The following is a 278,696-nucleotide window of genomic DNA, read 5'->3' as shown; positions in this document are numbered from 1 at the left end:
GAGCGGGAACGGGAACAGGCAGGGAATGGGAATGGAACGGGAACAGGGAGGGATTGGGAATGGAGCGGGAATGGGGACGGGAACAGGCAGGGATTGGGAATGGAACGGGAACGGGAACAGGCAGGGAATGGGAATGGAACGGGAACAGGCAGGGATTGGGAATGGAACGGGAACGGGAACAGGCAGGGATTGGGAATGGGAACGGGAACGGGAGCAGGCAGGGATTGGGAATGGAACGGAAACGGGAGCAGGCAGGGATTGGGAATGGAACGGAAACGGGAGCAGGCAGGGATTGGGAATGGAACGGGAACGGGAACAGGCAGGGAATTGGGATGGAGTGTGAATGGAGCGGGAACAGGCAGGGAATGGGAATGGAACGGGAACAGGAACGGGAATGGGAATGGGCAGGGAATGGGAATGGAGCAGGAATGGGAGCAGGTAGAGACTGGGAATGGGAGCAGGAATGGGAACAGGAACAGGAAAGGGAACAGTCAAGGACTGGGAATGGAACCGGAATGGAGCAGGAATGGGAGCAGGCAGGGATTGGGAATGGAACGGGAACAGGAACAAGGACAGGAACGGGAACAGGCAGGGATTGAGAATGGAACGGGAATAGGAGCGGCTGGGATTGGGAATGGAGAAGGAATGGGAATGGGAATGGGAGCGGGCAGGGATTGGGAATTGAGTGGGAATGGGAGCAGAGGGGATAGCCAGCAGAGAGAAGGAATGGGGATAGGGAGGGAATGGATCGGGCAGGGAATGGGAATAGAGAGAGAATGGAGTGGGCAGGGACTGGGAAGGGAATGGGCAGGGATTCGGAATGGAGGAGGAATGGAGCAGGAGCAGGCAGGGATTGGGAATGGAGGAGGAATGGAGCAGGAGCAGGCAGGGATTGGGAATGGCGCCGGCAGGGATCGGGAATGGAGCAGGAAGGGATCGGGCAGGGAGCAGGAGCAGGCAGGGATCAGGAAAGGAGCAGGAACAGGCAGCAGAGCCCCTCCTGCCCTGGGTTTGTGTTTCCATCATGGAATCCCAGAATGGTTTGGGTCGGAAGGGACCTTAAAGCCCATCCCATTCCCACCCCTGCTACTATCCCATCCCTTCCACTATCCCAGGCTGCTCCAAGCCCCATCCAACCTGGCCTTGGACACTTCCAGGGATCCAGGGGCAGCCACAGCTTCTGTGGGAAACCTGTGCCAGCCCCTCCCCACCCTCACAGCCAGGAATTCCTTCCCAAATCCCATCCATCCCTGCCCTCTGGCAGTGGGAAGCCATTCCCTGTGTCCTGTCCCTCCATCCCTTGTCCCCAGTCCCTCTCCAGCTCTCCTGGAGCCCCTTCAGGCCCTGGAAGCTGTGGCACTGCCACCATCCCACAGCCAGGGGTGAGGTTGCAGGGTCAGGGGTGCATAAGCTCGAGTGCTTTTCCATGGTTCATTCCTGTAAAGTTCAGCCCTTCAGGAAGAGCTTGGGCACAGCGAAAACCCAAACCTTAGCACTAAATTTATTGGGTGTGAGTAGGAATGTGGATCCCTGGAAATGTCCAAGGCCAGGTTGGACAGGGCTTGGAGCAACCTGGGATAGTGCAAGGTGTCCCTGCCCGTGGCAGGGGGTGGAATGGGATGAGCTTTAAGGTCCCTTCCAACCCAAATTATCCTGGGATTCCAAACCAAATTCGGGGCTGGTGATGCTGAAATCCAGCATTTACCCCGAGAGTATCTGTGAGAGTGAGAAGGGCTGGCCACAAACCAGGAAAACTGAAGTTCTAGGGAGTGGGAAAAAGATGAAGGACCCTCCAGATTTTCAGGGAAAAAAAAAATCCAGATTTTTCCTGAAGAGAGGCTCTGCTGTCTGCCCTGGCCGTTGGGGTTGCTGGAAGGGAGGGGGGGATCCAGGATGTGATCCAGAGCTGTAGATCCCGCAGATCTCACTCACCCAGGGAGGCTCCATCTCCTCAGCCTCCACCTGCTTTATCTCAGGCGAAGAGCAAAGCCAAAGCGAGGAAATCGAGTCATCCGCCGCTGCTGGGGCTCCCTCTGGAGGGGACGGGCGCTCCCGGTGCCGCCCCAGCTCCGAGGCTGCTCAGCCGCTGCCCGACGGCTCAGCCTGGCTGGATGCCGGCGGGTGACAGCCTGTCCTGGGCAGTTGTCCCTGAGAAGGATTGCAGAGGTGTTTGGATTTGCTGACCTGGTTTTTTATCCTGGCCCCTGGTGCTGAGTTCAGCCTGAGTTTGTCCGTGTGTCTCGTTAATGCTGGCAGTTCTGGTGATTCCAGTGTCTGGGAATGATCTGAAAGCCAAATTAATGGCATTTTAATCTCATAAATAGATGAAAAAAATCATAATTAGGATGATTAATTCTCCTCTTATGGGGGTTTGCACTGATCCACATCATCAGGGAGAAGAGGGGTCTCTGGGTGTATCTTGATAGTTTGATTTGGAAGAGGCCCTAAAACTCACCCAGTTCCACCCCTGCCATGGCAGGGACACCTTCCACAATCCCAGACTGCTCCAAGCCCCATCCAACCTGGCCTTGGACACTGCCAGGGATGGGGAAGCCACGACTGGAGAGGCTGCAAAGGCAAACAAAGGATTTCAGCCCCATGGGCAGTGGGGGAACAGCACTGCTGCCTCTGTGAAGGAGGGGAAAGGCAAATTTGGGCAGTGGAGGGACTGATTGTTACCCCAGTGTTGGTCCTGACAGCCCTGCAATTCCCAGGGGACGTGTGGGAGGGGATCATTGCCCAGCTCAGAGAAAAACCCATCACATGCAGCCCTCAAGTCAGGGATATATCAGATATTACAAGAGAAAAAGGAGTTAGAGGTGCACTAGGAACGTGCCTAAAAAGAGGTGTGGCTGGTGCTGAGGTGGAATTCACTGCCTGCCTTCTTCTGTCTTGCCTTGTGCTGTAAGGAAAATGAAGTTTGTACTCATTGGTACATGTACATGTGTTGCAGTAAGGTAAAAAAATCATAAAGAAAGGCCTCATAAAATCAGGCCTGCTCTGTTATTTCTTCTAAGGGAAGCTAGCACTTTGCACTTTGCAAATTCATCTTGGTGTGAGCAGTTTGTTAACATAACCATCCATTCCTGGGTGAAAAACAGCCTGTATGAACTGTATTTACACCATTAGGTAGAAAAATGAAAACTATCTCTCACAAACAGTTTTTCCTGCATGTACACACCAGGGGTTTGAGTGAGCACTAAATACAGGATAACAACTTGTTAATAACCAATAAAGTAATTGGCAAGAAAGCTACTGACCAACTGGAGTCACACACAGGTCTGTAAAACTGTATAAAAAGGAGCTATGTGAATAAAGAATAGGCTTTTTCCACCATGAAGAAAATGGAGTTTTGTGTGATTTATTACAATATCTGGCTGTGGCTGCTGGGTTCAAGAAGCTTTTTTAATAATATAAAAAATGGGGAATTGTGGAGACCCTGGGGGGGCATTCCCTGGTTTAGGGGGACACAAGAACCTTCCCTCAAAAAGCTGTCAGACCCCACTGCCTCCTTCCCCCGTTCCTGTGTCTGTTCCTATGGCCCTGAGCCACTCCCCCCTATTCCTGACTGGCATCATCTTTGTACTGCCCAGAGACCAGGGTCACCCCCAGGGTCACCCCCAGGGTCACCCCAGGCCCCTTGGCAGACCCAAACTCTGTGTGTGGGTGCTGGGACCTGAACATCTCACCAGGCAGCTGAATAAAACATCTGGGGATGTTTTAGGTCCTTTTTGCTTCCTTACCCTGGACTGTACCAGCAGCAATTCAGCCTGCTGCACCGATATGTGTACTCATCATGTACTCAAGAATTTGAGTCTGGACGTCACCTCTCCCAGAGGAACTCCTGCACACGGCAGGGAGACCCATCCTGCCTTGTTCTCAGCCCTGTAAAATCAACATTTGGAGTTGTGACCCTGCCCAGCACGGCTCAGCACTGACATCAGTCAGCAAACATCGTCCTGATCTCGGGAACAATGGGGGATGTACGGGACACCGGGAGGGAACAACACAGCCCTTGTGCAATAAACCACTGGCCAGCCTTATCTCTGGGTGCTGCACGTGTCATCCTGCCCTGCATTCCCTGTCCAGTGCATCCCTGTCCAATGCATCCCTGTCCAATGCATCCCTGCACTGGGGCAGAGGTCCCAACCTATGGAGGGGCTTGACGGCTGGCCCGCAGGCAAAGCTGAGAGAAGAGAAGAAATAATTGATGATTTTCAAGTGTATCCATAGCAAGGAGGAGGACAAGGCTGTCAGCATGGAAACAGGTGAGAAAAGACACCTGGAAGTTTTTGTCAGCTGGGCTACGTGCATAAGGAGATGTGTTCGACGTGCCTTATTAAATTTCTGTGAAGCTTTTGCCAATTATATTGATGTTAATTGCTCTGCACCAGTGAATGTAATAAGTTATTGTGATGCAGTTGATGAGTTAAGATCACACTTTGGTGAGGGTATACAGGCTGGAGAACTCGCAGAATAAAAACTTTTTTCTTCTTGGACCCTGGTGAAGTGTGTGTATGTCACATCTGACCTAATGGTGACACCAGCCCACGGGCTGGGCTGTGAATGCCAACAGTTTTAGGATAATCTCAAGGCTGGGGTACAGGCTCACCCTAAATGAGGCAGGGAACTCTGGAGCATGACTGGGATGATGAGGAGCAGCTGAGGGAGCTGGGGAAGGGGCTCAGCCTGGAGAAAAGGAGGCTCAGGGGGGACCCTGTGGTTCTGCACAACTCCCTGACAGGAGGAGGGGGCTTGGTAGGGGTTGGTCTCTTCTCCCAAGTTAAAATGATGAGGGGAAAGAGCCTCAAGTTGTTCCAGGGGAGGTTTGAGTTGGATATCAGGGAAAATTTCTTTATGGAAAGGGTTGTCCAGCTGTGGGACAGGGCAGTGGTGGAGTCCCCAGTCCTGGAGGGGCTTAAAGGCCATGTGGGTGTGACACTTGGGGACGTGGGTCAGTGGTGGCCTTGGCAGTGCTGCAGGAGCTGCTGGACTCATTGATCTCAGAGGCCTTTTCCAATGTCAGTATTCTGTGGTCTATGGGTTGTAGGGGTATTTCTGAGGATGGATTTGGGGCATAATAACTGATAATGGGTCAAGGAGGCCTCTCCAGCTGCTGGAAGCAGGTGGCTCCAGGCACCAGCTGCTTTTCCTTGCTCTGACAAAGCCTCCTAAGAAACCCCACGAGCAGGAGAAGCACAAACAGAAACTGTCCAAGCAGAAGGAAATGCAGCTAAATCAGTGCCCTCTGCCAAAGGCCCAGAGACTCCTCCTGCCAGAGCCCTAAAAGCCTGGCCATCTGCTTCCCTCTGCCCTGGAATGTGGGCTGGAGAGCTCTGCCAAAAGCTTGTCTGGCCTCAGCAGGACTCAGGGCTCTTCCCAGGTCCTCCTCTCCTGCCTGCAGAGCAGGATCACGAACTGTCTGGGGCTGCTCCCGAAAACCCCCAGGGTGTGCAGCAGACCCTTGGAGCAGATGTTGCTCTGGAGTCACCCTGGAGGTCACATGTCCCAAACCTGGAGCAGTTCCCATGATTTTGGGTGTTCCAGAGGGCGAGTTCTCCTCCACCACGTGTGCAGTGACACCAGCAGGGGTTTGCCTGCGGAATCCAAGGAGTAAGTGGCTGCAGGATGGCAGAGGATCACCCTCCATATGCTGCAGCCCCGTGACCATTTGCCTCTTGGACGAGCACTGGTGTTTTTTAGGGCTCTGAAAAAGTGCTTTTTTTGTGCTTGTTTCCATTCCTGAAATAGATTGTGATCCCATTATCCCAGCTCCCAGCCGCTTCACCCTCGGATGTTTTCCCAGGAAGAGCAGCAAGCCCAAGGCAGAGGAGGTTTGTGGCTGCTGAGAATCATCTGTGAGTGCAGTGCCCACAGCCACAGGGATAAATCCAAGGCCAGCTGGAAGGGCCAAGCCACAGACAGGGCATTGAGATCTCCTGGCTTCCCCAAAAAGGGATCCACAGTGGGGATTGGTGTCTGTGCTCACTCCTGAGCCCTGCCTTGGAGCCAAAATCTGCCAGAGCTGGGGGAAATTTTATGTCTGAGCCTGGTCCTGGCATTTCTTCACTCACTGGTGTGGATCCAGCCAAGGGGCTGGAGGAGAAAGAGGCAGAGAGAAAAACCCTTCCACGGAGAAGCAGAGAAATCATCCTGTTTGCAGGAAATTTGCTAAAATAGCAGGAAAGCCAGCTGGAGCTGGTTTAGATGTTGTTTTCCACATTACATCCACGGGGATGTCTGGGCTCCCAGCGTGTCCCAGGAGCTGCCATCCACAATTCCTCCCTCTACCCCACCCTCCTGGCAGCTGGGAGGAGGGAGCTGCAGGTGTGGGAGAGATCCCAGCCAGCATTCCCAACCCCACAGCCAGGCCACGCTGGGGATTTGGCAGGCAGAGAGTGAGTGGGCAGCTCTGAAGTGAGACTGCAGGAGGAGGCAGGCTGGCAGGATGAGGCAGACAGACAGATGGACCCCACACCTCGTGCACGAGTGTTCCTCGGGGCTGAGATTCCATCATTAATTATTTTTAGCTGATTTTCTTTTATTTTCTTTTCTTTTTTTTTCCTCCAGGCAATAACAAGTTTCTGGTGGAGCTTTTCCATTTTGTCATAAGAATCAGGGGACGCCATGTAATGGTCCTGAGGAAAAGGGATTTGGCTGCTGGTGGGTGAGAGCTGGATACCTGGAGAAGAGCAGGATCCAGGGAGAGCTCAGAGCCCCTTCCAGGACCTAAAGGGGCTCCAGGAGAGCTGGAGAGGGACTGGGGACAAGGGATGGAGGGACAGGACCCAGGGAATGGCTTCCCACTGCCAGAGGGCAGGGATGGATGGGAGATTGGGAAGGAATTGTTCCCTGTGAGGGTGGGGGGGTCCTGGCACAGATTGCCCAGAGAAGCTGTGGCTGCCCCTGGATCCCTGGAAGTGTCCAAGGCCAGGCTGGAGAGGGTTTGGAGCAACCTGGGATAGTGGAAGGTGTCCCTGCCCATGGCAGGGGGTGGAACAGGATGAGCTTTAAGGTCCCTTTCCACTCAAACCATTCTGGGATGCTAAATTTAACATTTTTTTCGTTAAGCTTTTTGTGTTTTTCTTTTTTCTTTTTAAAATTTTTTCTTGCCATGGAAATCTTCAGGCACTCCCCAGGGGCAAAGCTCCAGGTCTCTGTGCTCCTGGAGTGCACAGAGTACACAGCCTGGTGCCAGAGCTGTTTGGAATTACTCTGAGTGACTGAGAACAATTGCCCAGGTACAAACAGTCCCCAAAACCTTCCTGGATCAGGAGCTGAGTACGAAGGGTGGGATATCTGATATATCAGATCTGTGTATCTATCTCTGTACTTGGCTTGCTCAAATTTTCAGGAGGAGAATTCCAACCTTTTCATGGATTCAAAAACCATTGAATTCTGAGGAAACCACTCAGGCAAAGGGTCTGATACATATTTAATGTGTTGTTGTGCCATGATCTGATTTTTTAGGTGAGTGGCTTTGAGAGTTTTGCTTTGGGTATGATTTGACTTTGGGGGCTTGGAGACCCCTGGAGGGAGGAAAATAGAAAAAAAGAGAATTTAGTGAGAGAGGAGGGAAACCTCTGTGGTTACAAAGGCTTTTCATTGGACAGGAGTGTGAAATAAGGGGCATTAATGAAATTATCTTCACCTGCACTTGGGTTTAAGTTGAAATATAATGAAACAGATATTTATACAGTGACTACAGGTTGCAATAGAGACAACTGTGATTTCTTTGGAGGCTGCAAGGAAGCATTATTATAATTCCCCCATGGCAGGTGGGTTGGAGCTGGATGATCTTCAAGGTCTTTCCAACCCAAACCATTCCATGTTTCTCTGGTTCTGTCAGTCAAGAACAGGATTGTTCTACGACCTGTTTCTGAAAGGGAAATGGGAATGGTGTGAGGTGATAAATTGCTTATGAACTGATTTTTTATTATTGCTATTTAGAAGCTGTGGTGCTTTGAAAATATCATTTGGGCTGCTTTTCCATGAGACCTGGCTCAGGTACTCTCTGTCCTGGGAGCTGCAGATGTTGGGGTAACTCCTCACAACTCCAAATCTGGGTCCCTGGGGTCTGATCCAGTTTGGGAAATTGCCAGATCATTCCTGAGGAAGCTGAATCCTAAATTGCCTCTTCAAGAGCATAAATCAATGCATCTTCAAAACCAAACTCTCCTGGATTTGATGAAGCTTAGAAAATTTTGTTTTAGTGGGAAGGGAGACTTGAAATTTGTGGAATCACAGAGTGGCTTGGGTTGGAAGGAACCTTAAGCTCATCTTATTTCACCTCTCTGCCATGGGCAGACTCACCTTCCACTATTCCAGGTTGCTCCAAGCCCTGTCCAGCCTGGGCTCACAACCAGGAAAAATGGTTTTAAATGGAGCTGGAGCCACCCTCTGGTATTTTCAGTTCATCAGTGACTGCTGAGGTTGTGCTGAGTATTTAAGATCAAATATGAACAGGCTGAGTTAGGATTTGTTAGGCTGAGTCTCCTGAGTAGCTTGAGGTATGAACCATTGTTATTGGGGGAAAAAAGAATTCTCAGTGTGGGAGTAAATGTCCTCTCTGTTGGATGCAGGGAACTGAAAATCTTCTCTTCCAGAATCCAATTAATGATCCCAGTTAATAAAGAACAAGTGGCCAAAGTACCAGTGACAAAGAGATGAGAGCCAGGGCAGCCCAGCAGAGTCAGAGATGCTCCCACCAGCTGAAATGCCTTTTGTTCCACTCCCAGTAGTAGGCAGTGGGATAAATTTAGAGCCATGACTTGTCATTCCAGAAATCAAACAGGACACGGAGACAGCGAGCGCTGGAAAATCCTCCAGCTGTGCTGGAGCTCAGCAGCAGGGCTGGGAAGTCTCTTTACCTGTAAGATCAGACACAAAGCAGAGCTGCTGCTGCAGTCCTGTGGCTTTTTTTTTTTTTTTTTCTTTTTCAATGGAATCACAGAATTATTTAGGTTAAAAAAGCCCTTTATAAGATCATTGAGTCCAAGTATTGACCCAGCCCCACGTTTCCACCACCAAGCCCAGCACCTGGGTGCCCTCCCAGTGTCTGAAGGGAGCTACAGGGAACACGGAAAGGGACAATTTACAGGAGCCTGAAGTGACAGGACAAGAGGGAATAGCTTAAACTGAAAGAAAGTAGCTTTGGATTGGAAGTTAGGAAAAATTCTTCCCTGTGAGCCTGGTGAGGTCCTGGCTCAGGGTGCCCAGAGAAGCTGTGGCTGCCCCTGGATCCCTGGAAGTGTCCAAGGCCAGGCTGGATGGGGCTTGGAGCAACGTGGGATAGTGGAAGGTGTCCCTGCCCATGGCAGGAGGTTGGATTAGATGCCCTATAAGGTCCCTCCCAACCCAAACTATTCTATGATTCTATTCTATGATTCTATAAAGAAACTTGAATTATTAAAAGTGAGATTCAATAATAATAGAAGTGGTGATGTCTTCACTGCCTGGAGATTTTCAGGTCATGACTGAATATTCCTCACCAGGGAAGATTTTCACCACAAATGCAGCTCCATGACTTCTGAACTCCAGGAGTTCTGATTCCTTTCATTCCTCTTTCTTCCTGGGAGCTGCTGTGATCTGGAGCCGCCCCAGGGAGTGCCCCCGCTCCGGTTGAAGCCGTGCCGTGTTCCCAAAGGGTTGGCACAGCCCCAGGAGCTGCTGTGCCCCAGGACAACCAGACCCCAAGTGCAAGTTCTGGACTGGCCACAGACCAAAGAGCATGTGCAGTATTTGGGTAGAAAGTCACTGTTTTGGGTAGAAAGTCACTGTTTTGGAAGCTGGGAGTTGTTTAATCCCATGGGGATGGCCAAAGCAGGCTGTGCTTGAGCTGTCTTCCTGCTGCACAGTGCAGAGCTCACCTGAGAGACGTGTCAAGGACTTGGTTTCAAATTTTTAACTGGAAAGAGCCAGAGGAGAGTGAAGAGATCGCAGCTCCTTTGCTGTTTCCCTGCCTGAGCCATTCACCCCTTTGTCTTTCCCTTTTCTGAGTTGAACGAACCAAGAGCAGTGGGAAAAGGAGGTCCCTGGAGCACTGCAATTGCAAGGTGACAAATGAGGGAAAATAATCCCAGATTTACGTCAGGAGGATGGATTAGACATTTATTGCTGCCATATTTGAGAATATTTCCTTTACTGGTGCAGGGTTCAGCTCGTGTCAATGACAAAAGGACCACAGAGGTCACTGAGTGCACTGGGGAGAGAAATGAGCTCGATGAAAACATCTGTGCAAAGCCACAGATCTGCCTGGGGAGAAATGCTTCTGGAATTTCTGGGGTTAAAAAAACCCAAATTAGATCAAGGCTGAATCATATCCCATTCAAAAATACAGTAAATTTTTTTTGTGAAGGAACACAGAAGATCCTTCCTCTCCTGTGCTGGATTTTCTCCAGCTCTGCTCTTCCTCCCGTGGTGCAAAGGGCTTCAGCAGCACTGGATTTTTTTTGGGGTGTTTCTCAGCTGATCCAGACTCATCCTTCCTGCTCCTTGTGCCTTGACTCAGAGAAGAAGATTTTAGCTGTTGGTTTTGCATCCAGAAAAGAATAAACAACACAAGCAATGATTGATGGTGTTTGTTTGAATTTGGGCATGAAGAACTAGACTGAGGGATTCCCTGCTGAACATTTGTAGGAACAAACACATTCAATATCTACAAATAAACTCTGCATCTTAAAAAAACCCACCCAGTTTCTGGTCAAGAAGAAAAAAAAAATCCCCACTGCTCAATAGCAGTGTAATGATCAGTGTAATGATTTATTTTCCTTCAGAATTCCAGTAAATGGAATTATTCCTTCTAAAAGGCTATGAATGGTCAACAGCAGAAATAAGCAGGGTTATTTCCCTGTAGTGGTCATGGAAAACAGAAAAATATGAAGTGGAAAGAAAAAGGAGAAAGCAAAGAATGAAGAAGGAAGCTGAGTTGTATGTAGTTACAATAATTGGATATGGACAATAGCTGGATAGAGGCATAAAAAGAGAGAGAAGGAATAGAGAAATCTGGAAAAAGGGTAAAGGAGTGACAGGGCTGAGGGTGGGAAGAGACTTTCTCCTTGAGAGTTTCTGACCAGTGGAGTTTGTTTTCAAGGATGTGTCACTGCAGGGTGTCCCATTAAGGTGACTTTGGAGGTGACAATTCCTAATTTTGTCCTTGCAAGTCTCTCCATCCTCTCCAGCTGCTGAGGTGGGCATGGAGGAAACGAGGGAAAAGCAGAACAGCGTAGAAAACAGACTCATGGAATCACTGAGGATGGAAAATCCCCCTGAGGCCATGGAGCCCAACCATTCCCCATGGTCAGTGGTCGAGGCCACCACTGACCCATGCACCACCTTTAGATGCTTTTTTTGGAACCCTTCCAGGGACAGTGATTCCCCCACTTCCTTGGGCAGCCCATTCCAGTGGGGGAATTTTCCCCAATATCCAATCTAATGGCAGCAAGGCCAGGGGAGCTCTGGCTGCGCCGGCAGCACGGAACAGCGCTGATGAAACCACAAGAACCAGGAACATTTGTGCCTGGAGAGAGACCACCCAGCCATCTGCAGAGGGCTGTTGTTTGCTCTGCAGGCTGTGCAGTGTCACCCTGCTCTGCTGGGCCCTCTCACAAAGGCACCTGGCAGCCAGGCTGTGCTCCACGGGCATGTGGGGCTGTTCCTGCTCTCCAGATCCGGCTCTTGGGCTCCAGCGCTGCCAGCCGGGGCTGCCCACGGCACAGCTGCTCCCAGGGCAGCTGGAATTCAGCCTGGGATGGCTCCTGATAAGCTCTGGGCACTGTCTGCAAGGCACAGACACAATGGGCTATCAGATCCATTCCCTGGAGCACCCAACACTGACCAGTGCTCTGGCACTGAGGACCTTCAAGGGCCTCTCCCAAACGTGATTCTCTTCATCACATTCATTTTTCTGGGTGTTTTGTCTCAATTTTGAGTTTGTTTCTTTTTCTCTTTTTTTTCTGGTATTGATCACGGCCTAAAGGAAATGAAGGAAAAAATGGTTTATGAGCAGGAACTAATAAACTGCCAGTTACCATGGCAATGATAGGACATCTCACAAGGCTGTTCTAAGTCCTGAACTATCCAAGGTTTCCATTAAAAAACTCCATAATGGAATAAAGCCCATCCTTTCTGAATTTGCAAATAGGCTGAAAGGAGCTGCTCTGTTCTGGAGGGTGCTGGGTATTGGCTTTTCTTTTTTGGAAAAGACAGGAGAGTTGGTGGAGAAGCTGGAATAAGCAATATCTGGCAATTCAGGGATTCTGCAGGAAAGATGTGGGGCTGCAGTGGGCACCAAGGTGCACACACTGGAACAACATCATCCTGTCCTCTTCTGGAACGGGCAGGAATTGTTCTTTCTGTAAAAATAACCACCAGGTTTATCACGTGTCAGTAAATTCATTTATTATTCGGAATTATAATTCCAGGTGGTGCTGTTTGCTGCCAAGAGGACCAGGCTTCAAGGGGAGGGGGAAGAGCTGGAGAGAGCTCAGGGCTGAGACCAAGAAGATGATCTATAACAAAAATCTGGAAGAACTGAGATTGTGATCACTGAATCACAGAATGGTTTGGGTTGGAAGGACCTTAAATATCATCCTGTTCCTACCCCCTGCCATGGGACACCTTCCACCATCCCAGGGTGCTCCAAGCCCCATCCAGCCTGGACTTGGACACCTCCAGGGATCCAGGGGCAGCCACAGCTTCTCTGGGCACCCTGTGCCAGGGCCTCCTCACCCTCACAGGGAACAATTCCATCCTAATCTCTAATCTAAACCTCTAAATCTCTTTCAGTTTAAGTAATTCCACCTTGTCCTGTCCCTCCATCCCTTGTCCCCAGTCCCTCTCCAGCTCTCCTGGAGCCCCTTTAGGCTCTGGAAGGGGCTCTGAGCTCTCCCTGGATCCAGGTGAGCACCCCCAGCTCTCCCAGCCTGGCCCCAGAGCAGAGGGGCTCCAGCCCTTGGAGCATCTCTGTGGCTTTGCTTGGACTCTGTGGTTCCATGCATTTTGGATAACACACACGATTTCCATGGTTGCAGCAGTTCCATGCCCCACTCCCTGGCCCTGATGTCAGTGGTCACATCCTGCTGACATCCACAATAATAAATCTCTTCCCCTCCAAGCAGGATGACCAGGTCCCAGTCCCACTGGAAATCAGACCTGTCTGGTGGAGACACAGGAGGTGCAGTGGGAATTGTGTTTGCAAATGTGTAAAGCAGGAAAAAAGCATGGCCAGGGTTGTGATAAAAATTTACCAGCAGGGAGAGGCAGCTCCTGTGCCAGGACAGTTGATTGGTTAAGAAATAGTAACAGAAGAGTAAACTATGCCAGGGAGTCACAGGATCCTAGAATCATCTAGGTTTGGAAAAGATCTCTAACTGAGATCAAGTCCAAACATCCCCCAGCACAGCCAAGGCCACCACTCATCCATGTCCCCACGTGCCACATCCACATGGCTTTGAAATTCCTCCAGGGATGTGGACTCCAGAATTGCCCTGGGCAGCTGTGCCAGGGCTGGACAGCCCTTTCCATGGAGAAATTGTTCCCAATGTCCAACCTAAACCTCCCCTGAAGCAACTTGAGGTTGCTCTCTCTCCTCCAGTCCCTGTTCCCTGGGAGCAGAGCCTGACCCCCCTGGCTGTCCCCTCCTGTCAGGGAGTTGTGCAGAGCCACAAGGTCCCCCCTGAGCCTCCTTTTCTCCAGGCTGAGCCCCTTTCCAGCTCCCTCAGCTCCTCCTGGTGCTCCAGCCCCTTCCCCAGCTCTGTTGCTGTCTGTGTAGCAGGTCCCCATCCAGCCAGGTGTCCTCAGTGTGACAGTGACAAACAGCTGATGCTCAGAAGGGTGGGAGAGCGCAGCCACAGAGAGCAGCATCAGACTGGAAACCCACCCAATTCCAGCAGTCTGATGTCTGGGGCTGTTGAGCTGGACATGGATGAATATTATTGTGCTGAATGCCCCTTAGGGGATTTTATGGATTTCATGGAAGCACAGAATTACACGGAGTGGGAGGGAGCTCTGGAGATCTCCTGGTCCAGCCTGCCCAGCTGCTCAGAGCAGAGCAACCTTCAAAGTCAGATTGGCTGCCCAGTTACCCTCTGAAGACATTTACAGCTCCCTGCTCCACAATGTCTGTGGCAGCCATGGAATCACAAAGTTTGGAAAAGCCCTCTGAGGTCACCAAGTCCAACCATTCCCAGCACTGCCAAGGCCACCTCTGGCCCATGTCCCCAAGTGCCACCTGCACACAACATTTAAATCCCTCCAGGGATGGGGACTCCATCACTGCCCTGGGCACCCTTTTAGCGAACAAATCTTTCTTAATACCCAATCTAAACCTCCCCTGGTGCAGCTTGAGGCTGTTTCCTCTCATGCTGTCAGTGGCACCACTGTGGGCAGTGGGAAAGAACAATTCCTTTGTTCAGTGCATCAAACTCCTGTGTGTCACCTGCTTCCCTGGCTATGGAAAGGGAAAAACAGAGTTCTCTCTTTTTCAGGACACTTTTTTGACAGTGCTGTCACACGTTCCCACCTACTCCTCTCCCTCTACAGTGGAAGCTCTCAGTCTAATTACTGTCTTGGGAATAAGGCCCCAGCCCTCACCATCCTCTCTGCCATCCTTTGTACCTCTTTTCTGGCTCTGCATGTGCAGAGAGAGGGACACCAGCACAGTTTGCAGCATGAAGCACCCTCAAAACTAAACACAGCACTCACAAAACCACCCCAATTTCTATCAGCACCCATTCCAGCAAACCCAAGCACTCAGTTTTCCTGCTTCTTGGCACTGGGTTTTTTTCTGAGTGATCTTTGGGAATATCTCATTCCTGGAAGGTGAAAACCCGTTTGCCATCACCGAGCCAGTCTCGTTTGCCATCTGCTGAAGCTGCCACTCAGTGCTGAGATCCTTCTGCCTCCAGACTCCTTGCAGTCAGTTCTCATTTCCCTGCTCTGAATAACCTTCTGTTGGCATCAGAGCACCCCTGACAGCCGGGGTCAGGCCGTGTCCACCCCAGAAACTGAACACACTCGAGCCCTGGAGCTGTCTGGAGGGTTTGTGAGGGAGAGGGGCTGATCAAAGTGTCTGCAAATGGTCAGATCCTCCTGGGAAAAGGCTCTCAGCTCCAGGGCTCCTGCCCTTCAGAGGGGTGAGAGGGGCCAACACATCAGGCTGCAGGGAGTGTGGTGTTTGCTGAATTTACCAGAGGGGTTTGCAAGAGGGTGACACACAGACACCTCAGCGTGCCCAGCCCGTGTGGGGACAGATCTGGACAGCAGAGGCAGAGCTGTCAGTGCATCCTGGCCACATCCCAGCCCTGCTGCATCCCTGCCAAAGGTTGGGAAAGGCCTGTGATACTGATCTTGTTCCCTGCGAGGTCCCTCTGCCCCAGGACATCAGTTCCATCTGCTCCGCGGCCGCTCCTGTCACACTCGGCGGTTTTCCCTTTGAATCGGGGGCTGATTCCAGCTCTGGGCAGAGCAGGGCTTTGCCAGCAGGGTGGAGGGGCTGCTGGCCGTGCCATGCAGCGCCCCATGAGCAGCAGGACCTCCCCCAGACCCTCCTCTCTGCCCTATAAATGCGAGGATGCTGAGCCGTGGCACTCACAGCGCCCAGCCCCGGCTCCCTCGGACGCTCCCGCTCCAGCCTCGCCGAGATCCCAGCTCCTCTCCGGCCATGAGGATCCTCTGCCTCGTCCTTGCTGCCTTCCTCCTGCTCTCCCTGGCTGCCCCAGGTAAGAGGGGGAATTGTGAGCTGGATAAGGGGGAAAGCAGGATGGGAAGGGTCAGTCTGGGCAGGCAGCTGGGGAAAACTTGGGCCCTGCTGGCTTTAGAGCGCTGGCTTTGATGCCCCCATAAATGTCCCAAATCCCTTGGGTGTGCATCTCCAACCAACCCAAGCCACCTGATGGCTCTGTGGTTTCATGGTTCTGTGATTTCATGATTCTATGATTTCATGATTCTATGATTTCATGATTTTATGATTTCATGACTACGATTTTGTGATTCTAAGATTTCAGGGTTCTGTGATTCTGTGACATGATTTTGTTACCCCAGCTTGTCTTATCTGGGGATCTATTTTTATACAAATGAATCTTTACCAAAAAAAAAATCACTTTAAAGTACGTAAGAGACACATTTGGGATGTTTTGGATGTTTTTGACACCTAAGCTAAGGTGACCTGGACCCTGGTGTAATTGCTTTAATCATGAAGCACCAAGCAAGTGCTGGATGTCCTTTTCAGAGACATCCAGAGACATCCAGAGTCCTCTTCTGGAACTTTCCTCTGCTTGATGCCATCTTTTGTGCCAGGCCACTTCCTGCAATACCTTCAGGGTCAAGCTCCCTGACATTTCTGATGTGCAGGGCTCAGACATCCCCTCTGTTCTGGTCCTCACCTCCCCCTTCACTGACTGAAAGGGAGATTTGGGGCTCAGGAAGGTTCCCATGCCAATATTCCTCACTTTGGACATCATTCCCCAGCTATTTCAGGCCAGCATCTTCTCACCCTGGTGCCTGGCACTTGTGAAGCCTCATCCTGAGGAACACCTTTATGAGTTTTGGTTTTGGGGTGTTTTGGGATGCTCTCCCATCTGTCCCAAAGTGCACCAGGGTCATCCAGTGGCCACCAGAAGGGGAGGGAGGGGCATAGGGAGCTGCTCTGGGCCCTTCAAGGTCCCTTCCAGCTTTGGGGTTGGGCTTGGACAGGAATGTTGGACATGTGGGGGAATGGAGCAGCTCATCCCTATGGACAGGGTGTGATCCTGCTGCCCACTGTGACTGGGAGGGGTGGGAAGGCATGGAAATGGGGAACAGGGGTGGGGAAATGGGGAACAGAGGTGGGGAAATGGGGAAATGGGGAACAGGGGTGGGGAAATGGGGAACAGAGGTGGGGAAATGGGGAAATGGGGAACAGGGGTGGGGAAATAGGGAAATGGGGAACAGGAGTGGGAAAATGGGGAAATGGGGAACAGAGGAGGGGAAAATGGGGAAATGGGGAACAGGGGAACAGGGATAGAGAAAGGGAAAATGGGGAAAGGGGGAACAGACGTGGGAAAATGAGGAAATAGGGAACAGAGATGGGGAAATGGGGAACAGATGGGGAAATGGGAAAATAGGAAAATGGAGAATACAAATACAAATTGGGGAAATGGGGAACAGAGGGAGGGAAATGGGGAAATGGGGAACAGGGATGGGGAAAGGGAGAACAGAGGTGGGAAAATGGGGAAATGGGGAACAGGGATGGGAAAATGGGGAAATGGGGAACAGAGATGGGGAAATGGGGAACAGATGGGGAAATGGGAAAATAGGAAAATGGAGAATACAAATACAAATTGGGGAAATGGGGAACAGAGGGAGGGAAATGGGGAAATGGGGAACAGGGATGGGGAAAGGGAGAACAGAGGTGGGAAAATGGGGAAATGGGGAACAGGGATGGGAAAATGGGGAAATGGGGAACAGAGATGGGGAAATGGGGAACAGATGGGGAAATGGGAAAATAGGAAAATGGAGAATACAAATACAAATTGGGGAAATGGGGAACAGAGGGAGGGAAATGGGGAAATGGGGAACAGGGATGGGGAAAGGGAGAACAGAGGTGGGAAAATGGGGAAATGGGGAACAGAGATGGGGAAATGGGGAAATAGGAAAAGGGGGAATACAAATGGGGAAATGGGGAAATAGGAAAATGGGGAGCAGAGATGAGGAACAACCACTCTCCCTCTCCCCTTCCAGGCTATGGGAAGGTCAGGAAGACCTGTGCTCCTGCGGGGTACTGCTCCCCAAAGTGTCGTGTGATGGATTTGAAATACACCTCTGCTGACTGCAAGTACTCCTGCTGCATCCCAACAGCATGGAAGGGGAAATAGGAGCTGAAAAGGGAGCACGTGGGGAAGAGGAGGCACCACAATGGCTTTGGGAGCAGATTCCCAGCTGTCTGACCCCATTGCCATCCCCTTCTCTTAATAAATAAAACCAAGGAAAAAACGAGATATAATTTGTTGTGTGGTTGTGATCCTATTTCAAGCATTAGGATAAGTTCCCCAAGCCACAAAGACCTGTTAGCATCATGTCCCATTGCCCTTTTCCAGAAATTTCACAGTGAAAGTGTTAAAGAGATGGAGTTTCCCCCTCTGTTTCCCACAGGGGATTCTGGCAGTGCTGGGTGACAAAGGTGTGGTTGGAACAAATCCCCCCTGGCTGTCCCTGTCCCCACTGAGCCTCACAGCAAATCTCCTGGGTGAGAGGAGCCTGGTTCAGTCCTGGGGCTCAAAAAACCAGTGTTCATTGGAGATCCTGGCAGAAGTGCTGTGGCCATGGCTGGGGAATGAGAGGGAGGATGGGGACAAGGTCTCAAACTCTCTTCAGCATCTTCCTCGTTTAAAAGAGGGAAAAAGGGCCACAGGTTGGAGAAACCCAAGAATTGTGAGGAAACATGATGAAATAAAGCAGGGATTGGTGAAAGGGAAAAATGTAAATAGAGGGACCTTAAAAGGAGCATGAAGAGACCACCCAGGGATGACCAGAAGGTGCTCAGGAAGCTCCTGAAAATGGGATTAACCCTCACTGGCCATGGGACAGATCCCATCTCCTTGTCCTCCAGCACACCCATGGAGTAAAGCAAATTTCCAGGCTCCTCTGCTGGTCTTGGATGGGGAATGGATACTGGGAAAGGTGAAGAGAAACACAGAGCCAAGATCTCCACAGCAGGTGAGGAAAGGGGCTGAAAACCAACAGTTTGGGTTTCCCACTTTGTTGTTCCTAAAAAAGACACAATTTGGGGAATGTAGCACATCTCTGGCAGCAGCTCTGACCTCCCAGCGGCTCTGGTGTTGCCAAAATCCCTTCTCACCCACTCTGGAGGAATTTCAGAATTGTAGAATTAGGGCACTGTTAATAATCCCTTTCAGGATGTTCTCTGTGCCACTGATCCAGGACTGGGTTTGGTGTGTTTGAGCCCACGTATGTGAATGATTCTTGTGTCTTGGTACCCTGAAATCACTGCAGAAATTTCAGCAGAGGGATGTCCCTCAGTCATCACTTGTATTTCCCTTCTAATACATTTTCTTTGACCACTGAATCCCACAAGTTAAAAAAAAAAGGTGGTAAAACATAAAATTAAAACCAAAAGGCCTTAAGATTTTGGGTTCACAAGGGTCCAAATCTGGAAAAGAAATTATCATTTCCAGTGAGAAAGCAGAGTAACCCTCATATTTATTGACATCAATAGAATCACAGAATTTTTACATTGGAAAAGCCCCCTGAGATCATCCAGTCCAACCATCCCCCAGCACTGCCAAGGCCACCACTGACCCATGTCCCCAAGTGTCACATCCACATGGCTTTGAAATCCCTGCAGGGATGGGGACTCCACCACTGCCTGTAGCAGGCACAGGCCCTGCTAAAGCTCCTGGAGGGCTCAGGTCTAGAGAGGGGAAATGCCAGGTGATGGTGAAAAAGCCAGAAGCCCCTCTCTTCCACCTTTGGGACCCCAGTTTATCTCTCTGTGCCCCATAGGTCACTTCTCCCTAACCCCTGCTATTGGACAAATTCTGATCCCTTCTACCCCTATCTAATGGGCTGCTTTAGCTCATTCTGGCCACAAGAGCTGTCGCTGGAACCCTTCACAGACCCCCCAATAAAACCATGGCTGTGGAACCATGAGTCTTCTCCTCTCTCACGTCTGCTTCCCGGCCAGCCTGGGAGCCTTGGCAAGCAAAGAGCTGAAATCATAAAAGAAATGATAAATCACTGTCCTGGTTTAGGGCAAGTTTGGGAGAGAATCCCCAAAGAGGGCCCCTCCAGAAAGCAAACCCACACAGCCCCTCCCCCCAGCCAGTTTGGGAATAATTCCTCGGAGAGAAGGGGAAAGAACCTGTTTATTTAACAGCACAGCACCCCCAGCACACAAAATGAACAATACTGGATGACAGCACTCTGTCACTGCTCTGAAAACATGACAAATTCAGAAAGTCTCTCCTGAGGGTGGTCACTCTGTTATCAGTCCCTGCAGCACTGGGGCAGCTGCTGCAGCCACAGAGTGCAAACTCTTGGTGTTCCCAGCTCCCAGTCCAGAGCAGGTTTGAGTAGGTCCAAACAGGAAAGGAGAAACAGCCCAGGAAGAAATGTGGGCTGTTTAGCTAAACTAACTAATGAGAAGAAGCAAAAAGCGAGAGCAAAGCAGGAGCAAGAGCAAGTGCAAAGCAAAAATCCAAGCAAAAAGCAGAAGCAGCACTATGTACTGCCCTGTCTGTGTGTCCTGCCAGCCGTGGGGGAGCAGGCTGATAAGAAACCAAAACAAAACATTCACTCTTCAGAGCCAGTCCTGAAGGCACAGAACATAATATCCAGCATAAACAGCACACAGGAGTGGGGATACAAGCATCCTAACGTCCCCCTAGGACAATCAGTAAGAGCTGACATCCTTTGGGCTTGCTAAGGCTGCCTGTGGCTAAGAGCGGTTTGGGTACTCAGTCTGTCCCCAAAGGACTGAGCTATCCAGCCCCTGCTGCCTGCTCGGGGCAAACCAGCCCAGCAGGGAGCTGGAATAACTGCCCTGGGCAGCTGTGCCAGGGCTGGGTGGCCCCATGGTGAAGAAATTGTCCCAATATCCCATCTAAACTTCCCCTGGAGCAGCCTGAGGCTGTTCTCTCTCCTCCTGTCCCTGTTCCCTGGGAGCAGAGCCTGACCCCCCTGGCTGTCCCCTCCTGTCAGGGAGTTGTGCAGAGCAGTGGAACAAGTGCAGGAGTAGAATAATGAAGCGACCCTGAATTGCTGTGGGGTTTCAGCTAAAACTGCACGGCTTTAAAGCAGTCACTTACTCACTCCTCTCACAGTGTTCTGCATCTGGAAAGGTCAGGTATTTGGGGAAAAAAAAAAACAAAACCAAAACTTTTTTGTCTTTCCTATCTGACATAAACAGAGTAATGAGAAATGTGAATAAAATCACAGACTATCCTGAGCTGGAAGGGACCCAGAAGTATCACCCAGTCTAACTTCTGGCCCTGCACAGGACGCCCCCAAAAATCCCACCAGGTGCCCGAGATGTGATGAGTATCAATTAAAACAACCCCAGAAACTGCAGCTCCAAAAGAATGGGTGTTTTGCTGAGTCCTGCTTCTGGAACCTGCAGGCCCTGGCACAGGTTCCCAGAGAAGCTGTGGCTGCCTCTGGATCCCTGGAAGTGTCCAAGTCCAGGTTGGATGGGGCTTGGAGCAACCTGGGATAGTGCAACCTGTCCCTGCCCATGGCAGGGGTGGGACTGGGATGAGCTTTAAGTTCCTTCCAACCAAAACCATTCCAGGATTTCATGACAATTGGTTGGATCCTGCTTGTAAGATTCTTTTTCCCCCTCTGTTCTCCTCTATGTCTTATTTTCAGTGAAACAAGACTTCAACAGAAATATTTTTAAAGGAAAAGCCACACAGAGCGGCAAAAAGCAAACCAAACCAAAACAAAAAAACCTGCTTTCCCCACAAATCTGGAGTTCCCATATTGCCTGGTGCCATACATTTTAAAGATGTGTCTTTCCTTGTGGTGACAGTCAGTGCATCTGCCCCGGGAGAGAGAGGAGCGGGAATGTCTGGCCCAGTGATTCCTGCTAATGTGCCCATCTGCTTCCCTGTCACTGCCGCCCACACACAGGCACAGACAGGGAGCAGGGCAGAGCCTGCACTGCCTCTCTTTAAACACTGGGACCTTCCTGATGCCTTTTTCCAGCTGGTCCTTCCTCGGTGAGACAGAGGCTGAAGGCTCAGCAGATCCAGGTTTCACTCCCTGAGTGGTCACAAGGTGCATCCAGCTCTTCCTTTTCCTTTCACAGGGATATTCCCTATCGTGGGAACAGAAAACACATGGGAAAATTAAAAAAAAAAAAGAGTCCCAAAATGTCTGGCTGGAATTCCCAAGGTTGAGCAAACAGCTCAGTGTGGTGCTGCTGATGCTCCCTGTTCTCTCTTGCTCCTGCATTCCCCATCTCTACAATCAAATAACCCACATGGAGCCATTGACTCCACATGGAAAATGACTCAGATTTTCCCTCACAACTTGGATTTTTCTGTCACAGACATATTTTATGAAAAATCCTTTTGTTAGGGTTTTTTTCTCCTGAGAAGCTGAGAGGCCTCAGAAATGAAATGTAAACAACAATTGTCTGCTGCTGTGGAATGCAACAAGTACATCTTTGATTGGTCTCATGTGGTTGTTTTTAATTAATGGCCAATCCCAGTCCATCAGATTTCTCCTCCTCCATAAAAGAATGCAAAACAATGAGTTATTTACATAAAGTGCGTGAGAAAGTTTGTTACAAGAATGCAAACATCAGAAGCCTTAGAAAATCTTAAAAAATCAGGGTGACATTTTTCCTCACAACATCCACCTGGATTTCACCTGCCAGGGGAGGAGTCACACCCCCAAACCCAATCCAGGTCCTTCTTCAGCCATCACCTTTATTACCCTCAACAATGCTTCTTTCCATTCCCTCCCATCCCTTTTCCAGATTCTTTTATGATCAAATTTCCTGCTGATTCCCCCCACAAATCTCCTTTTAACCCCCTCTCCTGCAGCTCAGCCCCAAAGTTGCAGGGCCTTGTCCTTTGGTTTCAGGACAGGATTTTCCTGATTTCCTGGTTTTCCCCCTTGTTATTGTATTTAAACCTGGTAAAATCCTGGTTTGCAATCCCATAGGACACTTTAAGATTTTTTTTCCTTATCAAACTACAATCTCCCGTCTTTGCACAGCAAAACCTTCTTGAGCAACAGATCACAGAATCATGGAATGGTTTGGGTGGGAAGGAGACCTTGAGGATCATCCAGTCCCACCCCTGCCATGGGCAGGGACACCTTCCACTATCCCAGGCTGCTCCAAGCCCCATCCAGCCTGGCCTTGGACACTTCCAGGGATCCAGGGGCAGCCACAGCTGCTCTGGGTACCCTCTGCCAGGGTCTCTGATGCTCCCAGACAAGAATTCCTTCCCAATATCCCATCCATCCCTGCCCTCTGGCAGTGGGAAGCCATTCCCTGTGTCCTGTCCCTCCATCCCTTGTCCCCAGTCCCTCTCCAGCTCTCCTGGAGCCCCTTTAGGTCCTGGAAGGGGCTCTGAGCTCTCCCTGGATCCTTCTCTTCCCCAGGCTGCAGAGATCACACACTGCAATCAGAAGTGGCTGTTTCATCTTTGAATTCCCTTCAGCCTTTTTTTTTTTTTTTTTTTGAGGGAAAATATCAGGGTGCTGGTGATTTGTTGCTGCTTTTTCTTCTCTTCCACTGCTTTTACATTTAAGCCAAGCCCTTTGATGAGTTCCCCACCAAGGAGGGTTCAGCATCAAGGTCTCTCTTCTCTCTGACCAGGTGAGAACCAATGCAAGGATTTAATTCAGCTCCTGTGGAGTGGCCTGAGCTTTAATTCACTTTATTTCCCTGACCACGCTCTTTGTCAGGCTTCAGGTTCTCTGTGTGTTTGGAAAAAGAAGAAGAAAGACTGATTTCAAGAGGTTTCCTCACATTTTTCAACTCTTCCTTCAGTTCTCTGCTGAGCTGCCTTATTGTGTTTTATACTTTGTCAGGCCCAGTTTATTATCTTTTCTATTTTCCATGTTTGGCCACAATTTCAGCTTTTTCTAACAACTTTCCTCATCCCACTGTTCAGCTGTGACCTTTTCCTTTTTGCTCTTCCTTTTTTTAATGCCTGTCATAGATTTTTCCCTGAGTCTCCTTCTTAGAAGCCCTAAACACCTCCCCAGGTGCTTGCAAAGAATCCATTTGCAAGCATTTAACTCTTTTAGCTGCACCCTTTGTCTGCTTTCTGACAATTAGCCCATTTTTATATCACTTTTTTATTGAAATTGAGTGCAGAAGCAGTGGCCTTTCCACCCCTGCTGCCCTGAAAAAAAAAAAAAAAAGGTGGTAAAACATAAAATGGAGTGGGAGTTCTGTGGGATCTGAGTTGCAGGGCCTCTCCCAGGGGACAAGCCCAGTAAGTGAGGTTTTCTCCCTGTAAATATGAGAAACCCTTGTAATCCAGCAATTCATGGGTAAAACAAATATTCAACTAATTTCTCCTATGAAAGGTTCTTTCCAGGATATGAATCTGCTTCTTGGTGTAGTTGGAATTTCTAATATCATGGAATCACAGAATACTTTGGGTTGTAAGTGATGTTTTTAGGTCATTTCATCCCACCCCCTGCCATGGGCAGGACAACTCCCATTATCCCAAGCTGCTCCAAACTCTATTTTGGAGTTCATTCACTTTCATGTGGCTTTTCTTTTCACTCTCCTCTCACAATTCCCAGGGGAAAAATAGAAAAAAATAAATAAATAAAGAAAGAAACAGCAAATGAGCTTTAAAATTTTTTATATTTCCTTCTGGAATTTTTATTCTTTCATCAGATTTTCAGCCTTGTGTGTCTGTGGAGTGTCACCAGCTCAGGGCTGGTTTAGGTGAATTTTCCATCTTTTGTGTCTTCTCTTCTGGGCTCAGGTGAATGTTGACAAAATCTGTGACTTTTGATGGGCCATCCTGTATCAAATGGGGTTTTTACCTGCTGCCAGCACTCAGCCTCTGTGAACTGGACCTTAACCCCCTCACACCCAGCATCTCAGCCAGTCTGTGAAGAGACTCAGTCCTTTTGTCCATACCCTAAGAAATCCCCCAGCCTTATCAGGTTTCCTGTTTCCCTGGTCAGTCTTTCAGCTGATAAAGTGTTTCAGGTTATCAGTTTATCCTGAGGATGAAAATTTTATTCTAAAGATAAAATAAAGGAGTGTAAACTTGGTCCCTTTTTTTTTTCTACCTGTCTGCCCCAAAATTTCCAGGGACACTCATTCAGACCAGAGTGGTCACAAAACCCCTGGAGCACCTCATGTTGCATGTTCAGAGGCACCAGCAGGCTCCATGTGTCCTGGAAAATGGGAGTTTTGGACAAATATATAAATTATTCCTACAAAGAAACCACTTTTTCCTCCAGCTCCACGTGCCAAGATCTCTGCTGATTACAAAGGATGCTGCTGAGGAGAGGAGACACAGCCCTTCCTCTGGCAGCAACTGGGAGTTATCCCATAAGAGGGAGGGGTCTGTGCCCCCTCTCTTCTCTTGCAGCACTTTCCAACCCCACAAACACCCATGCAAAGCCTTGTTCTGTGTTTGCAAGGCCCCAGGGCTGGAAAGTTCTTTTATTTCCTGTGGGGTTTCAGAGAAACAGAGCTGATTTCTGCCCTGTGGCCCTTTAGGACACAAACATCCCAGCCTCCAGTGTTGCTGGAGTGTTTGTGGGGTGTTCTGAACCTTGCAGAATACCTGGAGTGATTGGGTTATCCCACAGGGGAGGGGACACTGAGGAAATCCTCAGCTGTTCTCCTGTTCTTGGTGACCCCCATGGAATACTCTGCTCACAGACTCTGCTGAGAAGGCACTTGGTGAGAGTGTCCAGGACAGCCACAGGACCCCAAAGCCTCAGTGGCTGCATTGGTTGCTCTGTGGGCACCCCAGGAATGGCGTTTTGGGGTGCAAGGGGAAGGTGGTGCTGTTTGTCTCCCATTCCCACCTCTCAGTGGGACTGAGAACCCCAGAGCAGAGGCTGGATGGGACTGATGGGGCTGTTGTGCCCCCTACAAATGAACTGGGATTCAGTTTATGGAGGAGGGAACCACTAGATTAAGCAGTGGATTAAGCAATGAGCCCTCTCCCAGCCTTTGCCACCACTCTGCTTTGAAAACTCCAAAACTTTTGCTTTTCCTGGCTGGCATTTTGGTGTCAGGGCTGCCAGGGGTGTGTCGTGACCACTCTCCAAGGAGCTCTGGCTGCCAGCCTCTCCCGGCTGTCCCCTCCCTCACAGCACACGGAAATCATCTTATCACAGCACACAGAAATCATCTTATCACAGCACACAGAAATCATCTTATCACAGCACACAGCAATCAGCTTATCTGCCCATCTTTACTTCAAAGCACTGAGCACCGCCTCGGCCACGCCCTGGACGCAGCTCCGGGAGCTCCGCGGCTGCGGGGCTGGATCCTCCAGGGTCATTTGCCCTTTTTGGGAGCGGGGTTGCAGCAGTGCAGCTCCTCGCAGTAGGGGCTGAAGGACCACTCCTCGGTCTCGCCGCACGCGTGGGCGCAGTACCCGTCACAAAATCCTTTGGGCTGCCCCTGCCCTGCCGTGGGAAGAGACAGAGAGGGGGTTACGGAGAAAATCGTGGATATGTAGGAGGGCAGAGCACCTGGAGTTGTCTTCTTGCTGGTTCCAGGGTGGTACTGATGCTCTGGGTACCCCACCCAGGACAGGATGCATTTCATGTCCCCACTGAGCTGGAGGATAACTGGGCATTTCCAAACCATCCCTCTGCTCATGTTGGGTCCCTCTGCAGGAGGGTGGGAGATGGGATTTGCAGTGTGGCATCCACCCCATCCCAAGCCCACTGTGCTGCCAGGGGGCCCTGATCCCCACTGCCCCAGCCATGAGCCCCCTCCTTCCCCCTGAGGCACAGGGGTGCAGAGGACACAGCTCACCCCGACTTCTCCACCTCCACACCTTCCTGTCTTACCTGGGGTGGCCAGGGAGAAAAGCAGGAGCACAGCAAAGACCACGCAGAGCACCCTCATGGCTGGAGGCCAGGGGGGACCTTGGCACACAAGATCTGAGGTGCCCGAGGCGTCTGAGGGCAGAGGTTTTATAGAGGGACTGCGGCCACCAGCAGCACGGCCAGAGGAGAACCTTGGGCAAAGCCATCTGCAGAGGGCTGTTGTTTGCTCTGCAGGCTGTGCAGTGTCACCCTGCCCCGCTGGGCCCTCTCACAAAGGCACCTGGCAGCCAGGCTGTGCTCCACGGGCACGTGGGGCTGTACCTGCTCTCCAGATCCGGCTCTTGGGCTCCAGCACTGCCAGCCGGGGCTGCTCCCAGGGCAGCTGGAATTCAGCCTGGGATGGCTCCTGATAAGCTCTGGGCACTGTCTGCAAGGCACAGACACAATGGGCTATCAGATCCATTCCCTGGAGCACCCAACCCTGACCAGTGCTCTGGCACTGAGGATTGAAGAGTCACAGAACAGAATCCCAGAACAGTTCGGGTTGGAAGGGATCTTAAAGCTCATCCAGTCCCACCCCCTGCCATGGGCAGGGACACCTTCCACTATCCCAGGTTGCTCCAAGTCTGGTCCAGCCTGGGCTTGGGCACTTGCAGGGATCCAGGGGCAGCCACAGTTTCTTAAACCTGTGCCAAGGCTTCCCCACCCTCACAGGGAACAATTCCTTCCCAATATCCCATCTAAATCTTCCCTCCTACAGCTTTATGACATTGCCCCTTGTCCTGTCCCTCCATCCCTTGTCCCCAGTCCCTCTCCAGCTCTCCCGGAGCCCCTTTAGGCTCTGGAAGGGGCTCTGAGCTCTCCCTGGATCCTTCTCCTCTCCAGGTGAGCACCCCCAGCTCTCTCAGCCTGGCCCCAGAGCAGAGGGGCTCCAGCTCTGTGATCTATTTCGTGGCTCTCCTCTAGACTCGGTCCAAGAGCTCCACATCCTTCTTATTGAATCAAAGAATCATGAAGGTGGGAAAACCCCTCTGAGATGCCTGAGTGCAGTGAAGGTGGCACCACTGTGTCCACCTCTAAACCACGTCCCAACATGTCATACCCACATCCCTTTGGGATGCTTCCAGGGATGGGGACACCACCACAGCCCTGGGCAGTCTGTGCCAGTTCCTGATCACCTTTTCAGTGAAGAAATTTTCCCTAATATCCCATCTAAATCTCCCCTGGTGCAACTTGAGGTTGTTTCCCTCTCCTCCTGTCCCTGTGCCCTGGGAGCAGAGCCCGACCCCCCTGGCTGTCCCCTCCTGTCAGGAGTTGTGCAGAGCCACAGGGTCCCCCCTGAGCCTCCTTTTCTCCAGGCTGAGCCCCTTTCCCAGCTCCCTCAGCCCCTCCTGGTGCTCCAGCCCCTTCCCCAGCTCTGTTCCCTTCCCTGGATGCTCCAGCTGGGGGATGCCCACAGCAGGGGGAGTTCAAGGATGGGTCATGTCCAGCTCTCACCCCCAGTACCCCCAAGTCCTTCTCCCAGGGCTGCTCCACCCCTTCATCCCCAGCCTGGATTGATCCTGGGGGCTGCCCCAGCCCATGGGCAGGACCCTGCACTTGGCCTGAATTTCATCACTTTGATTTGACCCAAGCCTTTTTTGTGTTTTTTTTTTTTTTCCCTGAAATCTTTCCAGAAGGACCATGATGCTGATTAAAAGGGATGTAGGCAAATATGTAAATGAAGCTAAGGAAATGAATTGCCACACCACATCTGATCAGAAGTCTCTTGTTATTCCAGTGCTATCCTGCCTAATAATTTCCATGATTTTCTGGAAAGAATGCTTCAAAATATCACAAATAAGAGGTTGGAAAGGACTGCAGATCATTCGGAGACAGGATTAGAAACCCAGTGGATCTCCTTGTGCTAAAACCATAATGAAAAAAAACCTTTAAGTAATAGTGGAAGTTCCCTTGCCTATGCAGACAAAGATAATGAGCTGGAGAACACAGAACAAGGAGTTTCTGGCTCCTTGTTCTGCAGGGATCATTGGTGTGGCAGTAGATCACAGGCAGGCACCAAGGAGCGGAGCCAGGGTGTTGGGAAAGCAGCACCAATTGTCCTACAAGTGCAAACAAAAGCTGGGTCTGGAAAAGACAGGCTGTACCTATGGCATGGCCCTTGGGAAGTGCATCCATCCCGTTGTGTGCTCCAGGGAAACAGGGAAGGGGCTCAGGGGGGCTCAGGAAATGGTTCAAGGTCACCAAGAAGAACCAGGGCAGTGCCTGTCCCCTGTGCTGGCACTGGTGGGGCACCTCCAGTGCTGGGGACAGCCCTGGGACCCTCCTGATAAGAGACACTGAAGGGCTGGAGAGTGTCCAGGGAAGGGAACAGAGCTGGGGAAGGGGCTGGAGCACCAGGAGGGGCTGAGGGAGCTGGGGAAGGGGCTCAGCCCAGAGAAAAGGAGGCTCAGGGGGGACCTTGTGGCTCTGCACAACTCCCTGACAGGAGGGGACAGCCAGGGGGGTCAGCTCTGTGCTCCCAGAGAAACGGGACAGGATGGGAGGGAATGGCCTCAAGGTGCTCCAGGGGGATTTAGATTGGATATTGGGAAAAATTAATCCACCCAAAGGGGGGTCAGGAAATGAAATTGGCTGTCCAGGGCGGTGGTGGAGTCCCCATCCCATTAAAAGCGGTGTGTATGTGGCACTTGGGGACAGGGATCAGTGGTGGCCCTGGCAGTGCTAGGGGATGGTTGGACTGGATCTCAGAGGGGCTTTTCCCACCTAAATGATTCTGTGATTCCGTGGTTAAGATGTGTCCTGCCAGAAAAAAAAAAAAAAAAAAAAGAAAAGAAAAGAATCAAGTGGAATGGTTATGATCAGGAAAGAGAAGAGATGGAAAACACTTAAATCCAGGAAAGGGGATCTCTTGATGGCCAGGATGAGAAGTCAGTGACATGAACTTTGGCAAATTCCCCAAGGAGATTTTGCACCTAATTTTTGAATTTTCACCTGCTACATTAATTTATAAATTGCTTTACCACCACATTTGTCCTTTCAGTGCATTTTCGCTTGCATTTCTCGTTCAGGTTCCTCATTTCAGCAATCCTCAGTGTGAAACAGGACCTTTTTTTTTACTTTTATGAAAATACATTATTTACCTTCATATCCCACCTATTTCTTGGGTTAGGAAAATTGCAGAACTGTAGTTCTGTCCTGCTTAGGTCTCTAAAAGGTTTGCAGCTTGTGAGTCACCTTCACTAAATTTCTACCCTGAGCTGACAAGTTCCAGGATATTTAATTTTGTGAAAACAAGTCCCCAGTTCTGCCACCTTTCTTTAACCTCTCCTTTCCCTACCACAGGCCATCAGGGATGGGGAGATGAGCAGTGCACATCCCACAGGGGGATGCAGGATGCCCAAACCTCCTTCCCAACCAACTTTGGGTAATTCAGACCCCCCATTTTTACAGAGATTATAGATTTTTCCAAATTCTCACCGATTCAGCATTTGTCATTTTGCTGCTCTGTTGTGTTGTAAGACTCACCTGCTGCACTCTGAGGATTCAGGTGTGATGATACTGAGTCATTCTGAAGCAGCTTCTTGTCCCTTCAGCCTCTTTCTCTCCCTGGCTGTTTATCAAATTATTAAACAGCCCAGTGAGCTGGGGCTAGAAAAGTTTCCTCACGGAGTTTGGCTCTTGTTAGAAAGCCCAGGACTGTCTGGGGGGTCTGTGGGGACGAGATGATGATCAAAGTGTCTCCTGGAGCTGCCAGCCCCAGAGCTGCCACCCACCCATCCATCAGAGGGGACAGCCAAGGGCACTTCCCTGAGCATTCGCTGAATTGATCAGGGAGATGTTGCAGACATGCTTTGGAGGTGGGAGCAGGGATCCTTTCCAAGCCATCAGTCCCACATGGTGATCAGCCTGGACAATGCAGGCAGAGTCATCAGTGCATGGTGGCCCTGCTGCATCCCTCTGCATCCCTGCCAGAGGTTGGGAAAGGCCTGGAGTTGTGTGATACTGATCTTGTTCTCCCCTCCCCGCTGCACCCGCAGATCTCCATCAGGTCCCTCTGACCCACAGCCCCGTCCCAAGGACCCAGATATCAACATCCCCCATTCCTTTGTGTTCCCATCAGTGCTGGGATCATATCTGATGTTGGGCAACCACATCTGGGGCAGACAGGGGGTGCCTGCCAGCACAATTGGGGAATTCTTGTGCCATCCCTGCACGCCCAGCACAACTTGGATGAATTCCCCCGTGTCCCCAGCATCCTCTGCTCCTCAGGGAGATTCTCTATAAAACCCAGCAGCTCCAGCCTGCCTGTACATCACCTCCTCGCTCTGAGGTCTCCGGCTCTCCTCTCTCCAGCCTTGCTGAGATCCCAGCTCAACTCCAGCCATGAAGTTCCTCTACCTTGTCTTCGCTCTTTTCCTCCTCTTCTCCCTGGCCACTCCAGGTAAGATGAGAAATGGGGTGGGATGAGCTTTATGCTAGTTGGGATTCTTTTAAAATAACTTCAGCTCAGTTCTTACCCTCTGAGGTGGCTGCTATAACCTGGGCAGCTGCTTCAATGACTTCTTTCAAGGGACAATAAAATGAGAACTACCCTGGGGAGATTTGTATAGGAATAATTGAGGTTAAAACATCAGTTTCCAGTTTAGGACTGAGCCAAAGACAGACAATTCCAAACAAGAGTCTGGATGTGGCCACTTCTCCCAGGGATTTGGAGAGTTTCATAGTGCTGAGGGGGCTTTTCAGGCAGCTCAGTGTCTCTGTCAAAGCTCAGTCCTGGGTGTGTTTAATGGCTTAAGCTGAGAAAGGGTAAATTTATCTTGGATGTGTGGAAGAAATTCTTCCCTCTGAGGGTGGTGAGGCCCTGGCACAGGGTGCCCAGCGAAGCTGTTGCTGCCCCTGGATCCCTGGAAGTGCCCAAAGTCAGGCTGGATGGGCTTGGAGCAGCCTGGGGTAGTGGAAGGTGTCCCTGCCCATGGCAGGGGGTTGGAACAAAGAGATCTTTAAGGTCTTTTCCCGTCCAAACCATTCCATGATTCCATGATTCTATGTTTGGTTTATTGATGTGCCACAACTGTTGCTTCTATTTCTCAGACTCTTAATTTCTCTGGTCCCTCTCCAGGAATCAAGAGGGGATTTTGGGCTGAGATCTCCCAAAGGGGTGTTAGAAACCCCACCTCAGGAGTCAATTATCAACCACCTGGGGCAAGTCTTTCCCTTAGGTCACTTTTAACCTTTTAATAGTGAATATTTAGAGTCCAGGCTGCTGTGGGACCAATTTTAAGACCTTTGCAGCATCCTTGATGTGTTTTTATGCTGCTTTGCTCTGAGATCACTGATCCTTTCAGGAGAGATACAAGGGAAGGAAACACCTATGGGCACAGGGGCAAAACTTTAGGAACTTTGCTTTTGGGGCATCTCTCAGGAGGGAAATGGATCTGCTTCCCTTGGGAGCATCTTTTCCAAAGATGAGGGGAGGGAGGTGCACAAAGAGCTGTTCAGACATGTCACCATCCAGGTCCCTTCCAGCTTTGAGGCTGGGCTTGGACAGGAATGTTGGACATGTGGGGGAATGGGGCAGCACATCCCTCTGGACAGGGTGTGATCCTGCTGCCCACTGTGACTGAGAGGGGTGGGAGGACATGGAAAGGGGAAACAGGGATGGGGAAATGGGGAAATGGAGAACAGAGATGGGGAAATGGGGAACAGGGGTGGGGAAATGGGAAAATGGGGAACAGAGATGGGGAAATGGGGAACAGGGGTGGGAAATGGGGAAATGGGGAACAGAGGTGGGAAAATGGGGAAATGGGGAACAGACGAACAGGGATGGGAAAATGGGGAACAGAGATGGGAAAATGGGGAAATGGAAAAATAGGAAAATGGGGAATACAAATTGGGGAAATGGGGAAGTAGGGAACAGAAATGAGGAAATGGGGAATTGGGGAATTGGGGAATTGGGGAACAGAGATGAGGAAATGGGAAAATGGGAAATGGGGAACAGAGATGGAAAAATGGGGAACAGAGATGGGGAAATGGGAAAATAGGAAAAGGGGGAATACAAATGGGGAAATAGGGAACAGAAATGAGGAAATGGAGAGCAGAGATGAGGAACAACCACTCTCCCTCTCCCCTTCCAGGCTATGGGAAGGTCAGGAAGACCTGTGCTCCTGCGGGGTACTGCTCCCCAAAGTGTCGTGTGATGGATTTGAAATACACCTCTGCTGACTGCAAGTACTCCTGCTGCATCCCAACCGCATGGAAGGGGAAATAGGAGCTGAAAAGGGAGCACGTGGGGAAGAGGAGGCACCACAATGGCTTTGGGAGCAGATTCCCAGCTGTCTGACCCCATTGCCATCCCCTTCTCTTAATAAATAAAACAAAGGAAAAAAAGGAGAAATAACTCTGGTGTGTGTGGTGTGGTTGCTGGTGTTCCCATGGTCCCTGCATAAAAACAGGCTCCCCAAGGCCAGCCCAAAGGCCCAGCAGCACCAAAAAAAGCCTGAACATCCACTGACAATGAGCTGCAGGTCTGCCAGTGGTCTGACAGGGGGGGATTTGGGAATAAGGTGCTATTTTTCCTCTTCACTTCTCCATGGCCCTTAACACAGCCCTCTGGAGACAGGAGATTCTTTTAGCTCCTTGCTGCTTTTCAGGTCACAGGTTATCTGCAGATGTCTTTAAAAGTGTCTGTGGCTCAACAATGTCTCTTCCCAAGCATTAGACAGCCCTCTTTCCATGAAAATTTCAGCAAGTGGGAAAAAGAGAAGCAACAAGGTCCTCACAGATCCCATGCAATGGATTGGACAGGGGAAGATCCCTCAGCAACCATGGGCAAAACAGACTCCACTTAGGAAATTGAATATAATTTATTGAAAATGAAAGTCAGGGGAGGGAAATGAGGAAAGAAAAAAAAAATATATTAAAATTCTGCCCTCTCTCCCTGCTATTTCTTCCCATTCTGGGTGTCCTGAATTCTCTCCCTCCCCCTCTCAGCAGGGAATGGGGGCTGTGGTCACTTGTGTCTCCTGCTCCTTCTTCCTCAGGGGTTGGGCTCCTCACATACTTCCCCTGCTCCAGTGTGAGTCCTTTCCATGGGCTCAGTCTTTCAGGACAGGCTGCTCCACGTGGGTGCCCCATGGAGTCACAAGTCCTGCCAGGACCCTGCTCCAGCCTGGGCTTCCCCCAGGTTCTTTCAGGCATCCCCTGCTCCAGTGTGGGGTCTCCAGGTGGATCTCTGCTCTCCCCTGGGTCCCCATGGGCTGCAGGGGCACAGCTGCCTCTCCCTGGGCTGCACCCTGGGCTGGGAATCTCAGCTCTGGGGCCTGGAGCAGCTCCTGCTCCTCCTTCTGCTCAGCCCTTGGAGCAGGGCTGTTCTCACATATTCTCACTCCTCTCTCCAGGTGCTGTTTTGCATTTTCCCCCCTCTTTTTTTACCCCTGCAATCCCAGAGGTGCTGCCACTGTCCCTGATGGGCTCAGCCTTATCCAGTGGCATATCCATCCTGAAGCAAATTGAAATTTGAAGAAGAGTCAGGGACCAAAAGAGGGGCTGAGAGATCATTAAACATCTGGAGAAAGGACAGCTAGAGGGGTGCATTTGGAACATTTGGGGCAGTTTAATCCTCTATTTATCTTCTCTACTTTTACCTTGCAATGCAATGGGTGCATTCAGTGCAGAGAGAGAACAGCAGCAAATCCACAGGGCTTGGGATCCATTCAGCACCTTAGAGCTGTGACATCCAGCTGGATGTGGAAGGGAACCCCTTGTTCCCAGTCCCTTCACGTGGCCACACTGGGAGCAAGACCTTTTCCAGTTTTTGCTCCCCAGGGCAGGCAGCCCCAGGCCACTGTCAGGCCATTCCAGAGGGAGCAGAATGGTGCAGTGCCAACATTGTTCAGGCTCAAACATCCATTCTTTGCCAGGAACACAACCTGCAGGGTCTCAGCCTCTCCTTGGACTGGAGGTGCTGAAGGAATTTTTTTTGTTTCTCTGCAAAGGAGAGGGAAATGTGGGAAGGAACACATCAGTCACAATCTGATATAAATGTAAATGCCAGGACTTCTGGTTCTTCTGCCAGTCACCTGCTCTAGTGAAAAGTGTCCCTGTCCTTGTCCCTGCCCATGGCAGGGGCTTGGCAATAGATGACCTTTAAGGTCCCTTCCAACCCAAACCATTCTGTGATTCTCTGACTCTTCCCAGTTTGTGTTGAAGGACACTTTGGGAGGGCAGTAGAGGCCTGAGCCACTCTGTCCATCTCTGCCATTGGCATTTTGCTATATTCTGTTAATTTATGTGCAAAATTTACCTTCAGGTAGCCAGAGGGTTCTTCTGATGGGAAAGACATTTCAACTTGATAACAACTTGTTTGTCCACTGCCACAGCATTGGGGGCTCTGGTAGAGGGTGTGGATCTTGACAGGCAGCTGGGAATGAATCCCAGGGTGGGACTGACCAATCCTCTCAGGCCTCTGCATTGGAAAGGGAGAAAAAAGGCTCTCAAACTCATTGCTTTAGCACTGATCACCCCAACCATTCCTACAAGACAGCACCAAGTCCCCTCAACAGGGAGACAGTCACAATTGTCTGTGCAAAAATCTTGGCAGCCAGACCAAGAAAAAAAGGCTGCTGTGGGATCAGTCTTTGTGAGGGACACTGGCACAGGGCACATGAGAGCCCTTCAAAGAGCCAAATGGGCACAGAGTGGAGGTCTCATTGTCAGATGGCCACTGGGTTGGAGTGACATAAGGTCCCATTAAGCAGCAAACAATGTGTCCTTGGGCACCAGCAAAGTCACGCTCCTCTTAATGCTGTCCTGTCAGAAAATGTCTATAAATAACAGGGTGTCCAGCCTTTTTCTGAGCAAGATCTCCCTGCAAGGCTGCATCCCAGAGCTGCTGTGGTCCTGGTGGATATCCAGCCATGAGGGTCATCTATGTTGTCTTTGCTGTTTTCCTAATGGCCTTGATGGCCACCCCAGGTAAGGTGGAAAATTGTGTGGAGCAGCATGAGAGATAAGAACCACAAAGGAATTAAGGTGAAAGTGTTCCAGGAAGTGTCCAAGGCCGGGTTGGATGGGGCTTGGATGAGCCTGGGATGGTGGGAGGTGTCCCTGCCCATGGCAGGTGGTTGGAACTGGACCAAGGTCCCTTCAGCCCAAACCACTCCAGGATTTTATGTAAAAAATGTTTTCCAGGAAAGTAGGTGTGTGTGGGTCTTGCAAGGACAATTATGCTGGGTTTGGTTCAAAAGACTTTTGGAGTGGAGTTCAGCTCCAGAATCACCCCATCCTAAATTTAGACATCCAACATCTGTGGGTCTCCATGGGAACTGGGCCTGGTCATGGTCACTGGACCATGCTGGTGACCATGAGGAGTTGGTCAGTGCAGATGCAGATCTTTCCTTCTTTCCACAGCCAAGAGCCAGCCAAAAAGGAGCTGCAGAGGGCATTGCTCCAGGACCTGTGGCAAAGGAGAGAGGGAGGAGCACACTGAGGACTGTGGGAGGATGCACTGCTGCCTGACACACAGGAAAAGGAAGTAGAGAGGAGGATGGAAAGTGATGCTTGCAGTGGTTTCTTCTTGTTTGGAAGAAATTTTGTTTCTTCTTTGTTTTCTTCTTTCTTTGTTTTTTTTTTTTTTTTTTTTTCCTTGATGGAAATAGATTTTGCTCCTTTCAGATAAAAAATACCCTGAAATGTGCTGTGTGGTTTGTTGTGTTCTAAGAGTTGGGTGCAGAGGATCAGGAAAAATCCAGTCAGTCTTGCCAGAGAGCTCCTCATTCATGGAGATGATGTGGTCAAAAGCAAATACTGCCAGTTTAACCCATTCCCTGTGTCCTGTTCCCCCCACCACTTGTCCAAAATAATTCTCCAGCTCTCCTGGAGCCTCTTTAGGCCCTGGAAGGGGCTCTGAGCTCTCTCTGGATCCTTCTCTTCTGCAGGTGAACACCCCCAGCTCTCCCAGCCTGGCTCCAGAGCAGAGGGGCTCCAACCCTCACCCCTGCACTGCCAATAATTTGGAAATGACCATGGCTGTGTGAGCAGCTCTGTGTGGTAGCACAGGAACATTGGAAGGTGCAGGATCCTTGGGATTGAGCTGCTGGAGGGTGAAGCAGGAGGAGAGAGGCACATTCCATGATCTAGGGCTCTTCTTTGCTCACCATTTCCTTGGAAAACAAAGCATAGACAAACCCCAATCACTTCATGCCTTGCTGATCCCAGTTCCCATTTGTCACTGTGACTTTCCTCCTAATGTCTCCAGGAGCAGCAGCTGGAAGTCCCTGCTGCAGGGACTGTGCTGCCACTACACCTTGCTCCTGGGGGAGACTGGATGGGTTTCCTGGAGAAGAGCTCACCATGGCTCAGGGAATTGTCTTCTGCAGATTTTTAAGGCAGGTTTTTCCTTCCATTCCCATCAATGTCCTCAGCTGTGGACTCCAGTGTCACCCCCAATGGCACCTCCAAGTTATCCTAAGCCCCTCTGTTTCTCTTTGAAAGGAAGGAAATCATGCTGTGCTCAGTTCTAATGCACAGAAAAGGGAAAGGATTTAAAAACTCAAATTAAAAAATGGATCACTGCAGTTTTATCTGAGAAAAACAGAGGATGCACTGTGGATAGTGACAATTTCATCTTTTAGGGAGGCTGGGACCAACAGGGATGAACAGAGCCTATTGAAAGTCTAACTTTGTGCAGGTGTCAGTCCAAGTGCCAGGTGGGAACAACAGCAAAGGTGTTCACCAGTAAAGGAACAGGGGTGGGGGCTGCTCACACAGCAGTGATAGTCTGGACATGGCCAGGTAATGCCAGCTGGCCTCAGGCCCAGCAAACAGGCCCTGGCACTGTTTAATGGACTGGAATAGACACCTCCAGAGTGTCCAAGGCCATGGGAACAGAGCCAGGAATAGCCTGTGTGACTTCTTTCTCTAGGACTGGCAGGCTTGGGGAAACAGTGGTGGGGGAACAGAGCTGAGGGTGTTGGTTTGTATTTGTACTTTGGTATCTGTAGTTTTCCACAGGCTGCAAATATAATGTGGAGAGAAGGGTAAACTGATAAAAGGGATGCTTGGAAAAAAAAAGGCGTTTATATTTGTGTTTTCATCTTCCACTTCCAAGGTCTGGAGAACAGAGATGCACGAGATGGGTGCATAAAGGAGACATAATTTCCAATCCTGATGAGGTCCTGCAATGAACACTGAGGCAGAGTAAAATCTGTGGGGAGAAAAATGAGAATCTTGTGAGGGTGGGGGGCCCTGGCACAGGTCACCCAGATAAGCTGTGGCTGTCCCATCCCTGCAAGTGTTCAAGGTCAGGCTGGACAGGGCTTGGAGCAGCCTGGGATAGTGGAAGGTGTCCCTGCCCATGGCAGGGGGTGACTGAGAAGGTTTTTAAAGTCTTTTCCAACCCAACCACTCTGTGAGTCTGTGATTTCTCAAGGGGACACGTTGGGATTTTGTGGGAGGGTGACCACAACGCTGCACAGCAAAGGCACCAGGAGGTAGAGCTCATCCCACCATCTCATTGTGTCCTTCTGCAGGGAAAAACAGTTTGGGAATAGAGATCACAGGGAGCTGAGAGCCCAAACCAGTCTGTTACTGCCTCCTACACTTCTCCCTGGAGTTTCCAACCTTCCTCCCATAGAAGCTGCTCCAGGTACCACGGATGGTGAGGAACGCTGCAGGAACAGCCCAGGATGCTGGGGCTGCCAGCAAAAAGGCAACTTTGGGTGATGTACAACCAAGAGAAACCCAGATCCCTTCTCCACCATCACTGCTGCAGGTAGGAACCAGGGAAACCCGGGCAGCACGGCTGGAAAGGCAGCTTTGAGCAGCTCTCTGCAGCTTGGGAGCCCCAGGTCCCGCGGCTGCGCCAGCCGCCGTGTCGGGCACAAGGTGAAACCCGTGCCCGTAGTCAGAGCCCGGAGAAGATTTAGGGAAGGCTGCCATCTCTTGGATAACTGCAAAACGACGGCAGCTGCCTGGGAAATGCTGCTCACGCAGCCCAGGGATGCCAGCTCCAGCCTTGCTCTCGGAGAAGGGCAGGCTGAAGTTATTCCCGCTCTGCTCGTGCCCCCCGCAGGCCGATCCACGGCTTTATTTAGGGCAAACTGGGATCAGATGTGGGAATGAGCTGATTTTCCGTCTGGCTTTCCGTGCCTTTCGGCCGTGGCTGCCTCTGTGGGGCTGCACATCTGGAGAGTTTTATTTGAACCATCTCCCACCTGGCTGCCTCAGGTCCTGCAGGACACACACAGGTGGGAGAGACCTGGGACAGCCTTTTTGGGGTCTCTTTGCCCATCCCTGCTGCTCTCAGGTGATTTCAGGGGCTCCTTTCACCTTTCCATAGGAAGCCTTTTGGCGTTTTTAGGGGCAGCACCTGCCCTGCCAAGCCCTGAGGTGCAGACCATGCCCTCCTCTGGTTCCCTGTCCCCAGGGTCCCCTGCACTGCCCTCTCTCCCAGACCCAGCTGCTCCATGGTTCAAAAAGCATCCCAGCACCTGCCTGCCTGGTGGCCCACTTTCCTGCAGATTAAACATTTGTCTAATGGCCATAAGCTGCTTAAACATGTCTTGGGCAAAGCCCCTTTGTGAGTATCCCGAGAATAAATGGCTTCCTGCTGGGACCACTGCTATGCCCCCACTCCAAAGCATTTCTTATGGATGCCTCATCTGTTTTCCTTCCCTTTCTGCCTCCAGTCTGCTCATCTCCTTTCCAAGAGTGAGGAATTTACCCCATAGTGGACAAAGGGAAATGGCCTGTGCTGCAGAGCCCAAGAAAATCCCCAATGCTGCCTCATTGTTCCACCCTGCTCCATCTCTCCAGGATATCCCAAAAGACTCCTCTGCCTCCAATCCCATATGTGTTTACCCAGCCAGCCAACACCACAATGTTTAGGATCTGCCAATGCATGAGTGTGCAGCACTTTCTAATTAGCCTGACAAAACCCAAATAAAATCAGAGCCAACATATCCAGCGCTTCCAGGATTTTCCACCCCCACATGCCTGTCAGCTCTACATCTCCATTGTTTGTCCTCCCTGCCACCTCTGACCAAGCTGTGACCTTTAACCTAGACCCAAAAAAAAGCTTCAAATTCAAATAAAGTGACTGTCTTAAAGCTGTTTTTATTTTTGGCAGGCATGGGAGGAGGATCAAGCTGACCAATATCCTGAATATTTCGTCCAAACTGTAAGAATTGTGATTTTTTTTTTTACAGGAACTTTTTATCATGATGACTTTAACTTGTCACTCAGTTTTTGCCTCCTGAGGATGTATGATATAGACCCCTCTGCTGCACCCATTTTCTTTTCTGAAAACAAAATGCTGACTCTAAAATCCCAATAATAACCCATCTTCCTATGCTCTGAGTATCCAGCACAGAAATAACAGAAAAGCCCCAAGCATTTGGAACAAGGCAAGGAATTCCAGTAACACCCTGTGTCCTAATTCATCCAGGGCTTATGCTATTAGAGGAGGTGATGCTAAGCTGGGGCTCCTAAGCTGTGGCTCCTTGGATATTAGAGAAGGAAAGAGTGTGGGGGAGGTGACAGGGATGGAGAAATAGGCAATGGCTGAGCAATGCCAGGTTTTAGAGGATCATGGAGGCTGATGGCTGTGATTCCCCTCAGGAAAGTGTGGTCTGGTAGGAGGGAAGGACTTGTGGGCTGCATGGAAAGCTGAAAAACAGCCAAAGTGATGCTATTGACCCAAAAGCTGCTCTGCTTTTCAGCTGGAATGTGGGGTATCCCCCTGGTGTTGGGAATCCCAAGGTTTTGGAGGCCAGACATTCAGCTCTCATGGTACTGTGAGGGCCGGGAGAGAGCTGGAAAAGTCCTTGGGAAGCAGCATGAGGCATAAGTGAGATGTGGAAGAGGGAAGGGAAGCAGGATGTCCACAAGGGCAGGAGGGATGTGGGCAGGGGGAGTTCCAGAAGCAGAACATGAGCAGAGACCAGGAAGGGAATGGTTACATCGAGCAAGGTCATGTGGTGCTTTCATCAGGATCCCAGGATTTGACACAGGAAAGGGATGATGAGGTGCTGGAGCTGTGGCTTGAAGACGGGAAAAACTGATGGAGGAATGATGTCAGGGAATAAAGGCAATGGGTGCAGTGCCTGTATGACCAAGAGGATTTAGAGATAATTCAGGGACACCATCTGGTCTGGCCTGGGTGTCACTGGAAGGGAAGAGTCACACCCCACAGGTCTTGGGACACTTGCCAGCCCAACCTGTGGCCAAATGACCCTTCCAGAATCCTTGGGAAGGCTCTTTCAGCATTTTTGCCTCGAGCTTGACTTGGATCACGCAGCAGTCAGATACCCAGCTCCTGCTATTCCCCTGGAGAGGGGATTCAGGCTTTCAATCCCTCAATGTGATTAATGACCCCAGTCATAATTACTGTGTAGCACCAGAGCACCTCAGAGCACCCAGATTCTCTCCAGAGATTTATAAATTTCTTAAGAGATTTACAATTTAAACATGGTCTTGTGCATGCCCCAAAGCCAAGACAGAGTGGCCAGCTGGGCTGGATCTGCTATCAAACTTTCTCAGTCTTCAAAACAGGATGGTCCCTCCAGATGGTCCACTGGGAATGGTCCCTTGTCCATGTTAACTCCTGAGCTTCCCAGGTCATTCCAGCCAATGTCCCACCTGAGCTGAAACAAGCAGCTCAGCAGTAGGGGTGGGTGACTCTCTGTGCCCCAAATAGTTTCATTCCCAGTTGTAGCCATAGTTCCAGGGATTTTAATTCCAGTAGGGTGGAGTAGGACATTGGCCACACGGCCACGAGGACGAAGAGCAGAGCAAACCAGAAGCAAAGACCTTACCTGTCACCATGAAAAAGTTTCTGAAAAATCCCTTCACCAGGATTTTTCTCCTGAGAAGCTGAGAAGCCTCAGAAAAGAAATGTAAACAGTAATTACAAATAAAAAAATAATTACACATTCCAAGCAATGTGGTCTGGAGGTTGCTTACCAACAGATGCATCTTTGATTGGTTCCATGTGAATTGTTTTAACTTAATGACCAATCCCAGTCCAGCTGTGTCAGGACTCTGGTCTGTCACAAGTTTTTATTTTTCTTTCTTGTCTAGCCTTGTGATGTCTCCTTTCTCTTTCTTTAGTATAGCTTTAGTATATAATTTTCTTTTAATATAATATAATACCATAAAATAATAAATCAGCCTTCTGAGAACATGGAGTAAATTCTCATCTCTCACCTCATCCTGGGGACCCTCACAACACCACAACATTCACCAGCAGTGTCAGCTCATAAAACACGAGGCAAAATTGTAACTCATGCAAAGATAAGAAGCCTCTTTTTCACTTTAAAAGTGAAAATGCTGGAACTGAGTAATTACTCCAGGCCTGGCTATCCAGTCAGAAAGCATCAGGCATTTCTGAGCAGTGCTGAGTGAGGGACCGACGGGGCTGGCTGGCATTTCATCCCAGCTTCCTTTCACTTGAGCAATCCGTGCCGGAGACTCTTGCTTTAGTCACTTTTACAGCTCCTTGCACTCAAGGCTGCAGCAGCATGTGCTGGAAGAGATGCTAAATGTTCTTTTGTGCCACTGTTTCCCCTAAAAGTAACATTTTTTCCTTCTCCCTAAATGGCTGTTTCCTCTATTTCTTGTGATAGCCGGCGCATTTTCACTGAGAAATGCAAAATGGCCAAACGTTACATGGAATCCCTGAGTTGCTTTTTGTCTTTCAATTTCCCCTGAAATTCAAAGGGGTGAACTCATCATCTGCCCTCTTCTGCTGGGTCTCAGAAGGTGTCAGGCCTTGAAATGGCCTTCCTTGCCCTTTTCCATCTGGAGGGATCAGGACAGGCTGGGGAGGTGGCTCCATGTGAACCTCATCAAGATCAAGGCCAACTGCAAGGTCCTGCACTTTGGTCTGGGCAATCCCAGGCACAAGAAGAGGCTGGGAGGAGAATGGGGCTTCTCCCAGGGAGAAAGATTTGGGGGTGCTGGTGGATGAGAGCAGGACATGACACAGCCATGATCCTGTCCTGGGCTGATCCCCCAGTGTGAGCAGCAGGGAAGGAGAGGATTCTACCCCTGTGCCCCTCTCAGGTGAGACCCCACCTGCAGAGCTGCCTCCAGCCCTGGGCTCCAGCAGCAGATGTGGAGCTGCTGCAGAGAGTCCAGAGGAGAGCACAGAGATGCTCCAACGGCTGGAGCCCCTCTGCTCTGGAGCCAGGCTGGGAGAGCTGGTGGTGTTCACCTAAAGAAGGCTCCAGGGTAAGCTCAGAGCCCCTTCCATGGCCTAAAGCAGCTCCAGGAGAGCTGGAGAGGGACTTGGGACAAGGGATGGTGGGAAAGGACTCCGGGAATGGCTTCCCATTGCCAGAGGGCAGGGATAGATGGGATATTGGGAAGGAATTGTTGGCTGTGAGGGTGGTGAGGCCCTGGCACAGGGTGTCCAGAGAAGCTGTGGCTGCCCCTGGATCCCTGGAAGTGTCCAAGGCCAGGCTGGACAGGGTTTGGAGCAGCCTGGGATAGTGGAAGGTGTCCCTGCTCATGGCAGAAGGTGGACTGGATGATCTTAAATGTCCCTTCCAGCCCAAACCATTGTGGGATTCCATGATCATTTGTGTATTTTCCTAAACACACATGAGACCTTTGTCCCGAGAAGCCAAAGGATGAGCTGGACATTTCATGGGTCATCTTCACCTGTGCTCCAGGGTGCCAGAACACCCTGAAGAGCTGCAGAAGTTTATCTTGATTCAGGAAAGAAAACAGTCAAAAATCCAAAAATGTTTTGAATAGACAACAGAAGAGTTTGAGGATATTCAAATAAAAAAAGCGAAGGAAACCACAGGCACAAAACCCCGTTTCCATTTTTCCCCGCCCTGTATCATACAAGTCACTGGATGTCACTTGGTGAAGATGAAGTTCAGTGGAGGAGGAGGAGAAATTCAGAGGTCCCTCCACTGTGTAAAGCCAATTTATGGACTTCACTGCTAAAGAAGGTCACTGAGTCAACTGCTGTGACTGGATAATTGCATGACCACGAACATTTGCAGCTCTGCATGCGAAGATCCTGTAATAAAGGTAATGAAATCTCACGCTCCAGCGCATAAGTGGATCTTGGGCAGCAGCCTGGGGAGAGCTTTTCCACCCAGCACCCAGAACTGTGCAGACACTTTGGAGTGTGATGGAGGCAACCTCAGGAGCCTCCGGTTTTGGCCATCGCCGGAGGCAGGAAAGGGGCTTTGATGAGCTGGTGGTCTAAGTGGGAATGGCAATTGCTGTGCAGGAGCTGGGGAGATCACGGAAGGGGCCGGGTGTGATTAGTGTGCTACAGTGAGTCACCGTGCACGGGGAAATCCGTGGCTCGGGAGATCGCCCCAGCAGCAAACCAAGGCCTGGAATGTCAGCAAAGCACCACAGGGCATTTATGAAATGGAGTCTGAAATATCCTGGGAGACTGCAGATGACACTTTGCCCAGTTCAGGAGTGAGGAGTGATGAAGGAGCCCTCATAGATGCCCAGACATGGTGTGGACTCCCCATTCCTGGAGGTGTTCCAGGCCAGGTTGGACAGGGCTTGGACAAACTTGGTCTATGGAAGGTGTCCCTGCTCATGGCAGGGGGGGTGGAATGAGATGGTTTTTCATGTCCTTCCAACCCAAACCATTCTGTGATTCTATAATTCCACCCTCAGCAAACACTGAAACACTGGCCTCCCTCCCATGACAAGCCAATGAAAAGCCATGGTGCGATCACTGCTTGGGGTGTCCTGTGAAGGGACAGGAGCTGGCTTTAATGGTCCTAGTGGGTCCCTTCCAGCTCAGGATATTCTGTGGTTCTACTGCAAACCAGGGAGGAAACATAACACCTTGATGGCTGCATTGATATGGATCGAGGATTGGGATCTACATCTATTTATATGGATAAATCGGGGAAATCAGAACCTATGTGGTTCTAACTAAGATTTCCAACACATGCAAGAGAAAAAAAAAAAAATCAGGCACAGCAGGGCTCTTAAAATCCCATCTAGAGTGGATTGGGTTGGAAGGGACCTAAAAAACCACCTCATTCCAACCCCCTGCCATGAGCCGGGACACCTTCCACTATCCTAGGTTGCTCCAAGCCCCTTCCAACCTGGTCTTGGACAGTTCCAGGGATGAGGAAGCCACAGCTCTACTGGCACCTGGTGCCAAGGCCTCCCCATCTTCTCAGGGAACAATCTATTTTTTTGGAATATTTGGAGGAAAGAAGAGGGCACAGACAAGCAGCATCTTGGAGAAAAGTGCATCCAGCTATAATGTGAAAACTGCTCAGACAAAAATGCCTACTGTGGGGGTACACGGGACTCCGAATTAGTGCCCTTCAAACCTAAACATCCAAGGGCTGCATCTTTGATTACAGGGACCAAGCTCTGCATCAGGAGGCCGTGAAAGCTGTGATTTCTGCAGGTCAGCACAGAAATGGATGTTTCCCAGCAAGCAGAGAGCTGTGAAATATCCTATTGAAAGCCAGCGCCAGGAATCCGCTCCCATCTGATCCACAGTAATTTCACACAGTGGTGGAGGTTTTCACACGTAGCAATAAAGAGTGATTTTGGGGAGGCAAATAGCTGAAAGAGCAGAAGCACCTGGAAATGAAGGTTTCACCTCTGGCCATGATTGCAGCTCCCTGACATCAGGAGCCAGCACCAGGCAGGCACAGGATTTCCCAGCAGAGCCCGGCTGCCAGACTGTTACTCTGCCTTCACACTGTCAAACGCACCCGCATCCACAATTCCCTGAGCTCTGGGGGAAAGTACAGGGGGAACCATGGAAAACAGGCTTTGCTGCAGTGCTGTGAGAGCCATCTATCATCTCTGCCCACAAAACCCACACAGCCCACTCGGGGAGAGTGTGCTAGGGCCATGTCCTGGCTCTTCTGAGGAAAAAAAGAGAGGTCCTGGGAAGGCGGTGCAGAGGAGGCCACAAAGATGATCTAAGGGCTGGAGCATCTCTCCTAGGAAAACAGGCTGAAAAAGCAGGGATTGTTCAGTCTGGAAAGGGAGAACTCATTGTGACCTCTTCCATAATTAAAAACAGCTTATAAAAAAGAGGGAGAGGGACTTTGGAGTGATAGGACAAGTGGTGAGGCTTCAAACTGAGAGAGGAAAGAGTTAGGAAGAAACTGTTTGCTCAGAGGGTGGTGAGGCTCTGGAACAGGTTGCCCAGAGAAGCTGTGGATGCTCCTGTATCCCTGAAAGTGTCCAAGGCCAGGCTGGACAGGGCTTGGGGCACCCTGGGATAGTTGAAAGTGGAAAGGTATCCCAGCCCACGGCAGGGTGTTGTAACAAGGTGATCTCTAAGGTCCCTTCTGTCCCAAACCATTCCACGATTCCATGATTCTGTTTCCCAGTGATGCCTCCAAAAGGAGATTGTGGCACAACTCACCTGTTGAGACATGACCTGTGGTTCAACTGCTTTAGATGGGAAACTCAGAGGTGAATACATCCCCATCTGGCAGGAAAAATCCAAGGACTGGATTGTCTGAGGTTCACACACAGACTGAATGGATGAATGAACAACAGGGATAGAAAATACTTGAAAACACTGAGATCCCTCCTAAAGCTGGATGGATCCCTCAGGTGAGCTCCAGCTCCCAAGTCACCCTCTATCAACACCCCCATTAAGCAATCCAAGGGAGACTTGCAGGCTCAGGAGGAAGCTAAGAAGTCCTTCCATGTACATTTTCTCCTGAAAAAACAATGTTAGCTTGTGTCTCCTGCAGTGACAGGGATGTCTCCTTGCACTGCCCTCTCTGTACCTAGGAAGCTGTCCTTTGCAGGGGGAAGATCCTGATTCAGCAAAATATTACACCTAAAATTAACCTGAAGCCCATCTGTGCTCCTTGAAACAAGTGGCACTGGGAGGAGGTTTGAATATTCTGCCACACAGACACGTTTCAGGATCAAGACATGATAAGGGATAAGGATTTAAATGTTTTGTTTAATCAAGAAGTGATAAAAGAGCTGCCGACAAGGAGATGGAAGCCGTGCTGTACATGATATCCTGAAAGCACACATGAGCAATCCAAGGTTGTTGGACTCCCTGTGAGAAACCTGGAGCAAGGAACAGGGTGTGTGCTTGCCCCTCGAGCATCCCAGGTCCTGAAAACAGGAGTTTGCTGCCTCTCACCCTGGTGGCCCAACCACCTTGCACCAAATCCTCCTGGCAGCTGGGAGCTGCAGCCACACCAAGGAGGGAAACTTGCTCACGGGAGTGGAACCAGCGGCTCCTCCCTGGAATGTTAGGGAATGAACAGCCATGCTCCAGGTGTGCTGCAGCCTCACAGCAGCAGTGATTTGAAAGAGCAACGAGTGCCATTCTCATCTGGAGATTTCTTGGGGACATTTCTGACCAATCCTAAGCAGGATCAGCAGAATCATAGAATCACACAATGGCTTGGCTTGGAATGGACTCAAAAGCTTATCTACTCTGACCCCTGCCATGGGCAAGGGACACCTTCCACTATCCCAGGCTGTTCCAAACCCTGTCCAGCCTCGCCTTGGACACTTTCAGGGATCCAAGGGCAGTCACAACTTCTCTGGGCAGCCTGTGCCAGGGCCTCCTCACCCTCACAGGGAATAATTCCTTCCTGATCTCTAAACCAAAACTCTCCTGACATAAAATCATTCCCTCTGCCATTCCCAGGACTGGTTTTCATGTTCAGGTCTATGAATTAAGTCTCTCTTTATTGAATCATAGAATCATGGAATGTTTTCTGTTGGGGGATACCTTAAAGAACTTTCAGTTCCAACCCTTTGCCATGGGCAGAGTCACCTTCCACTAAATCAGGTCACTCAGATTCTTTCCCAGCCTGGTATTGAACTTCTCCAGGACAAGGAGTCCACAGCAACAAGACAGGGATGGGAATGTCTCAGAGGAATGGGAATTCTTTCCTCTCTTAAGATGAAATATTACAGGTCCTGCAGAGTGATTAGTCAAACCTGCACAATCTCTGCTGGTGGTGGAAGTACAATTAAGAACTTTTTGGGTCAAGGTGGATCTCATTCAACACGCCCAGTTTTGCAGTCTTTATCTGGACAGTTGCCCCACTGCAAGTACAGCGATCTGTAAGATTTAGATCAAGAGTTATTGTTTGCTGCTGTTTCAGCTTCTTTTTCTCTTTTTTTTTTTTTTTAAGATCTTCTTTCCATTCTGCCCTAAAAATGCCAGAGCTTGTTATCCTCTCCGAGGCTCAACCTGAGCATTTGTGCCGCAGACTCCCTTGTGCCCCTTCTGATCAACCTAACCAGCAGAGAACTGAGCTCCTCACACTTCCCTTTGAGGAGTCCTTGCTGTCATCCAGCTTTGCTTCACCTCCATGGGATTCCCTCTGTCCTGCCCTGCCCATCCCCTGAGCAGAGCAGGAGGTGGGTTTCTCTGATTCTCGCTGCATTTCCCATGGGAGATGCCACAAGGAGCAGTTTGTGACACTTCCCAAAGACCAAAATCACCATTCCTGGCCCTCTGGCAACCTGAGAAGCAAGACTCAAAATGTCACCTAATCAAAGGATCTATCTCTCAACAAGGTTCTTCTCACTCTGTCTGTTTTGGGTTGTTCTTGCCTAATTTCACCCCTCTAAAAGTTAAATTTCTGTGCAGTCAGCAGAAAAAGACCAGGCACCTCCAGAGCATGGTTCCTCCTGTCCTAAAATAGGTGCCTAAAAAAGGGAGGGGAGTTGCCTTCCAGTTGTGCTGGCATCCTCTCCAAATCCTCCAGTGAAACTCTGAAGGATCAGCTTGGACAAGAAAGATGTCCAACTTCTAGACGGCTAAAACAAGACGAGACAAATTCCCACGCCTGGCTTCGTGTCTAGGAACCTCACAGGGAAGAACAATTCTTCCACTGCTTTATTAAGCAATCTTCAAGCTTGTTTATCTCTTCCTTCCAGTCTCTTTAAATGCCACTGAAGTTGCTGTCATCACAAATCAGAGTCACCAGAACTGCCTTTCAAAGCAAAACTCCAAACTGAGAAGAAAAGATGTCGCTGGGCAGCAAACCCTGACGGGCTGTGTATTGCAGGGACAGGAGCACAGGGGCTGCTCCAGCCTCTCCTCACCCTGGGCTATCCTGGTCCTGTGCATCCTCCAGGGGAGCAGGGTGCCCCAGGAGCATTACAGCAGCTGGATTGATTCAAATTTTTGCACTTCAGGAGGACTTTCTTTACAAAATAGGTTGTCAAAAATTGGGAGAGGCTGCCCAGTGAGATGGTAGAATCACCATCCCTGGAGGCGTTCAAGGAACAGCTGGAAGTGACACTGAATGCTCTGGTTTAGTTGTCAAAGTGGTCCAAGTTTGGACTTGAAGCTCTTTGAAGACTTTTCCAACCTGTATGATCCTGTGAAATCGAGGATTCACCTCACATTTTCTCCCCACTGTTGGCTGTTAGCAAGGTCCTATAAGAGAAAGTAAGATCAAGGAAAATTCTTATTTCTCTTTAATAATTCTACTTTCCACACATTTTCACCCCAGAGGACTCCTTGAACTCGTTGCCATTTGCCTCAAATGGGCTTTTCTTTTTAGTTCACATTCTGGAACAGACCAGCAGTTGTTTCCTATTCCCAGTCCTCGAGTCCTGCAGGATTTTTCAGGCTGTTCACATGTCCTGAGTCCTCCAGAGAGGTTTGTCACTGTCCAGCCTCGGCAGCTGCGTGTCCCAGAGGTCCTCACACCCCAGCAGTTCTCATGCAGTGACTTCTTCCCAAGCTCTGGCATGAGTGGGGATCAGCTGGTGCTCCCCAGTGGTGGCTGATCAGCTGGTAAATGGAGATTTGCTCCAGGAGAAATGTGCACCTACCCCAAGGTGATGCTGCAGCATGTGTTTGAGTCCCAAGTGAGCTCAGGCTGGACAGTGAGATTTGGGAATGGTGATTTATAAAAGAGCTGGAAGAAGTGAAGCAGAAAAGAGCTGAGGGAATAAAGGGGTTTTTAATGTTTTTCTAGTTTCTTGAGGAAACAAGGCTGGGAAGATCACACCCTCAGAATGCCCATCTCTAATTTTTTATGTCTTTTTCATTCCTATCTGCTCCAACAACTCCTTCATCCATCCAACAGTTTCTACTAGACCCCAAGGAGACAAAAGACATTCTATCAATGTCTTCTCCCAGGTGAAGCTGCAGGTGACAGGCACAGCTCCCAAAGAAGGGAAATCTTAAAGGCACTCCTTGTTCAAAGATTGTTGGTTCCACTTCATTTGGGGATGGGGCTTTGAGCAAACTCATCTAGAGGAAGATGTCCCTGCTCATGGAACGAGATGATCTTTAAGGTCCCTTCCAACCTAAATTCTGTGATTCTATAATTTGTCTGGATTATTTTTTTTTCCCAATGAGTGATTTTGTTTGATTAGAAACAAACTGCATCCCCAATACGCATCTATACATTTTAGTTATCATCATATAACATCATTCTACTCACAAGTTCTGTGCAATGAACTTTATGATATTCCCAAAGTATTTGCCATGTGCTGGTTAGCTGCCACGCTTAACTAGGGAAAGAGGACTTGGGAAAGGATGAGAGGATTCAAAGGACACATTCGTACCTGAAAAAGCTATTTTAAAATAATATATATAATTATAATATAATATAATATAATATAATATAATATAATAATTTTTTTAGCAGAAAACTCACTCTATAAATGCCACAGTTGAACACAATGATATTGAAATTCATTTTCAGTGTCAAAGAAACATTACTAAAAATCCTACTGCAAACTCCAAGGTAATAATGCCAGGTGTCTGGGTAACAGGGATACTCAGAGGGTTTTCCAGATGTCACCTATCAAGAACAGTCCTGGGAGAAGAACTTGGGGGTGCTGGTGAGAGGCTGGACATGCCCTGGCCCTGAAACCCCCATGTCCTGGGCTGAGCCCACAGCGTGGACAGCAGGGGATGGGGTGATTCTGCCCATCTGCCCCAGTCAATTGAGACCCCACTTAAGGTCACCCAGAACAGGAAGGGCATGGGTTGGAGTGAGTTCAAAGAGGCACCAAAATGACCAGATGATGGGGCACCTCTTCTGAGAGGAAAGGTTGAGGGAGTAGGGACTGTTCAGCCTGGACGAGAAAAAGCTTTGGGGTGACATAAGTGTGGCCAACCAGCGGCTAAAAGGAGCCAACAGGAAAGCTGGTGAAACAGCATTTGCAAGGGCCTGGAGAGACAGGACAAGGTTTCACACTGACAGAGAACAGGGTTAGGTGGGGTTCTGGGAAGGAATTATTCCCTGCAAGGGTGGTGAGGCCCTGGCACAGGGTGCCCAGAGAAGCTCTGGCTGCTCCATCCCTGGAAGTGTCCAAGGCCAGGTTGGATGGGGCTTGGAGCAGCCTGGGATAGTGGAAGGTGTCCCTGCCCATGGCAGGGGGTTGCAATGAGATGGATTTTTAGGTCCCTTCCAACCCAACCCATTCCATTACTCTATGACTCCATGAACTCATGTGGTATCATGAACAACCTATGAAATAACTTCGTTGTCCTTGGTAGGATGGTCCAGGCTTGGTCTTTTCTGCTTTAGCCTGGATTTGGAGTAGGAGTTTCTTTCTGTTAAGGTCAACAAGAGGTGCTTCTCTCCAGAGCATGAAACGAAGTCCAGTTCCTCTCCTGCAGCAGAATTCCCCTTTCCACAGGCACTCCAGGAGCAACTCTATCAACACAGCAGCCAACTCTGCTTGGCAAAGGTAAATGTCCCTCACCGGTGCATTGTTGGCATCTGAGGGTGGCCTGACAAATCCATTGACATGACATAAGGAAAGATTTAGGAGAGGTTTGGGAGCATAACAAATGAATCCCCCATCGAGTCAACTCTACGTTCCTTGGATCTAGCAAGCAATCACAATAAGCCCTTTGGATTACTTGAGACAAATGCCTGTCTGCACAACAAATCACTGCAGATTGCTTATGACAGCCAAATGAGACGTCCTTTCAGAACATCACCAGCAACTCTCACAGCTCTGGAGCACATTATATAGCAGGAGTTAAGAAATCCTAAAAAACCACATTACCTCTTTTGGGTCCTTTTTCATGGGATAAAGACAAGTGACTTCTAACCTGCTCTTCCAGGGCAGTTTGGCCAAATTGTTTGCTACAAGGCATTCGAGCTTTTGTGTTGTCTTTGACATTCCAGGTTACTAAAGGATTATATCCATAGACTGTGGTAATCCCTGAATATTTAGAAAATACACATACAGCTCCCCAAACACCAGACATCTGCCCCATGGTGCTGCACATCTGCCATTCCCATGGATTTCTGAACAATTTCCTTTGATGAGCAGGTTTATTCCAATGGAAATCGACAAATGAGAACAGCTCCTGTTCCCTCTGCACGGCTCTGCCGAGTCTGCAATTTTGTAGCTTAACATTTTTATCCAAGACAAAACATGCAGTCAGGCTCTTTGGACATCACACAAACACACAGAAATGTTGAAAGATAAATAGGTTGGATGCACACATGCACACACACACACAAAGTTGCCGAAATCTCCTTTGCTGAAAAATCTGCTTCTGCAACGAATACATATTTTTTAAATTAACATTTTTTGGAGACACTAACTGCATCTTGAGAGCAGAGAACACATTATTTTGTAGGCGTTTTCAGCAGCACAATACCAACCCCTATTTTTAACTATTGACTAATTACCAGTAGATCTTAATTACATGGTGTGTGGAGGCACTAATAAGTTTACAAATCTGCCAACAACACTAAACACATATGTCTTTGCAAGCATTAGCCTCTCTCTCCTATTTTTTAAAACCTTTTCTCTATTTCCCCCCTCCAATTTGGCAGCAGAAGATCCTGGGAAAGGCTATAATTGTGGCTGATTAGAAGGCGAGCATCTAAACACCCATCCTTGTGGAGAAAAGAATAAAGAATGGCTCAAAGCACGAGGAGGAATGAAAAGAGAAGCCAGCAGAGCCTGGAGAATTTGAATTTTCAGCAGGGGGAGAGAAGGGTTGCCTTTGGAGGTGTTAACTTTTGTCTTCTCTGAAAGATTCATGGAGCCATGTGCAGGTTTACTGATTTACTTTGTTTAGGAAACAGTGGCTTGGAGCAACCTGGTCTGTGGAAGGTGTCCCTGCCCACAGCAGGGGGTTGGAATGAGATCATCTTCAAGGTCCTTTACAACCAAACCATTTTGTGATTCTATGATACAGTCTCTGAGAAGAAGGATGGTACTATCTTATGCATTTAGGTTTAATATTCTTATGCAAAAAGTAACTCAGCAGGAGCTGTTCCAGTGTTCTGCTGTGCTGGGTTATGGCATAATGCAGCCAAACCCATCCCAGGGAGATTCTCTGACAGGGTTTTCTCCTTTTGTTCAAGATTTTTGACAACATTTTTGCATCCTCATCTCCTCAGAGATGTTTTACACCACAGCTGGACCCTCACATCTACCACAATACCTTTCAGACCCAGATCCCACAAAGGTGCCCACACTTGTGGGTTCTTCCAACAGCCCCAAGTGAGGCTGAGAAAATTTGGAGCTGTGGGGATGCTCCTCTTGTGCAGGGTGTGTCACAGGGGGCAGGGGGCTGTAGGTCTGCGATGCTCCTGTTGAATACACTTTTGGGTGAGGTTTGTCCAGTGCCACTGAGAGGATTCATGGAGATTCAGGAGGCAAAGAGGTCGCTGCAGTCAACAGATCCTCTGCAAGTCACAAACTTTCACAATCTTCTTCAAATGTTGGTCAAGAGGGAATGGCTTCAAACTGCCAGAGGGCAGGGTTAGATGGGATATTGGGAAGGAATTGTTCCCTGTGAGGGTGATGAGGCCCTGGCACAGGGTGCCCAGAGAAGCTGTGGCTGCCCCTGGATCCCTGGAAGTGTCCAAGGCCAGGTTGGACAGGGCCTGGAGCACCCTGGGATAGTGGAAGATGTCCCTGCCCATGGCAGGAGGTAGAACAAGATGATCTTTATGTTTCCCTTCAACCCAAACCATTCTGAGATTTTATGGTTGAACTCAAGTACTGTCAGCAACAGAACTGAACATCTAGAAGTCTGATGGCAAAGACTCCACGTGCTCTTCCATCTGTTGAGTTTCTGACAAAAAGGAGCATCACCCTGAGATCATCCTCAGCAGAAGCCTCTGCACACCCAACAGCACTTAGTCCAAGAGGTGATCACTTGTGGAAGGCTTGATGTTGCTTTAGAAGCTCCATAGAGGCTATTAATAATATCAAAGAGCTATTAGAAAAAATAAATTATAGTGGAATTGTATGCGCTGGTTTTTAAAATAAATAATTCCAATAATTTGACAAGAAGGAAAATTAATCTTCTCTTTCCAAGTGCAAGTGCAACCAAAGGGTGAAGAATGTCCATATTCTTGGAATAAACTCTGGGGACACTTTTAGTCTGTGTCCGCACTGCTGCTGATCTCCTGAATGATTTGCCATGGAATCACTGGATAAACTTGAGTTTTATGACTCCATAAATGAGAGCAGGTGCCTCCTTTGCACATTCATATTTCTAAATGCAGGAGGGTATTTCTGTCTGGGATGATTCAGTGTTTATATTTACACGGTAGAGGAGAGGAGATTATTGTCATTTGCATTGATGAAGGAGGTAGTTGTCACCTTCCAGTTTTTCCATATTGAATCTTTGTTAGCAAATAACATGTCTTGAGTAAAATGAGAGCAAGAGATAATTTAAATGGGCGCCACACTTAGCCCCAGCAATGAAATTACAAAAGTGAATCAACATGAAAGCAGAATCTTTTTTTTTTTCTCTACAATTTAGGTAATTATGGACAAGGCAGGCATCAGTTTTCCCTGCAACGAAACTGAACCAGTTACTCTGGTGTCTCAGGGCAAAACTTCAGTTCGTTAATTAACAGATTCAGAAATATTGTGTGTGCTGGCAGATGGAAGAAATGATAAGAGCACTTGGCAAAGCTGGAAATGCTGGTGATTGCACATATCAGAAAGCACAGAGTGTGCCTGAACCAGGACTTCAGAATAGCCAGAATTAATTCTGAGATGTTGTTTGAAACAGCCACGTGATAATTTTTGCCATAGAGATGAGAGACTTCCTGTGTCCATTTCAAGCTGGGCAAATCTCATTTATCCCCTGAGTTATTAAATGACCTGTGCAAAGCTAAATTAATGAAAAGCATTTAAAAACACAGAAGGGGGATTGGTGATGTTTTTAATATGGTGGGAGAAAAAGAAAAGAAAGAAAAGAAAGAAAAGAAAGAAAAGAAAGAAAAGAAAGAAAAGAAAGAAAAGAAAGAAAAGAAAGAAAGAAAGAAAAGAAAGAAAGAAAGAAAGAAAGAAAGAAAGAAAGAAAGAAAGAAAGAAAGAAAGAAAGAAAGAAAGAAAGAAAGAAAGAAAGAAAGAAAGAAAGAAAGAAAGAAAGAAAGAAAGAAAGAAAGAAAGAAAGAAAGAAAGAAAGAAAGAAAGAAAGAAAGAAAGAAAGAAAGAAAGAAAGAAAGAAAGAAAGAAAGAAAGAAAGAAAGAAAGAAAGAAAGAAAGAAAGAAAGAAAGAAAGAAAGAAAGAAAGAAAGAAAGAAAGAAAGAAAGAAAGAGAAAGATTATGGAATAGATAGTCTTTTAGATAGTCTTTATGCCCCATCTGCTTACACTTAATGCCAAGTGACAAAGGCAGGTGAATGGATTTCCCCAAAACAGGTAAATATTCTATGCTGTTCCTGAAACTGGAGCCTGTTCCTGCCAAAAGAAGCTGATCTAGGAGAGGACAAAGTCATGGGATAGGAAAATCCCTGGCAAGGCACTGGAATTAGATTATTTTTAAGGTCCCTTCTGACCCAAACCATTCTGAGACTCTACATTCCCACTCAGGACCAAAATGGGGCAAATGGTGGTTGAAGTGGAGTCAAGGCAGGGGGAAAAGATTTACTGAGTGCAAAAGGACACAGAAACCAGAATCCTGTGTGGTTCATGGGGAGGAGGGCTGCAAAGGTGCCGCCAACAAAGGTGTCACCAACACAGAAATAAAGAACATCCAGAGATGGAAGGGACCCACAAGGTTCATCAAATCCAACACCTGGCCCTGCACAGCACAACTCCAAGGTTCACACCATAAACAACAGGAATTAAATGGAAATGGAAATTCTGTCCTCAGGATGAAAAAGGAGAGAAAAGCAAGAAGACCTGGTGTGAGCTTTAGGAAAATGAGCCATAGAGGATTTCAGAAGATCAGCAGGGAATCAGGGGAAGGTGATTTCTCTGCAGTACTTTGTCTAGAGGAAGGACCAAGAAGAGTAGAAAAAAAGACACCAAGGTGTAGCAGCCCACAATGGAAAGAGGCAATGGTTGGGCTGATGTTTCAGCCAGAGGGAGATGGAAGAAGCTGCAGTCACCAGTCAACTTTTCCTTGACTTTCTTCCAGAGGGAAACCCAGGTACGTTTGGATTTGTGCACCATCCTGTCTAAATTTGGTTTGATATAAAAGGTCATTTAATTAACAATTCTGTAGTGACAGTGGTAAATACCAGAAAAATATTCTGTTACATTCAGAGGTCCAGGGGAGGTTTACAGCATCATGAGACCCCGCTTGAGGTGCTGCTTCCAGCTCTGGGGCCTCCAATATAAGAAGGACATGGACCTGTTGGACTGGGTCCAGAAGATGCTATGGAGATGCTCTGAAGTTTCCTTCTGCTCTGGAGCCAGGCTGGGAGAGCTGGGGGTGTTCACCTGGAGAGGAAAAGGCTCCAGGGAGAGCTCAGAGCCCCTGTCAGGGCCTAAAGGAGCTCCAGGAGAGCTGGAGAGGGATTGGGACAAGGCATGGAGGGAACAGGACACAGGGAATGGCTTCCCACTGCCAGAGGGCAGGGATAGATGGGATATTGGGAAGGAATTGTTGGCTGTGAGGGTGGGGAGGCCCTGGCACAGGGCCTCCAGAGAAGCTGTGGCTGCCCCTGGGTCCCTGGAAGTGTCCAAGGCCAGGTTGGATGGGGCTTGGAGCAGCCTGGGATAGTGGAAGGTGTCCCTGCCCATGGCAGGGAGTGGAAGGGGAACTTTTAGGTCCCTTCCAAGCCAAACCGTTCTGTGATTCAGTGATTATCAGTTATAAAAAAACAAGCATCAGGGACTGTGGGAAGGGGAATAATTTTACAAGGAGTATACCTTACCTTAGTTAAGTTGTGATATCCAGCTCCACTTCCTCCCACAGTCCATGGCTCCACACTGGCTTTTCTAGTGACCCAGAAGAACAGAAAAACTGAATGTTACCCACATTTCCCACTGGCACTGGGGCCAACCTTCACCCTGCTTGGAAGGGGAAGCATTGCCTGATAAGTTTATTTTTCACTGAGCTCTGAAGAGCAGTGTGGCACAGTGACAACAGCAGCCAGCTACTCTAGGAGATACTTCCCTGCCCTTCAGAGCCAATTAAATCACTGGAATCCCATGGGGGGAAGTAGGAAATGCTGTGTAGTCACTTTTCCTAAATCCCAGCTTGGAAAAGCACTGAGCAAGTCCATCAAACTGGAGGCCTAAGCTGTTAATGCTTTTCCAAGGGGAGAAACACAGTTCCCTGCACTGCTCACCACCTTCCTTGGCTGATAAAGTCACGTTGCTTTTTCCTATTGGGTAACGAGTTCCTCAAGGAGCAGGACATTCCTCTAGGGGATTATCCCATGCTTGGTTTAATGGAAAAGATGCAAGTACTTCCAGAAAAAGCAGAAAGGATGGTAATCCTGCAGTCACCCTCTCCTGGCCAGCCCTACTCCCCAGGTGGCCCTAGGACCACGTATCCAATGTCACTGGTTCAGCTGATGGCATTGAAATGGCATCCCACAAAGGCATTTTGGGAGAAGCAGAGAGAGCAGACAGGTTCCTTTTGATGCACAGTAATAAATGAAAACAGCTGCAGCTCCCAGGAGATTAAAGGGAGCCTGAGGAGAGCTGAATAAACCCTGTCACCGCAGGATAGGAACGATGATAACAGGATAACAGGAACGATGAAGTTTGCTAATGCACACGTCTCAAGACCATACTAATCCTTAAATTTGTCAGGAGGTGTAAAGTGATTTAAATGTAACATTTCTGTCCAATAGACACAAGTTTGGGATTCATGTAACTTCATATTTAGTGGGGAAATGGTATCCAGGTTTTATCATGTAACACCTGGGGACATGAACATCCTTCAAGGACTTATAAGGAACTAGAAGTGAAGCACCTGGTCCAGGTGTGAGAACAAACCATGTTCAGTTGTTTAAAGTCCAGGCTGGACGAGCTCTGAACAACCTGGTCTAGTGGGAGGTTCCCAACCCATAGCAGGGAATAGATCAAGATGGTCTTTAAGGTCCCTTCCTACACAAAACATTCAGTGATTCCATGATTTTATGATCAGTAAGGACTAACACTATTGGTGGTCACTGATATCACTTCCCAGTTGATTGCATTGCTAAAATGAAAAATCAAAGATGAAGCCCTCATATAAAAGAGAAGGGATGGAATTGGAAAGGTTCACAAAACATTCCTCACACTGTTTTAGAGGCAGTACCTATGATGGCTGTGAACATTTGGGACCTTCTGCACCTTTGCTAGAGAGCCCAGTGGGACAAAGTGCTGAGTGAGAACTGGACATGCCCTGGCCATGTGCTGTCACACCCCAGAAATTCCCCGTGTCCTGGGCTGATCCCCCAGCATGGGCAGCAGGGAAGGGGGCAATTCTGCCCCTCTGTCCCACTCAGGTGAGACCCCACCTGCAGAGCTTCCTCCAGCCCTGGGGCCAACAGCAGAACGACGTGGGGCTGCTGGAGAGAGACCAGAGGAGGCCATGGAGCTGCTCCAAGGGCTGGAGCCCCTCTGCTCTGGGTCCAGGCTGGGAGAGCTGGGGGTGTTCACCTGGAGAAGAGAAGGATCCAGGGAGAACTTACTACACCCTTTTAGGACTTGAAGGGGGCCTGTAAGACAGATGGGGACAAAAGGGACAAGGATTGATGGTTTTAAACTGAAGGAGGGTGAGTTTAGACTAGATACAAAAAATTAGTTTTTTACAATGAGGGTGGTGAGGCCCTGGCACAGGTTACCCAGAGGAAATGTGGCTGCCCCATCCCTGGAAGTGTCCAAGGCCAGGTTGGGCAGGTCTTGGAGCCACCTGGGATAGTGGAAGGTGTCCTTGCCCATGGCTGGGCGCTGGAACAGAATAAACTTTAAGAAATCACTTCCAACACAAACCATTCCATGATTCTAGACAGTGCTGCCAGAGGGAGACAAGTGTCAGCAAAAGCAGCATCCTGTTGATCCTCCCCTGGTATATACATGTAGCATTCAAAGAGGTTAATAGAAATTAACAAGGTTAATCAACAGAAGGACTGGCCTAAGTGAGTTTTCTAAGTCAAGCTCTCACAGTAACTACTAAGTTTACCAACACATCCAACTTTTGATCCAGTGGACACATGAACATCGTGGCAACGGAAGCTGGAGCTTTTTCTGCCTCATGCATGAATAACAAAGCCACCTGCTATATTCCAGCAGTGGATGCTTTATTGTTAGTGATGATGCATGAGGCAGAAATAATGCAGTTTGATTTTTAGAGACAATACCAAGTTGAGCTTGCGAGGCTGTCAGCCCACACTCGTTTGACTTGGGAACTGAGCAAACAACATGGAAGTAATTGATGGAAACTAATGACACAATAAGATGTCATTTTTTTCTGACCTACTTTGCTTAAAGTAAATCCCCATTAATTGTAATTATCTGTACTCCATGTACACCAAACACTCAGCTGGATCCATCCCCCAGTTATTTAAATGAGGTAGCTCCAGATTTACACAACTCTGATTCTGGCTTACATACCTCTCTATATTTAGTGTTTGTTCCCCTGATCTGAATAAATGCCTGGAAGATGGAATACCACACAGCTCAATTGGGGTATTGATCAGGATGAAAAAAGCCTTTAACCACGCAGAACAAGGAGGTTGTGATCCCATGCCGGGGTGCTGCTGGAGCACTGAACATGCCTCCCCTTCCTAGTGCCTCCCTGGTGCTCCTGGAGAACAGCAGGAACACAAAATGCAAGGCACAGACACATCAGCCCCCAGTGCTGTGAAGGAAAACCCTGGCTAAACATGTTTTATAAATACTTGCAGATCTTGGGGTCACCCAGAGTTTACCCAGACCTCTGGACACAAGCGCCTCCAGCGTGATGGAAGCGTGGGATGCTGCTGAGTGCCGAGAAAAGCTTTCTCCTCTCAAAAATATGAGTTGAGAGATCTCATCATGGGTGTGATTGACACTCACAACTTCCAAAAAATCCCTAAAAATACAGAGTGTTGGCTAATAAAAGAAACAGGCGCTGAGCGATGACTTCTGGCTCTCTGTGAGGGCCAGGACTACAAAGGAATGGGAGCTCTTGGACTAAAGTGGCAAAGCATCATCCCCATGTCCTTGGCCAAAGCAACCCCACAGCAGCAGCTGTGGGAAACAGGGAAATCGGGGAGTTCTGGGGAGACTGGGACATGGGTACATCTCTGCTGTGTGCTAAGTGAGGGAGCAGGAGCTGGAGAACATCATGGGATAATCAGGAATTAAGATGTAAGTGGTGGAGATATCACTTCTGGCCACCCACGGAGTCATGTAGCCATGACTCATCCCCTGGTGCAGGAAGGAACGTAGCGTACCGTGCATCAAAATGGACAGGATCTTTCCAAGGAGAGATGATCTGGGATGGAAGACCTTTAAAGGGCTCCCATCCCAGCTGTTTATCCCTCCACACTGGCATGCCTTTTTCTTGATAAAATCAGGAAGTGATGTGTTAAAGGAGTTACTTTTTTATTTCAGTCTCTGATACTCCTACTGGAAAGATCTTCCGATTTCCAGGCTAAAAATATTCATGGCCAGTTCCTACTGATTTACTTTTCCACCGTTGCCCTTCAGTGTCCCAATGCCTTTCCCTCCACTCGCATTTATTTTCCAGGATGTATTTATAGGCAGGAAAACATATTCCTTCTCCAGCCTCATTTTTTAGCTAAACTAAACAAGCCAAATTCTTTCAGTCTACAGCAAAAAAGACAGATTGTCCTGAGCTCTGATCAACACCCAGCTCTTCCCTGCAGCTGGAATTCACCCTTCCTGGGCTGGGCACAGGTGGCCACCGCTGCAGAGAGGAGTTTGGGGGCAGTACCAGCAGGGTATTGTCATTGCGTCATCCCTTGCCCAAGCAGCTGCTTCTCTTACTCCACGTGCCAATGCTGAAATCCTCAACTGCTGCCTTCTCCCACCAGAATGTCTCATCAAACAAATTTGGGTTGGTTTTGTTTCAAAACAGATGACTCGTCTGCCCCCTTACTGGTTCACCTACACTTCTATATAAGTAATAAGATTAAATAGTTTGTTTACTTCTCTGTTGTTTTGGGTTTGGGGAGATTTTTTTTAAATCTTTTTAATCATATGTAGCAAATCTGCCACACAGAAAAGTTTGAAGGAATGAGGATTGCTTCCATTTATATCTCCTTATACTGCAAATCAGAAGTCGAAGCTTAATCTGGGTGCTTCTCACCCAAAAATATGGGTCCCAGAGTCCTTGTTTCTTACTGCAGTGAGAATTAACAGCCATATTTAGGTTTGAAAGTATCTATCAGGGGAGGGAGTTGAAGTTATATATATATATTTATATTTATACTTGTCTTATGCACATGAAGTAATTTCATCGAGGGCTGTTTTTGCTCTTATTTATTTCCATATTCTTGTAATAGCTGAAGTTGGCAGAAAATAAGGGAATATCTTCAACATTTGAATGGGCTTTGATGGGGATCTGTGGGATCCTGTTTTGTCTGACCCCACTAAATAATATTATACATAATAGCAGTTTTCTCCCTTTGGGGAACTTTGTGCTAGAGTTTCACTCCAAGTGAAATTTGCCCACATCCAGGCGTGCATCAGGTGCATCCCCGTGGATCATGCCCAAAGCTTTGCTCTCTGCTCCCTTTTTTCTGTTTCTCTGCTACAGGAGGATCCAACCATTTCAAAACCAGCAGCATTTTTTTCAGATTTCACAAAACTTTTCAGCTCTTTTGACATCACCCAAAAAAGACCAAATATACACTTCCCAGATAGCCTGTTTAATACATGAAAGTCTTCCCACTTTTTCTTCAAGATTAAATTAATTTTTTCTCCCTGAAAAAACATTTTATCTGCACTTTATAACATTTTTCTACCTTCTTGGAGCTTTTTTCCCCATGTTGCAATTTAGACTCTGCAAAGCAGCAACTTTTCCAGCCAGTTCTGGAGTCCTGACATTCTCAGCCCTGATATTTTGACACAGTTTAAAGGAAAAAAAAAAGGGAGAAATGGTAGAATTCAAACTCCCACAGAAAGAGGCAGAAGCAGGCACTAGAGAAGGAGCATCTGGAAGGAGTCTTCTTATTGAATGGTGAGGAAAAAAAAACACATGGAAAAGAGGAGACATTGTAACCTACAGAGGACAGCACAAGACAGCTCAGAAAAGATGGATATGATGAATGAACAGATGTGTAACCTGGAACTGAGGGAAAGGACCTGGAGTTTGGCTTTCCCAGACTGCCCGTGGGTCCTTTGGTAAAACAGCTGCCTGGGGTGCAGCTCAGCTCCAGGCACATCCTAAAAACAGCCAGGAGCTGCTTCCTCAGCCTGCCAGAGGTTTCTCCAGCACAGAGCTGAGCCCTTGGAGAGTCTGCCTGACTCTAAGTACAGGGTGGGAAAAGCAGTGTCCCCCAAAGGGGGTAAGGGAGTGACAAAGAGCAGAGGAGGGGATGGAGATTCCCTGTCTTAGAAGGAGAAGCACAGGAAGATACCAAGGTGGGGAATTTGAAAAGGCAACAAGGCGGTGTCAGGTCAGGGTGCCAAGGTGTGCTTGGAGAGAGCTGTTATCAACAGAGAATGAATCCCAAAAAGGTTTGGGTTGGAAGAGACCTTATAACTCATGCAGTGCCACCCCCTGCCATGGGCAGGGGCACCTTCCACTATCTCAGGTTGTTCCAAGTCCCATCGAACCTGGCTTTGAACATTTCCAGGGTTGGGAAGTCACAGGTCTACTACCCTCTGAGTACAGGAGAGGGACCTGTGGGATGGGGTGGGACAGGAGCCCCCCTTCCCCAGCACAACCATGGGAAAAGGCAAAAAGAAAACCAGAGGTCCCAGATCTGCCAGGGACCTCGGAGCTGTTGGAGGTGGGAAGGTGGAAAGCAGCCTGGCTGAGGATGAGCTGAGTGGTGATCCTTGGATCTGAGGTTGAGCAGGGACAGGGCAGTTGACACTGGAGACTGGGAAGCTGATTTGGGAGCAGGATGGGGTCAGCACAAGGGGGCCCATCTTAGGATGGTCTGGGGAATGGAGGTTTCAGCACTTGGGCCTTGGGGGAAGAAGCACAATGGAACTTTTTAAGTGTCCAGAGGAGAGCCAGGAAGAGGGTGAAGGGTCTCAGGGGCCATTTGAGAAGCCAGTGATGTCACTGGGTTTATTCAGCTGGAAGAGATGGAGGTTAGACCTCACTGGGGGCTGCAGCTCCTCTGAGGGGCAGCTCCAATCTCTGTTTCCAGTAACAGAGACAGGACCCAGGGCTGGAGCTGTGTCAGGAAGATTTAGACTGGATATCAGGGAAAGGTTCTTCCCCAGAGGGTGGCAAGGCACTGAACAGCTCCCCAGGGAATGGGCACAGCCTCAAGGCTGACAGAGTTCCAGGAGTGTTTGGACAAAAAAAATGCCCTCAGGCACAGGATGGGACAGCTGGGGTGTCCTGTGCAAGGTCAGGGGTTGGACTTCTGTGCCCCTTCCAAATCAGACTATTCTATAATTCAGTGTAGATTTTGCTATTTCAAGATGACTAAAGAGATGGAACACTTATGAGGAAAGGCTGAGGAACTGAGGTTCTTCAGCCTGGAGAAGAGAACCATGGGGAGATCTTGGAGCCTAGGTCTTACGTGGCTGGACAGACGGTTCAGGATGGACATTAGGAGGAATTTCTTCACAAAAAGGGTGATTAGACATTGGAACAGGCTGTCCATTGGGGTTCTAGAGTCACCATCCTGGAGGTGTTCAAGAAATGACTGGACATGGCACTCAGCTCTCTGCTGCAGTTGACAAGGTGGTATTTGGTCATAGGTTGGACTTGATGATTACAGATGTGTTTTCCAACCTAAATGATTTTGTCATTCTGTGATTCTGTGAAGTGATCTTAAGTTGTACCAGGGGAGGTTTGGATTGGATATTTGGAAAAAAATTCCTTATGGAAAGAGTGGTCAGACAATGGAACAGGCTGCCCAGGGCAACCTGATGGTGGAATCCCCATCCCTGAAGGTTTTCAAAATGTGTGTAGATGTCAAACTTGGGGATACAATTTAGGCGTGATCATGTCCATGGGCTAACAGCTGGACTCGGTGATGCCAGAGGTCTTTTCCAACCTAGTTCTGCAAGTGAGCTCCAAGAAAGCTGGAGAAGGACATTGGACAAGGGCATGGAGTGACAGGACATGGGGGAGTGGTTTTAATTTGAAAAAGGGCAAGGCTAGATGGGGTTTTAGGAAGAAATTCTTCTCTGTGAGGGTGTTGAGACCTGTGAGGGCAGAGGTTGTCCAGAGAATCACAGAATAAGCTGAACTGGAAGGAGCCCACAAGGATCATCCAGTCCAACCCCTGCCGCACACAGGAGCATCCCCAACAATCCCACCCTGTGCCTGAGAGCGCTGTCCAAGTGCTCCTTGAGCTCTGTCAGGTTTGGTGCTGTGACCATTCCCTGAGGAGCTATTCCAGTGCCCAGTCGCCCTCTGGGATTAGAACCTTTTCCCAATATCCAACCTAACCCTCCCCAGACACAACTCCAGGCCATTCCCTCGGCTCCTGTCCGGGTCAGCACCGAGCAGAGCCCGGCGCCTGCTCCTCCTCTTCCCCACATGAGCAAGTTGCAGATCGCGGCGAGGTCCCCCCTCAGCCTCCCCTTCTCCAGGCCTCATCCCCGAGAGTTTCCCGGTCCAGATCGGACGGGGCACGGAGCATCCCGCTGCGGTGGGCGCTGTCCGCACCGGGGCGCGCGGTGTGGAGGGCGCCGCTCCTTCCCGTCCGCGCCGGCCCCGCCGCGCTCCCGCCGCCGGTCGCTGTCGCCGCCAGGCGGCCCCGGCCCGTCCCGCGCGCCGCGGAAGCGCCGCCCCCGGAAGCGGCGGGCGGGGGGAGCGGGCACGGGGGGGCAGAGCGAGCGAGCGCCCGGCGAACGGGCCGGGGACGCGGCGGCGGCGGCAGCAAGATGGCGGCCAAGTCGGATGGCGGCGGCGGCGGCGGCGGCGGCGGCAGCGGCTTCGCCCAGCTGCACAACCTGGACGAGGCGGCGGCGGCCACGGGCGGCGGCGTCGGGGCAGCGGCGGCCGAGGTGGCGGAGGAGCCGGGCGCAAGCAGCTCCTTGCACATCTGCCACTGCTGCAACACGTCGTCTTGCTACTGGGGCTGCCGGAGCGCCTGCCTGCGGAACCTCTTCGGGCGGGCCGCCGCCACCGCCGCCGCCGAGCCGCTGGCCCCGCGCCCCCCCGCCGCCGCCGCCGAAGGGCCGCCGGAGGGCGGCGAGGCGGCCGAGCGGCCGTGGCTGGACTGCCTGTGGATCGTGCTGGCGCTGCTGGTGCTGCTGGGGGATGTGGGCACGGACCTGTGGCTGGCGCTGCACCACTACGGCCGGCGGGACTACTTGTGGTGCGGCCTCACCCTGGCCTTCGTGCTGCTGCCCTCGGTGCTGGTGCAGATCCTGAGCTTCCGCTGGTTCGTGCAGGACTACACGGGCGGCGGGCTGGGCGCCGTGCAGGGGCTCAGCAGCCGCGGGCCGCCCATGATGGGGGGGACCGCCGGCCGGCGTGGGGGACCCGCCGGCGGGGTAGGAGGAGCCGGCGGCACCGCCACCCCCGGGGCGCAGCGCCTCTGCAGGATCTCCGTCTGGGTCTGGCAGTCCGTCATCCACCTGCTGCAGATGGGGCAGGTCTGGAGGTAAGGGGCGGCCGGGGACTCCGCCGTGCCCCCGGCGGGGCGGGCGGCGCGCTGGGTCGGGGACCGCTGCCGCGGAGGGGCGGGAGCGGGGACTGCGAGCGCCCGGTGCGAGGGGGACGTGGGGCAGCGTCAGCCCCTGGTCCGAGGGGGATGTGGGGCACTGTCACCTCCTGGTTTGAGATGGACGGGGACAGTGTCACCTCCGGGTTTGAGATGGACGGGGACAGTGTCACCTCCGGGTTTGAGATGGACGGGGACAGTGTCACCTCGTGGTCCAAGGTGGACGTGGGTCAGTGTGTGCTGGCCGAGGAGGGGCTGCTTGTCAGCACCTGGTTTGAGGCGGATGTGGGTGACTGTCAGCTCGTGGTCCAAGATGGTTATGGGTCAGTGTCACCCTCTGGTTTAAAATGGGTCACTGTCCCCTGGATGAGGTGGGGAGCTCTCAGCTTGTGGAAGTGGACTCAGCTCTCAAGGTGGACTTGGGTCAGTGTCTCCTCATGGTCCAAGGTGGACGTAGGTCAGTGTCACCTCCTGGTTTGAGTGGATCAGTGTCCCCTAGACAAGGTGGGGCAGATGTGGGTCAGTGTCACCTCGATAGGCTGAGGTGGGTCACTGTCCCCTAGCTGAGGTGGACCAGATGGCCATTGCTGTTACCTCATGGCTTGAGGCAGACGTGGGGCAGTGTCATCTCATGGCTTGACATGGATCACTGTCCCCTGGCTGAGGTGGGACCGATGGGAGTCATTGTCACTTCATGATTTGAGGTGGACATGGGTCACTGTTCTTGGCTGAGGTAGGGCAGATGGGGGTTGTTGTCAGCTTGTGGTGTGAGATGGACATGGCTCAGTGTCACCTCGTGGTCTGAAGTGGTGGTGGTCAGTGCAGTGCTCCCCACGTGGAGAAGGAGGGGAGATTTGGGGGTTACTCCAACTTTGAGTGAGGAGAGACCCAAAGACTCCAAAGGGAGGAGTGATTTCCACAAAATGAACCTGGGGGACTGAGCTGGGGGACATGGGGTCATTGTCACTCATTGTCTGAGGTGGACCTTTGCCAGTGCTCCCCATGGTGGAGGAGGTGTCAAGGGCCCCTCTTGTGCTGAGGGGACATTTGAGGGGAAGAGAAGTTCCCCCAAAATATGTCTGTGGGGCTGAGGTGGGAGGACTGGTGTTGGTTGGTACAAGCAGGACTTGAGATGGTGCTCCCTACGTGGAGATTTGGGGTGACCCCTTCTTCACTGAGAAGAGCCCCAAAGGGAGCAGAGATGCAGCATGTGGGGCTGAGGAGAGGGGAATAGGGCTGCTGTCACCTCACAGCTTGCCCCCCATGGTGTGAGGTGGAAGGGATTCTAGCTCCGTGGGAATGAGATGGTGCTCCACAGACATGGGGCAGGACAGGAAGGGGGGTCATGGAGCTGCTCTTCCCTTCAGGACAGGCCTGGGGATGGGGGTGACCCTGGCAGCACTGCAGAGGGAGATCCTGTGGCCCTGGAGGGGACTCACCCCATCACCCCCCTCCTGGAGCCAGGGGGCAGCCAGGAAAAGACCCAGGGGCTGCTCCAGAGAGGGTCTGCGGGGGGATGGACCCGTGGCTGCCAAGCACTGGGATGTGCTGGTTCTAGAGGGTTGATGTCCTCCTGGCGCAGATCCCGTGGGGATGAGGGGTGAGGGTCTCATCCATCCCCGAGAGCCCCTCCCCAGCCGGTGGAGCGGGAGCGGGAGCTGCTGGCTCGCTGACTCCCCTTGAACTGAAGGAGCGGGTGGTGGGAGTGGAAAAACGCAGCGTGATGCCTCGGCTGTGGCTTTGGAGAAAGGAGAAGCCTCCTCGGTGGGGACGGCGGCTGTGGGGCTGCCGGTGCGAGCCTGAAGGTCAGGGATAAGGGACTCTTCCCTGCCTGCGGGAGAGGTCCTGGGGTGGAGGAGACACTGGCCAGAGGACGAGTCTGGGAAGTGACCTCGGGCTCGGCAGGAATAAAGAAACATCCTCCAGTGCAAGCTGGAAATTACGTTATCCTCCCCAAAAAGAGAGGTGGGAGGAGGCAGGGAGGGATTCTCCAGGATGAAAGCCTGTGGATGCAAACACTGCCACAGAGATGTCGGGCTTACCGAAAGAGGTGGTGTAAGGACAGCTGTAAAAACCCGGCGTGGCCCAGCATCCTCTGAGCTGGGGCGCGGGTTGGTAACGTGGAAGGGGTGTGAGATTTGGGGTGGGGGTAGAGGGACAACTCTGGGTTGTGTCACAGGGTGGTGCCAGCACCCCCTCCACGCCATGGATGGGTCAGGCTGTAGGGAAGAGGCTCCAGATGGGGGTCGCTTGGCATTTGTAGCTTTTAAAATAATCCTTAGGGATCAAAGATTTTTATTTTCCCAATTTTTTTGAAGAAGCCGCGGGGGTGGAGGGGAGGGGATCTGTGTGGGAAGGGTGCGTGAGATGTGTACGTAGGAAATAAGCCCGTGCAATCATGCAGTGCAACAGCAAATACATATTTCTTCTGCATCTTCAATGTCATTTGTGCAGTGTTCAAAGCACATTTGTTCTCAACTCCTGCTTGGGGGTTTATTCTATTTTTATGGGTTTTTTACGGCCAGGATTTGGGCTGGGGGGTAGCGGGAGGGGGATGTCTGCGGGTGGTGCGTGCGAGGATGATGAATTGGTTCACGACCCTTTCTGCTCCTTCCCCTGGTACTCCCAAGTGCTGATCCCATCAGCAAAAGCAGTTCTCAATGCAGATGCTCCTCTGGCAAGTTGGATTTTTCCTTTCTTGGAGTCAGGCAGAAGAAATGATTGTTTTAGCTGTGCACAAAGACCCCATGCCGTGGCACGCTTGAGTGAGCGTGTGGGGAGGGGGATGTCAAAGTGGGGGACAGAGGGGATGCATGTAGGGGGCTGATTTTTGGGTAATAGGAAGAAACAAAGCTCAGGTTGCCCAGACTTTTCCCTGCTATGCTAATGCAGAGGAAAACCATTTGCTTCTGAGATTGTGCAGGGCTAGGAATGCCAAAGGGGACTGATAAGGAATGCTGCAGCCCGGATCATGTTAGGTGAAATCAGGGAGCTTTCTCTCCTGTTGATCTCTAATCCCACCAGCACCCAGCTCCTGCTCTTTAAGGCACATTGGACAGCGTGGAGCCGACTCCCAATATCTGGCCAGAGCCAGAATTAACTTCCTGGGATCTGTGGAGCAGCCTCCACGAGAGTGTCTTTTTGCATTCCCACTACAGCTATTGCAAACGCCATTAAAATTAATCTCGGATGCGGTGATGGGACTAATACTGGAGCACACTGGTTTGGCCGCCTTTGCCTGCAGCACAATCGCTGCGTGCTGGGGAGAAGTTTAGGCGTGGGGATGGAGGAGGAAAACCTGGGACAGCGTAAGTTCAGTGCGTAATGCTCCGAGCCTGCTCTCCCGTGGGATCACGGATCCGCGCTGCCGCTGCATGGAGCGTAATTGGGATCGTACCTTACGTAGGGGATGTCGTGGGTGTTGCTCAGCAGCTGGGAGCGAAACCGTGGAGAATTGGAGGGGGGCAGGTTGGAGTAGTACAGGAATTCTCATCCTGAATACGTTAGGTAAATCTGCGTTTGGATTTTGAGGGATGACACAATTCCTGTGGCGGCTTCTTCTCGTAAATACTGGGAAGACTCGCCAATGAGATGGTGAATAAATAGCATTTTATGGCAGAAATATAAATATACATCGGGATCTTATTTTAGCAAGACTGTCTCTTCATTTTGTCAGGATTGTGGGAGAAGGAGCTTGTTTTGGAGCAGTCTGGATGGGGGCTTTGTCTGTTTGTGTCGTATTCAGAGGGTGGATCGTGACCAGGCAGGAGGGTTGAGGGGGCAGTGCAAGTGCTGAGGGGGCACTTGGTGATATTCCTGGAGTTTTTGTGGTTTTTTTAGCTCAGCTGTGATCTGAAGGATGTGTTAATACTGTCTGTCTGTAGTGGCTGTTGGAAAAATAGTAAAAACATATGTGTGTATATAGATACATATAATTTGAATTCTTGCTGGAAGTAGTCTGGTTTCAAATGGATTCCAATAGTCTGATCTCTGATACTGTTCCCACCAATAAAGCTCAGCTCCTGGGGTTTTTACCTTCATAAACCTACAATATTCACCTTTCCTCTCAAATCTTAGATTGTCTTGTGGACTTGAACAATTCATCTAGACTATCCAATAAGTGAAGGATGCCAGTTGGAGCACGTTATGCTCATTATAGAGGTGCTGCAGTGCAAGTTGCCAAGGGCTGTTCCTTGAGGAGGAATGCTGTGGTTTTGCTGGAAACAGGATGGAGACAGGGCTGTTGCTTTTGCTGGAGCTGTTCAGCCATGTAAATTCAGGAGAAGTAGAAGTTTTGGTATCTTGAGTAGTTGCACAGGTTGTATGAATGACAGGAGTGAACTTCCCTGTCTGATGTATCTTTCTTTAACCTCTGCTGGAAGTGGGTTACTGGGTCATGGATGCTGCCCTGGAATATGGGGTTTAGAGTGGAAAGTCCGATCCCTTGCGTTGCACTGTGCTATTAAAGCAAACATTATTGGATTTCATTGGATTAATAGGATGTGGAGCTGAGCTAAAATGAATGCTGACCAGCTGGAAATCTCTCTGTGTCTGTTAAACTATCAGTGATGGTGAGTTTTGGGACATGAATGTGCTCTATTTATGGGGTTTGTTATTAAAACAGATTTGAATACAGATCTAGGAGAAAAACATTCTGTGCAAGAAACCCCAGCAAACCACAACAACCCTTGTCATTGTTGTGACATTAAAAATTGTCTTGTGTATGTACATGGTGAGAAATTCCTAACATTTAGGCAGAGAGTTGGCATCTTTTTTATTAGTGGAAAGACCAAATCTGTGAGCTGTTCATCTTCGGAGGTGGAAGGATGAATCAATGGGTTTAAATGGAATATGTGGCATTTAATGACTTTGTGTTGAGTGGGTTCAGGCTCTCCTAAAATACTTTGTCTGGGATGAACTTTGTGAGCTGGAGACACATTATTTTGGATAGTTTAGAAATACAGGCAGCTACAACTCTGAAGTTCTCTGCCTGAATCCCTCAAAGTGGAAGCCATCTGCTTGTCAAACAGCAGATGAACCAGAAGCTGCTGACCCAATGCTGCCTCCTTGTCTTGGTTTGGGATGTTCAGCTCTGTAGAGCCTTTCTGTAAATTTGCTTCCTTCCTTGGCATGCTGGAATATTTTTTTCAGCTTTTTCTGGTTAGCTTGTCTGGCAGCTGAGTTTTTCCTTTTAGCCAAGTTTTAACAGCTTGCTTTTATAGTATGGAGTTTTGTCAGTTTTTGACAAGTTGGCAGAGGGAAGACATTCTGGGATAGATGATAAATATGTTCTCCCTACAAAATCAGGTCTGGGGTATAACTTTTTATATTTTTTTTCCAGTGAGGTTGTTCTTAAAAAAACTTACCCATTCCACCCCCATTTCTGCAGGATCTCCATAAGGAAGTGCTGAGCTGTGGGTGTAGAGGTCCAACAACATCTACAGAGCATGTAGGTTGTGAGAGAGTGGAAATAATAATAATAATAATCATAATAATGATGGGAAAAGGGCTTTTTCTCTTGAGTGGGGTCTCCATGGGTGGCGGGCAGTGGTGATGCTCTGTGTCTTGTTGAGTGGTTCCCACTAGAGGGGGTCCAACCACAGATGTTGGAGCAGATCTGCTGGGCCAGCCTTGGGAGGGCAGAGATTTCTCCAAACCTTTCCTTGGGAGAAATAATATCCTGCTCTGACCTGCTGGGAACTCCCCTTCCCATGCAACCCAGTGTTTCTGCAGAGACAGCGGGGCTTGGGCAGGTGGGGAGTGGGATTTGGAGGAGAAACTGAAGTTTGGTTTGCTCTTGGATGCTGTTGAGGAAGAGCTATGTGGTGCCCTGTGGCTGGGCAGTGACTGCAGCTCATCACCCCCCTACCCTGGTTTCTGTGGGGGAGGAAAGGGAAGCAGAACTGCTTGGGTGACCCGACTTAGTTCTTACTGGAACCAGCATAAAATTTCCATGGCTTTCAAGGTATTGCAAGGTATTTTGGGGACAGCATCTCCAAGAGTGCAAAAACTGGAAGGGAACCCAACTGCTTTGAAGTTGAGTTGCAGGCTGCTTTCCTAACGCTCCCCCCAAGTGGTCCTTGACCACAACATTGCTTTTCAGCTGTTCAAGCTGAACTCCAGGAAAAACAGCTGTTTGTTTTTTTCCCATTCTCCCTATGGCTTTATCTCTAATGCCAGTGGCAGCCTGACAGTGCCTTTCCTGGTGGAGGGGAGGCAGGGTGCCAAGGGAAGGAGGGAAAGATGGCTCACCATTTTTTATGTGTTAAAATTCCAGGCTCTGTATTTTCCACCTTTCCAGACACTTCCATTTTGCTTTCAGCTGCACTGAGCCAGCTTTATTCCTTGCAGTGGTTCTCCTCTCCGAACAAATGTAGGTTATTCAGGGAGCATTTCTTTTAATGAAAAGGATGGAGGAAGAACTGATGGTGATAAAGCATCTCTTTGGAGGAGAGCTGCTTGCTCTGCCTTGAGACTGCAAGGAGCAGAAATGGGACGTCAAATTTGTAATTTTCCTTGGGGAGTGAAGGTGAGCCTGTGGAAAAGTCTGGATCCCTCACACAACTTCACTCTCTACTCATTTTATTTCCCTTGAATCCTGACTTGATTTTTAGCACCTGACTGTAGTGAAAATCAGCAGTAGTACAAGGCAGTGTTTTAACACCTGGAAGCTTTTAAGCAGGAGGAATTGTGAGTCAGAGTAAAGCTTTGCTAGAGAGAAAATTAATTTGTAATTAAAGGCGTAAGCAAAGAACATGTGCCAAATATTGTCACTTCATTGACCCACCTTCCTTTGATGTGCTGGGATTCAGAATGATGGCCAAGCCTATTGTGATGCTTTAGGGCACCAAGATACTTTTCCAAACAGGATCCCAATAAATGGGGAAAGAGCTTTGCAGGGGAGGAGGATATTTAGAAAATCCTCCAACCTAGCAGCAGTCTGATGGAGGTAGGAACACCTTGTATTTTTAACCCTGTGGAGTGGAATTGCTTGATCTTTGCAGGCACAGCCCATATCCTTTAGGCTGCAGTGTCAAAGATGCTCCCAAAATCTTCTGGATTGTGGGACTGAGCATTTAGCTGTGTCCCAGGAGCAGCCCTTTGCATCTCTCCATGGATGGATTTTTTTTTTTTTTTCCCTCTCTCTCCACTTGGGATTTATATTTCCAACCACCCTGTATTCCAGTTTCAGCCTGTGTTTGGTTATATGGAACTGCTGTAGCAGAGGAACCTCAATCACAGTTCTGAGGAGGAGTCTCAGGAGTTGCTATTTGTCCATCCCTGAATAAATTTCACGGATAGATTTCCATTATGTCAGTATAAAGGGGTGTTTTATTCCTTACTTCCATATCTTGAACCAGGAAGAAATTCAAATCTTGGCCAAGAGACAAAAAAAAATAGAGCAAAAGGCCATTTCAAATGTGTCCCCCAAACTATAATGGGACCTGAAGACTGTGCTGCTCCTCACGTCTCCTTTTTTTGGAAATCTGTGAGAGCTCAGGTTCACCTCTGAAATTCACAGTCTGTCCTTAAGTGACTTCAGCTGCACAGAAGATTTTTGCAGAATTGGCAGCTTTGTTGAAGTCTTCTGTGTTCAAGCCCAGAGCCTTTATCATGACCTCTTCTTCCTTTGCTCCATTCTGATTTGGTTTACCTGCAGTAGGATTTTGGCATCCAAAAGAAATATCCCCGTGTTATCATGGAATAGAATCATGTCATAAAATGGTTTGGGTTGGAAGGGACCTTAAAGACCATCCTGTTCCACTCCCTGCCATGGACAGGGACATCTTCCACCATCCCACTCTGCTCCAAGCCCTGTCTAACCTAACCTTAAACACTTCCAGGGATCCAGGGGCAGCCACAGCTTGTCTGGACAGCCTGTGCCAGGGTCTCCCCACCCTCACATGAAAGAATTCCTTCCATATATCTGACCTAAATCTCTCCTCTTTTGGTTTAAAACTGTTCCCACTTGTCCAATCACTCTCTGTCCATGTAAAAGTCACTCTTCCTCTTTTTTATACACCCTGTTTAAGTACCCCTTTTTGTACAGGGTGGGCTGAGGGAATAGGCATCTTCTCCCTGCCCCAAAACCCTGTGGGAAATAGGACTAAGACAGGAATCTCAGTGCCCTGTAGATGGTCCGTGATGGGCACTAGGAAAACCAAGCCTGTTGTCAACAGACCCAAAAATGGACACTTCGGAGGTCTCAGCTCTTGCTGGAAAACTCCTGTTAGCTGCTGAGCTACACCACCTTTTCTACCTTCACAGCTCTGCTTGATGTGGGAGAAGTTTCCCATAAAACCCCCACCATTTTGGCAGAACTCTTATTAAAAACTCCTCAAGAGCCATGATGCAAAAGGCTCTGGCAGCTGGAGCTTCCTTTATCACTTTGCTAATTAAACCTGTGGGAAAAACCCAAACCTGGGTGAGGGAGGATCATGTCCAGCTGCCAGAACCTCCCTCCCTCAGCTCATGGGGTTCTCTGGGGTTTTCTGTAGGGGTAGGGAACAGGATCATATTTTGCCTCTGTGATGGACACTGGACATCCCAACTCTGCAAAAAAAGTCCAGGAGAGATGAGCTCCCCATCCTATCAGTGGAGTGGCTCAGATCATCTCCTCAAGCAGGGACATGTCACCTATCCCTGTGAGTTTAAAGAGTTCCAGTCTCTGGGAAAATCACCATTCTCCCATTTTCTCTTGTAAAAAAAAGATCAGTTTAACTCCTCATGCTTGGATCCCCCACACAGGCAGCCCTGGATGACAGGATGGCAGAAATACGTTGCCTGATCTACCAAACACAGAAGACAGCAGTGAAGCACCAGGAGTGGTTTTGAGTTTGGGATTGGAATTCATCCCAGTTATGTCTAAGCGAGGGAAAAAAGAGCAACGGAGGCCGATGTTGTTGAAGTAAAAATTGTAAAGAGTGGTATAAGCAGAAGGCATTTAAATAATGTAAACAGTCTGGCATGGGAGGAAGGATGGGAGGCATTCCAGAAACAAAGGGAAAATAGTTTTAAAACATGGCTAAAAATACAGCAACTCTTGAATTCCAGAGATTATCTCAATTAGCGCTTTTCAATATATCTTTACAACAGAATTGTTGGAGTTCACAAAAGATAATGGAGGCTATGAGATACGGAGAAGTGATATAAATTTGTTTAATTAAAAGGATGAAGGGCTCCCTAAAATAAGATTCACTTATCTTCTGTCGCAGGGAAGAGCGAGGTTATATTCGGAAAACTGCAGCTCGTGGCACAGTAGTGTGGAGAAAGCATGGAGAGAGCCAAGGCTGGGAGGAAGAGCCCCTTCTTCAGCCTCAGCAGTTCCTTGTTCAGTGACTTTCAACAGCAAATCCCTTCCCATGGGATTTATGTGCTATTAGAGCAAAATGGGATGATTTTACATTTCCAAGAGGATTTTGTTTGATGTTCAGAGAGCAGGAATTGGACATTTTCGTCCAACAGAAAATCAAATACTCAGACATCAGAGCTTTGAGGGGCAGGTAAACATGGTTTAAGCTGGAAATCTGTGTGTGTGGAGCTGTGCATGGATGTGCTTGATGGCTCCTCTGGCTCCAGAGGTGTGTGGCATATGTCAGAATTTATGTCCAGCCTCAGCATTGTGTGTCCATGCCTTGGAATGGGGGAGAAGCATGCATGGATATCCAGCTGGAAGTGTAGGGAGAGACCATTGGGGCCAGGGAGGAGAGAAGACCCTCATGCAGATCTAAATTAAATTAACCCCCCTGGATGTATATTAATATGTTAAGTAGCACTAAGCTCTGTATCCCAGCTTAGCAATATTTCGAGGCACTTTATTGCTTTAATGGAGGGATAAAATAGAACCTGCAATTATAGTAATTTTTTCTAATTGAATATTTTGCTTTATTCTTTCCCTTTCAAAGCATGACTGTAAGTACCAGCCTTCATAAAGCTTTGGAAATATTTATACTTTCCCTCTCTGGCAATGGGTGTAAATATGCTTTTTCTTGGGCAGACTGTTTGGGTCCCTCGTGGATGAGGAGCAGAACAGCTCTGGAGAGCAGTGGGCAATGCACCTTCCTCTGCTCTTTTTAATCATGGAATTCTGGGATGGTTTGGGTTCAAAGGGACTCTAAGGATCTTCCAGTTCCAACCCCTTTCCGTGGGTAGGGACACCTTCCTCTATCACACGTTGCTCCAAGCCCCAATCCAGCCTGGTCTTGGACACTTCCAGGGATCCAGGGGCAGCCACAGCTTCTCTGGACAACCTGTGCCAGGGCCTGCCCACCCTCCCAGGGAAGTCTTTTTTCCTAATATCCAATCTAACCCTACTGTCTTTAAAGCTGGGAAACACTTGTTTCCTATCAGTGTAGAAGGGGGAATGTGATGTCTCAGAGTTTTCTGTCATCCTGCATGGGCTTGATGTGAATGTCAGGTGTCTTTCTGATTAATTTCTTGTCAGTGCAGGGGTAGTGGACAATAACAGCTGTTATTCCCAGGCCATGTTCTGTGCAAGCAGATGAGATCCTCGTTTTCTGTCACCTAAACTGAGTTTGGGGAGGAGGACGGGTAAAGCTCCTTCAGGATCCTGCTGGAGCAAGATGTAGATGGTTGGTAAAGGCAAAAGCTGAAGGGCAGAGTCCTTGCCCAGAACCAGGCAGGTGAGGCAGGGACAAAAGGGGATTAAACTCGACAGCTGATGGTATAATTGGGTGTCTGTTGAGTTTTTTGAAGTAGCCATTTTCAGTGGCAGCTCTTCAAACCCAACCGAAATTCCTCCCTCCAGCTCAAGCCTCAAGCAGGCAGTGAAATGCAGCTAAATTAACATAATAATTGCGTTGTGCATTCCGTGTGCTGAATCTGGGGTTTAAAGAGGGAGATTTGCTGATACTCCCTCCATGTGATGGGATGCTATCAGTTGGAGGCTGTTGCAGTAGCTGTCTCCTCATCTAAAGGGGACTTTTGATCCAATAAACTGCTTATCTCGTGTAGTTGTCCTTTCATCTAGCGTGGGTGGTGTGTGACGGCTGATGGAAGGCGCAGTATTGTGGCTCATTTATGAATATTAATTAGAAATGGAAATAATTTGGAACAGTGTGCACCGACGGCTCTCCGAGCATCACTGGCTGCAGAAATCCATCAGTTCCTCCCTCGTGGAACGCTCACAAATGCAGGGAAGAGGCTCACATTGGGGTGTGAAGTCACCACACGGAGTCTGTCACGCCGACACGTCGGCGATGCAGCGGGAGCTTGTCTCAGGGCTTTATTTCCCAGCGTTTTTCACGGCTGGGCTGGGGAAGGAATGATTTCCTTGGGAGAAAGAAGCTGCAGCAGTGCCTTGCCAAGTCATGTGCATCCGAGCCAGGGCCGGAGCTGGAGGTTGAGGCTGTGCCTGGGCACGTGGCTGTGCCGAAAGGCAGCGCGATAAGGCTTCGGCGCCCTTGTTTTAGTGAAGGACATGCTTTGCTCCTGAATACTTAATCTTACCTTAGTCCTTGTCACTCCGGGCCCCTTGTCACACGCTGACGTAAATGCATCGTGCCACTGACGCCAGGAAAGGCTCCAGCCCCAAATGTGATGCAGCTCGCTCTGGGATGATACTAGAGCCCTTCAGTGAATCTCAGAATGGTTTGGGCTGGAAGGGACCTTAAAGATCATCTCATTCCAACCCCTTGCCATGGGCAGGGACACTTTTCCCTTTCCGTGGTTCCATCTCAAAGTCCAGCCGTGTGCACTGGTCAAGGATAGAGCCCTTTTCATCTCTCTTGCCATGAACCCATCCTCAGTAGCCACATCTCCTCTTGCTAGTGGCAGGATTTGCCTTCTGAGATGGGCTGGCACAGCGTGGGTGTTTCTGTCACATTAAGCTTTCTTGAGTTTTGGGAGAGGGTTGCTGCCTCCAGGATGCCGGCAGGGAATGGTTCAGATGGTGCTTCTTGAGGTGAGGGCTTGTAGGTCCCAGGGATGATGCTGTGCTGGTTGAGCCTTGAAGGCAACAGCATCCCTGCCTAGTAGACAAGGAAGAGCCCAGAAGCATGCAGCGCATCAGAAGGAAAATGTTCCCATTACTTAGGGTTAATTTTTGTTTTCTTATGAGAGCATGGGCTTGTTTTTCCAAGCTGATGAGGGTGTATCCAGCCTGTTAGAGTCTCCAGCAAAATCCACGTCTAGCTTTTGGACATGGCCATCAGATTTACCTGTTTGGGACTAAATTTATTTTATGACTCCTGTGTGTGCACCAATAGTGGAGGCCAGATCCCTTCATTGGAATAGATTGTCACTGTCGTCTTTGGGAGAGTTTTATTCTGTGGGCCACTTTGGAATTGATGCTTAGGGGTGAATCCCAGGTGAGGAGAGCAGAGAAATGCCTGGACATGTCATAAATCGTGGAATGACAGAGTGGTTTGGGTTAGCAGGCACCTTTAAGCTCATCCAGTTCCAGTCCCCTCTGATGGGCAGGGACACCTTCCACTGTCCCAGGCTGCTCCAAGCCCCATCCAGCCTGGTCTTGAACACTTCCAGGGAATTTAGCTGAGACCCAAACACTCATTCCCTGTGGACTCATCCCACTCAGATGCTGGTGGAGGAGGATGTGGTTCATTGCTCCCACAGTTCTCCAGAGTGCTTTGCTCTTCAGGGAAGACCCACTGGTGTTAAACTGGGATCATCCCTGGGAGCTCAGGACATGCAGCGAGCCAAAAATGCACACTTCTGGGGTCACCCATCATCACCCAGACCCATCCCGACTCTAATTTGTGGGTTAATTTATTTTTAAAGCGAGCCAAGTAATTAACTGCTTTCCTTTAAAACTCCTCGGAGCCCTTCAAACCAGTGCTTTAAAAATGGGTTGATTATTCCGCTTTCTTCAAAGCGCGGGGTATTAGGAAAAGTCGGCTCCTGCAGGCACGATCCTCTGGCAGCCCAAGGCACTCCAGGGGTGCTGTGCCGTGTCACACACGTTCAGTGTCACAAATCACTCGCCTGTGAGTGCCACTTGCTCTAAGTGGGGCATGAGGGCTGTCACAGGGCCAGCTTCACCATCCACGCCTTCCCTTTGGAATTTGTTCCCTTCCGCCGGTGTGGCTGGGGTTGGGTTCTTTGAACCAGCACAGGCTTTGCTTTTCAATCGGGAGCTTTAGATCTGGGATAATAAAACATCAAAGTAAACCAGATTGTTGTGGATATAGAAAAAAAAAAAAGGCAAAAAAAAATCAGGACACTCAGTAGGACTTCAGGGAGTAATAAATTTGTTCTATATTTAATCTCGTATTTATCGCAGTGTCAGTATGAGACCACTTCATTTTACTACTTTAACTGTAGCTAAGAATAACTGAATCCTTGAAATATTGAGAAAGTGGCTAATACCTGGTGGTAGCTGATGGGATCCAGCTTTAATACTTATTGATTGGCTTCAAAAAGCTCCCAGTAATATCACATTTGAGCTACTGTATGTTGGGAGTTCAAATCCTATCAGTTATTTAAGATTAGAAGTAATTGTAGATTTGCAGCTTAATCATCCCTCAGTAGGTGAAGCCAGCCAGGACTTCAGGTGTCATTTATAATTTTGCAAAAAATTATAGTTGATCTGCCCTGGTTTTATTGTGGGAAAATCTTGGAATCCCTAAATTCAGACATTCTTCAGCGTTTCCTCAGCTTGCTCTAAGATTGGTGTGGCTCCTCCAAAGGTGATGCAAAGCCCAGTTTGAAATCTGTTTGTCAGGCAGTGAACAAAACGGACAAATGACCCCTGTAGGGTTGGTCTTAGTGCTTGGTCCTTTCTCATCGTGCCCTGGGTCTCAGAAGGAGCTGAAAAAATCCACATATCCTCATAGGCAAATAAAAATTATCCTTCGGTAAGGGAAATATCTTCCATTCAGAAATTCAGGAGAGCAAAAAATCAGATTAAACATTGCTTTTGAGTACTAAAACTCTGCCTGGGTAACCTGACATTTACCTGTGCTTCAGCAGTGCTTCAAAACAGCACCTTTAATGATGCTTTATTACCATTTGTGTTCTCAGTCGTGCTTTTACTGCTCTGGAGTTTCATAATCCCATTTATCAAAACATTTGGGGTTTTTTTGTTTCTTTTCTCCCTGGTATGGCTTATTGCACAATTAGAGCTTCGTTAAAGGCTCTCATTATTTTTTTTTTGGTTGTGATCAAACTCTGCTTGCAACGAACCACTGAATTTTCTGTTTGAACACACAGATCTCCCTGTAATTCCCTGCTGCTCTTTTCACTGGGAATCAGATCTTAGACATTCCTGGGAAGTGACCAATTTTTTATCAGTGAGGCCAAATTATTTCTAACTCTTTTATTTTTCTTGTTGATATTTAAGTGTGTTTTGAGAGGAAAATAAAGACAATTTTTCCAATTTCCTGCAATTGTCGGGAGCTGTGTAACTGCAGTGGGGAGTTTGAATCCAGGGGTTAAGTTGCATTTCTGGTGGCTTTGCCAACTTCTTTGCCTGGGAATGGATTATTTCCCCCTTTTTTCAGAGGATTAGGGGATTTATTTGTGAAGCAGCACTCCTAACCAAGGTGTCTGAGACACTGGGTTTACACGTCCTCCATTTACTTTGAATGAACTGCTTTTGCCATCATGAAACTGGTGTTTGGAGGGAATGGTGAGGAAATCATGTTTTTAATTTTGAATGTCTATTTTGAATAATTCTGCTGAGGAATTTTAAGTAGGAATTGATCAGTGAGGATATACTAATTGAAAAATTATTGTTTAGAGCCAATTCCCACATGGAATATGGGTCTCACTGGAGGAGAAAGCTGTTTAAGGATCCTGACTGCTAGAGGAGCCAGGCTGGAAATTGTACCTGGCTGGGATCTGGTGCTGGGTCCTTGTGTGCTGCTGTGAGGCTCATAAAGACCACATAATTCTAATTAAGAATGAAAATGCACATATTTTTGATCTTTAGGTTCCCTTCCAACCCAAACCATTCTATGATTCCATGATATTTAGATTGGATATTCTGCCTAGTGCTGTTCCTTATGGTCAGCAAAAGATTCCTTGCCTTGCTGCCACTTTCCACTGGATATAAGATTAATTGGTTGTGTGAATTAACTGAGGACTAAGCTTCATTAGGCTGCCATTATCAGTGCATTTGTATTCTTCCTGTCCTAAATGCTCCATGTAAAAATCTGTTAGTCACTCAGAATAGGAGTCTGCATTCTTAGGAACAATTTCACCATCATAAAACTGGACATTTTTGCTGATCAGACTCCTCTAAATATACTTACTTCTTTTCCAGTTCTTTTTCCAAGAGGAAACTTTTCAGTAGGACACTAAGTCTGTGTTAACTCTGGGGGCAAGTTTGTGTTCTTGCTTGTGAGGCAGGTGGGACTCTCTGACACCTGTCAGGAGCTCGGAGATGAGGTGTATCCTGTCCTTCTCCCTTGGCATTGCCCCTCATCTGTTTTCTACTCTTTACCCTTTTTCTTCTTTGGGAGTGTGTTCAACTTTTCACAGAATTATTGAATTACAGAATCACTAAAGTTGGAAAAGACCTCCAAGACCATCGAGTCCAACCTGTGACTGATCCCCTCCTTGTCACTGAGTGCTACATCCAGTCATTCCTTGGACACTTCCAGGGATGGGGACTCCAAACCTCCCTGGGCAGCCCCTTCCAATGCCTGGCCATCCCTTCAGGGAAGAAATTCTTCCTGATGTCCAGCCTGGACCTTCCCTGGTGTAACTTGAGGCCATTTCTTCTTTTCCTGTCCCTGTTCCCTGGGAGCAGAGCCTGAACCCCCCAGCTGTCCCCTCCTGTCAGGGAGTTGTGCGGAGCCACAAGGTCCCCCCTGAGCCTCCTTTTCTCCAGGCTGAGCCCCTTTCCCAGCTCCTTCAGCCATTCCTCATCTGACTAGTGCTCCAGCCCCTTCCCCAGCTTGGAAGGTATTGTTTTTTTCAGTATTGTTGAAGTTGGTTGAAGTGTTTTATTTGGACTCTTTTTTTCCCCCAAACCCAGGGTTTCTGTGCAATCAGTGCCTTGAGTTGCTGTGGTCATTGTTGCTTTTAAACTGAGTGTCTCCAGGGCTGGGCTGCTCACTGCATTTATGGAACTGAGTGGCAGAAACCCAGGAACTGCAACATTTTATTAACCACAGGATCAGAGAATTGCTAAGCTTGGAAAAGCTCTCTAAGATCACAGAGTCCAACAGTTCCTCCAGCACTGCCAGGGCCACCACTGACCCATGCCCCCAAATGCCACATCCACACAGCTTTTAAGTAGCACCAGGGATGGTGATGCCTGCTGTCCTGGGCAGCCCCTTCCAAAGCTTCACCACCCTTTTGGTGAAGAAATAGTTCCTAATTTCCAGTCTAAACCTCCCCTGGCACAACTTGAGGCCATTTCCTCTCACCCTGTCACTTGTTACATGGCAGAAGAGACTGACCCCCCCACCTGTCCACAACCTCCTGTCAGGTAGTTCAGGCTTCAGAGTTTCCTTTGATCCATGTCAGTGTTCTTGGATCACCTAAGAAATGGGATACCAGTCCAAGGCTGGCTCTCCCTGCCCTTCAAGCCTCATCTGCTGGGCTTAACCTCAGAAAGTTGCAGGTTTTTGGAACTTTAGTGCCTTTGGCTTTTTAATAAAAGACAAGATTCCTAATAGAAATGCAACTTAAAGGCCTGACAAACCAAAGCTGGTTTTACTGAAAGTGGTGTTACTGGATTTCAGAAAAGCCTCCTCACAGGAGCAGGGAATGACCATGAAAATTCACCATCCCAGACATAAAAATTTGCTCCCACATTCTTTTGCCCACAATTCTCATGATAACACTGCAATTATTTGCCTATTAAAGGGTATCTATTACTCTTCCTAATCATAGGAATAGAATTAGAATAAGGAATTCCTGCTTTAAATGAGGCTGTTTACCCAGTTCTGTGGCGTAGCCATTATTTTCCTCTCTGCACTTTCCCATTCAGCCGCAGCAGTGAAGTGTCAGATACATCTGAAACCTCTGGATTCAGTCAGCAAACTCAGCTTTTGTCAGTTTATGATCTCACACTCTTTTTTCCCCCCCACAGGAATTCTGTTACCTGATAAAGTTGTATCTCTTTGGGTCAAACCAGTGGGATTATCTAAATGAGGCTGTCTGCTCTGCTGTCCTTCCTGACCCATCTCTGCTCTGCCTTTGATGGGGGGCCCTTCCTGGGGTGTCCTGCACTTGTTCCACCGTGCCTTTGGTGAATTAAAGAAGTAACTGCATGTCCTGAATGGATCAGGGCTCAGGGTGACAAGGATAACCAGCTTTTGTGCACAGCTCCCTGTGATCTGTAATAACTGCTGGAATTAAAGGAAGGAACCACAGAGCAGCAGCAATGTTTGGTGTTTTTAAAGTAGTTCTGATTTAAGTGTAAAATACCTTTTTTTTTTTTTTAACTTTATCAGTTACTGAAAACAGTTCACAATGCTTGAAAGAGCCTTTCTGGCAGTATGGGAAAGTACCTTCAGAGATCTCAGGCCAAAGCACCGTGCAGCTCATTATCTGCTTTCTGATGGTGAGCAGAAAAGAGCACAGCTGGCCCAGGAAAAGGGGTTGGATCTGGGCAGGTACATCCTGATTTTCCTCCAGGTTCTCATGCCATCATCTGGCTTTTGTGGCTTTAAAAGTTTCTGAGCAGGAGGTGGTGTGTGTTTAATAGCCCACGATGAATGCTTTAGTCCTTTCAGGGGTTTTGGAACTTGGAAAAATTTTCTTTCTTTATTTTTTTTTTAATTTTGCTTTGCTTGCTGTCTCCTTGCTCTTTTCATCAAGAAGATTCCCAAATATGGATCTTCTAGTCGGAGGTTCCCTGCTTATGGCAGGGGGTTGGATCTGAAGGATTTTCAAGATCCTTTTCAACCCAAACCATTCTGATTGATGATTTTGTGAATTCTGAGGGCTTGAAACTGTTTTCTTGCAAGTACTGAGAGTGGGACAATGGCAGTTGTTTTATTTGGGGCTTTTTGGGGGAGTTTGGTTTGTTTTCCTACAGATTCCTCTGTGGAATAGGGCTTACTTGAGCTTTCCCTATAGTAAGTTATCCTGAAGAACTGAAACCAGTGGGGTGAGTTTCTGCTCCATGCAGAGAGAGAAAATACCTGTGCAACAAAAACCTTTCTGTAGATTAATTGTGGACACTCTTTATTTTTTAGTGAAGCAAAGTACTGAATATTCCAAAGTCAGTTTTCCAGCTTCAGTGTGGTGTCAGTGTTGACAGTTGGATTCAATGATATTTATATTGGGTAGTTATATTTTGTGTGTATTGGACTTTGGGAATATGTAGAGAGAAAATACTCTTGTGCTGTCAGAATTTTTAGCATAAATGTGTTATTTACTCTGCAGTCAAAGGGTGTTTTAGTGAGCAGGACTTTATTGAATCATAGAATCCTGGGATTGTTTGTGTTAGAAGGAGCCTTAAAGCTCCTCTAGTTCCAGTCCCCTGCCATGGGCAGGGACACCTTTCTAGAAGGTAAAATTACATTTTTAAAATGCCTGTGCTCTCTACAGCTGGTGTACAGAAAGCTGAGCTGTGAAGAGGAAGGAGACCCAAGGAAAACAGGACCCCCTTCAGATCAAACCCTGTCCCCCACATGGGATGCTCATGCTGATGAACAGAGGTGATTTTACACCAGGAACAGCTTCAGCAGCAAAGCTCCTCTCTGAGATGAGTCATTAGTTGTAGTTTCTCTCCTTTTTCTCATCTTTTACCACTTGGAGTAACTCCTCTGCGGACTCTGGGGAGAATTGGTCCCTGCAGATTTCTCTGCAGCAGATTGTTATCCCAGCTCTGAGATGTACAGCAGGATTTGAGGAGAAATCCTGGAAGGGGGCAAGCACTGAGAAGGGAGAGTGGGAATTGCAAGGAGATAGCTTGGCTAAATATTTCCTGGGAGGGTACCAAGGGGTGTAATAATGACTGATCTCAGAGGGGATGGTTTAAAAAGAACAGCTCATGTCTGATTTCAGCCTCTGGATAACGTGGTTTGGCTCATGCCTTGGAGCAGCTCATGGAGAAGGTGGAGAGCTGGTGGATGAATGGAGGAATATCATTGCTTCAACAAGAGGCAGCGTGAAGTGTTGTGTGAAGTTCTGAGTTTGTAAGGTCAGGAGACAAAAGGAAAGAGCAGCTGAACTCAGGATCACGAGAGTTTTCTGTGATTCTGCATTGTAGGAAGGAAAATTCCAAGCAGCTGCAGCCTTTTAATTTTATGCAGTTAATAGTATTTTCCCGTAAAATGAGTTTATTTCCTCAAATCACAAATGGATCTTTAGGAATGTTCACAGTGGTTACTCAATGCATGAAACTTGAATGTCTCTTCATACAACCATGGGACGGTTTGGGCTGGAAGGGACCTCAAAGATCATCTCATTCCAGCCCCTGCCATGGGCAGGGACGCCTTCCACTATCCCATGTTGCTTCACCTTGGCCTTGGACACTCCCAGGGATCTGGGGGCAGCCACAGCTTCTGTGGGCAGCCTGTGCCAGGACCTCCCCACCCTCATAGGGAAGACTTTTTTCCTATCATCTAACTTAAATCTCCTCTCTTTTAGTTTAAAACCATTCTTGTTTCTCACATGAAACGTGAGGCCGTGAGCTGCAGGTGCCTTCCCAGCCCTTTGGAGCACACAGACCCCAGCCCTGTGCTGCTAATCCACCTGCTCTGCCTGAGCCCTGAGCAGATCCCAGGGAGACTTTTCATCTCCAGCAGGATTGCAGGCCACAGACCTCGTGTTCTCCGGGATGTGAGCAGAGTGTAATATTGATTGGAATGCTTACTGTAGTTATTTATTGCCTTCATTAGCAGGGAAGAGATGAGAGACTATCACAGTGTATTAAGATGTCCCAGAGACACCTGGATAGTAAATTATAAATAAACAGTCAACAGTGGAGTAGAACTGGTGGAAAGCTGGGATGGTCAATGTAAGGATCTACCAGCCAGGCATTTTAAATCACTAATGTGCAGATTCAGTGGGGTTATTGCTTCCTGTGGCTGGTAATGCTGTTTTAAGGGACTTAAGTGACTGGATACGAGGTTTGACTGAGCTAATTGAGGTCCATCTTCTGTTGAGATGCCTCTTCTCTTTTGCGCAGCACTGGGACTTTGGATAGGTGTTTTCATACGATTTCATCAGAGATAAATCCCCCCAAACTGCTATTTTGCTGTGAACATACCCTTCCAAGGAAGGCAAAGATTGAGTTAAAATGATTGATGATTGGCTGGAAAAGGGAGGTAAAAATCTGGGTAGAATAAGGGTAATTCCTTGTCCATTTCCTTCCAGTTTACCACCAAATAAACCTTTGTTATCCTGAGGGAGATGACTGTATGTGTGCTGGTATGGGATTGTAGCATTTTTAACTTTACTGGTTATCATGGCTATCATGTTTAACTGTTGGAATCAATGATCTTACAGATCTTTTCCAGCCTTAATTGGTTCTGTGATTCACCCAGCACTCAGCTTTTACTGGAGCCTTTTGAACCCAGAACCTGCCCAGAGCCCACTACTGCAGCTGTGGGACCTTATTTTGTAAGAAAAATAAAACTTACATGGCAAAAACGACCTCAGAAAAAGCTCAGTGGCAGAAGGACCAGTTGAAGGCAGCAGAACTGAAAGTGGCCAAACATTTTTGGTTGTTTTTATTTGTATTAACTGTAAAAAAAGCCAACAAACTTACAGTTCTGCTTTACTTGAAGCTGCTGGGACTCGTAAATAAACCACTGAGCACTGTGCTCACAGCCTAAACCACTGGAGATGTATTTAAAGCCATAAACCCTGTTGCTGCACTTGTATTTTTGTTTTAAATCCTGTTTGTGCAAGACTGTTAATTTACACAGGGCTTTACAAACACAGATAAGACACTTTCCCTGCCCACATAACTCATTCTTAGAGGTCTGGGCTTCCTAAATTAATGCTTTGTCCAGATATTAGGGCATTCCTTCCTTTCCTTGGCTATCCCTGTGAGAAATCCTCAAGCCAGAGCCTTTTTGTGGACAGACATGCCTTCACCCAAGGGAGTTCTCAATCCCAGCTGGGCACTGGGCTCTGGTTTTTTTGGGAGTAATTTTGGGGTGGAAAGTTCAACACCCAGGGTTGTAGGAGCAAATCCAGGCTTTTATTAATCCCCAACTCCTTATGTTCATGCATAAATAATACCTGAGTGTGACAAACACTGGTTAAGACATTGTGCATTTAATAATGGCATTTCTTGGCATTTCCTCCTTGATTTGGGAAGGATCCTCTTTATGTTGGAGGCACAGGGAGTTCAGAGCATGGTGGATTTCATCTCCATCTCACTGGATGAGGGATGGAGCTGAGGATTTCCCCTTGCTGGAGATTACTGGTGGTGTGAAGCACTTCAGGCAGCCTGAAAAGCCTGAGTGTTTCCTGCAGGAGAGTGTTGTGTTCTCCTGGTGCCAAATGGGTCAAAATCTCTGCCGTGGTGGTGGCAAACTGTGGAGCTGGCAAGGGAAGGAATAAATCAGGGAACGTTCTGGGGAGATGATCGTTAACCAGCATTCATGTGTAAAACGGCGTCTAGACATTCAAACACTGCTAATAGCATTTGATTAACCATTTTTGTTTTGTTCTTGCTCAGTGTGTTAATCACTGTGATTAAAATGCTTAGCCACCATGGAGCTAGGCGTTGGATAAATTAGGAAGTAAGCAAATCCAAACAGATGGGGCAGGGAAAATTAGTGTCTCTGGCAGGGCCAGCGTTAGACAAGGCAGGGCCAAGGAAGATTTAGGGAGAGACCCTAAATAATCTAAGAAAAGCAAATTTACATTTGCAGTGGGCCTGCCAGATCCGACTCCCCCCCCCCCCCGCTGCTCCTGTAAAGCTTTGCCTCCTCAAGCCTTTTTTCTCTGCCTCTGGAGCTCACCTGTCCTGCCAGGTCCCAGGATGCTATGGCCAGGTTTGGAATCTGCTCTCTCCTTTGCACAAGGACATCCCAACATCCTTGTGAGAGGGGTCCTCTGTCCCCTGCTGCAAATACTTGCAGGCAAGACTTGTGAGAAGGATCAGCCACTCAATTCTGGCTCAAGACTGGCCCAGTTTCTACTTATTTGGGTTTTTTCCCTTTTTTTTATAGCAATAGCAAAAGACTGTTGGTGTTGTTTAAGCCCTCCACCACCAAACGTGTGGGCACTATCCTTCAGTGGCACAATGACTACTTTAAACTGCTGGGATTAGGGCTAAATCCTTGTCTGCTGCAGATTATCAAGGAAGAATGAGGGCTAGAAAGAGTGCAAGGGCACCTTGCACTAGTTGTAAGATCAGGAGCACTGTTAGATATCAAGATGCATCAAAATTAGCCCCCAGTCATGTCATCTCTGAAGAGAAATCACAGATAAAGTAGGTGAGCACAGGTGAGCACTGTGATAGGTTTGGACAAAGCTGGAATTACCTGAAGGAGGGATCATCCGTGGAGGTGATGGGGAGAGCACACTCACAGCCCTCTCTGTTCTTCCTTCCCTTTAATCTTGTTGTCTGTGTAACTCGTTTTCTGGTAGAGCTGTGGGAAAAAAAAAACAATTAAATGGGTAGTTTTGGTGACAGCAGGTTTTGGCCTATTATGTGCTAGGATCTGTAGCTAGGATTTCCAATTTCCCCTCTAATCAAAAGGCTTCCTAAACCTTTCAGAAGTGCTCTCCTGGGATGACTGCACTCACAGAAAGGCAAATGCTTTGTTTCTGCTGGTGTCAGTCTCTTCAAAGGTACCTGAAGCGCAGCAAAGCCACCAGCCCAGTCCTGCTCCTCTCAGAGCATCACAGGGCTGGGAATATCCAGTGCACAGGGCTGGGGATATCCAGTGCACAGCCCCTCCTTTTCCAAATGCTCCAGCACTGAGTAAGTGATGATCTTGGGATATTACAGTGTGAGAAGCTGGGAAGTCTTGGAGTTTCCTCATTTACAAGCAATGCTGAATTTAATCTGAACTAGTGTTCAGTCATTGCCTGTGTGGGACTTTTCAGGTTAAGTTGAATTTTGTTCTTGTATTTTTGTTGTCCCAGGTGGATTTTTACTCATGATCACAAAATCACGAAATGGACAGTCCCCAGCAGAAATCACATGTTTAATGATCTCTGAGGGTAAATTCCTTGCTCTTGGTACTCTTTTAAGACCCTCAGGCAATACTAAAACTCCTTAAAAGTTAGTTCCCTGTTTGTTTGGATTTTTTGCCCGTTTCTGCTTTTTATTTTTTTTTTAAACTTTTCCCATCCCCTCGATTTAATGCTTTCTTCTTACATGATGATCCAGGGGAGGTTTAGATTGGATATTGGGAAGAGCTTCTTCCCCCAGAGGGTGATCAGGCATGGAACAACATAGCATGGAGCATGGGCTCCCCAGGGAATGGTCACAGCTCAAGAAGTGCTTGGACAATGCTCCCAGCCTCAGGGTGGGATTGTTGGGGTATCTGTGCAGGGCCAGGAGTTGGACTCTATGATCCTAAAGGGTCCCTTCCAACTCAGCATATTTTATTATTCTACCTCTTATTTCATATTTCTGATTTCCTTCATGACTAAGCACAGCAGTTTTCAAGCCTCATAAAAAACTTCTCTGCCTGTGCCTCCTTCCTTACACTGGCCTTACTTTCTTCCTTTCATCTCCTTTTTTTCTCCCCTCGGGTGATATCCTATATGCAGGAAAGCATAGATAGGGCTAAGTAAAAATGTCTTTTATACCTGAAATATATAAGAAGCCCTTAGACTCAACACTTTGTCTAAATATACCTGAAAAAGTTGGGCTTATTCAGCTCTCCTCTAAGGCGATTGAGACATGTGAGTCTCCAGCTGAGTGTGTTAAGCTCTGCAGTGACCACACTTCCAAATATTTTATTTGCAGCGTGTTAAGGTTTTTTCAGCAAGTGCTCTATTGTTATTGCCAGGAAAATGCTGACATATATTTTATGTAGCACATCAGATGTGATCCAGACTCGCTTTGCAGAGCTGAGTAGCATTGCTACGGCCAATTGTTCGACACAGCATTTTGCTGCGTTTCCTGACATGCTTAATAAAGATATTTTCATGATTCTGGAGGCAGCCTGAATGCCATTAACTGCTGGCTTTCTGAGGAAGCACAAAACACAGCTCCTAATGCCAGGCTCTGCAGGTTTGGCTCAGCAGCTATCAGGTACCACTCCAGAGCATGGGAAAATTGAAATAAAAAGCACCTTGGCTGGTTGGCATCACCTGAGCTGCTGCTTTCTGTCCTGCAGATTGATCTCATCCATGGATTAGGGTAAGACAGAGCTGGGGAGGCTTTCTCAGGGATGGGGATGGAGGTGGTTGTATATTCTGGCACACAGGAGACCTGGCAGAGGATCTAAGGAAAAGGTCTCTGTCAGCCTGTGTCAGGGACCCTGTGATATCCATGTGTTGTCTTGGCAGAGTCCAGAGCCTGTAGATGTGCTGACCTTGCAGCCAGAACAGGAATTTGTTATTGCAGTAGATCTGGGCCTTGTCATCACTGGTTTATCTTGGATTTGGTATTTTTTCACTTATAATCCACAGTGGATCTCTGGGGTGGGAGGAGAGCAGGAAGCCTGCAGAGGAGTTGTACTTGAAGGTAAATCCTAGGGGAAAGAAGCACCACTCCCATGAGGAAAGACTGCAGGGACTGGGATTGTTCATCCTGGAGAAGAGAAGGCTCTGGGGTGACCTTATTGACCCCTCAAGAGAGGACCCCATAATAAAGATGGAGAGAGACTATTTATCACAACCTAGAAGGACAGAGCAAGGGGGAATGGTTTCAAAATAAAAGAGAGTAGGTTTAAAATGAATATTAGGAAAAACATCTTCCCTGTGAGGGTGGTGAGGCGCTGGCACAGGTTGCCCAGAGAAGCTGTGGCTGCCCCTGGATCTGTGGAAGTGTCCAAGGCCGGGTTGGATGGAGCTTGGAACAACCTGGGGTAGTACAAGGCATCCCTGCCCATAGCAGGGGGTGGCACTGGAGGATCTGTAAAAGTCCTTTCCAGTCCAAACCCTTATATAATTCCATGATTGATTCTCTGGTACCTGGTTTGGATGTGCTGGGAGAAAATAGTCTGGTGGTTGTATTTTAAGGGATGGTGTTGATTGATACAGGGTGACTCAGGATGTCTCTGATCACTTAGGAAAGTGCTGAACATCCCTGTGGGAAGGGAACAGGCTCACAGCACATCCCTTCCCACAGAGGGAGTATCTGTTCCTCAGGAACAACCAGTTTTTTCCAACTTTGGTGTTTTTCTGCTCTGAATGTAAAGCCAGGGAATTCTCTCTAGAAAGGAAACAAAAATGTTAATGTTTCGCTTTTGCACCCTGAAGACTGCAGGAGAGGAAAGAAAACTCTTCTCTCAAGAGAGAGGTGTCCTTTTTGGCAGTGTGAGTTTTAAAGAAAGCCAGAAGTTCAGGAGGAGGATGGAGGCCAAGGGGAGGAGGTGGGATATTCCATGCTCCCTTCACAGATCCCAAGGATGCCCCAGTTTGGTGGAGAAACTGAAGCAGGGGGTGGCAGAGAGTTGATTTGCTGCTCTCCATGGATCTGAACACCTTCTGAGCAGCTTAAAATAAGCACTTGGAAGGTATCATGTTCCTGAGGAGGTAAATGGTGAAGGAATCACAAGTTGGAGTGTGGGGAAGGATATGTGACAGAGCTGAGCCCAAGATTTGGGGCAGAGAGGGAGCTGGAATGGGGAAGTCCTCAAAGTGTCTGTACTGTGGTGGAGAAGCCAGGAGAAGAGGGTATTGTGGTCAAAGTGAAATAAAAAGATGTCTAAAGTGTGCCACTTCTACTGAGTTTTCCTCAAAAGCATGCTTAAGAAGAAATAGGGGTTGTATTTATGCTGCTTTCTAAAAAACTTTGGAGAAAACATGATTAGTGTTTTCTGAAGTGATCTTTAGCTTCTTTTCCTGATGTCCCGAATTATGAAATCAGAGCATCTGAATCATGAAAAAGCATAGCATAAAGCACTGGATAATTAGGCTCTTTTGAATTTTAGATTTAGATGGAATATTAGGAAGGAATTCTTCCCTTTGAGGTGAGGAAACACTGGCAGCCCAGAGAAGCTGTGGCTGCTCCATCCCTGGAAGTGTCCAAGGCCAGGTTGGGCAGGGCTTGGAGCAAACCTGGGCTAGTGGAACCCATGGCAGGGACTGGAATGGGATGGGCTTTAAGGTCCCTTCCAACCCAAACCCTTCTGTGATTCTGTGAAGTTATTTAATCCTTATTGTGGTGTTTTCCATGTGTGTAGGACACACAGAGCCTGCCCCTGTGGTAGCTTCTGAATTTGACCCATTTCAACCAGAAGTTTTCAGTGCAGATTTTTCAGATCATAAATGGTTTCTGGGTCCCTGAAAACAGAGGGGAGAGAAAAACCTATCAAAGGTCCAATGGAGTAAAAGCTGCCACGTTTATGAGTTTACCAGGACACACCAGTTATTCCAGTTAACAAGGTGGGGATCAGTCACAGGTTGGACTCAGTGATCTCAGAGTTCTTTTCCAACCTAAATGATTCTGTGATTATTTTTCACCGAGTTCATCACTCCTCTGCTCCTGTCTCTGTCAATCTCCAAGGTCTTTCCTCTTTTGCAGGTAAATCTTTGGGAGAAGTGATGCCATAATCTGATCCCAGGGCTCTGTTTTTCCTCCTGCAGCTGCCGATCCCAGCTCAGGCTCCCGGCGCTACGGGAGGAGGTGTGCTAGATCTCCACGTGTTCCCTGGATCTATGGGAGCTCCGTGTGTTGGCCTGGTTACAGAGATTTTGTTCGATTGTGTTGGTTTAACTCAGTGGGAGGTTATTTGAGAAGGAAATGAAAGGCTCAGTGAACAGTGAACGCTTGAAGAGGTGTTAAGAGGAAATTCCAGGCGTCTAAGCTTAAGGTTCTTTTGTTTTAGGGGTTTTTTTTGGTTTGTTTTTTTTTTTTTCCTGCCTTTTCAGCCAGCCGGGTTTTGAGCAGTGCAGGAGTAGGTCTGCAAGCACAGAGGAAGGGATAACTCCTGCAGGAGTGAGAGAACCCCAGGGAAGAGGAGTTTGTGCAGAGGACCTGGCCATCACAACTGTTATGGATAGGAAAGTAGGTACAGGAGACATTTTTTATGATGAGGGGGTTGGGGGATGCCAACCATCCCTTGGGGTTGGGGTGCCCCATCCCTTCAAAAATACAAGGTCAGACTGGATGGAGCCCGGAGCAACTTTATATCCCTGCCCATGGCAGGAGGGTTTGACACAGAGATCTTTAAAATTCCCTCCAACCCAACCCATTCCATGATTCTGTGGAGGATTTTTCCCTGCCTCAGGTGCTGTAGAGGATGATTTATGTCAGAACTGTTTGGTAGCAGGACAGGACTTTACAACAGGCAGCCTTGTTCTCACCACTGAGAGAAGGTATTCTGTAAATCCGTTTTATCACCAAGAAGGGTTTCTGGGGGCAGAATTCAGCAGGACAGGTCACAGCCTGGGCTGTCACATCCCTGACCTGTGCTGGAGAGGGGACAGTTGTGGGCAGGTGGGGACAGCCAGGTGTGAATGAGAGCCTTCAGAGGGGCGCATAATGCTCTGTGTCACCATGCTGGGGACAAACTCTTACCTGGACAGAAATAATTAGGAAGCCTGGTCATCCTAAATGAAAAAGGAAGAGGTTTCATCCCTTTAGAAACTCTTTTTGTGTCTTTCACTCTGCTTATAATCTTAATTAGGTGGACATTGGAACTATTTTGAATGTATTTTTCTGGACGGATGCATGGAAAAAAATCTGATTGTATAAATGGATGAGTTGTAAAGTACTGCAGAAGAAAAGGACCAGATTGGCTGTTCTGAAATCCAAACTTTCCTGTTGAAAGTGATCATGTCAATTATATCAGAATCCTGATAGCAGTGAAGTAATGAGAGGGAGACTTGATTGCTGAAACAAATGTAATTTTTACAGCATTAAGATCTGGCCAAAACTTCCATTCTGAGGCAGTGAATTTTATTCTTATTAGACAACTGCCGTCTTCCCCATTTTGCTACAGACACACAGACTTGTTACTATGTAGGCCAAGTAGGTGCAACAATATCTCACCTACTTCTCACTGATGTAAAATTTCTGTCCAAGTTACAACAAAGCAGCTGCTTCCAAAACCCATAATAATTATGGCTACTGATTTTTGCATGCTTGGGATCAATATACTGGAAGTAGTGTAAGACTGGAGAGCTCCACTCTGCTTTAATAGATTTGAGAACTGATCTAGCCAATGTGGCAGAGGCTGAAAGTGGAAGGCTTTGTTGGAGGCGGTGTTAAAACAAAGTGTTGACATCCTTCTCCACATTTCATGCAGTTCACTTCTCAAAAACAGCCCCTTCACAATTATCCCTTGGATTTATTCATCTTTCCCAAAGTTTTTTCACATGATTAGTGAAAGGTGGTTGCATGTGCCTATCTTCTGTTCTCAGCAGGATGCTGGATTGCCCTTGCACCAAGCATCATTCTGTATCCCTCATATAATTCTCCAGTTCTTGAGCATTCCCTGTTTAACATTTCTGCCTGGTTATGTGGGGGTTTTACAATTAATATCACAGCTGAAGTATACTGGGAGATCAGATGATTTATAAAAAGGACTATAAAAGTCTCATTTCATAAAAATAAATCTTGTGAAACCACGTCTGTAACCTTTAAAGTGAGCAGGAGTACCTCTGGAGAGATGGATTCTGTGAAATTACACTGTTAAGAGACAGAGGGGAGTCTCTCTCTTGGCTCCAGGGCACTAAAACTCAGCCCCTGGTCTTGCTGTCCTCTAATAGACAACCTGATGGGTCAAGGGGCAGCACAGAATTCCAAGTGTCCATGGTGTGACAGAGTTGAGCTGGGTTTAGTACAGGATTGTTTTGCCAGGGACTGAACTGATGCACACAGATGGACCCTGAGGGTGGACATTGGTCTAGCATCTCATGACAGCCCTGAAGTGGTGAGTTAGGACCCAAGGGAAGCAGCCAGACCATCTCCAGAGGAGAAAGCAGACCCTGGTTCAGCTCTTGCAGTCCTGGTCACACTGCAGAGTCTCCAGAGTGGTTTTGGCAGTGGAGCAACATCACCTGAGAGCAGCTTTCCTTTATTCAGTGCTGCTGTGTCCCATCTGTGCCAGCTGCTGCCTCGGGTCCTGCCCCCAAAGTTCCCAATCTGGGGCAAGCAGCAGTGAACGAGGCCGGGGTACGATGGTGCTGCTGTGTCAGCAGAGCAGATTTGGGTGAGGTTCAGCCACAGCAGCTGTTCCAAGGCAGAGCAGGTGGGAAACACCAAATCTTGCATTGCTTGAGGAGAGATGTTCTCACTCTGCTCACCCAGGAGCTTATCAGGAGGAGTCACAGAATGTCCTGAGCTGAAAGGGACCCAGCAGGAGTCCAGCCCCTGGCACAGACACCTTAACAATCCCATCCAGTGCCTGAGAGCATTGTCCAAGCACTCCTTGAGCTCTGGCAGCCTTAAGGCTCTTTGAAGTTGCAGAGGAGAAGTCTTGGTGTGGTTTTATGATTCCAAATGGGTTAAAAAGGTTTTGTGCCTTAGCACAGGAACAAGTCAGGAATGAATCCTTCCAACTCCTCTTCCAGGCTGCAGGGCAGTTTCTGGTAATTGTTCTCCACAGAGGGAAGTGGAAGGAGCTGGCTGATCCTTTGCCATCTTCTGAGGGGTTTTTGTCCCTTACAAAGGCAGCACATCTTCCAAGGTGGGTGACTGGTCTAATACTGTAGGATCACAGGCAGGGACACCTTCTACTGTCATCCCAGGTTGCTCCAAGCCCCATCCAGCCTGGCCTTGGACACTTCCAGGGATCCAGGGACAGCTTTCTTTGGGCAACCTGTGCTAGGGCCTCACCCTTACAGGAGCAATGTAATCCTAAAATACCTAATCTAAACCTCCCCCCTTTCAGTTTGTTTATCTGGTGGATTAATGCCCCAAGTAAATGCATCAAGTATATGGAAGAGTGTTGCCATATCTCCTTGTCCCTGATGTTATTTAAGTGAAGAGTTAATGGTAGCAATAATGGGAGGAGTTTTTAAGCCAAAGTGTTGAAAAGCATTGTTTGTACTGAGATCAGAGAAAAAAAATGCAGGAAATTAAGTAAATAGTTCCATGAAGAGAAGCAACAACCAGTAGAGCTTTCTAGTCTTGTGTGTTGGTACATTTTCCATTATTCCACTAAAGTTCCCAGCTCAACCTGACTCACCAGCTGGTGTCCAAGCTCTCCTGTTACTCTTGGATAGGAGGATTCACAGCTGCATTTCTCCTCAGGAGACAAAAAGCAAAGCGAGGCTGCTCTGTGCTGGTGACAGCATGAACATGCTCATTGAAAGCTTCATTTAATGTTTATAAACATCAGGGATGACAGAAATGTTGTAACTTCAGCATTTAGTGATTTTTATTTTTAACAAAAAAAAAAAATGCAGTTAAGGCACTTTGAGGCTGCTGAAACAGCGAAGCAAACATTTGTAAGTTTGTAGGAAATCTGTGTCACGCTTCTCAAGTCTATAGCTGTGGGTAGGAGGAGAAGTGTCAACTTATCTCCAGGAACTAAAACATCCTGATTGTATCACATAGAATCAACCTCTCAGATTCATTCCTGCGCTGAGAAACCCAGTCACATGAAATCGGCCAGTTCTGAAGAAGGACTTTGAAGCTTTGTGACCACTGGCATTTGTGTCAAGCCAGGGTTATTTACAGGCTGCTGTGAAGGGGTTTAACTAATCACTGGCAGCATTATCCAGTTTTTCATGCTTGGAGAGAAGAACTATCAAAGCCCTGAGTTTTGAGTGGGGCCAAAGAGGTTTTTCACTTTGAGGCATTATCCTGTGACCTGTGCTAGAGGCACAAGGCAGTGGGTTCATTTGGCATTCAGTATGCAAAACCAGCAATATTCAGGAGGTAGAAGCAGAGTTTGGCTACAAGAGTGGAGGTTTAAACATTGTCCAGGTGTGTTGGGTTTGTGTCAGGAAAGCCAGAACTCAGCTACAGTTGATGCTTGCAAGGGGATGTCAAGAAGAGCAAGATGTTTTTAAAGGTGTGCATCAGGCACTTGGGGACATGGTTTAGTGGTGGGTTTAGCAGTGCTGGGGGAATGGTTGGACTTGATAATCTTGGAAGGCTTTTCCAGCCTAAATGATTCCATGATCCTACACTTGTGTTCCTTGGCCTCTGCCATGAGCAAAGAGCAGAGGGGTTTGAGCCACAGAGGAACATCAGCAGTGGATAACAGTGGGGTGAGGGATCACCTGCAGATCGATGAGACCTACTGGGTTCCACTGGGTGCTGAGTGATGGCTGGTGTCAAAGCAGGGCCACTCTGAAAATCCATGGAGATGATGGGAAAATGGTAAATATTGCCCCTGTCTTCCTAAGGCTACAAATCCAAGGAGCTACAGGGCAGTCAGCTCTATTTTGACCCCTGAAGAAATTGTGGGATGAGTCCTCTTGAGCAAATTTTTAGGCATTTGCAGGCAAAGAAGGAATTCCCCAGGAGCAGAGCCTGACCGCCCCCCCGCCCTGGTGCCCCCTCCTGTCAGGGAGTTGTGCAGAGCCACAAGGTCCCCCCAGAGCCTCCTTTTCTCCAGGCTGAGCCCCTTTCCCAGCTCCCTCAGCTGAGCCACTTCCCCAGCTCCGTTCCCTTCCCAGAAAAGGGAAGCCACCAGCATCTCAGGCTCTTTAAACAGGAGAGGAGTGACCTAATCCCCTTTGCTGGTCACAAAATCCCACATCCTCTTTTGTGCCTCATAAGAAGAACTTCTCTGAACCAGAGGGGATTCACCATGAGGCTCACAGCATGGGGTGTTTGAACACAAAAATCATTTATATCTGCTGTAATATATTTCTATTTTCAATAAGATCTTCATTGCTGTGATGAAAAATGAGGTAGATAAGGTGTCTCAGTGTATCATGATTTTGTCATGATTAATGCACTTGCACGGTGCAAAGCCCCAGAGTAAGAAGTGAGCCCATAGACAACTCTCCCTTCCCAAATGATCCGAGGGGATTTTTCGCTGCAGAGTTCAGGCTGAGAACAAGAAGCATGTGTTCTCCTCAAGCAGAGCTGGCTCTGTTGGCAAAACTGCTACCAAACATCTCACAAAACTACAGAGTGGGTTGAACTTCCCAGGTTTTACATTTATAAGGAAAAGCAGTCAAGTATCTTACTTTTTTTTCCTCACCAGCAACAGATTGCACCGAATCCGAATTAGGTGGCTGCCATCTGCTTTCACACAGGCTTGGAAAACAGGCCTGCCCTCCTCAGCATGGGTGGGGAGGGTGCTGGAGAATGTTTACAACTCTGTGTTTACAGGATTTGGGATTAATGTGCTGTTTTCTTTTTCTGAGACAGAGTAAAATTGAATTAAGCTTTGAGCGAAACATTGAGTGCCGCTCGCTTTCAGCACCGCAGTGTAATTTAGAAAAATGAGCTGCTCAAATCATTCTCTACCAAAATATTCTGACCTCACCCAATTCAGTTTGGTAGCATCAGCCTGGGATGTGTATTTTGACATTTTTTTCTATTTTCAGTGCACTATAACAGACTCAGGTCTGAAGTCTAAGTAGTGAAGCAGAACCCCTCAGAATTTTGGGAGGAAAAGGAAAATAAGGTTTTATGGACTGTAAGGTTGGATAACTGTGGTTTTCAGAGTAGGATGTCCATGTTATTATCCCTCGGAGCATTCTAAAAGTATGTGGATGTGTCAGTTGAGGACATGGTTTAGTGGTGAACATGGTGGTGGTGCTGGGTTGGTTGGACATGGTGATCTCAGAGGTCTTTTCCAGCCAGGCTCTGTGAGTCTGTGATTTTGTAATTCTGTGACTCAGAAATCCCAGAGTCAATAAATCACAGGGTTACTTGACCTTGTCCCCTTGTCAGGGCAGGTTGTGTCTGAGCCACGCAGGTACCTCTTCCAATTTTAGTCTTATTTATTTAAAAAAGTGACAGCATGGAAAAATTATATTAACAATGAAGTCAGGGTCAGCCAGGTCCTGGAACAAGCACCTTTGGGAACACACCAGGGCTTGTGCCAGGCTTCTCCTGCCTGGTGTCCTACATCCCTGGCAGCCCCACATTGCTGGGCTTCTGGGGGTGACACTGAGCTTTCAGGAGTGGATTTTTGGGTGGTGACCCCCATCAGTGCAGACAGCTGAAGGTATCACTCTGTGTGCAGAGAGCCTTGGGAAGCCAAGGGAAAAACAGGCCTGAATTCCAGCGGTGTGACCCACAGTGGATGAGGATACTCCTGTAAGGAGCAGTTCCCTGCCTGGTTATTCCACTTGACTTGGCTGATTTAACTGATTTCCCCTGATTTCACACACAGGGACTTGGCTTAAGCTTTTCTCAGCTGTGGGGATGAATCAAAGAGCTCCGTGGCAGCAGGTGGGCTGGAGAGAGATTTTGATACCAGCGAAGGTGCAGAAACAGTAAAAGAAATTTTTGGACGGTTCATTTATTGGGCATTTCCATGCCTGGTTTTAGTGTCTGACGTGACACTACAGTTCCCAGGTGCTGTTCAGAGGAGAGCTGAGCAGCTCCAGCACACACAAAAGCAGCATTTGCACAAGGGATGAGAATACAAAACATTTGTACTTGGATTTGCTTTAGTTTTTAACTTGGAATCTTCAGCTGGATCAGCCTTTCCACTACAGCTCATTTACGCTTCTGCTGGAGGAGTATAATTTATTCTCATGTTTGCACTGCCAGGGTGGTTTTAAGTGGGAAGTGAGATTCAGACCTTCAATTTTCTGGTGGTTTCTTTGTGTTTTGATGACAGATGAACAGCTGGGTGCAGTAGCCTTTAACCAAGCCCCGGAGCATCCCTTCATTGCAGCAGAGCCTGCGAGACCTGTTGCAAATAAGTCATAGGAGGATAAAGCAAAGCAAAGCTCATTGTGCCTCAGAGCTGCTTTGCTCCTTCATTTGATAATTATCAATTTGGTTTTAATTATTTAAGCTGTTGTATTCTGCATTGTGTCACCCTGGGTCTGTGCACTGCTGTGGATGGGACAGCTCAGGAGCAGAGGGAGGGATTCCTGCTCAGAACACACTCAGATTTACTCGTGTGACCTTTGGACACGGAGAGGGGTTGATAAATCTCTGCTGACAAGCAGAGAGGCATCACCACTTGGAATTTGCAAATGTAGAACAGCAGCAATTAGGGAGGAGTGAGTTTGTATTGCCAGAGCTGTGAATTTATTTAAGGCAAGACGGATTCGGTGTGAGGTGTTGATGAAGAACGTTTTGTTTTTGCCCAGTTCCTGAAAAGCGCTTTTTAATAAATTGCTGATCTTTGGAGACCTGTAAGAAATACCACGGATTGCCTTTATCAGCCTATAATGTGCTTTCATCACTCCAGAGAAGGATGTGAGAGTGATACTAAGTTGGTCCCTGGAGAAAGGCAGCAGACACCGCTGATGGCTCAGGAGTCTGCGTTGAAATGGAGCTTAAATTTCCTCGTTAGCACAAATATCTCTCTAACCTTATCACCAAAGTACTGCTGCTCGCTTCTCACACACAGAATTACTCTTCTGTAATGCTACAAGTAATTTACCTCAGTAATACTGAGTCAAAAACAACTCCTGTCTGAGCTGTTATGATTTATTGCTTCTTGAGGCTCTTTAGATTGAAATGGCCTTTCCAGCCTTGAAACTCTAAAATGCCTAAATATTATACTCTGCATTTACTACGAGGCAAAATCTGTGTGGATTTGATGGCATTGAGATAATCAAGATGAGATGCTGGATGGCCATTTTGCAAACATTTTTTGAGGATAACATCAAAAAGTAACCAGATGTTAAAAGTGTTGTAACCCTGCTGTTTTTCTTGGAATCATAGAATGTTTTGGGTTGGAAGGGACCTTAAAACTTATTTTGTTCCAGCCTCCTTCCATGAGCAGTGACACCTTCCACTATCCCAGGTTGTTCCAAGCCCCTGCCAGCATACTGGGTGCTTTTCTCACCCTGTGACCTGCCAGCTCGGGGGTTCACCGCTGTGCACACATATTTTATTTTAACATTTTAGTTTCTATGGCTGAATGGAGCTGAATTGGAGTTCGCCTCTGGGGCCAGTTTGTTCCCCTCCTCCTTCCAGTGCACAGCTTAGCGGGGTTTAAAAACTGCTGACGTTGTTTTAAGGGCTGATTTTTGGGTCGGGCCTTTTGTGAGCGCAGCAGGGGGAGGAAATTGTTGGAAAGCAGGGGAAAGGAAGGCTTGCTGTGGCTCCAGGCTGAAGGAAAGGGTGCTCCACTTCTGGAGAATAATCCTCTCACTTTGAGGTGCTCCTCCTGCTCCTCCTGCAAAGGCACTCCAGCAGTGCCCCAGCTGTCAGCATGAGCGCTATTACTGGGAAAAAACAGGGGAAGTTTTGTAACAGGGCTGGGGGCAGAAGTCACAAAATCAGAGAATGGTTTGTATTGGAAGGGACCTTAGGGAGCATCACAGTCCAACTCCCTGTGATCAGCAGGGACACCTTCCACTCTTCCAGGTTGATCCAAGCCCTGTCCAACCTGGCCTTGGACACTTCCAGGGATCCAGGAGCAGCCACAGCTTCTCTGGGCACCCTGTGCCAGGGCCTCCCCACCCTCACAGCCAACAATTCATTCCCAATATCTAACCCTGCCCTCTTTCAGCTAAAAACCATTCCTCCTTGTCCTGTCCCTCCATTTCTTGTCCCCAGTCCCTCTCCAGCTCTCCTGGAGCCCCTTTAGGTCCTGGAAGGGGCTCTGAGCTCTCCCTGGATCCTTCCCTTCTCCAGGTGAGCACCCCCAGCCCTCCCAGCCTGTCTCTGGCACAGAGGAGCTCCAGCCCTCTGAAGTGACTTGCTTAAATGGTCACTGAAACACCCAGGATGCTGGGGGAGAAGATGAATAGCAGGACGTTTAGGTAAAATTGCAGGGAGACCACAGAGGAGTTTATTCCCATGCGGACTCAGGACTCACCGCAGCAGGGATTTGTTTTTTCCTCCTAGGTGTAAAAGCAAGAGGTGTGTGAGCGCTGATCATTTTAGGTGAGCGCATTACAAACACTCCCCTAATTTAGCACATGCTAAAATAGCCCGAGGTGAAACACATGGTATTGCTGAGAGTCTTTATGTTTGAGCATGCTGCAAAAGCAGTGGGTTCTCTTGTTGAAGAGCCTGAACAAAGGAGGGCAGTTATGGGCTCAGAGTCGCTCCAAGCAGCGAACAAAAATACCTTAGAGTAGCAGTGAATGGCGTGCCTGGGAAAAGGAGGGCAAGTGCTCTGCCTTTGTGGTCTGGAGCTCTGTCCTCACCAGGTCGAGGTCGTGTCAGGCAAGAGCTGCTGGCGCAGGAAGGCACCTGAGGTAGAGCTTTTTAGAAGGGCACAAAGTGAAAAAACGAGCGAGGAGAATGATTCACCCGGCTCTGCCTGGCAAGCAGGACCAGGGCCCTCGGTGTGAGGACAGAGGCAGGTTTGGGTTTGATTTTGGCAACCACAAAAAGGTAAAACAACATCTGGTTTCTGGCTCTGGAGCTCAAAGCCAGCGTGCCTGAGTGTGACCTCACTCCTCATCCCACAGCACACAGGCTCTGCTTGTGTTCTCATGGGGGATTTCCCTGCATCCCACACAGAACTTGAATATTCCGAGACCCTGGACCGCTTCCATCCCTTGGCATCGTAACATTGCAACAAGCACCAATTTTCTTGTTTTTCTCCCATGCAATTGAAGAGTCGAAATCTGTGATGAATATATTAACATTCATTGAATTATAGAACAGATATTTAGCATTTTTCCTGAAGGATCCGAAAATGCTTTGCAGACACTTTCATGTATCACTACACAAATGCAGCTGCTTTTGCTTCATGCTTAGATTTAATTTGAGATGAAGGGAGAGAATTTGCTCTGTTATATCACAGAATCACAGAATGGTTTGGGCTGGAAGGAACGTTAAAGCTCATCTCATTCCAACCCCTGCCATAGCCAGGGAACTTTCTACCATCCCAGGTTGATCCAAGCCTTGTCCAGCCTGGCCTTGAACACTTCCAGGGATCCAGGGGCAGCCACAGCTTCTCTGGGAAACCCGTATCAGGGCCTCACCACCCTCACACAGAAATATTTTTTCCTAATATCCTATCTAAACCTGTACTCTGCACAGTTTTCTACAGGAGGACACATGATGAGTTAGAGCAGAGAATTTTGTTGCATAAACCCAGGTTAGAAATGCATCCAGTGCCATCCATCCACTCTTACACTTCTGGTGGCCACAGGCTGAGGAGACCACTCATGAGCTTTGCAGTGTCCTCAGTCTGGCTGCACCATTGGAATTTGGAGGTGCAAGATCAGGTCCAGGTATCTTTTTGAGCCAGCTGGGTGCCTCACCATGCGTTGCTGTGGGTCTGCAGCCTCCTTTTCTCCTGAAATGAACAACCCTCCAAAAACTCAGGGTGAAAGGTGATAAAATATTGATCTATTCTGAGTTAAGGCAGGAAAATTGGGTGTGGGTGCTTCCTCCTCTCTCAAAGCTCAGTCTCACTCCTGAGCCAAGATTCATTTCCATGGGAGGTGCCCTGGGCTCTTCCCTCATGGGTGTGAAGAGTCCCCTGTAGCTCAGTTCTCCTGGAAAGCAGCTCCTGCCTTCCTGCACCTCTTCCCAGGGGTGGCTTTGCCCACTGCTGCTCCTGTTGCCCCAGCCCTGAGCAGGGATTGTTAATCAAGGCCATAATCAGCCTCTTGCAGGTCTTTTGTTTCTCAGGCTGGTGCTCCCTCATTTCCTGTGATTTTTTTCCCTGTCTCTAGCAAAGCTGCATCCATTTGAAAGCTCCCGTTCCATTTTCCCCTTTCTTTAAGATGTATTTGTACTTTTTTTTTCTCTTTTGTAATCAAAACAATCTCCAAGCCCTGCCAGGATCAGGATTTCTCTGGGTGATTTCAAATGCACTGTGAGAAAGATTTGAACCTGAAGAGACTTAACTTGTAAAATGCACTCAGTGGAAACCCTTCAAATTCAAAAGCTGCTTACAGTGTCCATATTGGATGTTGAAGAGGCTGGATTCCAGGCTGGAAAGGGTCAAACACCACTTTTAGAGGGTTGGAGTGGCTGAAATTGCTCTCTCAGTCCACAGACATCAGGAGGGTGGCAGCATCTGGAGAGCCTGGCATGGATTGCCCAGAGAAGCTGTGGCTGCCATGGATCCGTGGAAGTGTCCAAGGCCACGTTGGACAGGGCTTGGAGCAATCTGGGACAGTGGAAGGTGTCCCTTCCCCTGGCACGGGGTGGCACTGGATGGTCTTTAAGATACCTTCCACCCCAAGCCATTCTGTCATGCCATGACTGGTGGCAGAGTGAGCTCCTGGCTGCAGTTAAAGGTGGCTGAGACTTCAAAATAACCTGAGGGAGAAGGGGAAAATTGAGGTTTGTGATACCCTAGGAGCTTTGGAATAACCCTTTAGTTTCCTGATGGATGCCATGTCTCCTGCAGCTCCTGTGGAATGCTAACAGAGGTGTCCAGGGAAAGGCCATAAAGGAGCTGGAGCATGCTGCCACCACCTTGGAGCTGCTCCACCTCTAGGCAAATAATTCGCTAATTTTTAGCTTCAAATGCCACTTACTTTGCAGCCTGCTGCACTTCATAAAAGCTGCCATTGAGCAATCCCAGTTTTCTTCACAGCTCCCACATTTTGTAAACACTGTCACTACAAAAGGCAAAGCTACTGGGAAGGTTTCTTCCCAAAGTCACTGTGGGAGTTCATTAACATTTAAGGACTTGGGTTCGCTTCATCTGGGCTGATCTTGTCCAAGTGTGAAACGGGGGACAGATCCTAACCCGGTGGTTCTGATGTGTCCCTTGAGAGCAGAAATGCTGCTTCAATGTCCTGTGCCTGGGATGTGGTGACTTTCAAGAGGGGTTTAAGTGTTCACAGTCCTCACTGAGCTTTTTTGGGAACAATTTGGACACTTTCATGTCACCATTTCATTGGAGAGCATTGTAATTATTAAGATCCAGTTCAGACACCTAAAGGAAGCATTGCTTTGAGGCTGGAATTTGTGTATTGGAGACAGATGGGTGAACTGCTGAAGATAATCAGAGGTCAGCTGGTTAAGCCTTATTTTTGAATAGCCTTGTTGGGGTTAGGGAGTGCTCTCTTAAAGACTATTTACTGCATAATCTGTGCAGATGAGTGTAAGAGAGTCTTTGAAGGAATTAGTGAAATTCAGCTGAGACTGCTTTGCATTCAGGCAGTAGAGAGCTGCTGAAAAACCCAAATGGCTGAGAGATCCTCCTCTGGTGACCCTAAAAACACATTTAAACCTTCTTTCCCACCTGCCAGCCTGATCTGTGACCTCACCATGGCCTGACAAAGTGGAGTTCTTGTGAAATGTGCTCTAGCTTTTAAGAGAGGGTAGTTAAGATCACTTTTGCTTCAGAAGAATGATAGGAAAATGCTGACATGCCTCATTTTTGAAGGAAAAATCCATATGCCACAGCCTTGTGTGAACAAATGTGGTGTCTGGGCCGGATGGACAGAGTTAGCTGGGCAGTGATGAGTCTGCTAACAGGAAGAATCTGCATCAAAATGTGAAGTGATGGAAGCTGGAGCAATCAGGCTGGAAAAATAGCTATTTATTGGGAATGTTCCCACAGCTAATGCTGGGATCATGATCCTCTTAAATGTGCCGGTGCCGTGGCGTGCAGTGTCCCAGCAGGGCAGCACTTACAACAGTCTGTCTGTCTGTCTGTCTGTCTGTCTGGAAAATCCTGTGGTATCTGTGACACAGCCACAGAGGTGCTGATTTACTCCTTACCTCTGCTGGATAGGAGCAAATAGCAAAGTAACTGGGGCTTGATGCAGTGTAGCTGGTGCTGCGCTGAGAAAAATCTTCCTTCAGGAAAAGGTTTCAGGTTTTTAGGTGTCGGGACAGGCTTGGAAGGAGCAATTTCAGCAGCTGCTCGTGCCTCTGAGGCTTTCTCTGCTCTCTGAGGTGATGTGGGAGAAGGTTTTTTTTTTTTCATTCTTCACCCTTGGAATAATCATAACACTTAGAGAAGAATTTAAACCATCCTGATGCACTTTGGGACAGCTGTGTGGATCTGTGCAAGGGGTTGAATCATGTCCTGAAGAAAGCAAATGGACAGGAAGAATTTAACTTGGCTTTCCTCTAAAAGTGATGCTGCCAGAGGTGCTCAGGAGTGGCAGATGCAGCAGGATCTGGTGGAAGCAGGCAGACCTGCACAGCAGCTCTCCCATGGCTCAGGGTGAGGCTGCACAGTTGTCCCCATTGCTGATTTCACAGCAAATCTGACAGTCCTGCTGCTGTTTGTTTTCCCAATATAAACACATAAAATATCCCATGTAGACAGGCTGGGAGCTCTGGGGGTGTTCAGCCTGGAAAAAGAAGGATCCAGGGAGATCTCAGAGCCCCTTCCAGGGCCTAAAGGAGCTTTAAGAGAGCTGGAGAGGGACTTGGGACAAAGGATAGAGGGACAGGACAAGGGGGAATTGTTTTAACTGAAAGAGAATAGGTTTAGATTAGATATTTTAGGAGAGAATTCTTCCTGTGAGGGTGGGGAGACCCTGGCACAGGGTGCCTAGAGAAGCCAAGGCTGCCCCTGGATCCCTGGAAGTGCCCAAGGCCAGGCTGGATGGGGCTTGGAGCAGCCTGGGATAGTGGAAGGTGTCCCTGCTCCTGGACAGGTTTGGAACTGGATTTTCTTTAAGGCCCCTTCCTATCCAAACCATTCTGTGACTCCAGATGTGATGGGAGGGCTGTGGGCACCACTTCATTAACATTCACATCTGGTTTAACTTCCAAGAGTGCTGAGCACTCCCAGAGAGCTTCTGGAAGCAGAAGCAGAGACTTTGTGCTCAGGCAGAGGAAGAGGGAGCACTCTGCACCCATCATTTCTACACCTTGCCTCAGGGTTTCTGGGCCATTTGTGGTCTGGTTGTTTTTCCCTGCTGCCAGATTTAAACTCCAGCCTCTGGAGCAGTGATAATCCAGCCTGTGCACCGAGTTACAAGGTCAGGAAGAAACCAGAGCTGCCAGTAGGACTTGAGCAGTTTTTAGCCATGGATTCTCCAACCTCAGAGTGATGTCCTGTTGCTGGAGGTGTGTTCCTGTTTTCCCTGGCATCCTCCACCACTGGCTCATTCCTGGGACATGTTTGCAGGGCATTCCTGTTCTGATAGGGCATCCTCAGGACAGATTTCCTTATTTGAATCTTTATAATACAAGTGACCAAAAAAATGACACAAACCCGAAGCGCTGGTTTGTATTTACTGTTATCCTGAAATTCCTTGCTGGGATACTGCTGCTCGACCCTGCTCTGAAAAATGCTCTAATACCCACAGTGAGCAGCTAATTTTGTCCTTTTTAAATTTAATTTAGACTTTCAAAGGGCTCTGCCTTGACCTCACGAGTTTAGGGGAAGCTCTGTAGATGAGTGTTAGCCTATTTTCACTGTCATTGTTCCCAACTCAGGTTTATCAGCAATCTTTCCCAGATTTTCATTAAAAGCACCAATGCCCTAGTGTATAATGCTCAAGTTAAATCCAGCTGTATTCATGTCTTACGTGATTTCTCATGCACAATTTTTGGTAGCTGTAAGAGAAGAGGAGGACGACCTCCCTCTAAAAGGAGTGTTCCTGCCATGAGAAGAAATAGGAGTACGGATTACACTTAAAATTTTACTTCTGAAGCACCAATCTGTGTTCATGGAATTGGTCTGTTACTGCTCCCCAAGGCACACTGTGAACTTGTAATGGAGCCACTGGGCATAAATAAATGTTTTAAGCAGTTTAGCTGGAAGTGTGGATCCTCACCTTTCCCCTTCCCCTCCTCTGTCTCCATTCCTGCCTCCTGCCTGGCACTGCAGTGAATTGAAGGGGCTTGTATCTTATTTCCACGTGGCTGCCTTGGAGATCTTTTCTACCAACTTCCCTCTGGACTCTCTACAAACATTAAAAGATGTTTGAAATTACTCAACCTCAACAGTGCTTGAAATTGAGCCATGTTCTGTTGTGTCAACAAAGTGCTGCAAGTGCTGATTGTAGAGGCCAGAATAAAGGTTTCCAGCTCTGGTGCTGCTGCCCGCAAAATTCCCTTATTAAGTGATGTTTCCCCACCTGGGAGCTCAGTTGTGCTGCTCTGGTTGCTTATTTGTCCATCTTCCTTTATTTTATTTAGATTCTATAATCAATGAACAGGTTGGAACAGTTCTGCAGCAAGGCTTCCCCCCCCCTGCCATGTGCAGGGACACCTTTCACTATCCCAGGTTGCTCCAAGCCCTGTCCAACCTGGCCTTGGACACTTCCAGGGATCCAGGGACAGCCACAGCTTCTCTGGACACCCTGTGCCAGGGCCTCACCATCCTCATAGGGCAGAATTTCCTTCTGATGTCCTATCTAAATCTCTCCTCTTTCTCCCCCTTTGTCCCATCCCTTATCAGTCCATGTAAAAAGTCACTCTCTCGCTTCTTCCCTGCTTGTTTTCCTTTGTGTGCTTGGATCTACTAAGAAATTATTTGGGGAGGAATTAAGGGTTTTGTGGTTTATTGCAAATTTGTGATATTACTTGGAATCTGAATAATTTCATGGTGCCCTACTTGGCAGTGCTGGTTTTTTTATTAGAGATGAATGTTTCAGAGGTGGAAGAGGATTTCCTCTTCTTCATACTTTTGTTCCCCATGAAGTACATGGAAGAGGAGCAGTGAGGTGTAATTTGTCCAGTTTTGGTCGCAGATGGTGTCTTCCCTGAGCAGCCTCTGCTCTGGAGCCAGGCTGGGAGAGCTGGGAATGTCCAGCCTGAAGAAGAGAAGGATCCGGGGAGACCTCAGAGCCCTTTCCAGTGCCTGAAGGGGCTCCAGGAGAGCTGGAGAGGGACTTGAGACAGGGTGTTGAGGGAACAGGACACAGGGAATGGCTTCCCACTGCCAGAGGGCAGGGATAGATGGGATACTGGGAAGGAATTCTTCCCTGTGAGGGTGGTGAGGCCCTGGCACAGAGTGCCCAGAGAAGCTGTGGCTGCCCCTGGATCCCTGGAAGTGTCCAAGGCCAGGTTGGACAGGGCTTGGAGCTGCAGTGTCTCTTGAGTGGTTTCCCTTCCCTTGGCAAGAGTTTGGAGATGGTATCTAAGTTCCCTTCCATCCTAGACCATCTGGGTTCCTGGTGTCAAATGGAAACCCTTTATTTTGGGAACACTGCATTTCAGTGGGTGCAGCACAGTCTCTCTTCTAGCTCTGGGTTTCCTCATTCCTGCAGCAGCTTTGATATCCTGCAGTCAATCCCTGGTCACAGCCCACTGTCATCTGGTGTCTGAGGGCATCCTTTAAGCAGAGGTGAGGATTGAGTTTATTTTTCAGTTCAGAGAGTGTTTCTGCACTTGGTGAGCAATGAGCTCTGCTGGTGCTGGATCAGACATTGGAAATATTATTTCTCTGCTGGTCCTAGCTGACAGTGAAAGCAGCAGATTTCCCTCAGTGTCTGAGGTCAAAATAAGCAAAATATTTCGAGGGCCTTTGATTCCACAGTCAAGTCCTATGATAGCATTGGAGCTGCAGATTCCATAGGGGGAGGTTTTGTTGTCTTGCAGTTGGGATATCCCAGGAGCAGTGCTGTGAGTGCCAGACCTAACAAAGCCTGATGTCCTGGAGTTTCTGTCTCACAGTCAGCTGCTCTGGGACCCAGGGGGAATCTCAGAGAATTGGTGGAAGGTTTTGTGCCATTTAAAGGGCTGTCTCTTCTCTGCAGATCCTTTGGTGCTGAGAAGGGAGAGGTTCACACTTTCTTTTTTTCCCAAGGGTGGACATAGAGGAGGATTCACCATCCCCATTCATCATCAGGGTGAACTTTTGGGCAATTTTTGGCCTTTTTGTTCCACAGGAATTTGGGGTCTAGAGAGGAAATCCTATGAAGAGCAGCTGAAGGAGCTGGGGGGCTCAGCCTGGAGAAAAGGAGGCTTAGGGGCATTTTCATGCAGATGGAGGAGACCCCCTCAAAGGTTCCTGTTTCTCCTAACACTTTGTTGAGAGAGGAGATAGACTGGAAATCCTAGAGGATGTGTGGGTATGGGAAGCTGAATGAAAGGGATGCCTGAGGAGGACTGAAAAAATGTGGGTTTCAAGTGAGAACGTGGGAAGGAATGCTGGCTTGGCTTTGTGAGGAGGTTGTAAGACTTAAATATTTGAGTTCCCTGAAGATGTTTGAGGCTAAAATATTAAGGGAAAAGAACAGCATGGGAAGTACCTGAAACCACTGGCTTCTGAGCATATGCCCAGTCCCAGGGGAGATGATTCCTGATGAAAGGGGGGACGTTTGCAAAAGCTTGGGAAATGGTAAAAAATATCCATTGAAAGGTTTGTTGAAGGACAGCAGCAGTTGCAGGGTTTCAGGAGAAACTTCCAAATGCAACTTTGAAGAGTTCATCAGAAGTATTTAGGAGAGCAGGTCACAGACCCCTGGAGGTTTGGGCCTATAAAATGCTGTCTGTGCTCCAGGTGGAGATCCCTACAGGGGTGTCTGTGCATCCCTGCCTATTTTGAAAATTATCCACATTTTTGATGTGACTGTCACTGTCTAAAAACAGGATGTAAGGAGCTTGAGGAGCTTAGGAACCTTCTGCCATGTGACAGTGTCATTCCTGGTATGTGAGGATCATGGAATCACAGAGTATCCTGAGTTCAGAGGGATCCATCAGGATCATTGATCCTACCCCTGGCCCTGCACAGACACCTCAACAATCCCACCCTGTGCATCCCTGAGAGCATTGTCCAAACTCTCCTGGAGCTCTGGCAGCCTTGGGGCCGTGCCCATTCCCTGGGGAGCTGTTCCAGTGTCCAGCCTCCCTCTGCAGGGAGAAGGGAAGCTCAGTGATACCCACAGCTGTAACTTCTTGCTTTCCAAAGAGCTTTGAACACTCCCAGCAGCTGAGTTCCCTCCCTCCCTGTGCCATCCCCGCTTGGAATGTGGCATTCATCTGAAGTATTCATTAAGATGGGGAATTATTTGCATATTATTAGCATTATTACATGGAAATAAAGCTGCTGCTGGTTCTTCCCTCCCTCTATGTATCTTTCATCACCCGCCTTTATAAGGCTCTGAATCCTGTTTGTTGTGTGACAAACTGGGCTGATAAATCTCGTTACTCACTTCAATGGCTGGGAGACTCACTGCACATTACTGAATTTGGTGAATTATGTAATAAATGCATAATTAAAATTAAACCCAGAGCCTCTCATGGAACCTCAGAAAATGCCGTTCATCATGAATTATAGAGAAACCTACATGGGTATTAAAATTTAAGCCTAATTATTTGGATTTATTTTCAATCAATATTTAATATGTTACCTATAAGTTCTTGCAGACCCACAGCAAATCTGTTGTTGTGGCTTTGCTGGAAAGCACAGAAAGTGTCTGTGTGTGTGTGTAGAGTGAGGTGTTTGTTTTCATGGGGCTTCATAGCTTAATATTTGATTACAGAAAGGAAAACTCCCCTGAGCATGGTGTCCTCAAAAATTTTTTCAGCCACAGGAAGTGTCTGCAAGGGGTTGGGTTTTGCCCAAGTCTTTCCTCACTTGATCACCTTTGAATATTGCCCAGAGAAGCTGTGGCTGCCCTGGATCCCTGGAAGTGTCCAAGGCCACATGGGATGGGACTTAGAGCAACCTGGGATGGTGGAAGGTGTCCCTGCCCATGACAGGTAGTTGGAACAAAATGACCTTTAAGATCCCTTCCAACCCAAACCATTCTGTGATTGTAGTTTACTGGAGGAGAATCACAGTAACAGGAAATAATTTACTCAAATAAAGCACTGCTTGGATGCTCACTCATCAAATTGGTATTAAAATAAACTGAAAATCTTTTCCCCAATGAATTTCTGCCCTCCTGGTTCTTGCTTCAAGGCAGCTGCTGTCAGGTTTAAACTTGAGATGTGCTAAAAACTTCTTCTCTCTGTGCTTAAAACGGGTTTTAGAGATACTTTCCTTGGAAAGAGAAGGGATGTTTTTCAGGCAAACAGCCTGCAAGTTTAATTTTGAAAGGTTTGTCTCTTAAGTAGCAAATTGAATAGAAGGGATTTGATTCCCTTAAATCCCCGATTCTAGAGAAAGCAGCTTGAGATCTCAGTAAGAGAATTAACACATGGGTTAAACTTACAATAAGAAGCAGCACTTGGAAAACGCCTATTCAGATGCCGTTAAGGAAATAATAGGATTAGTTCTTGTCGTGTCAGTGTGGATTCCTCAAACTGGGGGCTGTGCTGACACACAGCCGGGCTGTGTCGCTGGTCTGGCCGTGAAATTGGGGACAATGACAATAAAGATGACTTTTCTTGGAGGCAAATTCCTTTGAATGTTTAAGCCAGTGCTTGTGTACACACACAGGGCAGGTAATTCGGGATGACAAAGGAGCCCCTAATAATTCCCCTCCCTCCCCAGATGTGCTGTTTGTGGCTGAGGTGGTGGTAATTGCAGCTGGGTAAATGGTGAAAAAAGTCAGGACTACACCGTGGCAGCGTGTTTTCAGCTCCTGTAAACAGATTTCTGTTCATTTCTGTCATCTGTTGCAAACACAATGTGGTTTCTTACCTGTTATTTTCATCCCTTTATTCCATTGTATATATATTTTAATGTATATACATTATACCCATTGTTTAGGATAAATAATTTTTATTCTTTGTTTATATTTATTTGTTTTCACTGTTCATGACAATTCAGAATCCTGCAAAAACCCATTATTTTACTTTTCTTGTGTTTTCCATTCCATAATCATCCATGTGTGTGTTTGTTTTTAGCTTAAACCAAAGAGAACGAAGCCCTAAGGCAGAATTTGGGTTATTTTGACATCACCTGATTCCATCATAGAAGGAGCTGTAGGAGACCAGCGCTCTGGAAAACTTCCAGCAAAATGGTAATGAGACCAAGAAAGGCTTCTGTTGTGCTGTCACTCTTCTGGTCTTGTCTTCAGCCACAACTTCTGCTGCTTTGCAAAGCTTCTCTTTCCTTCTCCATGAGGTTTTCTCTTGCAAATAGTCCTGGGTATCCCATAATACCCCCAAAAGTGCTTTGGGAGCTAGAGGGGAGTTTAGACAGCATTGTACAAAGCCAAAAATTACATGAGAAGTTGTTGCTGCCCCTGGAAGTGTCCAAAGCCAGGTTGGGCAGGGCTTGGAGCAGCCTGGGATGGTGGAAGGTGTCCCTGCCCATGGCAGGGGCGGAACTGGATGGGCTTTAATGTCCTTTCCCACCCAAACCATTCCCTGATGGTGTAATTTTGTGATTCTATGATTCCATAACTTCCAAGTTTTTTGTTGACAGGTAATTGGCAAATGTACCAAATTTATCAGTAAATTATCACCAGAAAATTTATACATATCATAACACCATAATACCAGCAGTGGAGGAAACACGGTGGGGATGTGCTCAGGCTATTTCCCTTTCCATGTCAGAGCATTCCCAAGCACTCCTCAAGCTGGAACTTAAGGAAGCAAAAAAACCAAGCCAAACAGCTTTACAGCTTGGTCTCTGACAGAGAGTATTTGCTGTGTTTTGGCACAGGATTTATTTAGGGGGTGTGTATGAAGCTTGGAGAGAGCTCTCTGCACATTTTGCAGTGGCAGCTGCTGACGTTGCCTCGAGTTGCAGCCAAAGCTGGGCTGGTTTCAGCTCTGTGTGTGTTTTAGCTCAGTGTTACTCCATTCTGGAAAGCTGAATGATCTCACAGATTTGGAGATCAGCAATATATTATCTTATTTAGTTTGCAATTCAAGATTTTGAGGAATTCTTTAGAAAACCTGCACTGAATGCACATGTTTACATGCATGTAATTGTATCAGGTTACTGTACCTATATTTTTCTTATCCTTGGACTGTTCTTGCTTGAAATCCTTCTGCTCTCCTCTGAGCTGTTCCTTTCTTACTCACTAACACGAGTTGCTCTCCTTTAACAAAAAGTGCTTATCCCTATTATATGTAGTTTAAAATGTGTCCATTTAAATTAATATTTAACAGAGCAGAGACATGTCTGTGGTATAATGTATCCACTTATGGTTAATCATTATTTGAGGTGATTTGGCCTCTTTGTACTTAATTTTGTGCTTTTTATCCAGCAGAATCATTTGTAGATTGCAGTGTAAGAGCTGATTTACACCTCAAAGTAGACTGTTTCTCCTGCAGCTCTGCGTTTATCAGTTACCAGCATCCTTTTAGCAGCATGAAGGGAGCACTGAGTGTGGAAGGATCTCATCCCAAATCAGAAATCCCAATTCCTGTCCCAGTTTAAGGTGTAATTACCAATCAATTGGCACCCACCTGTAAAATTATTTTCTTAAAGTCTTTGAAATGGTTAATTTGCACTGCTGGGATCTTTTATTCCATCTGACTTCATTTGTCTGTTCCATCACTGAAAGGGTGCTCAGGCACTGGAACAGGCTGCCTGCCCATGGTGGAATCACCATCCCTGAAGGGATTTCAAAGCCCTGTGGATGTGGCACTTGGGGACATGGGCTAGTGGTGGTCTTGGCAGTGCTGGGGGAACTCGATGACCTTAAAGACTTTTCCAACCTTTAAGATTCAGTGATTCCAAGTGAGGTGCCCAGTCAGAGCTGCTGGTCTTGGCTCTCTCAGTCATTGACACTGCCATGTGTCCTGTCCTAGAAATCCTGACCTTTTGGCTCCAGCTTTGACTGGGTCTGCACCTCAGACACTGAACCTTTGGTGGGATGAGCTCTGCCACCCCATCAGGCATCCCTGAACATCCTCTTTTTATTTCACCTTTTAAGCTTTAATTGATGGATAATGGTTTAGTTAAGATTTGAGCACTACTGTTTATTTAATTTTATTCTTTTCTCTTTTTTTGTTTTTTAGGTATGAAAGGTTTTTATGGGTGGTGAGATGTTCCAGTGCTTGGATCAATCTGTTCATTTAATGTGGGAAGGAGTGGATTTTTTTTTTCCTGTTGTTTGGTTGGGTTACTTTAAGTTTCTGGAATTTTATGTCAGCAGAGCTGATCCAGGTATAGAGACAGAGAATCATGAAATCAGGATGGTTTGGGCCGTAGGGGACCTTAAATCCGATCTTGTTCCACCCCTTTGCCATGGGCAGGGATACCTTCCACTATCCCAGGTTGCTCCATCCAGCCTGGCCTTGGACATTTCCAGGGAGGAATTTTAAGAGATGAGATGATTTTTAAGGTCCCTTCCAACCCAGTCCATCCTGTGATTCCCTGACTTTCTAAAAGCTCATCAGAAACAACTCCACTCCCCAGGGTTTTTAACGTGCTCTGTTCTCCCTCAGCCCCTGCTGAACCCTCTGGCAGAGCAGGGCTTTGACTCCCGGTCCGCTGTGTCTCCCGAGTTCAGACATCTCCGCAGAAGATTAAGCAAGTTAGAGAAATTAGCTTTGATCCCTTTCTGCCAGCATAGGATTATTCCACATCACACTGGGTTTGAAGTTCACACCTAATCCAGTTTTACACGGCCCGGGGGACCGGGCTCCTCCGGGCTGCGTCTGCTGCAGCCTCTGATTTAGTGGCACTTCCTTGATACTGAGATTCAATTTGCATTCCCATTATTGCATCCCAGTCCATCCTGTGCCATCCCATAATGCTGCTGCTGCTTCCTGGGATCAGCCCTTCCCAAGGCAGATGGATTGTGACTCTCCCTGTGCTGTTTTGGGTGCTCACTACGTACATTAATACACATTGATGTATATTTAAACCACACTCTTGCAAACAGCTCTAGTGTCCTGTGTGGAGGTTTTCAAGCTGTAGGAACAGATTTACATAAAAAAAGGGTTTGGAATGTCCAGCCTGGATCTTTGTGCACAGAAACAACTGGTGTGAAATGAGATTCCAAGAGCCACCTGTGCAGAACTGATGCTGATCGTGGCAAAGTGGAGTGTCCTGTCCCCATTTTCCAGAGATTAACTGCTCAGTCCTGAGGGATTTTTTATCACACTACATTTTATTTATGATATTTGTAACCCCATAGGTTTTCTTCCTAATAAATGTGTATTTTCAGGCCAAAAAAATCTTTGTCTGTGATCCTTTGAAATGCTTTTTTACAGGCATTCAGCATCCTGAACATTTTCTCCTCACACACACCAGGCATGGGAATAGCAGAGCATTCCAGCCAGGAGTGTTTGAAGTCCCCAAAAGGTGCATTTAAAAGTGACAGCATGTTTTGCTGTACTGACAGAAGCTTGGTTTAGCATTTGCATCACTCCCAGGGATCTTTCAGGAAGTGTCTCCTGGAGCAGAAAGCACTGAATAGGTCAGAAACGTGGTTTATACACCAAAAAGAGGGTTTATAGGTAACAATTTCAGGTTTCTAAGGGTGGCTGTATTTTAGTGGGAAGCCCAGAATGGAGTTCTCCTCCCTGTTCCTGCCCTGTGCCTTCCTTTCATACACACCTTGTAACAGTATTTCATTTTTCTTTAAGAATGTAGCATTCATAGAAGGAGAGAGTTTATAACACTCTTGTTGCACGGTTGGCAGAGAATATCCCTGTTTTTCCATGCTGAGTTGCTTGGACAGCCCTGCTCCTGCTTTTTCCTTCACTGGCAACAGCTCCTTCAAAAACTAAATCCAGCCCAGTGATATTTAATCACAGAGTCACAGAATGGTTTGGGTTGGAAGGGACCTTAAAAATCATCTCATTCCAACCCCCTGCCATGGGCAGGGAACCATCCTCCTCCCCCAAAGCTGTCCTTGGCAGAAAAACACCATTAATCCTGGTGGGAACCAGCAATTCCAGAGATTTCACAGCACCCCTGTAGCAAAGGTGTTTTGGAATTGTCCTCCCCCATCCTAACAAGGTTTTGACCTTACCAGGAGCACCCTCTGCAAAAAAAAAAGAAGATTTTTTTTTTTTAAGCACATCAGCTCTGGAAGGTCACAAGGCTGTCAGAGTGACTTATCTGCTCTCCTCTGGAAATGGCATTTCTGGAAGGCTGTGGCGGATGCTGCTCCGCAGTCTGGGCTGGATCCTGCGGAAGGGCTTCAGGAGATCCATCAGATGCCCTACTTAATTTAAAATGTTTGGAGTTTCTTTTATTTTTTTTTAAATTTTTGTTTTGTTCTCTTCAGTGTAGTAAAATTATTTTTACGACCCTTTGGGTATTACCTGCTTTTATAAATCTTTCTATAATTAAATTTACAAATCCGCCTGTGAGCTGGTGATGTGTAAAACCTTGCAAACGGGACCCTTTGTGTGTTAACCTATATTTATGTTACTTTTATTCCTTCTGGCAGTAATTATCCTGGCTCTAGGCCTGGGATTAATCTATAAGATGCTGAACATGCTTGAATGTTTTTCCCCCCTTCTCTGTGGCAAACTTATCTTATGCAGAGCAGGACATTTTTAAAACTGCTTCCTATGAAGTGGTTTCACTGTTCCCCCTCTTAAGTGATTCACAGGAGGAGTCATGGCAGAGGTTCATTGATCCTGGGCTATGGGTATGGAAGGAGAAATGATTCAGCCTCTGTCAGTTTGGTGCTGAGCTGTTTCTCAGCCTGATGACACAGCTCTGGCTGCCTGGCCAAGGGACTGTCATCATCACTGCTCTCTGCAGGACTGGGGGCACAGACTGGGACAGGGCTGGGGGTGTTTTAAAAGCTGTACAGGGGCTCCAGCTCTGGTCTGGTGGGGCTGGAACTTCCATGCTGTGGACAACAGGCAGCTGAGCAAGAGCCAGGTGTGCCTAGGTGGCCAAAAAGGCCAATGGCCCATGGGCTGTTCCAGGAAATGTGTGTCCACCAGGACCAGGGCAGTGCCCATCCCCTGTGCTGGAGCTGCTGGAGCATGTCCAGGGAAGTGAACAGAGCTGGGGAAGGGGCTGAAGCACCAGGAGGGGCTGAGGGAGCTGGGAAAGGGGCTCAGCCTGGAGAAAAGGAGGCTCAGGGGGGACCTTGTGGCTCTGCACAACTCCCTGACAGGAGGGGACAGCCAGGGGTCTCAGGCTCTGCTCCCAGGGCGCAGGGACAGGATGAGAGGAAACAGCTTCAAGATCCCCAGGAGACATTAAGGTTAGATATTAGGAATAATTTCTTCCCCAAAAGGGCTGCTGAGCCCTGGCACAGCTGCCCAGGGTGGTGGTGGAGTCCCCATCTCTGGAGGGATTTAAAAGCCACTTGGATGTGGCACTTGGGGACACGGGTTAGTGGTGGCCTTGGCTGTGCTGGGAAATGGTTGATCTTCCATGATTGTGTTATTTTGCCATGGTCTTGAGGCCAAGGTGTTGCAAGATCCTTAAATCATGGAGGTTGTGGTTTGCACCCACCATACAATACCTCGGTGGAACATACATTCATCTTCTTACTGAGTAAGAGTTCAGGGACATCAAAGACAGGCACCAAGACTTTCTGGAGAAGAGAAAATGGTGTTTTCTGGGTGTCATGTGAAACAGGTGTGGGAAATCCACAGATTTCTCACACCTAGGGAAGGAAGTTCTGGTTCCCCCATCCCTAAGAACATTCAGGATCAGGTTGGGTGGATCTCTGAGCAGCCTCATCTGTTTGAAGATGTCACGACTCACTGCAGGGGGTTGGAAGGCCTTTAAAAAAGCCTTTTCCAACCCAAAATACTCCCTGTGACATGTCCTCTCCTCTTCCTCCTGAGCTGGCAGGTGTTGCCACACCTGCTCCATCCCTTTCTCCATCCCCACTGTTGGTGGATGAGGAAGAAGCTTTGAGAGACTCAGTGCTGTTTCAGGACTGCTGGTGCAACATCCTCTGGGGGTGTCCTCATGGCTGAGCTGTCCTTGGGGACTGTCCCTTGGACATAGGAGCCATGTCCCAACAGTGGTGACCTCAACAAGTTCACAACTGAAAGCTTCAGCCTTCCTGGATTCCCAGATCGATGCAGCCCCGGGCTCTTTGCTGCTGTGTCAGGAGAGCTGCCGTGGGCTGGAGCAAACTTTGCCCACTGGGAATTTTTTCCTTAGAAAACCTTTCTGGAGTCATTGATTTGCAGCGTGTCTGAGCCAAATTTAAGCATGGAGCCACAGAGATCTGAATTTAGCTGTGCTGGCTGTTTTCCCTGGGAGGAGGGATCACAGGGATGGATTTGATTGCCTGGGAAAATTAGTGTTGATTTCAGTGAAGAATATTTTATTACAGTGTTTGCATTGGCATTGTCTTCATAGGATAATGGCTGAGAGTTTCCTGTGTTTCCTGTGCTTGTGTGTATTTAATAATTTAAGCTATTCCTTCTAAATACTGGCTTGGACTAGGAAAGAAAAAAGAAGGCTGCCTACTCTTAATATCCCATCATAAAATAAAATCACTAATCCCAAAGGTGAAGCTGCAATTAAAAAGAAAGAAAACCGGTGTTGAGAAGTATTGAAACTGAATAATATGGTCTAAAATAGACACTGCCTGTGGTGTTTGCTTCAGATACTCAAGATGCTGAAGTTGTAGTGCCTTGAAAAACTGGGATGCTGTTCCAGGATCCCAGAATGGTTTGGGTGGGTGGGGAGAGACCCTAAAGCTCCTCTCATTCCAGCCCCTGCCATGAGCAGGGACCTTCAGTTTCCCATGTTGCTCCAAACTCCTTGGGGAGCCTGTTCAGTGCCCAAACACCCTCTGGGGAAGAACCTTTTCCCCATTATCCAGCCTAACCCTCCCTTGACAGTTTCAGCCATTCCTGGGTCCTGTTCCTGCTCACAGAGAGCAGAAATCAGAGCTGCCCTTAATTAGAAGTGGAGGATCCAATGTGGAGAATCCTTTCTCTCTTCTGTTTTACAAATATAAAATCACAAGTTGACCAAGATATTGGCCTTTAAACCTTATTTTGCCCTGCATGGGCTGTCAAAACTCCCCCTCAAACTCCCTCCAATCCCCCCAGGCGCTGTCTCCACACCAGGAAGGTTCCCCTGCCCTGAGGATCCAAACATTTGCTGCACATGTGGGGCACAGGAGAGCCAGGAAGGCTGTTCAATACCATCAGGGAGCTCAGTCCCTCTCAGTTTGGGATCTAGTTTGCAAAGATCAGGGCAGGTGAGAGTTGTTGCTGAAGGCTGTGTGTCTGGGAGTCTCCCAGATTCCCTCTGGCTGCTTCTCTGGAGGTGGGGAGCTCCAGGACAGGGCAGGAGTGCTCCAAGCTCCCCAGCTGGGTGCTTTGACCTGCCTGGCAGTTTTCCCTTCTCTCCCTTCCAGTGCATCACAGGAAGTTTTGGATCAAGGGGAATTACCTTCAGACAGTAATGAAAGAGGCTGCATTGCTCATAAATGCAGCACTGGACCTGTTAAATTGGGCTGTGTCTGGCACTGGGGGATGAGTGCAATCTAATAAAGGTATTACAAGCACTCAAGTTTGGGCAATTAAAATGATAATGATATGCTGGAGCTAACGAGGCTGAGGTGAAGCTTTATGGGGATCAGGGAGTGCATCCAGGTCTGCCCTGGCACACAGAAGCTGTGGCTGCCCCTGGATCCCTGGAAGTGTCCAAGGCCAGGCTAGACAGGGCTTGGAGCAACCTGGGATGGTGGAAGGTGTCCCTGGCCATGGCAGGGGTGGGATGAGATGAGCTTTAAGGTCCCTTTCGGCCCAAACCATTCTGGGATTCTGTTTGCAGAGCTTCTGGTCTGCAGGAGAAGAGAAATGAAAGGGCTGAGAGGAGGGGAGGATTAACCATCACTTAAAGGTTATTGCACATTTTATCTGCAGCCGTGAGCCTCAATCCATAGAACCACAGGATGGTCTGGGTGGGAAGGAACCCTAAAGACCATCCAGTCCAACCTCCTGCACGGGCAGTGACACCTTCCACTCTCCCAAGTTGCTCCAGGGAGGAATCCTTCCTTTACAGCAGCATTTTCCTGGATCAGGAGTGGCAGCCAGGCTGTGCTCCCTCTGAGCACCTTCCCTTTATGAGAGGAGCAGAGCAGGAGCAGAGGAGTCCCTGTGACCCACCACTGTCATTTCCTGCCTTCAGAGCTCTCTGTGGCAGCACAAGGGCTCCTTTATGGCATTGTGTTTACCAAAGCTGCCTGGAGGAGGTTATTTAAACTGCAGTGGTTTGAACCATGCTCTTGACATAATTTTTCTCCATCTGTAGCTTAAATATCAGCCTCTTCTCTGAACTGAATGACTCTCATGGTTACTCAGATGCTTTCAAGGTGCAGTAGTTCCCTTTGTGAGCACCTGTGACATTTGGAGCTGCCCAGTCTGATTGCTACAGAAATCCAGCGTGTTCCAGGCTCTGTGTGGGAATCCCAACAGTTACAGAAGCTCATGGAGACACTGGGGTCAGGCTGGATCTTCTCTATGAAACAATTTTAATTGGATTTTAAGAATAATTTCTTCCCTGTGAGGGTGAGGAGGCCCTGGCACAGGTTTCCCAGAGAAGCTGTGGCTGCCCCTGGATCCCTGGAAGTGTCCAAGGCCAGGTTGGACAGGGCTTGGAGCAACCTGGGATAGTGGAAGATGTCCCAGCCAATGGCAGGAGATGGAATGCAACACTCTTTAATGTCCCTTCCAACCAATTCTTCCAAGAAGCTGCTTTGCAAACTCCAAATGTGATTATTATAAATGAATCTTCGTTTGATGCAGGAACACTCCCATTGTGTGGTTCTATGGCCACAACAAAACCCCAAAACAACCTGGTTTTTATTTTCAAAAGAAAAAACCCAAACCTGGGGAGAAAGCCCCAGGAGCAGCAGCTTTCAAAGCATCCTGCAGCTCTGTTTCTTTGTGTGTGGGCAGGATGTTTTCTGTCCACTCAAAAAAGACATTTTTTTTCCAAATAAATAAATAAATAACCATCAATTCCTGGGGTGAAATTCTCAAAGGCTTCTAAGAGAACCAGCACTACTGGCCAGCATGGCAGAAGGGAGAATTTCTTGGTGTCACCTTGTGCAGCCACTTTGAGAGAATTGTGAATCAACCAGGTAATTTGTTCCAATGTTTCACAACCCTTTTGGTGATTAAATTTTCCCTAATATCCAATCTAAACCTCTTCTGGCCTAACTTGAGGCCATGTCCTCTTGTCCTGTCTTGCCCTGAGTGTTTTTGTTTACCTCTTCTCAAGATAAACAAACAATTGTCAAGTTCTTTAACATAGATGCTCACATTACAAAATATTATGGTTTCATTTCATCAAATATGAACCAACTGTTGAGAAAATTTTTCCTTGTATTTGCGATTCAACACAATGAGCTTGTAAGACTCCCCAGCTCTTGTGTCTTTGTGTATTGTCTTTGCAGAAAGCAGCAACCAGCATTTACTATTTAATCTGTAGGTGCCACAAAGTCTATTCTTTGTTCATCAAGAAAAAAAGAGACTATTAAAGTGAGAGACCAGAATTTCCTGGTGTCACCTTGTGCAGCCACTTTGAATCCCAGTTGCAGAGCTCCAGCCAAGCAGATAAAGACATGAGGTGGTGTGGGACCTGGAACTGGTGAGGAGACCCAGCGTGGGCTCTCGCTGCTGAGAGCAGATTTGGGATGCTCGGCCTCTTGGAGGAGAGCTCACAAGTGCTCCTGACAGCTTGGAAACACCTCAGATTCCTTCATTAGAGCACAGAGGCAGAGAATTGCTAAGGTTGGAAAAGTCCTCCGAGATCATCCAGTCCAACCATTCCCCCAGCACTGCCACCACTGACCCGTGTCCCCAAGGGCCACATCCACAGGGCTGTTTAATCCCTGCAGGGATGGGGACTCCATCACTGCCCTGGACATCTGTTCCAGTGCCTTACTACCCTTTCCATGAAGAAATTTTCCCTAATATCCAACCAAAACTTCCTCTGGCACAACTTGAGGCTGTTTCCCCTTTTCCTGTCCCTGTTCCCTGAGAGCAGAGCCTGAACCCCCCAGCTGTCCCCTCCTGTCAGGAGTTGTGCAGAGCCAGGAGGTCCCTCCTGAGCCTCCTTTTCTCCAGGCTGAGCCCCTTTCCCAGCAGTGCTGGATGAGGTGTTGGATTAGGTTTGGGTTCAGCAGCCTCCAGCTGAGTTTGCAGGAGCTCCCAGCCTGTGCCCCAGAGCCAGTGCAGCTGTCAGCGAGCTGCCAGGTGGATTTTGGTCCCTGTGGTGCCTTCACTCCCAGCATTTCCCCGTTCTGAGGCCTCTGGGGACAATCTCACTCGCTAATGCAATTTGAGAGCCGTCACTCAGAGAAGCTCTGTGGGAGCCCAGCACAGACCTGCTCCCACCTTTGCTGATCCCACTGCTTTTGCTGCAAGCAGAGCTGCTGTGCTCAGGTGTTTGTCCCCAGCTCTGCCCTGCACCAGAACGTTTGTTTTCCGTGAGGAAATCCCATCGTGCGTGAAGAGCCCCCGGCTGCCCTCAGCACCAGCACGCCATCCATGGCTCTGTCCTCCTGTGATCCCAGCAAGTGCTCCAGTCCCAAAAGAGCCATCTCCACGGCACAGACAGGACAGGCAGGCCAGGGAGCAGCTGAGGAGAGCTCCCAGAGAGGGAGCTGTGTGTGAATTGAGGGGTCGAGTAAGGATAGGGAAGAGGCTCTGCCAGGCTGGGATCGTGTTCAGCTCCTCCTACAGCCACGCGTGGGAGGCAGCTCCTGGGGAAAACCACTGCAGCCTCCTCTGGCTGCCTGGAGATCTCACCAGGAGCTGCAGTGGGACCCTGGAGAGGAGGCCTGGATGTGGGTACCTGCCTTTTGGTGGGCTGGCAATTACATCTGGGATGAAGCCACATCCACAAAGCATTGTCCATGCCCAGAGAAGCTGTGGCTGCCCCTGGATCCCTGGAAGTGTCCCAGGCCATGTTGGACAGGACTTGGAGCAACCTGGGATAGTGCAACGTGTCCCTGCCAGTGGCAGGGAGTTGAAATAAAATTATTTATAAAGTCCTTTCCAACTCCAACCATTCCATGACTCCATGATGGAAATAGATGGCAGAGCAATGATTCCAGTGCAAAGACAGGAACATCCCATGGAAACCACGCACATCCCATTACCTGTGCAGGCTCTCCAGGGTTTTGGGAGCCTCCCAGAGAGGGAGAGACGTGGGGGAAGCGAGTCCCAGGTGGGAGTGTGTTTCTGTACCAACACTGAATTCAAAAAGAGCTGTGAGTGCAGAGACAGCTGAGCAACAGCGCAGCCTCCACTTCCCTTTCACACCAGGAATTATTTCCACTCCAAGGGCTGCTTTGCATTTGTATTTAATATGAATTTCCCTTTTAACAGTGTCACTCGTGATTCTCGGGTACAGCCTGTGATTCTTCACATCTGAGTACAAAAAGCCAGGCTGGGCATTGTGCTTTCCTGAGTTGGAAATCCCTGCCCTCCCATTTTCTGGGCAGGAACAGTTTTTCCCACATTGCTGGGAGGATCAGCGTTGAATAGAGGATAAAATACTTTCCTGGGTCCTGGGACATATGGATCTAGAATTGAGCTACCCACTAACCTCCTGCTAAGTTTTTGGGGACAAGATCTGTTGCCTGCCAGATGTTTGTGCTCTGTCTGGCACAGCAGGGCAGTCTGGGTGCTATTTTTATAGCTGTGTTAAATAACTCTGTCTACAGGGTTTTGGAGGTAGGAGGGGAAGGTTTATCAGGGCCCTTTTAAGTGTGACTCGGTGGTTTGTTCATGTTCAGGCTCATGTAACACCGGAGATGCTGGGATTCCAGAGCCTCAGGTGGGGCTTCATCCACCCCCAGAGCTGCCCCTCTTCTGTGTCTGGTGTTGGGCAGGGCTCAGCCAGGCTGGGAGAGCTGGGGGTGCTCACCTGGAGGAGAGAAAGATCCAGGGAGAGCTCAGAGCCCCTTCCAGGGCCTAAAGGGGCTCCAGGAGAGCTGGAGAGGGACTGGGGACAAGGGATGGAGGGACAGGACACAGGGAATGGCTTCCCACTGCCAGAGGGCAGGGATGGATGGGATATTGGGAAGGAATTGTTCCCTGTGAGGGTGGTGAGGCCCTGGCACAGGGTGTCCAGAGAAGCTGTGGCTGCCCCTGGATCCCTGGAAGTGTCCAAGGCCAGGTTGGATGGGGCTTGGAGCAACCTGGGATAGTGGAAGGTGTCCCTGCCCATGGCAGGGGGTGGAACTAAATTATTTATAAAGTCCCTTCCACCCAAACCATTTTAAGATTCCATGATTATTCTTAGGTAATCTCTTTCCCATTGCAGGGGTACATTGGCCTTCTCTTAAATGTAAGATTTATTTTAAATGGATGTAATACATGAATCCTGTGCTCCTTCTCAGCATCACTTCCACATTTTAGGTGGAAACTTCAAAACATTGAAGAATTACCCTGGCTGTGTTTTGTGCCACCCATTCCCTCCCACCCTTTTCCATTTCCCTGTTTGTGGAGTTTCAAAGCACAGAGGTGCTTTGGGCAACCACTGCCCTGCATCCTAGAGTACCTTATTTTACTTAAAACCCACAGGTCCCATCGAGCAGAGTCCTAAATGAAAACTTCATTAGGTGAAACCTTCATTAGGTGATATCTTCAGTAGGTGATACCTTCAGTAGGTGATACCTTCATTAGGTGAAACCTTCATTAGGTGATGTCTCTGCTGGTGAATGCACCTTTAGCAGGGAAAGGGACTGGCACAAAGTCCCTCCTCCCTTCCTGAGGCAGGTGTCCCACACCACTTCCAGCCATGACCTTCCTGCTCCCCTGTCCCACATTCCAAATGGGAACAACAATGCCTGTGGTGGCACTCAGGGCCTGTCACTGTCCCCAGCCTCTGCAGCATTGGAGGGTGGACGTCCAAAAGCTCTTGAAGTGCCAGCTTTGTACCAGCTGCTGTTCCCTCTCTGCTGGGAGCTGCCTTGTCACACAGGCTGGGGAAACAAAGCAGGACAGCCAGGTGGTGCAATGGCTCAAAAGCCTCTTTTGTTTGCTTCTTGCCCTTTTTTTGAAAGGCAAAATGATGTCATGGAGGGGAGGTGGAGGCTCGGGAAAGCTCCTTGTGACATTGGCACCTGAGAGTGGGGAGTTCATTGCTTAACCCCAAATCCTGTGGTGTGGTGGTGTAGTGATCAAAAGGAGGGTGTGAAGAGTCCAGAGCATCTTCAGAGCTTTTCCAGCTCTGCTTGATGTTTGTGCATCAGCTCTGTCCTGTGGTGCCAGCACAGAACCCACGGCGCTTGTGCAAATTAATTATAATGTCTTGAAAAATAAGACCTCCATAAGGAATTCTGGGGCAAGAAAGCTTCAAAGACAGGTTGGGTTGGGCTTGGAGCAACCTGGGATGGTGGAAGGTGTTTCTGCTCATGGCAGGGGGTGGAACTGGATGATCTTTAGGGTCCCTTCCAACCCAAACCCTTCAGTGATTCTCTTCTCGAGGTAAGGTTGGTGAGGATTGGCTCAATCAAAGAGAAAATTCCAATGAGGTGTTGAATTTTCTGGCTGCTTATTGCAATGGGACTGAGCCCCAAATGAAGAAATGTTGCTTTAACCCCCCCCCATACAAGGATTTCTGCAGGGAAGATAATAATGGCACAAGCTCAACCAAGTACAAGGTACTTTGAGGCAAATGAACTCCCACGGATAGCAGAGAACAAGGAAAGAAAACGAGGGGGGAAAAAATCCCAGCTGGGTTGGAGCAGAACTGACTCCTGGAAATACTCCAGGCTCTGGAAATTGGTAGGCTTCTGGTCCTTGATGGATCCCTCCTGGAGCTTAACAAAGACTGGAATATAAAGATATGTTTATACCTTTTCTTTGGGAGTCATTTTGCCTCTGTTGTGGTCTACAGGACTGTGCCCTCAAGCCTAAAAATAGGGATAATTGATGTAATCCTAAACCAAGGGAACACACCAGCTGAGTGCACAGGCTATCAACCTGTCCCCTCAGCACCTGCAGGCTGGGAGGGAAATGCAAAGAAGATTTTTTTGTTTTGTATGCTGCTCCCTGATCATCACAAGTGATGAAACAGCAGTGGGTGATGTGAGTGGGGGGTGGAAGGAAGGATTTGGGAACCCAGAGGTGCCTTGGGGATGGATTTAAGGAAGCTGATAACTTCTCTGGAGGCCAGCCCACAGGTCTGGGCTGCTGTGGAAATCCACAAGGGATGGAGGTGACTTCTCTGTCTGAATTTAAGGTGTGTTAAACCTGCTAGTGCTGTTTCATTGTCAGAAGTACAGCCAATGCAGGCTCAGGCTGAAATTCCCTCTGAGTTAGCAAATGAGAGAGTGGGATCACATCCTTTCCAAGAGGTGTCCAGCTCTCAGGTGCATCTCCACATCATTCTGTGTCCTCATAGCCTCAGTCTGCACCAGGGGAGGTTCAGGTTGGACATCAGGAGGAATTTCAGGTGGTCAGGCATTGGAGGGCACTGCTCAGGGAAGCCATGGAGTCCCCATCCTTGGAGGTGTACAGGGAAGGACTGGACATGGCACTCAGTGCTCTGGGCTGGGTGACAAGGATTGGTCACAGGAGGTCTGGGAGGTCTTTTCCAGCCTAAATAATTCTGGGATTCTGTGAAAGAGGCCATCTCCACCAATACCCTCATAGTAGAGGTGTCTTTTGTTGCCTCTGAGAGCCATTGGTTTGGACTTAGATCCTTCGTTCAAGCTTTTACTGAAGACAGGATTATGTTTTCTCTTTCATCAGTGCCAGTAGGATCAGAACAAGGATGTTGTGGTGTAGAAACAACTGTTTGCAAAGAGCCTTCATCGAGGAAGAGGAGCTCTGCAGGGTCCTGCTGGCCACCAGGGCCTGGTTTCAGCTGGGATCTTGGGTACCATGGAGGATGTGCAGGGATGTGTCATGGATGAGGGGGAATGGCTTCCAACTGAGAGGAGATTTAGATGGGATATTGGGAAGAAACTCTTCCCTGTGAGGGTAGGGAGGCCCTGAGGCTGCCCAGAGAAGCTGTGGCTGCCCCTGGATCCCTGGAAGTGTCCAAAGGCAGGTTGGAAGGGGCTTGGAGCAACCTGGGATGGTGGAAGGTGTCCTGGGAACACAAAAATGAGCATCAGGATCTCTCCTGGCTGCAAAGGGGTCACTTCTCCATGCCTGGCCCATGCTCTGGCTGGGATGCAGAGCAGCACTGACCCTTCCAGCCACAAGGCTGGAGATTTTAAAGCTCTTCTGGGGAGGCTCCTCATGCCCAGAGCAACTGTGTCTTCATTATGTCTGGTAGATGCTGCTGAAAAATTAATAATGCACTTACAGGCCTTAGTTAAGGAGCCTGCTCTGGGCAGGGAGGGAACGTCCCCACTGATGGGGCCTGGAAACCTGGAGAGCCAAGTGGTGCCTGCTATTTATTCCCTTTTATTTAGCATCCATATTTAATGCTTTGTCTCCTGCAATGGCTCCGCAAACAGGAATGAATTAATTGGGGAGTTACTGCAGTGCACATAACGAGGCACTGCTAATTGGTCAGGGTGGGGTGTTGATGGAGCTCTGTTCAACAAGTGCTCCTGTTCATTCCCTCCTTCCAGCCTGAGTTCTGGTTTCAGCTGCACTTCGCTGATTGGAAAAATCCAAAATTCAGCAAAAATGCCTTCTGAAGGGGTTTTCTCAAAAAGGAAAAGCAAAGCATCTGTGTTCTAGGAAGAGGAGTTACAGTGGTGTGTTTAATTTATGGATTTAATGAATTTTAAATTCATTTTTCCTTTTTTATTTTCTTTTTTTTTTTCCTTTTTTTTTAGCCTTTTTCTCTGGATAGCATTAAAAACATACCTGGCTGGGAATGGATCTCTAATTAATTGCTTTGCAGCAAATGAGACCATTTCAGCAAATCCTCCATGCACATTTTAGATCTTAATCCAGTGGTTCCATATTGGACAGTACATCACAGTGAGCAAGGAGGTAACTCCACCCCTGCTGGAAAAATGCTTATTTCCCAGAAGAGATTATTGAATTTGGAATTTCTGGTGTCTCTGTTACTGCAGTTACTGTGAGGTGTATTTCTGCTTTGCATCCTTGCCCAAGGGACAGTGTCCCAAGAGTCTTCCCCTGCTGGGTCACTTCTCACCCTATCCATCCTAAATCTCCCTTTAATATTAGTGGGAACATGGTGGAGCAGGAAATGAATGCTGGAGGAAATTAAATTGCTTTTGCTCCATTTTCCTGAATTTCTGGCCAGTAACTGCCTCCAGTCATACAAAAAATTCACCCAAATCCTAGAAATTGTCAGAGGTGGGGGCTGAGTTGTCAAGATGGAAGAGAATTTGTCCAGGGAGGTCTGTGGAGTGTCTATTCTTCATTCCCTTCGGGAAGAACTTCTGGAACAGGCTGCCCAGAGAGACTGTGGAGTCTCCAGATATTCCAGAACCATCTGGATGCAATCCTGTGCCCTGTGCTCTGGGATGACCCTGCTGGAGCAGGGAGGTCAGACCAGGTGACCCTACTGGTGCTCCCTTCCAACCTTTACCATTCCGTGTCCCCTGGCTTTGCTCTTTCCTAGCTGGAAGGGCCATTTTCCGTGATTTTCCTGTATAGCCACCTAACATGGAGGGTGTCCATGCCCCAGATCCCAGCTGTGACCTCTGAACCCACAACAAACACATCTCCGGTCCCATCTTTCTCCTTCCTGCTTCTTCTTCCCCCCTGCCATGCCAGCAGCAGGAATTCCTGTCTGACTCTGCCCTTTGTGCCCTGAAGACACCACCAACTTCTTTGCTGGGTGTTTTCCCACTGAACACCTCCACTGACCCCTGGGATGCTCCTTTGCCAGCTCTTATCCCTCTTTCCATCCCCTCTGGGATGCTGCCTCATCTTGCTGCCTGCAGGGTGCTGCTGATGCGCTCTATCCTCCTGGGAATGCCGTGGGGTTGGGTTCATCCTGGGCTCTGGGAGGCTTCCACACAGCCCCTGTGGAGGCTGGGGGGATGCTCGGCTGGAATCTGGGAAGATCATATCCTAGAAGCTGAGGAGATGTTCTGTTGGAACCTGGGAAGGTGATGTCCTGGAGGCTGGGGAGATGCTCTGCTGGAATTTGGGGAGATGTTTTGCTAGAATTTGGGAAGATCATGTCCTGGAACCTGGAGACATGCTGTCCTGGAATCTGAGGAGATGCTGTCCTGGAAGCTGGGAAGATGCTCTGCTGGAATCTGGGGAGATATGTCCTGGAAGCTGGGAAGATGCTCTGCCAGAAGCTGGGAAGATGCTCTGCTGGAATCTGGAATAGGATGTCCTGGAAGCTCGGAAGATGCTCTGCTGGAAGCTGGGGAGATGTTTTGCTGGAATTTGGGAAGATGCTGTCCTGCAGGCTGGGGAGATGCTCTGCTGGAGGCAAACGTGGCCAGCACACATCAGCTGCTCCACGGCTTCCGCTTCATTCCGGCACCGGGCTCGGATAATCCCCTGTGCCTTTAAACGTGATGCACATCAAAGCCAAGCAGAGCAGAGGAATTCCCTCTTCCCGCCTCCCAGCCCGCGCTCCCTCCTTTCTCGTTTAAATTTTCGGGACTGGAGAGCGGATTGCAGCTGACACAGATTTATACCCGTCTCCATGACGACAGAGACGGGCAAGTTGTATGTGGAGCGTGTTCATTGTTAAGTTTCTAATTTCAGTGAGGTCGCTGGACGGTTTTTCTCCTTTTTTTTTTTTCTTTTTCCCCCGCAGCTCTGAGATACCCTGGAGAAGGAGGAGGAGGAGGAGAGCTGTCGGTGCCCCTGCTTCTCCAGGCGTGCTCCCTTACCATCCACGGAGCAAAAGCACTGGGAACCAGCCCCCAGTTTTCAAAGCTTTCCTGTTTTAACCCCTTCTGCCCATCCCTCTGGGTATGCAGCTAAGGTGCACCTCAGCAATTCCCACTCTAAGTTCCCTCGGGATCTCTGCTGCCTCCTTCTCTTGCTTTCAGCTCTGCTGCACAGCCAGTGGGATGCTGTGCAAGGGTGAAGGTACGTGGTGTTGATGACCACTCACATGAACTCCATAAAAGCCGCCAAATCCTGTCCAAGGATGCAGAATAATCCATGTCTTGCCTAGAGAAGTGGGGCACAGCCAATGGTTTGACAGAGCTGGTGGCATCACTGGTGTTTCAGAAGGTTCAGATCTTCCACTTTCTCCATTGGGGGAGATTTAGATTGGATATTAGGAAAAATTTCTTCACAGAAGAGGTCGTCAAGTACTGGGACAAGCTGCTCAGGGAAGTTACTTACCATCCCTGGAAGTGTTCAAAAAATTTGTGGATGTGGCACTTGAGGACACAGTGGTGGTGTGGGTTGGACTTGTTGATCTTAAAGGTCTTTTCCAGCCTTAACAATTCCACAATTCTCTGATTCTTTTCTCACCTCAAAGAGAAAATACACCTGCACACAGACTTGGGGATTTAAAAAAAAACTTGGTTTAGCATGAGGTGGAATTTGGTATTCCTGGTTAGGATCATCCCTGCTTCCCCCCTCAAGTCATCCTTTAATAGGATGAGGGAGAGAGAAAATGTCCCTTGTGCAGATGCTCTGGTGCTCAAGTGACTTTGTGGGGTGCAAGGTCTCCCTCCATCTTCCCAGATGAAATGCTGAAATTCACACAGTCAGGAGGAAAACAGGATTGCTGATGGCAGAGCAGCTTGGGAAGAGAAGGCTTTGGGGAGACCCCAATTCATTACTTAGAGGGGGCTTATAAAAAAGAGGAAGAGACTTTTTACATGGGCAGAGAGTGACAGGACAAGGGGGAATTGTTTTAAACTGACAGAGGGGAGATTTCAGTGAGATTTTAGGAAGAAATTCCCCTCTGTGAGGGTAGGGAGACCCTGGCACAGGGTGCCCAGAGAAGCTGTGGCTGCCCCTGGATCCTTGGAAGTGTCCAAGGCCAGGCTGGACAGGGCTTGGAGCAGCCTGGGATGGTGGAAGGCGTCCCTTTCCACAGCAGGGAGAGGAATTAGATGATCTTTAAAGTCCCTTCCAACCCAAACAATTCCAGGATTTTAGGATATCAGGTTGCTGGTCACAGCTTTCCCAGTTTAGCCAAACTTCATGAACAGGGTCAGATCCTATCAAGAAGTGGATGTGCTCAGGCTTTTCTCAGTGCCTTGCCTTTAACTCCAATAAAACCCCAAACCACTGGGGTGTTTTTCAAACAAACCCCACCTTCGTGGTGTCACTGATGTCCCTTTTTCCTGGCTGCAGATGGAAAGCAGGGGTAGATGGGACATTTGAACTGCAGTGCCCTGTGCTGCTTCCAATGCCTGCTGCCAGCAGGTCAGTTTGAGCCTGACTGGAAGCCCCTGGGTGTGTTAATTGAATTAATCTCCTTCCTATAAAGCACTGAGCTCTTAAGGTCAATGTGCAGTGGAACACAGAGCCGTAATTGAGGTGCTCGCTCACTCGTGTGCACGCTGGAAGAAAGACTGCTCTGATTGATTCCTCCAGGAAGGATCTGCCTGACATTTCAGGCCCAGATGGTTTGCCTGGGATGGTCTTCATGCTTCCTCACTCAGGTTCTGTCATCTGACTCATTCCCTCTCCATTGAAAATGTGGGTTTGAAAATGAAGATTCCCAGCAGCTCCTCACCTCAGCTCTGTGTGGAGGGCTGGGTTTTGTGCAGACCAGCCTGCTCTGATCTACCCAAGGAAGCAATTTATCCTCCTTTTTCAGTATTTGGCCATTTTCCTTTACTTCTGCACCTTCCAAACAGACAGAGAGTTGTTCCCAGCTTTTCTTAGTGGAGATGAAGAAGCAGTTGACCAGAAGAGATAAAATCCCATCAGGGGAATAAAACTTCTTGCTGAGGTTCTGGCAGGGACTTTGCAGGATTTGAAAGACTTTTGGGTAGATTAACCTGAGCAGCAGCACTTGGATGTTCCAGCATATCATGATTCCTTCTGCTTTTGGAGAAAAAAGATTGGTTTTGGACAGGGTGGGTGTGATTTCAGGAGAGAGAATGATGTCACAAGAAGAGCAGGAAGGCTGTTGGCATCTATAGGAAAAGTGACAGTGGGAAAGGGCTCCACCTGCTCCAAAGAGTGAGGGGAGATTGCTCAACCATTGCAGGAAAAACAAAACCACATTGTGGACGTGGTTTTCAGGAGCTCTGGAAATGGTAGATCCCAAGGGATAACAGAGATCTCCACACTCTTGTCTCTGGAGCAGCTCAGAGCTGAGGGTGGATAAAACCTGACTTTCCTCCAGCAGAAAGCCACAAATCTCATCAGTTTTCTGCCAGTTTGTCCTTTTGTCACTACTTGTAGGCTACAAAAAGGTCATTTTATAAGGACAAATCCAGTCCCCAGCCTTAGAGAAGGGCTGTTATTACTCAGAAAACAATAAAATCAAATAATGCCAGACTTTGCAGGAGTCCCCCTGTACAGAGAACTCGAGAGGATTTGCTGTCTCCCTGGGAAAGAAATTACAGGCTGAGGGTTAACCCTTCTGCTCGAGTCATTTTTCAGAGTTGATTTTGGCTTTGCTGTGGAATATCTCATCAGATTTTTTTGTTTGCCTGCTGACATTTTAATAAAAAATATTTTATTTCATGCCTATAGTACTTAAAAAATAATTGGAAGGGAAGGCAAAGGGAAAGCTTTTCATCAAGTATCTAATTTTTCTAAGGATCTTTGCCTGTGAAATGTATATTTCTGAGAAAGTCCATGTGCTCCAGGAGCTCAGGATGAGCAGAGCTTCAGCTGGAGAGAGAAGTAGAAATGCAAAAAATTTGCACAAGTTCTGAGTCACTCAGAACAAAGAGCAGGAGGTTCCAGCCCTGCTCCAAAGTGGAATCACCAGCACATGGCCCATCCCAGGAGAAATCTGGTGCTTTCCCAGAAGCAGCTGCAGCTCTGTGTGCTCTTCTTGCAGGAACTGGCACATGCTGTGCTGCAAAAAGCATTTGTATTACAAATTAAATTAGAATTACTGGTTAGAAATGGGAAGTCTTGCACAAAGACCTGATTTATGGGAGTTCACATTAATGGGATTATTTCTGCTGCCCCCACAAGGCTTGGGATGGCCTCCAGATGCCCTGCATGTAGAGAGAAGAGCAGGAAGATGTCAGATGAGCCTGGCTGGCTTTGAGGAGCAAGGTGTGGAGCAGGTGGAGCTGGGCACGTGGGCTTGCTGGACTCACTGGGCCAAGGTGGAGGGGCTTGGCTTAGAAACAGCACAGAAACCCAGTGTGCACTGATCACAAGGTGGAAAATGTAGCCTGGAAGTGGAGCAAGGAGGGGGATCAGCAGTGTCAGCTTGATCCCATCTGATCTTGGAGCCCTGGCTGGAACTTGGCCCCCATTTCTGGTGTTCCTGGCACACCCAGGGTGAGCCCAGGCTTGACGGGACAGAGTTCAGAGGCAGGTCCAGAGGAGAGGGTTGGGCTAGGTGACCTTTAAAATTCCTTTCTCACCCAAAGTTTCCCATGGCTCTGTGATCTATTTCCAATCATCCCTAATTGATCAGCTGGGGCAATAATAGAAGGAGTTTGGGGCAGCAGCTGGAAGCATCCTGTGTCTTGGAGCCACCAGCAGGGAGAATTCTGTGCCTTCACCCCAGGGGCTGAGGTGTCCCTGTGTTGGATCCTGCAAGGAAACCTGGCATAGTTTGATCCCAAGGGTTGAACTTGGTGAACTCAGGGGTCAAATGGCCTTTTTAAATCACACCCTGGGATGGCCAAAGCCTCACCAGGACAGCTGCCACCTCCTAGGCAGTGCTGGGTTAACAGCTGGACTCGATCTTGGAGGATTTTTCCAGCCGAAACCATTCTATAATTCTATACCAACCCATACAATAATTTCCTTTTCAGATTCTCCTCCCAAGGCAGATCCCCCACTTGCTGCCAACAGAACCATTCCCTATTGCCTGTCCCCAAACACCACATCCACACTCCTTTTAAATCCCTCCAGGGGTGCTGATTCCACCACTTGTCTGGGCAGCAGTGCCAGTGTTGACAACATTTTCTGTGAAGAAATTATTCCAAATATCCAACATACACCTCCCCTGGCTCAACCTGAGGCCGTTTCCTCTCGTTCTGTCACTTGTTACTTGGGAGAAAGGGCCAACACCCAAAACGAAACATCAAAAAAGTGATCTCTTCCAGTCACTTGGCTTATAACCCTCCCTCTGGCACAGCTGGATTGGAGGGAAACACAGGAATTTTCAGCAGGTTTTGAGGGAGCTCGGCTGGGGGTGATCCATCCCATCACTTATGAGTCCATGGGTTTGCTATGGTCACAGGGCAATGCCCTCTGCTTTAGAAACACCTCCATGCCCGACTTCCTGGCTGTCTTTGGGGACACTTCCCACCTCCTTTTGCACTTCCCACGCTTCAGGGTTGCCAGCACTTCCCTGCCAGGAGAAGATCGCGTGCAGAAAGCGCCCGGCACTTTCCTGCACAGGCTCTTAGCCTGTCCCTGAGCTCCTTGCAGCAGCTGCTGCTGCAAGTTTGGATTCCTAACACTTTGCCAGGATACACTGGAGCTTTTCTAGCCTCTCCACTCAGAATTAAGGGAATTTGTTTGTGCAGTTTTCATGTTGCCCTGTGTGTGTTCACCTAACACGGGGCAGGCACGTGCTCCCAGCTCTTGGAAACATCCCCTGAAACCACAGCCTGTGAGGGGCTGGTGCTGGAGGCTGAAATTTGATTTGGGAGGAGGAGATGCTGTCTGGCTTCTGCACAAGGAAATCCAACCCTTTTCCAACCTGAGGATCAGATCAAACACTTGCCAGTCTGCTAAATGCACTAAGTGATAATTTGGTGGGTTTCTTCATCTGCTTCATGCACCTAAAAGAGGATCCCTCCTCTGGCTATCCTTGGGAAGCCTTCAAGGAGGTTAAAAATCCAAATGTGAAAGCTGTAATGATGACTGTCCCCTCAGGATTGGCTCAGAGCCTGTCAGATGCATTGAGGAGCCAGGGCACAGGAGCACAGCTGGAGCACTCACACAGGGGAAGCTCTCATTGAGGATGTGAGGGAGAAGTTGTGTGATGAAGGACACAGAGAAACCATGGAATTATAGAATGGTTTGGGTTGGAAGGGACCTTAAGGCTCATCTCATTCCACCCCCTGCCGTGGATTCTGCTTGGAGCCTTGTGGAACAAGCAGTGGATGATCCCTGCACAGGTTATTTGTTGGGAAGGAACACAGCAAACTCAAAGCACATAAAGTTGAACCTGGCCAGCTTGAAGAGTTCTCTTCCATCCTCAGGGGATTAGGAGGAGCCTAAAATCCAAAGATTGGTGGTTAGGGGGAAAAAAATCTTCACTGGAAGGGTGCTCAGGCATTGGGACAGGCTGCCCGGGGAAGTGATGGAGTCACCATCTCTTGGAAGTATTCAAAAACACGTGTATGTGGCACTTGGGAATGAGGGTTAGTGGTGAATGTGCTGGTGCTGAAGGAATGGTTGGACCCCATGATCTTGGAGGTCTTTTTCAACCTAAACTATTCTGGGATCAGCTGGCTCTGAGGTTTTGAGTCAAAAGCAGCCACTTTAAGTACCCTCAGCCAAGCCCAAAGAGGGGATTTCAGAAGGACATCCACCTTCATTTAAACACAGTGGAAACAAGGCTTTTTCCATGTTCCTGGGTAAATTGTGCCAGTGGCTAATTCTTCTCTGTGTGGGAAATATGCATCCTTGGGATTTTTATGAATTGAGGAAGTTTTTGATTTATGGGCAGAGGTTGTTGTTCCTCCTGGGGGCACTCAGAGCCCTCTGCTCACCCTTTTTCAGGCAGGCAGGCTGGCATGGATTGAGACTTCCAGGAAAACATGATGTGATCCTTGGGGTCATTCTGTGAAGGGCCAGGAGTGGGACTTGATCCTTGAGCATCCCTTCCATTGCATAATTTTATTCTATAAGGCCAAATCCTCACTAAACCTCTAAATCTCTTGGCATTAAGGACATTAACATCATCATTTTGGAAAGACCCCAAGCAAAGTGGGTCGTTCTGCAGATAAATTAACTTTTTTTCCCCGTCACATTTCTGTGGGATTTAATAATTTCATTCCTGCAGGAATGTGTTTGTGGTGCAAATTGAAGTTGGTTTTAATGTAAAGGTTCCTACTGTTAAAATTGTTGAAAGAAAAGTCTATTTTACAGCATTGTAGGCCATAATCAGCTGGGTGGTCAAGGCTGAGACTCAAGCCTGGTTTTAACTGGGTTTGGCAAGAGAAGAAAGAGGAATGTTCCAGGGAACAGGTGACAGAGCAAGAGGAAACACCCTCAAGTTGTCCTATGAGAGATTTAAGCTGGATTTTAGGAACAATTTCTGCACCAAAAGGGCAGTCAGGCATTGGGACACACTGCCCAGGGCAGTGCTGGAGTCAGCACCTCTGGAAGTGTTCAAAATGTCTGGATATGGCCCCTGGGGACGTGGTTGAGTGGTGGACATCGTGGTGCTGGTTGATGGTTGGACTCAATCATCTCAGAGGTCTTTTGCAACCCTAATGATTCCATGGTTGGCTCAGATGGAAAGCCACATTTCAGGTCTCTGCCCTCTTCCTATTTCGTGCCTCTGAGATAAATAGGGTTTGCAATGGAGAGGAGCAGCCTCTCCATTAGGAGCAGCCTAACAAAGCCAGGGTTTCAGATCTGCCACTGACCCAGGCCTGGGGTCTGCAAGATGGGGACAAACTTTTTATCAGGGCCTGTAGTGATAGGACAAGGGGTGGTGGTTTTAAACTAATAGAGGGTCAATTTATATTAAACATCAAGAAGATTTTTTTTTTATCATGAGGGTGATAAAAATATGGCAGAGGTTGCCCAGAGAATCTGTGGATGTTCCATCCCTGGAAACATTCCAGGGTTTGGAGCAACCAGGGATAGTGGAAGGGGTCCTAGGGGTGGAATTAATTGATCTTTAAGGTCCCTTCCAGCCCAAACCATTGTGGGATGTTCTGAGTCCTCCTGTTTTGCAATTCTTGTGTCTTTCATTTCCCTGGGGGTTGGGATGGCCCAAGGTGGGAGCAAACCCTGCCCACACATGGCACTTTCTCCTTCAGCACCTTGCAGGATGCAAGAGCAGAGCTGATTTTTCCTGGGAAACTCTGGGCAGGGAGGTGGGCAAATGGAGGATGTATCCAGGTGGGGAAGGTCTGTCTGTACAAGCAAATTTAGCCCCAGACTTGGACTCTGGAGCAGAGTTATCCACAATGCTGGGATGTTTTAGGGTCCTGCACTGTTTGGCCTGGCCATGCTGCCCAGGTGATGGGTCCTGGCAGGAACAATCTGTGTGTGAAAGCCCAGAGCTCCCCAGGGCCACGCCAAACAAACCAGCCAGGGCAAGGACAGGAGGCTGAATCCACCTCTGGGATCATCCCTGGCACTAAATCCACCTGTGATCCCAAACAAGGGCTGGGCCCAGACCAACCACCCCTCTCCCAGACAATATCTGGGCTTGCCTGAGGGTTTAGCAGGGATGTTTTCCAGCAGGCTCCATGCCAGCCTGCTTTGGAGGACGGGAGGGTTTGTCCATATGGATGTGAGCTGTGCCATGCTGCTTTGCCCTCAGAGAACTGGCCCTGACCCATTTTATTTCCTAACAGAAATGTGGGATGCGTGGCCCGGAGGCTCTGGGTTCATCAAGCTCTGAAAGCAGAGCTGCCCTTTGCCAGGTGTCTGGAAGTTTTAGGGGCTGTTAATGGGAAAATTAAACCCCACTGGCTGCCCCCCCTTCCTGGGAAACCTGTGATGTGATCCAACATCCAGTGTTTTCTGTGCATCCAAGGAGAAACAGCCCCAGATCCAGAGCGTTTGCAGTCAAAACACAGGAGAAACTGAGGCACAGGACTTGTCTGACATACTAGGACCCTACAGGATCCAGATCCTGGATCCATACTCTGGAAATCATCGCCAGAGAGGTGCTGTTTGGATGTGGGTGACTGCTTTGGGCAGTGCAAATCAAGGCAAAAGCATCATCAGTGATCTGGGTGCTGCCAAAATGTGCTGGGGCTCAGAAGGGCTTGTCTGAACCAAGATCATCTCGATCTCAGGCCCAGGATGGGATTGTTGGGGTGTCCTGGGCAGGGCCAGGAGCTGGGCATGATGATCCTTGTGGGTCCCTTCCAACTCAGGATATTCTATGGCTCTATGATCCTGCCAGATTTTCATGGAATTCATTGCTGAAAGAGAGAAATAGACTCTGGAGGTTTGTGTAACTGAAAAATTCATTAGAATAAGGGAAATGAAAAAGAAAAAAAAAAAAAAGCCCAACACTCCATCTCTGTAGGTGGAATCATAGAATTATTTAGGTTGGAAATAATCTTTAAGATGATTGAGTCCAACCATTCCCCCAGCACTGCCAAGGCCACCACTAACCTGTGTCCCCAAGTGCCACACCCACAGGGCTTTTAAATCCCTTCAGGAATGGAGACTCCACCACTTCCCTGAGCAGCTGTTCTAGTGTTTGACAACCTTTTCCATGAAGAAATTTTCCCTAATAGCCAATTTAAATCTCCCCTGGCACAGCCTGAGGCCATTCCCTCTCCTCCTGTCCCTGTTCCCTGGGAGCAGAGCCTGACCCCCCTGGCTGTCCCCTCCTGTCAGGAGTTGTGCAGAGCCACAAGGTCCCCCCTGAGCCTCCTTTTCTCCAGGCTGAGCCCCTTTTCCAGCTCCCTCAGCCCCTCCTGGTGCTCCAGCCCCTTCCCCAGCTCTGTTCCCTTCTCTGGTAGTACCAAATGTGGAGACTGCTGGAGACTGAGAGTTGTGAGAAATTCTCATTTTACCCAATTCTCATCCTTTCCTTGGGAATCTGCTAGTGATGATTGTTGGAGCTGGAGAATGGCTGAGTCTGACCCAGCAGAGCAGTGTGTGAGATCTTACAGGAATGGATCCAACTTTGATTCAAGGGAGTTTGGGTTTGGGACCCCACTTGCAACATCTCATGGATGTTGGATTTATGGGAGAGCTCAGCAACTTCGAGAGCACAGCACATGAAAGGCTGGGCAGGGCCTTGGGAGGAGAAGTGTTTGGGCTCCAAGGGACTTAAATATCCCAGAGACAACATCTCAGCTGCTGTGTGACTTCAGAGCCATGCTGGAAACCCCACCTGGCCACCAAGGTGACCTGTTCCATCCCCCAGGGCTCATCCATAGAGATGCAGCCTTCACCATAGGGAGCCTGGGTCATACCTAATGTGCTGCTTAAAAAAATAAAATGACCCCTTTCTCCAGACTTTCCAGCTTCCTGTGTTAACCAGAATGGCTCTTTGAAGTGGGGGATGGATTCCCTGGATGCTCCCAGGATGTATTTGGTGCTCATCTGCGTGAGGGGGATGAGCAGCCCTGCTGAATGAATAAAGAGCAGAGCTTTGCTGCTCCAAGTGACGTTGATTTTAATGCAAAATGGCACAAAGTGGAGCAGGAGGAGTTCACCAGCTTTCTAGAAAAGCTTCACCTGGTGGGAGCAGAGGCAGGAGCTGACCTTGAAGGAAACTCAGCTCAGATTTGGGACATCTGTGAGCCGCTGGAAAGGCTGCTTGGCATAATGGGAATGGTTTGCAGCAGGGTGTGCACCTGGAAGCACAACTGGATGGGGCTGGTTCAGTGGCTGAACAACCCTCTGAGAGGCAGCTGCTGCTGAGCAAAATGAGTCCCTGGACTAACATTTCCACAGCAGGGAGGGAGGCTGTGGAACTTCACTCCAGCAGGAGGCATTGGGTTTTTTTGGTGCATGTCTCTGTGAGGAGACAAAGCACAGGATCCTCTGCCCCCTCTGAGTGGAAGCTGCTGTCACTTTTGTGAGCTTTTGTTCCTACTGTCATGCTCTCTGCCCTGCACCAGCCTCACAGCTGCCCAGATTATCTGAACCCTCCCTGTGTGTGTACATGACAGGGATAAACCAGGACAGGGATATTTTCTTCCTCTCTCCATCAATCCAGGAGCGTGGCTCCCTCCACCCATCAAAGAGGCATTTTTATTCCCTTGCTCCACGTCACTCCTGAACTGCTCCCAGCCAGAAACTCTCTGCTTGAAGCAGTGTTTGATTTAACCAGAGGCAACTTAACACTGTAGTCATCAGTCAGTTCCTGACACTATCAAGGCCTGGAAGATAAAGGAGCGAATTAAAAGGGAAGTGAATACAAAAAAAAAAGAAAAAAAAAAAAATAAGAGAGGGAGAATAAAAATAATAATAGTAATAAAAAAACCCCTCTAAGATCTGATTTTGTGTTCAATGTTTTCATCTTTGGAGTGAGCACTAACAGCTGATCAGCAGTGCCTGCTCCATTGACTCACTGGTAACGTGCAGTTGTTCAGAGGACAGGGAACACCAGCTCCTGCAGGAGATGGAGGGCTGGCAGCTGCCTGGATCTGCCTCTCAGGCAGCCTTGCCAGCTGACCACAGGCTGCAGGAGATGCCTGGACGCCGCTCTGGTGTGGCTGCATCTTAAAGATTGCTGTGCCTGCACGGGGGACTCCTTCCTTGGGCTTCCCAGAGAGAGAAAACTACTGGATATGGCAGCATAAGGGAGGGAAGGCTGGCAGGGCTTTCCTCCAGAGGTATGCCAGGCTTCTGGTGGGGCTGTTTGTCATGGAGAAGATCCCTGGCACGTGGCTGGGGTTTTACACAGCCTGGAATGGTCAGTGGCTGCAGACAGGTCAGCCAGGACTCCTGAGGAGTTTGCCAGGGCTTTCTGCAGGCAGGAGTTGGGATGGAGTTGTGCCACCTGCCTTAACATTTCTAAGTGTCCCCAGCACTGTTTTTACAGTCCCACTTGGACACCTGCTCGTGCCTGAGCTGGAGTACAAGCCATGGATGTAAAGAAATGCAAATTGAGTGACCTTGGTGGGGCAGCTTTGATGCACAACAGCTGCTTTGGGCACCAACACCAGGGCCACTCCTTGATCCACAATTGTGGAAATGCTCAGATTGAAGAGGAAATGACCTCAGGTTCTGCCAGGGGAGGTTTAGATGGGATACTGGGGAAAAATTCTTCACTTAAAGGGGGGTCAGGCACTGGCACAGCTGCTCAGGGCAGTGGTGGAGTCCCTGTCCCTGCAGGGATTTAAAAGCTCAGTGGATGTGGCCCTTGGGGACATGGGTTAGGGGTGGATTTGGCAGTGCTGGGGGAATGCTTGGACTCGGTTGTTCTCAGAGGACTTTTCCAACTTTGCTGATCCTGTGATTCCCTGGTCTCCTTCCCACGTGTGCCCAGCAGTGGCCAGGTTGGAAGCAGTCAGGGGAATCCCTTTAAAGGTTCCTTGACTGATGTCTGGCATCTAAAACTTCCCTTTCCTGGGACTCTTTGACTATGCTGGATGAGCTTCCAACACAGCAAACACCTGGCTCCTGATTTCACAGCATCCCAGGAGCTGGATTTGGGAGAGTTGAGGGCAGCTAAGTCTTCAGGCAACTCTACCTGTATGGTTCCCTGTTTTTAAGTCCCATCTCATGAATTCCACAACCAGAGAAAGCTCCTTTCTCCCTGCTGGCTTCAGGACATCATTGCTGGGTTATCCTAAAATTCCTGTTGCCCTCAAATCTTTTTAGGGTGGAATGGGATGGTGAGGTGGCCCCTGGAGACCCTCAGGTTCTCTGAAGGGCATCACCTGAGAGGTGGCTGTGTCAGAAGCTCAGGGCCCCTGGTTTCTGGAACATTTTGGGAATCTGTACGCACTCAGCTGTGTGTACAGGTTCCCAAAATACAGCTGGATCCTCCTGCACCTGCTTTCCCAAGGATGGTGGGAATGGAAGCAGGAATCAGTTAGCAATGCATCTCGAAAGCTTCGTTTGCATCATTAGGCACTTATGGGCAGTGACCTGACATCTGAGGGGTCAGGATGCTTCATTATCCCTGCTGGGATTAAATACACCTCTGGAAAAGTGTTTGGCAGCTTTTTGTTTAATATTTCTGTGTAAGATGGATGTGAAATGCCAAGCAATGCTGTCTGATGTGCTTTCAGGCTCTTGTGGAGGAAGGATATAGCGCTGTCCAAAGTGGAAAGAAGGGAAAAGGAGTTGGTCTCACCTGGAATTCACTTCATCTGAAAGAGGGCTTATAAAAAAATAATATGAAGAGGGACTTTTTACACAGGCAGATTGTGACAGGACAGCAGGGATCTGTTTTAAACTAAAAAAGAATAGATTTAGATTAGATCTCAGAAGGAAATGATTCCCTATGAGAGTGGTGAGGCCTTGGCACAGGTTGCCCAGAGAAGCTGTGGCTGTCCCTGGATCCCTGGAAGTGTCCAAAGCCAGGTTGGATGGGTCTTGGAGCAAGTGGAAGTGTTGGGATAGTGGAAGGTGTTGACAGGGGATAGAATGAGATGGTCCTTAAAGTCCCTTCCAACCCCAAACATTCTGTGATTCCATGATTCTCTGACATCCTCCTTGGCAAACAATGAAGCCAAAGCTGGAGCTGAATGTTTGTGGGGCTCTTTTTCGAGATAAACCTCATATTCAGGAAATCTTGGGATCCCTCTAAGAATGGCAACTGGCTCAGGAGTGGGCCCACTTTACAGCTCCTTGCAGGCACTGGTTTTTCCTGCCTTGTGCCTCTCAGTATTTCTTTGTTGGGGACAGATTTTGGGTTTGTTCCTCTCCTACCACACATTTTCACCCAGACCCAGCCTGCCCCCTAATAAACCCAGCGTGCTGGCAGCCAGTCATCTGATCCTGCTGAAGAAGTGCCTCTGTTTCTCCTGACACGGGCAACTTGATTTGTAAACAGACACTTAAGTGGGTGTTTTTAGTGGTATAGCAGATGGTCAATACAGCTGCCTCCTCTCCCTACTCTGCATTCCCTCCCCTCCTCTACAATTACACTTTCTTGCCATTTTTCTCTGTAATGTGGATTTGGTTTAAAGAAAAAAAAAATTTAAAAAAAAAGATTGCAAGAGGGAGAAAATTGTTCAGTGAATTTCAAGAGGGGGAAAAAAAAAATGGACGGCAACCTCGAACGTTACCTTAAAAGCCCTGTGAGAGCTTCCCACACATCCTCACTTTGCTTGACTTCTCCCTGCTTGAGTAGCTCTGGATCTCAATGGGACTGCTCGTGTGGGAAGAGCACAACGCTGGGATCCACTTCCCTCACGCACAGGAGCCCGTGACTAATGCTACAACCAAAGGGCTCATTTTCCTCCCTGCCTGGTGGAGTCAGTGCTTAAGGAGGTGCTTGCTTCCCTGAATTCTGCAGCAAGGCTCAGAGGTGATTTTGGCATAGGGGATGGCGTGGATCTGTCCTGATTTTTAAAGATTTTCTAAGCCTTCTGATGTTTACATTCTTGCAACAAACTTTCTCACACGCTTTCTGTAAATGACTCATTGTTTTGCATTCTTTTATGGAGGAGGAGAAATTTGATGGACTCTTGGTTTGCCCAGTGTCATTGGAGAGGTGGCACTTTCACCCTCCAATCCACTGTCACTTTTTGGAAATCTATAAATGCTGGAGTCAGAAAATAAACTTCCCTTTTTTCACCTTGTGAACAGCGGTGTGTGTGCATTGTGCTATTCTGTGTCCTATAGCCACAGGGATCCCTCTCCAAGGGTTTCTTGGCTGGGGCCCAGGAGCATGGTTGGGGTCTCTGCAGATGATTTGGCCTCGCTGCTGCACACCTGCCTTGTGTCACGCTTGTGTTTTCCAAATCCACCTCACTGCCTTCTGTGGGATCAGTGATCAGCCCCGAGTGGGGAGTGGGATCGAGCCCTTTCCCTCTCTGCCCCCCACACCAACATCTCTCTCATCAGAAAGTTCTTCTTAAACCCCCTAAATTTTCCCTTTGCTTGCTTTCAGGCTGTCATTTCTGCTCCCCCTCCCAGCACATCCCCATTGTGTGGTTGACACCTCCAGGAGGGAGCTCTTAACCTTTACAGTACATTAAAGCGCTGGAGTGAGACTAATCCAGCACCAGGCTGGGGGCTGCACTGCCTTCAGCCACTGCTGCAGCTCTGAAAGCAAACCAGCCATCCCCTCTCCCTTACAAGAGGCTTGGCTGGGGATCAAAGTCCAGGTGGGTCATATTGAAGAGTCCTTTTGCCTTTGACAGGTTGTCCCTCCCTGCAGTTCATCCCTAACACCTGGAGATGCACTCAGTGGAAACAGGAGGGAAGTGTCCAGCCTGTCCCAGCCTGGCTCCTCCATGTGCCTTCTGAGAGGAGGCTCTGGCTCAGTTCTAATCCCCATGGTTTAAAATATTCTGGAGGTGGCTGTCAGGTCTCCTGGAACTTGAAACCCATTGAGGGTCTCCTGCCTCTTCAGCAGCCTTTTCCAAGCAGATTCCACTGAGGCACAACTCATTCCCTGCCCGGGGCAGTGGGGGATTCCCCATTCCTGGAGGGATTTTAAAGCCCTGTGGATGTGGCACCTGGAGGCACGGTTCAGTGGTGGGCTTGGCAGGGCTGGGGGCACAGTTGGACTTGATGATCCTAAAAGGCTTTTCCAACCTTAATGACTTGATGAGTCCATGAATCTCCTGAGAAAGCTCTCTAGGAATTTCTCAAGGCAAACTTTTATTTCCCTGCTGGAAAATACCAGTTCAGCCAAAAAAAAAAAAAATTCCTTTTCTTGGAAGGTTCTTATTCCAGTAATGTCTTCAGCAGGAATGATCCCTCTGAAATAATACTCTGGTGATCAGGGCATTATTTAGGGGTTACTATTTGCAGGTTTCCCCCCTGTTATTGGTGTCCCTGTGGGTGTGATATGCCCTGGTATCCCATCAAATCACTGGATGATTTGGGTTGGGGCCCTAAAGACCACCTAGCTTCAAATCCCTGGATGCCTTTTCATCTCCAGCAGCAATTAGGGAAAAGCTGTGAGAAACATAAGTAATTTCCAACACCGGAAGGATCCATGGACACACAAAAAGATGTGGATGCACGAGCGATTGCACGAGAAATATTTGAATCCCACAACACCCAGGGACTGTCCCTTCCTTATCCTCACCTGTCCTGCTGATGTTTAAGGTCTTGCTGGTGTTTAAGACTGGAGTTTGGCTCCAGATCCTGCTGGGAAAACCACCCTGCTCAGGTTAATGGTGCCACTGGAGGGATTTGTCCAGAAGAACATGACCTTCCCTAGGAACAGGGCTTTCCTGAAGGGTCTGCTCCTCCTCCCTCCCCCAAGGTGAGGTTCTGGCCCAGGACTGCTGCCTTGCTGTTTCCTGGCCAGAGCCTCCTTGTGCAGGGCTGGCTGTGGTTCCTTCCCGTGGCCCTGGCCTCCATCCACAGCATAGGAGGACTCTGCAATGGCCAGATCCTCCTGTGCTCCTGTTCCCTGGACCCGAGCCCAGCCTGTTTCCCTCCCTGTCCCTCTTTTCCATGAATGAAGTGGAGGGATTTGGCCAGGAGCCAGAACCCTCCAGGGCTTTTATCAATGGGATCAAGGGTTTGTCAGATCCTGAGGATGAGTCATGGCAGGATCCCCTCACTGCTGGTTAATGCATCATGAGGTGCAGGTCAACCTGCAAGTCAGGGATCTGCCTGGAAAGGGTTTGCTTGGACCCTCTGGAACACTTCCATGGATGCAGGAGTGACAGGACAAGGGGAAATAGCTTCAGATTCACAGAGAGTAGGGTTAGATGGGATATTGGGAAGGAATTGTTCCCTGGGAGGGTGGGAGGGCCCTGGCACAGGGTGCCCAGAGAAGCTGTGGCTGCCCCTGGATCCCTGGAAGTGCCCAAGGCCAGGCTGGATGGGGCTTGAAACAACCTGGGGTAGTGAAAGTGTCCCTGCCCATGGCAGGGGGTGGAATGAGATGAGCTTTACTTTCCCTTCCAACCAAAACTCCTCTGTGATTCTGTTGGGACCCAGGACATTCCTCTGGCTGCCCTGGATGGCTCGAGACCCTGGCAAGGGGCTCAGAGACCTTGGCACAGAGTCAAAGACACCTGTGCCTTTGATTTTAGCCCTTGGAAACAATTACCAGCTTTGTGTGAAGATTCACAAGCCACAAGGGTTTGAGTAGCATGATAGTGAATTTGTCACAGGGTGAAAAAGTAGAATTTTGGGGATTTAGAATGGGGGTTCAAGATGGAGGAATCTGGGCATGTCCTGTCCTTCTTCTTCTTCTTCTTGCTCTCCATCTCCTGCTGTGAGGGTGGCACTTTTGGGTTGGTTTAAAGTAGAGACAGACTGTCTAACAGAGGTGATAGGTATTAAAAAATTATTGTAAATAAAGTACACGTAGTTCATAGTATAAAAAGATAACACCACCCCAAGGGCAGGGACTGTGCCACAACCCGACCTGCTGGACTGATCTCAGCAGGTCAGAGAAAGAATGTAACAGATAAGAGAAAATAAACAACGTTGAAAAGCAGAACTGACGAATCTTGACTTCCTCTTTGGTCGCTGAGCTGGGAAAAAAAGAGACTTTCTAACACCTGGGGGGTCATCTCAACCACAGAAACCCGAGATGATTCCATGGTGACTCACATCCTGCTGGGACAACGTGGCATCCTGCACCTCTTCCCAGGGACAGCCATGCAGGAATCTGGTCCCTTCTTGGAGGAGGACACAAGGAGGTGACGCACGCAGGGAATGTCCAAAAAGAGGATTCAGCTCAGCTCTGTGTGATGCCACAGCTCTTCCATGGTTGTCTCAGAGGCTGGTTGGGGTGATGGGCACAGCAGGGAGGGGACACGGTCACCAGCACCAGGACGTGGTTCCTGAGCCACCAGAGAAGGTTCCTGTCCCTTCTGTAGCTCAGATCACTGGTGTGATCAAACAGCTCTTTTCCCCATATCCTGAAATTCAGTGACTCCAGCTAAGGCGTTGCAAATCTCAGGCTCTCCAGGATGCACACCAAGCCCTCGGAAAGTAACAAAAATGATGATCTGAAAGGTCTTTTCCAACCCAAATGATTCTATCATTCCATGGTTTAAAATCCAAGCAAGCAGAGAAGTCATCAGCATTCCGTTTCTTCATCATTATTTTTTCCCCTCAGGTGTTAAAGCCTGGAAGAAAATTTTGAAGTCAAACCTCACCTCAGAGACATTTTAAATGTTTCTTTTTGCCTAGGAGGTGCAAAATTCTGTTTCCAAAGTTTTCCTGTTTGGTTTTGGGCAGTCTTTCACCACAGCTTTACATTTATTTCTTAAAGAAACCAGACCTACATAGGGACAGAAGGTGGACCCCTCAAAACTTTTAATACTGATTTTTCAGAGGATAAATCCTTCAACTTTCACACAACCAGGCAAATGGAAAGAGAATTTGAACCTCAGTATCATCAGTGAAGGAAAAATCACCCCCTAGACCATATTACCTCCTAAATTCCCTCCTAAAAACCACCCATCAGAGAAATTTGATGAGTGTCACAGGCTTGGGTAAATCTTTCACTGGAGTTTGTTCTTTACTGGGTGCTGGAGAATCCACTATCCCTTGGAAACCAACCTAACTTTGCTCTTTTACTCACAGAGAGATTTGTTTCCTTAGCTGCAGTGTGAGGAGAGAGCTGGATGTGATTTCATGTTGGAGCACGTAAAGGAAAACTTTGGGAGGCAAATGGGAAAAGCAGAGTTTTTTGAACCCTGGGGTACTGCAAGAATTGGGATTTGAGCCTCAGTCTTCTGCATCTTCAACCAGCAGGCTCATCCTGGGCTGGCCTGAGCTTCCTCCTAATTTAATACCTGATTTCTCTGAGCCCATCTCCCCTCTGCCCCAGGCACATTTACACAGGGCTGAAAAACCTTTTCTTCCTTTGTATCCATGAATTCCCATCACCCCTCAAAGAGCCTTCACTGGTCTGCACTCCATCCCTGCCCCAAACCCCATGTGGGACCTCAGCAAGGGCTGGGATGGTGGCAGTCCTGAGTGTCCACCTGGTCCCTCCAAATGTCCCCTGAGCTCTTGGGAATGACCCAGCCCAGTGATTGCACTTCCAGCTCCCATTCCAGAGCATCTGTTTCCCTTCCCCTGGGTGCAGTGGGATTGCTGGAGCTTCCCACAGCCCTTTCAGACAGCACCAGCCTCCCCTCTCTGCCAGCCCCTCTGTCTCCCACCCCCAGTGCCTGCTTAGACCCATTCAGTTTTTAATCTGGCTTGTGTTTACAATCTCCCCTTACATTCTTATTTTCTTCTGTTTAATTCCTGCTCCCCACTGGTGATTCAGCAGCAGGAAGGAAAAGAGTTCCTCTGGCCTCCAGGGTTTTGCCTTTAGAGGATTTTTTTTGAGCAATTCCTGAAATGTTCCCCCTGGCTGGGGTCTCATTTATTGCCTGCGGGGCTGGACCGATGTCCCCACAGCAGGAATGGGCTGATGGGTGGTGCAGGAAGACTTTCCTGGGAAGGTCTCATCCCAGTTGTCCCATTGGCATCTTCTCCTGGGTGAACATCCATGGCAGGAGCGTGGCTGGAGTTTTCAGGTGTTGAGGTTTCAATTACCTGCCAACCAGTCAGCTCAGAGGTCTCATTTTGGCCAGGTCGGAGAGGGTTGGGAAGAGGTGAAGGACCCCATGACTGCATGTCCTGCAGGAGGCACAGGATCTTTGGGGTGTAAATCCTTGCTGGCTCACCAGCTGGAAGAGCATTTGCAGTTTGGGCAGCCCAAGGACAAGACCTCAGGATCTTGGAGAAGAGGCTCTGGATATTTCACACATACAGACGTTGCCTTTTCCTAGTTTTTCCCCAGGTGCCAAAAGCCGTCCCTGATGCCCTCAGGCTGTGCCACTCCAGGAGGTCAGAGGTGCTCAGTTCAGGGTTGAACCAACAGTTCAGGGCTGAACCAACCCAAAACTCTGCCCATGTTTCCATTTCAGTGAATAAAACCTCTTCCACCCAACCCAAACTGCTTTGCTTTTCCCCAGCTCCCTTTCAGCAGCTGCAGTGGAATGCCGTGTGTCCCACCATGCACGCAGACCAAAGGACTCACCATTCCTGGCTCATCCAGCAGGAAACTGAGTCACAGGCAGGTGACAGCAGAGCCCAGCACCCAACAGGCCTGTTCTCTGGATTAAAACTGTGCAAGGGACTGTGCCAGCAGGTGAGAGCAGGAGTGGTGCAATCCCTGTCCCTGCTTCCTTCAGTGGCACAGACAAAGCCTTTCTGTGCCACCCCTACCTCTGCTGCATCCTCTGTATCTCAGGCATCTTTCTCTCCAACTCCCAGCCCTGCCCAGGCATTTACCCAGCAGAAATATGACTTTTAATTACTATTTTTTATGACTTCCTTTTCATAATTGCACTGGAGGCTCTCTGCTGTTCTGCTTTAATCTGCATCCTGAGAAATCACTTTCTCAGGCACGATCCACTGGATGGGAAAGGGAAATGAGGATTTCAAAGTGCAGCCATGGGCTTGTTGGCAGCAAAGAAATGTGGGGTCCACTGTAGTTTTATCACAGAATGATTTGTGGGAAGGGACCTTAAAGCCCACCCCATCCCACCCCCTGCCATGGGCAGGGACACCTTCCACTATCCCAGGTTTATCCAAGCCCCCTCCAGCCTGGCCTTGGATACTTCCAGGGATCCAGGGGCAGCCACAGCTTCTCTGGGCACCCTGTGCCAGAACCTCCCCACCCTCACAGGGAGGAATTTCTTCCCAAGATCTAATCTAAATCTCTCCTCTTTTAGTTTAAAAACCATTCCCCCATGCCCTTTCCCTATCTGCCTGAGGGTCTCCTCCCAAAAACTTTGAGGGAGTGGACAAAGTCCTGCAGACCCCCCTTGCCTGACTGTTCCCCAGCTGCTGATGTTTCCACAATATCCAGGACTTTGGTGCAAATGATGCCTTGGAGTGGCTGCCTGAAACACAGGCTAGACAAAATTAATAGAATAAAAGAAGATGTTTATTGAAGGCCTTCAATAGGTACACCTTGGGGGGATTGGTCACCAGTTTTTCATACAGTTTTAAGTTTGTTCTATTTACATATCAGGGATTAATCCTTCAATTACAGCTTCAGTTAATGAAGTCATATAGTCCCAGTTTGCTTCTCCCCCCAACTTACTTTTGGTTAAACTTTTTGGGGCCTGAGACAGTGAGGGGTCCTTGAGTCCTGGGCCTAGACAGGAACTGTTTTGTCTGAATAAAATGGGAGAACAGTAGCTGACAGGCTACTTTAGAGTCATACACTAAGGAATTTAAAGGATAACAAATATATGAAAAATATAAAAACTAAAATACTAAGGCACCACACACAGAGGAATTAATTGGATTGAAATATCAGTGTTAAGATTTAAACACCCTTAAACATCCCTTCCCTCCACCCCATCAGTTCTTAATGTCCCTGTCATTATCACCTGTCAGGATCTGGGGTTGTTCATTGCCTGCCATCTACGGGGGGGATCATTTCACAGGAAAACCTTCAGACAATGCCAACATTTATTCCCCAACATGAAGAAATGGAAGTGGATTTTTCATAGGGCCAAAGCTGCTCTGGGTGGGGATGAGGAGCAGCTTAAGAATGGAAGAGTTTGGGGTTTAGTTTTAAAAAGCTGCTCAGCCCTCAGCCTGGTGCCCTGGGGGAAAGAGGAGATTTGGGAGCTGTAGACACTGAAGGGGTGGCTGTCACTGCTGTCCCAGGGAAATGGCACAGGACAAGTTGATGGACACCTCAGCTCTGGGATATGGGTGAGTTCTGGGGCTCCGACCAAAGTATCTGAAAGAGGACATTGAGGCCACCAAAGAACCTTCTGGCAGCAGTGGGGACACCTCCAGTCCTCCCACCCATGAGAGGTGTCTAAGACACACAGGGACAGCCACCTTTGGAGGCACCCATGGCTGTAGGTGACATCTCAGGTGACCAAGGGAGTTGCCTTAGCAGCTCCTGGCACCGCGGCATTAACCAGATAGCAAAGCCAGCTCTTTACAAAAAGCCACAAGATCCAATCCTCAGTCCCTGTCCTGTCCTGGGCATCCCACAGAGAGTTGCCCAGAGAAGCTGTGGCTGCCTCATCCCTGGAAATGTCAAAAGCTGGGTTGGACAGGGCTTGGAGCAACCTGGGACAGTGGAAAGTGTGACTGGAACCCTTCCAACCCAAACCATTCTGTGCTTCTGTGATAACCCAGCGTGACCTGCATGGAACTGGGGCAAACAGCCAGCCAGGCACCTCCTGGAGAGGATATTCCCACCATGAGGACACGGGGCTGGGAGAGTGGGAATTGTGTGGTGAATCACAAAGCTCCACCATATAACCAGCTCCAAAGCCTGCAAGAGAGGCTCCTTCTCACAGCAGAACCCCCAAGCCATCAGATTTCTTTTAGACTAAAGCAGTGTGTAATATATAATTGATAATGGTTATTCCTGGTGCACTCCTTGTAATGAAATTTTAATGCTGGGGACAGCTCAGCATGTGCGTGTGTGTGTGTAATGTAGAGCTGGGTCCTCGTGCTGTTAAACACAGCTCCTCAGCCTTTGTTCTGGCAGCTGGAATCTCAGCTGGCTTCTCAATGTCAAAGAGGACAGCCCCACATTCAGCTGGTGCCAGAATTCCCACCAAAACCAGGAGTCCAGAGCTTGGAGTGGGTGCTGTTCCCAGCAGTTAAAACATGATTCCACCTGATACCCAAGAGTTGCCCCTGCCAATCCCTTCCTGGGAATTTGGCTGCCTGTGAATAACATTTCCATCACCTTTGGGTCCTGTTAAGGAAGAACTTCAGCTGGAAGCAGGAGGATCTCACCCCACAGGAGACGCCTTTTAGTGAGCAGAGCTGCCCTTCTCTTGTCACTGATAAAAGCATCTGGCAAAAAAATTCCAGCAGTGACTATGCTGTGCCTTTTCATTTCTTTTCAGGAGGGGCAATTAGCTCACTCTCCCACAGTCTGAGGTTCACACTGGGCTGTGCTTTCCCCTCCACTGTTTTTTTCCATGGGTCAGGGCAGGCAGCAGTATATGGAACTACCTCCTTGCTCATGTCCAGCCCTAAGTCCTGGAAAGCAGAGGGATCCTGCCTTCCAGGATCAGGTTTGATCAAACCACATCAGGTTTGCCCAGATTCATGGGAATGAGGAAAAGCAGTCATCACACCCTTCTCTTTTGTACCCATTGTGATATTTGTGAAGGGTGTAAGATCAGAACCCAAGGGGTTCAAGCCTATGAGCTGGACAAGCTGATCCAGATGGAGATGTCCCTGCTCATTCCAGGGGTTTGGACTAGATGACCTTTAAAGGTCCCTTCCAATCCAGACAGCTCCAGGACTCTGTGGAGCAACTGGTCCTGGGTCCTTTTTGGGATTTATATGGTGGGACAATTTGGAACAGCATTCATTAGTCTGTGCCAAGGCTGTGCCAAGGAAACCAAGTCCTCCCCACACCCTGCCAAGCCCTGGGATGTAGAGAAAACCTGCAGGAGTTTGGATGTTTTGATTGTTTGTTTTCCTGTGCTCCAGGTTACAGAGATAACAAATTTAACAACCATTATCAACACAACAAAACCACTTGAGCTTATTTTGGGATTGGGTTGGATATCAGGGAAAGGTTCTTCCCCCAGAAAGTTGAGGGGCACTGAAAAGGCTTCTCAGGGAATAGGCTCAGCCCTAAGGCTGCCAGAGATCCAGGAGCATTAGGACAACACTCAGGGATGCACAGGGTGGGATTTTGGGGTGTCTGTGCCCAGCCAGAAGTTGGACTGGATGGTCCTGGTAAGTCCCTTCCAGCTCAGGACAGTCTGTGATTTTGATTTTAAGTGGCTCCTGCCCTTTATTCCCACCCTGTGGCTCTTTCCTGCCACAGCTCTGGCTCTCTGCAAACACTCCCAGCGCTGTCTGGGTCTCTGCGAGGTGGCTTCATGTCCTTGGTGATGGGTCAGCCAAAATAACCAGAGTCTGAGTCTGTCCCCTGGGGCAGGGGACAATCACCTGAGAAGGTTCTGTGAGTCACCCTCTGCGTCCAGTCCTTGGTGGAAGTGACTGCTGCTGCTCTGGGCACTTGCTGTGACATCCCAAGGCACAGATGAGGTGAGAGCACTGCCAGCAGGAGGACTCAGCCTTGCCCAGGCCCTGCCAGGGCTGGGTGATCGATGGTTGTGGGTGGTGAATGGAACAGAGTCAGAACAGAAGGGCTGGGGCTGAACCTTCACCTTTCTGTTTTCACCACCATCCCCAGAGGCTTTTCAGCCCTGGCCATCTCAGATTTAGCCAAACCATCCCTGTCTCGGCTCAGGAGGTGGCACAGGCCAGGGATCATCCCCTACAGGGGGCTGGGTGCAGCCAGTGATTTTAGGAGGGTGGGAAGGGTTAATGGTGTGAACATGGCCAGCTCTCAGGGATGGAGATCAGGCTCCAGCGTGGATTTATTGTGGAGGCATAACCTCAGCATCAGGCTGGGTGGGAGAGCTGGGGGTGCTCACCTGGAGAAGAGAAGGATCCAGGGAGAGCTCAGAGCCCCTTCCAGGGCCAAGAGGGGCTCCAGGAGAGCTGGAGAGGGATGGAGGGACAGGACACAGGGAATGGCTTCCCACTGCCAAGGGGCAGGGATGGATGGGATAGTGGGAAGGAATTTTTCCCTGTGAGGGTGGGGGGGCCCTGGCACGGGGGGGGCCCTGGCACAGGTTGGCCAGAGCAGCTGTGTCTGCCCCTGGATCCCTGGAAGTGTCCAAGGCCAGGCTGGAGAGGGCTTGGAGCAACCTGGGATAGTGGGAGATGTCCTTGCTTATGGCAGGGGATGGAACAAGTTGAGGTCCCTTCCAAAGCAAACCATTCTGGGACTCTTTGATTCCATGATCAGCTCTGACCTGAGCACTCTGAGGGTTTTCCCCTTTGCCTTTCCTGCATCCCAAACTCTCTCATCAGCCACCTCTTGCAACAACCATTCCTGGGAGCTGGATCAAAGGGACAATCCCCAACCTAGCAGCCTTCTCCTGTAGGAATCTGTGTTTGGAGCTTCCTCCAAGCACTCAGTCCGAGGTCGTTGCTTGCTGGTGAATCCTCTGAACCCCACGTGGGCTGCAGAGGCACCAGGAGCTGTGCTTGTGCTGGTGCTGGTGCTGGTGCTGGGCTGGTGCTGGTGCTGGGCTGGGCTGGGCTGGTGCTGGGCTGGTGCTGGGCTGGTGCTGGGCTGGTGCTGGTGCTGGTGCTGGTGCTGGTGCTGGGCTGGTGCTGGTGCTGGTGCTGGTGCTGGTGCTGGGCTTGGCTGGTGCTGGTGCTGGGCTGGGCTGGTGCTGGGCTGGTGCTGGTGCTGGGCTGGGCTGGGCTGGTGCTGGTGCTGGTGCTGGTGCTGGGCTGGTGTTGGTGCTGGTGCTGGTGCTGGTGCTGGGCTGGGCTGGGCTGGGCTGGGCTGGTGCTGGTGCTGGTGCTGGTGCTGGTGCTGGTGCTGGTGCTGGGCTGGTGCTGGGCTGGGCAAGCGCTGCAATGGAGAGGCTCGTGTGAGCCAAGCGTTGTCACGGAAACCGGAGAGTTGGGGAGGAGGCGGAGAGGGGATGCCGAGAGTGCGGAGCACTCAGGGAGGGCGGAGGGGCTCTCCCATCATCCCTCCATGCAGAGATTCCCCCAAGGAAGAGACGTCTCCCTGCTGCTTTCGGGAGCTTGCCGGCTCGGCTCCTCCTCGCTGGAGTTGATGGATTTGTCTGCATTATTCCTTCTCAAACCCTCCCTCCCTGTACCACTAAAAAAAATAGAGGAAGAATAAAAAGGAGCAGGAAAATGAGGAAAGAGAGAAAGAGAGGAAGAAAGAGAGAAAGAGAGAAAGAGAGAAAGAGAGAAAGAGAGAAAGAAAGAGAGAAAGAAAGAGAGAGAGAAAGAGAGAAAGAGAGAAAGAGAGAAAGAAAGAGAGAAAGAAAGAGAGAAAGAGAGAAAGAAAGAAAGAAAGAAAGAGAGAGAGAAAGAAAGAAAGAAAGAAAGAAAGAAAGAAAGAAAGAAAGAAAGAAAGAAAGAAAGAAAGAAAGAAAGAAAGAAAGAAAGAAAGAAAGAAAGAAAGAAAGAAAGAAAGAAAGAAAGAAAGAAAGAAAGAAAAGGAAAATGAGGGAAAAAGAAAGAAAAAGAATTAAAAGGAAAGTGAGGAAAGAAATAGGATCCAGAGGTGTACGGAGGAGTAACTTTGAATTCCCACTGTGCCCTCCCTGTGATTCCTCTTGCAGGGTGGCACTGGAAGGCACCAATAATGGAGCATCATCCGTCATCCCCTGAGTGCTCTGAGGCAAACACAGCCACTCCTCCCTCTGCCTTCCCCAAAAACCAGCCTGGTCCCCTCCTTGCTCCTCCTCAGGGAGCTCTGAGAGGTGGGACACCATGGACGTAACACAGGACCATGGCCATGGTGGGCAGGGCACAGTCCTGGTGTTGGTGTGGGGGCCTCTGTCCCTCTTCCATCCTTCCCTGGGACTCTTGGCCTTTGGGATGTTTGGCTTCCCCCAAGGAGACCCTGGGGAAGTCCCCAAAGGCCACGTCTGGCTGTGGCTCAGGGGTGACAGTGGCATGGAGCAGAGGTTCACGTGTGGACATCAGGAGGGAATTCCGCGTTGCATCCGTGGTGTGACCCTGGGAACAGCCCTCTGGAGCATCCTCAGGGCTCTGCTCACCCCCAGGGTCAGACATGGCTGGGCCTGGGCTGCTGGGAGCTGTGCCAGGGGCTGCTTTAGCAGTTTGGGATGGGGATGGTCAGATCCTACAGGCGTGGCAGTAACTCAGGACTGGCTCTTGCCACATGGCTGAGGTGGAGAATGAGACTCCTCAGCGAGATCCCCCCCATGGCCCAGCTTCTCCAGACCTTCCCTCACCTACACTGCCTTGCTCAGGATGTTCCCATCACTTTCCAGGCTATTTTGGGGGCAGGGCACTGAAATCTGCAGGCGGGTCTGTGAGTAACAGAAGGTGAAATGAGGGAATTTCATTTCCTAGGAGAGTGGATGGGACCACCGTGAGGAAATGAAGTTCTGTGATCTTATTCCTTAACTGTGAGGTTTAAAGTCCTCACAGAAGGGGCTGGGTGACAAGAATGTGCCTGAGCAGTGGGACATTCACTGCAGGAAGGGCAGCACAAGGTCTTATTTGTGGGTTCAGCTCAAAATTTTGGCCAGCTTGAGGAATGAATCCCTATCCAGGTTTGGGATGGGTGTTCCCCCACCAAGGCTGGGGAGGTTCCCCATAGAAGCTGTGGCTGCCCCATGATCCCTGGAAGTCTCCAAGGCCAGGTTGGAGCAACCTGGGGTAGTGGAAGGTGTCCCTGCTCATGTCAGGAGGTGGAACCAGCTGGTCTTTGAGGTCTTTTCCCACCCAAACCATTCTGGGATTTCAGGGTGTCAGGAGTCAAGAGTGCAGCCAAGAGAGAGCCACAGCAGCCCCAGCTTGGAAAATGCATCCATGGCTGAAAACACCCCTCCACTGGGACTTCCAATCAGCCTCTAAACACGCTGGAAATCACAGGCATATTTATTCACTTTCAGTTCTTAATCCTGCACTGAACCTGATGGTGGTAATGGATATTAGGGCTGATTGGACATGGCTGATTATTATTATTACTATTATTATTATTTTGCCAGCTGCAGGGTGTGTGACTGGCTCTTGCAGCACTCTGCTTCTTCTCTGCTGACTCCTGAGAACCTGCTGCAATTTAGTCCAGGAGACCTGGAATTACTCCTTAGCAGGATCCTATTGTTATTTTTGTTAGAGGGCTGGGCTTGTTCTGCCTTTTTTTTTTTCTTCTTTATATTCTTTTTCCCTTACCTTTTTACAGGTAGGGAAAAACCCTTACAAATTCTGGGTTTGGGTATTTATGGATATATATGGTTATAGATGTATAATTTATATATTTGTGTTTCTCCCACACTGGTGTAGCCCCTTGCAAATTTTTTATCATTCTTTATAATCCCATCCTTTATTATCCTATCCCATCCCAAATCTTCTCCTCCTCCTCAGCTTCACTCACCCTAACTCACCCGCTGAACATATAAAGAAATAAATATTTATTTATCAGTGTATTTAAATTGCATTGCCCTGCTAAATGCTGTGCTGAGCTTGAGACAGAAGGGGTGGGAAGAGGGAAAAAAAAGCAAACTGGGGAAATGGGAATGAGGAAATCAAAGTAAAGACTAAATCTGAGTCATCTGTGGACTGCAAATCTCTTGGTGATGGAACTTGATTAATGCCCCTATTTGAGCTGGTTTGTGGTTTAGAGAAGAATTATGAGGTCACATTTTTAAACTTCGGGTCTCTTGTGACTGTTTTTGGTTTGTTTTGTTAGATGGTGTTATTTTTTAGAAAATTCTCAAAAAAACCCAAACCTCAAAAAATGTCCTCCCACCTCCAAAAACTCCAACCATCCTGCCCCAAGCATTTTCTCAGCTTTGACTTTGGATTTGCAGTAGATTTTTCTATCAGAAACAAGTCTTGGACACGTCATAAACTTCAGTGTCGCCTGGACAGTGTGGGGACTGTTTCTAAGTGGGGAAACTGAGGCACAGAGGGAGGCACCACCTGCAGCTCAGGGCTTTTGAGCACTCTGATGGGAAAAAAAAGGAATTCAAACCCAAGTCTGCGAGCAAAAAGTACCAAAATCAGGCAATTTTCAGGCTTAACAATGCAGTGTATTTTTATTGCAGTGGCCAGTATCTGGAAATTGTCTGGATAGGGAGAAAACACCAAAATCCCAGGGAAAATTTCCTCCCAAAGCATAACTGGAGGTTAACTTGTGTCTAGGAGGGTCCTTATGTAAGTGTTTGTGCAAATATATATATTTAAACTCCAGATCCTGTTGTGCTCTGTATAAACATCATTTTTTCTGGAAGTCAGCTGAGCTTTTAATCTTTTGGGCTTCTGAAGAGATGTTCTATTTAGGGAACAGCACCAAAACCCCAAGCTCCTGACCACTTGTTAGCGCTCAGCAGAAGGAAACCTCGCACCTCGGGGGCTCTGGGGACTCGGTGCTTTTGAAGGTGAAATCCGCAGGAAATCCTTGCAGCAGGAAGCGCAGCTCCTGCCTCATCACACCGATAAAAAAAAGGGGGAAAAAAAAAAGAGAGAGGGAGGTGATCCTGTGGTCTGGATGCCCTGTGTGCGGGGAGGGATGCGGGGATGGGATGCAGGGATGGGATGCAGGGATGGGATGCAGGGATGGGATGCAGGGATGGGATGCGGGGATGGGATGCATTGATGGGATGCGGTGGTCCTGGAGGGGGTGAAGGAGGTTTCGTGCGGTATCCCCGTGCTCAGCACATCCCTCTTGGATGAGGAGGGGACGGGGCAGGCACGGAGCACAGGTCGGGGTGTCCCCGAGCAGGGATGCGGGTGCACAACTCGGGTGACGGATGCTGGCACCTCCTCGGATGCCCGTGCCCAGCCGCTGCTGCAGTGGGGACGGGAATTCTGTGCGTGCAAAGCCCCGCCACCCCAGCGGCGACAGCTCCTGAAATGACCCCAGCGCCGCAGGACCGATCCCTTTATCCGTAGCCGCGGTGCGCCAGAGGAGGGGATGGAGCGAGGAGAACCACGGAGCGGGGAGGAGGAGGAGGAGAGGGAGGATGGGAACTGATTACGTGGGAGGCATTTTGTCCAGCAGCAGCAGCAGCGAGGATGCAGATGAAAGGATCATCCCGCCGGGGAGAAGAGGCGATGGAGAGGATGGTCCGGTGTGGCCAGGGATGGGCTGGCGCGGATGCACCCAGCTCCAAACCCGCCGTCTCCGGGCAGCCCTGGGCCCCGGTGGGGCTGCGCGGCTGCCGGGGCCGGGATTAAGATGGATAGATTGGTGGGAAGCGTTCGGTGTGACCGGAATAGAAAGCACGGTGGCTTCGTGTTGACTTGAGGGCACGGATCCAGAAAATAGCATTGCTAGGGAGATGATTACTTTACTATTGGAGCTTGTCCTTAAAATAGCAAGCTGGCTCCTCACTGCCCCTCCTTCCCCTGTGCCTGTGCACGGTCCCAGTGGTGGCTCTGAGATTCCTAGGGTGCTTTCCCTCCCCAGTTTATTCCTTGTTTATTTCCTCATTATCCATGACACATCATACTTTGTAAAAATGTCCTTGAAGGCCTCTTGGTCTGTGCAAACCTCACAGGGGGGACAGGCTCAGCTCTGACCATTGCATTTGTAGCAGGGGAAGGATTTGGGGGGAGAATCAATCAGGGCAGCCATGGGGTGACAGACACAGCGTGGGTGACCCCACACCTGGGGTGATGCTGGGATGTCACCCAGGGAGTTTCAGAGCCCTTCCCTGGCTGTGTGCTGCTGTGACCCTGGGTCAGGATCCTGCAAGGCCGTGCTGCAGGGCTTGGTGGCAGGAACACTCCCACCTTGTCCCTGGGGTTTTATTTCAAGTGGGGAGCAGCAAGGAGCCAAAACCAGAGCAGGGAGCAACCCAGGGCAGGCGCTGAGCCCTTGGAGCCTTCAGCACAGGAAGAGCCTGGCGCTGTCACCACGGGGGTGACGTGTCCCTGCCATGTCCCACGGGTGCATTTGCGTCTTCTCCGCTGGCGCAGGCAGAGCCACCCGTGGCAAAGGAGTCATCGGTGCCAAGGGATGGAAGGGGAAGCAGCAAAGCTCCTTCCATGGGCTCAGCCAAGGGACCACGAGTCAGAGACCTCAGCCAGGGGTCTGAGCTCATTTCAGGGCTAAACTTAGTCCAGAGAGTCCCAGCAGCCACTTGGGAAGGCTGCCACGTTGGGATGGATGCCCTGGAGCAGCATTTTGTAGGCCAGGCCACCCGGATATTATTGTTAATGTTAAAAATATTCTCTGCTGAGTGATGGAGGCTTGTGCTCCTCTTAGGCTGTCTCAGTGTGGATGTATCCTGTCTTCCCATTCTTACATAAAACACGGATTCCTTGGGAAGGGGAGGGGAATGAGATTTATGGGACGGAGGATGTCCCAGACTGGGGTCACAGGCAGAGAGGGGAAGAGCAGCAGGGCACCCAGGGTAAAGCAGGGAGAGCCACAGCAAGTCTGTACCAGCAAATGCAACAGTGCTGGGACCCTGACAGAGGTCTGCATTCCACTGCCTGCACTGCTCCTTGTCCTGGCACTGATGGGTCGAGGCCAACCAGCCCTGACCCACAGAGTGCCCAGGAGTGGGGCAGGGACTGTGACTGCTCCCACAGAGTGTCTGGGTACAGCCACCCCCCTTCAGAGGAGGCCGTGGAGATGCTCCAAGGACTGGAGCCCCTCTGCCCTGGAGCCAGGCTGGGAGAGCTGGGGGTGCTCATCTGGAGAGGAGAAGGATCCAGGGAGAGCTCAGAGACCCTTCCAGAGCCCAAAGGGGCTCCAGGAGAGCTGGAGAGGGACTGGGGACAAAGGACATGGAATGACAGGGGGAAATGGCCTCAAACTGACACCATCAACATCTGACCACATCATCTCCCTACAAAAGAACTTATCTGATAAGAATTACTTGATGCTTCCTGATCCTCTGCCACGTCTGAGAATGATTTGGGTCGAAATAAACCTTGAAGATCATCTCATTCCACCCTCTGCCATGGGCAGGGACAACTTCCACTATGCCAGGTTGCTCCAAGGCCCATCCAACCTGGCCTTGGACACTTCCAGGGATCCAGGGGCAGTAACTCTGGGAAACCTGTGCCAGGGTCTCACCACCCTCACAGGGAAGAATTTCTTCCTAATATCTAATCTAAATATCCTCTCTTTTAGTTTAAAACCGTTCCCCCTTGTCCCATCACCAACTGCCTGTGTAAAAAGTCCCTTTTCCTCTTTTTCATTAGCCCCTTTAGGCCCTGGAAGGGGCTCTGAGCTCTCCCTGGAGCCTTCTCTTCTCCAGGTGAGCACCCCCAGCTCTCCCAGCCTGGCTTCAGAGCAGAGGGGCTCCAGCCCTTGGAGCAGCTCCGTGACCTCCTCTGCAACCCAATCAAACATATATATTAAAAAATAAATAAATAGAAATTAATTGCTATAGAATTGGTGTAGTTTTTGTATTTATATGTTTACTTATTTAACATGATGCCAACAGCTGCATGGACACGCTCACGTGGGCTTCAGCTGGCCTTTCTTCTGCTTAATTAATGGTGACGACTCTTGCAGCGTGCCTGGCATTCCCTTATAAAAAAGTGTCATGAAGGACATGGTTATTTCTTCTTTTTCTTCTTAATAATAATGGATAAAGCAATTTTGAACCAGCTAAATGCAAACTTGGAGGAGCCCTTTGGACACCAGGGTAAGGTCTCCTGCAGAAAGCTGTGGCAAAGGTTTATGTTTGGTTTGTAGGGTGAAAAATCTGTGGAAAAGCCCACGAGGGAACATCTCTGTTCTCTCCATAAATGATAAAAGCAACCCCCCAAAACCCCCAGAAAAAGAATCTCTCTGTCCTTAGTGCTTTCTCTCATCTTCTGGCAGGGACACACACACAGAGGGGACAGGACAGGTGGGGGAGAGGGCACAGAGTCCATGCCAGGAGGAAAACAGATCCCAAGGTGTTAGGGAGTGTTTGGAGAATGAGTGACACAGGAATGACCTTTTCCAGCCATGTAGAGATGTCCAGGGAAAAGAGAGGAGAGAGGAACATGGAGGAGAAACAACGAGGTAAAGACAATCCAGAACCGACATCGAACTAATCGCCTTAAAAGAGATTTCTGGGGCCATTCTGGTAATTTGGGGATTTATGGTTTTTTATGACTGCCCGTTCTGGGATTAGCTCTCAGGAGAGCAAGGACTGGAAATATTTTTCAAGCTATTTGTGACTCAGCAGCTGCGAAGCGCTGATTACTGGCAGCAGCTGACGTCCGAAAAGCATCTAAGTCTTTATTACATTATCCAAAAAGGGCACAGGCTTTTTTTTTATCACCCCAGCTTCAGAACAGCGAGTTCCCAAACCTTCAAGGAGGACCAGGGACACAGGGCAGAAGGCGGCGCTGAAAGAAAATTTTTTTCTCTTTCCCAAAAGCTTTTCAAATTCTCCATTTCTTGGTGCTTCCAACCACTTGTGTTGCCTTGTGATGTTCCCTTTGGATTTAGGCAAGATAAGTGATGCCAAACCAGCCAGTCTGGCCTCCAGCTGCAGCTATGCAGATGAAGTTTGTGGTGTTTCTAGGGAGCAGGACTTCTGTGTTTCCATGGGGAGAGTGCTGTGCTTTCCCACGTGCCTCTGGAAGGCTGATTTCCTTCAGGGAATCATCATGGATGGAGACATGGAGCTCCTGAAGAGGGTCCAGTGGAGGACTACAGAGATGGTGAAGGGACTGGAGCATCTTCTTGATGAGGAAAGGGCGAGAGGAGACCCAGCTGAGAGGGGCCCTCAGCCCTGGGTGTCCCTGTGTGCAGGGAGGGCTCAGAGCAGGGCCCAGGCTCTGCTCCAGGGCCCAGCAATGGCACCAGAGGAACGGGCAGGGACTGAGCCCAGCAAGTTCCACCTGGACAGGAGGCAGAACTTCTTTCCTGGGCAGTGACCGAGCACTGAACAGATTGTCCAGGGAGGGAGTGGAGTCTCCTCACTGGGGATATTCCAGAACTGTCTGGACACAACCCTGAGTAACCCTACTTGAGCAGGGGTGTTGGTCTAGAGGACCTGCAGTGGTCACAATCATCCTGTGATTCTGTGCCCAAACTGGTCACTGTTCTGTGCCTCAGTTTCCCAGTGCTCATAGACCCAGCAGCCCATGAGCACACAGCTCTGATACAGCCACACAGATTAGACATTAATTAGTGGTTATTTATCAAGCCACCAGAGTCCATCAGGCTGCTCTGGTCTTGGCAGACCTTTTTCAACATCATTTCAAGTCCAGCTCTGAAATGCAGGCCAGGTGTGGTGAGTTGGTGCCCACAGCAGTGTGTTTGGTGCTGCTGGATCAGCTTGGGGATGAGGAGAGAGATCTGCATCCCCTTCTCCTGGCTGTAGCCCGTGCCTCAGAGCAGGCCAGGCCACTCTCGTGACTGCTCATCCCCTTCCCCTCCGCCTCTCCAGCTCCTGTTCGTCATCCCGAGACAAACTCCCCCGCAGCTTTCCCCTCTGTTGCAATTACACACTCTTCCTCTGTCAGTCTCCCAACTCAGCGTGCCCATAGCCAGGAAGTTCCCGGGATGCTGCCAGTCCGGGCAGCCGATCCGTGTCAGCGAACGAGCGGCGGGATGGGGCCAGGGCACAGCCGGGATCCGTCGGGCGAGCGGAGGCAGCAGCACGTCAGCAAAACCGAACCCAAACCTGGTACCCAAACCTCCATATGGAGGGGCAGCATCCCTGCGAGCTCCATCATGGGCACCGAGCCTCCCGCTGCCTGCTGGACACAGGGTCCTGCCAAAGCCGGGGAGGGGGAAGAGGATTAAATGTTGGAATATTACCAATATAGCTGGGGGGGACGTGCCTGAGCTTGTCTGGCCCTTGCTGCTGAACCAAATCTGTGGTGTTTTCACCCCAGAGACACTTTTGGCTGGCTGGGTGCTGCAGCTGGGCAAGTGGAGAGAAGTCCAGGGATGCTGGAGCTCTGGTGGCTGTGGGATGGATTTTCCCAGTAACAGGGTCTGCTCCTCAGGTTTCCCTCTGGCAGAGAAGCTTTAAGGCCATGGTGGAGGAAAGGAGTTGGTTCTGATGGAGGGTTTGGATCCAGAGCTTTATTCCTGACCCACAGGAATGCAGCAACTGCCCAGTGAAAAATGTCAATCACTTGTTTTTAAAATTTAAAAAGTTTAATAGTAATAAAATGGTTATAAAAATAGTAATACAATTAGAGTAATAAAAGTTTTGGACAATTTGAATCAGGAAAATATGAGACAATAGAAACAAAGAATTACGGACATCCAGGTACCTTTTTCTGGGCAGCACAAACCTGTAAAAGGACACACGTTAACAGAGGATTAACCCTTAAAAACAATTGCATATTCATACACCTCATACATGATGCATAAATTCCATTCAAACAAAGGAGTCTGTCTGGTCGGTGTCAGCTTCTTCCTCATAAGCCTAAAGGCATCTTCGTGACTGACCAAGGTGGGACGAAGTTCGTTTCTTCTGATAATGGGGCAATAAATTCCCTTTCTCTGAAAGATTTAGGTGTCCCGTGGCTTCTATCTCAGTGCGAGTCCTTTCTTTAGGAAAAAAAGTATCCCATATAGCATAGTTTCTATTTTAACTTTTTGTTATAACCTAAAACTATATTTACCACACTACTTATGAGAATTAATACGGCATTACTTTCTAACATAACACATATAATATTCATTTTAATATTTGTGAAAAGCCAATCTTTTCACATGCTCCAACAGAACTCCCCCAGCTGTGTGGGTGCTGCTCCTTTTAACCTCAGGGAGAGGGGCAGGGAAGGGGTAGGGAGCCACCAAGCAGGTACAGGAGGGGAGGTCTCAAGGGACAAAGGACACCTGGATAGCCCAATGTCCCCCAGGGGTGAGAGATCCTTTGAATCTGCCAATCACTCAACGCCCTTCTGGACTGCCAGGACTGACAGACAGTGCTGGCAGGGGCCAGGGAGGGGAAAGGAAAGGTGGCTGACACACCTGGGAGGGAATTATTGGGGAGGGACCCGGGGTTCTGAGGTAAACCCTGAAATCACACCACAACAAGCATCCCTGCCATCAAGGGGTTAATAAGGATAAGGAGTAGGAGTCTGAGGCTAAGATAAGGAATTTGGGATAATGGCTCTGGAGCCCCTTGGTTCCTTGTTGGCTGTTGCTGGTGATGAACAGGAGTGGGGGTAAAATGGGATGAGGGGAGGGGAGGGGGTTTCAGAATACAGGAGGGCACTTGGTGCTGGAAATGAGCAGCACCAGGGTGGTCCATTTTGGCTGAAATTGTGTGATGTTGGGCACAGCTGAGTGGAAAATGTGGATAAATCACTAAAATTGAGAAATCTTTGGTAAAGAATCCTAGAATGGGAAGAGACCTTAAAGCTCAGCCAGTTCCACCTTCTGCCACAGGCAGGGACACTTTCCACTATCCCAGGTTACTCCAAGGCCCGTCCAACCTGGCTTTGGACACTTCCAGGGATGGGGCAGCCACAGCTTCTCTGGACAACCTGTTCCATGTTCCTGCTGGTGAATCTGTGGGAAGATCCTGACGTGCATTGGCACCATCCCATTTCTTTGTGGGGCCTCTGCTCTGATTTTTGCGTGGCGATGATGACTAAGAAAAGGCAGTGCCAACCCTCTGGAACCTGCAGTGATTCCCCTCTGTGATTTGTTCTCCAGCCCCATCACCTGAGAGCAGCCAACAGGTCCTGTGGCATCCCCTGCTCATCCCTCATGGAGCAGCCTTTACAAAGGCAGGAACAGCATTCCAGGGACAATTTCCTGCTATTTTTACATCCAGTGTGTAGGAGTGGGATGAGTGATCCCAACTAGAAGACTGGTGAGATGCCTGGGAGAAGAATTCCCTGTACAAACCAGAGCCAAGGCTCATTCCCCTCTCTGCACTCATTGTTTTTATGATTCCTCTTGTCTTTCTTCCGTCATGAGCACAGGAAGTTGTTTTAGGATAAATCCCAGCCCATTCATACACATATGCCACCCATGAGGATGAGTTATTCTCTCTTTCCTCCCCCTGCTCTGCCTTCAGCCCTGCCCCTGCCTCTCACTTTGCTTCCCTCTGGGCAAAGAGCTTCCCTAAAATCTGTAATTACCAAAGGTGTGGGGAGGAATTGGAATATCCAGTCTTTGTGTTCATCCCAAATGGATGTAAGAAGTTGACCTTTAGGAGACGTGTGTGGAATTGGATCTCTGGAGTAGTTTCCTTCGGAAATAATAGCAGCAAAATTTAGATATTAAATAAGTATTTGTTTGTGTGTGTGTGCACAGCTGTGTGGTTATGGACATGTCTGACTGAAAAACTGCCCAGTAGTGGTGCTGGTGTTGCTGGTCAGCAGTGCCTGAACATGAACCCAGGTGGGCAAGAGGCCAAAGGCACCTGGGCTGTGCCAGCTCTGGGGTGGCAGCAGGGCCAGGGCAGTGCCTGTCCCCTGTGCTGGCACCACTGGGACACCTCCAGTGCTGGGGACACTTCTGGGACAAGAAGGACACTGAGGGGCTGGAGCATGTCCAGGGAAGGGAACAGAGCTGGGGAAGGGGCTGGAGCACCAGGAGGGGCTGAGGGAGCTGGGAAAGGGGCTCAGCCCAGAGAAAAGGAGGCTCAGGGGGGACCTTGGGGCTCTGCACAACTCCCTGACAGGAGGGGACAGCCAGGGGGGTTGGGCTCTGCTGCCAGGGCACAGGGACAGGAGGAGAGGACAGATCCTCAAACTGCACCAGAGGAAGTTCAGGTTGAGCATCAGGAGGAATTTCTTCCTGATAAGGGTTGCCAAGCACTGGAAGGGGCTGCCCAGGGAGGTGTTGGAGTCCCCATCCCTGGAGTGTTCATGTCTGCACGTGGCACTCAGTGCTCTGGGCTGGTGACAAGGTGGGGATTTGTCAAGGTTGGACTGGATGGTCTCAGAGGTCTTTTCCGACTTAAATGATCCTTTGAATCTGTGTACAGAGACATGGAGGTTTGCAGAGCTCCCCACCCCTCATTGCATTAACAGTTCTTCAGAGAATTGCTCAAAAAAAAATCAATCAAGTAACAAAATATTGAAATGAAATGAAAAATAAATCTGTTTCATAGTAAATCGCAACATAATAAATTGTCTCCTTTTCCTCCCCATTCTTTTTCTTTTTTCCTTCTTCTCTTTCTTCCTGTCCCTTAAAATCACAAACACTGGTGCAGTTGTCTGAGAGGGAGTGTGTTTCCAAAGCTGTGTAAATTGGCAGGAATTCATTAAGCCCCACTGAATTTATTGAAAGTTATAAAGTTTTTAAATCTACAAATGTCTGACATCTTTAAAGACTTATTAATTACTGCAAACCATTAAATACTGTTAAAACTCATGTTGCGTTTATGAAGCGTATGAGCTCCATTGAATATGCAGATCAGGTAATTCATCTTTTTAAGCTCCTTCAGTTTTTTGTTCCCAAAAGAAAATGGGGTTAACACAAAGGAGGAAAATCCAAACTTTGCAGAGTTCAGAGGGTGGGAGAATTCACAACCAAATTCAGGATTCCTCTGTTTCCAGGAATTTTCAGCTAAAACTTATAAATTTTTGCTGTCCTCAGCTTTGTGGAAGTGCCTGGTGGGGTTGATTAAGGTCACAGCCGTGTCCTGGGTCGTTGTCCTTCAACCACTGGGGGCTGAAGTGGGAAGGTGAGAGGAGGTTGAGAAAAGCAAGTTTGTGCATTCATGGCAGCCACCTGCAGGTGTGAAGTTTCTCAAGGAGAACAAGGAGGATTTTGGAGAACCTGAGTGGAAAATTCCTTTCAGGTTGCAGGACAGAGCTTGCTCTATGAAGGGACTGAAAGGGTTGGAAAAGACTTCTGGAAATCTGCTGGAAATCCAGCACATGGGGGTCCCAGGATAAAAGGGTAGTTTCTGTCAGCCAACACACCCACAACCCAAGGTTTTGATGAGAAGAAAGCTTTATGGATTTAAATTTTACCTCCTTAAACTGCTGCACAGGAGGTGCTGTAATTTGCACCCAGAGCTAAACAAGGCTTTAAATAGGACAAGAGGGGAATGACTTCCCAGTGCCAGAGGGCAGGGATAGATGGGATATTTGGAAGGAATTCTTCCCTGTGAGGGTGTGAGGCCCTGGCACAGAGAAGCTGTGGCTGCCCATGGATCTCTGGAATTGTCCAAGGCTAAGCTGGAAGGGGCTTGGAGCCACCTGGTTAGTGGAAGGTGTTGGGGTTGACATGAGGTGATGGTTCAGGTTCCTTCCACCCCAACCCATTCTGGGATTCTATGGTCTGTATTTGGCTGAACTCTGATAAGGTGGGGTTGTGATCTGAGTAAGTTTTTAGACAAATAATCCTGGTGACTTCCAGGCCAAGATCAAGCCCTAAATGTAGGAATGACTTTACACACTGAGCACCCCATTCACAGAGCTGATCTTGAGTGACCAGGGGCTGGAATGAGATGAGGACAAAATATCTGTGTGACCATTCCATAGCCAAAATAATCACAGGATGGTTTGGGTTGGAAGGGACCTTAAAGATTCTCCAGCTCCAACCACCCTGGCATGGGCAGGGAACCTATTTCCTGATAGGATAGATCAAGAGACAGACAAGGAAAAAAATAATTTGCTTTTGAGAAAAATTAGAGATGATGGCCTTAAGCTTCATCTATCCAAGGACTTATTCTGGACTGTGCACCTGACATTAGTGGTTCATAATTAATTCCCAGTGTTGATGCTCCTATTCCAGAATCAGACACGCCTCATTCCAAATTAGTTCAATCCACCTGGGACCCTGCCACTAAACCAGGTTAAGAAATTAGCACAAAGCAGCTGAGCTTTGGTAACCTACTGGATAGGCAGGAGAATCCATGGAAAATGCAAAGGAATTCAGCTTCATTTTACATCCCAGAGAGAAGGAAAAATCCACATAAAAATACCTGCCTTGGACTGAAAAACACACATGTGAGCAATACCCAAGCCTCAGCAGATGTGCAGTTGTATTTTAAATTGCAGTAATATGATTTAGTGTAAGGGCCCCCAGCGCCACTGGGAAATTGCAATTCTACTCTAAACTCTATTCCTGCTATAACCAGAGTGATTTTTTCCCCCCTGAAAATAAATCTTTACGGAAGATTTCATAGATGAGTAGCCTGACTGGGACAAGGAGTTGGGAGAGCTTTGTTCTGGGCACAGGGCTGAAGCTTTATCCATTTTTTTTACCACTCAGTGTATGATTTTAACTAATCACTAATATAGTGTTCTTTTATTTTTGCTGGTGTTTTTTTTTTCCCCCTAAAGCTGAAGAACTTTTCAATTTGAAACAAATAAGAAACTTCATCAGAGGTACCATGAACACAAAGAACCCACAAAACTGAAAAATGCAAAAACAACCAAGCAAAAAAAGCCTCCCAAATAACAAAAAAAACCCCAAAAAAACACACAATAAAGAAGCCTCTTTAGTAACGATGTTGGATGATTGCTACAATCAGACATTCAGTAGTTTGCTTGGGAAAGGACCTTAAAGATCATCCAGTCCCACCCCCTGCCATGGGCAGGACACTTCCCCCTGTCCCAGGTTGCTCCAAGCCCTGTCCAGCCTGGCCTTGGACACTTCCAGGGATCCAGGAGCAGCCACAGCTTCTCTGGGCACCCTCTGCCAGGGCCTCACCACCCTCACAGGGAACAATTCCTTCCCAGTATCCCATCCATCCCTGCCCTCTGGTACTGGGAAGCCATTCCCTGTGTCCTGTCCCTTCATCCCTTGTCCCCAGTCCCTCTCCAGCTCTCCTGGAGCCCCTTTAGGCTCTGGAAGGGGCTCTGAGCTCTCCCTGGAGCCTTCTCCAGCTGAACACCCCCAGCTCCCCCAGCCTGGCTCCAGAGCAGAGGGGCTCCAGCCCTTGGAACATCTCTGTGGCTCCTCTGGACTCATTGCAGCAGTTCCAAAATGCAGTTCCAATGCATTTTCCTTGTGGAAGCTGTCTTAGCCAAGGACCCCGGGGTGTCTGAGCTCTGATGGGGGTGGTGCATATTTGGGGATTTGTTTGGGTCAGTGATAATTCACTTCTTGGTGTGGGCATCATTCCAGAGATCAAAGTGAGGACCACACAGGTTGGGTATCCCAGGGATAACTGGATATTTTCTGTGGAATATTTAACTTACAGAACCCAAAATGTGGGTGCTGAACCCCTCTTTTCTCTGATGCTGCATTAGGTGTGCTTGGACCTGGGCAGAGAGACCTCATACTCTCCATCATCTGGAGTCTCCAACACCCCTGTGGGAAGGGAGTCTCCCTTTCTTGTTGCTTTCTTTGGCTTGATGGGATTGTGATGCTGTTTTTTGGAAATTCCCCACCGGTATGAATTAAACAGAATTCCTGCCTGAGTGCAGGGAGGGGCTTTTTGGACATTCCCAGAGGAGATGGAAAGCAGAGTCTTGATTTATTCATGGAGAAAGGAGAGGTCCCATCAGTGACTAGTCTGCAGTGCTGGAGCACAGAACTCCCTGCTCTGTCCCAGAGGTTTCCAGCTCTGGAGCAGCATAAAGAAAATCACTCTGCTTTTAGGAAAAAAAAAAAAAAGTGAAAGAAAAGAGAGAGAAAAGTCTTAAAAGTGCCTGAAAGTGGCTTGAGATATCAGCTGTTCAGCCATTTCCATGAGCCACCTGCAGACTCCAGCTGTATAGATGGATTAGGCAGTGCCAGGGTGTGATTTTGGGCCAGTAGCATCGACTCAGGTGGTTCCCAGGAGCACTTTTGGAATTAGCACAGGGCAGGGATAATGCTGGAGTGGTGGGACACTCATGAGGAAAATGTTTCTTCATGGTTTGAAGCCCAGTCTAGGCTTTGCTCTAAGAAATGGCAGGAGCTGCACTACCCAGAGAGCTTTGGAGCAGCAGCAGGATTAGGGAAATACAAAATAAATGAAGTTAGGGAGGGGAGCTCCCTGTAAATCATCTGTCTGCTGCCCCTGTGATGTGACCAAGTGAGACAGCTCAGGTCCCCAGGGAGGCTGGCCCCAGTGTGGCCTGGGGTGAGCTCCTGGAGTGCAGCAGGGTCAGACCTTCTGCACAGCCACCCTTGGGCTGAGGGACCGAGTCCCCCCGAGATCAGGCTGACCAGGGATCATTGTCACTTCGGGAACAGATGATGGTGAGGCCCTTCCCTTCACATTAACTTCCTCTTGATGTGCTCCCAGGGGGAATGGTGATGGTGATGATGTTAATGTGTAGACACTGGCCAGGCTTGCTCAGCCAGGTCTGCAGTGAGAAGAGGGGCCCTGCCATTTGGGGGAGGAAGTGTTGGTGGATGGAGCATCCCCAGGTGGTGGCAAGGACACAGCTCTTCCCCCAGGAACTGCAAATTTACCTTGCTGGGCTGGGATTCCCCCTCTCAGGGATGCTCTTCCTCGAGGGTCTCTGGGCACCTCACAGCACAAGGTGATTGTGGTGATGCCTCAGGTTTTAGATTTTATATTTTTCAGATTCTGCACTGCTTTAGTGTGTAATTCTGAGCTTCACATTAAGGGATGGTGAGCTCTCTGCACAGGGTAGGGAGACAAAACAATTCCTTCTCCAGCTGGGGACCAAGAACAAATGATCCAAATTTCAGGCCCAAGAGCATAAAGAACATGGACTAAAGAAAGAAAAACAAGAAGGATGGGACTTCATAACCCAAAACTAGAATTGAACAATTAACTCCAATATGCAGATGGACCAGAACTTGTAAAAGCGTGAGACCCCGTGGCTGGTTGTGCATTTTGTGACCATTTGGGTTCATCCTGGGTGTAGCCCTGGCTGGGCTCTTGTTCTGCCCAAGGTGGATCCATTGAGGCATTTTTATAAATCCCTACTTTATTCTTTAGCTCTGTCCACCCTCTGTTGTAGGTCAGCCTTTACAAGGCATCAGTGGACAGGAGGGATGGTCTGACTGATCCTGCTCCCAGTACCACACACTGGTTTTTCCTTGTGTTTCTCAGTGGATTCTCTTACCCTGGAGATTATCAAAATCCACCTGGACACAATCCTGAGCAGCAGGGCCCCTCTCCCAGCACGTGTCCTGAAGGACAGCACATGTGACCATGTCACAAGGCCTTGTCTTAGTGGACAAAAAGTGGACAAAACTTGAATGGCATCTCCATTTTGACCCATCCCAAGGCAGAGCAGCTTCCAGAGGAAGTGGCAGGTGCGCAGTGTTTGCAGCTACTGTCCAGGGAAAACTCAACAGCAGGGAACCACAGACTCACAGGATGGTTTGGGGTGGAAGGGGACGTAAAGGATGTGTTCCAACCACAACACCTTGGCTGCCTTGTGAAGGCTGACCTAGAACAGAGGCTGGACAGAGCTAAAGAATAAAGTAGGGATTTATAAAAATGCCTCAATGGATCCACCTTGGGCAGCACAAGAGCCCAGCCACGACTACACCCAAGATGAACAAAAATGGTCACAAAAATGGACAGCCAGTCACAGGGTCTCACACTTTTATGAGTTCTGGTCCATTTGCATATTGGAGTTAATTGTCCAATTACAGCTTTAGGTTATGAAGTCCCATCCTTCTTGTTTTTCTCTCTAGAGAAGAAATTGTTTTGTCTCCCTATTCTGCGAAGAGAGCTCTCCGTCCCTTAATGTGAAGCTCAGAATTACACACTAAAGCAGTGCAGAATCTGAAAAATATAAAATCTAAAACCTGAAGCATCACCTTCACTGTCCCAGGTTGCTCCAAGCCCTGTCCAGCCTGGCCTTGGACACTTCCAGGAATCCAGGGGCAGCCACAACTTCTTCTCTGTGCCAGGGCCTCACCATCCTCACAGGGGAGAATTTCTTCCTCACATCTAACCTAAATCTCCTCCTTTATTAGTTTAAAATCATTTCCCTTTATCCTATCCTTATCTTGCTATGTAAAAGTTCCTCTCCCTCTTTTCCTAAGTGCCCTTTAGGCACTGGAAGTGGCTTTAAGTTCTTCCTGGAGCCCCCAGCTCCCTCAGCCTATTCCTCAGGGATATGACAACCACTCTTCACCCATGGGAGAGGGAAAATGTCATTACCTGTCTGTCTAATTGTGGGGTTTGCTCCTTGTGCCTCCCAGCTCCAGCAGCAGCCTCCTCCCACACAGAAGGTTGGGAAGGGGGGTGGACAGGGCTGATTAACTGAGAGCACATCATAGCTGGAAATAAAGGGCCTTAAATGAAATCTGTCACAGCTCTGAGGCCACAGCTGCAGGTAAAGGACCAGGAAATATCTCTGAGAGCTCAGTAACACAGGCAGTAGGTTCTTTATGAGTGTCTCACAAGGTGCAGTGAAAATGTCTTTGGTTTTGTAGGGGCTGTGCCAAAAACAGTGTGATAATGTGTGTAGTAATAGTTTTTATAAAAATCTTTTTAAAATAAGGATTAATACCACCAATACTTTCAGGGCTGGATTTTGCAGAGCTGGGCTATCTCAGTTCCCACAGTAGTCAACAAGGGTTACACCTCCAAAATCAGTGAAGGAGCAGAGTTGCTGATTCTGAGAGCTTTGGAAATGCTCATCCCTCAAATTTATTTTTGGCTAAGCAGGCAAATAAATAAATATCATCACAAAAAAAAAAAAAAAAAAAAAAACCAAAAAAAACCCCCCATATCCCCAAAAGCCCAGTTCTCCCATCCTTCATGGGGAGAGAGGAGAGAATGATTTCCATAATCCTGCCCTCAGCCTGGAGGGACACAAATGATACCAATGGATTTACATCTCCCATCAAGGAGAGCACCTGGATCCCTGTTTCTCAGGAATGCAGTGTCAAGGGATGCTCCTCCACCACATCTCCCCCTCCCACAGCAAAACCATGGGATAAAAATGATCCAGCTTCTGCTTTCTGTTCCTACTGCATCTCTCAAAATGCCTTTGCAGCCCTCCCAGCCCCAGGTGAGCCAAGGGGACAGGTGGGGGACAGGAGGGGAGGGAAGAGGGGAGTAATGAAATCCTTTCAGACAGCTCCAACAGGCAGAGCAGGAGCCTCAGAGCGTGGAGATGCCTTGGCTGGAGCAAAAAGAGGCTTTCAGGGCATGACACAAGTAGGTCATCCTGCCTCCCACTCCTTGCATGGTGGCAGGAGCAGAGGGGAGAGGGAAGGAGCCTCACCCACTTTCTGCTGCCCGCAGGGATTGTGGAGATGCCGCTCCCACCTGGCCCAGTGAGCATCCACAGAGCCAGGGCCAGTGCCTGCTCTGCCCTGAGCACCAGCACAGCAAAAACCTTTAATGCTCCTCAAATGGAACAGTTTCAGCCCTAAACTCATTCTCTGCAGGGCAGCCAGGGTGAGCACAGCTCTGCTGCCTCGGGCAGGAAAACAGCCTTAGGATACTTTGTGCGTCTGCAGCTTGGCTTCCTCTGCTCCATGTGGGCTATTACACCTCTCCTTTTCATGGTTTGTTTTTTTTTTTTCTTTTTTTTTTTGTATTCTTATCTTCACATTTGGATATTTTTCCTGGCTTGGAGGGGCCAAAGTTGTTAATGCCAACCTGGCTGGTTTGGCTTTCTCTTCCCTGCTCCTGGGGACTATTCCATGCTCTGTGGCCACATTGCAAGGGACCAACTTCCAGGGGGAAGAGAGTCTTGTTCCTCAGTCTTCCTCCTGAGCTGGTGCCCAATTCCCTGTGGAAAGCAAGCTTGTGGAATTTCTCTGCATTTTGTCCTTGCTATCAAACTTTTGACACTCTTTCCTGGCAGGGCTGCCTGCCTTCCTCTTTGCAGGGGGTTCCTGGAGCCCACATTCCCATCTGGATTTGGACTGCATGGCTGTCACTGGACACAGCCTTCCCCACTGCAGGCATTTTCCAGAGTTGAAGAAGATTTCAGTTTGGAAAGGCCCTCAGGAGACTGTTCAGTTAACTCCCTAATTTTTAATTTCAGTCCCAAAGTCACCAAATAGGTGTGGCTTGGGAATTGCCCTTGGCACCGCTCCTACTCAGGTCCTGTGTCACTTTGTCCTCAATGCAGGGATAAAAATATGTGTGTTCTCCTTGCATATGGCCCAGTGTAAGGTTCCCTGCCCATGGCAGGGGAGCTGGAATGAGATGATCTTTAAGGTCCCTTCCAACTGTAACCACTCTGTGACTCTGTGATCGTTACCATCCATGTTCACCTCTGCAGTTGGCCTCAGTTCTTCTTCCCATGCCTGTATGGATTGCTTCCCTGGCAGTCTCCTGGCTGCCTTAATCTCTCCATGCTGCCTCTTCAGATTGCCTTCCTGGCTGCTGGGTTGTTTCCCTGTTAATTAGGCATTTCCATGCTGCCAGTCTGGTCATGCTGCCTCCTGCCACCATGTTCCATGTAACACCTGCTGGAGTGCAGCAGGGAGGGGCTCCAGAACCTAAAGATCTATTTATTAAATAAACTATTTAGAGAATAGCTGGAGCCTGGGAGGCAGCACTAAGGCCTGAGAAGCCACACAACCTCTGTGTCCTGTTTCACCACAATGTGGTAACTCCCCTCCTCTCTGGTCATCCTGCAGCTGAAAGCACCACCTCTTGTATTTTGGTAGCATCTGAGCACTTTGCATACTTAATATAATAATATACATACATACATACTTCTTCTTCTTCTTCTTCTTCTTCTTCTTCTTCTTCTTCTTCTTCTTCTTCTTCTTCTTCTTCCTATTATTATTATTATTATTATTATTATTATTATTATTATTATTATTATTATTATATTAATAAATTCATCCTCCTGGCACTCAGGATCTTACTGAAGGTGGGACAATATTGCTAGTCCTTCATTTCCAACCAAAGAGCCCTTGGAGACAAATGGCCACAACACCATCATTCTCAAGCCAGTTAATTTTGTTAAGTTAATTTTTGTTAATTTTTGTCAAGTTAATTTTTGTTAAGTTAATTTTATTTAATTCAGCCACATGGGAAGTTTGGCAGGACATAATCTTTTGTGGTGATTTAGCCCCTTCTTTCCCCACCAGCCTCCTGCTTGTGTGCCTCTCCCTCTGGTCACACCTTGCCTGCCACCAAGGGGAATCCCAAGGCAAGCAGGGACAGAGAAATTCCCCATTTGTGTACAACAGCGTGGATTGATTTAGTCTGGCTCACTAAATAAACACCAGGGACATCCCCTGCCCTAAAAGGGCTGTTTAATTTATCAAGTTCAATCACAACAAGATCCCAGCTGCTGAATTGGCAAAATTCAGCTGGGAAGTCAATGCAGGACCAGGAACTTGCAAGCAACACGGGGACACAAACAGGATCAGTCATTTCTCTGCTGAAGAAATGAGATATTTTTCAGTCTGCCTCTAAAGGCAGCTGGGAGTTTGGTCACCAAGGGGTGTAGATGGTCTGAAACTCATAGCTGTGGCCAGAGAGCCCAGAAAGGCTGATTTCAGTCTCCTTTTCAGGGAATGGAAGAGGAACTGCCATGGGCTGGGTTAAACTTCCTTTCCTAGTTGGTCTCAGTGAATACAGCACATATTTGTGTTATCAATCAACATATTTGTGTTATCAATCAACCATTGGCCAGTTCCACTGACCAGTGTCCTTTGCAAATGGACTCTTTTAAGCAATGTATTAAATCTTTAGGAGACTGTCCAGACAATCCAAATGAGCTTTATTAGCTAACTGTCAATAATCCTGTGCTTTCCACAGAAACAGGAAATCCAGGCAGGACTTTCCTGGAAATCACACACAGAATCTCAGAATATCCTGAGTTGGAAGGGACCCACAAGGATCATCAAGTCCAGCTCCTCCTGTTCTCATTGATTTCCTTAGATCCCTGGGTCACATTGTGTGACCTGCCCTGTAAATGTCATTCCCATTGGATGCTTCCAGATTTCCTTCAACCTTTATTTTCCCCTGGGAGAGCTACCCCAGAGGATGAGCCATCTCCTCCACACAGCTGGGTCCTGCCTATGCCATCAGCTGCCTCAAAGACTTGGGAACCCAGCTTAGGATCTCTTTGCAGACATTTGCAAACATTTCCAATTCCATACTGGACTGTTTTCTGTGAAGTCGTGGTCCAAAAGCCAGACATGACCTCACTAATAGCCACTGTCACCACTCACTAATTACCATCAGCAGATTTAAAACTGCCAGCTGTGGTCACTGGTGACTTCTGGGGACTCACCCCTGCTCTGTGTCCAGCCAACTCTGCCAGGCACTGCTGTGGCTTTTCTTGTGATCCCACTGGATTTTCCCAAACACCCCTTGCACTTATCAGTCGCTGGCTGCCTTCTGAGCCTGGATTTGAGTTATTTGGGATGCCCAATCCTGGGAGCACTGGAATTGCTGTGTCCATCAGTCACGGCACAGGCACGGGCAGCTCCACTCCTGCTCCCTGAGAGCCTCTGCTTTGCAGTCCCATTAATGACCATAATTATTTCCCTGAGCATAAATTGTTCCTAATGACTGCAGCCATTTCTAGCGTGAGAGCACAGCAAATGATGCATCCATGGCACGGGATGAAGCCAAGGCACAGACCTTTCAAACCCTGTGGCACGTCAGGCACGCATTATTTACGGGGGCTGGGTCTCTCCCCTTGCTGGTTTGGAGGTTCAAAAAGTTTGTCACTTCTCCTTGGCCCTTTCTGGCTGTGATCACTGATGGTCCTGGTCTGTGTTTCACTGCCCCACTGCTCAAAATTAGATATTTTGCTCCAGTGGGAGAGACTCAATAGGTCTCTTTCAACTGCTGGTCACTGAGTGGTTTGTAAAATTATCAGATATTTCAAGAGAATCTGACAAATCAAATTTGTCTCAAATAATTCAGCACTCCAAGCTGTAGATTATAGGTAGCCTCCTTCTTTGAAACCTACAAAGCTTTGTTTTTTTCATGCCCATCACTCCATTTAATCACCACTCTTTTAGTCTCTGCTTCTGGGCTCTGTCAGAAGTATATCTGCTGCTCCAGCAGAATGAAAGTCTTGGGTGTAATTTTCTTAGAAGACTTCATCACACATGATTAACTCATTTGTAGTCTTAATTAGACCGTGATCCTGGATGACTATTGAAAGATCTATAAGTTGATATTAGATTATTGGAGTAGTTAATTGTGCCCTGGGCACAGGCACCAAGGATTGACTCCACAAAGCACTGAAGGCAGAAACAGCCACAGTAGTGCTACAGCATCCAGGTTAGGGACAGGGCTGAGTGACAGCCAGTGACTTCTGCTCCTGGGATGTCATCACCACTCAGGATTTGTGTTTTTTCCTCAAGCTCCAGCATCCTGAAATCATATCATTATTGGAGAGTCTTTGCTTCCATTAAAATGGTATTTCTCTCCATCACACTTAAGAAAAGCAGTTCAAGTAGTGCCTGTGAGCTCAAAACTTAAATAAAAAATCTATGGCATTATTCCCAATCCATTGGCAGAGGGAAAGGTTTCCCAGGAGCTGGGGTTAACTGCACTTTCTCTGCAGGACTGGAAGTCCCAGGGAAGCAGCAGGCTGTGTCTCAGAGGAGCTTTCTGGATCTGAGTGACTCTCAGACAGCCCCGAGGCTCCTGGTGCTGTCACAAGAGGTCTCAGCTGTCACTTTTGGGGGCAGGTGCCCTTCCAGCCCTGCTGCTGACTGGGAATGTTGTGGCTGTGGTGACTGAGCTGGGCCTGGCTCAGGAGTGGGCAGAGGTGTCCATGTGTGTGTCCATGTGATGCCTTGTGAAGAGACTGGACAGAGCTAAAGAATAAAGCAGGGATTTATTAAAAAGGCCTCAATGGATCCACCTTGGGCAGAACAAGAGCCCAGCCACGGCTACACCCAAGATGAACCCAAAATGGTCACAAAAATGGACAGCCAGTCATGAGGTCTCACACTTTTATGCGTTCTGGTCCATTTGAATATTGAAGTTAATTGTTCAATTATAGCTTTGGGTTATCAAGTCCCATCCTTCTTATTTTTCTCTCTTTAGTCCATGTTCTTTATGCTCTTGGACCTGAAATTTGGATCATTTCTTCTTGGTCCCCAGCTGGAGAAGGAATTGTTTTGTCTCCCTACTCTGCGCAGAGAGCTCACCATCCCTTAATATGAAGCTCAGAACTACACAGTAAAACAGTACAGAATCTGAAAAATACAAAAGCTAAAACCCATGGAATCACATGTGTAGGTGCCTGCACCAGGCTTGGGACAGGGTTTGCCAAGTGCACCTTTGGAACAGATTCCCCAGTGTGTTTCCTGGCTCTGAGGCCAATTGCTGCAATCTGGCCATGCCCTTACTGCCGTGTTTCCCATCCCTCGTGTCCTTGCATCCTTCCCCAAACAGCATTCCCATCCACTCTGCCAACTGGGAACTGTCCCCATCCAGGCCACCTCCCAAACCAACCTCAGGATTCATTTTGGGTTTTGCTTCTTGTTGGGGGCCAAAATACTGTTAGGAACAGGTTGTCCAGAGCAGCTGTGGCTGCCCCTGGATCCCTGGAAGTGTCCAAGGCCAAGTTGGACAGGGCTTGGAGTGACCTGGGATAGTGGAAGGTGTCCCTGCCTATGGCAGAGGGTGGAATGAGGTGATCTTTAATATCCCTTCCAATCCAAACCATTCCATGATTCCACAGACATTTTAATGAGCCGGATCACCAAACTGCAGTGCCGATTTCCTTGGAATTATTCCAGGGAGATATTTACTTGCTCTGAAGCCTGACCTACCCAGTGATGGACAGGCTGGAGAAGGGGGTTCCATCCATCAGGATGGTTAGGAAGGGACTCAGGCAAGGCAGAGACTGCACAAAGGAGGACAACAGGCAGCCACAACTCCTTCCCAACACAACTTTCCAGGAACTGGGGTTGAAAGGCTGATCTGGGGCCACGTTCAGGCCATGCCCGAGGGCTCAGCTGACAGCACAGTAACACCCTGTGCAGAGACCTTCATAACCTAAAGCTGTAATTGGACAATTAACTCCAACATGCAAATGATCAGAACCTACAAAATTGTGAGACCCCGTGACCGGTTCATCCATTTTGGGTTCATCTTGGGTGCAGCCCTGGCTGGGCTCTTGTGCTGCCCAAGGTGTGGGGAGTGCAGAGGCTCTCCTGAGGATCCTAAACTGCATCACCCTGCTCTCCTCGCTTTCCCCAGGAATACCTCTGTCCCTCGGGATGTGACATCCCTGCCCAGAGGGAGCTCCAGCTGCTCAGGACACAGCCAGGCAGGGAGGCTGCTGCTCCTCCTGCCTCCGGAGCACATTGGAATATTTACCAATATTGCCAGACAGGGTGTGCCTGAGCTTGTCTGGCCCTTGCTGCTGAACCAAACAGTGGCACTGTGGTGTTTTCACCCCAGAGACACTTTTGGCTGGCTGGGTGCTGCAGCTGAGCACGTAGAGGCAAGTCCAGGCACGCAGGAGCTCTGGTGGTGGTGGGATGGAGCTTCCCCCGTAACAGGGTCTGCTCCTCAGGTTTATCTCTGACAGGAAGCTTTAAGGCAGTCTCGGGCTCTCTAGCTGGTCACAGTGACCCCGAGATGAGTTAGAAAGTTTCTTTTCCCCAGCCTGGCAATCGAAGGAGTCAGAACTCTTCAGTTCTCGGTCTCAAGATTGTTTATTGTACCTTATCTATAAAATTCTTTCTCTTGTCCAGCTGAGGTCTGCTCAGCAGGACAGTCAGAGGCACTCTGCCTGCCCCGGGACAGTGTTATCTTTTTATACTAAAAACTACATATACAATATTTACAATTACTTCCCAATACCGATCACCTATGTTACTCAGTGAGCTTCTACTCTAAACCAATTTAAAATGCCAACATCACAGCAGAAGATGGAGGCCAAGAAGAAGAAGGAGAAAGGCTGGACACACCCAGATTCCTCCATCTTGCCCCCTGAATCCCCATTCTAAAAACCCCATAAATCTATTTTTCATCCTGTGATAAATTCACTATCATTCTGCTTAAACTGTTGTGGCTTGCAATCTTCATATAAGGTTGGTAATTTGCTCCACGGGTCATAATCAAAACCGCAGGCATCTTGGGCTCTCTGTGCCAGGGTCTCTGAGCCCCCTGGCAGGGGTCTTGGCAGTCCAGGACAGCCAGAGGGATGTCCTGAATTCCGACAGGTGTGGTGAAGGAGTTGGTTTTGCTGGAGGGTTTCAATCCAGAGCTTTATTCTGGCCCACAGGCCTCTGAATCCAGCAGCAGCTCCAACAGAACTCCCCCAGCTGTGTGGGTGCTGCTCCTTTTAACCCCAGGGAGAGGGGCAGGGAAGGGGTAGGGAGCCACCAAGCAGGTACAGGAGAGGAGGTCTCAAGGGACAAAGGACACCTGGATGGCCCAATGCCCCCCCAGGGGTTAGAGGGCATCCTTTGAACCTGCCAATCACTCAACGCCCTTCTGGAATGCCAGGACTGACAGACAGTGCTGGCAGGGGCCAGGGAGGGGAAAGGAGAGGTGGCTGACACACCTGGGAGGGAATTATTGGGGAGGGACCCAGGGTTCTGAGGTAAACCCTGAAATCACACCACAACAGGAGCAGGGCTGGTTCCCTGTGCAGATCCACTGCGGGCAGGGATAACCCTGCAGGTGCCCGGTGGGAATGGTCCCGTGGATTTCCCCAGCCCGACAGCGTTAGTGTGATCCACGCTGCTGTGGCAGGGGGAAAACACGGGGGCGGTGCGGCTGAACATTGAGATTCTGAAAAGGGTGATGGAGAATTTAATGGATCTTGGTGGCTTAATGCTCCATTTTTCTTGTGATTCCCCCTCGTTTCTTATCTCTCGTATTTACATAAATTATGTGGACTCCGGGGAAGCTGCAAGGCATAGAAATTTAATCAACCTGAGTCTCAGGAGCCTGGTCAGTGCGCAGCAAAAGGAGGAAAAGAGGGGTGGAAAATGAAAAAAAAATTAAAAAATAATAATAAAAATAATAAATATATAAAATAAAATAATAAATATATAAAATAAAATAGAAAATAAAATACAAATTTAAAAATAAAAAAAATAAAAATAAAAAATAAATAAAGTAAAGTAAAATAAAATAAAATAAAATAAAATAAAATAAATGAAAATAAATGAAAATAAATGAAAATAAAATAAATAAAATAAAATAGATAGAAAGAAAGAAATAATCAGAGCACAGGATGTGTCAAAGAGACTGTTAATAACATCAGCCCTGAGCCACATTCAGCAAGGAGTTGGATTTCAGGAGCGGGGAAAGGATGACATCACCTTTTGCTGCACACAGATTTTCTTGCAAGCAGGAGGGATCTGGCAGGTGAACAACAGCCAGGGAGGCACTTCCACCCCTCTCACCCCGGCACTGCAGCTCTTCCCCTTCTGGGATGCTGATCGGGACATCCTGGTGTGGGATCTCCTTTTGTCATACCCATCCCCTGGGGCCAGGCTCCTTTTTTTTCCCCCAGTCCTTCAGCAATGCTGCTGGAGGAGGGATTGGATGAAAGGGTTTGGAAAGAAGTCGTTGCAGGATTGCCCAGCTCCTCCTCGCAGGATGACATAATGCCTGCTGTGGTCTCTGAACTCCTGGTTTGCTGCTGGGCTGCAGCGTGGAGAGAGGCAAACCCACATCTTGCTAAAGGCTGAATTCAAGCACGGTGGAAATCCAGGAGCAAACCTGGAGGAAGAGGGATCCATCCCTGATTTCACTACAGGATTTTAAGTGCTCCTGCTCTCTCCATGTTCAGCAGGCAGGCTGCCCCCTCCCCAGTGCAGCTCACCCTCTGCTTTAGGATATTAAAAAAAAAAAAAAGTTCCTTTTTTTCAGGGGGATTTTTCCATTTTCTTTTGAGCTAACTGCTGACATGGGAGATTGAAACACTTGATTTGTGAAATGTCAGTCTAAAATTCTTGCACTTTTCTGCTCTTTCTTTGATGCCATTTTATTTGTAATGCAAAACTGATACCAAAATTCACACTTTGCTTCCCTTTTTCCATTCAGCCATTTTTTCAGTTAAGAATTGTTGGATACTAAAAAGAGGAGAGATGCAGATGAGATATGGGAAGGAATTGTTCCCTGTGAGGGTGGGGAGGCCCTGGCACAGGGTGCCCAGAGAAACTGTGTCTGCCCCTGGATCCCTGGAAGTGTCCAAGGCCAGGCTGGACAGGGCTTGGAGCAGCCTGGGATAGTGGAAGGTGTCCCTGCCCGTGGCAGGAGGTGGAATGGGATGATCTTTAAGGTCCCTTCCAACCCAAACCCAAATCCCAAACCATTCTGGGATTCCATGATTGCTTCTCCAAGAGGCTGGGATGTTCAGATGGAACAACAGGAAAGGCTTTTTCACAGGAGATTGGGCAGCACTGGAGGAGGCACTCAGGGAAGTTGGGAATCTCCCTCTTTGTGCAGGCTCTGGAATCATGGATGTTGCCAAGCCCTGGCTGACCTGATCAGGTGGTGGCCACAGATGGTCAGAGAGAGACCTCCAGATTTCTCAGTACTTCTCTGATTGTCTGCAACCCCAACCAGACAGGAAATCTGCTTTTCCCCCTGAATATTGCACTGCACAAAGCCAAGTGGGTGACAGAAAAGCTTTGCAGTCCCCTTATCAACCAAAGCTGGTGTGTGAGCAAAGGAAGATGTGAGGGTTCAGCTGTGGGGATTTAGGGCTGCCATGACAAGCTGCACCCTGTTACTGATCCTGCCCTTCCCCTGCCTGCCTCACCCCTCTGCCAGCAGGATCAGCCCAAGGAATACTTTGGGAAAGTCCCATTACATTCCTTCCCATTCCTTTGCTGCTGACAGGGTGGGAAATCACCCTGTGACAGCTTTTGTGGGAGGAGGACAGCTTTTATGGGATTCTGGTCTTGTCACAGCTCACCTTACACATGGTGACAGGCTGCAGTGGCTGCATGACCAATCTGAGAGCCAGATAGCCCTGCACAAGGGGGACAAGGCCAGGATATGAGCCATTGAATCCAGGGATATTCCTGGCCAGAGTGTGGAAGGGGGGCATCCCTCCCTGCCTTGCCCATGAGCTGCACTGACTGCTGCCAAGCTGCTCAGGGAATTGGGACTGGAGAACAAAATTCTTCTCCAGAGTCCATGGAAGCAGGACCAGAGCTTCACTGGAAGCAGTGGAGGGATATTTTGGCAGTTTATTGTGTTGACTGAGCCAGCTGAGGAGGGGTTGAGGAAACCCTGCCTACAGTGGAGGGCTTTTTTTCCTCCCTGTTAGTTTTCTCCTGAAAAAAATCCTTCTTTAAGGCTGTTATAATCCTGCATCCCATTGATTTGTGTGGATAGCGTTGGTCCATCACTGACAGCAGAGCAGAGACAGAAGCTCCACTGTAGTGAGAGGGGTCAGGCATTGGATCAGCTGCCCAGGGAAGTGGTGGAATCCCCACTGGAATCCCTGGAAGTGTCCAGAAGGTGTCACAAGGGGGACACGGCTTGGTGGTGAACACTGCAGCGCTGGGCTAATGGTTGGGCTCAAAGGAAAACAAGAGACATCTTAGCAGAAGAAAATCTCCAAAATGGAGACACATTTCTGAGCATTCCCTTGAGTTCCTTCACAGTTAATGGAGGGACACCTGTGCCTAAGGATGGATTTATCCCAGCTGGTCACAGGAAGGACCTGGGGCAAGCACCTCAGAACCAGGCACATGTTTTACTCACCTAAAGCTCAGCTCAGCTCATTGCACTATTCATTTCTTGCTGCTTTTCCAGCTTTAGCATTTTGCTTATTTAAAGGTGCCTTGCAATACAGGGACTCTTTAAATCTCATCCAGTTCCACCCCCTGCCATAGGCAGGGACACCTTCCACCAGTCCAGGTTGTTCCAAGCCCCATCCAGCTTGGCCAAGATGTGTCCAGCAGCACATTGGCTTGGTCCCTTAGCCTGATAAGCAGTGAGAACCAAGTACATTTGGTGGCCCCTTCAGCCAGGAGCCAAACTTGGACTCCAGATCATCCCTGATGTGTGATTTCACTGGCACAATGCACCAAAGCCTGGGCTTTTCCAAATGTTTGCAGTGATTTATCTCCTGCAATATAAAGAACAGCTTTGTACTGTAGTTTTCTTCAAAAGTTTAATTAAAAAGTTCTCTTCCTTTCTTTCTTTTTTGTGCACTGGAAAACGTACAAGGAGAAAGGAGGTGGATAAAAATAAAATAGAAGCGAAGTTTAAGCATGCAAATGTTGATTAAAAAATACCAACCCACTCTCCTGTGAAATGCTAACAATGGTTCCCATGGCTCCTGTCTCCCGAGTCAGAACAGGCCCAGTGGGTGAACTTTGATTTCTGAAAGCACAGTCACTCCTGCCATGGGCACCACTGGTTACTCACCCTCAGCAAGGCAATCTCTGCTCTGTGGAGGAGATAAAATCACCCAGTGAGCTCCAGTGTTTGGAGTGGGATGTCAGTCAAATTCCAGCTTGGAACAAGCTCTACGTCTTCCAACAGCGTGGGAAGGCAGTAATGGGAACAAACCACCAGCAGGGACCGTGGGTATTTTTTCCTCCATTATTTGTGTGGATAAATCTAACCTGGATGGCTCTGGAAGCCAAATCCAGGGGTCTGATGGCATTCTCAAGTGAAATTCCCCATCCCCGGTGCTAAGGGAAATCACTCCAAAGCTCATTCCTGACCTGTTACATCACCTCCCACTCCATGCCTCCTCAAAGAAACAAATAAACCCTTAAATATAAAATAAACCCTTACTAAGTATCTAATTGTCACTCTCACTTTGCCTACTTCGCAGCAACATTTATCACTTCCACCAACCTGTGGGATTTTCACAGTGTTTATTTTGGCTGGATTGAAGAGCAGGAGCAGCCTCTGTGTTTCTCCAGAGCTTTCTCCTTCACCCCCTCTCTTCCCAACAGCTCAGCAGATTTGCACTCACAGTTCAGATGAGCACTAGAAGAGCATTCACTCCCCATGAAGATTCCCCAATCCTTTTGGAAACCAGCACCACGAGGCACAGAGCAAGGTCAGGAGAGTGGGAAGGGCTGTAGGTTGTTTATTTTGGAGCAGCTGCATCTTCCTTGATGAAGAGATCACAGCAGGTGGCTTTGACATCCCCAACCTCCTTCAGGTGGCCCCAAAACACATCAGGCCTGTGATGCCCTTTGCAAGCAGGGTGTGGGATGGGGACAAATCATCCCACACAGTTTCACTCTGACTAATTCTGTGGCCAAAATGCTTCAGCTGGGGCAGATTTTCATGTTGCCCTGGGAAAGCCAGGGCAAAGCCATCCCTATTCAGGATTTCAGGGCACTGGGTAGTTTCCTGCAGTCACAAGCATCAGGCTCAGCACAGGCTGCCTCACAGATGTTAACTCAGCTTGTGGGTGGAATTTGCTGAGAAACTTGAAATGGGCCACGTTTGGGACTGAACAAGACCAACAGTTATGCTGGGTTTAAAGTCCCCCAGGAGCAGGTTGGCTAACAGGTGGGTGCAAGAACAAGGCAAGCACACAGGGATGCATCCCAGGATGCTTCTGAGATGGATGTGCTGCTGTTGATTTAATAACAGAATGTTCCTTGGTGGTTGAGTTTCTCTGTTAATAATTTTTCTAAATCCTTGGCATTATGAGAAGGAGTTGCCCAGTTTAGCTGTGCTTCATAGAAAAAAAGAAGCCTTCCTTTTGCTGGGTTTGATCTGTCACACAACCATCTCATACAGGGCTTCTGGCTCTTGTTAGGAAATGCTTCATTGCAGGGGACTCTGGATTTTACAGCTCTTTGTCTTGAATGACATCAGCTCTCCCTTTTCTGGTCTGAAGAATCTTGGTCTCTGTGGCACATTTTTCTGGAGTCCTCAGCATAAGAAGGACGTGGAGCTGCTGGAATGAGCCCAGAGGAGGCCATGGGGATGCTCTGAGGGCTGGAGCCCCTCTGCTCTGGAGCCAGGCTTGGAGAGCTGGGGGTGCTCACCTGGAGAAGAAAAGGACCCAGGAAGAGCTCAGAGCCCCTTCCAGAGCCTAAAGGGGCTCCAGGAGAGCTGGAGAGGGACTGGGGACAAGGGATGGAGGGACAGGACACAGGGAATGGCTTCCCACTGCCAGAGGGCAGGGTTAGACGGGATATTGGGAAGGAATTGTTCCCTGTGAGGGTGGGCAGGCCCTGGCACAGGGTGCCCAGAGAAGCTGTGGCTGCCCCTGGATCCCTGGAAGTGCCCAAGGTCAGGTTGAACAGGGCTTGGACCAGCCTGGGACAGTGGGAGGTGTCCCTGTCCATGGCAGGGGGTGGAATGAGTTTATCTTAAATGTCCCTTCCTACACAAACCATTCCCTGAATGTACAGAAACTGTTCCACCCCCCTGATCTCCTTCACCATCCTTTTCTGAGTATTATTTTCTTGCTCTGCATCTCCTTTGGGAGATGAGTGAGGGCCACAAGCACACTGCAGGCAGCATCCTGGACAGTGCAGCAGCAGCAGCATGACTCCCTGTTCACCTCCTTCCCTCCCCAGCCCTCCCTTTTATCCAGTTTTGCTCTTTCTGACCCAATCCCAGCTGCAGAGGCCCTGGTGGCTGCAGGGCTGGCAGCAGCACATTGCAGCCGTCTGGCTGCAGAGGATGTGGAGCAGTGAGAAGGTTCCCAGCTCTCCCTTGCACTGCTTTTCCCCCCTCTCCTCCCTGCCTGGCTGTGATTGCTCTGCCTCCTCTGGCACAGATGGCTGGAGGTTTTCCTCAGCTCAAATCCCAGTGTAAGGACTCCCAGGCCCCCCTGTTCCTGCATCAGGCTCAGTTGGCCACTGTGGCCATCCAGCACCATCAGCTCCTCATCCTCCAATCTTCCCGTTGACCGAGAGTGGGTTTTGTTACAAACAGGTTGATGGATTTAATTATGAGCAGCAAAACATTTTAATTTATGCTTCCTACCCGCCTTACCTCCTCCCCTGCCTCTCTGCCTCTCCAGCTTCACGCTTGTCAGAGCAGATATTTTTAATATATATATATTTATCACAAGCTGCTCCTCCAGCGCTACAGGCAAAGCTTTTAGCAGGGGAGAAGATGCCCGGCTTACAAGTAGCTCCCCAATTACTATTGCTTGCTTTAGTGATTTTCTAGGAGAGGCAAAGGGCTGGATCCTGGCTCTTCCCCTTTCCTCCACAGCAAGATATTCACTGTTTCCCGTGGTTTCATCCCCCAGCTCTCCTGGGTGGCATATCTCCATGGTGGAGGACGTTTCCTCTTTGCCCTGATTTGCACTCAGTCCAGAGAGGTGATTTCTGGCTGCTTTCCCCCTTCCCCAAACACCAAGGCATTAATAAAATCCCCCCCTGGCCTGTTAGTCTTGAGAGTATCAAAATCTGAACTAAATCCCAGGGCTGGGGTAGCAGGAGGGGAACCTCTCCTCAACCCCAGTTTGTCAGATCTGTGTCTGAGCTTGGATTCATGAATTGATGTGAGTGAGATTCCTTCCTCTCAGCCCAGGATCCACGTGTGGGTCTGTCTATAATCCAATGAGTCACTTCAATGCTCTTTTTAGGTCAAATTTAAAGCTACACCTCCTTCCAGAGCCAAGGCTGGGGGATGGGAGCGGCGGAGAAGGGGATGCAGGGATGAGATCAGGGGATGGAGTGGCTGAGCACCGATCCCATCTCACATCCAGGGGCTCCTCCATCCCTCCCTCCCTGCCAGCATCCAGGAGCAGAGATAAGATCTCTGCTGCCGTGGCTCCGGGGAGAGTCTGCCCAGACCCGCCGTCTGCAGCTCGGGAGGGAAACCAGAGAAAGGCAGAGGGGAATGGGAGCACGGAGGGAGATGCCAGAATCCGAGCGAAGTTCAGCTCGTGTAACGGCTCCGGGAACGTCGGGACGGGGAAAGGACAGTGAGAACCTGCCCATGGTCTCCTGATGCCTCCATGTGGAGCAGCAACCTGATAGAGCAAATTTCTCCTCATCTTCAGCTGCTTCCTTGCATCATCTGTGAGCAAACCCTTTGCCTTTCCAATGACAATAATGCCACCTGTATGAAGCTACATTCATTTTATTTTATTTTGCTTTCATTTTATATTCTTTTACTTTATTTTATTTTGCTTTCATTTTATTTTACGTTACTTTATTTTGTGTTATTTTATGATTTATTGTGCCATGATAGTATGTCAGACAGCAATGGGTCACTAGAAATGGCAGGCACTGAATGTGAAGTTAAAAAAAAAACCGAGATACAACCACAAAGAACAGTTTTGCCAAGAAGTGACATTCCCTACATTTCTAAAAGGGATTTTCCAAATAATTCCAAAGGTTTTTTTTACACAAAACCATCAAAATACTCCTTTGTTTACACCAGTTTGACCTCAAAACTGAATTCCCATCTTTACATCAGAGAGCAGTGCCTAGTTTCAACTCCTTGCCAGCAGGAGACTGTTTGTATAGATGTAGAAATGAATATATAAACCCTGTATATGGTCATATATGTGATATATATAAACATATATGGTTTACTTATATAAATATATAGCTCATAAATCAGATATTTTTATTTTATTGATATATGCCATACGCCTCTCTCTATGCAGATATATGCACCTCAAATGAATAAATAAGCCATAGATTCATATAGGTTTGCACATGAATATGCACCTATATCTATGTTTAAGGTATGAATTTATATACATGGTGTGTTTATTCACTCTACATTGTTCCTTGGAATGCATTGTCCAGCGTGGCTGTCATAAATGTTAAAAAAGTATACGGAAAATGTTTAAAAATTAAACCCAGCATCATTAAGTAGAAAAGTTTCTGGGCAAAATCCTGGGAAAGATGGAAGTGGTGCAAGGGTCTGGTGTGGGAAAGAGGAATTGGGTGAATATGGAGGCAATTTGATAAACAGGAGAATTACTGGACCAGAAGTGTGGGGTTCACCCCACTTGGTACTTTGGCAATGGAGAGATTTCCCAATGATGTATTTAACATTAATTAATTTATAATTTATCTCAGCTTGAGGTAGGGGTCTGAGAGCTGGACATGACCCATCCCAACCTCCCCATGCCCTGGGCTGATCCAACAGCATGGGCAGCAGGGGAGGGGGAGATTCTGCCCCTCTCAGGTGAGACCCCACCTGCAGAGCTGCCCCAGCCCTGGGACCCAGCACAGGAAGGACCTGGAGCTGCTGGAAAGAGTCCAGAGGAGGCACCAGGATGAGCAGAGGGATGGAGCAGTTTGGCTGTGAGGAAAGGCTGAGAGAGCTGAGATTGTTCAGCCTGGAGAAGGCTTTGGGATGAGCTGACTGTGGCCTTCCAGTTCCTGGAGGAGCCTACAAGAAAGATGGAGAGGGACCCTTTATAAGGGATAGAGGGAACAGGACACAGGGAATGGCTTCCTACTGCCAGAGGGCAGGGATAGATGGGGTATTGGGAAGGAATTGTTCCCTGTGAGGGTGATGAGGCCCTGGCACAGGTTGCCCAGAGAAGCTGTGGCTGCCCTTGGATCCCTGGAAGTGTCCAAGGCCAGCTTGGACAGGGCTTGGAGCAACCTGGGAAAGAGGAAGGTGTCCAACCTCATCCTCCTTTTCCCCATCCCAGAGAGCAGTTCCTCCAGAGGATGACACTGTGGGAGGCTGGCTGTGTGACATGAGTCACCCTCTGCACTTGCCCCTTGCTCTCCCTGGGCTGCAGAGGGTTCCCATCTGACAGCAGACATCTGGTGTTGGAGTCAGGAATTACCTGGAGCTGTGAGCATCAACTCCCCAGAAACCCCGGGGTGCTGCCAATATCTGCAGTCCTCAGACCATGACAAAAACATGGACCAGGAGGAAAAGCCAAGGGCATCTCCCCATCCCACCAGGTGTGGCTGCACCACAGTATTGCTGCCATCCATCCATCCAAAGTGTTCCACACAGACTTCCTCATCCCTGGCTCCTCACCCAGCCTCTCCTCCTGCTCCTGTGACCCAGCCCTCACCTTCAGAGGTGGTGGCACCATCCTGGAGCTGTGTCAGGCTCTGGGAAGCAGGGCTGAAGCCGCACCGGCTGCAGGTGGCACTCCCAGCATGTCTGCAAAGGGGCTCCTTCCCACAAAATCGGTCAGGAAATCCTTCCCATTGCTGAATGATGAGCCTAAAAGTCTTTGACAGCGTCCCTCGAAGGCACTGTCAGCTGTGATTGTCTTGGACGTGGCACCCCAGGCACTGGCAGCCTCTCGCTGATTTGGGATGAGAGAAGATGAGGCAAGGAAGGTTTAATTTATTTCTGCTTTTCTTTCTCCACCTGCCTGTCCATCCAACTCCACAGTGGTGTGGAATGGCACGAGTGATCCCACAGGACTTGCTGTGCACCAGGAAGTCTGGGAGATATCCTGCCAGCTCCCAGAAGGCTCTGCAGAGCTCTCAGAGCATCACTGTGTTCTCCCCCACGGGGTGGGGGTCCCTGCACATCTGCAAAATGCTCATTAACACAAGGGAGGCATTTTCCAGTGACTCTGTTTGCTGTCCCCTGAAGGGAGATGCCCATTTGTCAAAAGGAAATGCTTTAAGTGGGAAAACACCAGTGTCAGGAAAGGCAATCAGGAGTTGTCAGCATGGATTCACTGAAGGGAAATCATGTTTGACCAACCCAATTGCCTTCTACAATGAGACAACCACCTGGGTGGATGAGGGGAGAGCAGTGGGTTTTGCGTATCTGGACTTCAGCAGGGTTTGTGACACTGCCTCCCATCATTTCTGTTGGATAAACTCAGGAAATGTGGACTGGAAGAGTGGATGAGCTGGACTGAGAACTGTCCTACAGATGTGGTGCTTAGTGACATGGTTTAGTGCTGGACCTGGCTGTCTTAACTTTCTAGGTGGATTTAGATCTTGAAGGTCTTTTCCAACTGTCTTGGTTTCAAAAGACAGCTGTCTGCTAAGGAAGGCAGGAGCCTCCCCTGAAATGGAAAATGTAAACCCCTCCCTCTAACTTGCTATAAATTTTAAATTAAGGGGCTCTTGGGCAAAAATGTGGGAGCAGGAAATAACAGTTCTTTAATAGGGAAGAAAATAAAAAGATAAATAATGCAGTACACCAGAACAACACTGGCAGAGTCAGAACACACCCTGACACCCTGTGGGTCAGGGTGCTGGTAGCAGTCCCATTGGAATTGTGGCTGCAGCCCTCCTGGAGTGTCAGGGGTGGTTCTGCTGGAGCAGGGATCCTGGAGAAGGGTGCAGTCTTCCTCTGATGACCCAGTGGAAGAAGAGGCAGCTGCTGTTCCTCTGAGAAATGCAGTGGAGAAGCTGTGCTGGTGTTCCAGAACCTCCAGATTATATCCAGATAGGAATGCTTGGCTCCTCCCTCTGGGCTCACATCTCCCAATGGGATGCTGTAGCTTATCAGCCATGCAGTGACATTCAGTAGCCTCTTATCAGCAGATGTCTCCCCAGTTGTGGAAGAGATAAGGAAAACTGCCCACTTAACAGAAGACAACTGCCATGCAGATGGCAAATAGAATACACCTTGCTTGGCAATCCAGGACACCAGCCTTAATGATTCTGTGGTTCCATGAGCTGGCTGAACAACGGAGCCCAGAGGGTCACGATCAGTGGCACAGGGTCTGTCACTTGCGATGTCCCCCAGGGTTTTAACACTGGGCTCAGAATTGTTTAACTTGCTCATTAATGACTTGGATTGTCAGAAATGGATTTGTAAAGAAATTGTAAAACTTAATAGAAAGTTCATATAGTCTTGTATATTGATATGTAAATACTGATACATATAATATAATACAGATAAGGTGTGTTGGCTTAAGAAGCTTATAGAATGGAGATGATATGGTTGAGAGATTGAACTAAAATAAGTTTTAATAAGTTTCAAAATATGGCCTTGCAAAAAGACCAGATATTTTAGAGAATTTAGCAATTAGCAAGGCAACATGGAGAAAAAAAAAATGTGATTGGTGTTAGAATAGTGGGATTGTATGACAAAAATAACAAGGTAAAAAACATTTATAAGGTATTATAACCAAAAAGTAAGTTAACTTCTGATGGAATGGCATTGAGTTTTACATCTCTTGTGTCTCACTATTCATCAAGACTGAGAATAAAATCTTTTAAAACACCTCTCAGTTACCCCATCTCGGTAAAAGCTAGGAAAACCAACATTGGAAGAAGGGACAAGTGCCTCCTCAAGAAGTTGAGTGATGACACAAAGCTGGGAGGAGCAGCTGATCACCCCAAGGGCTGTGCAGCCCGTCAGAAGCACCTTGATGTGTTGGAGGAATGGGCAGAGAAGTGTCTGAAATTCAGCAAAGGGAAATGGAGGTCCTGCATCTGGGGAGGAACAGCCCTGGGCACCAGCACAGGCTGGGGGTGACCTGCTGGAGCAGCTCTGTGGGGAAGGATCTGGGTGTCCTGGTGGATAACTGGCTGTCCTTGACCAGCAGTGCCCTGGGGGCCAAGAAGGCCAAAGTGATCCAGGGGTGCTCCAGGAAGAGCATTTCCAGCAGGTCAGGGAGTGATCCTGCCCCTCTGCTCAGCCCTGTGAGGCACATCTGGGGAGCTGTGTCCAGCTCTGGGCTCCTCAGGGCAGGAGGGACACAGAGCTCCTGAAGCAGGCCCAGCAACAAGAATGGTGGAGGGACTGGAGCATCTCCCTGAGGAGGAAAGGCTGAGGGAGCTGGGGCTGTTCAGCCTGGAGAGGAGACCCAGCTGAGAGGGGCCCTCAGCCCTGGGTGTCCCTGTGTGCAGGGAGGGCTCAGAGCAGGGCCCAGGCTCTGCTCCAGGGCCCAGCAATGGCGCCAGAGGAACGGGCAGGGACTGATCCCAGCAAGTTCCACCTGGACAGGAGGCAGAACTTCTTTCCTGGGCAGTGACCAAGCATTGAACAGAGACCAAAGAGGCTGTGGAGTCTCCCTCACTCGGGATATTACAGAACTGTCTGGACACAATCCCGTGCCCTGTGCTCTTGGATGGCCCTGCTGGAGCAGGAAGGTTGGACCACATCACTCTCTGTGATCCCTTCCAACCTGACCCATTCTGTGATTCTGGGATTCATGGGCAGTGTTTTATTTTGGGACCAAGATGGTCTTCTGTTTCCATACTCCATCCTCTGAAGTCAAAGCCTGGGGATGTCCATCAGGGATGAGGTGGGTGTCCCATACCATGATGACATGTCGAGAAGAGGGAGACCAAGAGCGGGAAGGCAGATTTGCCTGTGTAGAGGTAGCCTTTCTGTCCCAATTTTACCTTCTGGCCCTTGTTTGCTAAGGAGTCCCAAGCTGAGAAAGGAAAACCAGACCCTTTATCCCATCCAGGATCTCCAGACCTTTGAGGAGGTTCTTGTTAAGCCCACACTCAACATCCACCCTGGCTTGTCCATTTGTTGTTTGTGTCCCGCACCCTTGGTGTTAATCCCAAAGACTTTTTACCCCTAAAATTCACGCATCCACCCCAAAATGCCTCAGAGGAAACGAGGGGAGACACATGGAGAGATCAGAGGGGCTTTCTGCAGCTGGTCTCTGCAGGAGCCATCCATTATCCATCCCCATCCATCCTCCATCTCCATCCTTCGCGCGCCAGTTTTGACGAGGTTTTTGGAGCCTGGGAGGGGAGCATTTTTCCTGTGAAAGCCACAGAACAGCGAGCTCCAGCTCCTGAGCAGGCTCTCAAACACAGAGCCAAACCAGCCCCAGCTCTCCCTGCGCTCATTAACGTGCAACTGGGAGAGAGGCAGGAACTTCCAAACGACTCGCGAGCGGAGCCGGTGCTTTTGTTATTCCTCCTGTCGGAGCTGGTTCCACCTTTGATTCTGCTGGTGCTGGGAGGGGACTGCTGACAGCAAGGACTGAAAGCAGGAATCATCAGGAGAGGAGATGAAGGCCCAGCCTAACACATTTTTTTCTTGTCCTGTGCATTTAAAGAGCTGGGCTGGATAATCCAGGGGTTTGGATGGCAGGAATCACCTGCTTTTGAATGGCTGTAACAATTTAAATGGGGAACTCAGAGACAGTTGAGGGTTTTTTTTTCCTTCATAATCTCTTTTGCATGGTTTTTATTGAAGTGGTAGTCATGGGAAGAGCTGGAGTTAACTGGCATATTCTGTAATTCCTGCTCACTGCTGGGAAAACAGGCAGGAAACCATCAGAAAATAAGCCCCATAACTCCAGGAGCAATGGAGCAGTTTATTTGCCATGGGAGATACAGCTCTGCTTTCACAACAGCATCACTAGGGGGGTTGAGCATCATTTCCCAAAAACAGGAGGGTGAACAGGATCCTCTGCTGTACCTTGTAATGAGTTGGTGAAGCCAACTGAGACAGCAAGAAGACCTGGGTTCAGATATTCTCCAAAACGATTTGCTGGGCCACAGGCTGGAGTGAGCTTTATTTATCACCTTCATATCCCCCCCAGCGCTGTCTGTGGGGCTGGTGACCATCCTGCACACACAGGGATGATGCTCTCACCATGCTGGCTCCTCCAAAAGGTAGATCCAAAGGGTACAGCCCATCCTGCAGCTGCCAAGCTGGACAGAGCCCTGAGAAACCTGGGTTGAAGATGTCACTGCCCACACCAGGGGCATAGCACTGGATGGCCTTTAAAGACCCCTTCCAACCCAAACTATTCTCTGATTCTACCAAAATACATATTTAATTATCACATTGTTATATTATTATATCCATTGGGATTTTTTTTCATTGCAATCCAACCAAAACTCACAGGCACTACCATTTATTGCACTCTGTTGTTTTTGCAGGCGATAGGTGATTTACTAAAGTGTTAATTTCCTATAGCAAAAGTTATAATGGGAAACCAAAGTAAAATTGATTTTAAATTACCATGGCAAGCTTGCAGAAACACTCCCATTATTCAGAGGAGTGGGTGAAGGCACTGCAGTTTTCACTGCTGGGAAGGAAAATACTTTATTTAAGATCAGGGGCTCTCAAGTGGCGTTGCCAGGCTTTGGTGACACCATCATGGTGGAATCCTGTTATTAGGGAATGTTTTCTTGGTTGAGAACAACCTGATCCATGAAGAAAAGCTGTGCTACTGTTGGTTATTTATTGTTTTTTTCTTTAAATGGTTCTGGTGGGGATGGTGCTGTGGCAATCACCAAGAAGCTCCCTGTCTTGGATCAGGGTAACAGCAGGAATTTCAGGCATGACTTTGCCTCCCAGGGACTTGTCCTTGATATTCCTAAAAGCAAGGATTGCCCCTTCCCGCATGGACAGCTGCCCTCAGTTGGTGCTTCCCGAAAAACACCATTTTTCACTCGAAGGCTGCTGTCCTAAATTAACTTTCACCAAGGGAGGCCAGGGGAGAGGGAGGGGGCAGATTGCAAAGCCCAAACACAAAAATCTGCTTGAGCCAAGGCAATGTTTTTTGGTGCTGGGATGAATCAGAAGCAAAATACAAAATAATCAGCCCAATTGTGATGAAAACCAGACCAAAAGACCTCTTGAAGCCTCAGTAATGAGTAGTGGGGTCACATTCTGAAGGCTTTGCCCTTCTCCAGGGACTGTCCAGGGATGTGCAGGCTCTCAGTGCCCTGGGACAGGATCCTGTGCAGGGCTAATGCTTTGTAGAGGCAGCAGCTCTCTCAGACTGCCTGAATCTCACGGCACCAGAGGTGCTTTCCCATGGATCACTGACAATATGAAATGTTTACAATAAATTGACACAAGGCGTTATTACATCCTGTCCTTCCTGTTTGATGAGAGCAGAGCTGTGGAGGAGCTGCCCTGCTGCCCATACCCACCCTGCTCATACCATTCCCTGCAGGATCTGGATGGACCCACCTGGTTTTGAAGGCTTGGAATGTTCTGGAGCGTGGATGTGGCCAGATTCTTCCTGTTGGCCTCAGGGCCAGACACTGACCCTGAAATTCTCAGTTAATTACTTTATATGAGGTCCTGGAGACTGGAACAAAGCTCGATGTTACAAACAATTCCTTTTCCTGGCCAAGTAAATGACAGGAGCCCTAAAACTGTTCATTCCTCACCTGATGCTTCTGCTCCATAAATATCCTGTAAGGAGAGGGCCTGTTTGCACTCAGGAGCACACAGGAACGCCAGGATTTGATATGAGTAACCCATGGGAATGTTTGCTCCTGCAAGGAGAAGGATGAGATCAGACAGAACATTTGAATTCTTTGTTGCCGTGGCTGCATCTGAGGGTTCACACATAGATGTTGTGAGCACCCACAGCAGGAAAGTATTTATTGATATCAAAACCATTCTTAATCCAGCTTGGTTTCTTGGGAAAGGGAGGAAAGGAGGCAGTTAGACAAAAAGATGACTCTGTGACCAAGGTAGGGTGATCTTAGACATATGGATTTTGCTGTGCAAGACCCTGGGTGATTTACCCTGATTTCCTAAGTCATGGCTATGTTTGTCTGAGGAGTGGAGTCCTGGTGGATACTATTTCAGAACAGAAACCAGTGTCATGACATGTCCAGGGAAGGGAACAGAGCTGGGGAAGGGGCTGGAGCACCAGGAGGGGCTGAGGGAGCTGGGAAAGGGGCTCAGCCTGGAGAAAAGGAGGCTCAGGGGCGACCTTGTGGCTCTGCACAACTCCCTGACAGGAGGGGACAGCCAGGGGGGTCAGGCTCTGCTCCCACAGAACAGGGACTGGAGGAGAGGAAATGGCCTCAAGCTGTGCCAGGGAAGGTTTAGATTGGATATTGGGGGAAAAAAAACTTTCCTGAAAAGGTTGTCAGGCCTTGGTACAGGCTGCACAGGGAGGTGTTGGAGTCTCCATCCCTGGAGGGATTTAAATCTGTGTAGATGTGGCACTTGGGGACATGGGTCAGTGGTAAACATATTGTGCTGGGTGGATGGTTGGACTGGCTGATCTTAGAGGTATTTTCCAACCTAAATGGTTCTGTGACTCCATGACAACCAAATATCTGGAATGGACCAGGGATGGAAAACAAGCACCTAAATGAGACACAGCCAGATGTGGTGAGTCAAGAACCTAAATTTACTGATTGTTTTCAGCTGAAATCAAACCCTGCCATACCTAATCCTAAACTCTTCAGATCTGGGGGTTCCACTGAATGGTTAAAGTTTCCTTTGCGTCACTGCTATGGTTCAAATCCATCCCTGAGAGTTAAGGAGCTTTGGTAGTCTAGGTAATTGTACAGAAAATGATGTCAGAACAAAATCTCAAAGATCATGGAATCACAGGATCACTCAGGCTGGAAAAGACCTCCAAGACCATCGAGTCCAACCTGTGACTGATCCCCACTTTGTCACCCAGACCAGAGCATTGAGTGCCACGTCCAGTCATTCCTTGGACACCCCCAGGGATGGGGACTCCAAACCTCCCTGGGCAGTTCCAATGTCTGACCTCCCTTTCCATGAGGAAATTTCTCCTGATGTTCAACATGAACCTCCCCTGGCACAGCTTGATGCCATGACAAATGTAGTAGGAACCTCTATATAAGTGGACAGAGGTAATTTATTTTTCCTCATGTGCTTTCCCTCAGGTGTGTGGACATGGAATGCTGCAGGGAAGGTGTGTACAGACAGGTGGGACAACCTGATTGTGCTTTGAGATGCCCTGTCAAGACCCAGAAATTACCAATGAGTCTCAGTCCAGTTTTATGCCCCACAGAGCAAACTTGCTGTGGGTCACTCTTTCACACAGGCATCCCCTGAAGCCCACTCTTTCAGGCGAGCTTCCTCTAAGGAAAAGTGATTTCAGTTTCTCTTTCCTAGATTAGACATTAAGAAAAATGTATTGAGAGAAAGGGTTGTAAAGCATTGGAAGAGCCTTCCCAGGGAAGTGATGGAATCACCATCCCTGGAAGTGTTCAAAAATTGTGTGGATGTGGCACTAGAGGACATGGTTTAGTGGTGAGCGTGGGCTGGGCCAACAGTTAGACATGTCAGCCTTAAAGGTCTTTTCCAACCTGAGTGATTTCATGATTCTGTGATTCCTGCCAGTCTGTGAAAGTACCTGGAGTGCTTTATCAGCCTCAGCCCTGAGCCCTCTACAGGGTTTGGAGGGGACCTGTCTGAGAGAACAAAAACCAGTTGGGATGATGATGACACTGGGGTTGGTGGTGTCAGAAGGGGCTTTTCTCCTCCTTCCCAGCCCTACATAAATAAAGCTGGGGCAGGGGCAAGAATGCCTTTGTGAGAGGGCAGTGTTTTTGGCAGGGTTCCTGACCCCACCTGACCCACCAGCAGAATTCCCAACTCACCCAGATTCCCTGTGTGCTCCTTCCCTGATGGCTGAGACAAGGCAGCGTCGGTGGGAAACCAAGGCTTGGGGTTTGGCTCCTCCACAAGCTGCCCATGTGACTGCAGGCAATTTATTGCATCTCTCAGAGCCTGGGTCCCCTGCTGTTAATAACACATCCTTTCCTTTGCTGTGGTTCTGTCCTTGTCAGTTTAGATTGTAAGTCCTTTAGGGCAGGAGCTGTCTCTTACTCCATGTGCGCTCCGGACTCGGCACAATCCAACTCTGATCTCAGCAGAAGCCTTTTAGCATTGCTATCATATAAATATCAGTGATACCTGGGAACCAGAGCTCCTGGGTTCTCTGCCTGGGTCTCTCAACCGAGCACTGAAGCCAGGGATGAGTTTATTTGACCTGTTTCTCAAATAAAGACTGTCTGAAATAGTGGTCAGAAGGTTGAGGAGTACAGGATCTATTTATGAATAACTTTAATGTGGGGTTGATGGGGTGCAAGAGTTGAAAAGACAGTTGGGAATAAATAATATGAATTAGATTTGGCTTTCTGATAAAAAGTCCTAAAGGAAAAAATGGTAGGGGTTGCACTTACTCATAGAAGTGCTCCAACACCAGAGCAAAGGATTTGTGGGAAGTGTCTTGGCTCCACTCTGTGACTGTCACCCTGGTCCTTCACACTCCCCAGCCTTCTCCATTTGCTCCCATAACAAGCAAAGCTGTCCAGGGAGATTTATTCTGTCCATGTTCTGCTCTTTGCTGCTACAAACCCACCAAGGGAGCTCCCAAACCCCCTTTGGGTGCTGTCCCCTCCTCTAAGCACTGAACCGTGACATCTTTGAGCTGGTGACAGGGGGACCAGCAGCCCTGGAGGCTGCAAGGACAGAAGGTCCCAGTAGCTGTGGCTTGCAGGGACATGCAGACTGTGCAGTCAGTATCACTGCAAGGGATTCTTCCAGCTGGTTTGGGCAGCAGGGGTAAGATTCCCATGGGAAACATGTGGATGGAGCAATGACTGGAGTGAGGCAGAGGAGGAAATTGTTCAGTTGTCCTGCCTCCATGGCCTGTTACTGTAGAGATTCCCCTTCTGGACTGAGACCCAGGAGCTCCATTCCCTTGTCTAAACTCTTCAAGGTGCTCTGGCAGCTCAGTGCACCCTCAGCTGTGGGTCTAGAAGGGCAGAGGTCTTCTTCATGCCCTGTATCGCACCTGCCAGCAGTCCATGGATATCTTTGATATCCTCTGAAACAGGGTCAGGTACCTGTGAGTCTTGCCCTGGTCTCCAGCTTCTTCAGGGATGGCTTGGAGAAGCCAGCAGGAGATGCTGGAGCATTTCCAACACATGGAAACAGGGCTGGGGAAGGGGCTGGAGCACTGAACTCTGATGAAGAGTGCCTGAGGGAGCTGGAAAGGGGCTCAGCCTGGAGAAAAGGAGGCTCAGGGGGGACCTTGTGGCTCTGCACAACTCCTGACAGGAAGGGACAGATGGGGGGTCAGGCTCTGCTGCCAGGGAACAGGGACAGGACAAGAGGAAACAGCCTCAATTTGAGGCATAGAAGGATTAGGTTGGATACTGGGAGCAATTTATGCACTGAAAATGCTGTCCCTGACACAGCTGCCCAGGGCAGTGGTGGACTCCCCATCCCCAGATGGATTTCCCATCTCTGGATGGATTCAGAGGATGTGTGGATGTGGCACTTGGGGACATGAGGCAGTGGCAGACTTGACCCTGCTGGGTTAACAGTTGGACTTGATGACTTTAAGAACTTTTCCAAGCTCAGAGATTCCATGATTCTATGATAATGTACGGGATTGATCACCATAGGGACTCCTTTAAAAGGCAGTCCTGCTCCTCTGGGTAGGAAGGACATAAAAGTTATGGGATAAAGTCTGTTCTAGACAAGAACTGCTCATGGCATGTATCACATACCCACAGCTGTGCATTTGCTCCACAAGGGGAAAAAATAGGCCAAATTAAGAGATGATGGGAACAAAAGAAAACCCAGCTAGCTCTGGGAGCTCCCATTCCAGCTGTCAGATGGGAATGCATTCCATTTTAGCATGGACTTTGCTTCCCACAGGAAAATTCCTTTCCTACCTGTTGGCATGGCACTACCACAGCCTCCATGTCCCCCAAATCTTTTCCATGGGGGAAGTACAAGTGATTCCTTAAAACAACTTCTCAAAATGACAGCAAGGAGGTGAGAAGCATCTGATAGGGAAATGAAGCCAAGGAGATGGGAGACATCTGGTATCAGCCATCAGCTCTCAGCCAGTCGTCTGGACCCTTCTGTAGTCAAGGGAAGGAGACAGGAAATCCGTGGGAGGTGTTGCAGACACTTATCAGGAGATGGGATGAGTGGCTTTCTGGAAATCTCTCTCTTTCTCTCTGTTGATAAAAGAGGGAACCGAGATGATGAGTTTGGATCAGCTTTCCCATTTTCCAACAGCTGAAGAATGGAAATCTCATCTGAGGGGGCTTGGGTCAACAGTGGTGGCTCCAGGAGGATTTCCAATCATGTGAGCTTGAGCTTCACAAAAAAGCTGTGAACAACTGGAGCATCCAGGGCCATTCCAGGGGCTTGGGGTATGACACAAAATATTCCATTTATGCCAGGAAGAAAGGCTGCACCTTTCTTCCTGGTGCAGGGGAATCACGGGGAAAGGGACTCGATCCCAAAGCTGCTTTAAAACGCGCAGGCTCGGTGTCCTGCTTTTGGCTGTCACCTCAAGTGGCAGGACACGCAGGCAGGGGGGTGGGAGGTGGAGACTTTAATTCCCTCCAGAGCCTGGAGATGACTCAAGCCTGCAGCATCCTCTTTCCAGCAGAGTGTCCTCATGAGACCACGGTGGAAACCCAGCCCGCTGGCAGCCGGCCACCCCGCGCGGCCGAGGGAGCGCTTCCAACAGCAGGGAATCGAGCCCCGGCAAAATCCTCTCCAGGCCACCCTTGGAGCCAGCAGAGAAGAGCCTTCCTGACACTCTGCTGTGTCCCAGGGGGTGTTCCAGTGTTGGATATCCTGCCCAGCAGCCCCAACACGGGAACCTGAGAGCTTTGTCTCCTCAACCGGCTCGGGGGGGTTGATGGGTTTGTCTGGGATGTTCGATGGCCAAGGTCAAGCTCTTGCCTTCACGTGTAGCAAAGAAGGGCTTGGAACTCACAGAGAAGGGTTCGAACCAACATGAAGGGGTTTGAACCCACAGGAAGGGATTTGTACCAGTAAAAAGGGATTTGGACACACAAGGGGGGATTTGCACCTACAGGAAGGATTTGAACACACAAGGTTTTTAACCTACAGGAAAGGATTTGAGCCTACAGGAAGGGGTTTGAAACCACAAGAAGGAATTTGAACACACAGGAAGGGATTTGTACCAATAAAAAGGGATTTGAACACAGCAGGAGGGATTTGAACCTACAAGAAGGGGTATGAACCCACAAAAAAGGATTTGAACCCACAAGAAAGAGTTTTAATCTACAAGAAAGTGTTTGAACCTACAGGAAGGGCTTTGAAACTGTAAGGAGGGGTTTGAACCCACAAAAAGGAACTTGAATCTGTACCAAGACATTCATACCAATTAAAAGGGATTTGAATACACAAGGAGGGATTTGTACCTACAGGAGAGATCTGAACCCCCAGGAAAGGGTCTGAACCTGGAAGAAAATACTTGAACCTACAGGAAGGAGTTTGAAACTACAAGAAGGGATTTGAACCCTCAAGAAGGGATTTGAACCCACAAGGAGGAATTTGAACCCACAAAAAGGGATTTGAACCCACAAAAAGGGGCCTGAACCTACAAAAAGGGATTTGAACCCACAAGAAAGGGTTTCAATCTACAATAAAGGATTTTCATCTACAGGAAGCAGATTTGAAATCGCAAGAAGGGATTAGAACACAGAGGGAGCAGATTTGAGCCCACAAGAATGGATTTGAACATACAGGAAGGGGTTTGAACCCACAAAAAGGAATTTGAACCCGTACCAAAGCATTTGTACCAATAAAAAGGGATTTGAACACACAAGGAGGGATTTGAACACACAAAGAGGGATTTGTACCTACAGGAAAGATTTGAGCCCACAAGAAAGGGTTTGAACCCAGAAGAAGATACTTGAACCTACAGGAAGGAGTTTGAAACTACAAGAAGGGGTTTGAACCCACAAAAAGAGATTTGAACCCACAAGGGAGGGTTTTAATCTACAATAAAGGATTTTCATCTACAGGAGGCAGATTTGAAATCGCAGGAAGGGATTTGAACACAGAGGGAGCAGATTTGAACCCACAAGAAAGGATTTGAACATACAGGAAGGGGTTTGAACACACAAGAAGGGGTTTGAACCCAAAGGAAGGGATTTGAAACAATAACAAAGGGATTTGAACACACAAGGAGGGATCTAAACCCACGAGAAAGGGTTTTAAACTACAATAAAGGGTTTGAATCCACAAGAAGAAGTTTAAATCCATGGGAAGGAGTTTGAACCCATAGGAAGGAGTTTGAACCTAAAAAAAAGGGCTTTGAACACATCTGGACACTCTCCTGAGTGGCAGGAGAGAGCACTCAGACACTGTTCCCAGTTGGGTATTGAGGTCTGGGCCAACATGGTGGCTGGTCTGTTGGAGGCAGGGAAAGAAGGATGGATGGAAGGATGGAAGATGAAATGATGAATTTTTTGGTGGAATCTCTAGGACAGTCATTGGTGTTGGCCAGGCCTTCCTGTGCCTGCCTGCCATGGCTTACCTGCTAAAGGAGCTCAAACATTTGCAGTTCCAGGGCTCAAATACCTGAAGTTTTAGACCAGGATTGGAAGGACTTGTGTCCTGGGCTGACATGCTCAGAGCCAGCTGCAAATTTTTATCTGGTGAGGCTGTGGAGGCAAAGGGCAACTTGAGCCAGTCCCAGCTCCCAGTGGATGCTCTGCAGTTCCAGGTTTTTGGACAGGACATCTCTTGGACCTCATTCCAGTGGGCTCTGTTGGTCTTTCCAAATCTCTGCAAACGTAGGAGGTGACAAATGCCACATCCTGTGATATTTGAGGTCCTGACTCCTGTGGAGAGCCAGGCAGGACTTGTAGGGGCAGGAGGGCTGATAGGCAGTGCCAGGCTCCTTGGAAGATGTGCACAGGGAGGTGGCATGTCCCTCCCCTGCAGAGCTGTCCCCTGAGCTGTGGTGCAGGACACATCACTTGAAGGTGGGTTGACAAGAAGAGAAGGGTCCCAAAAGCAGGAAATGGGTTGTGGCACTTCAGGTAAGCTACAGGGACCTGGCTGGGGAGAAGTGGGTGGTGCGAGGGGGATGTCCAGGGAGGAGCTGAAGGAATCAGGGAATTGGTGTTTTGGGCTAGGGGTGAGATCCTCACTGAGTCCCAGAGTGGTTTGGGGTGGAAGGAACCTTAAAGTTCACCCAGTTCCAACCCCTGCCATGGGCAGGGACACTTTCTGCTGTCCCAGATTGCTCCAAACTCCATCCATCCTGGTCCTTAACACTTCCAGGGATGGGGAATCCACAACTTCTCTGGGCAACTTCTCTGCTGACCCAAATGACACCAGAGTTTTTCTTCAATCCACAACTGCAACCTCCCCAGCTGCAATTCCTTCATCTCCTCAACAATGAAAACATTTTCTGTGCTTCTGTTTAAGATCCCTGGAGTGTGGGAATCTCCTCCAGGTCCATCCCAACAAGTGTCTCCACCACCTTTCCTAGCCAGTTCTGCAACTTGCAACTCACAGCCTGAGCTTTCCCAAGCACTCTGGCCACACACCTTCCTTCTGGAGAGGAAAACTTTCCCGTTCTCCTTGCCTGGGACCCTTGCCTCACTGCACTGGTTTAAATCATCCCTCCTGGAGGCAAGATCAGAGGAGATCAGGAGAAAACAGGGAAAGCTTTGGAGGCAGCACACAATTCCAGCAGGGAAAGGCTGCATGTTTGCACTTTGGAGAGGCATTTGGGCAGTAAATGACAGAGGCACTGAATTATTCCATGGGAGAGGGAGGAGGTATGAGTGCAGGAGGGGAAAATCCATCCATTCATTACAGAAATCAATAGCTCCCACGTGTCATTGAAGCAGGCCTGCCCCTAGAGAAATGCAAGATGGAAGAGTCCTCCACTGCTTTGCTGAGGGGAGCAGAAACTGTGCCCAGGCTCAGCCAGGGGAAGGTGCTGAGGGAGATTATCCAGTGGTGGCTCCTGAGTCACGTCTGGATCAATGCATTCAGCAATTTATTGGTGCTTCTGGGATAGATCTCATCCAAGCAGCTGCAATAGTCAATGTTAATGCAAACATCCTCCACGCAGGGCAGGGCAGCTGCCTGGGCTGGAGCAGGTGTGTGAGAGGCATCCAAATGGGCTGGGGAAGCATTTGGAGCAGCAGGAGGTTGAAAGGACGTGTATGAAAATGAAAGGCTTCCTTTCCTTTGGATTAATCACTTCCAAAAGGAGCCCATCCAGCAGGGAGAGAGAGAAAAGGGCCTCCCCAGCTGGAAGCTGGACTTGACGGTCATTGCAGAGTCCTTACGACTGAAATTATTCTATTCTATTCTATTCTATTCTATTCTATTCTATTCTATTCTATTCTATTCTATTCTATTCTATTCTATTCTATTCTATTCTATTCTATTCTATTCTATTCTATCCCATCCCCTCCCATCCCCTCCCATCCCATCCCATCCCATCCCAAATTAAACCCCACCAACCACCACTTGCCCGGGGGAAGTCACTTAACCTCTCTGCCTCCATTTCTGCACCTAACTGTCCATGAACATCCCTCCCTTGGGCTGAGCTGCAGGATTCCATACCTCACCTCCCAGATGCTGCTGGCTGGCAGAAAGCTCCTGTGACCTCATTTGTGTCACTTGGATAAGCTGGCTGCTGGCATGAGAGGACTCAGCTGCGCCCAGAGGGTGGTGGAGCAAGGACGTGGTCAGGTGGCTTCACTTTTATTAAGCTGCAAGCAGAAAGCTCCTTTTAAATTAGTAAGAGAATAGATAAAAGATAAAAATGCTGTGGTACTGGGTAGTTCCATGCCTAGGCTGGTTCTTCTCCTGAACATGACCATTAGAAGATGGTCCTCTTTGAAATATTGTTTAGAACCAATCTCAGAGCTGCCTGTTAAATGGAACAACTGCAAGTGCTGCCACCCACAGGCTCCTGCTCAGCCTGACTTGATGAGTTTTATTATATATATCCTTACTTAGAGCCCCCAGAAATCCTGGAAGCAGGCAGAGGGGCTGGCAGGCCCGTGGTTAATCACAGGGCTGGGAGGAGACTTGGAAAAGAACAGCAAGTGAAGCAGGGAAGGATGTTCAGGTGAATTTCCTGAGGGACGTTCCTGTAGGGATCAGCAGGATACACCCATGGAAGGGTTCCTGTACCTTCCAAAAAGGCTGTGTCTCCTCTCCTGATGGCCTAAGACATCCTGGTGGCCTTTGGAAAGCCAGCTATGATGGGATGGCGAGGCTTGTCTGGGTCTCCTCCTTCCAAAGCCGCTGGAGGCTGCACTGGCCCAGCAGCGAGTGAGAGTTTAGAGGTGCTGTTGTACTCACAGCCCCTCGAGGAACAGGGAACGTGCACGCTCCAGAACCCGCCAGTGCCTTTCCTCTGGCCAGGAATAGCTGATGAGTAATACAAAGCAGCAGAGGTAATAAATATTAAAGAGCTGGAAAATGTGAAAGTGCACGGGCAGCGGGGCTGACAGGCGCTGTGGGTGTGAAGTGCAGGGATCAGGCTTTGCTCCTCATCCCTCCGAGAAAAAAGTGTAGGAATAAGTGTTGCAATTATTTTTTGTTAATTGTCTGCTGAAAGGCATCACGGTTCCAGCGGGCTGGTGAGCTCATCCCTGGCCTCATTTCCTTTCTGTGTCCCAGCCATGGTTTTCCTGGTGTAATGTGTCTGGAGCAGCGGAGACACAGCCAGTGGGAGGAAGGAGATGCGACACCAAGGATCTGAGGGGTCTGTGTGGTGATGAGGTTTTGTTTCCCAGGAGGCTGCGTGGCTAAAAGATTGCAGATTTGGATTAAGTAGCTCATGGTGTTTAATTTCCCCATCCCTGGAATGTCCAAGGCCAGGTTGGACGGGGCTTGGAGCAAGATGGGATAGTGGAAGGTGTCCCTGCCAGTGGCAGGGGGTGGAACAAAATGAGGCTTAAATTCCCTTCCAACCCACAGCATTCTGTGAGTCTGTAATGCTGTGGTGGGTGAATTGAAGGCAACACGTGGCAGTTTGTGAATGTCACCTGTCCTGGCTACCATGAGAGGTCACCAGAGTTGAGGAATCCACTCTCAGGTTCTGCAAACTCTGAACTGCTCCCTGCCCCTTTCAGCCCGGAGTGTGGCTGTTCCTCAGACAGGGACGATGGTGGTGGCAGTCAGATGCCATTTCTGTGCTGGAATTTTCTTCCAGTCCCTGCTCCTCCCACCACACATGATGGTACAAGGTCCGTGGGCCAAAGACACTCTGCCTTTACTTTGCAAGAGCCAAAATGCCCAGAAAACCTTTCTCCCCCTTGTTCTGGTCCCGTCAGGATCCACGCTGAGGTGCGGCTGGCTGGGGCTGACTGTGGTGGGACAACAAGGGTTAAACTCTTTCCTGGCAGGCTGGGAGGACACCGTGTGATTTCTCCGAGCCCGGAGAGGAAGGCAGGCCCTCGCTAATGTATGCGCAGCTTCTGTGGAACTAAAAATAGCCACGATCTGAGGCTGTTCTTCCAGGATTTCACAGGCGCTCACCCAATTTTTAGCTCCTTCTCCTCAAAGGGATGGCAAAGCCAAGGCGACAGTCGCAGCCCCCGTGCGAAGGAGCTTTGCTCCAGGGATGCCTCTGACCCCTGCGGCACAGGGGAGCCGGGGATGCGCTGCTGAACGCACAGTCCCGGCTCTCTGACGGTCCCTGGCGAGGCTGGGGTGAGCTCAGGAATGCCTGCTAGCTGCTGAACAGCATCCCGAGTTTTTTCTGGGAGCCCCGGTGCTCTGCTCTGGATGCAAGCGGCGGGCAGAGCGCGCTGCAGCTGGCAGCGAGCCACAGCTCTGACCCTGGCAGCTCTGCAGCAGGCAGCAGCTTCTTTGCAGCTGCACCAGCTCCTCAAGAACCAGCTCTCCTTTTCCTAAGCAGAATCCTTTCCCCCTAAACCCTTCCTGGCTGCTGTTTTTCTAGCATGCTGTTTGAAAATCCTGGAGCGTCCACCTCCTCAGCTCTACAAAGCCACTCTCCGTGGGGGTTAGGAGAGGATTTGCTGCATGGAAAAGTCTTGTCTGGTGATTTCAGGTCCTGCTGAAGCATCAGTCTTCCTGATGGCTGGGGAGCCAGTAAATACTGTAAATTCAGGGAATGCTCTCCTAGAATCCCTATCTGATCTCCCAGCCGCAGAGGTGACCCCCTCATCTTTCCCAGCAGCCAGAGTGTGGGAATGGAAATGTCTCCCTCTGAGTGAGGGAACAAACTCCCAGTTTTGTTACTGTGATCCTGGGGTCCACATTGGCTTTTGAGGGTTCAGACCACAGGGAATTTGAAGTGTCTGTTCAGATCTCTGGACCCACTACCCCAAACTGTTAAATCCCTCAGGAAGTGAGAAAACCTTAGATGAGATAACTGCAAGTGTCTCCTTCTCCAAGGGACTCACTGATAGCAAAAATCATCTCTTTCCCCTCTCCTGCTCGGCATTCCCCACCAAGGGATCTCTGTGAGGAGATGAAGATGCGTCCCTGTCACTGACTGGTATCCCAGAGCAATGCCAGCTTCTCCTCCCCTGAGATACCCCATGGCTCTGGTGATGACAAATCACTTCTCAAGACCATCTGGGTTAAAACACTGTAACGTGACCCATCCTGTTCAAAGGGTGAGGTGACTATTCCCATGTGCCTCTGAGATCACATTTTGGGTGTCCTCAGGCATTTGCTTGGGATTTTCTTTGGCATTTCAGGGAATTTCCCTTGCTTGGAGCCGAGACAAGTCAATCAGAACACCCCTGCTTCTTTTCAAGGCTTTCAGCTGCTCCTGCAGGACTGGCTGGACTGGGACCATCTTTATTTCCACGAGGAGAGCCCTGACACTAAACCTTATTTTCACAAACACACTTGAAGCAAAAACTCAGTCTGAGTCCAACTTCCTGGTCCCTGTGTAAAGCTGTTTAACAGCTTTGATTTAAAACAGAAGGCTTTGCCGGAGGCGACAGCATCAAGTGTTGGAGTATCCTTAAAGCAAATAAGCATGTGCAAAATAGGGAAGGGACTGGGTTTTAAGAATTCATCACTAACTTAGGAGGGAAATCCTTGATAAAAGAGAGCATTTGGCTAAGTGCTAGGACCATCCCACGTGTGATAGATGCTGTGACATGTCTCTGTAGCACCCATCACTTAGATACCCTCTCCTGCAGCCCCTGCTGCTCTGCTTCCTCCTTCATGCAGCATGGAGATGGTTTCCACATTGAAATTTAAAAAAAAGGGCATCCATGCCATGGTGCTGGAGAGGTCTTGGGGTTTGTATTCCTGTTTTAGAGCTCTGCATTTTGGAAAATAATTAACAAATGAAAACACAAACATGGTTTCTAGGAGCCTGGGTCAAAACAATGGCAGCTGCAGCTACAAAGCTATTCTCTGATTCTGTATTGATTTACTGAGCAGAGACCTGGAAATGGGGATTTTGCAGCCTGGATATCCAGGGGAACCCCTCAGCCATGGGGATACAGCAAGGAAAGGCTGCCAGGCTGCTCCCAAAACTGGGATTATGGTGAATTTGTCAATAACATTCATGGCTATCTCTGCAAATAAAGAAACACTGGACAGGCTCTGTCTAAGCAAGGATAGTTTAGTAACAGCCAGGCTGGGAAAGGATTGACAAATCAGTGCCAAAAAGTGGGGCTGTTTGGGGCTAGCACTTCCTTATGATTTGTTTCTCTTTCTCTGGTTGTGATCTTTCAGCCTGTGAGTCAGAGAAAATTACTCTGCAGCCGAGGAAGGGGAGCAGTCACAGAAACAAATCCCAGAAACATCTCCCAGATGGAGCAACACGAGCAGCTCCTGCACCTTTGGCCTCTGGAGTTTTATCTGCAGTGATGCCCTTGCCCCACTTTCCTGCCCTGCGCAGCTGCTGGAGGTTGTGACCCCAGGGTCTGTCAGCAGGATGAAATCACACCTGCAGCCCTGCCTGTGCTCTCACAGTCCCAAATACCCACTTAAACCATCAGTAAAAAGGGATTTGAACCAAGACCAAGAGTGCTACCCCAGAGGAGGGGGTGTAGGTTTACATCCCTTTTGCCTGGCACTGCCACCAAAGAAATAATTTCAGAGGAGCTGGGGACACTGCTCAGGAATCATCAGTCACAGAGCCCTGTTTTGTGTATCAGAACCCCCAGTTATCATGAGTTAAATCAGCCTGCAAATATCAAAGCTGTCGGAATCAGATCCTAAAAATGCTACAGTGTCATGCTTTTATTTTATTTTATTTTTAATTCCATCTAAAGGATGGAGTTTACTCTTTCCAAGGAGGGGCTGATTTGTTAACATTCTTCAAGTAGTGGAAGTGATCTTGGGCTGAAAGCTATTTCACCATCCCCAGGAATGTTCAAAAAACATGTGGATGTGGCACTTGAGGACATGTTTTGGTCCTGCCCATATTGCTGGGTTGATGGTTGAACTCAAGAGGTCTTTTCCAAGCTGAATGATTCCACGATTCTGCAGGGATTGGGGTTAAATGCTGGGACAGATCATCCAGAGGGGCTGTGGAATCTCCATCCTTGGAGCTTTTCAAAACTCAACTGCACCAGACCGTGACCAACCTTCCCTAACTTCAAAGTTATCCCCACTTGGATGGGAGCCTTGGTCCACAGACCTCTACCATCTCCTTCCAACCTAAATTCTTCTGTGATTCCATGATCCTTCCCAACATAAGTTTTATAAATCAGTTGCATCTTTTGAGGTTGGTGTGTAGTAAAGCCATCTGTGCTTTAAAACAGCTTCAGACTGGCTTAGAATATGAAATTGTAACAGTTTCTCCTGTGCAGCAGAAGTCTGGGACAATCATTCCTTCAAACACAAATTTCAGTTGCACATTTGGCAAAAAGAGAGAGTTTGTAACACAAATTATTAATTCTTTAATGGGAGCTGATAAAAACAAGCAGATAAGACTTAGATCAGAAACTGCATGGCAGAAGGGCTAAACCCCTTGATGAACACACTTTTTGTTGCATTTTATTCATTTTTTAGGTATAAACCATATAAGGAAATCCCCCAAAAATGTCAGAAAGCACCAAGAACTCCAGTTCTGAAGATCAGGGCCCTGATGAAGGTCATCAAAATGATTATTTAGGTGTGTGTGGTTGGGATGACCTCTGAGGAGGCTGGATTAGAGCTTGTGCAGAAATAAGGATCCCTTTCTTGATTTTGAAATGAAAAGTGATCTTTCCCAGTTCAGCATGGTTTTGACCCAACACAACCAGCAGTAGTGAAAATAAGTCCTGCACACTCCTCAAGGCCCAGGCCAGACCAGAAACAACTCCCTAGAGACAGCTTGGATGCAGCCCCCTTGTTCTGGAGGAGCTGGATGCCATGGGAGCAGCCAGAAAAAGCTGTGGAATTTCAGGACCTGGATGGGACCCTGTAATTCCTATTTTGATACTTGAACTGGGAACAATAACAATCCATCTGTGAATCCTTGTCACTGGCATGTGACATTACAACAAAGAAAACACCTAACAAATGCTGATATTGAGCACATTAATGATGATGGCAACTCCAAGTTGGAGTTTGATTTTTTTAATAGACAGCGTTTCACTTTCCTACTCCCCTGTTGCTCCAGCGCTGCGTCTCCCATTCCTTTTATATCAGTTAGAATGAAAATAATTCATTAAAATTAAAAAAGCGGGCCAAAGCCGCAGCTGGTGTAAATTGCCAGAGCCCTGTGGATGCCAGCTCGCTCCAGCTGAGATCTGCCCTCACGTAACCTCATTGTAAGGGGATGTTCAGGCAGCCTCTGCTCCCAGCAGTGACACATGGCCTCGTTTCCTCCCCTCCAAGGAGAGAGATTTTAATCTGGGAACACCCTGCAGTGCACGAGGCCCCTTGCAAGAAGATGAGGTGGCAGGAGGGTGAGCCCTCAGCTGAAGGACACCCCCCATTCCCATCCTCTTCCTCCAGGAGGGAGCACCAGGGAGAAGGTTGGTGCTGTGGGATGGTGCCCATCCATACAATGTGTGTTGCTGCCACGTCACCGAGGTGACAACCACGCTCTTGTAGTGCCACAGGACATTTCTGAACATGGGAGCCAGCAGAGTGACAGGTGGCCAAGAAGTCCAAGGGCTTCCTGGCTGGAATATCCAGGAACAGTGTGGCCAGCAGGGCCAGGAGAGTGACTGTCCCCTGTTCTGGCACTGCAGGGACACCTCCAGTGTGTGGGAAATGGATTTGTAGAGACTGTGATAGCATGAATTATAACATCTGTATTGTCTCACCCTTCACATGAGACTGAAAATGGAATAAAAGTTTTTCAAACACCTCTCAGTTGTCCCATATCTGTGTCAGAAAAGGGCTTAATCTGACACCAGTGCTGGGGACAGCCCTGGGACCCTCATTACAAGAGGGACATTGAAGGGCTGGAGTGTGTCCAGGGAAGGGAACAGAGCTGGGGAAGGGGCTGGAGCACCAGGAGGGGCTGAGGGAGCTGGGAAAGGGACTCAGCCTGGAGAAAAGGAGGCTCAGGGGGGACCTTGTGGCTCTGCACAACTCCCTGACAGGAGGGGACAGCCAGGGGCTCTGCTCCCAGGAACAGGGACAGGATGAGAGGGAACAGCCTCAGGCTGTGCCACATTGTGGCATCACCATCACATTGTGGAGCCACCATCCCTGGAAGTGTTCAGGAGGTGTGGATATGGCATTTGTGGACATGGGTCAGTGTTGAACAGGATGGGGCTGGCGTGCTGGGTGGACTTGATCTTAGAGATATTTTCCAGCCTCAGAGATTCTGTGATTCTCTGGCTGGGTCTGGCTGAGATGGAGTTTGTTTTCCCCACAACAGCCCCCACACTGCTGTGCTTTGCACTTGGAGCTGGGAAGGTGTTGGTAACACCCCAATGTTTTGGCTACCACAGCATCAGAGCTGTCTCTCCGGCATTCCACCCCAACAGAGGGCTGGGCACAAGCAAAATCCATTTTCCATGTACCTGTACTGATAGACCAGGTCATTTCAAGACCTGTCCATGGGTGCTGCAACTTTACCACACCCTGTACAGGGCCAGGGGTTAGAGTCAATGATCCTTGTGGGTCCCTCCCAACTCAGGACATTCTGTGATTCCATGCCAAAATCTTAATATAATCATTAGAATGGTCCAGGCATATTCGGACTCTCCCAAGTCATCACAACCTGTGCAGGTTTCAGCAATCTGCAAGGGCCAGGAATCATTCCCAGTGCTGAATAGGGAGGAAGTTTCCTGGTTTTGGAGGAGGAGAGAGCTCATTTCTTGCATCTTGGCCTGTTGGCCTCAGGAAACGGGATCAGACTGTTACAGCCTGAGATTCCTGCCCTTGGTCAGCCTGTGGCTGTGTGGGACAGGCCACCAGGACCCTTCTGCCCCCAAAGCACAGCTCAGGGCCTGTCCTGATGTGCCTTTCTTGGCTCCCAAAAGTGCTCTGACCCTTTTACACATCCTCATATCTCAGAATCTTTTTATACTAAAAACTACATGTATATTACAATTACTTTCCAATACCCCTCACCAATGTTAGACAGTGAGCTTCTACTCCAAACCAACCCAAAAGTGCCAAGATCACCTGGAAGATGGAGGCTAGGAAGAAGAAAGAGAAAGACTGGACATGCCCAGATTCCTCCATCTTGCCCCCATTCTAAAAACCCCAAAAAATCTATTTTTCACCCTGTGATAAATTCACTATCATTCTACTTAAACTTTCGTGGCTTGTAAATCCTCATATCAGGTTGGTAATTTTTTCCATGGGTGAAGATCAAAGGCACAGGAGTCCTGGGCTCTGTGCCAAAGTCTCTGAGCCCCTGGGCAGGGTCTCGAGTCCTCCAGGGCAGCCAGAGGAATTTCCTGGGTTCTGACACTCATCCTCCTCCCCTCAACCAGCCCATTGCCAGAGGCATCCCCCTCCATTTCCTGGTGACACTAGGAGCCACCTCAGCAAATCCAACCCTGCCAAGGCCCAGGCACGACCCTGCAATAGCTCACCCTGCAAAATTATCAACACAGCCCCTGGAAATTTTGGCCAACTAGATGGATGTAGCCACGCAGAGCTGAGCCTTGCCAGCTGGCCAGGGCCTGCTTCATTTCATGATACAAAACCAGAGCCTCCAGAATCCATCCCCTGCCATCCCCTTGGAGCAGCTTCTTCCACAGAGCTCAGGGTGGGCTGTGTTTTTTACAGCAGGAACATCCTCTTCTCCTTCCTGGTGGGCTGCTGCAGCTCTTCCCAAAGGTTATTTGACCACATTTGGTGGATTTGGCTCCTTAAAAAGGGACTTTGGAGCAGGGACAGCAGTGACTTTGACCCCAGCAGCTCGTGTGCTGCTGTGACATATGTAGTAAATAAGAGTGAGGGTAATTATACCAACAGGAATTCTGGGAGCCCTGCCAGGAGGGAGGGGACAACCAATCCTTTGTGCACTAAAAAAAAAAAAAAAAATAAAAAACATCACCCCAATCCCCCTCCCAACCCCAAATTAGTTCTGTCTCTTGAAGCTGTGATGAGACTTAGAACTAAAAATACACACAAATACACACACTCTTATACAAAAATAGCCAGCATTCAAAAAAAAAAAAAAAAAAGCCCAAAGTTAGGCTCCTGTATCCAAAATTAAGCTCTTAAATAAATAAATTAGCCTGATTTTCAAAAGCATGGAGCAGTGAATGGTTTTCACTGACATAAGAGGAAGCATCATGTTGCTAAAGATTGAAGATCAGGCCTGAATATGGATTTTAAAGTCTAATTATAGAAGTCTGTTTGCCACCAGCTTGACCGGGAACAATGAATTTCAGGTGAAATGACATTGATTTTTTTTTTTTCTTAATTCTTCTTAAGTTGTCTACACTTAACCAATGTTAGGAAAGGTTTGAAAGACCCTCAAAAAGTAAATAAAATAACATAAGGAAACAGATGACCTGGAATAAAACTCTTTACACCAGTTCTGTCCATTGCTGTTTGGAAATAGGGTTAAGAATTATCAGTGTTGGAGCTGCGTGAAATTTTATGTTGATTAATTAAGTAGAAATTAAGTAGGTATTTATTACTTGCTGAAAACCCACAAGGTGGAAATATTACTTTATTACTTTTATCACAATCCACTGGCATCAAGAAGGAATGGGATCTGAGTCATTCCTTTCCTCTCTTTGCCAGATTTGGGTCTGAAGGATGCTGAAGACAGAGCACCATATTTTTTCATGGACCAAAGAGAAAGAAAAATGAAGTTAATTTACTTTCAGCTGCAAATGGTCCTCAGAGCTGCTTTGCCCACACTTCCCAACATTTGCCAAGGGGTTCCTGAGGTCACAGTCCCATGGGAGAGGGACAGATTTGGGGTCAGGTTGGGCAGGGGTTTATGCTGTGAAGGAATTGCGTCCACCCTGGATGGAGGAGCATCAGCTGGTAGGGCTGTGCTCCACTCGTGTGGTGTTTAGAGGCAGGGGACAGCACTAAAAGATCTGGGGTTTGATGCCAAAAAAACTTTGAGAGCATTTTTTTGGTGCTCTCTGGCTCAGTTTCCTCATCCATGGAAGAGGCACAATGCAGGTGGCCTTTGCCAAAGGCTGTGGGCTCAGCAGTCAGGGAGAGCTTGGTGTTTGTGCCACTGCCACTGATGGAGACAGATCAGGACACTGTGTCAATCCCATGAATTTGAATATTTTTTCTGTGCATTCTGCCTCCATGGATTGGTGTCATGTCCTCTTTCTGTGGCCAGTAAGAAAAATCTATGCTTAAACTGTGGCTGGTGGTGAATCCCTAGAGATTCACCCTAACCCCAGAGATCCAGGAGAAATCATTGCAGGACATTGTGTCCCTTCTGATAATTTCTTCCTAATCTTTTTGAGTGGCCCAATGTCATTGTTGCAGTTTGGTTCAGCCAACCTGGAGGGCTGGGAAAAGTAAAGATGGTCTTAAAAAATAACCCAAAAGTGGAGACAGCTGTTGGGAACAGCAGTGTGGAAGAGTAGAGATGTAGAAAATGTGAACTGTGGGAAGGCACTGAAAGAATTTTTTTTTTCTGGAGAAAAGGAGGTTCAGGGGGGATGTTCTTGCCCTCTTGACAGGAGGGGCAGCTGGGGTGGGGCAGGGATTGGGCTCTGCTGCCAAGGAACAAGGGACAGGATGAGAGGAAACAGCCTCAAGATGCAGCAGGGAAGGTTCAGGCATGAGGAAGAATTCCTTCAGGGAAAGGGTTATCAGGCATTGGAAGTGGCTGGTTAGGGAGGTGGTGGAGTCATCCTCTCTGGAGAGACATGTGGATGTGGCACTTGGGGACACAGGTTAGTGGTGGCCTTGGCAGTGCTGGGGGAATGGTTGAACTTGATGATCTTAGTGGTATTTTCAAACCTCAATAATTCTATGATTCTGTGGAACTGTGTGGTTTTTGTTTTGTTTTTTTTAATCTGGAGAAATTAAAGGTTTACATGGCAACTATGTGCAAACAGGTAAAAGACTGCTGCAGGGTGAAAACCAACAAATTCTTCCTATCTGTGCCTGAGGTGATGAGAAATGAATGGTTTAACCTTCCAAAGAGGAGTTTAGTTTTTGTGTACCAGCAGGAATGGGAGCTTCTGGGGAGGGGGAGACCATCCAGGACTACAGGGCAGATTTGGTGGAATTTGGCAGAGGTGATGGTGCTTTTGCCAGTGGGCAGCCCCTTATTGGCACCACCACTTGGCTTTCGCTGGCCCCGTGTCAATGACATTACAAAAACCATTGCATTCTCCTTTTCTCTGCTTTCTCCTTGAGCCACGACACTCTCCCCGACTTTGCCTTTCTAGCTAAACTGCATTTATTTAATTCCTGGCTGAAGGGAAGGCAGGATGCCTGTGTCATGCTGCAGCTCCCGGGGTTGGGGTCTTCCATGGAAATTCCAAGTGCAGGCGGTGGGTTTGGTGTTGGGAGAGCAGGTGCTCCATGGCCATTTCCGTCCCACTCGGGGTCTGCTGTGGATGTCACACCAGTGTCACCAGTGTCGTATGACTGGCGTAGCATTTTCTCGAGCGTCGAGCCCCATCTGGTGGCTTTCCTGCGTCATTTTTTTTGGTGTCCTTGCGGTCCCTCTTTCGGGATTTTTCTCCTCCTGTGCCGGTCAGGAAGGACAAGATGCTGGATAAAGGACAGGGTTCGCAGAGCTGCCTCTGCTCCTCTCCCAGCTCCCCGTCCCTGGGTATAATTCGGAGATCCGGAGGCTCTCCAGGCTCACGTCCTTCCCTCCTGCTCTGCCCGGCTGTGCAGTCTCGCCCGAGTGGCAGGGGATGATCTAATCGTTTTGGCCAAACCCCAGCTTGTGCCGTGAGCCCCTCCCAGAGCCTCCAGAAGGCGCTTCATCCCTCTGCCGCGCTGGCAGCGGAGCTGGGACAGATGAACAGTCCCGGGAGGGGACATTTCCGACGACTGACTGGCTCAGATGACCAGCTTTAGGGTCGGCTTTAGGTGAAATGGTTCCCATCCCAAACGAGGGTACAGCCACCGCTCAGGAGGAGAGGGAAGACGACACAATGTTGGATTGTCAATCCCTGGAAGTGTCCAAGGCTGGGCTGGACAGGGGTTGGAGCAACCTGGGATAGTGGAAGGTGTCCCTGCCCGTGGCAGGGGGCTGGAACAAGATGATTTTTAAAGTCCCTTCCAACCCAAACCATTCTGGGATTCTGTGATATCAACAGGCATTGGAAAGGACTCTGTTAGGGGTCTTTTCTTAAATGCCACTAGTCCTGAGACAGAGGCAATGGCAGAGCTGTGCCTGTCCATGCACAAGACACCTCCCTGTACTCCAACATTGCCCAAAGCCTCAAAGCTGACCAGGGACAAACTGTGGCCTGTCACATCTGTGAGTCACACACATGCTGCATGTGAAGGTGGTGTCTCGCTGCTCCACCTATGATGAAACAGGGTCAAATCATAGAATCACAGAAAATCCTGAGCTGGAAGAGACCCGCAAGGATTGTCAGATTCCAGTTCCTGGAGAACTTCAAGCATCCCACAATGAGCCTGAGAGCATGGTGCAAAAACTTCGTGAGCTCTGGGCTCTGTGAGACAAGCTCCTTACCAGAGTGCTGAGGGGGTTTAGATGGTCTGTCGAGCCACTTCCAAGAGTTAGGACCAATATTTTTCATGTGGGTTCTCTTTTTGTGATGAAAATTAGGTGAGGGGTTGTTTTCTTGTGTTTCAAAAGCATTTCCTACTCCCAGGCTTCACGTTTGGGTGGTACCAGTTAAAGATTTCCCACCCTTGCAACACAAATGCACTTCATTATATGGTCTTGTTCTCAGGGTGGCATCCAGTTTAAGGCTGGGCTTTATGGTCTTGGAGGTCTTTTCCAACATTAATGATTAGTCAGATTCTAAAAGTCCTCCTCAGATCTGACAGGAGGGACCGTGTGGTATTTGCTGGGGTCCCCAGGATTGATGGGGGAGGGATTGATGGATCTGACTCCATGTTCTTAGAAGGCTAATTATTATTTTATGGTATTGTATTATATTATATTAAAGAATGCTATGCTAAAATTATACTAAAGAATAGAGAAAGGATACATACAGAAGGTTTAACAAGATGGTAATTAAAACTCATGACTGACTCCTCAGAATTCTGACACAGCTGGACTGTGATCAGTCATTAAATAAAAACAATTCACATATTGGATAAACAATCTCCAAACCACATTCCAAAGCAGCAAAACACAGGAGAAGCAAATGAGATAATATTATTTTTCTTTTCTCTGAGGCTTCTCAGTTTCCCAGGAGAAGAATCCTGGGAAAGGCGAATATTTCTCAGAAAATATGACAGTGACAGGAGTGGAAGAACCACGCAAACCCCAATGTCCCCCCAGAACCCCATTGCCCCACAAACAGATTTTGCTGCAACTCCAGCATCTCACACCCAGCTTTTCCCTCCTGTTCCCTGCAGGTATATCCGAACAATGTACCTGGGGATCCAGAGCCAGAGGCGGAAGGAACACCAGCGGCGTTTCTACTGGGCTATGATGTACGAATATGCAGACGTGAACATGCTGCGCCTCCTGGAAACGTTCCTCGAGAGCGCCCCTCAACTGGTGCTACAGCTCTGCATAATGATCCAAAAGAACCGTGCAGAAACATTACCATGTAAGTGGCCCCCCTCTTCCCCACCTTTCCAGCCTCTCCCCCCTGCTCCCAGTGCCCAGCAGCTGATGGATGTGCTGCTCACTTCCCGCCCTGGCTGGGGGCTGCCGCTTCGGGACAAATCTCTGCTGCGTTCGCTGGGTAAAATTTCTGCTCGTTCCTCTGAGGAGAAAAAAAAGTCAGTGGCAAGGAAAAGATGGGATTCAGCTCTTCCACGCCCAGTCCAGGCTAAAGGAATGATGGTGGTGTCAGGAGGAAGCAAGCAGGCTCTGCTGCTGTGGCACCACTTGTTTGTCGCTTGGCACTGGAGAAGCGCGACCATTCCCTGCCTCAGTTTCCCTCCTTTCATAAGTAGGGTGATAAAACTGGCCAGATTTGAGTTTGTGTTGTGAGGACAAATGGTTCAATGCCTATGCAATGCTCTGATGTTGTTAAGGGTAAAAAAAAGGGGGGTTTTAACAGCTAAATGCTGTAGGGCCTTTTCTGAGGAGTGCCCAGGAGTTAAGGTGTTGTCATTGGTACCATGGTTCTCACCAAGCCCAGAAAAAGAGATGGGGAAGGCAGTGGAGGGGATTGTGTAGGGACAGGCATGTAGTGGAGGTTTAATTGGAAAGGCAATTAAATGATGAGACGAGGCTTGGAAGCCACCAGAGGGAATATTTTGCCAATTCTGGTGTCCACCACTGTGACGAGCTGCGCATGGGGCATCTGTCCCAGCTGAGAGGGACATGGCCCTGACCCAGTCCTGGCATAAGCAGCTCTCGCAGCCCATGGCCATGCTGACAACCTAGGGGTGACCAGCCTGAGGGACGACCATCCTTTCCAAAGACCAACAGTGGAGCTGCTTGGTTATTCAGCCCCTGTTCAGTTCGTGCAGCACGGGTGACACTCAGCTTCCCAAAGACAGCCCGGATGGTGCCTGTCATTTCTGAGGAGTTTTTGGAGCTGAGGTAGAAACTTAAATTGGAATTTGCTTTGGGGTTAAATTTTGCTGGTTTTGCCCAGGTCACCACTATCTACAGCATCAAGGAAGGCCAGCCACTCTCCCTTTCTCTGTATTTCCAGCATGTCCATCACAGTTGTTTATAGAAGCTTCCCTCCTCCTATTTATGCAGTCTTTTCTTGAAACCTCTCATCACGAGCTCTCCAGGCCTCCAAAGTGCTGACATGATGAATATGCCTTTCTACAACTCCTGCTAGAATGGCTGCTTCCTGCTGTTTCCAACGTTATTAACCCGACTGAAAATGCAGAAATCACAGCCCAGGAGGTTTGCCAGGGCGTTCTGCAGATTGTTGGACTCGCCGCAGAAAGCGCCGGGTGAAGTTTGTTGGCCTCTGTTGTGCCGCGAGTCAGACAACGCGGGAGAATAATCCCTCCAGGCTTTCAAATCCGTGGCTCTTCCACTTTGCCACTTCCAGGCACGGCTGCCTAATCCACTGAACGAGCTGCATCATTTTTTTCCAGCATCCCACTCCCCTCCCTTCCTGGGCTTTGCAGTTCCTCCGCTCCTCCAGCGCGCCGAGCCGGCTGCGCTCTCTTCCAAGGCAGCGCTCTCTTCCAAGGCAGCGCACGTCCCCGCCTGCCTCCCCGAGCCCTGGAGGGCTCTTTGCTCGCCACGCTCCAGCAGCCGAGCTCGCCGGGTCCCCAGTGCATCCTCTCCCTGCCTCCCTCCCCGCCCGTGCCAGGGATGCGGGCGCTGATGGATGAGAGCAGCGGAGCTTGCTCAGCGCTCCTTGACTCCTCCGGTGCAAGGTTTCCTAGAGCTCCTCCATGCCCGTTCAGTGCTTCTCTCTTCCACCTCCTCCTTCTCCTCCTCCTCCTCCTCGTGGCCAGTCCATAATTATATAAAAGCAAATTAAATGCTGAGAGGAGCCGCTGTGAAAGGGAGCATCGAAGATTTTCACTTAAAGCAGGCGAAAAGCAAAGGGAGATGGATACTGTTAGGAAGGCAGCGTGTTTAAAAATCAAATCGAGTCTCTCCTGGCTCATTGAGTCTGTGGGAGCGTGGCTCGTCACAGGAAGGGGCCAGTTCTGCCTTTAAACGGGGACAGCATCAGCTGCATCCCTGAGGAATGCACACTGAAAAAACAGCCCAGGGAAGGGCTTAAAAGCCCAGGTACAGACCCTGCTGATATGTCCAGACTCCAGCTGCTTCCATTCACCCCCCACAGAATCCTATGGATTCATTTAGTGCCAGACAAGGTCAGTTCACCATTTCCTGTGGCATACATCCCTCCTGCAAGCCCCAGCCCTCCCTGCTCTTTGGATTGTAATGCCAAGCCCAGGCTCCACTTCTACCCAAACAGGTCAACTTCTATTTAAGGAGCTTCAGAAAGGGAGTTATTGGAATGGCTATCAGGAGGTTTTGCTTCTGTCTCCTAATTCCTGTCTTAAGAGAGCTGTTGAGGAAAGAAGAATGAACACATTGGAGGTCTTTACTCACATCCAGAGCATCTCTTCCAAAGCATTTCTGCCACACAGCATGATGGTAGAAAGGGCTGATCTTGGAAGGATGAGTAGGAAGGGATACAACCAGGATAATGCTTTATTTCCTGGGTTTCAATCTATTGGGTGGGTGAAAGAAAGAAAGAAAAACCTCATCGTGCCTTGCAAGAACTATTTGACCATGAGAGGTACCTGTGTGAGAGGGTTGGGTGGGACCTGTGTTTGTTGTTTCTTCAGCACTCAAATAACGGAGGAGTTTCACCCAAAAGTGAGAATGTCCAGCAGCAGAAGTGCTGGAGCTGGAATTTGAGGTCAAGACCCAGCCTCAGTGAAGCTTGGGACAAGACTCAAGCTAGGATTTCATGAGTCAGGATTAATTCCTTCATCATATCCCCAGCACAAGGCAGAGCAGATCCCAGCTTAGCTGCCCTTGTCTGAGGAACAACAGAAAAGAGCATTGAGAGAAAAGAGGTGAGAACTCTGTGAACTCCATCAGGTGGGCAGTGGAAGGTGAATGTTGAGAGCCTGAGCTGGAATTCTTTGGCTGGTGGAGGAAATGGAACAACATCAGCTCCTGAATATCCATGTGGAAGGAGCTGATGTTTGTAGGCAGGCCCTCTGTGGAGGATTTATCTGCTACAACCACAGCTGGAGGGGCCCAAAACAGAGTCAAGAGAAGGTGAGGGAATAGGGATGGATCCAACATGTGGAACAGCTCATGCCCAAAGCAGCTGAAGGAGGTGGGATGAGATGCTCAACCAGCAGCAGCACCTTTGTCCAGGGAATCTGATGCATTTATACCCATCATTGGGGTCAGGCTGAAGGAGGAGAAGGGATGCTGGAGAGGATGCAGCATTGTCCTTCAGTCAGCCTAACTGTGTCTGAGGTTTAGGAGAGGATAAGAGGGTGTCCATCCCTCAGACTCCTGGGCAACAGTGGCCAGAGGACTACCCATGATTTAAATCACCTATTTGCAGGGGAAAACGTAGCATTAACAACAGAAAAAGCTCAGCGACCCAGATCCTCATTCCATAATCACTCCCAGCAGATAATCCACCTCACTCCTTGCAGAACAAACCATCCTTAACCCCCTTCACCCCGCAGAGGTGCCGCTTCCTCCGCGCCAAGTGGGAAGGAGCAGATCAAACCAGCTTAAAGGAGACACCCAACCTCTAGGCAGACAGGGAGGTGAGAGGGATTCCAGTTTTTCTGGCATAAATCTCCTCTTAAAGAGGTTTGCTTCCACTTAATTTTTTTTAAATTTTTTTTTAACGTGGCTTCTTTAAAGCTTAATGAGATTTAGCTGAAGAACCAACGTCCTTCCACTCATGTCACGAGTTCTTTACTCAAAGATTTCTGCCTGTATGAGGCTGCAGTTTTCAGCACAGGGTCTCTCCCTCCAAAAAAAACCCACATCTCTCTACAGATGCTGTGTCCATCTCCTTGATAACCCCACAGTTCATCTGAGAGAGATTGACAGCACAAGCCTTCCTTCTGCAAAGTCCTGCTGGAGTCTCTGGGGTTTTGGGAGGTGTTTGTCTCCACAGCCCTCAAAAGTAGGCTGAAGCTGCTCATGTATTTAAGGAAAAGCAACATTAACTTAGGGGTTTGGGGGGTCATTTTATTTAAGCAGAGTGATACAAATTAAGCATTAAAATGGATTTCAGATATCTCAGCTACCGATGGGTGCTGGCTGCAGAGTTATCCTGGTGGAGTTTTCAAATCATCTTGTTCCTCCCAAAGTGAAGTCCTATTTTTTTTAATCACGTTCTCCCTCATCTGTGCCATGTCTGGAGACCATTTAAAATCATTTATGATTCCTTTTTGTAGGGGCAAACTCAAGATGATTTTCCCTGTCACTTAGTTTAAGACTCAGCTGGTCAACTGAGTTAAAAAGGGACCTTCAGCCTGTGGTTGTTCAAAAAATGTGAGTTTCAAGTGACATCAACACTGGCCTGAACATAACTGAGGGGACTAAAATCGCCAGGTCTCCAGTGAAAGTGAAAAAAAGACTCAGGAGATTTGAAATTTCATCCTTTTCATCACTTGAAGGAGCACTCAAAGTTAGTGCAAGACCCTTCATGCCGGCCAGGGCCAAACAGGTGTGTCCAACAATGAATGTTCAAACAGGAATCCAAACCTCCAAACCCAATCTCTGTGACCTCACAACACAAAATTGTCCCCATTTATGCAGAGTCCCATAAACTCATAAATAAAGCAGGGTTTGTTCTACACAGGTACCAGATCCCGTGGGTGGGCATCAGTGGGGATCAGTGCAAAATTCAATATGGCATCTGCAGATTCAGTGGGGGAAAGTCCTATTTCTTCAAGGCATAAATGCTCTTCCTGACTGGTGCATTTTTCCTGAGATCCACCAAGATAACTTCACTGTATGACTAAAGAAGTCTTTGCCTTATAAAGTCCTCCTCAGTAACAGGAGATGGAGTGGGGACAAGATCTACCAGAGCCACACTTTGGGCTTTGGCTCAGGTTCTGAGACAGATCATGAGGAAAAAGAGATGCTACAACTTGGCCCAAAGGCAGATTTTCCTTTTTCCTTTTTTCTCATATCATTCCTTGGGGATTAAAAGAAGTGGGAGACCCAGTCCATCACCCAGGCCTGGTTTGCTGTGACAGAAGAGGCAGAAGCAGAAAAGCAGTTGCTCATTGCCTTGTGGCAAAGGGACCCCACCAGTCCCTTGCTGGGCAGGGAGGATCTGGGATGATCTGCCCTGAAAATTTCTCCTGACTCCACCACAGTTTCCCTTTAAATGTTCCCCAGCAGCCCAAGGAGGCCCAGATAGCTCTGAACTCATGAGCAGCTCGCCTGGGAGGCCACTCATATGACTCCAGTGCTCTGCCAGACTGGGGCATATGGCTCTGTTCCTGCCTTCCCCTCCTTCCCACCAAAGCCGGATGACAGGGAGCAATTTGGTGCCCTGCTGGAAAGGAGCCTCTGGTGCCTGGCCAATTCCCAGCAGCATCAAAAAGCCATCTCCACAGTTGGCAGTGGCACTGAGGACGCCTTGCTCCGGCATGCTGAGAGCCGGCCAAGCCCGAGGCACGCTGGCATGGGACAGCTTGTCCCATCATCAGCCGTATTGTCCCGGTGCGCTGGGATCCAGGAGCCTTCTGAGCCAGGGACAGCTATTTTTTCTTTTTCCAACGGGATTTGGAGCCAGCCCAAAGAGAGACATCATCCCTTCGCCCATCCCCACCTGCAGCTTCTCTGTCCACCACCTTGCCATGTCTCTGGCTCTTATTTTTGGAGCGCTGATAAAACCCCGTCTGTTCCGTATCACGTGTCGCCGTCACACACAGGACACGGCACAGCCAGGAAAGATGAGTCACCATTCACGGGACAGAGCTGGCAGGGGGCCAGTGCTGCCAATTTTAGGCTTTGTCAGACTGTGGTAATCGCTGGGAAGGGGTTACATCATCAGAGCACTACAACAGCATTATCTCATGCTGTTCCCAGGAGCTGGGGGCCAGCCAGGAAACTGAGGCACGGAGGGAAGTTTGGGTTCTTGTCAAGCAGATTCCAGGCAGGAAATTCAGGCTTTTTTGGGTAACTCCATGCTGCAGGCTTTCTGGAGATACATCTCTCATGGGAAGTTTGGGATAAGAGCATAGAAAAAGCTGTTGTTGGTTAGTGAAATATAATTCTTTTTAGCTTCAGGTTGGTCTAGTGCGGGATTCTTGTCAGGCATCTAGGAGAGCATGGATAGAAGGGAGCACAAAGGCTCTGGGATGTGCAGAAAAACATGGAAAAGATGCCACATAGGCTCTGGAATGCGCAAAAAACCATGGAAAATATGCCCTGCTGGGCAGGGACTACTCTGTGCTTCTACCCTGATTGGAAGTGGAGCAGTTCAGGTTGATGCAACTCAAAATCATTGCATTTTGAAGGAAAGAATTGTCTCACTTCAGAAACTATTAATTGTTTTTTAATGATTAGCTTGGGGTGACAGTTCTGAGTCTGAGCACGCAGCAAAATTACTGAGCCAGTAGAAATCTCCTGAAATTACTTTTGTCCCAGCTGGCATTTCACCAACCTCATGCTCTCAGTGCCCTCAGAACATCCATGTCTTCACACAGAGGGTCACTGAGGGGGGACATCCACCAGGCACAGGAGCCCCTGTCTGATGTACATCAAGGTCCCAAAAATGTTTGCAGAAGGCAAAAAGACACAGGAGATAAGCCAGGATAAGCATGACTCAATGTGTGGAGGACATGGGCACAGACAGCTCCCACCATCCCAGGCACCTGGACACTTCCAGGGACCCAGGGGCATCTAAAACTTCCCTGGGTCACCTGTGCCAGGGCCTCCCCACCCTCACAATAAGGATTCCTTCCCAAAATCCAATCTAAACCTTCTCTCTCTCCCCCTGAAGCCATTCCCCCTTGCCCTGTCACTCCAGGCCCTCGGAACCTTGGCCCTTGGAGAACTTGGACACCAAGTTCTGACCTGCTACCTTCCACACAGGTCTTTGCAGAGTGTACAAAACATGGGAAGCAGAGGGAGAAAGAGTTTTGTGCTGTTATCCTTGGAAATCAGTGTCCCTGCTGCCTTCAGTACCCCACTGCGAGACAGCACCAGCTGTACCACATCCGTTTTTGCCACTTTGTCACTCCCCCTCACAGGAACGCTCTGCCAGACTTGCCTCATTGATGTCAGCCCTGTGTACTCTTCAGGAATGTTGAGAGGCTCCTTCTCTTCCACAGACCAGTCCCCTCAGCTGGGATTATGCTGAGGCATTTCCCCCAAAGGCCCCCTGCACAACATCAGAGGTTTATAAACTGTAAGGCTACAAAGTGTGCACTGCTGGCACGTCTCTGGATGGATCCTTCTTTCTTTGGCCACTGAGTGTGACCTGAACTGGGTCCCTTCCTCTTTCCCATCAGGCCAAAACCATTCCCAGAGCTGGGATGAAGTTATTTCCCTAATTGCCTGCAGGCTTTCTGCATCCAGGCCAAGCCACCTACCAGAGGAGGTTTGCAGGATCCCTGTCTGGAGCTGTCACAGACCCTTTGAAGCATTGCCTTGATGTTGTCTCATCTCCAAGGAACAGCCCGTGGGAGCTGTTTTCAGCAGGAAGTTCCCTCATGAAGCCCTGGCAGGAGTTGTTGCTTTCCCAATCCTGGGACAAGTCTGTTGGGTTTCATCCCTGCTGATAAGCCAAAACGCATCAGAACATGAGCACAGCCACCAGATCTTGTTCATCCTCTGCTTCAATTATCAGCCCTTGGCACATTTGTAGCTCCTGGCAGCCAGCACCAACCCAAACAATTCCCATGCTTGGCTCAGGTGATGGCAAGAACAATTCCCACCAAGCACTCTGGACCACCCTGTTTTGGAGACTGGGACAGAACTTAGCAGTCGACAGAATTAGGCTTGGCTTAGTTGCTGATTTCTGGGTGCAGGGTCCAAAGCTGCCCCAGATCTGTGCTAAGGAAAAAGGGATCCTTGTGGTCACTCTCCAAAGCAGACAGGGAGCTCCTTGGGCTTTCCTTGCCAGCACTGAGGTACTGCTCCCCTCTTTTTCAGACTATTTTAGCCCCTACTCATAGGATTACAACACCCTTTCAGCTTGTGGTAGGCAGGTTTTCATCTTTCCCAATGTCTGCGGTCCTCATCCGAATAAAAACAGAAATAAAAAATAAAGGAGGGACAGGCTAGAGGTGCTGTAACAGATGTCAGATTGCAGTGCTGAAATGCACATATATTGTACATGTTTGTGGAGTCCTGCTGCTTCAAGCCAACCTTCCCTACTCATAGAAATGGGAAAAGATTTTATGCTAAATGGAGCCATGTGTTGTTTTTCTTAGCAAAACGGGGTTTTTTTCACCATTTCAATGCATGCCAGTGGTTCCTTTAGGTGTGTTTCTCTTCTAAGGGTTCCTAACACTAGAATTCAAATATCATTAGGTCTGAAAAATCTCAGTGTAGGAGGCTCCTTCTGATATTTTCAGGATTCAAACTGGAAGCAGCTCTGCTGGATTTGATGCACTCAAAAATCTTAGCAAAGAATTGGCCACTAGAAGTTCAAACTAAAGTGCCCTTCACAAAAAACAGCTGTTGAATGTGAAATGTGATTTTTTTTTCCTCCAAGAATAACCCCAGCTGGATTTTGCCATCTTATTCTTATCAGTTCAAATAACCATGTTTGGGGTGGGGGTTTTTGTGCTCGTTGTTCTAGAAAGACAATTTTAATTAGCAAAGGGACAAAAACTAAGTTCTCAGCAGGAAATAGCAATGGAAGTTTCTAGAGATGGTTGTGCTCCTGTCAGGCTGAGCCAGGTTTGTGTGACTCCCCTGCCTTCTAACACTCCCTACAAAGAGGGATTTTGGTCTGTTTGCACAGAGTTAAATCCTGGAGGTGCTGTCAGAACATCCTGGTGGAGCATTTCCAATGAAAGCTCTTGGGCTCTCTCAAGGAGCTTTGCATCCTCTCGTCTGTGGCTGTGCACTTTTAGGGGCTCAGGTGGGGTTCTTTTCCAGTGTCATTCTGAGACTGCACTTAAAGGCTTCAGATTAACATGGATTTAACTCAAAAGTCTTTATAATTACAATGATGACTGTGCAGAGGGCACCTCGGCCTGAAAAGAGTGGCAATTCATGCAGCTTTTGACAAAAATAGACACGAAGAGCAGTTCTCATGCTCTATTTCCAAACAAGCTAATCTGTGCCCGGGAAATCCTGGCTGCTGCTTCCCCAGCACATTTCTAATGCAGAATTAACCCAGGTGATTGGTGCCTGGAGGGATTTAGACCAAGCTCAGGGCAGACCATCTCTTTTTCATGTCTGTGGCTCATTAGGAGACAGAGATGCACATGGTTGTTGGTTCTGAGTGTCTCTATCAGCTTCACTGTCATCCCTGCCCACCTGAGATTCAGGGATTTGTGGGATTCATGGTCTCTGGAGGATGCACTGGGAAAAGGTGAGCTTGGGCATGATGGCAAGACCCTGGAGAGATTTTGGCACTTGAGTCCTTGCTGCTGCAATGTGGGTTACTGGTCCACCTGAACCCAAATTTATGGGACAACAGCAGCTCTTCTAATTGGAAACACCATCCATGCAGCCCCACACTGACATTGAAAACACCATCAGTAGGATTAATAAGAGTTCTGATTCCAAAAATCACAAAGGAGAGAACTGTTCTTCATGAACACCCTCAAAGTAGCGTCTGCTGAAGTGGGGGTTGTTTCAGTGAGAAAAAAAAAATCTGCTTTTGCTGAAAGGAAAACAGTAAATCCTTTCCATTTCATTTTCTTAACATTCAGGGGAAGCTTCAAAATGGAAGAGCCATTTCAAACTTAATAGTGTTGTATTATAAATACTTTTATATCATTTATGCCATACCAACAGGAACTCCAAAAGTAGGACTGTGTGTGTCTCTCTGTTCCCTGATTACCTCCAGCTTCTTTAGGACTGAGCCAAATCACCAAACTTACTCCAAATTCCTCAATGGATTTCTTAGACATCTGCCATGCGTTGTTCCCCCTGAAAAGTGAGTTTGTGTGTTGTCATTTCCTTGAACTCTACCATTAGAGTGGCTGGGTGGAGCTGCTGCAGAGGAGGCTGCTCTGCAGAAGGCAGGATTTGTCTCTAGCAATGGACTCACTCTGACATTTTCCTCAGGCATAATTTTGGGAGCATAGCTGACACCAGATTCCTGGAAGGATTACCCTATCCTGCTAAAATAACATTTTTCTGGCAGAAAGCTGTCCCCACATCTGTATTACACTTTACCTAAGCTCTACCTGCCATGCCTGGGCTCCCCAGAGCTGTCCAGACACAGCAGCCACCTGGACTAATTTATTCTGCCCAGCCTGGAAAATCTGATAATATGAGAAGCTTTATCTCCAGGCATTGAGGAGTTGAGCCAAAGGTCTTTCCCGTTATTTTTAACGTGATGAAAAGGATTATACTACCATGGTTGTGATAAACAGAGGACTGTGATCAGATTTTGTCTATACCTGTAGCACAAACAGTGTTGGAGCCCAAGCACTGGCACTCAGGTGTTTGTGCTAAATTGGTCTCTGGTAGAGTTTTGCCTGCCAGCCCTTTCCCAAAGCCTCCCCAGGCATGAGAAAACAAATTCATATAGTCCAGGAACCATTCCCATTGGGCAGATTGGATACAACTCCTGTGGGATTTTAACAGGATGGGCACGGCAGATTCTGCCAGCTGGACTTGGGGTCTACAAATAATCATGTTTCTCATTTGGAGTTCAGATACCACCATAAGGTTCTCTCCCCATGTGTCCTTCTCCTCTCTGATGGTTTTTATGAGCCAGTCTGTGGTGACAATTCACCACACAGGATCAAAGACCCCAGTCAGCCAAGTGAGTTGAGGCTTGTTTGTGGACCTCTGCTTATACAGGGTCTGAGATTTCCCCCAGTTGCTGCCAGAAATGTTCCAGCTCTAGAACAGGTGTCAGCAGCTTCCTTCCCTACATAAATAGGTAAAACCTGAGACACTTGCAGTCAGCGTCCTGGGAAAGGGGCAAGGCTGTCATGGAAAGCAAAAAGTGAATTTTCATGCTGATGAGGACTGTGTACACACAGGCCTGTTGGAGACCAGCCTTCTTCTCAGTGATGTAAAAGGGGGATGTTGTCTTTCTCCTATCCCTTGAGGATGTTGGTAGCTCTGTCTGGCTGTTCTGGGATGTCCTCTGGCTGACCATGGCACACTTCTCACATCAGGAGGGTGTTGGGGGCTTGTTTTTCCTGCTTGGTCTTCAGTGGTATAAATTCACTGTGTTGTGAACATACCCAGAATATACTTGAATATACCCAGATCATTTGGGGTCTGTCAGCTTCTGCTCATCCTGGAGCCAGGAACAGGTCTCAGCAATCCTCCTTTCTCCTCTCTTCATCTCACTGGGACTCAGTGTTCTCCTATGAGCTCTTGTGGGGAGCTGGTGGATGCCAAACCTCTGTTACTTACTATTTATTCATCTTACCATGTTCTTCTTTGGTTATTTCAGTTTGAACCCCATCCCTGGAAGTGTTCAGGGCCAGGTTGAGCCACCTGTGAGAGTGAAAGGTGTCTCTATCCATGGCAGGGGGTTGGAATGAGATGAGCTTTAAGGACCCTTCCCTCTCAAACCATTCCATGATTCACCAGGAAGAGTCAATGGAGAGACAGAGGCATTTCCAGACAGCTCATCCCATGTCTGAGACAGCATTCCTGGGGTGAAATAACACTGAGGCACGTGATGGACAGGGCATCTTCATACAGAGGGTTTTAGAACAGTGGGGAAGCTTTGCCAATCCTGATGTGGTGGGCCAACATTTTGAACAGGAGACTGACACTTCACTGAGGTTATTCAAGGACAAGCCCAAACAGAGGGTGGATTATCCCATCTCTGCTTGGCCTGGGGTGCTCGTGCCTCCCACAGCAGGATCAGTCTCTGGCTTGCATCCAGGAGGAGATCCAAGACTCGATGGCTGCAGGGTTGGAGCTGGTTTGGAGTGCCCGAGTTCACAGAGGACGTGAATAGGAGGAGACACGACAGAAGCAGCTGAGATAATGAGAGCACAGATCAGATGAGTGTGGCTGGTCACCTCCTCCTGCAGCAGGGAAAAGGGGCACTGGGGACAGCTGAGAGGCAGCAGGATGAGAGGGCAGGAAAGCAAGGCCTTTGGAAACACAATCCCTGGTGACTCCGTGGATGCTTCCTCAAGGCAGTGCTGAGGATTAAGGGGAGGAACTAAGGAGGGATTCAGCTTTTCTGGGGTCACCAAGGACATCCTAATTTAGCAAAAGGGAAAGGGTTCAGGAAGCAGAATTTCAGGACGTGAGCCAAGCTCTTACTGTTGAGAGGCAGGAGGGCAACTTTCCATGTAAGAGAGCTTTTGTGGAGTTGCCCTGGCATGGATTTTCTCACAGAGAAAGGTTTGGGAACGTGGATGTGCCTCTGGTCTAATGTGCAAGAGCTCTCTTTGTGCCACCTTGGACATGGACTATCCTGTACAGAAACTCAGCACAAGCCTTGTGTGGGGTTCCAGTGTGATTTGGTGGTGGGAGACTTTCTTGTTATCCAGACCTACTTGGAAATCTGTCCCTGAAAGGAGTTACCTTTGTTTCCTGCCTTTCCCAGTCATCAGCAGTTTTCTGTTTCTCATGGAATGGTGATGCTGTGTCCAGGTGAGCTGGATCCTGGAGAATGGGGATGTGATACCCCTTGGAGGAAGGTCCCAGAGGATCTCCCTAGCAAGGGAGCAGGTGCTGAGGATGGGAAACTCACCCCTTATCTGATGAAACTAAAATATTTTCCATGAGAAAAGAGCAAAGGGCAGGACACTGGTGTGATATCTCTTCCCAGTCTCCCCAGTGTCAAGACCTGGATTTTCATCCCTGGTAATTCCAGCTCTTAGTAGAGAACAGAGGTGTCACATAAATGGGATGAGACCATTCCTGGGTCAGACTTTTGCATCATGTTCACAATAGGTGAAATGGTTCCCATCTGCCATACTGGACTGGTGGCACACTGGAGGAACTGTTTAAGGAAGAGTCCTGAAATCCAGTGAGGAAAATGAAAGGCAAAATGGTCTGTGCAGACCTTTACTACTTATATACTAGCAATATTCCATATTTTTCCATGTTTAAAGAGACAAATAAAGAGGGAAAATAAAGGGGAAAAGACACAAGTTAGTCCCTCCTCGGATGGGAAAGAATTAAGAAAGACCAAACATCAAAATCCATCAGGAAACAATGAAAATCAGACCTGAGGTCTGATTCTGACCCCTTTTACTCTGACACAAACAAACTAAATCAGATTAGAAAATGAGGGAGAGTGACTTTCAGGCCCTGTTGTTACACAAGCAGGATCTGCCTTGATCTCTTTTGTGTATAAATGCATTTTCACTGTGTGTGCATCAAAATGAAAGCCTGTTCCTCGTCTCCTACTGAGCTTCAGGGAGGAACGTGCCACCCAAAGGGGAAAACAGGATAACAGGGTTCACAGCACAGGGGCCTGAGCAGCCAGGGAGGGATGGGGATGAACTGAAACGTGGCACTTGGCATTAAGCAAGAGCTGCCTCTGCACAGGGGCTGAGGGAAGGTTTCGTGTCATGCTCAATATTTGCCATCCCGCTCACCCGGGAGAAATGTTGGTATCTTCCCATTTTGTTTTAGTGGAGTCTTAAGGAGAATTAATGTCAAAAAAGAAATAGAGCACTGTTCAGGCATCATTTTCAACGTTAAAGGGGCAGGCACCACAGGAAATACTCAGGGAATGTGCTACAGCAACTGCATCCAAATTATGGGCAGCCAACGACCTGCAGCTGGATTTGTGATGAAAACTGTACCTACCCCTAGTGAAAATCCTCTGTGCTCAGCTGGACAGCACTGAGTAAGGCCAAAATGGGTGTATTGTTCATTTTAAATATTAGTTTGTGTGTGTGTGTGTGTGATTTTTTTCCATTAGAGTGGTTGTAAAAGCCTGCATAGCAGGAATAGGCCAGATAGACAGGGATGGCTTTCCCTGCACTGTTTTTGTTCCCAGGCTTTAAAAGCAGCAATGGCAATTTCAGGGGAGTCATTGCTTTGATTCTTTCATGTGGACAGGGTTTTTTTCCCAAAGAGCCTTTTTACAAATCTGAGATGACCCTTTCTTTTTCTGGACTATGGGTAGGAACCAGAGGAGGAAAACCAAACCAGGATGAAACTCAGGGTGTTCCTGTGAGCTTCTGCAGTTTCCCTTGAACTCAGAGTGGTTCAGGCTCCTCTCCTCTGGTATCAGATCACTCTCTCAAGTCCACTCAGGTTTTCATGATCCAAAGTAACAGCTCTTGTTTCTCTTTCTCAGAGAATCTATTTCTTGGCCTGGCATTCTCAGAAATTTAACTTTTATACACCTGCCTTATTTCCCACTGCTTTCTCATCTCTCTGTGCCATTTCCTGTTGCACATCTGTTCATCATTGAAGAGGGATCATGAGTTCCCCTGAGAAAGGCAGAATTTTTTTGAGTCTCAGCTGGTGTCATTTGAAATGCCATGAGTGCCTTCCTTCACCCCAGCTCCCAGTTCAGAGATGTTCTTGTCCTCTACGTGCAAGTTTGTCACATCTGCCAGCTCCACATGGTGGTCTGGAATATCCTAAAGCATCTCAAACATTGCTGGATTCCCACCTGTGATGGTTGCACTAAGCTTTGATCCTCCTTTGAGCAAAGAGACATCATTTAACCAAGGACACCCTGGGGTGAGTCTCTACAGTAGGAGCTGAATCCTGTCTGAAATGTCTTGTCAAGCACACTGTGATGTGAAGGAGAACTATTCCCTGCTCAACTTGGATTTTATATGAGATCTTGGGTAAATCCTTCAAATCTTGGTGCTTCATCTGTCAAATGGGACATTATAGAGCTTTGCCTCCTCATGCTGAATGCAGGTGAGCAGATGTCTCACTGCAAGGACTTCAGGGTTCATCCCTAAAGGAATCTGGGGGATTATTTCTTGTGCTGTGTCATTCAAGACACAGGGACTTGACTCCCTGATGGTGCTGACTTTGGCCTGGGTGCCATTCATGCCTTCCTAGGACAGAGAGGTTTGAAGAGAATCCCAGTCTGTGCCGGTGGGATACAGATGGGATACAGGTGGGATACAGGTGGGATACAGATCCCAGAGCTGCAGCCACAAGGTTTCCAGCCCCACAGGAGCTGATTTGCTCCTGGCTCGAGAATGCCTGCAGAGATGTGGTTGTGCATGGTGGGGATGATGTTCCACTCCCAAGGCTGGGAACAGAGTGGGAAGAGTGGGAGTGGGCTTTTTTTCAAAGTGACTTCAGTGTTTACCCAACCTCATCCCTTAGATAAACAAACATTGGAAGGGAGTTGAAACCTACTCGTGCTCCACAAAGGTGCATCATTTACCACGTGCAAGAGTCAGAATCAAAATAAAAAATTACTGCTCATGTGATCCAGCTTTTCAGGACTGTTTGTTTTAGTTATAATTGAAGAGATCTCTAAAGTTGCTTAGAAATAAGGTCTGGAGAAGTTGAGAGGAAAACCAGGGACAGTTTATCCCACAGGCTGTGAGAATTGTAAATTGTGTGAAAATGTCACAGGCTAGAAGTCACACGGAAAGTTGGGAATGGGAAACTTGTGGTCAAGATGAGAAAAGTGCTGTGTCATTTAGGTGTGTATGGAAGATCTAGGGAATAGTTTCTGTGGCAGTAAGTAAGAGTGATGTAAAAGTCTTTACATTACTCCATAGTTCCTGCTGATGTCCGCCTACAGATCTGCCCCCTCACACCCAGGTCCAGATCCTGCTCCTCACCAGGGTGCCAAAATTCACATTCAACACAAGGCTTGTGAACTTTTAAACAACAGTGAAAAATATGTCAAAATGCCCAAAGATCCTTCATTGCCTCCCTCAGATCTTGGTGCAGATGAAGAGACAATGAGCTGTTCTGTACAGGGCGGGGGGGGCTCATCCCGAGCCGGAGCTCGCACGTCCCCTGGCAAGGGATGGAGTCAGACACCTTGGGAGCATGAGTCAACCCCTCCCTGTCCCACACACGGATGTCAGGACAGGCTGAATCACTTTCTGGGGGTGTCTGCCTCTCTCTGCTGGCTGGAGGAGACGTTCAGATGACTGTCAGCAGCCCGGGTGCCGTGCGAGTGACTCAACACACGCACTCTGAGCAATTTACAACAAAGGCTGTGATTAGTGGAGGGTTCTGCCCTGAAAACATTAGGTAAAGCCTTCATGTGCAAACTGGGGGATTGTTTTGGGTGTATTTTATTCCTCTCTCTTTTCTAGAATAAATGAGCCCAATAGAAACATTTTTAATCCAGGGTGACACATCTGTCTCCTGTGGGTTGGTGCTGCTTGAGTTTCCCTGTACAGGTACAGCTAATGCTGTACAAGTTTCTAGTAAAACAGCACTAAAAGAAGGCAATAAGTGACATATTTTTTCCCTGCTAATCATGAAAAGTCTTTAAACTGAATAGCTGATAGGTAGTGCAACAAACAGTACTTATACACATAACAAAACTTTGTGGCATGACTCATCCTTCCAAAACTGTTAATAAAGTCAACCAAAAATGTAACTCATCTTGTAGGTTAAAAATGAATCTAATCTACATCTGCTTGAGTATGAGGCTGTTCATATTTAGGAGTTTCCATCCACTATGGGGAGAGACTGAGGAAGCTGGGCCTGTTCAGTCAGGAGAAGACAGAAAGGGGATCTCAATAATCCATATAAATACCTCCAAGGAGTGTCAGAGGATGGTGCCAGACTCTTTGCAGAGGTGCCCAGTGACGAGATGAGGAACAGTGGCCATAAAATAACCCATAATAAAGAGTTCCACCTCAACATGAGAAAGAACTTCTTTATGCTGAGGGTGGCAGAGCACTGAACAGCTGCCCAGGGAGAGCATGGAATTCCCTCTCTGGAGACATTCCAAACCCACCTGGATGTGTTCCTGTGCCACCTGCTCCAGGTGATCCTACCTTGGCAGAGTGATTGGATGACCTCCAGGGCTTCCTTCCAACTCCAAGCATTCTGTGAGTCTGTGGCTGGAATCCCCAAGTCCTATGTGCGTTTCTTAGTGAGGACTTAGAACTCGGGGGAAATTGTTATTTTCTTAAAGCTGGTGGCTTAAAGCTTCCCTCTTGGATAAGGCCACTGCTCTCACTGCTTTGCTGTTTGCTGTTTTTTAAAGTTCAGTCAGAAATTCAAATGTCCATTTGAGCTCAAAGACAAGGGATTCAGAGGGAAACCTGAGAGCTGATGAAAAGGTGTTGTTTTGGTGGACTTTGCAGACTGTGAGAATTCCAATGAGGGCAGACTTGGAGTCTGCATCCTTTCTGACTTTCTTCTCCTCCATCATCTCTCCTCCAAACATGGATGGGTTGGAAGGAGTGAAATCTAACCCTGCTACATGGTGGGCTGGGCTCCTCCAAACCAAGATAAATTCTACAGAGTGAGGTCTGAGTCGTCAGTGGACCTTATTTGCATTCCCATGGAAGCAAGGCCCCTGTGAGCAGAGAGAAAAGAAAACAGGAGATGAAGAAATTTAGGTTTTTCAGGTATTTTACCTTTTTAACTCAGAGCAGCTACAGCAAGATGTTCCTTGCATTTTCTTAAAGAAGTAAAAGCCAAGTAAGATCTGGACCTATCACCCAGTTACACATCAGAGATGGAGGGGCATTTCTCACTGTTTTGCTTGAAACCATTAGCAGTTTTTCCTTTGGACTTGAAAGGTAGTGTTCCCAGATAAATCTTTGGCTAAGGCCCAATCCAACCATATCTACCAAATTACTGAGCTTTCCAAATATGGATTTTGGTCCATCATCTGTTTCCCCACCTGCAGAGCAGTTGTCCAGTGAGCAGCAGTGTGGGCAAAGAAATAAGATACCAGCAGCTCTTTCTTTTCCCAGGAATCTCTCAATTCATTTTTATTGTGATGCTTTGCTCCATGAGTTATTCAATCTACCCTTGTGATAATCAATGGAATTATATTTTTAAAAGCCTCTCAAGTGTGGTGAGGCTGCTGTTTTATCTTCTGGAAGAAATAAAATGCTTAAGTGTTGGTTGGGGTGGAGAATAAGACCAGGTCCCTTTGGAATATCATGGGGTGCTCTGCCCCATGTCAGGGTGCAGAAGGATGTGATGGGAGCTGAAGGTGACCCCAGTGCAGGCTGTGCCCTCCCTGACATGACTGTGACTTGTATTTGTGCTCCAGCCAGGAGACACGACTGGAGAAGAGCTACCTCCAGTAGAGGTCTTGGGTCCATCCCAGAAACAAGGCAGGGATTTGCTGGAGAGATCAGATGCTTTGTTTTGGGACTCTTTCAAGGGTATTGATGAGTCTTGATGCTCCCTGGATTTACACGTTTGTCTGCATGGGACAAAAAACCTGGTTTTTCCAAAAGACAAATTCAAATGGGGATTCCTGAGTAAGGCAGAATCAATGGGAATGTTGCCTAAAGAAAAGTATTTTAGAATAGAAAGGAATGCAAGCAGTTGAAGGGAATACAGGTGTCCTGCTCTTGCCGTGGTGCATTCCAAGAGAGATTCTGCTCTCCAAGAAAGTAACTTTCACACTTGGGCTTCAGCATTTAGATGGAATCTGGATTTCAGACTCTCAAATGTGGATCCAGTCAGGATGAGCACAGAGGCTGTTCCCTACTGGAACTGCCAGGGTGGGGTGGCCAATCCAGTGGCTCAGGAAGATAAGGACAAGGAGTCAGAGAACTCCTGAATGCAGCACCATTTCCAATTCCCACACTGATATCTCTGTATTTCTCTCCTCCAGACTGTAAGGACAACCTGACGTGAGTTGAACCTTCAGGCTCCAGAGCCTGCCCCAGATGCAATAATTTAGTGAGCAGATGATGTTTTCCACCAAAGCTCCTGTCTAACTCAGTGGATCTGTGTGTCTTCCGGCAGGTGTGTCCTCTGTGGCCTCCCTGATGTCCCTGGCTTGGGTGCTAGCCTCCTATCACAAGCTTCTTCGGGACTCTAGGGACGACAAGAAGAGTATGAGCTACAGAGGGGCCCTCATCCATCTCTTCTGGCGCCTCTTCACCATCTCATCCCGAGTTATTTCTTTTGCTCTCTTTGCTTCCATCTTCCAGCTCTACTTTGGGATCTTTGTAGTGGTCCATTGGTGTGCCATGGCTTTCTGGATCATCCATGGTGGGACAGATTTCTGCATGTCTAAGTGGGAGGAGATCCTCTTCAACATGGTGGTAGGGATTGTGTACATTTTCTGCTGGTTTAATGTCAAGGAAGGGCGGACTCGATACCGAATGTTTGCGTATTACACGGTGGTCCTGACGGAGAACGCTGCCTTGACGCTCCTTTGGTATTTTTACAGAGATCCTGACACCACTGACTCCTATGCCGTGCCAGCACTGTGTTGTGTCTTTCTTAGCTTTGCTGCTGGGATAGCTTTGATGCTGTTATATTATGGTGTGCTGCATCCCATGGGGCCAAGAGCTAAGATCTTTGCCAGCTCCTGTTGCGCCGAGCTGCTCTGGGGCATTCCTTTGCCCCCCGATGTTGAGCCCATGGCGCCCCAAACCCCTGGGTACCGGGGGGCCCAGGCTACGCCCACCAGAGCGGTCACGGAGCAACAGGAGGAACTCACAGCTGACACTTGCTTGCCCGTTTTCCAGGTGAGAGCAATGGTACCATCTACTCCATCTGGGCGACCCTACCCCCCCGAGGGGCCTCTCATTAAGATTGACATCCCAAGAAAAAGATATCCTGCCTGGGATGCTCATTTTGTAGACAGGAGGTTAAGAAGAACTATCAACATCCTCCAATATGTCACCCCCACAGCTGTAGGTATTAGGTATAGAGATGGACCTCTCTTATATGAGTTGCTACAATATGAATCTTCACTTTAAAGCTCCTTAAAGCAAAAGTAAAAGAGGGGACCTTATTTTTGTTTACGGTAAACACAGATCATGAAACAAACACAAACCTTCAGATAAGCTTTCTTTCTGGTTGCTGTATGTATAAAAAAAAAAAAGATATTCTCTATGTTTTGTAAGTAAAAACAAAAAGAAAAACTTTTCTTTTGTTTTTTACACACAAGAAACAGTATTTCAACTTCCACACCTAGGATTCACAGGTGGAGAAGGAGGCATCTCCACATCAGTTTTATACCGTACACCAAGTGTAGAACATTATTTATGGGATTGGTGCTGATTGAAAAATAAAAAAAAAAAAACAAACAAACAAACCTACAACTGCCTTATGCCCTTAGGTGCTGAGTTTCATTAAGTACTGTCACCTTTCTCATGCAAAACTCTTTGATGATTATATGCCAGGAAAAAAAAAACAATAGAAAAACCAACCATCCAACTGAAATGCAAACCTTAAAATTAAAAAAAAAAAATTAACAACAACAAAAAGAGAGAAATGTATGGAAAAAAAAAAGTCCTGTTGCTCATATTGGATTCAGCAGAAAAACCCCTCCAAATGTCTAAAGATAAGAAAGAAAAGATAAGAAAGCAAAGCCAAGACAACCCCAATGGAGTTTGATTTTTCCAACAGCTGAAAGACAAAATCAGGTCTGTAAGATAATTTGGCAAGGAATTTATAACACCATTGGGCCAAGCCTTGACTGAGTCATGTTATAAAGGTGACCCCACCCTGGGATCATTTTCCTCCTGGAAATGGACCCTATACAAAGGTGGGATTGTATCAGATCAGTGTGAAAATACAGGATCTGATCTTGTTCCCAACAACTGCTCATGCTAAAACCCCACTGTCTCCAGTGGAGCAAATACCAACAGTCTGGGCCCAGAATAAGGACTGCCACCTTGATTTCTGGAAAATGTGAAATTATCAAAATTATAAACCAAAAACATGATCTGAAAGTACATTTCCACATATCTAATAATTATTTCAGTAATAATAAAACTCAGCATGGTAGCAAAAAGCGAGTCAATTTAAAGGCACAATACTTGATCAGTGACTGGCAAAATAATTTGACCTACTGTATCATTTTAAGGCTGTGAAAGGCATACATGTATTATTTGTAATCTCGTGTAAGACCTGTCATGTCTCATTCAGTGCGAGCCTTAAAGTGATTGTAAAGCATCCTTTGTTCCATTTTGGGGATTTTTGGGTTTTGATTTTCTGTTTTGTTTCTGTTTTGTTTTTAAGGAAAACAAAACATGAAAAGTCGGGATTAAAAAAAAAACACAAAAAAACACAAAAAACAAACAACAACAAAACAACCAACAAAACTTCTTCAAACGGTAATAACCTGTAAAACTGACTCACGTCTCGAGATGAATTTGGTGCTTTGTTATTTCTGTTGATGTTGTTGTTGTGATTTAGCTGAGAAAATTCTTCGACTCGGTTACGTGTGGGGAACTGCTGATAAAAACTGTCTCGTGTCACCCTCTACTGTAAGTACATGGCGAGAAACAACAACCAGAGGAAACCCAAGAGCGTAGCGAGAGCGCCGTGGTTTAGCTTAGCCTTCCACCGCCAGGAGATGCTGCCACCTCCGATGTTGGCAAAGCTGTGGGGTTGTCTTGACATTTCCAAATAACCCGCTTGGTGTCTGAACATTCTCATCTCTCTCGGATTCTGTTTCTGTGCTGGAATATCTTGGGTTTGGTTTTTTTCTTTTTTTTTCGAGTTAAATCACCGGGTTTGCATCTATCCGACACCCTTTCTTCTGTTTTGAGAGTATTGCTCCTTTAAAGGAATATTCCCGTTTCAGGGCATCTTTTCAATCCCACCATCCCTCTACTTGGGAGGGGAAAGACAACAACAACAAAATGAGATATTTTTAAGTGAATGCTGTAGTATTTTCTGTGTGTAATTGCAATTTTTTATTCCAGAAATACTGTAACTGTCTAGGGTGCAAAACTCCCATGCTGGCCTATTCTGAAGAGAAGATCAGCATGGAGTGATATTTTTTAATTATGATTATTATTTTTTTTTAATTTCAGGAATCAGTTGGTTTTTTTAATTATAATAGTATTTAAAGAAACTAGTACCAATTTTATATAACAGTTTAAAGAAGCTGAATGCTTTCTTCGCCTGAATATACCTGAAGAGAAACATTTTTTTCAATCAGTGATCCTTTGCAGTGTTCTGAGAAAACGTTGGGGTTTCTTCAGTTGTTTCATTTTGTTTTGTAAAGGAAACTTTCAGCTGGTGTCTGTCCCCTTCAAGGAGGGCAGGACTCCTTCACGCCAAACTATAGACACACGGCAAAGTTTATACAAAGCCAAATTGTCAGTGGTACTGTAATTCCCAGTCAAACTCCATTTCAGGCAGATGTTTCTGGGCTCTGATTACAACCAATGTGATGGTCACATTTTCATGCAAAGGGAGGGATTTGGTCTTGTCATCACCTGTCTAACACCCCAGTCCCTTGTTTGCTGTGCACATAAATACATATATATACATATACACATATATATATATATTTACACATGAACTGATATATACTTGTGAAAAGCTTTCATTTCCCTTCTCCATTGTCTGTGCCCCACAGCCAGATCTTTCTCAAGTGTTCTACTGACATTTCACCCTGTTTCTCCCCTGATCAGTGTGCTGTCTCCATAAAAAGAGGTAATTTGTGAAGTGAACTCGCTGTCCCTACCTGCTGAGTCCTTAAAACACAGAGGTGCCCATCCTCCAGCTACGGGCCTGCATTTCTCCTTCCAGAACTTTCTTTTGACTTGCTTTTAATGTTAGTGCAAACTTATCTTGATCTAATTCCCCATGTAAAGGCTCCCCTTGGTCCTTGCATGAAGAGCTCTCCTCCCCACATCTGCATTTCCGTGGCAAAAGCATGAGAAAGGAATGGATGGCAAACAGCCCTGCTGTTCCTAGGGGACCATTTTCCCGGGAGGTGTCATTCTTGTTTTCAAAAGCACCCTAAGAAGGTCCTGCTCCCAAAACTCGTCAACCTTGAGGTCTGGAAATGTGGTGCTGATCACTGACCCCATTGAACAGCCAGACCCTTCCCACCAGGACAGTGACAACGAGCCAAGGCACAGTCACCAGGTGCCAGGAGGAGGAGACCCTTCAGTGTTGCCTCTCATGAGCAACTCCAGCCTGCCTTCCCTCAGGAACGGGATCTTACTCCACACCACCACACCAACAGCAGCCGCCTCTGCCCCGTGCCAGGAGTGGAGGGGCAAAACACTCTGGAAGTGTCCTTACTTCTCAATGCAGTGCTAACTTCTCACAACCAAACCAGCTTAACCAAGGGCTTGACACATCCCTGTTCCAAAGTCCTCCTCCTCTGGGGCTCGTAGTGTGGATAACAACAAAGGCAGGTGCCTCCACTGCAAGTTAAGACTGTTTCACTACTTGCATAAACTTTCTGCCTCTGCTTCTCCTTTCTTTGAATGAAATCCATCAGCATCTTCATTTAGCAAAGGATTTCCAGGGAGAGCCTGTGTCCTCCCTGAAGAACTATTTATTTTTCCAGGACTTCATTACAGCCTTAACATAAAGCATGTGCTCTGCCACTACTCCCAACATGTTCCTGGTGGACAGTTTGGGGTGGTGGCCATTTCCTTTTGGGATTACCTGTGATCTTGTTGCCAAACAGCGCCTTTTGCCAAGCCAAAAGCTCAGGGTGGAAAACTACCCCAGCCCTTTATTGGTACTAATCCCAGTGCTAAGAGTCTTGTCCTCTCCTCCTGTTTTATTTTTTTGCCCTTTGATTTTTTGGCGTGCACTTTTGCAGGACGGTCAGCAACTTGTTTTGGTTTCACTTTGATTTTAACTCCTCAGCTTTTCCCTGGTACCTTTTTTATACCATATCCCACCTTCCGGCCAGAAGATACTACCTGAGGAGCTTTTCAAACTGCCATGGAGAGGGTTGAGCCTGTATCTATTCACAAGACTGGTGGGCAAGTTCTCTGGCACATTTGTGGTGCTGGATTCACCCTGGGATCATCTAAACCAGCCAACCGTGCCATGCCAGGACAATGCCAAGGCACGAGGGCTCCACCATCCTGACTGTTATTGCTCAAACCTTCCCTGGCATGGTTTTGATCCACTCCAAGGAGTCCTGGGCTCAGGCACAGCTTGCCCAGGCTTTGGCACTGGCCAGAGACTGTCCCCAGTCGGCAGTTTGGATGCAGCTGCTCCATATCAGGGGCAGAAGATTTTCGGAATCAGGATGGGGCCAGCACTACTCAGTTGACTTCATGGCCAGAATGGATCCTGGAAGTTTTTAATTTCCTGACAAAGATGTAACTCCATGCCACACACCAGGACGCAGGAGGTGGTGGAGTACATCAGCTCCGATCTGGCATTTTTCTGTTTTCTGCTTGATTCAATGGACAAGTTATTTTTCAGTTCACTTTGTTCCTTTTGCTGAGGTTGTTTTGCAAACAGCATCACTTTTATGGCTCGGATGTCAGCCCATCCATCCCTCCATCCATGTCAGATGGATGGCATGTTTACTGTGATAGTGTTACACATCCATAGGCAGCTAATTCAGAGACAGGAATCATTCAGACCAGAGCAAATCAACAGTGGAAACACAGGAATTACAAGGTTCCTGCCCATGCCCTTGTCATGCTTTGCCACCCACACGAGGCATTTTTCATCTGCAGCTAATTCAACCTGAACTGTAGAAGAGGAGCCAATGGTGAATATTTACCAGTCCAAAGTGCAAGTGAGACTCCCATTTCAAGTGTAACTATATATATTTTCAGTGTTTGGGATTGGAGCTACTTCTCTGCTTCACCCTGTCCTTTTGTGCACCTGCCAAAAGTCAGCAGTCATTTGCATGTATTTTTATTTCAAGCTGACTGGATGAAATGGCAAAATTAACTCCAAGCTTTGGTGAATTGTCTGCTAAAACCTGGCTCACGTGAGGAGCATCACTATTGAATTTCAGAGTGCAATCACCCCGTGCTCTCTAGATATATTTTTGTACGCACAAGATTCACTTCACAATTTATCCCACCCCTGGCCCTGCATGTCACACCTGTCACCCGCACCTGCAGCATGACTAAACCTCCTGAAGAAAATGTGGTCTGAGGTTAGTCCAGCATGATTTCATTGAAGCTCAGAGGTGCTTTGAAAAGGAAAACTTACTACTGTGCATTTGCAAAACCTTTTAGTGCCTGCTTGCTGGGCAGCTTGGGCAGGAGACAATTTGGAAGCTGCCAGAGTCAGTGGAAATTTGTGGAGACAGGCTTTCCTAGGATTTTTCCTTCTTTTACTGGGTTTGCTTTTCTCTGGGTTCTGCTCAGATCAAATGTGGTCCTGCAAAAGAAAACCCACCAGAAAACAAAAACCCAAACAACCATGACAAAATAAGGTCTATGCCAATCCCCACAGAAGCTGAGGTGGCTGATGTAGGACGGTAGGGATGATGTGAACTCCATTGTGGACCCTTTGCTTGCTGGAGCTTGCATGCTGTTCTTTTGGCAGTTGTCTCAAGCCCTGGGGGCTTTGGGAATGGTGCTTTCCCAGGTTATGATTGCTGGTTTTATTTTTCCTTGGAGCTCAGGTGTATTCTGGTGCAGAGAATCTCAGCCTGGTTTGAACGAGGAGATTTGAGGCTATCCCAAATAGACGTGGGCAAACCTTTCACTGTGTGCAGAACGCATTTCCAGACCTTTGGGTACCGCTAGAGATTGTTGCAATCCACTTAATTCTCCATGAGCACGTTCAGAATCGCTTCATTGTTCTGTTGTGTTTGAACTTGGGAATAACGGTGTGGTGACTCTTTCCTGTCGAGGTGTGATGTGAAGAAAGGGAGGAGCTTTCCTGCTGTGCTGGGTATTGCCTGTGTTCAACCCTTGTTCCTTACTTGAAGCTCAGACAGTGGGGTAATGAGAGAAATGGGAAAATGAGATGATGGATCGCTGCATATGTTCCATTGGCTCTTTGCTGATGAGGAGGGAGGCAAACTGGTGACTATTAAAATAAATCTGCATAATCCATCTGGACCTAAATGTATATTCAGACATGCACAGTACCCAATTGGAAAGTGATGTTGTTGACAAAACAATGTGGATACCTTTTCCTGTCCTATATTAAAAACCTAAAAACCAAACCAAACTGAAACCAAGCCCTGGAAATGGAAAAAAAAATTATTTGAGAGCAGAAACCTTCCTGTGCCCTCCCCATTCCTTTGGGACACATGCAGCAAGGCAACTGTTTGAAAGCCAGGCACTTTGTAATCCACAGAGTTAATTGGATTTGTGCAATGCTGTGTTTGTCAGATGGTCTCTTACAGAGAGCGTAGAAAGTGGCTACGGTCTAAAAGTCATTGCAGATTTTTGGGTGACAGTACTCCTGGGTTTCGACCCCAGCTCTGCCACGAAGTTGCTGTGTAACCTTGGGCAAGTGATTTAACCTTTCTGTGCCTACAGTTTACCCATCTGTACATGGGTATAATAATATTTACCTACCTCACAGGGGTGTTGTGAGGCTTAAGTTAACGTGTGTGAGAGGTGCTGGAAGTGCGCCATGAAAATTTCATTCTTGCTGGGTTTGTGCTGTTGTGGGGGATGAGCAGTGAAGGGGTGGGTTACAACATGCAGAAGGAAAACCTGCTGGTGCATGTCTTGAGAAAGTGATTTGAAGTCTTTTCTCTCCCCAAAAGCAAGGAACGGAGAAAATTGTTGTGCGCCAACTGAACAGCCTTGCTTTCCTGGTCAAATGTAACAGCACTATTTGCAATATTATTTTCTTACACAACAGGTGACCTTTCCCTTTTCCTTGCTGTTTCTGAAAACTTGAAACTAAAGATGACAAAAGTATTTCTGAACCGAACAGATTACTGATGAATACTTGAATTTCTTTAAAAGTTGCTCTCATCAGCCACGGTTAAATGTGCACTAATCTTTCAGTCATCAGCTTCCATCTGAATACAGTGAAAAATTTGCTCACGCTGTTTTGGAATAGCCTGGACCTTATTTGGGAGGCTGGTATTGCTGAGGACTCTTGTAGGCATGGGAAAACTAGTGTCTCAACTGATAAACATGTGAAAAAATATATTTTTTTTCTTTCTGTTTTTGCCTTTTAAGTTCCTTGACTGCCTAAGGCAGCACAATAATTGCAGTTTACTTGGTTGTACAGTAGCTTTGTTTTTTGGAGGTTTTTTTTTTTTTGGTTTTTGAACTGTTTCCTTACGCAAAGGGCGAAGGTGGGATGTGAAAGGATAAAATAGACCCAACGCTGCTCCCGTGTGACTCCTCCCGAAGTCCCTGCCTTCCTGGAGAAAAATCCTGTGCCACACCTAGAGAGACCAGACCAGGCTGCCTTCACCGTCCTCCTGCAGGCAAAACTTCCCTTGCCACCTGTGGGAGTTTTGGCTGTTGGCTCCGTGTCCATCGAGGTGGATTCGTCCCTGGTTGAACCCCAAGCCATGTGTGTGAAAGCCAGGATAACTTTCTTTAGAAAGAGGGAAGGGATCCAGTTCATGGCTCCAAATGTCACCACTGGTCAGATGATTCAGAAGGGAAAAACATGTGATAGAAAGCCTGGGGTTTAGGGTTTTTTTTGTCTTTTTATTGTCTAAGTGTCCTGACCGTTGTATGATGTCTCATGTGGGAATGCAATGCCAGGCAGGACTCCCTGCTCCCTTTTTTGGAGAAGGTTTGAGAAGTCTGCTCACGCACTCCTTACTCAGGCAAAACTCCTGGGTTTTGTTGTTGGGTCTCCTTTTCTGTCCTGAGTAAGGACTGTGGAGTCTGGTCTGTTTGGGACCACTGGGAGGTGTTTCAGGTGGCTATTGTCTTCTCTAGCCCAAGACTTGCCTTGCATGAAGCAAGAAGGAAGCTCTGGCTTGGTCTGCCACGTACCTTCCCTGTCCCTTCTCTGTATCCACCATGGGAAGGGAGTTCAAAATCTTCTGGCTACAGGGGCCAGGCTCTTCCACCTGAATTTCCAGGCAGCTGCACATCTTCCTGTTGGGGCAGAGCAAATTTAGAAGCCCCACTCCTGCAGATGGGCCATCGCTCATCCGCATCGGCTTTGGGTCTGCTTCTTCCCCGTCCTTCTCCCCAGCTGTTTCTTTGCCCTGTTTTAAGCACTCAGCTTAGTGCATCTGGGTTCTTTTTACTTCTTCTGTTCCAAAAAAAAAAAAAAAAAAATTGATGTTGGGAAAAAAAAACAGCAATGTAACTCCTTCGGTGCTATGCTAACTGCTTTGTTTGACCCAACCAAATGCTGGCTAACAAACAAATATTCCCTCTTTGTCCTAAAAAGCACCACACATCTGTGTCTTGAACAGGGATGGACTGAGAGGGCTGAGAGAGGGCAAGTGTGGTTTTGAAAGCAATTAAAGTCTCATGTGTATCTGGTAGAGCAAAAAGATGTAGGTGCAGACTGCTTTCAAAGCTCAATGTCGCCCACCTCGTGGAATTAAATAGGATATAGCCTATAAGGTATTGAGGGCATTATAATATATATATATATATATTAAAAAAAAAAAGACAAGAAGTTCACAATATTGATAAATCACCCTTTAATTCTCCTGAAATTGCTCTTTTTAACAGGGAAACCACCTGGCTGTGCTTGCACCCTGTTGTTTTGGTATGACCCACTTTGGCAGTGACAGTAAAACAGCAGGAAGAGAGAGAATTCTTCCTACTATATATTAAGACTGAAGTGAAGTGGGTGCCTATGAATTTTCAGGATTAAAGGGATTAATCAACATGTATGTCTGAGTCTATATCCCCAGTCCCATGGAAATATAGGTGAGCATACATGCCATGTTACTGCAGCAGTATATATGTTTTAATATATATGAACACATTGTGAATTCCAAAGGGCTTTTTCGAGATGAGGAAGGTCATTCCTGGTGAGAGGTGCTAGCAATTTGGGATTTGCAAGCAGGGTTGAAATAAACATTCCTTGTAGGGTTTTTTTTTCTTCTTTTTTTTTTTTTTTTTTATTAAAAGACCATCAGAAGCTTAAGGTCCTGAGGAAATGCTGTCCCACCTATCTTCCACTTCTTAAGAAATTTGGAAGCCAAATTTTACAAAACATGAGGGCCAAACACAGCATCAGGATAAATCAGTAGAGCTCCACTGATGGCCAGGTGCCTCCTTACATTATCTATGCTAAAAACACTAATTTTTACTGGTATGGGGAGCCCAAACAGGGCCCTATTGGTCTTTTCCTTCAACTGTGACAATAGATTTCATGCTTGAGCTTGTAGAGTTCGTCAAAACCCAGGCAAAACTTGGGCAAAAGCAGGAGTACCTTTCCAAGAGGAGCCATCTGAGTCTGGCCTACCCCTGTTCTCTATGGGGGCTCTGTAGTCCCTGGCTTTAGCTGAGGAAGAGATGGTTTCCTCTTTCACCAGTATCAGCGCTGCAATGAGAACAGCCCTGTCAACACACGCAGCAAACGAGGCCCTCCTTTGCAGGGAGTAAACCCTCCAGATCTGATTTCAAACCCTTAAAATTCAAATGCCAAACGCCACTCAAAGGCAATGATTATTGTTTTGCCTCCAGATGTCATTCCCATTCATCAGTCGCAAGGACAAGCAGCTCATATTTCCCATTCTAGCTGTATTTACCAATAAAACTTGCTGCCAGTGCCAGAACCTCCTCCCCTCAGCCCCAGCTGAACGCCACCTGCATGCCGCCCCCGCCTTTCCTCTCCTTCTTCCACTGTAAAACCAAACGCTGTTCCTTCCTAACTAGGGAAAATCCAGGACACATGCCAGCTGATTACACCTGCAATCTGTTCTCTTGAGGGGTTGGTTTCAGTTTCTGAGGGCACACGAGTGCACACAGGGACACACGCCCGCAGGAATTTCAGCAGCCTGAAGATGAAACCTCTTGACTTCAGCTGGGTGATTCTTGGGGTTGTCCCATGCAGGGCCAGGAGTTGGACTTCCATAATCCTTGTGGGCCCCTTCCAGCTCAGGATATTCTATGATTCTGTGAGCTGACATTGTGGGAGAAACTACAAAGTTTCTCCCCAAGCAATCCCCTCAAATTATTTCAATTTCAAACCATACCCTTATAACCTGTTTTTTTTCAATAATTATTGAAGTCTCGGTATCAACATAAAAATTCATGATGGATAAGTAGTAGGGAAAGTGGACTGGTTTGCACTTATCCATAGACTTCCCAGAACTACTCAGCAATTAAACAAGCCTTAAATTGGATGTAATTGCAGTCATTTGGAGGAGAGCTGTAATGTGTGTTTTCTGAAGGAGGATCTAAATAGGTATCACAGCCAAATCCCTTTGTCTCCCATCTTTTCTTTGTAGGGAGAGTGAGAAGGAAGACATCTTACCTTGAATATCAAAATTTTCCATTAGCTACAAAATATGTCTCTTCCTAAAATGGATCTAAAACTTGAGGGGGTTTCCATGGAAGATATTTTCCTCTGAGAAAAAAACCAATGGTTCTGGCTGCTGTTTCTGCTCTGCAAACTTTTACCATTCCAGCCTTTTGTCCCAATGAGGAATGGGAATTAATTTTAAAAGTGTTTTGTTTACTCAGGGAAGGACTATTTCACATCTCGTTTTGGTGACTCCTGCCACTGGGCCAAGTTTGGACCATTCCACTAAATCTGATGCGGCCACCCATTATGAAAAGAATATGAGATAACAGGTGGGGTGACATTCTTGCCTGGTTTTCTGTGTGCTACTTGTTCCAGACTAATAGGAACAAGGAATCTGTCTTTAGGAATCTGACAGCATGCTCCATGGTGGAGCTGTTTCCCTAAAACCAGGACTATCACAGGAAGGCTCTATATTCTGGAGGCTTTGAATGACTTTTTGACTGCAAGGAAATGCCCTTCCTGTGGTGTGAGTATTTTTGGATTTATTTTGAAAATCATGGTGCCTGAAGATCCATGCTCTCTCTTCATCTCTGCTGTGGGCTGTTGGTTGGGAAAGCAAAGAGGATTTTAGGGTTGTGTCTGCTGGCAGGTGTAAGATGTTCCCTGGAACCCTTGTCCTGTTTTCCAGGGCATGTGATATGGGAATGGTCAGTCTGATGCCACCTCCATCCCTGGATCTCTGCCACGTTTACCCCAGGTGTTGCAATGTGCATTTAAAGATCTTTGTCAATCTTTCATCTTGCAAAGCTCTTCTGATTGAAAGGAATCCTAAAAGTCTACAGAAACCTCTCAAATGAGCTGTCATCCTAGGAGAGTTTTTGATTAGTGAATTTTGATAGTACTGGAAAATTGGCACAGCCACAGAGAATAGCACAATTTAAATACTTCTATTGCAGAAGTGCCACTTTTCCCACAAACATTGAAATTCAACTAATCACTACTGGAACCCGTTAACATTCAAAACCTGGAAAACACTCCTGCACTTGATTCCTCAAATAAACCTTATTCAAGGACAAAAAAATTCCACAATCACTACAAAGTGGCAAAAATAAGTTGTTAGAATTACAGGGTTAACCTGGGGGTTTTGGGGGTTTTCTGCTCCATGTTTCACCTGTAAACTGGAAGGGATAAGGGTTCCTTCACAAGGGTGATGGGAGGATAATTTAGGCAATGTTGGTGATGTGCTTCCAGACCTTAACATCAAAACTGTTGTGGGACCACAGTGGTGGTCAGCAGAGCAGGACAAATCCATCATATCACCTTCCTTTGGTCCCCATTTGGCTCAGCAGACACAAACAGGCAGATTGTTCTGAAACATCACAATAAGATTTTGGGAGGCGTTTTTCTCCATCCTCTGGAATGGCCCTCTCTCCCCATGGAAAGCATCCAGGGAAGTCAGCTGACAAATCAAGGATTTAGCTCAGTCCTGTTGGGCCATGGGATTGTTGACAGCAGAGGTGGAGAGAGCACATTGGTCCTCAGGTGGATTCCCAAGAGTTCATGCCACAGGCATCCCTGTGTCTTATTCCCCCCCCTAAATCCTGCCTGGCTGAAAAAAAATTCCAAAGAAGAATTCTCCTCACCCCAAACCCTCTTGAACAGGTGCATCAGTCAGGAATAATGGCCTAAGCTTTCCTAGTAAAAAGTACATTTTTTGTTAACTAAGCTTGAAACTTGGTCATGCCCATGCCTTGAATTTGCCTTATAAACCAAACTCAGCCCATTCTGAACCCAGGTCCTTCATCTGAAGTTGTCCTTCCAGTGCCATTCCAATCCAGCGTGGTTTGCAGGTGAAGATGCCCATCCATCCAAGTTAGGATCAAGGATTTTCAGTTCATCTGGGAGAGATTGGCTTCTTCCTGGGTCATTTCTGCATCTGAGCCTGCCTTCCTGGGATTCTAGAAAGACTGGTATCCAAATCAGATGCCCAGAAGTCGACCTGAATGAACAAGGAAAACCACTTCAAGTCCTGCCACAGGCAACTCCACTAGTCCCCCACAGTGTTCTCCCAACACCATTCTTGGCTTCTGCCAGCAAGCCACACACACGGTGCTTGAGTCACACGGGGTTGTCACCAACCCTTGCTCTGAGCTAGCCAGAGGTGGCCAGGGACAGTCCTGGGGACAGTCCTGCCCCTCCTCTCTGTCCAGCGAGCGAATTTCCGCCAAGCTTGTCCTTGACCCGGCGCGATGCCGCTGACAGCGGGGGCCGACTGCTTGTCAGCAGCTGTCGGGAGAGCTCGGGATTTTCAGATGGGATGGGCTGACAGGTGTCAACACGATGCAAAACCTGTGCTCTTAACTTGGCATAGAGTGCCTGCGAGTCTCTTCTTTTTCTTTTTTGATCACCAAGCAATGACCTTATGCACAGGGAGCCCGCTGGGGATGGGCAGTGTCTGCAGCAACTTCTCCTTTTGCAGGAGGGCTCTGAGGATGTGCTCTGGTTTATTCCCAGTTCTTCCTCTGTTTTCTACGTCTTGGAGGGCAATGTACTTGAGTGTGGGTTTATGAGCAGAAGAAATAGAGCAAGGGCCAACATAAAAGTTTAGCGCAGCAGAAATGTCGTTTGAGTAGGAGGGAATGAGAAGCACGGGCTAAGACCTCGGAAAACCAGACAGGTGCAGGTTTCATCTCTGCCTCAGCCTGGCAGGACTTCTGCCAACCCATCAAAATTGTTGCCTGTGTCCAGGACAATTTATTCTCTGGGCTCCCGGGGTGTGATGGATTGAGATATTCAGGACAGGGCTATGCAGAGGGATGAGATCAGACTCTCTGAGCGCCTTCGACTTCCCCTGGTTTAGTGCGAGCTGAAGGCATCCAGCACATCCCAGGAGGCAGCCCACGGCAGGCTGTGCCCTCTTTGTGTTAGATTATTCCCTGAGCGCTCAAAGTTCCATCCTGCTTTCCTTCCATCGGCGCAGGCGTGTCGAACACAGCACAAAGAGGCCGTTTGAATTTGGGAAGGCTGATAAAAAGTGTCCAAAGTGCTACATAAGAGCTCGCAAAATCTACGTGCCCCTTAAAAGACCAAACTCTGGTCTCAATTTCACCATCAGCCACCCTGTGTAAACCCCAGTATTTTTTTCTGGGAAAACTCTGTTTTTTCTGTCATCAGCGAGGCCAGAATTCAACCTGGCCCCACCTGCCCTCATGAACTCCACCAAGCTCTTTATTTTTGTTGATGATGGCTATGTTAGGGCAGCAACATTTCAACTCTCAAAGCCTCGTGGTGCCTTTCCTTGTGGTGCTCACCCTTCACAGGACTTCAGTCAAGGCAACCACTTGCATCCAGCAGCAACGCCAGTACTTTTCCTCTGTATTAGGTGCCAGTGCAGTAACAGACTTTAATGTATACTTATATATATAAAAATAGATAGATAGATAGATAGATAGATAGATAGATAGATAGATAGATAGATTGCTATAGTTATAATTATATATATATAATTGAGGTTCTGATGCCGCTGTCAGGGGAATGGACCATTCCTCTGCAGGATTAACACTGCTCGAGTGAAACCAACCAACGTCCTGTAAAACATTACAACCTTGGCAAGGAGCTTCTCTTTCCCATGGTTTGTTGTTTTCTTTTTTACAGCTTCCTTCTCCCCTCCCAACTCCCAGAAACACTCTCAATGAAAGATGCTGTTTCACACCATAGAAATTTCTAAAAATTTCTCCAAATCTCCCCAGCGGATGCCGCCAGGCCACATCTTCCTCTTCACGCGGGATGGGGAGGTCTCCCCTTGCCGTGGAAGGAGGATGATGGGGTCAGTGGGGCAGCATCCCAGGGGAGCATCCCAGGGCAGCATCCTCTGCACCTTGTGGAAAGCAGTGTTATTGCCCCCACCCCAAGCAAAACCATCTGCTGTCGAGCCTCTCCATCTCAGCTGCCCCAGCAACTTGGTGTGGTTTTTTTCCTCTTTGGATGCTCGGTTTTCCGTGCTGCTCAGAGCAAACTGATGTCCCAGCCCTCGCTGGCAGGCAGGAGGGAAGCTGGCTAAGGCTTTGCTCACAGCAGTTCTGCCTGACTTCAGGGGGGAGAGGTTTTTTTTGTCAAAGAACTGCTGGTTTGGGTCAATCATCCCCTTATTGTTACCTTTGAAGTATTGCTGAAACTAGAGAGAGATGATGAAACAGATGTGGAGTGAAGGCATTTTTTTCCTAAAGGGAACAACACCAATAATACTGTAAAAGGTGCTAGAATCAAACCTCATTTTATATACCTTGGTTCTTAGAGATTAAAAAAAATAAACCACACAGTATTCTTCCTGTGCAGCCTTACTGTAGATTGTTATAACCAAGTCATTATCCAAAAGACAAAAAAAAAAAGTGGAAAGGTTTAAAAAGGACAAAAATGAAGTGATCCTGTATAAAGTGTAACAAATATGACTTTCCTATATAAATGCAAATGATCAGACATATATTAAAATGCACTTGAGACAGGCAGCAAGCATGAAAAGCTTTTGAAGTATCTTTTTTAATGTACAACACCTGACTTTTTTCGTTTGGCTGGTGCAAGAGGGAATGTGCCAAGTTGCTTTTATTTCCATTTCATTCTGTTTGGGATTTTTTGGAAAAGGACAGAGGGTTGAAAGAGGGTGGGAGGTTTTGCTGGGACAGAAACCTGGAATATTCATCTCAGTTTTATTTGTTTTGTTTTGTTTCATTGTTAGTTTACAATGTTGATGGCAGTGTTTGGTCTCACACCTCATCTCTCAAATGCCTTTGAAAGCTTTGCTGCCTGCCCCAGGTTCTGAGCATAACTCTTACCTCAAGAAAACTTTTAAAAAACCAGAAAAAGTCAATTGTTTTTTCCCATCTCTGGAAAATTAATGTAAACAAATGATAACAACAAAGAGAAAAAAAAAATTTAAAAAGCAATCAACCAGCAGTGATGAAGGAAAGAAAATTAAAACAGAAAGAAGTCAAAGCAGAGGTTTGGTGATCAAACCGAGCCATTTTGGTGCTTTTTCCCCTTTTTGTGTTGCTAATGATCACAATTACATGAGATGGGCTTAGACAAGTCTGTGGTCTTAGGATGTAGCAAAAAATGTATTTAAAAAGAATACAAATTTGCATGGAACAAACTCTGATGGAACCTTTAAAGAATGGCTGTTTCAGTGTCAGACGTTTAATGTTAGCATGTGTGTGTGCTGTAAATACCTTTTCATGTGTGACATGTACAGTTGACTGAGGAAAAAAAAAAAGTATGGAACCGAACAAAAAAGAATAATAATCAAATGCTATTTTATCAGATGATGCACTTTTTCACCTTGATGAGAAGCCACTGTTCACAACTATGCAATCTTCCAGTTTCTCTCTCTATCTCCTCTCTCCAACCTCAAATTTCCCAACTATTTTCCATAACCTAAACCGTTTTTTCTTTTGTACAAAGAAACACAAAAAGTTCCAAACTCTGGTTCAAGGTGAGAGTGCTACTGTGACTTTTCTCAAACAATAAGAGCTAACAAACAGACAAACAAAAGGGGTTTGGTTTTGTTTTTAAGAAAAAGGAGGTTCGGACATGACCCTCTTTACATTCTCTAAGTGAATCAATGTTTTCTACATGTGCCAGGCTTCTGTTGACTGTTTTTTGGGTTTGGTTTCGTTTCTTGATTCATTTCTCTCTCTTGGGTTTTAGAAATTTTTTCTTTGTGTGGTTCCTTATGTTTTTTGTTCGTTTTGGTTTTTCTTTTGAATTCTGGTTTTGTATTGTAGGTATTGGGGATGTGAAGATGAAGGTGAAATTTGGCTTAACTCCAAGTGTTTTAGTACATGTGTGTGCTATATGTACATAGTTTTCTACATAGAAAATTTTACGCGCTTTTTAACGCACTTTACGACTTGTATGTACAAAGTTGTCTATATAGAAAATGTAGTGAGTGTCCCCCTCAAAGAAGAGCCTTTTGATTCCATGACTTAAGAGGAGTTCAGGTGTTTGAGTATCTCATGTGAGTGTGCGTGTGTGTGTGTGTATTATATACTATATTATATATTATAGAAATATATAATAGCCTATTTCCACATGAGGGTGTGTATAATATAGACACACATCCAAACCCAGGATCATACCCATCTACACCATCCAAGTAGAGGTTTTGTAGTTCTTTAAGCTGTAATGAATAGCCTGGCTCTACTGGGTAAAATTCCCCCTGTCCTTAGGTGAAAAGCAGAAAATCGACCCGTTATCCACAGTGAATATTCCTGGGGAGGTGTGGGGGGAGATTCAGTCTTGATAACTTTTCTTCTCCCACCCCAGTCCGCCACGGAGAGAGCGTTGGTGAGGAAACAGGGTCGTCCAGTGATGAGCTCAGGAAACCACGCGGCCCCCAGAGGTGGCTGCCCTGTCCCCCCACGCCCACCACCGTCTCCCCTGCGGCTTCGAGCACGTCGCTCCCACCTCTCTGTGTCTGTCACACGGGGGTTGCCAATGCTGACCAAGCCTTTAAGCACTTTGCACTCATGGTCCTCCTCGGCACGCCCCGTGGGAGGCGATTCGGGCCAGTTTACGGTGAATTCTTCACCAACCTGCCCCTTGTCCTCCAGCTCTCTTCTGTTCACAAAGCTCACTGCTGCTTCCCTCATCACCTCATCTTTATCTTCTGGCTGTGCTTCTCCTTCCTTCCACTCAAGGCTTCCCTGCCATTGGGAGCCAAGGCCCACTGTGGTGACACTCTTCAAATCCCTTTATCGGATTCTCCTCGGCCACAGCTTGGCCGAGGGCAAAATCCTGGATTGCTGCTGTCAACTCCCTCTTATCCCATACCCTGCACACAGACCCCATGGTCTGGATCCTCATGGATGCCTTCCAACTTGAGATATTCTGCGGTTCAATGATTCTGTGACCTTGAATTTCTTGGGGTGGGACAGATAAAATCCCATTTCTGACTCATTGGACACCTAACTTAGTGAAGTTCTTCCACATGACTAAGGAACAGCTGTGCATGCAGAAAGGGCCCTTCCTGAAGCTGGTAAAAGTGGAGAGGACGAAGGGAATGGATTTGTAGCATCTCTTCCATGTATCAGTGGGAACACAAGGGTCCATATCATTCTGTGGTATCAAGGGTGCTTCTTCTAGCCAATCTTCTTGCATTTGGATCCTCACCAAGAACTTGATGTGAGTCTTCCTGCTCAAGTTATAGCCACATTCACCTGAAAACAACCATAGTGGAAAAGCTGGATGCCAGCATCTGCAGTCTGTGTTAATGATTATTAATGATTAATTTCATGAATTATCAGTATTTTTCAAAGAGAGTATTCCCCCTAGCCCTCCCTGGCTCACTTTAAGTTAGAATTTCCATTCCTGAAAATACAGTGCTGAGAGGCCAAGTGGAGTCATCCTCTGCCCCAGTTTCTTCTAAAGTTTTAAGGAAAAAATTTAGGATACTTTCTTAATGGTTAAATGCAGTGAGCAGAGGAACCTAGAAGGCAAGTTTCACTAAATCTGGAATCCTGCAGCTAATATCTTTTAAGTTCATACTTAAGAACACTCCAGTTCTTAAAGGAAGTAACTTGAAAAAGCTGCTTGTTCCATGACTCACCAAGAAAATCTGTTAGGGAAATGTATGGAAGATGCTCGGCAATACTTTTTTCCTTTCTGTGTTACCCAGCCTCTTGAAAGCAAAGCAAGGCACCCTTTAGAGTATCAATAAAAGCACACCCATGTTTCAGTTCCAAATATCTTTTTTGGTGACATGAAAACCCAAATCTTTAGCAGTGTCTTTGGGAAAGAACAGGAGAAATTCACTTTGTGGACAAGTATAAAGCCACTTTGGGCTTCCAAAGCTTAAGACTAGGGCGCATTTTTTGACAGATTCCCTCAGGTAAGGAGGTTTGTCCAAAGTTTCTTGGCTTTATGTGAAGGGGATCCAATCCTCTAATTTATCCAGAAGATCTGGGTATCCCATGAGTTATCAAGATCCATTCATACTCAAGGAAGACTGCCAGGTAGGGATTCATCCCAGACGACTTCAGATCTGTCGTGTGGCCTTTATTTGGTTACGTTTAGGTGAGCTGAATCCCATCCAAACTGGACAGGATTTACCATGCTTCCAAGACACTCTTCCAAGACACCATGGCTTCTCATGAGAATTTCGTACTCTGCTAATGAGCATTCAAAATTATCTCCTTCAACACAGCTCTGGAGTCAGGAATTTGGCTCTGCAGCCCCTGCCAAAGTGGCACATCTACATCAGGCATTTCCTTGACAGGACTAAAGGTATGGGGGAATTGAAGAAATGGGGGAATTTGATTTTCTTAAGTGCTGCACACTTTCTGTGACCGTCTTCTGGTCACTGTAGGGGTTCCCAAAAGAAATTTCTCTTAGAAATGAATGCACAAGCAATAACCTTCTGTGTGTTTTCCTAAAGGATAAGGTCATTCTCTGACAGTGACTTGTTCAATTCACACAGAGAGCTGGTAACAGTCACACTGGCTTCTCCTCCTGCTCATTTGCAATTTGTTCTGGTCATTTCTCCTCATTTTCTTTAATCCAGCCATGACATTGTAAACGATAGAAGAATCAAGCTCGTATTGCCATTGTTTGCAGGAGAGCTGGGGAATCATGCTTCTTCCAGGATGTTACTTCCTCCCTTTGCAACAAGATTAGGAGATGTTTGAGCAGCAGCAAGGTGGCTTCCTAGGAAGATTAGGAGATGTTTGAGCAGCAGCAAAGCGGCTTCCTAGTCCAGAAAATCCAACTTGCTTTTGTCTGTGTTGGACATAGAGCACTGAGAGCTCCTTACACCATTGATAATTCATGGCTCCTGAAAGATATGAGGGTGCCAAATCCATCCTTTGCTGCAAATGCCACCCCAGGGATGAAGGTGGTCCAATGACCTAAAAGAACTTTTACCAACCATTTCTGTGCTGGAAACACATTGGAAATCTTTTCCTGGATCCAGCCTGGTTCCCCCTGGCTAACATTAAACCCACAGCTTCTCACATCTGTCTTTCCACTCATGGAAGGAAGCACCAGGTACATGTTGTCCTGGGTTGACAGACTAAATTTAAAAGCCCAAGGCTGTCCCAAATCCATTCTGGGATATTGTGCTGAGAATTACCCATAGAGCCCCAGTCATCCAGGTGCCTTAACAAGTCTCCTTGTGGGAATGCAGAGCAAGCAGCCAGACCCCACCAGGTGCCAGCACCGGTCCCACCAGCGCCGGTCACTTCAGTGGTACCAATTTTCTTGCCACGTACCTGCTGCTGCCTGAAAAGAGCAGCAGGATCCATCCAGGGGCTGCCCTTCTGCTGAAGCCTTGTTTGGTTGGCCATCATCAATAAGTTCAAGCCGATATTCCCGAGCACACTTTTGTGGACGCAGCCTCCAGCGTTCCCAGGTGCGCTGTTTCCTCTCAGCCACCTGAAAGGGAGGGAGAATGGTTTATTTTGCTTTTGCTTATGTTTAACCCCAGTAGATTCCCCTGCTGGAGAGTCCTCCCTCTTTGCCCTCAGGCACTACCATACCCCTAGATCACAGGCTATTTCTCAGAGCTGTTTTATCAACATTAAAAGTCATGAAAAATCAATGGAAAATTTTCCCTCGGAGATGACTGGTTTGTAGGAAACGCTTCTGATTTATTTTCCTCCCCATTCCCCATATGGCATCATTCCTAAATGGGCTCTAATATCAATATCAATGTTAGTAGGATCCATTGATCAAGCTGTGAATCAAAGCTCACTGCTGTGGTGGATATACAGATGTTAATGACAGTTGCGTTAAGCCAAATTTAGCAGCTGGATTCTTCACCATCCCTTTGTTTTGTATCTACCTCACTATGATTTCTTTGATTTCTTGTGATTTAGTGTTGTATACAATGTCAGAGGTGATATGTAGATAAAAATATATATATATATATACAAATATATATTTTTTGCTTTGCAATAAAGCTCAAAGCTATAACACGAATATTCATAAAATGTCATAATCTTTATTGTAATGTTTCCTTAGTTGTAAAATCCTGTCTGGATTCTATTTTCCTGTACACTGGAATCGATATTGTGTTCATGAGTGAATGGTTATTTCTGTTCCTTTTCCATTGAAGTGATGTTTTTGAGATGTGAGATAGACACCAGAATTGTCAAACATGAATTTACTTTTTTTCTTTTCCCCAAATACAGACTGTTTGTAACTGGAATCAAACAGCAAAATTGAAAGAAAATTATTTGCAGTCCTGATCTTTCAATTTTGGTTTGTCTGATCTCAAGACTGAATTTGGCAGGAGGCAGAGAGCGAGCAGACAAAGAGGGGCTTTTAGGGCTGATGGAGGAAAAATATGTTCATCTCTTTCCATTTGGGTGAAGAGGGAGTCCATTATATGAAATAATTGGAATGTGGCACTTTCCTGAGCCATGGGACCAAATTCATTAAAGACTGGTCCATCTCATGGCAGCCACTGACTCAGAGTCACTAATCCAGGTCCTTTCTGTGGGAGTGGAGAGAGACAAAGAGCTCCCCAGGACAAATCACCACTTGGCTAAGGCACGGGGGATGCACCTCCATCACTATGGCTGGAACTGAGGATTTGAGGCTCACCTTGGGTATCTCACCCTGATAAAGCCAAACTCCCATGGTCAGAGCACAAATATCCTGGCCAGTGAAAACCCCTCATTTTTTTGGTCACGTGCATCATTCTGAGCCACACAGTTCCTTGTGCTCCAGCAATGGAAGGGGTGAGGAATGTGGGAGCTCCTGCCAAAGTGAGGAAGATTTTGTCCTGTGCTTATCTGGTGGAAAATGTCCTTGGAGCCTGGAGTCAGGAACACCACAATGACCAACATCTGGCACTGAAATTCTGGCTGAGTCCTGCAGTGTGGGGAGGAGCATTAGAGAGGGCTGTTGAGGTGGACGGGACCTCTCAATTGTTTATTCCCAGGAAAGCCTTTCTAGGAGCCTCACAGCTTGATCCTCCTGCCAGAAATGTGAGGACACAAAGCCCACGTCTGTCCAGAGCAATCCTTTTCAATGCCCCCACCGCTCCCGTAGAGAAGAAAATAAAAAAAAGCACCAAGCCCCAAATACTGGGATTCTTAGCTTGGTTAGGAAATATTTACAGGTAACTTACTTTACTGGGAGTAAAACAAGGGGAATCCTCTCCATTTCTTTTCCACCAGACTGTGGGGAATGTAACATTTTCCCCCACTGCTTTGTCAAAGCAAACAAAAAATTAGTGACCAGAAACAATTGGACACAAATGGATTGTGACATATTTTTTTTAAGAGCAAGGAGAAGAATTATTACTGAATATAAATCCAGATGTTCCATTAAGAAATAAAAATATTTTAAAAAATTAAAAAATTTAGAAAGGAAAAAGAAATAAAGAAAGAAGCAGGAAATGAAACCCAAAGATGAATAAATCTCTGTGGAGAAAACGCTGTTGGGTTTCACTTAAAGCACAAGACAGGACTGCAAAGCACAGATTTAGACTGGGTTTCACGAGACCCCCTTCTGCATAGTCTTCTCTCTAGACTGGCAAAATAGTTCAGTACAAACAGCATTTTTTTTCCTCATTCTGATCTGGTGTCTGTACAAATCTGGCTTGTTCTTTGGTTTGGTTTGATTATTTTTGTTGCCTGTTCCCACCTTTTTCTATTTTCATGGTGTAGTATTTTGTCTATCTGGAATGAAATACAGATGTGTTCATGAAGTTGTATAGCAGATGGAATTACAGGTTGGATTTGAATTGGAAAAAGAATTTATCTAACAATGAGAAAAATATCTATATGAAAAGTATGCTTCCAATGTGTGTGTTTGAATTTGGGCATTTTGTCATTCTACTGAGCTTTTTGAAAGGTTTATTTTGAGATAATGAGACTTTCTGAAGTTTGAGAAGAGCTTGAGATACCAAAAAGCACAATTTATTGTTAAACTGCTATAATTTGATTGAGGGTCCATTATGGTAGTTCAATCTCTGCCTATTATAATCCCCAAATTTTGACATGAAATACGCAATCCTTTCAATCTGTTCATTAATCATCTTGCATTAGGCAGAAGGGAGAGATGCAGCTGTTTCATTTCTGCTCAGAAATCATATGGAATTCCTGGCCTTATTTGTTCTTTATTTGCTTCAGAAATAGGGTTGGATTTTGTACTTTGTGGTTATTGCCTTCAACCCCTGCTGTGAAGTCAAAAAGGTCTGCTTTTAATTGAGTGGCAAAGAGTCTGTGGAAGAGACAGCCTGGCTTTCCTCTCATCTGCAGTGAGATGTGCTCTGGGAAGGACCAGGTCGTGGAATCACTGGTGGATCTGATTGGGTCACACTAATTAATGTTAACGAGGTTCCTGGTGGATCCTCTCTGCCCTCCAGAGCTGCAGGTGCTGGATGAACTTCATGTCTGAAGCAGCATTAACAATGTCCTCAGATGTTCAGAGGGCTGGTGGTGGTTTGATGAACCGGGGAACTCTTCAGCATTCCTTCTTCTTTATCTCTTTGAAGGGAGCTCAGGTTTTCTTCCCTTATTTCCACAATTATTTCCACTGGTGCTGATGGGATGCCTTTGGTTTTTTGGTCATGGAAGCATTTCCTTGTCCCAGCTGGTTGGTTTGTTACTGTGGTCATATTGCAATGATTTCCTAATGCCAACTCTGAGGTTTTAGGTCCTTCTGGAGCATCAGTTTTGCTTTGTTGAGAATCTTCCTGTGTATCTTCCATCTCTGTGGAGGAGCTTCATCCTCACTTCTGGGCTGTCTGCTCCTTTCCATGTTTCAGGACTGTTCATTTCTACAACGATCCCTTTTGTTTTGGAAGCTGGTCCCTGAGCAAAATTTCCCTCTTATTCCACCTTGCTAAATGTGGGAAAGCTTCCATGGAGCTGACCCAGCTTTTATCCTGGCCTAGAGCAGAGCCCCCATCAGCGAGCAGGATGTGCTGTTTGAGCAGGAATTGCCTCTGTGTTGCCTGCTGCATGACAGATGGGATATAGCAAGTGGATATACCAGCACTAGGAATGTCTTCTGCTGTCTCACCTGCTAAAGAGAAGGTTTGGGTAAAATGTCGAGCGGGTTCTGACCGTGGAGCTTTTACAGAAACCAAGACTCATTTGATTTGGATCAAGGTTTTTCCTGAGGTCCTTTGGGCAGCAGAGCTGTGAGAGAGGCTGCAGGACTCAGTTCTATTTTCTCTCTGTTACCCCTGAGGTTTGGAAGCACAAGGCCCTGCACAGAGTCAGATTTGGCTCACTCACTCCTCAGCTCAAGTTAAGAAACAAAGTTTTGTCCAAGGCATGAGGGTGAAACCATGGTTTGAGGGTTGGACATCAGGACATGCCCGGGCTCTCAGGAGGAAGGACAGATCAGCGCACCATCACAAGATCCTACAAAGAATATCAGAGCTTAAAATACATGGAAGCAGCAATTTTAGCCCACTGAAATTCCCCTCTGGAATTCCCCTCTGAAATACGGATTCAGCAATGGAGGCTGAGGACAAAATTTGCCTGACGGGGCAACTGTGAATTATGTTTATTCTCCTGTCAGGAAAAGATAATTGTTCAAACAAGTGATGGATCATCTTGAACCTGAGGAGAACGTGCCTGCACTCACCAAAGCAGTCACACCATCAACACACAGTCCTGCCTGATCCAGACTGGGTATGCCAGGAGGAGGTGGAAGGCTGGTAGAAGCTCAAAGGATGATCTTCCTCCTCCTCAGGGGGCCTGCCCCATCTCCGAGCCTGGCTCCAGTCTTGAAAATGCACCCTGAGTTACTTTTGTGAGGTGTTAATGGCATTGGCTGCGAGGACATTCAGCTCTTGGTGCCAGTCCCTCTTTGGATCATTAGCTCAGCCCCGGTGACATCACTTGGCAGGGAATTTGGTACAGCTCTTCCTGAGCACCAGATGAGAGTTTAACCGCCCAGCCAAGTTCAGTCTTCAAGATGAGCAACCAAACTCCTTCCCTGGTGGAATTGCTTGGGGTCTTTTCTTCACCATCCCTGTGATGCAGGATGAGGGGCTGAGTAACATTTGGATGTGCTTTGAAGTGGCAAAAACTCTAAACTTAATAAGACACCCAGATTGTTCTCCCATTCCTGTTGCATTCCTTGTCTCTACTCACACTAATGGATTACACGGAGCAGGATCTGGCACTCAGTTGTCAAAATTTTTCAGTTCTTGGCACAGTTTTGGCTTCAGTCAGTGAATATTGACCCAGAGATTTCCTCATGTGAGGATTTGGCAGCAGGTCTGGAGACAACTTTGGTTGTGGGCACCCTTTTGTGGAGGTTTAGGGACACTGTCACAGGGAGAAAGAACCACTGTCACAGTGGGTTTTTTTATTTATTACGGATAAAGTCACCACAAACCTTATCAGCTTTTGGTTCAAGGTCATGACAAGCAACAGTGCACAAGTAAAGAGGAGGTGATATCAGACTGAACCTGAAAACAAGTTCCTGCTTAATAAGAGAGAGCCAAGGTTTGGGGAAGAGGTTGTATCTTTTACAAGAAATATATATTTTATTATTAAAATACCTCCCCCTTCAAACCATGCCTCTTGTATCACCTCAGACTATGCCAGATCCCAAAACGTGACTGGAAAGTGCTCAGAAATGTCTAAAAATTTATTTTATCCAAGTATTGTCATTCTATTGTTAACAAACTTTTCATCCTTCTTACTTGCACCCTGTTCTTATCCCACACCAAAGCAAGAGGCTTCAACTTTGCAAGGTGCCAAAGGTTTCTTATTAAGTCCCAAAATACCATCCCTGCTCTCCATGGGAGCTGAGGGGATCAGAAAGTTCCAAGAAGAGCCCAGAATGTTTTTGGTCCATGCCTTCCCTTTGTTATGCTGCCAGCAGAGCCTCAAGGACAGCATATGGCCTTATTACATTTGCTTTTTTAAAAAATAATGACTCCACAGTGCTGCCTGAGTTTTAATAGTGCTGTGCTTATGTCCATTTCCCTTCAGTAAGTGAGATATTTCTGCAGAATTCAGCACCTTCAGAGCTGGCTGCATTTTCCTGCAACAATTCCTTATTTTTCAGGAGAGGGGGAGTTTTTCTGGCTATTTTTTCTGACTTTTTCACAGTCCAAAACTGATTAAAAATATAATTCTTCATTTTCTTCCCCAAATCTGATAGGGGATCTGATTCCCCAGCTCTGATGCTCACTCTAAGAACTCTGCCTTGGGCTTTCTTAAAACTCACAGCCTAGAGCACTGAAAGAATTTGCATCAAGTGAAGCCTGGGGAGGTGTTTGCAACTACAGATTGGGTTCAAAGTCCACAGATTTGGTAAATCAGATTTGGCTGCACAACTCTCTGGATCACTTCTATGCTGGCTCCATCAGCTCCTGTGTTCAGTGCATGAGATGCTTTTGCAATATTAGGGTTTTTCTATAAAGACACATTTTATCAGAAAAAACAAATGTATTTGCATCTTCTTATGACAAGAGAAACCTCCATCTACATCAGCCGAATTTTGGTAATTCAAACAGCAGAGATCACCTGTAACCCTTTATTTGAGCAGCTCAGTTCCTTTCTCAGGAAAAGAAGAACCTGGTGTGCATGAAGCAAAAAGAGTTGGAATCAATCTGATATTAAAAACTACACCAGATATTTAAAGAAACTATTCTGTGCTCATTTCTCATTTGGTATAGTCTGGAAATATTTAAACAACAATTGAAATCTGTTTGTTTTCACATCCCATGCCTACATTTATAATTTATTTAGCTACTTGAAGAGTTCCAGAAGATAAATCCCTTAAACCTGCAGGCTTTAGAAGCCAGATGTCCTTCCCCAGGTGTGTCCAGGCCTGGTTATCACGGTAGGATTTTGGGATCATTGTAGAAACCAAGAAGCACACTGTGAGAATACCCAGCTGGTTTTGTCCTTTGAAAATTTCTCTTAGCAGCAACAACAGAAGTTTTAGCACCTGTTTTTTTTTCTGCTCTTTATTAAGGTATCTTTCATCTACATTCCCATGACAATTTGTCACCTCTGGTCACCTTAGATGGGTGTGTGAGGCAAGATAATAATTCCCTGTCAATCTTCCACGGCAATTTTATTTCTTCCCCTTGCTCTTTATCCAGAAGAGGTCTCCCACAGAGCTGCAGTAGGAATCTCTCAAGTTTTAAGGTTTCTGACTGTCCCCCTAGAAACAGAATTGGTCCTTGAGATTTGTGTTTGCACCATGACATCCTGGCTGCTTTGGGAGGCAGAACAAAAAAAAGAAGAAGAAGACGATTTGAAAATGAGTAACTTTTCACTGAAGGTGAAATTTGACTCACCCAATTTTAGACATTTACAGCGTGGCTGTCCCACTTGTGTAGATTAATGAATGGATGCCACATTTAGGAAGGAATGTGCCTTTCTTGGATGCAATTCCTGTCACTGTAAAGCAGCTGACTGCACTTTGTCAGGTGAACCATGACCTAGAAATGTCTGCATCTGTCTTGACTTTAGAAGGAGTCCGAGATACCAACTCAAACACAGGCATCGATCTCTGTTTGTTCAGATAATGAGGCTCCCAGTGTCCCAAGATCAAATCAATTTTTAAAGTGTGCCCTGCAGACTGCTCACCTGTCAAGGTGATCTCCTGCTTCTTCCAATCTTTATGGGAGGAAAAGAACTTCTCACTTTTAACACTGTGGCTCAAGTTGATAATATTTAAAAGTTTGATTCCTGTTAAAGATCTCATTGGAACCTTAATGGCCACTTAACACTGCAATTATACAGCAGCACTTCCAAACAATCTCATTTTCACCCCAAACAACCTCATTTTCATCTTCCCCAGCTCGAGGTATCAGTAGAGAATTATCACCTGCTGAAAATCTCAAGCTGCTTTCAGTCTTGGTCTTCTGTTCAGATAAAGCCACAGCCAATTTTGGTCACTTTGGGAATTCAGAAAAATTTGAACAAGATCAGCTCGCCAAGCCCCCCCAAGAGGGACACTGCAAGGTCCTGCAGCTCCTCTTCTAGATTTTTATTGCAACATGGAAAAACAATTCAGAGGCTTGAACTGCCATGTCTGGTACCTTGTTTTTGAAGAAGGAATCCTTCTGTGTACCCACATCTCTTGCACAAAGCTGACATCTTTTCTCTGGCAGAACAAGTGGCATGATTTGTTTTCACCTTCCAAAGAGATTTTAGAGGATTAATGTCAATGAGCCAGTGCTGAGACATTCCCAGTGTTCCAAAAAGCACAGATTCTTCTGATTCCTTTGTGAACAACTCTCTGGAAACTGGACTCTGTGGGATGCTCCAGCAACCATTGCATGACTCAAAGAACACAGGGTGTTCAGCTCCCAAAGCCACTGGCCAGGGATGCAGATGGGAGACCCAGCTGGGGAAACAATTACAGGAGCAGTGGGATGAGAGGAACTGTGTAGACAACACTGGGGAAGAGCAGCTCTGTTGCCCTTGCATGAAATGAAGGAACTCAAATTTAAGATGGCTGTTGCTCCAATGTGGATGAATAAACTCAAGATGGAATAAGCCAGCCTTGAAAAGTGTCGGTACTTTAAAAAATCCAAACCTCCACAAACCTTTAAGACTGAATATTGCTGGTAAAATTCACTTTATCTGACTTAGATAAGTAAAAGTTAACTCCCCAAACTCAAACTAGTGCTGCTCAACTTTGTCTTTGATCCTTGGAGAAGAACACTCACCCCTCCTAGCAGAGATATCTAAAGCAGGAGAGATCAATCAAGCTCTGGAAATGCCAATTTCCTTCCCCTGACTACAGAAGGAGACGGGGTGATCCTCTACCACAATGTAGAGATCACAGGCCATTTTCACTCCTCATGCAGCAAATTCCTTTGTGCAGGAATGAGGCAACATTCCTGCTGTCCTTTTTCCATCTGCAATTCATCAGAGAAGTTCAGACATTAACACCAAGGGGCAAAATCACTGTAAAAAGTAGAGATCTTCATTGTTTCCTGGAATAATCAAAGCCTACCCCTCCTAAAAAGCCTCACAGTCTCAGATCTCAAACCTCGACATGGTTTGATAGAAGCAACTTGGCTTATCTGATTTCCACCACTTCTTTTCCAGCTTGAAAGCTTGTGCTTTAACTGTCCCAGTATTTTCTGGGCAGGCCATGAAGTTTTCATGGAATTCTTGACTTTTCAGCTGTTTGTAGTTAAGCTTGTGCTTCACTGCCTTGTTGCTCAGAGTTTGGGAGGAGCAGTGCTTTTCCTCTGACAAGGTTGCAGGTTTTTTTCTTGAATTAGTCTGTTAAAGGGATTTCTTGCTTTAGAAATCCCTCCTTCTGTGGAGCACCACACAACACCACAGGCCTCCATGCTTGGATTCTTGGCTTACCACCGGACTCCATGCTTGGATTGCTCTTCCACTGGCCCATCAACCTTCCAGAGGAATATCTTGTTAATTAAAGACTTAAGGTAGAGGAACAGTGATGAGAACTTTTCTATTTAAAGAGATGAATTCTTCCTGACCAGGGATTTTGTCAAGCTTTTTACTTTTCCAGGAGCTGTACTGCTATGAGCTCCTCCAATGCTGGGTGGATCCCAGCAGCACAGCCAGACTCTCCTCAAAAAGCAGGTAGTGTTTAAAAACTGGAAAACCCAGGTGCAGGTTTGCCATGGGAAAAAGCTCCTCAGGACAAGGTGCTGTGGGAAAGGAGGGATTCCTACACGGACAGAACTGGCAAGGAGGGGCTGAGAGGCAGTGGAGGAGCTGACTGCAGAAATCTGCTGGGAAGATGTAGTGTCAGACACAACTAAAACACAGTGAGTGACACAACCAAGGGCATCCCACTCTTGTGTTGGACTCCTGCTGCTACTAAAAGTCCCTCAAATGTCCAGAATAAAATCTAAAGGGAGGCAGAGATGGAAGGACTTTGATAAAACACTTGTCCTTATCTCCTTTGAGCTCACAATGTTCATCAAACCTCCTCCAGCCTCTGGCTGGGACTGCATTTTGTTAAGGATTGCAGATGCAATTTTCAAAACATGTTTGCTGGTTTTTTAAGAAGTTCTGCAGCCTTTCCCACCTAAGTACTGCATATTTACTTACCCACCCATTTGGAGTGGGGAGAGAAGTCAAAAGAGGGATTAATCCCACTTAACTCTCTCTCCCTAAAGACTCTGGTCTGAGTTCTTTGCATGTGCTTCCTCTACCATCAGTGGAAGGAGGTGTGCAGCTTTGGAGAGGAATTCCATGCCACTTTTCTGGGTCTTTCAATAACTGGAACTCAGATGAAAAACATATTATCTACCTGAGTAAAGACAACTTGAGAAGGTAGAAATTGTAAAATCATGCAATAAATAAATTCCTGAAACACTGATGAGGGACAGGAACATTTCTGTAGGAAGCCTGTGTTTTTGGTGGCTATGAAGTCAGCTGGATCCCTCTTCTTGGAACTGGGATTTAAACTGCAGCATCAGATTTTCCTGGCTGCTTTCTGATTACTGCTTTCTTGCTTTCAGACAAGTCAGGTTGGTTGTGAAGTAAAATCCATGTGTTTGACTAAATCAGTGAGTTACTATGATGCTTCAGGCACAGGGTGGGATTCTTGGAACTGTCCTGTGCAGGGCCAGGAGCTGGACTTTGATGATCCTTGTGGGTCTCTCCAAACTCAGGATATTCTGTCATTCGATGATTCTAAAGCTTCTTTAACTCAGAAAAGTCAAAGCTGGGTGCAATGAGATTGGAGTGGACGTGGCACTTGAGGACATGGTTTAATGGTGAACATGGTGCTGGGTTGATGGTTGGACTTGATGATTGTATGGGTCTTTTCCAACCAGTTTCCAAGAATTATTGCAGGCCTGCAGTCATTTGCATCTCATCCTGATCATTCCAAAAAAGAGCCCCTTCCAAATAAACCTGGGGCCTGGAGTCACAGACCCTCTGTGGATGATCCTTCCTTTTGAGAACTCATCCACCCAAAAAATAGATTGTTGATAATGTTAAATGCACAAACTCAAATCCCAGCTGTGGGAAGCTGAAACCACTTTGCCTGGCCAAAAAAAAAGCAGGTGGGTGAGCAAAAAGCAGCAGTTTGGACAGCACAGACTCATCCAGGAGCTGGGGTGGCAGAAAGCCGTGACTCAAACACACACTCGCGTCCCTCATTGAATGGTTTTTACATTTCTTTAAATGTCGGGGTTTCAACCAAGTTTTCATGCTTTTTATTAAGGCAAAAGTCCGTGCTTGTGAAATTGTGAACTTGATGTGTTATTTTGTATCTGTTTAAAAAAAAGAAAAATGTATTTAAAGCTAAAGAGCCGTTATTGTGCGGGGTTTTCTCTCAAACTGGTGCATACACTTTACATCAGGGACCTACTATACAGAACAAAAATCAGTGCTACAGTTACTGTAAAACCAGATACACACCTTTTACTGTAATAATAACTTTTAAAACCTTGCACTGTAATGGTTGCTATTAAAAAAAAAAAAAACCTACAAAAAAAAAAAAACCTCTTGTCAGAACTGGTTTTGTATCTTTGATTATATCTGAAATTTTAGCATTTTTGTATACTTGCCATGTCAACCACAGCATCCTCCACGGTTGATTTCCAGGTTCCGTTTCCTTTCCGTCCAACCCAACACATGCATTGCTCCGTGTGGATGGGCAGGCTATGGCCGTGGGGGAGCCACGGGGCCCCCGCCCCGCTCTTGTTCAGAGCCCAGTAGAAGGAAAAGCAAAGACCCCAAACCATTGGGATGGTTTCAGATCCCGTTCCGAGTTCCAGCTGCCCCAACAGAACCCAGCGAGCGATTCCCGAGTCATTCCTTTGTCCTGGCGTTGCTCCGGCCGCCGTGGCCGTCCGGCTCCATCCCACGGCAATGCATCGCGAGTAGGTAGGAAATCCAAACCAACCAGATGACTTTGCAATCACTGAGTTTATTGACTGATTTTTTGATTTTTTCTTTTTTTTTTTTTTTTTTTAACCTTCCCCTTTTGAACATTTTTTCGAACTAAGATGTATTTGGAATCACAGCATGGTGTTGCAATTCTTTCTATTTTTAAATACTGATACATTCTGTGTGTAAAGTCTTGTTTCTTAGCGAAGAGAATCTTAAATGTGGAGCTGAGTTCAAACCATTTTTTTCCTTGTTGTACTGTGATTTGGGAATTATTTTGATATAATCCTTTAATTTGGTAGAAGATTTCCCACGCCTTCTCCCTCCTTCCTATCACCATTTCATATTTTTTACAAAACTGAAAAAAACAAACAAACAAAGGAACAAATAATCTTTTTTTCTCTATTTAGGCTGTGTAATGTTGTGTTGTCCAGATTCTGTATAAAAATATGTATATGATGTATCTGATATTTGGCAGTGAACGGCTGCAACTTTAACCAATATAATTAACAAAGAAATGCATAATGTTGGTGTTTTAAAAAGTAAAAAAAAAAAAAAAACCTAGTTAAGATGTTTGTGTAAACTTGCATGGTTTAAAATGTACTTAGTGCATTGAGAAATGTTGTTAGGGTCCTAAGTGAAAGGCTGGTTTACTTTTTGATTCTAATGGTGATTGGTTTGTTGATCAGAATATCCCCTATACTGTATGTCTTAGTTTATTTAGCATATTGGTTTCTTTTCTTTCCTCCAGACCTAGCATAGTGTATCTATTTCTGTGTGATACTGTTCCTTAAAACCAGGTTGTGGAAACTGCATTCCGTCCGGCCAAAACGATCTTTCGCATCACGCTCGTGGTTCAGTTGCGTTCCATTTGATTTGCTGTGAAGTCCAGGTTTGACTTTCCCTTGGGATCTGACGGCGGGGAGATGATCCAGGCCGGGCTGCAGGTGCCACTGGGACCAGGAGGATCCAGGTGTGTGGCTCCAGTGGGACACCAGCGCCAGGCCCAGCGGTCTCTGACCACAGAGGGGCTTGAGGGCAGGATTTGGTCCATCCTTAACCAACAAAGGCTGGGTTTTTCCTCTCGGCAGCACGTGTTTTATCAGGATCACAGGAGGCATGCCCTGGGCTTTCTCCCAGCTCTCTAACGGATGAATTTGGCTTTTGTGGCAGCCGTTCCACACTGCTGAAATCACAGGGTACCGGCAGCAGCGGAGTGCGGACAACCAGCCCTTGACACCGTGAGAAACACAACGAGCTTTCGGCACTCGCAATAAGCTCCATGTTCCCTTCCAGAAGCACAAATTCCATGTTCCAGAGGAGCTGGCTCTGCATCCTGCAGAGCTGATGGACATCGTGACAGTTAGGACCAAACATCCAAGAGGCGACCACGCGGGCAAAGGTCATGGTTCGTTTTCACATCTCCTGCCCCCACCACACCTCTTCCCAGTTCTCTCCAAGCTTTGCTACTGCTGAACCACCAGAATGAGGACATTTCCAAACCTCCAGCAGGAAACAACAAAATTTGCTATTGACCATTAATGGCTGGTGTGACTGCCCTCCCTCTGCTGGGCAATGCCGACACACGTGTTCTTGTCTCTCAATGCCTGAAAAATCTCCGGTGGCCTTTCCCAAAAACAAGACAGAGCTAGACTTGAATATATAGAACTATCCAACTTCTTCAAGTCCTTCATCCCAGAGGGTCTCCAAGGGCTTTTCCAGCATAACACGATCTTACTCGTGCAGCCTGTAAAGTGGCAGAGCACTGTTAGCGACCTGCAGCCACCTCTGGGGTGACCCCACCAGCTCACGGCCACTCTATGCAACAATCTGGTGCAAGAGGTGTGGATCACACCCTTGGGGGGACTTGGCAAAGGTATAACATGCACAAATCCCAGCTAAACCCATGCTGAGACCCAAGAGGACAGATTGATTCATTTAATTTTCCTTTTCTGGGCAGTCCCCCTCTTCTTTTCTGTCCTCACACCACAAGCGGTCCAAGTAACCTAAACTTTTCCAGTTTGCTTTCATCAGCTTTTTTTTTTCCTGAAGGCTTTTTAAATATTCTTTTCACACAGGAGGATAGGGAACAAATCTTTCCTTCTCAGCTCCAGAAATAGAACAACTCCATATCTCTCTCTTTGCTCACCTTCCTTCTAGTCATCGACCAATTAACTTCCAGTCTTCCCTGATCTCCACCACATCTTTTAAACGACAGCTGCACTCTGACTTTGCTGCTTGATGTTCTAATTGCTTTTAATCCGGACAGAAATAAACAGCCTGACACCAGGCACTGGCAGGAATCCTTGCTTGGCATGCAGATATAGGCACTGTCCTTTGGCCAAATCCTACAGCTCGATGGATGCTGGCTTTTGGCCTTGCTGCTGACTGCAAATCCTGTGATTTGTTGCAGGATTGGCTGCATCTCTGAAAAGCTGCTCGTGGCGCTCATCTCCCCAGCTTGGTAAGCTTTGTTCTTCCTTTGTTCCAGGTCCAGAGTTACTGCAGTCAAACAGTGGAAATGCCTCAGCACTGGCTCTCTGGAGAAAGGAGATCTCCTGGTTGATGTTTCGAGGCGTGGTGCTCAGTGGATCTTTCTCCCCAAAAGGAATTCAGTTGATCCCAAGTCTGAGGTCTTTATATAGAGAAGCTGGTGCTGGAATCAAGCTTTGCTTTCAAAGGCTGTGAGCTCAGCTGCCTCAGACCCCTCAGGGTTGTGGAGCATTCTCAGACAGAGAACATCAGCACTCCATCCCTTACAAGAGCTTTTCCCATCAGTTTTCTTTCTGCAGAGCTGGCCTTCTGTATCTCCAGCACATCTGGGAGAAGGAGCTGTGCCCTGCTGGGAAAAAGTTTATTCCTTGAGAGATGCCATCTAGATTTATGGACCTGTAGTGTCCCCTTGCCCTTGGCCCATCTGCCTCTTTGTGGTCCACAGATATCAAGAGGAGTTGGCTTTTAGAGCAGCCTCCTGCAGAGTCAGTCTCCAACAGTCCACCCTCCTTCCCGGTCCCAAGGCCAGCATGAAAATGTTTCCATTTGATTAATTAACCATAGACCTGACATAAATTACCAGAATCCCACAGAAATATCTCATGGCACAGCTCTCCACCACCTGTTTGTCTTCCAGTTGTCCACCAAGCTTTGGTTTGCTCAACAGGAACATGTTTTGGGATAAAATAAAAATCCTCTTAAAAATATTGACCTGGATTACAAGCTGGACACAGTGCTTTGCTTACCCTCACTAGAAACACATCAGAAGAATCTCTCTGTATAGGAAAAAACCTAAAAAACCCCCAAAAAAACCAAAACCAAACCAAAACAAAAAAAACCCCTCAAGCCCAAAACCCTGAAAATATTCAGCAAAGTCAAGGTGAGGTGGGGATTTTGCAGGCCATGGATTTATGCAGGAATTTTCATGACTGTTTTATTTCCAACGCAATAAAGAATAACCAACTTATTGTAGCAAACCTTGTGCCAGGTGCTATCTCCCAAAACCTTCTGCATGGGACAGTCTCCCTGTTTTTTCTCTGCCTCACAGCACTTTGCAGAATGTTGGAAGGGAAAAGACCCCTTTTGCAGATTGTAAATAGGGAAAACTATGTTTTTTCTTTCTCTTTACTTTTTTCTTCATTTTCTTTATCTTAATTATTCTTTCTTTCTTTCTTTCTTTCTTTTTCTTTCTTTCTTTCTTTCTTTCTTTCTTTCTTTCTTTCTTTCTTTCTTTCTTTCTTTCTTTCTTTCTTTCTTTCTCTTTCTTTCTTTCTTTCTTTCTTTCTTTCTTTCTTTCTTTCTTTCTTTCTTTCTTTCTTTCTTTCTTTCTTTCTTTCTTTTCTCTCTTCTCTCTTTTTCTTTTTCTCTTTCTCTCTTTTTCTTTCTCCTTCTTTCTTTTTAGTCATTCTCTTCCTCTTTCCCTCTCTCTCCTTTATCTCTAATTTTTTTCTATTTCTATTTTCTTCTTTCTTTTACTTTTCTTTGTCTTTCTTTTTGAAAAAATATCTTCCCCAGTCTTGCTCTCTCAACCTCTTTCTTTGCCTTTCTTTCGTTCCCCCTCTTTCTTTCTTGTGAGATGAGAAGCTTCCACTGGCAGCCCCTGGAATCTGTGAAAGCAAATCCCTTTGCTCTTTCCATCATAGTACAAAAGCTCTCTTGAGGGTGTGCTTGTGAAGACCCCACAGATGCCCCTTTGGAGCAGCCTTTTGGAAGTGCTTTTCTCCATGTCCCTGCTCCATACCTGACTTCCCAAATCTTGTGGATTGTCTCTTTCACTGGTTTTATGCCCAGTGTACTTTTATGACCTTTAACAAGCCAAAAACTGGACTTTAAACAGGAAAATGAACATTGCCCAAGAACTCCTTTGATGTCCATCCCACCTTCCAGCAGACAGACACGTCTCTTCTTCTCCCCGGAGCAGCAGGCTGGTATCCAGGATTCCTGGATCCTTGCTGAAGTTCTTCCTCACACTTTCTCACTCCTTCTTCTCTGTGTGACTCCATTTGCCCAGCCAAGGTTCAGTATCTACCTCACAGGGCTGCTGTGAGACCCTTGTCTGGGAGGTGGGGTAGGAACACCCACCATTCATGGATCAGCTCATCAGCATTCCCAAATTCTGTCTTGACACATCCGTGTTGGCAAAGACCAGGAGTTCTATTCATTCCTTTCATCTGATGCCAAAATCTGGGGCATTTGTATCGATATCCCACAGGCAAGGCTGGCTGTGAGATGTGGAGGAGATCAGATATAGGAATTCCTGCTCTTATTTCTGAAATGCATGGAATTTCCAGCACAGCCACGGACAAAAGGGTTTTATCCCACACTCCCAAACCACCACCAACCACCTAATCATCTTTTCCAGAAAAACCCAGCCTTTGGATTGCAAAAATCACTGAAGAATGGTGCAAGTGCACATTTTGTCTGTGTAAATGATGCCAGTGCTTTCTGTGCCACAGTCCAGGCTGTCCTACAGCACTGCAGGACCAGCTCAGGAAACGTTTGCTGGTTGCTGTTTGAAAGGATGCGCAGGGAAAAGTAATTTTAAAGTAATTTCAGGAGTTTGGCACCCTCAGCCAGCCTCTCCTTGACTGTACACACTTCAGTCAATGGATTTGGGCTCCAGCAGACAAGATCTAGGACATGAATCCCAGCAACTGGTACTGGAGAGGAAAACTTTGTTACCATCTTAGCCGACCCCATAGTCAGCCAAAAAAATGCCATTTTATCCCAAGTTTAATCTTAATCAGAATGAAGGGTTAGCAGAGTGAAAACCATTCTGTTTAAGTGCAGGAATTTCTGCTTGTTCCTTCAAGAGCTCCACTGAGGTGGATTTTTGAAAGCCGTAAGAAAATTGGATTTGGGAACAAAATGGTAAAAAATAAAAGAAAAAGGAGCAAAATGCCCTCTCAGGGGTGGAAAAGGAGCCCACAAAAGACCCTTCTTGGCACCATGTGAATTTGATTCAGGGAAAACAGTAGGGCAAATGACCTCCTTCCAGCCACACTGGTATGTGGAAATTCTTGGAGCATCTTTGAGTGGGTCCCTCCCACTGGAAAGCAGCACTCAGAGAACTTCTGCTTTGTTTGCCTTTGAAAACCAAGTCACAAATTCAAAACTAGAGAAGGGGAGAACTTTAGACAAGGTGAATCAAGTCTTCTGCACAGGGGAGTTGGACAGGAAAGAACTGTTCCAAACCTTAAGAATTTCTGTGACTTTATTTTTCCAGCCCACATGCAAACCTCAAGGCTAACACCAAACATGAAACAAAAACATGCAAAACAATCCATATGCCAACAAAAACAGTTTGGCTATCATGGAGGGAGATTGTTTTGATCTTTCCCTGTTTGCATCCTCTTTTTTTAAAATTTAATATATAAATTATCCTGCATTTTGAAACAAAAGCTTTCCTGAAATGAAAAGTAAACAAACTGAAGGAAAATATCAAAGAAGACCTCCAAGAGCTTCAAATCACGTCATTCGTTTCCCAACGGATGTGACATTTTCCAACAGGAAAAGGCCTGAAGCTGGCATTTCCCAAGAAGTTTTAACTGTGACACTCTGGCTTCTTGTGGAGGGAGAGAAAACAATTTTCTTTCCCAAATCTTGACCATCTATCACATCTTTACAGGGTTCTTTTTACAACGGGATTCCCTTTGATAAGGGAGCTTGCAGCAACATCCAGAGCACTGCAAACAGTTGGTGCCACAAGATCCTTCCTCACAGGATGGGAACAGCCAGGTTCCCAAGAGGATCCAATCCCCATCAGACTGTGGAGCATCAAGAACAGCACCTTCTCAAGTCCTGCCTGCCCTTCAACCCAGCCAGGATGGGGCTGTCCCTCCTTTCTGAGGTGGCAAATTCTTCTGCTGCCTTCAAACCAAGCAAACAAAGAAAATCCACCCTCTGCTTTATGTGTTTCCACTGGCTGGCAGCAAAACAACCCAAGCCTTGAGAAGGTTAATCCAGAGGTTGGCAGGAAGATTCTCTTTAATTCCATTTTAACATCACCAGATTTCTTTTCCCCTTTTGAGTGAAACTTGAAGAGTTCCTGGCATGCTGAAATTGGGAAGAAGTCACCATTATCCATCAGGGAAGCTCATTTTCCCTCACCCAGCCCCCAGCAGGACCCTGCCCATTGCCCAAAACGATAAGCACATGGTAGAGGTTAGAGGGACCACGACAGCCCCTGGCTGCAGTGACAAAGACAAAAAGCACACTTGAGATTAAAGCACACCTCCAAGCCTGCTCCACGATCCTGATAAAACCTGCTGCCCAGGTGGGAATTTCCCACTGCCTCTCCTCCAAGGTCCCAAGCCCACACTCACACTTCCCCATCTGCCCCTCTCACTCTGTGATTTCTCATCTCGACGTCAGCCCCTCTCCCAGGCCAGGCTTACTCCAGGATATTCCACTGAGCTCGGCTTTTGCTTCACCACCAGCAAGGAAGGAGTCTGCAGAAGGTTCCTGTGTGCCAAGGGGGGATTTTCCTGGGATCATGAACACCGCTGGGAGCTGCAGTGGAGCCCAAAAATCATCAGGGCTGATCTCCAAGCCTGCGTTCCCCTTTGGAGAAGAAGCTGTTTTGTTAGACCTGGCCTGGAGCTTTGCATTAGATCTGGGCTTGTGCACCTGCCTCTTCCTTGTCCCATTTGTAGGCTTTGGTTTCTGAGCCGTTTTCCTTTTTTGCACTGTCAGGAGTTTCTTTACCAGTGTTTAATTGTTGTCAGCTGCAAAATGTTTGTTAAGCCTCTCCACCAAGCTCTTTAAGTGAACGTCAGTGGCTGTCTTCCCTTGGACAATAATGAATGTATATATCGTAAGTGCAGACTATACAGAAAAGTGGCTAAGTCAAGGATCAGAGGGTTTTGTAAAGCCTGTTTATTTTTTTAAATAAGTTTGAGCATTTATATTTTACCACCATTTACGTGGTTTTGGGGAACCCAGATTGTGTCAAGATCTCATGCCAAAACAAGCCAAAAGTTGTTTGATTTCAACCTTTTCTTCCATGAACCATATTTTAAATGATATTTTGTCATTTTAAATGTTTTATTGAAACATGTACTGATGAAAAAAAAAAGAAAAAAAAGAAACAAAATGTCATCTTGACAAAAGATTTATACATGAATCAGAAAGTATTTATTTCAATTTTGTACCTTTCCATTTTAATACATTATAATGTATTGACTCAACCGAGATAATATAAACAGTTCATTTTAATAACATGTTTGCAGTGTGCTGTGTCTTCTTATTCTTTCCTTTCCACTCCACATTGAACAGAGAGATTATGAAACAAAAAAAATATTGTAAATCCTGACAATCCTGAGGTTTTTTTAGTCTAGAGCACGAGTGTGTTTGATCCGGACACTCCAGAACCAAACAGGCACTGGGTCAGACCACGGGATGAGGTCTCCTGAGAGAGCAGAGGACCTGGGCATAAGAACAGCCCAGGGTTAGAGGAACCCACGTGCAGCTGGAAATCCAATTTCCTGCTGCTGGCCCTGGGTGATGTGACACCCTGTGGAGTCCCCAGACAGGGAATGGCACCACCATCACCCCCCGGGTCCTGTTTCCATCCTCTGGCAGCGGTGTGGTCCCTGCACTGACCCCAGCTGAGCCACTCGCACAGGGACTGAGTGTCTGACACCTGTCCTGGCCCTCCTCATCCCCACTCACTCGATCCCTAAGTAAGGATTGACTCTCTCCTCCACCTCATTCAGCACCTATTCCTGATTTTCTTCATTCACCTCCTTTGTCCCCTGCTGCTCCTCCAGCCCCTGCCCAGGGAGGTGCATAAGCCCCTCACCCACACAGGGGGACACATCTCCACTGCTCCCCACAAGCTGCGCTTTGGCTTCTCTGCTTTGCCCTTTGTCGGGGCAATCCCAGACATCAGCACACACTGGGAGAGGAACTGCCCTGGCAGAAGGGTTTGGGGGTGCTGGTGGGTGAGAGCTGGACATGACCCATCCCTGAAACCTCCCAAGTCCTGGGGCAGCAGGGGAGGGGGATTCTACCCCTCTGCCCCACTCAGGTGAGACCCCACCTGCAGAGCTGCTCCAGCTCTGTGCTCCAACAGCAGAAGGACGTGGAGCTGCTGGAGAGAGACCAGAGGAGGACACAGAGATGTTCCAAGGGCTGGAGCCCCTCTGCTCTAGAGCCAGGCTGGGAGAGCTGGGGGTGTTCCCCTGGAAAAAAAAGAAGGATCCAGGGCAAATCCACCATGGTAATTAAAACAAGCTTGTAAAAAAGATGAAGAACAACTTATTAAAAAGACAGATAGTGATTGGACAAGCAGGAATGGTTGTAAACTGAAAGAGGAGAGATTTAGGTTAGATGGAATATTGGGAAGGAAGTGTTCCCTGTGAGGGTGGTGAGGCCCTGGCACAGGGTGCCCAGAGAAACTGTGGCTGCCCCTGGATCCCTGGAAGTGTCCAAGGCCAGGTTGGACAGGGCTTGGAGCATCCTGGGATAGTGGAAGGTGTCCCTGCCCCTGGCAGAACAAGATAATCTTTATAGCTCCTTCCAAAGCAAACCAGTCCATGATTTTCTCCTCCAGTTCTCCAGCCTAAGTTTGTGCCACCTGTTGGGTCTCTCTCCCAGCCCACT

General features: G+C 47.9%; 1 protein-coding gene across 2 annotated transcripts; it reads left to right on the top strand.

The window, feature by feature from the left end:
• Positions 1-64,671: 64,671 nt before the first annotated feature.
• Positions 64,672-238,427, top strand: XKR6 (XK related 6; the record flags this gene model as incomplete). 2 transcript variants are annotated; one of them, XM_084203473.1, is made up of 3 exons in its annotated part: positions 64,672-65,396; positions 218,418-218,614; positions 237,463-238,427. In XM_084203473.1, the coding sequence occupies 3 exons, from the start codon at positions 64,672-64,674 to the stop codon at positions 238,425-238,427; spliced, it is 1,887 nt and encodes a 628-aa protein (XP_084059599.1). The 2 variants fall into 2 exon arrangements, 1 of the variants encoding a protein (XP_084059599.1); XR_014616066.1 differs by lacking the exons at positions 218,418-218,614; positions 237,463-238,427 and adding exons at positions 112,165-112,280; positions 114,235-115,380 and having other exon boundaries at positions 65,266-65,396.
• Between the last annotated feature and the right edge of the window lie 40,269 nt (positions 238,428-278,696).

The sequence above is a fragment of the Fringilla coelebs genome (assembly GCF_963513975.1).
Source record: "Fringilla coelebs genome assembly, chromosome: 3".
Lineage (NCBI taxonomy): Eukaryota > Metazoa > Chordata > Aves > Passeriformes > Fringillidae > Fringilla > Fringilla coelebs.
The sequence above is the reverse complement of the archived record's forward strand: the minus strand, read 5'-3'. Positions and strand labels throughout refer to the sequence as shown.